At 43.5% G+C, this 288,358-nt stretch overlaps 1 protein-coding gene across 1 annotated transcript; it reads left to right on the forward strand.

Annotated features, from left to right (window-relative positions):
• Positions 1-44,686: 44,686 nt before the first annotated feature.
• Positions 44,687-167,877, forward strand: LOC146862629 (uncharacterized). Its single transcript, XM_085643102.1, has 6 exons — positions 44,687-44,840; positions 56,996-57,133; positions 63,041-63,178; positions 69,086-69,223; positions 75,132-75,269; positions 165,979-167,877. The coding sequence occupies exons 1-6, from the start codon at positions 44,687-44,689 to the stop codon at positions 165,990-165,992; spliced, it is 720 nt and encodes a 239-aa protein (XP_085499228.1). The 3' UTR covers positions 165,993-167,877.
• The last annotated feature ends 120,481 nt before the right edge of the window (positions 167,878-288,358 follow it).

The following is a 288,358-nucleotide window of genomic DNA, read 5'->3' on the forward strand; positions in this document are numbered from 1 at the left end:
GACTGGGCAGAAGGCCACATATAAGGCAGCCAGGTCCCATGAGGGATTACTTGCCTGCACATCTTTGCATTTGTCGACCAAGCTGCTGCTACTGATTCCCTGGAACCATGTCAAGGGCTGTGGAGAGGACACAGCCATTCACCCTGGAGGAGAACATGGCTCTGCTGGATGTGATCCTCCCACAGTACCCCATGCTGTATGGGCGACCAGGGTATCAGGTGAGTGCATAGGCCACTGCCACAGACTGTCCCTATGTTGTGACTGTGTCTTCAGGCATTGTGTCCCGGTGTGACACACATGCCATGTACTGTCGGGGGGGTACCAGGGGGGGGTGCCTGATGTCTCCCAGCAGTGCCCTGAGACAGGAGGGGTGGGTGTGGAGTCCTCCCAGCAGTGCCCTGAGACAGGAGGGGTGGGTGTGGAGTCCTCCCAGCAGTGCCCTGAGACAGGAGGGGTGGGTGTGGAGTCCTCCCAGCAGTGCCCTGAGACAGGAGGGGTGGGTGTGATGCACAGTGTGAGCCTTGATCATTGATTGTGACATTGCCATCATTCCACCTGTGTACCCACTATGGCACGTACTGCCTTTTCCCTCACCAGAGGATGATGTCCCTATGACAGAGGTGCAATGCGTTGGCTGCATTACATGCCATGTAGTAACCAGCTATTATGTTCACATATGTCTCTCTGTGACATGTGGCTGGTGTATTGATGTGGTGTCACTTGTACTTCCTCACAGGTAGGCGCCACTGCCAAGGAGCAGATCTGGCTGACCGCCGTCAGTGCCGTGAGGCGTGTGGATGGTCGGAGGCGGAGCCTGTCCCAGGTGAGGAAACGCTGGCAGGATATCCGGTGCTGGACGCGGAGGATTGCACGGCTCCTGCTGGGGGACTCACCTGAGAGCCACAAGAACCGCGGCCGCCGCCGTCTGACCCACCTCCACAGGCGTGTGCTGCCGGTGGTCTTTCCAGACCTGGAGAGGCGCTTACAGGCGATGCAGCAGGCGGAAGGGGGTAGGTACATGTGCGTTTGTTGTGTGTCACCGGCATTTGTAAGGGCACAGTGGCATTAATTCACTGGCAGGGTTTAAAGGTGCTGTGCCCATCCAGTTTGCCCCAGTGTAGCGCTGCGCCCCTGCCACCCTTCCCCTCCTTGCAATGTGTTCCCTGGTCTGTGTGTAGTCACTCCTTCACAAGGTAATGTAGGCTGGCGCTTTGTCCACGAGAACAATGACTGTAGCATCATGGGTGGTGGTGGTGGGTAACAGGTTGTGGGACCTTGCCTGTGAACTGTCAAGTTCACTGCATGTGGGTTCCATGTCAGTTGGCACTGATGCTGGCTCCAGACATGGGAGTTGGTCTCTCATGTGTCATGCCTTACAGCGCGCATGTCCTATGTAGTGGCCTGTGACATGATGTGCATGAGTGTGCGCTACGCATAGTGCAGGGATGGTGACGTGTGTAGCAGTCATTCCCATTCAGTAGCATGTAGTTGCGTGCCCAATACTGTCCCCTGGGGCACCTTATCCTCAGTGTTGTTTGTGTCATCATCAACGTGGACACTCTCACTGTCTACAGCGTAGGTTGTGCTCTGTGCCATTGTCCCCTGTCACCATGTATATAGACGTGCTATTATGTACAGGTGTCCACTGTGCAGCCTGACCTGATTGTCCTTCTTCATACTCACAGTTGCCAGTGCCTGTGTGTCTTGTTATACTCATCTGAGGATGGGCACTGGTACCTCATTCTTTGTACAGGCGCACCTTTGCTGTTTTGCGTCCAATCTTGCCTTTTGCCTGCCACTGTGTTTATCACCCAGACTATGAGATGTTGGTGCCACCTGTGTCTCAGCAATTAGCATCGTGTGGGGGTTGCTTGGGGCGGGCAATGCCTATGTGTCAAATCCTGATTCCTAATTGCTGGGTCTGGAGAGTGTGTGATGTTACTGGACACACACGCAAGGTGCAGTGACCGAGTTATGTTGGGCATGTTTGCAGCATTACCTATGCAGCATGTGTCTCAAGTTCATGGTTATTGTCCCTGGTCATAGGTATTTTCACAAACGCTGTGTGGTGCAGAGGCAGTGCAGGATTGTCCCCAGGGCCTGGGTGCTATGTCAGACTCCGTTTCCTGTCTTCAGCTATTGTCTCATGCTCTCCATGGTATTTCTGTGGCATGGTGGCTCAACCAACTGTGTTTCATGCCCTACATCGGTACCTTGTTTTGCAGATGTTAGGGATCTGCCTCTTCAGGCTATGCAATGTTGACTATGTAGATTGGACTCATGTGACAGATGTGTACAGGTGTCTGATTAATTTCTGTCTCTCCACCCTGCCCACAGCATCGCCGGGGGACACAGAGGGAGACATGGACACGGACCAGGCGGAGGGACCGAGCACCAGTGGCAGCCGTGACATCGGGGCTGGCACATCGAGTGGGACAGAGGCGGAGGATAGTGTGGCCGAGGACCTGTCGACTGGCACATCAGACTACGAAGCTGACAGGTCCGAGGAGGATGTCTCAGAGTTGGCGGAGGCTGCACCAGCAGCTGACAGTGGAACAACACCTGCCACCGCCCCCTCAGTTCCCACCAACCGCCTCCCACTTGCTCGTGTCCCTTCCCAGCGTGCCCGGTCACCGCATGTCTCCTTCATGCCAGGCACCGCACCCCCTGCCCCTGTCTCCACTGCTGCCGCCAATGCTGAGTCTATGGACATCCAGCGGCAAATGCAGGTTGGTCAGGCTGCGATCCTGAATGTCCTCCATTCCCACGGGAAAACCCTCACCAACATCGAGGCATTCTTGGAGGGCATTCATTCTTTGCAGGCTGACCAACGCAACTTGCTGAGGTCCCTAGACTCCACACTGACTGCAGCAGTGGGTCTCCTGCAGCGCGACCTCCCCCCACCTACCCCTGCCCCATCCACACTTCCCACTTCCATGCCTGTCCCACGTACACCCAGACGTCGGCATGCACCCACCACAACAGACACAGGCACCACACCAGCAGGGAAGGTCCACCGCACTCCTCCTGACACGCACACACAGGGTGAGATAGGCACACCCACTGGGTCGGGGGGCAAACGTGTGACACGCAGCCAGAGTGGGAGTCCGCATTCCACACAATCCACTCCCTCCAAATCCCCTCCCCTCAGCTCTCCTGGCCACATCTCCCCCAAGGACTCCTTCATGGCCGCTCTGTCCCTGAGCCCCACAGTTACGCCACCACGCAAGCGGTCAAGGAAGTCCTCGGTCAGGGTGGTTGAGTCTCCCCCCCTGTCTCCACCCTCCCCAGGTGGCGCTGCAACCCATCCCTCTGAACCCCCCCCCTCCTTGGGGCCTGAGGTCACTTCGGGTGCAGGGGACTCCCTGGAGGACCTTGCTAAGGTGTGTAGTGCCATCCTGGCCTCCGCCTTTGGCCATGACACACCCCCTGTGGTTGAGTCCTCCATCCCTGCACCCACAACGCCGCCCCTTTGCCCTGATGTCCCTGCGGTGCCTGTTGCTTCCCCCCCCCCCGATGCCCTCACCAGTATGGAAGACGATGGCATTTGACTGTGCAGGCAAGGTAGGGGACACACATCCCACTGTGTCCCCCATGCAGCTGGGAATCATTGACTGCCCTATGGCCTTTGTTGACTTTGAACTGCCTTTGATCCACGGACATTGTGCTCATGCTGAATAAAGCTTATTTTTTTTTTCATTATCACACTCCTGCTATGGTGGTATTGGTGTTGGTGGGGCTGCTACATTGTTTTGGGTGGTGTTTAAGGCTTTGGGTGTGTGGGATTTGTAGTAGTGTTCTGCTCTTTGGGGCCACCCTAGGATCTGTGTGCCATCACAAGGTGTTGGCTAACTTCCTTAGGTCATGTCAGCAGTTACTGCATGGTTCAATTGTCCCAGGGTGTATTCCTTCCTCTGTGTACCCAGTTTCTTCCCTGCAGGGTGTTCCCAATGTTTAGCGCAGAGCTGTGTGTACATGAGCTGTGTGTGTGACGGAGCCCTTCTACTTTGGCCATGCATGCATGGCCATGTCTCCACCTGCAACAATCGTGGCATCCTTGGTGATCACTGTACTTGTGTGTGGAGTCAGTTGACATGAGTTCATGGGGACATGTTCCCTTGTAGGCAGTATGGATGTGGGTAATAGTGGCATCACACACATGTGTTACACCCCTCCTGGGTGTGGACACTGCTGGGAGGACTCTGCACCCACCCCTCCTGGGTCTGGACACTGCTGGGAGGACTCTGCACACACCCCTCCTGTCTCTGGGCATTGCTGGGAGGACTCTGCACACACCCCTCCTGTCTCTGGGCACTGCTGGGAGGTCTCTGCACACACCCCTCCTGTCTCAGGGCACTGCTGGGAGGACTCACCACCCACCCCTCCTGTCTCTGGGCACTGCTGGGAGGTCTCTGCACACACCCCTCCTGTCTCAGGGCACTGCTGGGAGGACTCACCACCCACCCCTCCTGGGTCTGGACACTGCTGGGAGGACTCTGCGCCCACCCCTCCTGGGTCTGGACACTGCTGGGAGGACTCTGCACACACCCCTCCTGTCTCAGGGCACTGCTGGGAGGACTCACCACCCACCCCTCCTGGGTCTGGACACTGCTGGGAGGACTCTGCACACACCCCTCCTGGGTCTGGACACTGCTGGGAGGACTCTGCACACACCCCTCCTGGGTCTGGACACTGCTGGGAGGACTCTGCACACACCCCTCCTGGGTCTGGACACTGCTGGGAGGACTCTGCACACACCCCTCCTGGGTCTGGACACTGCTGGGAGGACTCTGCACACACCCCTCCTGTCTCTGGGCACTGCTGGGAGGACTCTGCACACACCCCTCCTGTCTCTGGGCACTGCTGGGAGGTCTCTGCACACACCCCTCCTGTCTCAGGGCACTGCTGGGAGGACTCACCACCCACCCCTCCTGTCTCTGGGCACTGCTGGGAGGTCTCTGCACACACCCCTCCTGTCTCAGGGCACTGCTGGGAGGACTCACCACCCACCCCTCCTGGGTCTGGACACTGCTGGGAGGACTCTGCGCCCACCCCTCCTGGGTCTGGACACTGCTGGGAGGACTCTGCACACACCCCTCCTGGGTCTGGACACTGCTGGGAGGACTCTGCACACACCCCTCCTGTCTCTGGGCACTGCTGGGAGGACTCTGCACACACCCCTCCTGTCTCTGGGCACTGCTGGGAGGTCTCTGCACACACCCCTCCTGTCTCAGGGCACTGCTGGGAGGACTCACCACCCACCCCTCCTGTCTCTGGGCACTGCTGGGAGGTCTCTGCACACACCCCTCCTGTCTCAGGGCACTGCTGGGAGGACTCACCACCCACCCCTCCTGGGTCTGGACACTGCTGGGAGGACTCTGCGCCCACCCCTCCTGGGTCTGGACACTGCTGGGAGGACTCTGCACACACCCCTCCTGTCTCAGGGCACTGCTGGGAGGACTCACCACCCACCCCTCCTGTCTCTGGGCACTGCTGGGAGGTCTCTGCACACACCCCTCCTGTCTCAGGGCACTGCTGGGAGGACTCACCACCCACCCCTCCTGGGTCTGGACACTGCTGGGAGGACTCTGCGCCCACCCCTCCTGGGTCTGGACACTGCTGGGAGGACTCTGCACACACCCCTCCTGGGTCTGGACACTGCTGGGAGGACTCTGCACACACCCCTCCTGTCTCTGGGCACTGCTGGGAGGACTCTGCACACACCCCTCCTGTCTCTGGGCACTGCTGGGAGGTCTCTGCACACACCCCTCCTGTCTCAGGGCACTGCTGGGAGGACTCTGCACACACACCTCCAATTTCTGGATATGTACGCTTGGGACATACACGGTGTGGGTGCGCTCCATGCATTCGAGGTGAGGGTTCGAGTCGTACTTACACTGGTGTGGTGGTGGTACGGTCCGTGAGTCCAGGAGTCGTACTTACACTGGTGGGGGTGGGGGTACGGTCCGTACGTCCGCGGGTGAGGGTTCGAGTCGTACTTACACTGTTGGGGTGGGGGGTGCGCTCCTTGCATACGCGGGTGGGGGCACGGGTCGTACTTACACTGTTGGGGTGGGGGGTGCGCTCCTTGCATACGCGGGTGTGCGTTCGAGTCGTACTTACACTGGTGTGGTGGTGGTACGGTCCGTGAGTCCAGGAGTCGTACTTACACTGGTGGGGGTGGGGGTACGGTCCGTACGTCCGCGGGTGAGGGTTCGAGTCGTACTTACACTGTTGGCATGGGGGGTACGCTCCATGCATATAGGGTGTGGCTACGGGTCGTACTTACACTGTTGGCATGGGGGGTACGCTCCTTGCATACGCGGGTGGGGGTACGGGTCGTACTTACACTGTTGGGGTGGGGGTACGCTCCTTGCATACGCGGGTGAGGGTTCGAGTCGTACTTACACTGTTGGGGTGGGGGTACGCTCCATGCATACGCGGGTGAGGGTACGGGTCGTACTTACACTGTTGGGGTGGGGGTATGGTCCCTGAGTCCGCTGTTGGGGGTCGGAGTCGTACTTACACTGGTGGGGGTACAGTCCGTAGGTCCGCGGGTGAGGGTTCGAGTCGTACTACACTGTTGGCATGGGGGGTACGCTCCATGCATATAGGGTGGGGGTAGGGTCCGTACATATCCATCCCCACGCTATGTGATGCTTGTGCGGGCCGTACCCAGGCCTTTGCCACGTGGGTACGATCCGTCCCGCCATTGTTGGGGTGACGTGTGTGTGGGCGTGGTACGACTCGTACCCACGCTCTTCAGGCGTGGGTACGGGACGTACCTGTCTGGTTGTGTTGCCGGTTCGCGTGGTGACGGACTTCCGTTGTGGCGGTAGCTGGCTTATCAGGACACGCCCCCACCCCCTCGTGGTGACCAGGGCATGGGAGTCAGGTATGTCCAGGCCATGTGTGACTTATGTGGTTGTTTTGTGGCCTGCCCTGGTCATGCCACCCCCACCCCACCCCACTTTCCCCCCTCCCTTAGTTATTCTTACCTTCTGCGGCGTCTGCGTCGGTGCCTGTAGAGCAGGTGGACTGCTATGAGGGCAGGGATGACTCGTAGGTTCGGGTCCATGTCTGTCCGTCGCGTACTGGTACTCCTTGCTCGCGTCGTCCTGTCGCGTACGGGTCCTCCTTGATCGCGTCGTCCTGTCGGGTACGGGTCCTCCTTGGTCGCGTGGTCCTGTGTCCGTCGCGTACGGGTCCTCCTTGATCGCGTCGTCCTGTCGGGTACGGGTCCTCCTTGTTCGCGTCGTCGTCTGTCCGTCGCGTACTGGTGGTCCTTGTTCGCGTCGTCCTGATTTCCCGGCAGTTTTTGGCTGCCGCAGAATCTTCACCGTGCGGGGTGACGTCGGTGCGAATCGTGATTCCTGGTTCGTGAATGGCTGGCTGCGTGCGTCCAGACGTCAGGTCTGCGCTTTCCCGGATCACATTGGTAGTTGTTTTTTTGTTCGGTCGGGCTTTTTTACGATTCGTACGGAAAAGGTATTTCCGTACGAATCGTAATTCCTTGTTTGTATATTTACACGACCGGGTACGCGTCGAACGGAGAATATGCTCCGTCCGACGGTTCGTACCCGGTTTTTACAGGATTGTGATCGGCACCATAATGTCTGCATTCATGAATTTTTTATCTGATGTTAGTGATTAGAAATACTTTTGAAATTATCATATATTTAGCATTATAATATTGAATTTTTTGTTGTATAAGCTTATTTGTGGTACAGATATATGTAATGGCATTTGTGTTTGTAATCGTTGTATTTCTTCCTTAACTTTCTGATGTACAAGTATTTCATCAACTTTATGAATGAATTTAGCTCTTCTTAGAGCTACATAATGCAAGTGACATATTTTGCTAATGTTAAAGAGTATTCAAAGTGGCTTCTTGAGTCCTATGTATTGTTCTTGCAGATGTTTGGTGTAATGAAAATTGTTTGCATATAATGGTAATTTTTTTTTGTGTATTGGAAGTGCCTAGTTATTGGATATATGGGTGTCCAAATAGCTGAAATTGTGAATTGTTAATATGTTCTACTAATTCTACAACACCTGATGGTCCATTAGGTAATCCATTATTAATATTTAAATTACAAGTTGAGTCATAGCACAGTTTTAACACAATATATCATGTGTGTGCAAGTCCCATTTTAATGTGGGATTGGTTGGTAATTGTTTTAATATTGTTTGCTTTACTTCTTCTGAAAGATCAAAACTTACTGTATCATTAGCTATTGTTAAGAAAACTGAATATTGTTGTATGTGTTGGATTAAACCTTTAATATTAATGTTATTTACTTATTTTTTTGTTGACATGATCGTTGGTGTATTTTTGATAATACTTTCATCTGGTTGTATTTCACATTGTTTAATGTATACAATATCTGTTTCTCTATGATTTCCTTCTCTTACTCTGTTTAGCAACTCTGCAAATGGCAGATCATTATGCTGCCTCAAAATATTTTTAAGTTTGTATAGTTTAAAATGTGTTACCAATAAGTTCGTACTTAGTGGTCCATATGCATATTTTGTATTCTCAAAAATGTAAGTGTCAAAACCTGGTTTTAATTGGCAAAAGTCTCCAGTAGCTAAAATGGAGATACCACCAAATGGCACAATGGATGCTCTTATTTCTTGTAATCTGTTATCTATAAAGTTGAACATATTTGTCTTAACCATGGAAATTTCATTAATTATTAGTACTTTAAGATGCCTTAGTTGACTTTGAAGAGCAGTCCTGTTTCCATATGTTAAAGGTTTATAAGTAAAAGTTTATGACACAGGAAGTTTGAATGTGCTATGTAGTTCTTTCCCAATAATATTATGTGCTGCTTCAGTATTATAATACGGTATTAATGTTTGATAAAGTGCTTTAATAAGAAAGCTTTTTGCAATTCCTGCCCCACTAGTACAGAATGTATAGCATGGTGTTTATTATTGTTTTTGATCCAATGTAAATGAAGTTTAATTGTTCTGATGTTAAATTATGCATGATATTATAGTATGTTTCATTTGGTAATAGTGAAATTGTTTCTTCTTCAATATTGCTGTGAATCCCTAAATCTAATGATATGTCATATAGGTTTTGTTGCTCAGTATATTGTTGCCCTTATGAGGTAGTATCAAAAGCTATTGTGTTGTGTGTGCTGTAGAGTAGAGGTGTGTATGTTGTTTCATTGTCAATGTTAATATTTCATTCATAAAGTAGTTCATTGTGTTTATTATAGCTCTCATGATGTTTATTGACACTGTCTTTCACTTGAATATATCTTTCAAAGTATGTTCTTTTATGAAAAATGATTTTTGTTTTCTTCTCTCCATTAACAGTATAGCATTAATAGTTCCCTGTAATAATTTTCGGAGTCATTACGTTTGTCAAATCTGTAGTAATGTATCATTTTCTTACATTTCCTTTTGCTTAAGGTACTGATTGTATTTATGTCTGTATTGTCTTTGTCATTGTCTAAGTTGTCTATTTCAATTTCTTCCTAATCTGAGCTGTAAAAATGTGTTTCAGTGAGTAAATTCTCATTGTCACTTGTAGTTTTAGGTTGCTTACTTGTACTATTATGATTATATATTGGAGCATAATCTGCTAATGTGCATTGTTCTAATGCTTTTGGTCGCTAGCTATATTTTAATATGATATTGTCATATTGTATGTTAGTTCATGTATTTGGTAATGACAATAGAATCTCGGTCCTTCATTAAAAAAGTTCTTTTTTCTGGAGGTCTTGTATTAATAAATACCAATGATCATGAACTTTAGTGTAACGGAAGAATGAGGTAAGCAGCTTCCTGAGTACTTATTTCTGTACAGTTTATGAAGGTGTTGCCTATGTGTCTAAGTTGTTCTTTTATATTAGTATTATAATATACTACTTTTGCTGATTTTGCTGTGCAATTATTTTACTCACACCTCTTTTTGATTGCTTATATATGAAATTATGTAAATAGCAAAAGCATAAGTATCTAATATAAACTTTAAGTCAATGTGTGCTTTCAAGACTTTAAAATAATTGAATTATAGGTATTAATAAAGCATTCGGCTGGTGTTCTCTTAAAAAAAAGCTTTTTCTTTCTATAATAAATTGTATACATGTAATATATTGTTTTGTATTTAAATGAATATGTGCTAAAAAAAATATCAAAATGTAAAGTATTGAATTCTAGTGCATTCATAGTGTCATGAATGGTTTGAATTTGTTCTTGCAATAGTTGATCTGGTTTGTCTATTGTTAAAGGTTCAAGAATAATAGTTTGCAGATTGGCTATTTAGGTTATTGTTATCTCCTTTTTGTTTTTTAGCAACAGTTTCTGGTCTGTGAGTTCTTTTGCGGTGGTATTAAAGTATCGAATGATGACTCTTTTGATTTAACACGTGATATATGTATCAATACATTGAAAGACTTAATTGTAGGTTTGTTTTACCATACTATGGAGCATTTTAAATCCATAATTAAGCAGCTATATGTGCTGATCCTCTTTGATACATTAAAATGCAATTAAAATATTTCTGAACTTGAAATCAAATTGTCTTGCACATGTAATTGGATCTTGTATTAATTTACATTTAGTTTCCCAAGACACAGTTAGGAATTCTTCTTCTGTGTATTCATTTATTTTTTGTACTCTTAATCGTATGTTTATTAAATGGTGCCATTGTATTTCTGCTGCAATAAAATTAGGAAAAAAGTTGGTATTCCAAGTTGTCGTATAATTGCAAAAACATATTTTTTGCAATGTTCCCATTATGGTGGAGAACTACAAATAGTTTTTAATATATTACATCCTTCGTTGTACTGCATGATGTCCCCTAAATTATTTTTTATGTCCTTAGCAGTAATGAATGCACCATTGCTAACATGTTTTTGGAGTGATATGTTAATTTTTCCCAGAATTTGTTTTATGTGTAATTTTTTAACTTAAACAAAATATTAGTCATAGATTTTACTACTCTTAGGTCACAGCTCCCTAATTGCCATTGACATATTGTGCTGTGATGTACAGGTGAGTGTCTATCTTTATTATTAGTTCTTCATTTGGCACAAAATATTGTAGAAAAAGCTAACAATTCAGAATGTTTATCTTCATGTAAACCTCTGGGTGAATTATGATCAGCAGGTGCTAAACTGAAGATAGTAGCAGTACTATCAGTAATTGTTTCATTTGTTGACATGCTATCTAGCTTTCCTACTGCTATTTTGTCTGTGGTATGAGACGAATCATTTGTTTCTGATGTATCAATACAATCATTTATTGGGTGTGTTATATGCTTCTATTCTAGATTAACAGTGATTCCATATTCTTGAACATTTCACTGTTTAATGCTAACCATAATGCTGCTTGTTTCACTTTATTTGGTCTTACATTTTTGAGATGTGTATAAGATTTAAACGCTAACTTTCTTTTCAATTTTATAGAATTGTCATCTGTGAGGGGACGCCCCCGCTTCTCCTCCACTTCCCCCCAGAAAACTCTGACTTCCCTGTGAGAGCACTGCCATGGTCTGCATTACTACCTGGTCCCGATGACGTCCACAGGGGCAGGAACAGGGAACCAACAGTGAAGACGGACTGTTGTTCATCCCCACAGGAAAAGGAGGATGAAGGAGGAGCCAATCAAAAGAGCCCGGGGGAGGAGAAAAGGAGCCAGGGTGGAATCAGGAAGCAGGCTCATCGGACGTAGGAGGCGCAAAAGGAACAACCCCAGAGGAACCAGAGATGACCCGAGCAAGTGGAGGGTCGTGAGAAGGAGACGACTAGACCAAGGGATCCCCAGATGAGTGGTGCGAGGAGTGGTGGTACCCGGGAGCGGATGCGCAGGAGCTGCAGCAACTCAGGAGAGTTGCGGCAGTGGCGGTACCTGGCTTAAAGGTGGAGCACCCTTGGGGAGGTTGGGAGTGAGGTTGGGGACTAGCGGGTGATTTATCGTTTCCCTATGGTCCAAAAGGATCTGTTTGACTCTCTTTTACCCCTTCTCACATTTACTCACCCTTTTGTCCCCCTGTTCTCCTCCATTTCTCTTTCTAGTCCATAGCCCATAAAAAGAGACCGTTACTTTTTTTTTCGAGTGTGTGTGTCATTCCTGAGTCCATCCAACTCCAATAACAAAAGGGAGTACGTCAGCCAAAAGGGAAGGGGATCCTAGGAAAATCGGGGCACTGATAGAAAACCAGGAACCAGGCACCAGAAGAATTTTACTTTCCACCCGGTTGGGTGACGGAATTAATGCTGCCTTCCACGAACATACCCCAGTGACTTACCCTTCCTTTCTGTTCTTCTACTCCTCTTTATAAGCTCCACGGGACCCCACCAGAGAGCCGGAACACCTGGAAAAGAGAGAAGACGCAAAAGAATGCAGTGACTGAGACATCATGAGTGATACTTTTGAGTTCATTACAATTGAGTTCTTGACTGCAATAAACAACCTCAATATAACGGATATCCGGCCTCCTCGCTTCTGTTTCCGCCCATCCCTCTGACAGATGGTGTCAGAAGTGGAATGGGGGAAATGGAGGCCTTTGTAACCAAAATTGCAGAAGGGCAGGAGAGACTTGAAAGGATTATTGCAAAATTCCTAGCCGTTGCGGAAGAAGACCGGGAAAAATTACATATTGCCATTACTGACCAAAGCCTAGTCCAGGAGTCTGTGATCTGGAAATTGGCCGATGCCCTTGGGAAACCAAACAGCCACACGACTCTCCCAGCGGTTGTAATGCAGGAGTACGTTCTTGGTGAGGATCCTGACTTCTTTTTTTCTAACTTTGAGAGGATGTGTAGGGCGGCCACCTGGCCTGAAGAGAAGTGGGGACAGTATTTGGGTCCGCTCCTCACAGGGGATCTCTAGGCGGCCTACCAGGCTGCCAATCCACTTGGGACCAACCCCTACGAAGAGGTAAAAAGGAGTATACTGGAACGGATGGGGGTGGATGACGAACCATACAAATCAGAGAGGGCCCCCAGGAAACCCCCAGGGCCCTGTATTACAGGGTGAGAGACATGGCCGAGCGCTGGTTAAAACCTCTAACATCTTCCAAAAAAGAAATCCTAGAGAAAGTTTATTTGAATCAATTCCTTAACTCCTTACATCCACCCATCCAACAATAGTTTTGCCAACACACACACCTCAACCTTGAATAGGCCGTGGAGATAGCTAACACATATAATAGAGCCCAAGAGTTACAAAGAGGTTGTGAAAAAGGGACATGGAAACACGCAAGGGGACCCAGACCAACCAAGCCTCCCTCAAATACAGGAAAACCAGAGACTGTAACCCTACTGCCAGGACCCCTACCCATGTCTCCCTGACCACCAACCCCTGCAGGACCCCAGTGCCTTCACTGCGGCACTTTCGGCCATATGGCCCGTTCATGCCCCTAGAAAGAAGAGCCTATGGGCGTAGGGTACGCCAGAGCCCTCTACTGTGTAACCTCAGGAGATGTCCCCCGTATCATCGGCAGGTAACAGTTAACAGGGAACCACAAAATGCCCTGAGTGACACAGGATGCCGACAAAGCGGCATGAGACCCCAAGTTGTACCAGGAGGGATCCAGAGTACGACAGGAGTCGTTAACATATAGTGCGTCCACGGAGATAGCAAACCCTATCCTATGATAGAGGTGTTCATAAAGCCTAAATCCACTGCTTCCCCTGTGCCCCTCTGGGTAGGATTGAGTCCAAGCCTTCCCGAACCAATAGTTTTGGGCAATGACTACCCCCACATGGACAGTTTGCTCAGTGAGGACCACAAAGAAGACACCGACTGGATGAAAACGGCGCCCTTTTTGCAAATACCCAACCCTGATTGGAACGAAGGAAAGACCTGCAAAAGCCACAAACAGAGGAGAGCAGAGAATAAGAACTAGACCTGTACTGTTTTGACCAATTCCGGATATGATCTGTGAGAACACAACAGAAATTTCCACTCGACCCAACGAGAAGACCCCACACTCGGAGAAGCATAGAATCAAGCCACATAAAAGGAAGATCCACATCAAGTAGGTCCCCAGTTTTTTATCCAATGTGGTTTACTTTATAGGAAAGGGAGAAAATCCATGCCAATCCAGCTCTTAGTTTCCCAACCATTCAGAGAAAAGGTACTGTTTTTGGCACACAATCATCTATTAGGGGGACACTTTGGGGCTGAAAAAACTGAAAAGGCAATCCTAGACAGGTTTTATTGGCCAGGGATTTACAAACAGGTTCGGAAGTACTGCAAAGAATGTCCCATCTGTCAGAAAAACAGTCGGTACATCCCACCCCGTGCCCCTCTACTATCCTTACCAGTAATAGACGAACCCTTCACTAGGGTAGGGATGGACATTCTTGGACCACTCCTCTCCTTCCGCAGCGGGTATCGCTATGTGTTAGTCCTGGTAGACTAAGCCACCCTTTCCCTGAGGCTGTGGCCCTAAGACACCCCAACACAAACCAGGTGGCCAAGGCCATGATTTACATCGTCTCCCGAGTAGGATTTCCAAAAGAAATCATCACAGACCAGGCAACCCCATTTACATCTAAATTGATGCAACAGGTCTGCCAGCAGCTTCAGATTAAACAGATTTGCACCACCGCATATCATCCACGGACAGATGGCCCAGTGGAGCAGTACAATGCAACATTGAAAACCACCCTGAAAAAACTGTTAAACTTAGAAGCACGGAAATGGGAAGATATGCTTCCTTTGGCATTGTTTGCTATCCATTGTATTCAGCAAAAGAGTTTGGGATACTGTCCCTTCGAACTCCTGTACAGGAGACAACCCCACACTTTACTAGATATGGCCAAGGAAGGGTGCGAAGAAGAGAAAGATGAGTCCAGACCCCGTTTAGATTACATCACCACTATACAAACCCAGTCAAACCAAATAAGACACATAGTAAGAACCAACCTCGAACAAGCCCAAATATCCCAGAAGAACCAATACGACAAAAAGGCAAAAGAAAGATCCCTGAACGTGGGGGACATGGTGCTCCTTATGATGCCCAACTCCGAACATAAACTGCTAGGACAGTTGCAGGGGCCTTATAGGGTCGTAGAAAAGGTGACCTCGGTAACCTATAGGCTAGAGATGGATCAGATGTAATACTCAAATATTCCACATTAACCTGTTACAGAAATGGGAAGGGCCAAATCCTGTCTTAATGGGAACCACCGTATCCCTAGCCGAACAAAGCATTGATGCAGAGCTGCCTGGTCCCCAGAAACAGGAATTAAGGGACCGCTTACACCCTTTACAAAGAGTGTTCTCCCTGACACCGGGAAAAACCTCCCTTATAGAGCACTAAATACACACCCTTCCAGGTAAATAGGTGAGGTTATGCCCTTATCGTATCCCTGAATCACGGCAGGAAGCGATATAGAAAGAAATCCAACAAATGTTGCTACTTGGGGTCATAGAATCATCTAAAAGTGAGTGGAAGTCCCCTATAGTGATCGTTCCAAAACCGGATGGTTCCATTCGCCCTTGTATCGATTTTTGGGAAGTCAAAAAAATATCCTGATTCAATACTTACCACCTCCCATGGGTTGATGAAATGGAGATTAGGCAAAGCTCAGTATATTAGCACGTTGAACCTATGCAAATGGTACTGGCAAGTCCCCTTAACAGAACAGGATCAAGAGAAAACCCCTTTCTCTATGCCAGGGTGGTTGTATCAGTTTAATGTACTCCCCTTTGGGTTGCACGGGCCCCAGCAACATTTCAACGACTCATGAATGTGGTGCTGCGACCCTGTGAAACCTTTGCAGCCGCCTACATAGACAACATAATCATCTATAGTTCCTCTTGGACAAAGCATCTAGACCATTTGGCCAAAGTGGTTCAAGCCTTAGACGACAGTGGTCTGACCATTAACCCCACCAAAAGCCATCTAGCTGCCAGGTTTGTGAAATACTACGGATATTTTCTTGGTGAAGGGTACATCAAACCCCAGGAAGAAAAGATAGTCGCTATTTCCCAAATACAATTCCCTACATCCAGAAAAGATCTCCAAGCCTTTTTGGGTTTACTGGGGTACTATAGAAGGTTTATCCCGAATTTCTCTCACATGGCCGCCCCCCTGACTGATCTCCTAAAGAAAATTGTACGGACTGAGAAATTGCTTTGCCAACCATCACCTGTAGAAACACGGGCCTTTCGCCTACTAAAACAGACCATCAAATCAAAACCCTTCTTGTTGAGCCCAAATTATCAAAAAACCTTCTTATTACAGACCGATGCCTCCGAGAGCGGACTCGGGGCTATATTGTCTCAGACCGATGACCAAAACCAAGAGAGGCCGATTATATACATTAGCCGTAAGCTCTTTCCCCGAGAAGCAAAATACACTGTCATAGAGAAGGAAGCACTGGCCATCAAGTGGCCCATTGAATCGCTGTGCTACTACGTGGAGGGTAGAGAATTCCTACTCTATACAGACCATGCCCCAGTAGAATGGTTAGCACGGAACAAAGGACACAACAAAAGAATATTAAGATGGTTTCTAACACTACAACCCTTCTGTTTCACTATCCGACATAGAAAAGGAAAAGAACCAACAAACACGGATTACCTGTCAAGATACCCCCTTGAACGATTTCTTGCAGTGTGCAGGATGTGAGAGGACGCCCCTGCTTCCCCCACCCAAAACTCTGTCTTACCTGTGAGCACAAGGCTATGGTCCCCTTTAGTTCCTGGTCCCGATGATGTCCACAGGGGCTGGAACAGGGAACCAACAGTGAAGACGGACTGTTGTTCATCCCCATAGGAAAAGGAAGGACGAAAGAGGAGCCAATCAGAAGATCCTGGGGGAGGAGAAAAGGAGCCAGGGAAGAAGCAGGAAGCAGTCTCGTCGGACGTAGGAGGCTCAAAAGCAACAACCCCAGAGGAACCAGAGATGACCTGAGAAAGCAGAGGGTCGCAAGAAGGAGACAACGAGACCGAGGAATCCCCAGATGAGTGGAGCGAGGAGTGGTGGTACCCCGGAGCAGATGCGCAGGAGCCGCTGCAACTCAGGAGAGTTGTGGCAGAGGCGGTATGTGGCTTAAAGGGGGAGCACCCTTGGGGAGGTTGGAAGTGAGGTTGGTGACTAGCGGGTGATTTATTGTTTCCCTATTGTCCAAAAGGATCTGTTTGACTCTCTTTCACCCCTTCTCACATTTACTCTCACCCTTTTGTCCCCTCCGTTCCCCTCCATTCCTCTTTCTGGCCCATAGCCCAGAAAAAGCAACTGTTACTATTGTTTTTTTTTTTCCGAGTGTGTGTGTGTTTCATTCCTGAGTCCAACCAACTCCAATACCAAAAGGGAGTACATCAGCCAAAAGAGAAGGGGGCCCTAGGAATATCGGGGCACTTAAAGAAAGCCAGGCACCAGGCACCAGAAGAATAGACAAATTGTCTTATTTATTTTTTGTGCACTACTTTCCACCCGGGAGTGGTGACGGGATTAATGCTGACTTCCACGAACATACCCTAGTGACTTACCCCTCCTTTCTGTTCTTCTGCTCCTCTTTATAAGCTCCACGGGACCCCACCAGAGAGCCAGAACACCTGGAAAAGAGAGGAGAAGCAAAAGAATGAAGTGACTGAGACATCATCAGTGATACTTTTGAGTTCATTACAATTGAGTTCTTGACTCCAATAAACAACCCCAATATAACACCTTGGTAATATTGTAACTGTTGTCATAAGATTTGCAGGTACATTAAATACAGCACCTGATCATGATTTCTGAAATTCACGTGGCAAAGTTCTAATTTCTTGGTGAAACTAATCTTTCCTCCAAATTATGTAAATATAATTGCATTGAGATATTTGGAAACTTCATTCCACTGATAAAAGAATAAGGTGGTATTTTATTTCTGTTAATGTATATATAGCAAGTCTTGCATATATTATCAATTGGATTTGGGGTTATGTTACATTGTATGAATGGGGAATGTGTGCTATTGTCGGTGATCCTTCTGAAAGAATATTTATGCCATAATTGTTTACAAATAGCACAAATATATTCTGGGCCATAAAATGATTTCTTTATGGAAGGTGCTTATTAGGTTATTTGTTTGTTGTGTTTGTTTTTGTATGGTTAACTGACTATTTGGTGTGTTTTGTCTATGCTGTTTGTGTTCATATATACTTTTTGGTGGGGAACAGGTTGTTTTGATGGGCAAAAATTATTTTTTGTCTTTAGTGTTTGTGCTTACTTGTTAGTTTCAGAAATAGCAAATTGTGTTTGTAGAGTTGTTTGCTATTGGCATTGTTTCTAAGTCTACATTTGTATTTAAATTAAAACACAATATGTGTTGCAGGGATTCTGCACCTACACAGAATTATGCACAGGAAAACAGGACCTCGGTGTATAGGGGTGTACCAACCTATTCACAATAGCGGTCTTGGATATGAAACCGCACTTATAAATAACGGGAGATTATTATTCTGTGTCACTCTACTAGTTTAAAATATTTATTTTATCTATCGGGCTCTATAATACAGTATATGATCCACTACCAGCAGCAAAATGCATAAACTCAGAACAATTAGCATTGATACAATTCCATAGAATATGGAGGGGGATGTCATATACAGACAGTGGAAAAAGGACTATAAGGCCTAACCACCCTCCCCTTGACTGGAAAAGCTTATTATATAAAAGAAGATCTCTGGGCTTGGTCAGCAGACCCCATACCTTAAAGCCTACATCATAGGAACAGCATAGCTCTTCTCCATGGAAAGGGCTCTATCCAAGTGTGTGTTAAAACAACATGTATCCCCGTAATATCAAAGCACGAGTCTCCAGCAGTGCAGCTGTGTTTAGCATGTTTAGTCTAGGTGCTAGGGACTGACCAGAACAGAATAACAAGGGGTTTTGTTTATCGACCTTGCACATCATGTTCATGAAACTCCAGGAACTTAGCGGAGAACGTGAAAAGCAGACAGTTTTATGTGAAAGGCATAAACAAAGTCTTGCAAAATAAAGAGCATGTAGTAACGTGTGCAAAAGTAGTATCATGGCAGTAAGCTCATGCTAACTTAGCAATGTCAACAATGACCCTAACAGCCATATAACATTTGTGTATTTGAGGCGTTATCTTTGTAAGTATTATGGAAGACCATATTGGTAGCAGGGTTTACATCTGTTTCATGTGAAAATAGTTTTTTCATACCAGTTTGTTCGATTTTTCTTTTGTATCTTAGGTGTGCAGCTTTAAGTGATTTTTTTTAATTGTGTTTATAAATGTGGGAGTTAGTTCAAAAGAAATAAAATCTTCATGTGGAACTTTATTTTTTTTGCAAGTTGATAAATGTATTGTATTAGCCCTTTAAAGCTCATTATTTTATTGGTAATACATGTGCCATTTGTATGCGGCATAACTTTGCTATCCCAACAATGTGTATCAAAAATTAAGTAGGTTTGTGCATTTGTAAAAATGGAAATTGAATATGTATTCATGCAGAGTATCATGCCTGAATGAAGATTTACTATTAAATGTAATGCACTTTGAAAATCTAAATATAAAGGATCAATACAATGTAGCATGTCACTATAATAGGGTGTTCGTAGTTAAGTGAATACATGGTGTTATTGTGTTATATATAATTATGTAAGTCATCTGGATGCATACGCATTTCATTATTAATGGCATGCATTTTGGTATATAATTGATCACCTAGGTCCATAATATAGTGTAAATCATTTTGATTCCAAGTTTCTGCTGGTTTATAGTGGTTAAGTATTTTTCAAAGAATACTATTTGGTAGGCATTGTTTACATCATATATTGATATTACATATGTCATGTCCTTGATGACAACTAGCTTGTAGAATGCTATTCATAGTTATATTTTAGCAAATATTTTTGTTTATTGCTTTAATTGTGTATGCTATGTATTTTTGTGTTAATATATTGTAGTTATTTACCCTATTGGCAATGTTTTCCTGTGAAATGTGTAATAATGTTGCTACTTATTTTTGGAAGGTTTGAGGGAAGTAGATTGTGTAGATTATAGTAGTGTAGATTGGAACAGAGTGTGTAGGTTGGAATTGAGTGGGTTATATTGGAGTTGAGCAGGGTAGTTGTGGTTGGTTTTTTTTGGGTGGATTCAAGTAGGGTATCTTGGAATGGAGTGGGTAGTTTGTGTCGAGTGCAGTGAGATAGATTGGACTGGGGTAGTTTGAAGTGTAGTAGATTGGATTGCAGGGTAATGAGTAGGGTAGGCTGGAGCGGAGTGGAGTGGAATGGGGTAGAGTGGAGTAGATTGGAGTGAAGTAGATTGTTATGGAGTAGTTTGGGTTAGAAACAATTGTGGTAGTTTGTGGTGGATTTGGTTATAATGTAGTGTAGTGTTGTTGATTGGAGTGAGATAGATTGGATTGAAATATAATAGGATAGATTAGTGTATAGTGGAGTGTGTTAGATTGGGGTACAGTAAAGTGGGTTATATTTGAGTGGTGTTTATTGTTAATTTGGAGTCGGATAGGGTAGAGTAGAATGGGGTAAATTGTGTAAAGTGGAGCAGGATGAATTTGTGTGTGGAAGATTAAAGCGGATCATATTGCGGGGAGTACAGTGGGGTATATTAGAGTACAGTATAGTGGGGCTGATTAGGTTGCATTGGAGTAGATTGTAGTGTAGTAGATTTGGTGGATTAGAGTAGGGTAGATTGGAATGGAGTGGTGTAGGTTGGAATGGATGGGGTACATTTGAGTGTATCAGTGTAGCTGTATGAGCGTATATTGGGTGGATAATAGTAGGGTATAATGGAATAATTATACCCTACTGGATTAGAGTTTAGTTGATTAGGGTAAAATGCAGTGGAGTGGGGTGGAGTGGAATGGGGATAGTGGAGTAGATTGGAGAGAAGTATATTGTTTGGCAGTAGTTTGGGTTAGAAAGGATTGTGGTAGTTTGTGATGGAGTGAGTTGTATAGTGGTGTAGTGTGGGTGATTGAAGTGAAATAGATTGGATTGAAGTGTAGTAGGATAGATAAGGGTATAGGGGAGTGTGTTAGATTAATGTAGAGTAAAGTGGTTTATATTTGAGTGGTGTTCATTGGTAAATTGGAGTGCAGCTGAAACACTGGCTAGGGGATTTAATAATGGGAGAGTTACTGACAGGAATAGAGAAGTATCTAGCAGCACTGTGTAGAGGACTTAGAATGAATAATTACCGATGGGACCAGAGAAGCAGCTAACAGGACTGGCAAGAGGACTAAGAATGAGGAATGACCAATGGTAACAGGACACAGCTGTGGCACTGCTATTGCAAAGGGATCCATTGTGTGCCCGGACCCTATAGTGATAAGGAACGTTACTGACTGTGTATGGGCAATATTTGATTGTTGAAACATGTTGATTTACAGTGTAAGTTATGTTATCAGACTGTTATTCCTGCAAAATAAATACATACATGTTGTACATACATATAAGGCGGGCTTAACTTAAAGTGTGATACAAATGTGAGTTTTTTACGGGCCATGCCCTATGTAATTAGAGGTGCAGCCTCTAACTAATGAATTGTGAATCATGTGAATCACATGTTCATAAACTTTTAATATTATCCCAATGACTGAAAATAGCATGCAACAAAGTATTTATTAATAAGAAGCAATAAAACACTTTACAAGGTACATGTAATTGTTTGCAATTAAAATTAATTTATTGTGGAAGTACAAAATCATAAGAAATGTAACATTTTTTTTCCAAAATCCAACAAGACTGTGTTTATTTTGCTGGGGCTTCTCACACCATTATAAATTATCTGACTGTGTCCCCTTTGCTAGCCAACTCTTTGGCAAAGGCTATGCTTCAGAAGTTTAAAGTGGAGGATCACTAAGTTTCAACCAGAACTGCGCCAATGGGCTACCGCTGTTAATCAGCACTAAATTGTGGCTCCAAGTGCTGTTAATCAGCATTACATAATAATTCCCACAGGCTGCTTACCACACCACAGTGCAATATCCTACAAACCAGTGTCTTCCGACCTTCACCAAACCCAGCACTCTGTTGTGTAAAGTGAGTATTGGCTTTTTAGAGTATTGCTGGAGCTCTATTCACATAAGAAACCGAGCACAACATGGATTTACCATTAAAAGGCATTGAAAAAATCAATGTTCTAAAGGATTGCAGCAAAGAACAGTGGTGCACTTTAGCTCCTCCAAGGGTTGTAAGCACTAAATAAATGGCAGTTTAGTATACCACTGGGAGCTGAAAAGAGTTTTTATTAGAGCAGAAACCATGAAGTTTCTTCCCAAATCGCGGCACTGTTTTTCCGCTGCCAAATAAAAAACAGTTTTATTGCACACTGTTACATACTGGGCCTCAAGTTCCACATCTGTTATTCATGATTTATGGCACAATAAAATGCTGTGTGAGATGGTGGAAGTGTAAAGTATGCTACTCCAAATATGAAGCACTTAAACACTACTGAAAAAACATTAATTCCATATTTCAAAGAGTTTAATGTAGCCTTTCCCATTTGAGAAAAAAAGCTGATTTGTATTTTGCACTTTTTTAGACTTGGCAACATACCTGTTGTAGAGTGAGGTAGGACAAACCATGCAAACAAAATCATTATGTTGAACTCCATTAAGGCATCTCCATATCAGGCCCATCATTGGTGATCTGGTGACCAGCGTTTGCCCTTTCAAAAATACATTATTTTCCTTCCCACCCCAAATAGGTGTCAGAAGAAAAGTGAACAGGCCCCCTAATCAGACAGAGCTGCAAATTAATAAGAAAATAAATCAACTCCATTCAGGCCCCATTGTGCATCATTTTCTTGCATGGTATATACTGAGAATGATATATGCAAACCATGAGTGATGCAGCGGCAAAACAGATTGGTGTATGGCAGCAGCGGTCCGTGGAGGGAGTTCTGTGGGGCGGAAAGGCGAGGCGGGGGAGGGGAGGGCGGGGGGTACTAAACACCGTAACATGGATAATTGGAGGTAAGTAAACAATTAAATAAATAAAACGAATTTCGTAGCGCGCCCTGCATCACAAAATGCGGTGCAGCGCGCGCTACGAAATTCGTTTTATTTATTTAATTGTTTACTTACCTCCAATTATCCATATTCCGGTGTTTAGTACCCCCCACCCTGCCCCTCCCCCGCCCCACCTTTCCGCCCCACGGAACTCCCTCCACGGACCGCTGCTGGTGTACGGTGTTAAATGCAAATAATGGTGGGCTTTGGCAGCCTTTAAAACAACATCCTAGGCATTGTTTTCCTGTTGTTCCTTTTCTGGTGCCAGTTTGGAAGGTACAGAAGGAAAACTGTGTGGTGAGTCCCTACATGAGGCTAACCTGCACTTTCATCAGCCGCAGTCGGTAGTAGTAGTAACTGCAGGGCGGTGACGTGGGGAGGGGGAGGGGCAGGGTGGAGGGTAGTAAACTATGGATTACGGAGGTTTACAGGTAAGTTAACATATAAATAAATAAAATGAATTTCGTTGCGTGCACTGCATCCCCAAATGCGATGCTGTGCATGCAACGAAATCCGTTTTATTAATTTATATGTTAACTTACCTGTAAACCTCCATAAGCCATAGTTTACTACCCCCACCCTGCCCCTCCCCCTACCCACGTCACAGCCCTGCAGTTACTCCTACTACCGACCGCGGCTGACTTTCATATTCCACTTACGTGGCTACCATGGGGATCCACGCAGATCATCATTTCCCACCTATCATGACTGTTTGCTCTAATGCTCCAACATACCCTTTCCGAAACTGGCTGCATTGCATAGTGGAAATACAGATGCTTTTTATTATTCCTTTCTCCGCCCTAAGCATGATGCAGAAAGACTGCCAAGCTTCCTGTAACACTACATCAATAGAAAATGTGCTGTGTTTTGCCAATTCCAAGGCTGATGCTAAACATCTGCCATGCCCTATGATGTAAGAAGATAGTTGTTCCTCACTCTGCTGTCAACTGACAGGCTAGTGCTAGACAGTATTGTGCCCCATGTCCCAAATCATCTATGCTACCCTTGAAAGTGTTTCAAGAGTGCATTTAAAGGGCTTCCATGCTGCTGCAGGCGTTCCCAATGCATAAGTAGCTAGGCCCCCAGAGGTTATTGCGATTTTGCAATGTGTAAAAAAACAATGCAAAATTGGCACTTTTACAAAACAAATCTGCTGACAATCGCCAGTAATGATAGTCCAAGAACCAAGCGGTTTGATGGTGAACGGTACATAGACTGCCCGCTGTAAAGATACTACAATTTTAGGGGTCTACGACTGCATAGTAGGTTTTTTGGGTAACGTTTGCCACCCTAGGTTTCAAACTCCAGGGGAGGTTGATTAACCAAAGTCAAACAGCTGTGCTCCTTTCTCCCGTGGGCACCTTGAAGCCTTGTACCCTTTCACTCGAACACTGTGTGCCATCTGACTGCTCACAAATACATCAGCATTTTTGATTTGGGCATCAGGCACCCAGTTTGCAATGCAAAAAAGTAGATTTTAGCTTTTAATGTGGAAAATAATTTCACCAAATTTTGGTTTCTATCTCTCCTTCTTGTCCAACGTGAAATATTGACAATTTCTTGTTCTTATGACCGAATTAGACATTAGCCTGACAATGGAAAGTGCCTGCAGCAGATGCCCACTGTAATGCTTTTTACCCCTAGGAACATACGCAACAGTTTGTAAAGCCTATGAGCAGGGCCACTTGAATGAATGTGTTGTTCTTGTGTCACAGCTAAGTATATCATTTTTGTGCAGTATGGCTCTTTCTGCACTTTGAGCATTGTGTCAAATTACATACAAAAATACCGTCACTCAGTGTTGTGCAAGCCACTGTTGAATACCACAACCAATTATAGGGGCGCACTTACCTTATTGATGTAAATGAAAAAACAAATACCTACAATAAACATACTATAAGTGTTTATATGGATGCCATTCAAACTGTGAATTTATGAGTGCATTTTAGTTTGAAACGGTAACCCAAAACAAGCTAAACCTAAATAAAAAAAAAAACTACAAAAACCCCAGTGTTTTCGCTTTTTGGAGTTGGAGTAATTTTAGTAGGCGAGTGAGCAGGGAGGGTTTGTAAACATTTCCAAATAGTGTCTGTAGGTTTTGATTTTGCAATGGAGATGGAGACCTGGTGACCTGGGGTGGAAAGTGGCGATGGATTGACCGTGAGGCGGTGGCATTGAGATGGAGTGAGTGCAGGGGAGGGGACACACTGTCTATGATTTAGATGAGTGTTTGGGGCGGGGAGGGGGGGAATTGTCTGTAGTGTTGAGCGACGGAGAAGGGGGAGGCATGGTTTTAATGGAAGTTAGAATGATGGAAAGTGTGACTGGAAAGCCCTAAATGGCACCATTACAAGTGCTGTCTCCATATTGTAGGATGTCCAACGTGAGGTTCAGAGGGCCACATTGTGCCAGACTCCTGCTCCTATGTGCTTGGTACAACATATTCTGTAGTATGTTTATGTGTGCTTATGTGAACGTTTGCTGGAATAGGCCGCATCCTTATGTGCTCGTCTCTATATATCCAATAATATCCGCAGTTTCTGTGTTTCTATTTGTTGAATGAGGACATAAATATAATGTACAACTAGTGTGCCAACACGCCCCGTGAAAATCATCAATACAGTTGTTTAACGTTAAATAAATTTTTTATACAAAGTTGCACACTATTTTTTAAATATAGTGAAGCATAACGTTGTATATAATACCTAATTTAAAAGAAAGGTTGGCTTTTATTTAGTAAATTGAAATTTTTTGTAACAGGTTAAAATGAATGTTAAACAATGCATGTTGATAAAGGTTTGTAATTCTTTCAGTGCTATAATTTAGAAGGGCTTTAAGTATGTGTTAATTAGGCTTTATTGCTTTCTGCATTTGTTGGGGTGCATTTCAAATAGCATGAACTGGACCCAAAAGTATTGAGGCACTTTATATGAGCACCTGTCACATTATGGAAGCATACGATTTTTTTTCGTGGGCAGGAGGTGATTGATTTATTTGCCCAGAACTACACAATGTTAAGCTGATGCCAAGAATCGAACCTTGTTCCCCAGCAACAAAGTCGGTAGACGTTAACATTACACCACATCCTAGCTGCTTGTCACTAATGTTTACATATAGTAACATCCCAAAAGTCGTACCGAAATCAAATTACGCCTCAACCTGTACACTTGTTATTAATGGTGCAATACAGCAACCACCCAAAACCAATAACATTTTGAGTTGAAGGCTATAAACCATATTGTTTAAGTAAATATAACAGACAGTTCCACTCATGCTTTTTGTGATGAGATGTTTGCTATAGTGGTGACATAAGCATTGTGTTTCTGCATTTTTACATGTAAATGTTTGTTTCTTACCTTTGTTTAGAAGTAGAAATTAATGTGGCACTGTAGACAATATGCCCAGCAAAGAATTAGACCGACTCTGTGGTAAATATCAAAAGTTAATAAAAGGAAAAAAATATATTAAGTTATAAAGGTGTGTTAAAACTTACAAAAAGATGTATACTGTTAGTTCAACTTTGAATGCAGTAATTTAATTAAAAGTTGTCCAGTGTGGATTTAAACAACTTCCCAAAAGGAATGTAAACATTTCAAACGGTGAAGAATATAAACAATGCTGTATAAATAACTGCAAAATAAACAATTGATGGATGGAAAGAAGGATCTGTGTTTAATCCATCATTCTTTTGCTCACCACACCACCCCAGCTTGGACCCAGCCATATGCAAATCAGTCTTGACTCTGTTCCTTATGGGAACAGTCCAGCCTGAACTGCCAAGCCGGAAACAAGCATCAGGGTGATCCCCTGAAACCGGTCCCAGGATGCTTGTTTCCATTTTTTTTGCCTTTTCCAGGTTATTTTGTTTTTTTACTAAACTAAAAATAAACACAAACATTCATAGCAATGCCTTTTGAAGCCAACAAAAACCAAACAAACGCTAGAAAATTTAAAGAAAAAAAAGCGACCAAAAAGACAAAGGATCGTAGCAATGCTTTTTATTCCAAAATACCATAAAAAGAAGTTCCGAACACAAACGCAATACAAATGGGGTAGTGTATCCTCTAAATACCTAGATATTTATTTTTTAGTTGCCACAGGAAGAAAGTGATTTGCACAGAATCACAGGAGGTTGAAGTGATGCCAAGACTTGCACCTCGCTCCTCCGTTACAAAGTCAGTAGAGGTTGCCATTTACGCCACATCCTCTTTGCTTATTACTAATGTAATAACGACCTGAAAAGAAACACAAAAATGGTCTTCAAAATGAATTTTCAAGCCCTCAAAAAAATAAAACATGACTGTAACCAATATTAATTAAAAAGCAACCGCAATCAAAAAAACAAAATGAGCGGATCCTTTGAATGCATTTTCTAACTATAAATTAGTTAAAACACAATCGCAAAACAAACGGGAAACAAACACACCACAAAAACAAGCGGGGAACAACATATAAATGCTTTTTGAAGCAGAAATGAAATAAAAGGCAACCTCAAAAGAAACACATGAATGCTCTCCAGAATAACTTTAAGCTCTCAAAACAAATAGAACAGGACCGGGAACAAACGTTTAAGTGTCTTTGCAAGATACACATCATTGCTCTCCAAAATAACTTTTTAAGCTCTCAAAGTAAATAGAATGGGACCGGGAACAAATGTTTAAATGCCTTGTGCAATGCTCTCCAGAATAACTTTTAAGCTCTCAAAACAAATAAAACGGGACCGGGAAAAAACGTTAAAATGCCTTTTAAGAGATATTTATTTTTACGCAACCTAAAAATAAACAGAAACACAACATAAAAATAAACACAAAACAATTTCAAGTACAAAAAAATTGACCAAAAACTAAGGATTGTCTGAATGCTTTTTTATGCCAACATTTTGGGAAACAAATGCTTTAAAACTAACTTGTGGAGTAAGATTTTACCTATACTCAAATGCTTTGGTAACCAGGAAATATATCCTCGGGCGGTCAACAAATTTTAGGGTTTAATGTATCAGCAAATATCCAAATATCTGGTGCTTCTAAGGAAGAAAAGGTTGGTTACCACTTCAACCTGATTAATCTCCTCAATTGAGGAGAAAATAAACAAATGCAAAGTCCCCCCTGAGCACACTTTCAATCCTTTATAGTGTCCAACAAACTCTTGATCCAGGTCCAAGTTCATTTTTTTATTTGTAATCTTCACATCATAATGCAGCCAGGTAGTTTGTTTCTCAGAACAGAGGTTGAGCTTAATGTTCTCAAAATGCAGAAAAAATGCCAACACGTGTTTAGTCGTGCAGTATAATGCACAGTAGACTTCTTCAGGGCTGCAATCCCAAGAAATTCAAAGTTACCAATAAATTTGCATAATCAAAATAAAACTTTGAGTATCAAGGGAAAAAAGTTAGTTCCTCCCGTGTAAAAGAAAAGCCATCACCTCTATTCAGTAATACGTCACCTAGTAGTGTCTATAAGAGAGCAGAAACAGAAAAATGTACCCCAAACAAGGAGACCCATATCTAAGCTAAGTGTATTTACCCTAAAATCCAAAGTCCATCAGTTTGTCCCGTTCCATTGCATTCTACAGGTAGACACTCCAAAGCATGATATATTAGGTACTTCAAAAACCTGTATAAGTACACAACCATATTAAATTAATGTTCACAATCTAAGTCAGATATTCTTACTAACTTAGGTTCAATGATTATCTCAACATAAGTCAACAACTTGCCTTTTCTTGAAAATTCAGTAGACATCAAAGGAGAAATAATCCCAAGAAAAGGTATTAAATAAGGTTATCTAAGAAAAGGAATAGGATAGGACATCTAAATTAGATCAAAAGGTCAAAAAAGAGATCTAATGTTATAAGCTATAGTCTATGGATGACTGTTAACTCTCTGAAAATTAACCCTGACAAGACAGAGGTCCTCGTCATTCCAGCAAAAAACAACTTCTGGAGTGGCCTGTTTTGGCCCAAAGAACTTGGGGCCCCCCCATGTCCGTCACCAGTCGTGAAAAGTCTGGGAATTAAAATCGATTCGGAACTTTCCTTGAGTCATCAGGTCCACTCCGTAGTGGGCACCTGCACCGGCGTCCTGAGACAACTGAGGAAACTGGTCCCTCTCTTATCAGTTTCCTCTTTAAATTCAATAGTCTCAGCCACTGTGTTATCGCGCCTTGATTATGGTAATGCACTCTATTTAGGACTCCCTTTGAAACTGATGAACCGCCTACAGGTTGTGCAGAATGACGCCGCCAGGCTGATTTTTAACCTTCCTAGGAGGACCCATGCCTCCCCTTTGCTGCACAAATTACATTGGCTGCCCGTCAGACAGCGTGTAAAATTCAAGGGCCTGTGCATCGCCCATAAAACTCTTTACGGCCATGCCCCTGGCTACATTCGGGATCGCCTAGCTAAATACGTGCCAGGGCGCGTACTTCGCTCTACAGAGGCCTTCCAGCTAGCCTGCCCTCGGAGTAATCTGGCCACCAAGGGTGGCCGAGCTTTCTCAGTTGTTCTGCCACGTCTTTGGAACCAATTACCTGACTCTTTGCGTAAAGAAACGGGTCTGTTTCCTTTCCGAAAGCTGTTAAAAACCCTGCTATTTGAAGATACTCTTTAGCTGTGCTCGCTATAAGGATTGTCCGTACCCTCTCTGATGCAATCTCCTTCTGTCAAGCGCTAAGAGACCTGCCGGTATATATGCGCTATATAAATAAACAAACATAAACATAAACATAAACTTATGCTTAAATTTAAAAATGTTATCTCACCAAAATTAATCAGGTGCAAATGAACACATTCCATGCATGATAAAGTAGATCTCTGAGTAGTACCAAGTGAGGCACGTAATGTACTAATAGTAATCACGAGTACTTGACCTAGTATAGGAAAATAAAAGTAACATCAATATTGTTCATTTAACCCCATAATGTGCAACAATGTCAAAGTTTAGGTCCCACAGTACTGGAACAAAAAATCGCTATGAATTAACCACTTTATTTCCTCAAAATGTATGAAGTGGGTAAACTTCTACTCCCAAAACAGCCTACTCAGACTCCACGCAGCTGATTGTGTGTTCCACTCCTGTAAGCATCTCACAAAATCATAAAAAAAGTTATTGCTTTATGTATTCAATTGAACAAATCATAAATAATTTTGCTGATATAATCAGCATCTCTAATCTCAATTAATTCACAATTACAGGAAAACAATGTTCTTGACTTAATCCAAAATGTACGAGAAGGTTCTGAGAGTCGACCCGGAAGTACATCTCCCTCGAGTTCACATAGGGGATTGTGTGTTTGACTCCCACGAGCTTCTTGCAAGAATCTCCACCTTGTTTAAAAAAACTGAATATTATAATCATACTTTAATGACTCTCTTATTGCTGGTTAACATTAAATAACTGAACACATGAAAAGAACTCTAAACAGTAGATATAAACAAAATATAGAACTCTAGTGAATAATCCCTCACTTTAAAAATAGATTATCTGATGAATTACTATACACTATTTCAAAAACTGATTATTCTCTTTCTGAATTATAGTTATGACTTTAATCTAAAAGCACACACAAAGGCATATGAAAGGTATGCTATTACAATATTAATAAAATTGCTAGGAAAATGTCTCAATTTGAGAGTCAGAAGAACTGAGGAGATAGACAATCTCAACTCATATATTGTTGTACTACTGTGTTTTATACTCATACATCATTTTTTAGAAACATTTTGCAAACTATGCACCCTTTACTGTTAAGTGCAATACGAAAGCTGTTTTCTTACAGAATAATGTCTGCACACATGATATATTATTCAGTTATTCTACCATACATGCACTTAATAAAAAACTAGAAATTCACATTATAGTTATAGTTAGGTGTTATAAAAGATCTGTTTTTGTTTTTAAAAGAAAGACTCATAAATTCACTGAAAGAAAATAAAGGTTACACTAACGTTATAGTTAGCTGAATTTCTCAGTGATAACATTACCATTTTGAACTAAAATAAAAACACAGAAATTCAGAAGTTATAGGTAGCAGCACTAGCTAAAACTTGTGCCCGCGACATGCACTGCTTATGAGCTCACATATGACACCATTGACATAACTGAAAAAACAAAGTATAGCAATACTGCGAGCCCGAAACCATTTGGTTACATAGAAGTCTAGGCTTTAATTGTCATGTGATCTTGTTGCTTTTCATGCGGAATAGTTATACTCTGCTACCGTTGTACTTTTGTTCTGTAGCAGAGCTCAAGGGCTTCTCTACAGCACCGTGTGTTATATTTTAAGAACAGTGGTCATTGGAATACCCTGCAGACTTGTACTATGTTACTACATAAAAGCATGAACTGAACAACTGTTTCTGGACCTCCCAGTGCACAATTGCAAGTATCTGAAGTGTTGTCTGTTGCCTTCAACCATTTTTTAATATACAACTATACCTGCAGAGTTCCAACGCCAGAAATCAAGGTTAAGGGCTCTTTTCTCTATGAGAAACAGCACATCCATACAGGACTTGAAGCAAAGTGCTGATTTGAGCTTTGCAAAATAGTGTTTTCCTTTGCTCCTTCCTTTGCCATCAAATATTTCCAGAACAGTTTTTTTGCAATTTGTTAGGTGGCCTTACTCATCTGCTCAGGTTTAGTCCATAAACCTTCACATCCAATGTATAAACGAATGTACTCTATGTGCCTGAACCATTGCAAAGAGGCATGTTTTTTTGTGCTTCAAATGCACTGAAAAGCCTTTTAATCATGGTCCGAGAAGGATTAGACCACACTCGGACTCACTATCAAATAGGGCTAAAGGCTGCAAGATCTCCTAGTTTGAACAGACCCAGTTGGAATCTTAGTGCCACGATTGGAGGTCCTGGGCCTAAGCAGAGCATACATTGCAAAAAAAGAGTTCTCTGTCACTTGCAGAGCATGCACTTTTTTGTGGCCCCTTATTTCAGCACCATACAAAGCAAGTGCTATGTTGTGTAGGCCACTATTGATGGCTTGATTAGAGGATTACCAGTTTTGTTTGAAAATCCTACTACACCACTAGCTTGTTGGCTCAAAGTCACATTGCTTTTCACTAAATGTTTGGCCCAGTTAAGAGGGTCATCAACACGTGTGCCCAGGTAGTCATAGAAACGCACTTGAATAAGTGGTTTGCCATAGATTTGAAAAGTAGATATAGGCTTTACTTTGGGTTTTTTAATCCTACAATTAGTTTTGTCAATATTAATGGTAAGTTGAAAAAATGGCAAATATTGTCATTAGATTTTGTTTAAAAAAAACCTAGAGGTACACTGAAAAATCAAAGGTTCAAGATTTGTTATAGTCAGAGGTTGAAATAAGTGAAAAATTTGTGTTTAAAACTTATTCACAGTAGTCAACAACCTGTCACAGGATTTGCACTTATTTCAATAATTGTTTCAAAACCCAGAAGTAGATCATTCAGCATGCGAAAAGAGTAGATAGTACCCGCTCCCGCTACCTCAGTGTGTGTGAAATCACCAGGCCTTAATAAACCTGCAGAGGTTTATCAAGGCCTGGTGATTTCACACAGAGGTAGCGGGAGCGGGTACTACCGACTCTTTTTGCTACAGGTGGCACACCCTTATTACACGTGTGATACATTGTATACAAAAGAACTTTGAAGTATGAATTGTTCTACTTTTCTGCTTAGCCTTGAGAAAGTCCTTTCAGATGAAACACGTGTCGGCTGCCTGTTTCAGATGTTATGGAAATTTTGTTTGAAATGAAATTGTGACTGATTAAAGGCAAGTAACATATTGACTCCTGTTTTCACCTCATTTTGAGTTGTTAAGGATCATTGTTTCCAGCACAGTAAAACACTGTTTTTACTCATGACAAGAGCACATTCGTAATGAAGAGGTTTCTCCTAGTAATTTGTAAACAACTTAATCACCAATCTACACACACTGCATATCCACACACACTCCATCACAACTTTTAAAATATTTGGCGCCGTCCCAACAAGGAGCTGCCCCATGATGAAGCAGGACACCATCTGGTTGTGTCTGGGCTCTTGCTTCTGATCAGTTTGATCCCTCTGATCTGTTGACCTGTCTCTTCTGACATGTTTTCTGACTTTCTCTTTCCCCTCCATAGGAACTGCATATCTTTTTGTGGATACTTGTATACTTAGGGAGAATGTATGCTGGACCTTAGACATGCTCCTAGTTCCTCCTTGTTGTTTTTGACTCATATACCTGCAGGCCATAATATTAAACATGAAGACAGTGAGGCTTGGGCAATCTTGTCGATATAATACCAGTCGCATTCATCATGATAAAACCATTGTGTATCCATTCCTAAACTAACCATTTGTTAGACAGTACACACAAATCTAGGATTTCTCCAGGGATCACGGACCCCTGTGGGAGGTAGGCAAAAATCAAATATATTAATAAAAAGTATGGCTTGTGTCCCACCAAAGCACATGGAACTCATTTAGGTGGCAGGTGGGGCAAGCGCAAATTTAATTAAATTAATAAGAAAATAGATGGTGTCTACCTCCATGACCCATGGGACTTCCATTGGAGACACAAAATAATCAAATAAATTAAAATAAGCTGGTACCTTTCTGGCAAAGTTCAAATAAATTAATCTAAAAAGCTAGTGTCTCTCTGAGGCCCATAGGACCTGCATTGGAGGCAGTACGCACACAAAATTGAATAACTTAATAAAGAGCACATGCTAGTGTCTCTCCAGAGCCCATGGCACACCCATGGGTGGTAGGAGGCAAATTTGGAATAAACTATTTAGAAATAACAACTATGTACGGCAGACTACTACAATCAGCCACAAACAAACTTAGTAATATAGCAGGAAATATGTATTAGAAAAATACTCAAAAAATGAACAAAATAACATGAGCTTCTCAACTGGCAATACAATTAATAGCCCTAGCAAATCGTGTTCAAAATTAGAATGCAATGATTTTTAATTAGAAATATACACAGGTCCCAAAAAGGGTGGTGGCCAAACATGGCCAGCAAAAGTGGAGGCATGGACAACAAAGACAAAAGGGCTGCCTATGACACACATACAAACACAGGCTGCACACAATGGTGGTAGTGTATGCCACATGGTCTGCAAAGAGGCAGACATTAAAAACACAGAAACTGTGGCCCCCAATAAATATTTATAGCAGTCCAGGGAAATAATTGCACACATATATATCTAAAATATGCATGATGTCATCTATTGACCTGCCCTTGACACTCTACCAGTAAAGCAGCAATGTCAGAAAATAAAATAAACCTAAATATGTTTCAAGGCAATGATTATCCTTGGAAATTACTTTGAAAAGTTGCAAATAATAGAGTAATTAACTATCTCACACACAAAATGGCGGGCAAGCACGCAGGGAAGACATTTGCTGACAACATGAGCCTGAACTCCTGGCACTATCCATAACCTAGCCATCAACAGACATATGCAGACAAAAAATAACCTATATTTGGCATGAATACAAGGCCATTCACAAGCTCCAAACTGGGGTGGCATAGTGAACAAAAGAAAAATAGATCAAACTCAGATCTCTTGACTGGGGGTGAGTGGTTGAAGGTTCCAGCACTCTGTCCATTATCCTGTTATGGTTGCACTATCCATAACCTAGCCATCAACAGGGATATTCAGACACAAATAACCTATATTTGGCATGAATAGAAGCCCATTCACAAGTCTCAAAAATGCCTCATGCTCAACAGCAGTGAGAGTATGAAAAATGGTTTAGAAATACAGCTAAGGCCTACTGTAGACTATGACTAAAACAGAAAAATAACACAGTAAATTACAAATCTGGAAAACATTGAGGTAAACAACATAAGAAAATGGAGGAAATATATATCGGCCCAGTCCTCCCACCATTCAAAAACTGTGCATTATCCTTTAATCCCACATGGACACCTGCTCTAAACTACTGGCTACCCAGCAACAAAAAGGTAAAAAAAAGGAATACAAAAAAATGATGTTTGCTCTCCCTCAGATAGCAAGTATTTTGCAGAGTACTGATTTGAATCTTCTTGATTTTTCAAGAAAATTAAGCATTCCAAAAGTGTGGATACAGCAGAGATTACAGTCAAAAACATAATGATGCTTTCCTTCCAAAATTCAAATACAAAATGATCAAGGGCTGAACAAAGCAGAAAGAGGTGTCTTCAGGATAAGTATAGGAAGTCGATATTGTATGTACAGTCGCTCTGCTAATCTGTATGTCACTTTACACTGTAAACAAGTGCCTTTTGCTGAAAATAAATAAATAGCTGAACCATCAACTCGAGTAAAAAAAACTATCTTAAAATATTTTTTTGAGTTGGTTTTTGGAACCTATATTTAGAAATGCTGCTCTTGAAAGCACCTCTTCCGTTACATGACTTGCTGTAATGGTGTAATCTCTGCCAATGTATGCTTGTTTAATGAAAATTATGCTCATTCCTAGCTATAAGTTAGAAATATCTGGGTTACTAGTCCACAAATGATCCTGGGTTTGAAGAGCGTCCAAAACAAAAATTAAAAAACAACCGATTTTTTCTGACCGTCCAGTTTGTATCCCCTATGCCTTGCTAGGGGACCCAAAGTCTTTAACTGGCTGACCACAATAGAGAAAATACTGTTCTGGCAGTCATTACAGTATGCAGTGCTCAGTCCCTGCATCCTAAAAAAATGAAAGGGCATATAAGAGGGCAAGGGAAGGATCCACTGGCCCATTGGCTAAGGTGGGTGAGGGCACTAAAGGGCCCAAGAGTTATATTTCACAAAATAGTATTGCCTTGGGTATCCTGTGGTCGAAGGTGGGGACTCTTAGACCATTGTTGTTACCACTCTGTAGTCCTGTAGTCCATGGACCTTGGTCTGCAACCCATGTATGCCCATCAGAGGTTGGACACAGGGCCCGGTCACATGCCAGACCACACTCACATTCCAATAGCCCCTTTAGGCCATCCACAGGCCTGATGACCTACTATTGGTTTTAGTTTGAATTAATACATTTCTTAAAAATTTCAATTTTTAAGCATGTAAAGTTTCATTTTGCACATTTTATATTTTACCCAATGACAGACCTATGCATTTAATCCATCATTGCTCTTTCGGACTTTTAATCTTGGTTACAGTGGTTTTTATATGCACATTCACTTTTTGATCTCCATGAAAATCTTTAGTTCATGAAAATGGCACTGGTTTCCAAATACAAAATGGACCCTTGGTGATACTGAGTCAGACTGGTGTCATCCTAAAAAAGGGCCCAGTAAGGCTGGAAACCTTATGTAAAGTATGCTAGCTTTCCAAGATAAAACTACGATTGTGTTATTGAGCAAGAACCAACTATAAAAGGGGAGAGGTTCATGAAGAATGTAAGTTTAGAACGAATCTCAACGTATCTGTAAGTGTCTTGTTTAGAGAAAGAGGGTGTGTAAAACACTACTGTGCAAGTTAGACTTAAAATACTTAGCTTTAAGCTCAGCCTTCCTTTGATTAAGTAAGCAATTGGTGGACCCTTTGCTAAGTCCCATATTACGGATTTTGTCAGCAAAATAAAAGCCTGCATTACATTTCAGAATGGTTATTTTTTTACAGTGAATTGACTAATTTCTTGTACATCTTGCAATGTCGATCGTACAGAATTTTGTTTGGCATTCTGAGCAGCACCATAGTGGTCTAGGTCAGGTTTGAATTTAAATTGTAGTAAATCTGGATAAGTAGAAGACTCTAAGAGAACGCGTGGAATCAATACTTTGATCTCTCCATTCGAAATGTGCAGCTTTCTGATCTTTGGAAGACAAAGCTTCCATTTATATAGTTGAAACATTTAGTTAGAAAACTGGCAAAATGATTATGCTTCCATGAGGACTACTCCACAAACGAGTAGAAAAAACATGCTTGACTGACAATCCTTTGACATATTTTTTAATGAAGACCAAACATATTTAGATCTCCATTTGATCTTCCACCAGAAACACAAATTTATTAGCCTTTGCTTCTGTATGTCCACTCTCCTGAGGTTTAGATCTGGCTGGATAGAAACTGGGGGAATTTAATGTTTGGTATGTCTTTTGCCCAGGCATAAACATCAGTTCATATACTATGTGTATATCAAGGATTTTACTTTAACTGTCCAAGGGATTTTTATTTATTCACATGGGCATAAGAAGATATAAGGTATTTGTTTTGCACTGTTACAATAGTGGTGATTCTCTTTTGCTAGGGAGTTTTATAAAGTTGATGGACCTAGAATTGAGTAATTTATATTGACAGTGGTTTATCTTTCACATTTCTGGAATTTGCACCTGTTATTTTCGTTTATTCTGTTTTGAAGAATATCTATTGAGTATTATTGCAAATTGTTATTTGATGCATTACTCTAGGTTTTCGAATTGCCAAACGTGATGATTTTTTTAAATGGCTCTTTTGTAGGCCACAGGTGAAGGCTTTGCTCATTTCATTGTTCATGAAATGGTTTTATATATAAACATTTATTCTTATTATTCTTAGTATTCTTCTTCTTCCTACTATTAAAATGGCACCCTCATGCTCTCTAATGTTTGCGAGTCCTTGAGTTTGCATCAAATTTATGCATTTGATTAGCATATGTACAAGGAGTTAACGCCACGTTAGCGGCACTTTTTTGCCGCTAATGCTGCAATATTTTTATCGCCGTATTCTCAAGCTGTCGCTAACAGCCGTTACCGACAGAATTCAGGCGAAACCTTCTGTTTACACCATTGCCACTTATGTTAGCGATAACTATCGCTAATGAGATGCAAAGTAGGTGTTTCCAAGCAAAAACGCACGCTAACCCCACTTCGCAATATTTACAATGATCGCCCGGGCCTGCGATACGTTCAGAAACAGCTGCTAAAGCCTGTTAGCGGCTGTAACTTAAGGCCAGAAAAAAGGTGATCTTAAAAATGGTGCTAAAGAACAGTACATAAGGGAGATTAGTCCAGAGCCTCATTTGAAGACCCACTGATGCCATGGAGGTACTACTCATGCAGCTTGGAGCACCAAGAAGGCCACAACAACCACCGCCACTACCACCGCCCCCAGGAGCACCACGGAGGCGGCGCCGAAGAAGTCAGCGGGCACATCACCCACACCTCACCCTCACAAACTTAACGCCAGAGGATGTGATCACCCACTACAGGCTCAAAAGCTCATCCATCCTTCGCATCCTGACCCAGATAGCCCCCAGGCTGCAGGCAACAACAGAGTGGAGAACCAACATCCCTCCAAAGACAAAACTGCTGGCAGTGCTGCCCATGTTGGCCTCTGGTACCTTCCAACCAACAACTGCCAGAGTTGGGGAACTCTCACAGTAAACCTATCAAGGTTCCTCCCAATTGTCTTGCATGGCATCATCAGCCTGACACACCAGCACCTATGCTTCCCCGAAACTGCGCAGGAACAGCTTGAGACCAAGCAAGGCTTTAATGCAATTGCTGGCTTCCCGCAGGTGTTGGGGGCAGTTGACTGAACACATGTCCTACTTGTGCCCCCTGCTGATACTGCACACATATACCGCAACAGGAAGCACACACATTCCATCAATGTGCAGGCAATTGTGGACCACCGGGGCTTGTTCACCAATGTCGTAGCCAAGTTCCCAGGGAGTGTGCATGATTCCTACATTTTCCGCCAGTCCATCATCAACCAGAAGTTTCAGGATGGCACATATGGAAATGCACTGCTTGTTGGTAAGTACTAAGTGAACACACCACACACCTCAAGTCCACAATCATGTAACTCACAAATGTGAGAATGCACATGTAGTAAATTTCCTGAAACATGCCTAGTAACATGTCCACCTACGATACACAACAACCCAAGTGACTGCGGTTCCTGGGGCTAGCCATGTAGACAAACTATCCCCACAGGCACAGCCCCTTCGCCACACATTAGCAAATGCTGGGAGAGGTGGAAACCAAGTAGTTGCGATGGAGGGTTTGGACCTATGAGGAAAGTATGAACACAAGACCGAGTCTGGCGGCCGTGTCCTGTATAATCTTGAGCTTGTAGAGCACAGACTTGTCTATGCAGACATATAGGGTGTTTCCGTAGTTCAGTTTGATGGTAATGACTGTGTAGGTGACTGTCTTTCTTGACTCGGGGGGATCCATTTGTAGGTCTCATGGAGGATGCAGAGGGTGTCGAAGCAGCTGGAGGCCATGGCGTACACCTGCTGGTTCATGGAGAGGGAGGAGTCGAGTACGATGCCTAGGTACCTGGGGTCGTTGGTGGGGGGGGGCCTGCCAAAGGCCCACCAGGTGTTGTCACATGCTGATGGGGTGGTTAAGATGATGAGGTCTTATGTCTCCTCCGCGTTGAGTTCCAGGCAGCTGCTGATCATGTCGCAACTTCCTGCAATCCTTCCTGGAAGCCCAGTCTGGTGGGTGTGGGTGCCTTAGTGAAGGGGAGTATGAGCTGGGTGTCCTTGTAGGTGGTGAAGTCTTTTCGGTGTCTAGATGTTGCTCCAGTTCTTCTCCAGGTGTCTGCAGATGCATCTGGCACCTTGGAAGTCGGTGGTGACCGAGGCGGCTATTCTTGCACGCTGTATGTTTGGGTTGCATAGCGGGGCAAGTTTGTAAGCGAAGTTGGAGATCCTGTGTGGAAATCCCTGGCAGCGCCGTTGGTGTTGGCTGCAGCGCTGTGGGTTTTGCTGTTGATGGTGGAGTGGAGCAGCTCCTCGGTGACTCAGCTCCAGTTCGCTTGTGTGGCGCTAGCTGTGGGATTAGGTGGCTTGGGTTTCTCGATGAGGAAGTGTACGCAGTGGTGGTCCTCTCCATGGGGCTTGAGTGGTGTGAATGAAGTGGACTCTGTTTCCACATGCGACGATGGGGTCGAGGGTGTATCCTGCCTTGTGGGTCAGTGTTGTGAAGAGTTGGGTCAGTCCGATGTTTGCGAGTTTTGGCCATAGGGTACTGGAGTTGGAGTTGTTGTGGTTTGTGAGGTGGAAGCTCAAGTCGGAAATGAGTATGTAGTTCATGGAGTAGATGGCGTGGTGTGGGATGATGTTGATGGTGTGGGCGAAGCAGGCCCGGTCTCCGGGGGCTCTGCAGGCGAGGGTGCAGCGGAGTGTTGCTTTGTGGCTCGTCTGAATCTGGAAGTGCAGGTGTTGAGTGGTGGTGAAGGCCTGGCGGCAGCAGCACCATGAGAACTGGACGTGAATTGTGTCTAGTGTAGCCTACTGGCAGTTGTACTTTCTCCTGGCATTGACTTTGAGGAGGGCAGGTGAGTCGTAGCGCTAGATGGTAGGAGAACCAGGGTCCCTGCTGCTGTTTGCGTTTGGCTCGCGGATGGACGCAGATAGGATTGCTTGTGGCGCACCGTTAGAGTGCCAGTAATGCAACCGCGCAACGCACACAATAAAATAGGCTAGGGGGTAGGGATGGGCAGCTGTGAGGCAATGTAATTCCCATTGATGCTGGTCAGTTGTCTGAAGCTACACATGTCTAACCTGAATTCTAAAGTAGCACAAATCACACACCATCAAATATAAACACTGCAAACACAGCATGCACAACAACTTATGGACACATCTCTCCATTACATGTTTCATGTGATCAAGGATATGCACTTACCCCATGGCTGATGACACCCCTCTGAGCCACAAAGAACCAGGCACAGAGGCAGTCTAATTTGGCCCTTGGGTGTACCTGGGCCATTGTGAAGCGCACTATTGGCGTGCTAAAGTCTTGTTTCCGGTGCCTTGACATCACAGGTGGCAGACTGTGGTACAGCCCGGAAATAGTGTGCAAGATAATCATAACATGTTGTGTGTTGCACAATATATGTGTATGCATCAATGCCCCATGGATTCAAGTGCCAGATGCACCGGATGATACTGAGCATGATGAAGAACATGAGGCTGGTGCTGCACACCCCACAGTTTCTGCTGCAAGAACTGACTGAAGGAACCGAATCATAAACAATTTCTTCAACTGAGCACGTCACAATGTGACAGTCCTTTGTGAAATTTATGTTCAAAATGAACCTAAGCACAGTTTGTTCAATAAAACAACACAACACACATACCTTGTGTGCATGTTTATCCTCTGCATAAGTACATCTCTCTGGCAAGTGAAAGTCAAACATTTTGCAGTAAGTATTGTACAATTGTAATTTTGAGTGTGGGAATGTCTTTCATGGTTTGAGATGCTTTTCAGGGTGTCATTTGGGGTCAGATATGCTTATTAGGTTGTCATATAGGGGGAAAATATTATTTTTAGGGTGTCATTTGGAGTCAGATATGCCTATTAGGGTGTCATATGGGGTACAATATGCTTTTTAGGGTGTCATTTGGGGTCAGATATGCTTATTAGGGTGTCATATGGGGTAATATATGCTTTTTAGGGTGCCATTTGGGGTCAGAGATGCTTTTTAGGGTGTCATACATGGTAAAATATGCTTTTTGGGTGTCATTTGGGGTCAGAGATGAAAGTACATCTAATACTGTTTAACTGTGTAACAACTTGCACGTAGCGTGCAAAATCTTGCTGCATTAACGTTAACTCAATGTTTTTTTCAGTATCGCAATGGAAAATCTATTGCTACACACATTGAACAACACAAAATATTACTCCTAAGCCAATTTGCGCGCAGATTCAATGGAAACGCCAATGGCAGGAATGCGTGGGTCGTGAGGGTGACCTGTTGGACCACCTGGGAGTCATCATTGACCTACAGTGTGGTAAGCTCAACCTCAAAATTGATATATGTGCACTAACACGAAGAGCCAAAAATGCGGTGTGTGACACAATGGTGTATATGTGCACAAAAGTGGTGGAGAGAGGCGTTAGACGTCATGCCTTCACACCTAACGTTCACACATCAGAACCACAATTCAGCACCATCTGTACAAGCATAGTGTGCAGGTTTGCGTTTCCCCCTGCGCTGGCGCAACACTTACCACTGTTGTGCGAACGCTGTCACCCTTGCACCATAGTGCGTGCAGGGCAAAGATTGTTTATGTACAGGAAGGGTGACTGTACATAAAAAATCCAAGGCATTGTTTTTTGGACATGTGTGCTGCACAAAAGGAAGAGTAATAATGCACTCTTCCTTGTTTTACAAAGTTAGGTACACTACCCTTGTAAATAGGCTTCGTGTTACAATGGATGAGATAGGAACAATAGTTTTAGTGAAATAGGACATCTCCAGAGTGTCACACACCACCAACAGTTGTGACACAGCCTTGTGCGATCTGCAGCGATTCTATTGCCCAAAGAGCATGTATAACATCATGTTGGGTGGAGAAATGGGGCCTTGGGAATGTGTCATACAGGTAGTATGTGCAAATTGGTCAGCATCATTTTCTTGTTGGCCTAACTCAGCATTATCTGGTCTTGTGGAAATGACAGGCAAAGTAGACACAGTCATGTAGGCAACATGGACACAACAGTACAGTCACAGAGCATTGTCAGTGATGGTGATGAATTGTATGATGAATAGGACATGTGTGATTTGAAGTCTGATACCAACACATGTTTCTTTTCATGTCTCACAGCTGGAAGACAACTCATCACACAGGGGGACATCGATAAATTCAAGGATCAACACGCCACTGGTGAGTTCAGCCATTTAATATTGGCTTTGTGAGATATGATGAATGTCTGGGAGAAATCATTGACATTGTAGCATGCTGTATCGGTGTGCATCACATGTACCTTGCCTCCAGTGTGATGATGTTTTGTGGAAGTATGAAGTGTGTACAAATCACTAAGTGAAGATGGAGCAAAGCATATGTCTTCCAGATGTAACTTTGTGCATCCCCCGTCAGTGACACCCATGCAAGTGACATCTATGGGTTCTGTCAGTACAGCACATGCCCGTGGATTACAGAGCATACAGATAGGAGAGGAGACATGTGAGTGGTGTTGCTGATGAGTATGACCAGATGCATGTACATGACTGTGCAAGTGGGCCCTATCATGCCCAAGGAGGCAGTGGTTTTCATGCTGTGTCTGGTCAGACACAGGTCTGGACAGTACTATTGTAGGTATTCTGCATACCAGCTTCAAAGATGTAGCAGGGCATAGCTTTAAGTCAAGGATATCAATGGCACTTTCCCCAAACACCTAGCAAAGATGGCCCAATGTATCTCATTGCCATGTTTTGCCACTGCAATGGTGTTGCCAAGCTGTCTCATTGGAGTCATTCCCCTGGTAGACTCAGGGACAAATATACAAGCCCCTCTCGCCAAATTAGTGCCATTACTCTGCAAGCATTTACACCGCATGCTTTTGCTCTGCAGTTATTTCTGCACAATATATTTTACAACGCAATTACCATTATGACTCCAGGGGGCTGTTACTTTGGGGAATGCATTGTAACAGTTTGCGTTGTAAAGAGCAGCGTTGTAAAATTGTCAGAGGCGTAAGAATTGCGTATCAAAGGCATGCAGATTTATTAAAATTGAGTAAACTACGTTTCCCCCTCTCTCCGGCACCGCATCACCTATTGTGAAGTTCTGGTGGAGAGAGGGCCTGCGTCTCACGTACAAGTCAGTGTTCAGCCACCTAACCTGTTTCCATGTGTGCTGCTTGATGCAGCAAAAATGTAAGTGTGAGTAGGGCTGTTCCAGGATTGCTAATGCAGTAAAAAATAAATTCCTAGGCAACCTAACAATTTAATATGTAGATCAATGTTAATAAACTCAGTGTAAAAGATCAAAACTGCACAGATATATTTAGATGAGATTATTTAATCTTCAATTATCAAATTCATATCAACACATTCATTATTTTAAAATACCGATTTAGTGACATTAAAAACTATATTTATTCAAAACATAATTAGTATTCATAAAATTACAATAAAAACCCCAAAAGTGGCAGAAATTAAGTCTTCGTCGCGCATTTCGGCGCGATGTGCGCCTTCATCAGGAATTGCCACAAAATAATATTAGGCGGCTGATTGATGGCACGGGACTGGAATAAGGTTGGCGTGCCGCGTCACCCATTTATTTTTTGAAGAGCTTTTTTTCCCCTGGAAGTTCTTTATTATTTCCTTGTTTGAGTTAAAATTCTCTCTTGTTTCTTAAACGGGATATGCTTATGTGGAATTTATCTGATTCAAAATAAAATTGCGATCAATTTAGATCTCCTATTTGATAGTATTTCTTTACATCAATGTGCTGATTGGCTACAGGCTTCTCCTTGATCACATTTCTGTGCAGGATTGATCATGTGCAGGAAGGGTAACCTTCAAACACATAAACAAGCCTCCCCTGCACACAGACACCCTTGCACTCTTGTGCAAGGGTGCCTGTGTTGGCGCAGTTGAGGAACTTCACAGCGTCGCTTTGGGACACACAGGGCTGCACATGATCATTGTACATATGATGCAGCACTGTGTTACAGAAGAGGATGAGCGAGACGCTACACCTGGAGGGCTAATGCCTCCCTCATCCATTTCCTTGTACATGTCATCCTCAGTCAGGGTATGTCACAGCACCATCATTTGACACTGACAGTCTCATTTGGTTGTGACACTTCATGTCACATGCCATGCACTGTCATTTCAGTCTCCCAGCATGTTGTTACTGATCCTGGATTCAACATTTCATTGTCCAGCACAATTCCTAACTTCACAATGTTACGTTACAGTGTAGGCTCCCATGTTTCACTGACCTTGTGTTTCTGAGTTAAATGGAGAACATTGACACAGTTATCAGGACTTACATCTTGTCATTTCTCTTATTTGACAAACAACATGTCGCCAGAGGAGTCCCACGCCTTCCAGGTGAGGAAGGACCGGTACCTCCATATCAGAAAGGTCTCAAAGGGATATCGCAACATGGCACGAAGGTACCAAGAAGACGGGACAGCTGGTAGTTGGATGTCGGTGCCCGAGGCAATGACCCACGGTAAACAGACTGTCACACAGGCCGTCCCTGGCCCCTCTGGTGACATGCGTGGCTCCCAGCGTGGACAGGCAGCGACACATCCCCCTTCAACAACACACACACAAGGGACAATGCCACCTGCACCAGCAGATCAGGTGGTGCCATTCACTGTGCGGGACCGGCGCACAGTCATGGACAATAATGTTTTCCTTCCAGAAATACGTTGGGAAATGGCGGAACATACCAGGCACCTGCAGGACATAAAGGCAGCCCTGGGTCTCCCATATTGAGCTGACATTTTGAGACCCATTTCCCTCTTCTCCCTTTCCCCAATGTTATTTATTGTTCTTAGTTAGTGTTAGGTAAGTATTTTAAGTGCAGGTAGTGTAGATGTAGCGTAGGTATAGTTAGTGTTAGATTTTAAGCTAGTTGTAGATATTTATTCTTCTATAGTATTTGGGGATACGTTTCCTTTTCCTTTGGGTGGGGGGTTGATGTCTTTGTTGTTATATAAAAAATAAAATCCCCCCAAAAATATGTTTGTGTAGGTTAACTGTATAGTTAGTTTAGGTATAGCTTAGATGTCTTTCTCCAGTCTCATGATGTGCTTTAAGGGTGGGAGGGGGGTTGATGTCTTAGATATGCGTGTTTAGGAATAGTTATGGAAGATAGTTTAGGTTATCATTCACTTTGTTCCAGTTAGTTTAGAATAGGTTAGTTGTAGTAGTGATTAGTGTTAGTTATGGGTAGTTTATTTTGTACTTTCATAATAAATGGTTACTACTTTAGAATTCTGGTTGCACTTATGTCAGGGGTGATTTGGTGGAGTGTTGCTTTTTACCTTGTATGCAACTTAATCTATCACACGACAATCATTTGAATGTGTACGTGTGGTCATGACATGTTACTTAGCTGGACGGATAGTGTCAGGATACTTTAGTTATGAGCACAGTAAACTTGCAAGGGTAACATGGTGGGAAGTAGGAGTTACGGCCTAGTCTAGGGACACTCTTTTGTGAAGTTAGACATCTTAAGTGTGACTCACGGAGTTGGTCACCACATTGTTGCCCATTTACAACACAACAAAGGGACATGGGCTTGAGCAGATATTGACATTGCAACTCTTATCCATCATGAAGGTGGATGTATGCGCAGGGTACCACAGATTCTGTACACCCCCTGCATATCACATGAGCCAGGCACAGAGTCCATCTACCATGCACAGATATCGGCACACTTGCTGCATAGTGCAAGTGTGGCAGCATCATTTGAATTGGATGATCCTGTGTATGGATGCTCAACCTCCTTCTCATGCAGAATGTTGTCATTTAGCGGATCTGATGTGCACGGCATATGGCAGTACAATGGGCCTGATTCACAAAAGTAATCTGAGACAAAATCCTAACTTGACGACTTTTGGTATTCACAAAAGGCATTTAGAAGTAGTAAAGTTAGGAATCCTAACTTTACTACTCTTAAATGCCTTTTGTGAATACTGAAAGTCGTCAAGTTAGGATTTTGACTCAAATTACTTTTGTGAATTGGGCCCACACACAGTTCTGCTGCACACAGGAGGGGGAATGTAGCATTACTCCCTGTAGTGCAGGTGTCATAGCCACTGCTCCCAGCTGCTACTTTTGGCATTGGCTCATAGTGATGCCACCCTTGAAATGGTGGTACAGCATCTGACTATATGCTAATTACAGTGCACTACACATCCCTAGACACATTGCCCTTTCCGCTTACAGTGGTCACAGCATGAGAGGGTTCCTTATTGATAATAAGGCATTGTTAGGCCACAGGAAGGGGCTGACTGAGGACTTGCACTTTGGGATAAGTCCTTATTGCCAACACCACTTCACTTAAGCAGACATTGTGGTTCCAATAGCGGCTGGTAGGCATATGCCCTAATGATTTTCATCTATGTGAATTTGGTGTGCTCCAACTTGGAATGTGACATGCAATGGGCACCATCACAACAAGTTTTGTACACTTTGTAGAGTGTGAGTAGATCTGCAAAGTGAGACTTTGTAGCAAAGGTAAAGGAAGACACTACTTGTGGCATGCGACTGACTTGGACATATTTGCACACATGCCTATTTCCATCATGTACGTAGGGCTAAGTTGGAATCTTGCTAGAATGTTGTATTTGAGCAATGACGGCATGGCTAGTTCACACATACTCGGTCATCTCACTGCTTATCCGGGACACAATGAAACATGGACATTTCTCATATGTCCCTTGGTGTACATTTTGATGAATTCACTGGACCAACATTTGTGCAGACTTCTATACTTGAATGGTCATAGACAACACACACCTGTGTAACTGAAATATTTAATTTTTTTAATAAGCATTGTCTCTGTTAGAGACTGGAACAGTACTTGGATCTAACAAGCCCCACATTCCAGAGATGCCCAGTGGAGTGCCTGACAGTGTACTTCAGGGGTGACATGTCCAGAGGAAGAGGTTGAGTTCAGTCAGCAGACTGATTGCAGTGTCATTGGGAACCAAACAAATCATGGCAGTCCATACTGAGCTCCAAGGTGAGTGTCGAAGAGTGGATCTGGGGACAGTGGAAGCTGATGTTCCAGGGCACGATGCTAAGCACTGATCCAAGGCAAAACAGTCCATTTGGCACAGATGGATGCTACCGCTTTCTTCTTCGCAATCATGCAGAATCATCCACATCTTCGTCCTCTGATATGCCATGTGCCTCACATGTGCCTGGTGGTAGATTGGCTGCAGCACTGTCAGGCACTGACACATCAGGAGGCGGAAATGTGGTTGTATAAGCAGCAGCAGCAGCATTCATCTGTGCCAAACCTTGATGCTGCAATGCAGTGATAATCAGCTGCAGGGCATGGTAGATTCCAGCTATGTCTCGTTGGTGTGCAGCCGTGGCAGCCATTTGTTCCGCTTGCATCCGCTCCATGTTCTCCATTATCATTTGCATGCCAGCCAACTCCTGGCTGGCATCGCTGGAGCCACTCTGACTATAAGTTGTCCTTGTCTCTGAGTCATGGCTCCAACAATGTCAGCCATGGAATGTTGGAGAGCTTGAAGCGGACTGTGGGTGTCTGTGATGTTCTGTAGGTGGTCCCGAATGGCACTCAGACACCCACGTACGGCATTTAGTTTGGCCGGCAGGCTGTCAAACCCCACCCGCACCTGATCAGCCATCTCCTGCTGGACCTCTACCGCACGGCGTTAAAATGCCAGAAGTGGGTCCTCAAGGTCCTGGGAGACAGCTGTGGTGGTAGGTGCTTGCTGGTGGGTGCTTTGCACATGGGGTGGAGTTTCCATGATGCAGCTGGATGGCCCTGCTTCTGGGGATGGGGTGCTAAATGAGTCTAACAGCTGTTGGAGGGTGTCCTGGTTGATGGTGGTGAATTTCTCATCTTCAGTGAAGAGTGGGAAAATCTGCTATACAGGAGGTGATGTTTCTCCCCCTGCAATGTAAAGAGGAGATGCAGTTAAATGTGTGTTTCAAGTATGATCATGCATTGGATAATTTTACAAGCAGACTGCATGACAATGTCCATTCTGACTGTTTAGGAGGAGATGCCTATTAGTTGCCGGATAGTGATTATTTGTACAACATCATATATATGACGTTGTAGTTATACATTATCATCTCACAGTTTACAGCTATCCCGAATGTGAATGGCCAATTTGTATTCACAAGCGGCACCAATTGGGTCCTCTGTTCAGTAGTGAAAGTGATGCAGTTTCTACCACATTGTAGTCAATGTTGATTAGCTCAGATTTATGTGTCTGTGCACTGCATTGTGGGAGAGTCATCCCTACAGTGTTTGTTTTACTGCCCCTTATGCCTTTCAGCCTGTGAGCCTTTCACTTATGTGCATTTACAATGATAAGATGTTGCAAGCTGGAGTAAATATGGGTCTTGGACAGAGTTGGGACACTTGTGCATTGTTTGGCAGCAGATGTCTTCTTTACGTCCGGGGTTGTATGTACACGAGGAAGTGTCAGAGTGTGACCTGCTCCTTTAAGGATGAACTACACACTCAGCCACTTCAGTGACCATGGCCTGCACCATGTTAAAATGTTTAGGGTGCAGGGATGCAATTCATCATGCACTGTCACTTGCCTTGTCAGTGTGGCTCACAGACAGTCAGCTTTGCTGGTTAGTGCACATGTGCATGGGTTTGGTGTGAGAATGGTTATATGTTAGGAGGGACGCCTTTAGGCAGATTGGCAATGATGGGATAATTGCTGTTTCAATGTGTGCTGCACAATGCAGTACACATGTACATCCAGGTAACTTAGGCTCTTGTGATTTCTCTTGTGTGCATGTCATCAGTCATGTTTTTCCTTGCATGCATTGCTTACTGCCCTCCTGTTGGCTCACACGTTGTGAGTATGGTACAGCGTGAGTATCTATTGTTGTTGCAGGCTGAACAGACAGTAACAACACCCATTACCCCTAATGTTGGCCGCACTTGTGGTGTGTACGTGGGCCTAGTTTTGATGGATGTGGATTTCCAAAGGCATATTAGTGGTGCTCGGGATCATCCCCCCACCACTCCCATCAGATGCAAATGGCAGGCTGATGTGTGTTCGTGTATTTGCCACGCAGATGGTCACATGGATGATACATGCTGTCCGGGTTCAGATTATTGAATGCCGGGGTTTTCGGGTGGATGATGAAAGACATGACTGCATATTTGTTCACTGAAACTATAGACTTCACAAACAGACATGTTTACATGCACATCATGGTGTAATGGGCAACTCACACCAGGACTGATGTGGAATGCTGTTTTCTGTATGGCACATGTGTACACTTGTGATTGGAGGAGTGGATTTTGACCTAAGGAGTGATGGTACCATTTAGCTACTTGTCATTATTTGGTGCTACTTTGCTATTCTTGCTTGTTGTCATACTTAGAATGTCATCCTTTACACGGGCATTGTAGTTCTGTGAGTATGGCACACAGAAAAGTCATGTAGTACATATTTGGGAGACACATTCCTGATATGCATAGACCATGCACTGTAGTGTTGTAGGCATATCCCCCCTGCTTATAGAATGTCATCACATTTGGACTCAAGTCTGCTGAATGTGTGCATTGTGGGATATGCACCTTTTAGACAGATGGCTACATGATCACTTTGTTGTGACAATGCATGTGCTTATGGTATGCAGACTCACTAGATGGGTTCTCACTTGGTGTACACAGGACTGCATCTCATGAACAAGCAAGGGGGCACATTGACTGAAGATGTGGCAGGATGTCTAAATGGCCCCTTTGCCTCAACACCAAGCATATACAATTCTGTCTCTCTGACGCCTAGATGAGGATGCACTGTGAATGTGACTGATCATGTGCATAAGTAGGCATGCCACCACTAATGGCAGCACACATGTGCCATTGTGCCCGTGTGTTTGAGTTGTGTGCAAGATTGTGTATGTGCAGTAAAGTCACCCTTGATGAAATCATGCACATTCTTGCACATGACTCAGACACACGGGCACATGCATATGTGTGGTGTTGAAGCAAGGGGGCCATTTTGACACCCTGCCGCATCTCCAATCAATGTGCCCCTTTGCTATTTCATGTTGCACTTATTTTGTGCTCTGATGTTAATCTTGGACTCTATTTTTTGGGTACTTTTCTGTGCACATTTCCAGGTCTGTGAGCCCACTAATATGTGTCTTTCAATTCATTGGTTGAGTAGGGTAATATGTGGCTATGCCACCAGGGAGAAGGGTGTCCGGGACATGATCTGCAGTCATTGTGGGTGTGCACTGAGAGATATTTAATTGCGCAAGAGTGCCATTGGGACCATCCAGCCCATCCCCCCAGTCCCTGGTTGTTACTCACCCTGTTGCGGATGTGTCTGATCCTGTTCAGCAGTATCCTGTCCCGGAACCCCAACCACCGTCTCCTCGCTGATGACAGCGGACACCTGTTCCTCCAACGCATCCAGCTCCTCCTGAGGTGCTGGACTCCCACCTCCAGTTTGCATTGCTGCTTTGAGATTGGCTGCAAGTTTCGACTTGGTCTTGCGCTTAGCATCATACCAGCGTTTATTGCAGTCATCCACTATCCTCCTCACCTCTCCGACAGCATTCACTTTGGCTGCGATGGACTGCCATATTGCATTTTTTGTACCCAATGACACTGTGGGGCTGACAAAGGCTGCTGATGTTTTTCTGTCACCTCTGCAATCATGACCTGGTTTTCCTACTGACTGAACCGGGTCTTTCTCTTCCTCTTCTCTTTGCCCTTCCCCAGGGTCTCTGCGTGGCCTCCTGGGTGTTTGGGAGGTTGTTGTTTGCTTCGGTACTGGGTCCAGCTTCCTCCATGGTTCTTGAAATCTTTTTTTTTTGTATGTTTGAGCTCCATACCGGGCATTTTATAGTGGTTTTGCGGCCCAAATGTGAAAAAAGTGGCGTCACGTGCCATTTCTGGCTGCTAATTGGCCTTTCGCCACTTTTTTCACGTTAGCGACAGGATTTTAATCGCCCTGCCGCTGTTCTTTATGCGGGAAAGTTCACACGGTAAGATAAATTATCGCTATTTAGCGGCATGTTGGTAATACACCAATAACACGGTACACGCCGATAAAAAAACTAGTACTAACTTGTGTTAGCGATAGTTATCGCCAAATCTTGTACATATGCCCTTTAGTCTTTTGGCCCGATTTTCCATTTGCGACCTCTAAAAACTGTTGTACATCTGACCTATAAATCCCTATTTATATATGAATGGCCCAAGGATTCTGTCTGTTGAGATTTCTTAGCTATGTGAATGGACATCAGTGTGAGGGCTGTACCTGGCCGTCACTATCCCAGTCACTTAAAAGAGTGAATTCTTACTTAAACAAATTAACTACATAATCCGTGGTTTCACCTCCTTCACTCCCCTCTGGCATGCTACACATTATTTTGCAATTATAGAGCTTTATTGTTTGCTTGTTTATTTTAGTGCCATAAAGAGCCACCTGCATTGGAGTAGCATATACCGTTTGAGAGAACCCAATTGTATATGCCTGCATATGATATTATATCCGTATTCTTGGACATCTTGCGCAGAGCCAGCTGTGTTTTCATATGTGAGGTCTTCAAAACAAAACAGTCTGTTTATATTCCTCTTTATGATTCTGAAGAAGGTCATATATGGAAGAGAGGGAGGGATCTTTGATCATTCATACCCGGCAGATTCCGCAGCCCACTGACACCTTCTGTGCTTATATCCCTAACACCAATATAGCCCAAATGAGGCGCTGTACAATTACTGTGGTCTTAGAGAGTTCAGAACTTAGCGTGAGATCAGTGCCACCAGGAATCCTTAGCAGCTCACCTCCTTCACCCAAATATGTTTGTATTTCCTTATTTCCAGTTTTTCATGAAAATAGCCATTCATGGGTCTGTCTCCATCACTTCGTCCCAAGTTTGTGGGTTCATTGTCACCCTTTTTTATCCATGGGCATTCCTGGGTTACAGATATGCACGTGTATATATTAGGGGTGGGCGGAATTTGCGAAATTAACTTTCGCAAATTATCGCGAAAATGTTTAAAATTATCGCAAACAAGCGGAAATATCGCGAAGATGCGGAAGTTTTTTTCCGGCATGTTTGCGAGATTTTGTGCATGGTTGCGGGTCGCCAACTTACCCATGTGGTTGCTTGCGGGCGCGGCCATCTTGTTTTGAGTTGTCTCGCGGTGCATGATCGCGAGAAGAAAGACGTGATCGCGCGACTCATGACGTCACTGCGGGCGCGAACTGTCGCGAGATAGCGCAAATGGCTAAAAACAATACAACATCTCATGGAGAACGCGACCGGATCAAGAAAACTTGTCGGCGAACGCAGGGATTCAGGGAAGGCGATCGCGCGCGCGCGAGAATGTATTATTTTACAGCACGAGAAAGCAACAAATTATCGCCAAGCTGCGGAAACCGGAATTTTTGACATTTTCGCGCTCTCCGCGGAACGTGAAAATGTCAAATTATCGCAATTTCTGCGAACGGAACAAAATTTTCGCCTAGGCCTAGTATATATCAACAAGGCAGCAATGCCGCTGTAGTTATACTTAACCAAGACTTCCCATTCAAAAGCCATTTCTTGTTTTTCTTAAAAACTTTGGCACTATCTGAAGAATCTGCACAAATCTTCTCTGAAAAGTGGCACCCACTTTAGATTCTTCATGGCAAGTTTATGTAGATGTGTCAATGGCAGCTAAAAATTGTGAGCTGAGCTCCAAGAGTGACGATCCCCATTTAACTCTCATATGATTCTTTGCTCCTTGAAACAGTAAAGAAGACTGAACGGAACTGCACCAAAGTGCAAATTTTGTGTTTCTGCTGTATCTAGTTAATCACAATATTGAAAAGAGGACTAATGTATTTTGAACAGTTAGGGACATATTCACGAGGGCCTTGCATAACGCTTGTACCATGCAATGTGGTACATGCAGGACGCAAATCTCCAAGTCAGATTTAGGAAGCCACACATAGCCACTTTGCGTGGCTTTAAATGGCTTCATAAATATGGAGTAATGCAACCCAGCGCAAATTGCTGTGTTGGATTACTCTGCACAAGGGACTTCCATTGGCATTGCAGTGGGTCTTCCTACACAATTCCCATGTGTTTTTGTTTTATTGAGTGGATTCAAGCATCACAATTGATGCAAAGAAAAAAACACAATCTCATAGAGCAAATCTGTCCATAAGAGCAATCCATACATGGATAAAGTGCTAGTGCTAACAGTACAACCAAAAATCCAGTGCAAATATCACGAAAATAGGAAAAGGAGCAGCAGCCATTATAAATGACATTGATAGCAGCAACTTAATCTTAGATCACACTTGATTCGAATAAAAGAAAAACAATGAAGTTCTTATTAATACAAAAGATTAGTTCCTATCTAAAAGAGATAAGACCTGTATGGTAGAAAAAAATTAAATAAATTGTTTAAAAAAACCTGACCAGGTCGCTGCGAATCTGCGAAGGGAGCCTATATGTTTGACATATGCCTCTTCCCAGATTTATGTTACAACAAACAAATGATGGACGGAATGCTGACAATGCAGACATTCTCCCCCAGTCAAGATATCTGGGTTAAATCCATCGTTCTTTTGCCCACTACGCCACCTCAGTTTAGACATGGCCATATGCAAATCAGTCTTGACCCTGTGCCTCATGGGAACAGTCCCGTGCTCACTATGCCACTGGAGTCAAGCTATCCTGGCTGATGACGGCTGATAGCCAGAAACCGGTCCTAGGATGCTTGATTCCGGTCCAGGGAAGACATGGCTTGGCAGTTCGGGCTGGACTGTTCCCATGAGGCACAGGGTCAAGACTGATTTGCATATGGCCATGTCTAAACTGGGGTGGTGTAGTGGGCAAAAGAACGATGGATTTAACCCAGATCTCTTGACTGGGGGAGAATGTATGCATTGTCAGCATTCCGTCCATCATTTGTTTGTTGTAACGCTCTTCCCAGATTTATGGCCTAATAATCTTCTCGTGCCAATGATGAATCTAAGGTATTTTATAGGACTTCAAATTCTGGAGAATTAGAGACCGAGCCACTTTGATAATTGCTGGACCTTCTATTGAAGAAACAAATAAGACCACTTTAAGAGAGGGGGAAATGTGGACCGATAGTGCTAATTATTGATTAATCCTTTGAAATACATTGGACCAAAATTGATGTAGATCAGAACAATAAAAAAAATATGATGATTTCAAGACCCTATCTCTAGATCCCACATCTAAAACAATACTTTGAGGAAGCCGGAAACAACTTGTTCAGTCTTTTCAGCATATGGTAGGCTAGCCATCTTGACAGAAAGGCCATTCTTTTATAGTTGGCAGATCGCAGAGCTCTATACCCTACTTCACATAAGGTCTGCCATTCTTTTTTGCTGACACTGCACCCGGTTTAATAGTTTAGAAGAAAAGTTGACAATCTCTTTCTGATCCCCCAACTGCGATAAACAAGAATACCAATTGCCAGTTAGGCCCTGAACATATAGTTGGCTTAAAATCCTAGAAGCCAAATTATTGGTCATAGCATAATTTGTTTTTAAAAAGCTTGAAATTTGATTAAACCTAAATGAGAGTGCTAAAAACTTTGGGCGCAGCTGCTGGGTCAGTGACTCTCTAGTCATCAATTTGATGGATTGAAAAAATCCCCCAAGTCTTCAAAGCCTGCCTCCTTCCATAGTTGCAGGGACCCCGAAAAAGCTGTAAATTGGACGCTTGACAATCATCAATTTTTGAATATGAGTGATTTCTTGGAATTTTGTTTTGTTTGAAAAAATACTTGTATGCAATAGACTAGATCTGATATTGTCTTATAGCTAGATTTCTTTGGCATTTTCGGGGAACGAAGAAAAACAGGTAATTTAGTTGCACTCTCAACCAAAATCGTTTTTAGCATGACATTTTCAAATTTAGATGATAATATTGGGAGCTGAACCAAAAAGTGTAATAATGCTACATAATAATACAGTTCAAAATTTGGGAGGGTGAGTCCCTCCCTGAGTTGGATCTATTTGTAAAATTGTGAAACAAAGTTCTTGGCTGTTTATTAGCCCAAATAAAATTCCGAATTAATTTATGTACCTCAATAAAATAGGATTTAAGTATTTTAATAGGAAGGTGGATAAACAAAAATAAAAATACTGGCAAAATGGACATTTTGATCAGGGATACATGAGCTTTTAAAGTTAAAGAACGAAGAGACCATCTGCCTAATAACATCTTAGCTTTTTTAAGTATGCTTCTATAGTTTAGCATAAATAATTGATCATTATGGTTAGTCACAAATAAGTTTAAATATCTAATAGGTTTAGAGACTGCCTGTTGAGGAAGAAAAGGAAGCGATACAGAGGAGGCATTAAACCAGATTACCTCCGTCTTTGCTTGATTTAGCCTATACCCACCTATTCGTGTGAAAGCTGTTATTTCATCAAATGCGTTAAGAATATTAGATTACTCTGCTGATAAGTAAAGAATAATATCATCTGCAAATAATGTAATTTTTGGCATGGCCACTAAAGGAGGCACTATCTGGAGATTATTACGAATTTTTAGTGCAAGGGGTTCTATACAAAGTGAGAATATAAGAGGGATCATCCCTGTCTAGTCCCACACCTGGTCTAAGCTACGCCAGCCTCTTCTTTATTTATCAAAATGTTATTCTCTGAACCTATATAAAGCTCTTCTAACATTTTAACCATCTGCTACGAAGTCACCCACCTGTACTCCGATTTGTTCCTTCGCTGAGCTGCTTGCTCCCAACTCCCTCTGAAGCCCACAGAGGCAACAAGATATTGGAACTTGTCACCCAGATGGACCCCCGAGGGGGAAGGGGGGAATTGGAGGAGAGAGAAAGAAGAAGACAAACACTGGATTCGCGTCTTGATCCTCTTCTGGGTATTCTTCAGGGACAGGGAGTGATTGGAATACTTGTTCTCTATACATGCGCCACTGAAAACTGCAACTGGTTCTTATTTTCTACACAACTTGAGGGAAGAATCTACTGGGAGGATAAGAGGTACATATAAGTCTTAACAACTTAACATCACCGTGAATGACAATTACTTCCAACACTAGATTCATGCGTTTACTTTTCTTTTGTCACATACCATTAGAAAGTTTCCAGAGATAAACTCTACTTCCGGCAGAAGGTCTTTTTCTAGGTGATTTCAACACTGCAGCGCTTTTTATACATTGAACCAAGCATTTTACATTACAACATTTCAACCATGTTAATGCTGTCTAATTTGTTTCACAATAAAAGGTTAAAACAAAAAGTGCGATTTTTAAAACGCGAATATTGTCCACACTGTTGCGCAAATATTGTCCACACTCTTGCGCAAATATTGTCCACACTCTTGCGCAAATATTGTCCACACTCTTGGGCAAATATTGTCCACACTGTTCTTGAAAAAAGTCTTTTCAATATGGGAACGATTGTTTAACCAATACTGTACTTTAAATCACAAGTTTGTTCAGTCTTAAACTCCTCATTAATTGAAAAGGCTCCTTCTGCTGTATAAAGCTGCCTTGGTCTTTAAAGCCTTGAATGTTCAAACAGAAAGGAAACTCTTACCTCGCGTTTAGAATTACCCGAGTGTTAGGAAGGTTGCTAGGCGCCGATTTGTTTATTGTTCCTTCTTCTGTCTCTAGGGAACCGGAGGCGAAGTGCTGAAGAATCGGAAGAAGATCCAGCCGGACCTTTTATTCTGAGCGCCCTCGAGGAATCAGGAAGTGTTGCTGCCCTGGAGTCGGATCAGAAGACTGGAGCTGCATTCAGGACGGAGTCAGGTGAGTTCTGCCAGCAGGAAGCGAAGCATCGGAAATAAGTGGGTGGGGGGTTTAAATACCTTTGGTGGGGATTATGCGAAAGGCTTAAAACGTGTCCTGGGTGTGCCTTCTTAATTTGCATACGCATGGAGCGCTTTTCAGTTTACACGTGCTAGGCATGTGTCTAGTGACTACAGTACAGCGAAAATAGTTAACACGTGCACAACATGTGTCTAGACTCGTGAAAAGAGCATAACTTGTTAATATGATCCAGAAAACAAACATTGATACCTGCAATTGAAATATGCTGCTAAAACAGGATTAGAGCAGCGTAATAAAGTACAGATTGCACAAGTTTAAGCAGTAATGCCAATCGCTGTTGTATACATGATAGTCAAAATTCTCTATGCATACCAACTTGACCAGGGATGCACTCAGGTTCAGGTTTTCGTAACAGTTCCCCCCCCCAAAGGTCGTCTAATCGGGCGGGGTTTATCTGGATGTAAGGCATGAAAGGACCGAATGAGGCGTGGAGCGTTAACATTCGTTTCTGGTTCCCATGATCTTTCAGAGGCATCGTAACCTTTCCAATCAATCAAATAGTGTAAACGGCCACCAATGCGTTTAGAGTCTAAAATACGATTAACTTCGTATTCCACATGATCCCCTACAATTACTGGTGGAGGTGGATTATCCTGTCGAGTAGCGGGATCGAGTGGTTTAAGTAAAGAAACATGGAACACAGGATGAATAACAAAATCTTTAGGTAAGGTTAATCTCACAGAAACTGGGTTCAAAACTTTTTCAATTGGATAAGGTCCAATGTATCTTGGCTTTAATTTCTTTGGACTATCCATTTGAATATTTTTAGTTGAAAGCCAAACAAGATCCCCTTCCTGATAGGGTGGAGTTGGGTTTCTATGTTTATCCGCAGCCAGTTTCATTTTAATTTTGTGTTTTGCTAAATTCTGTTTAGCTAGATCTTGTAACTTTCTCAATTTATGTAAACGCTCTGTGACTGCTGGTACAGCATCTTTTAAATCTGGGGAAAAGGTCGGAAGGGATCGTGGATGCATACCAGTAAGAAAATAAAAAGGTGAACAACCTAAAGCTGCATGATGGCTATTGTTGTATGAAAATTCAGCTAAGGGTAAGACCTCGTCCCAACTTGAAGACACTGAGGACGTCAGACAGCGTAGAGTTTGTTCCAGGTACTGATTTAATTTTTCTGTCTGGCCATCTGTCTGTGGATGGAACGCTGAGGACAACGCAATGTCTATTCCCAAATTTTTACATAATTGTCTCCAAAATTTGGAGACGAATTGGGAGCCTTTGTCGGACACGATTTTACTGGGCAGGCCATGTAGTTTTACAATGTGATTAATAAAAATGTCACTGAATTCACTTGCATTAGGTAATTTAGTTAAGGGAATAAAATGTCCCATTTTTGATAGTTGATCCACAACTACCAAAATAGTAGTGTAAGAATGTGAGTTGGGTAAATCGGTGATAAAATCAAGACTAATGGTGTGCCAGGGGGATGGAGGTATTGGCAATGGTTGCAAGAGACCGGCAGGTGACTGATGATCTGATTTCTGCCTAGCACATACTGGACATGACTTTACGTATTGCTGAATATCTTTACTAATGTTGTTCCACCAAAAGTGTCTCTGACACAACTCTAAAGTTTTATGTATTCCAGGGTGCCCTGCAAAACAAGAATCGTGATTCCAGTTTATTACCTGTTGTCTTAATTCCCCTGGGGGAACAAACAATCGTTTGTTATGTAGAAAATAGCCTTCATGAATGGAGTTCAGTTTGTGTGAAAGCCAGTCTTGTTGATTTAGTGTCTGAAAGCTCTGTTTTAACTGAGTTAGAAAGGTGTCTACTTGTGTGAATGCGACTACTTTTTCTGATGGTATGATAGTTTGAACTTTTATCCTTTCTTCTGATTGTTTATCACAAACTAATCTGGAAAGTGTATCGGACAATAGTTGTTTCTGCCCTGGACGATATGTGATAATAAAATCAAATTCACTAAAAAATAACAACCAGCACATTTGTCTGGGAGTTAAAGCCTTAACTGTGGTAAAAAATTGTAGATTTTTATGATCCGAAAATATTGTGATGGTATGCTTGGCTCCCAATAAGTGGTGTCTCCATTCCAAAAAAACTGCCTTGATTGCCAATAATTCTCTCTCGGCAATCGTATAATTTTGCTCTGCTGGTAAGAGTTTACGAGAATAAAAGGCAATGGGATGCAAACAACCGGTAGTTGGATCTTTCTGCATTAAAACCCCTCCTAAAGCCGTTTGAGAAGCATCTGCCTCCACAAAAAACGGTCTATCGGGATCAGGGTGAATCAGAAGAGGGGCGGTCGTAAAGGCTTGTTTTAATGTAGCAAAGGCTTTTTCAGCATCTGAATTCCATTGGAATTTTGTTCCTTTCCGAAGTAACTGTGTAATAGGAGTCACAATGTCAGAAAAGTTTGAAATGAAACGCCGATAAAAATTAGCGAAGCCTAAAACTCGTTGTATCTCTTTTACCGACGATGGTGTGGGCCAATTTAAAATGGCTTCTACCTTTTTTTTATCCATCGTTATGCCTTCTGGGGAAAGCCAATAACCCAGAAATTCAACCTTTTTGGTATGAAAAACGCATTTTTCAAGTTTTACATACAAAGAGTTCTCTTTTAACCTTTGTAGTACTGAGCGAACATGATGAACATGCTCCTCATTAGTTTTGGAAAAGATTAATATGTCATCTATATATACAATGACACATACGTCCAATAAATCATGTAATACTTCGTTAATGAAGTACTGAAACGCAGCCGGGGCGTTACAAAGGCCAAATGGCATCACTGTATATTCAAAAAGACCGTATTTCGTGCGAAAAGCGGTTTTCCACTCGTCGCCCTCCTTTACGCGGACCAAATGGTACGCACCGCGTAAATCCAATTTGGTATATATGCTTGACCCCTTCACTTGATTCAACAAAACTGGAATCAAAGGGAGGGGGTAACGATTCTTAATCGTAGCCTTGTTCACTGCGCGATAGTCAATACACGCTCTTAAATCGCCGGATTTTTTAGACACGAAAAAGAGCGGCGAAGAGACTGGCGACGTGGAGTGTCGAATGAACCCTTTCTCTAAGAGTTCTTCCAGGTAAGTTTTAAGATATTCATTTTCTGGTTCAGTTAGAGCATAAATTCTACTGCAGGGTAAGGCTGCTCCTGGAATCAAATCAATCCTGCAGTCATAAATTCTGTGTGGTGGTAACCGTGTTGCCTGGACTGGGTCAAAAACATCAGAGAAGTCTAGATATTCACTGGGTATCTGAGGAACTACTGAGTCTACTACTGAGCAACATAATGGCGTTATTGGATCTTGCAATTCTTGGTAACAGTGAGTTCTACAGTGAACTGAATCTAAGGTCACAGTTCTTTTAACCCAATCTATGTGAGGATTGTGTTGTTCTAACCACGGGATACCTAATATGACACCAAATGTCGGAGTATCAATAAGGTCAAAAACAGTTTCTTCTGTGTGTCCATTTTCAGCAATAATAGTTAGTGGTTTTGTGTGGAACTTGATTAAACCTGAAGACAGGGCTGACCCATCAACTGCCCTAACGATTTCCGGTTCAGCCTTTGGAATTCGAACTACGCCTAAATGTTTAGCTAACTCAAGATCAAAAAAGTTTCCTGTAGCTCCTGAGTCGATCATGACAGCTATACAGTGTCTATGTTGGGTAGCAAGAACGAAGGTCAATCTAATAGTCAAATGTTTGGGTGTGTGAGTAATAACATTTGTAGCGTAATGTGAGATCTGTGGTTTGAATGGTCTCGAAGAACCGATCTCGTCTTTCTTCGAGAACCCTAGTTTTCCGACTCTTGAGGTATCGAATCTAAAGCCGCAATCCCTTTCTTTTTAGTGGGTTTTACTGGACAGCCTTTGGCATAATGCCCTGCTTTGCCACAATATAGACAAAGATTCCCTTTTCGTCTGCGTTCCTTTTCCTCTGAGGAAAGTGGTCCTTTTACACCCCCAATTTGCATTGGTTCTACATGAGCATTTTTGTCCTCTGACTCTTTCTTTTCTACCTTAAAGTGTAAGGCTCTGAAATCTCCTCTGGGTTTTTCACTTTTACGCTCTCCCAATCGGTGATCTAATTTTACCACTAAATCCAAAAATTCTGTGTAATCTTGGGGAAGATCTACGATGTGTGCCAAGGAGTCCTTTAGGTCATCTCTAAGACCTCGATAAAAAAGAGATACCCTTTTATCTTCCGGCCAATGTGTCTCGGATAATAATCGATTAAAGGTGGTGACATAAGTAATGAGGTCTTTAGAACCCTGGCGGAGATTCAATAACTCATTATCAGAAGCATGTATAAATACATGTTTGGCAAATAATCCAGACATAGCAGTTTTGAAAGTGTTTAAGTCATGCAGTAAAGGGTCATTAACATCAACCAAAGGCATAGCCCAGCTAGCTGCCACTCCTCCCAAATATGAGATAATGAATGCTACCTTCGAGGTGTCTGAAGTAAAAATCTGAGGCTTACACAAAAAATGTAGTTGACATTGACTCATAAAAGTAGAGAAGCGACTACTATCCCCTGTGAAACGTTCAGGATTGGCCAAAGGAACGGGGCTGGGTGAAACCACAGTGACTTGGAGATTTTGATCGGGATTGGCTCCTGAAGATTGGGCAGGGTTATTAACATGAGGATTAAATTTAGATGGAGCGATAAGGGGTTTACTAACTTCTGAACGTGGATCCCTCCAACTAGTAAAACCTGTTTTGGTCCTATCTAGCTCTAACCTAAGGGCCTGATTCTCCTGTCTTAACTCATGCATTTCGCCTGCTAATCTACGAACCAATGCGGTTAATTGGGACGGGTCTAGAGCATCGGTTTCGTACTCCATAATGCAAGATCGGCGAAGGAACGGGTGTTGGAGGCTTCGCTTTCTGCTACAAAGTCACCCACCTGTACTCCGATTTGTTCCTTCGCTGAGCTGCTTGCTCCCAACTCCCTCTGAAGCCCACAGAGGAAACAAGATATTGGAACTTGTCACCCAGATGGACCCCCGAGGGGGAAGGGGGGAATTGGAGGAGAGAGAAAGAAGAAGACAAACACTGGATTCGCGTCTTGATCCTCTTCTGGGTATTCTTCAGGGACAGGGAGTGATTGGAATACTTGTTCTCTATACATGCGCCACTGAAAACTGCAACTGGTTCTTATTTTCTACACAACTTGAGGGAAGAATCTACTGGGAGGATAAGAGGTACATATAAGTCTTAACAACTTAACATCACCGTGAATGACAATTACTTCCAACACTAGATTCATGCGTTTACTTTTCTTTTGTCACATACCATTAGAAAGTTTCCAGAGATAAACTCTACTTCCGGCAGAAGGTCTTTTTCTAGGTGATTTCAACACTGCAGCGCTTTTTATACATTGAACCAAGCATTTTACATTACAACATTTCAACCATGTTAATGCTGTCTAATTTGTTTCACAATAAAAGGTTAAAACAAAAAGTGCGATTTTTAAAACGCGAATATTGTCCACACTGTTGCGCAAATATTGTCCACACTCTTGCGCAAATATTGTCCACACTCTTGCGCAAATATTGTCCACACTCTTGGGCAAATATTGTCCACACTGTTCTTGAAAAAAGTCTTTTCAATATGGGAACGATTGTTTAACCAATACTGTACTTTAAATCACAAGTTTGTTCAGTCTTAAACTCCTCATTAATTGAAAAGGCTCCTTCTGCTGTATAAAGCTGCCTTGGTCTTTAAAGCCTTGAATGTTCAAACAGAAAGGAAACTCTTACCTCGCGTTTAGAATTACCCGAGTGTTAGGAAGGTTGCTAGGCGCCGATTTGTTTATTGTTCCTTCTTCTGTCTCTAGGGAACCGGAGGCGAAGTGCTGAAGAATCGGAAGAAGATCCAGCCGGACCTTTTATTCTGAGCGCCCTCGAGGAATCAGGAAGTGTTGCTGCCCTGGAGTCGGATCAGAAGACTGGAGCTGCATTCAGGACGGAGTCAGGTGAGTTCTGCCAGCAGGAAGCGAAGCATCGGAAATAAGTGGGTGGGGGGTTTAAATACCTTTGCTGGGGATTATGCGAAAGGCTTAAAACGTGTCCTGGGTGTGCCTTCTTAATTTGCATACGCATGGAGCGCTTTTCAGTTTACACGTGCTAGGCATGTGTCTAGTGACTACAGTACAGCGAAAATAGTTAACACGTGCACAACATGTGTCTAGACTCGTGAAAAGAGCATAACTTGTTAATATGATCCAGAAAACAAACATTGATACCTGCAATTGAAATATGCTGCTAAAACAGGATTAGAGCAGCGTAATAAAGTACAGATTGCACAAGTTTAAGCAGTAATGCCAATCGCTGTTGTATACATGATAGTCAAAATTCTCTATGCATACCAACTTGACCAGGGATGCACTCAGGTTCAGGTTTTCGTAACAGTTTCCCCCCCCAAAGGTCGTCTAATCGGGCGGGGTTTATCTGGATGTAAGGCATGAAAGGACCGAATGAGGCGTGGAGCGTTAACATTCGTTTCTGGTTCCCATGATCTTTCAGAGGCATCGTAACCTTTCCAATCAATCAAATAGTGTAAACGGCCACCAATGCGTTTAGAGTCTAAAATACGATTAACTTCGTATTCCACATGATCCCCTACAATTACTGGTGGAGGTGGATTATCCTGTCGAGTAGCGGGATCGAGTGGTTTAAGTAAAGAAACATGGAACACAGGATGAATAACAAAATCTTTAGGTAAGGTTAATCTCACAGAAACTGGGTTCAAAACTTTTTCAATTGGATAAGGTCCAATGTATCTTGGCTTTAATTTCTTTGGACTATCCATTTGAATATTTTTAGTTGAAAGCCAAACAAGATCCCCTTCCTGATAGGGTGGAGTTGGGTTTCTATGTTTATCCGCAGCCAGTTTCATTTTAATTTTGTGTTTTGCTAAATTCTGTTTAGCTAGATCTTGTAACTTTCTCAATTTATGTAAACGCTCTGTGACTGCTGGTACAGCATCTTTTAAATCTGGGGAAAAGGTCGGAAGGGATCGTGGATGCATACCAGTAAGAAAATAAAAAGGTGAACAACCTAAAGCTGCATGATGGCTATTGTTGTATGAAAATTCAGCTAAGGGTAAGACCTCGTCCCAACTTGAAGACACTGAGGACGTCAGACAGCGTAGAGTTTGTTCCAGGTACTGATTTAATTTTTCTGTCTGGCCATCTGTCTGTGGATGGAACGCTGAGGACAACGCAATGTCTATTCCCAAATTTTTACATAATTGTCTCCAAAATTTGGAGACGAATTGGGAGCCTTTGTCGGACACGATTTTACTGGGCAGGCCATGTAGTTTTACAATGTGATTAATAAAAATGTCACTGAATTCACTTGCATTAGGTAATTTAGTTAAGGGAATAAAATGTCCCATTTTTGATAGTTGATCCACAACTACCAAAATAGTAGTGTAAGAATGTGAGTTGGGTAAATCGGTGATAAAATCAAGACTAATGGTGTGCCAGGGGGATGGAGGTATTGGCAATGGTTGCAAGAGACCGGCAGGTGACTGATGATCTGATTTCTGCCTAGCACATACTGGACATGACTTTACGTATTGCTGAATATCTTTACTAATGTTGTTCCACCAAAAGTGTCTCTGACACAACTCTAAAGTTTTATGTATTCCAGGGTGCCCTGCAAAACAAGAATCGTGATTCCAGTTTATTACCTGTTGTCTTAATTCCCCTGGGGGAACAAACAATCGTTTGTTATGTAGAAAATAGCCTTCATGAATGGAGTTCAGTTTGTGTGAAAGCCAGTCTTGTTGATTTAGTGTCTGAAAGCTCTGTTTTAACTGAGTTAGAAAGGTGTCTACTTGTGTGAATGCGACTACTTTTTCTGATGGTATGATAGTTTGAACTTTTATCCTTTCTTCTGATTGTTTATCACAAACTAATCTGGAAAGTGTATCGGACAATAGTTGTTTCTGCCCTGGACGATATGTGATAATAAAATCAAATTCACTAAAAAATAACAACCAGCACATTTGTCTGGGAGTTAAAGCCTTAACTGTGGTAAAAAATTGTAGATTTTTATGATCCGAAAATATTGTGATGGTATGCTTGGCTCCCAATAAGTGGTGTCTCCATTCCAAAAAAACTGCCTTGATTGCCAATAATTCTCTCTCGGCAATCGTATAATTTTGCTCTGCTGGTAAGAGTTTACGAGAATAAAAGGCAATGGGATGCAAACAACCGGTAGTTGGATCTTTCTGCATTAAAACCCCTCCTAAAGCCGTTTGAGAAGCATCTGCCTCCACAAAAAACGGTCTATCGGGATCAGGGTGAATCAGAAGAGGGGCGGTCGTAAAGGCTTGTTTTAATGTAGCAAAGGCTTTTTCAGCATCTGAATTCCATTGGAATTTTGTTCCTTTCCGAAGTAACTGTGTAATAGGAGTCACAATGTCAGAAAAGTTTGAAATGAAACGCCAATAAAAATTAGCGAAGCCTAAAACTCGTTGTATCTCTTTTACCGACGATGGTGTGGGCCAATTTAAAATGGCTTCTACCTTTTTTTTATCCATCGTTATGCCTTCTGGGGAAAGCCAATAACCCAGAAATTCAACCTTTTTGGTATGAAAAACGCATTTTTCAAGTTTTACATACAAAGAGTTCTCTTTTAACCTTTGTAGTACTGAGCGAACATGATGAACATGTTCCTCATTAGTTTTGGAAAAGATTAATATGTCATCTATATATACAATGACACATACGTCCAATAAATCATGTAATACTTCGTTAATGAAGTACTGAAACGCAGCCGGGGCGTTACAAAGGCCAAATGGCATCACTGTATATTCAAAAAGACCGTATTTCGTGCGAAAAGCGGTTTTCCACTCGTCGCCCTCCTTTACGCGGACCAAATGGTACGCACCGCGTAAATCCAATTTGGTATATATGCTTGACCCCTTCACTTGATTCAACAAAACTAGAATCAAAGGGAGGGGGTAACGATTCTTAATCGTAGCCTTGTTCACTGCGCGATAGTCAATACACGCTCTTAAATCGCCGGATTTTTTAGACACGAAAAAGAGCGGCGAAGAGACTGGCGACGTGGAGTGTCGAATGAACCCTTTCTCTAAGAGTTCTTCCAGGTAAGTTTTAAGATATTCATTTTCTGGTTCAGTTAGAGCATAAATTCTACTGCAGGGTAAGGCTGCTCCTGGAATCAAATCAATCCTGCAGTCATAAATTCTGTGTGGTGGTAACCGTGTTGCCTGGACTGGGTCAAAAACATCAGAGAAGTCTAGATATTCACTGGGTATCTGAGGAACTACTGAGTCTACTACTGAGCAACATAATGGCGTTATTGGATCTTGCAATTCTTGGTAACAGTGAGTTCTACAGTGAACTGAATCTAAGGTCACAGTTCTTTTAACCCAATCTATGTGAGGATTGTGTTGTTCTAACCACGGGATACCTAATATGACACCAAATGTCGGAGTATCAATAAGGTCAAAAACAGTTTCTTCTGTGTGTCCATTTTCAGCAATAATAGTTAGTGGTTTTGTGTGGAACTTGATTAAACCTGAAGACAGGGCTGACCCATCAACTGCCCTAACGATTTCCGGTTCAGCCTTTGGAATTCGAACTACGCCTAAATGTTTAGCTAACTCAAGATCAAAAAAGTTTCCTGTAGCTCCTGAGTCGATCATGACAGCTATACAGTGTCTATGTTGGGTAGCAAGAACGAAGGTCAATCTAATAGTCAAATGTTTGGGTGTGTGAGTAATAACATTTGTAGCGTAATGTGAGATCTGTGGTTTGAATGGTCTCGAAGAACCGATCTCGTCTTTCTTCGAGAACCCTAGTTTTCCGACTCTTGAGGTATCGAATCTAAAGCCGCAATCCCTTTCTTTTTAGTGGGTTTTACTGGACAGCCTTTGGCATAATGCCCTGCTTTGCCACAATATAGACAAAGATTCCCTTTTCGTCTGCGTTCCTTTTCCTCTGAGGAAAGTGGTCCTTTTACACCCCCAATTTGCATTGGTTCTACATGAGCATTTTTGTCCTCTGACTCTTTCTTTTCTACCTTAAAGTGTAAGGCTCTGAAATCTCCTCTGGGTTTTTCACTTTTACGCTCTCCCAATCGGTGATCTAATTTTACCACTAAATCCAAAAATTCTGTGTAATCTTGGGGAAGATCTACGATGTGTGCCAAGGAGTCCTTTAGGTCATCTCTAAGACCTCGATAAAAAAGAGATACCCTTTTATCTTCCGGCCAATGTGTCTCGGATAATAATCGATTAAAGGTGGTGACATAAGTAATGAGGTCTTTAGAACCCTGGCGGAGATTCAATAACTCATTATCAGAAGCATGTATAAATACATGTTTGGCAAATAATCCAGACATAGCAGTTTTGAAAGTGTTTAAGTCATGCAGTAAAGGGTCATTAACATCAACCAAAGGCATAGCCCAGCTAGCTGCCACTCCTCCCAAATATGAGATAATGAATGCTACCTTCGAGGTGTCTGAAGTAAAAATCTGAGGCTTACACAAAAAATGTAGTTGACATTGACTCATAAAAGTAGAGAAGCGACTACTATCCCCTGTGAAACGTTCAGGATTGGCCAAAGGAACGGGGCTGGGTGAAACCACAGTGACTTGGAGATTTTGATCGGGATTGGCTCCTGAAGATTGGGCAGGGTTATTAACATGAGGATTAAATTTAGATGGAGCGATAAGGGGTTTACTAACTTCTGAACGTGGATCCCTCCAACTAGTAAAACCTGTTTTGGTCCTATCTAGCTCTAACCTAAGGGCCTGATTCTCCTGTCTTAACTCATGCATTTCGCCTGCTAATCTACGAACCAATGCGGTTAATTGGGACGGGTCTAGAGCATCGGTTTCGTACTCCATAATGCAAGATCGGCGAAGGAACGGGTGTTGGAGGCTTCGCTTTCTGCTACAAAGTCACCCACCTGTACTCCGATTTGTTCCTTCGCTGAGCTGCTTGCTCCCAACTCCCTCTGAAGCCCACAGAGGAAACAAGATATTGGAACTTGTCACCCAGATGGACCCCCGAGGGGGAAGGGGGGAATTGGAGGAGAGAGAAAGAAGAAGACAAACACTGGATTCGCGTCTTGATCCTCTTCTGGGTATTCTTCAGGGACAGGGAGTGATTGGAATACTTGTTCTCTATACATGCGCCACTGAAAACTGCAACTGGTTCTTATTTTCTACACAACTTGAGGGAAGAATCTACTGGGAGGATAAGAGGTACATATAAGTCTTAACAACTTAACATCACCGTGAATGACAATTACTTCCAACACTAGATTCATGCGTTTACTTTTCTTTTGTCACATACCATTAGAAAGTTTCCAGAGATAAACTCTACTTCCGGCAGAAGGTCTTTTTCTAGGTGATTTCAACACTGCAGCGCTTTTTATACATTGAACCAAGCATTTTACATTACAACATTTCAACCATGTTAATGCTGTCTAATTTGTTTCACAATAAAAGGTTAAAACAAAAAGTGCGATTTTTAAAACGCGAATATTGTCCACACTGTTGCGCAAATATTGTCCACACTCTTGCGCAAATATTGTCCACACTCTTGCGCAAATATTGTCCACACTCTTGGGCAAATATTGTCCACACTGTTCTTGAAAAAAGTCTTTTCAATATGGGAACGATTGTTTAACCAATACTGTACTTTAAATCACAAGTTTGTTCAGTCTTAAACTCCTCATTAATTGAAAAGGCTCCTTCTGCTGTATAAAGCTGCCTTGGTCTTTAAAGCCTTGAATGTTCAAACAGAAAGGAAACTCTTACCTCGCGTTTAGAATTACCCGAGTGTTAGGAAGGTTGCTAGGCGCCGATTTGTTTATTGTTCCTTCTTCTGTCTCTAGGGAACCGGAGGCGAAGTGCTGAAGAATCGGAAGAAGATCCAGCCGGACCTTTTATTCTGAGCGCCCTCGAGGAATCAGGAAGTGTTGCTGCCCTGGAGTCGGATCAGAAGACTGGAGCTGCATTCAGGACGGAGTCAGGTGAGTTCTGCCAGCAGGAAGCGAAGCATCGGAAATAAGTGGGTGGGGGGTTTAAATACCTTTGGTGGGGATTATGCGAAAGGCTTAAAACGTGTCCTGGGTGTGCCTTCTTAATTTGCATACGCATGGAGCGCTTTTCAGTTTACACGTGCTAGGCATGTGTCTAGTGACTACAGTACAGCGAAAATAGTTAACACGTGCACAACATGTGTCTAGACTCGTGAAAAGAGCATAACTTGTTAATATGATCCAGAAAACAAACATTGATACCTGCAATTGAAATATGCTGCTAAAACAGGATTAGAGCAGCGTAATAAAGTACAGATTGCACAAGTTTAAGCAGTAATGCCAATCGCTGTTGTATACATGATAGTCAAAATTCTCTATGCATACCAACTTGACCAGGGATGCACTCAGGTTCAGGATTTTTGTAACAGTTCCCCCCCCCAAAGGTCGTCTAATCGGGCGGGGTTTATCTGGATGTAAGGCATGAAAGGACCGAATGAGGCGTGGAGCGTTAACATTCGTTTCTGGTTCCCATGATCTTTCAGAGGCATCGTAACCTTTCCAATCAATCAAATAGTGTAAACGGCCACCAATGCGTTTAGAGTCTAAAATACGATTAACTTCGTATTCCACATGATCCCCTACAATTACTGGTGGAGGTGGATTATCCTGTCGAGTAGCGGGATCGAGTGGTTTAAGTAAAGAAACATGGAACACAGGATGAATAACAAAATCTTTAGGTAAGGTTAATCTCACAGAAACTGGGTTCAAAACTTTTTCAATTGGATAAGGTCCAATGTATCTTGGCTTTAATTTCTTTGGACTATCCATTTGAATATTTTTAGTTGAAAGCCAAACAAGATCCCCTTCCTGATAGGGTGGAGTTGGGTTTCTATGTTTATCCGCAGCCAGTTTCATTTTAATTTTGTGTTTTGCTAAATTCTGTTTAGCTAGATCTTGTAACTTTCTCAATTTATGTAAACGCTCTGTGACTGCTGGTACAGCATCTTTTAAATCTGGGGAAAAGGTCGGAAGGGATCGTGGATGCATACCAGTAAGAAAATAAAAAGGTGAACAACCTAAAGCTGCATGATGGCTATTGTTGTATGAAAATTCAGCTAAGGGTAAGACCTCGTCCCAACTTGAAGACACTGAGGACGTCAGACAGCGTAGAGTTTGTTCCAGGTACTGATTTAATTTTTCTGTCTGGCCATCTGTCTGTGGATGGAACGCTGAGGACAACGCAATGTCTATTCCCAAATTTTTACATAATTGTCTCCAAAATTTGGAGACGAATTGGGAGCCTTTGTCGGACACGATTTTACTGGGCAGGCCATGTAGTTTTACAATGTGATTAATAAAAATGTCACTGAATTCACTTGCATTAGGTAATTTAGTTAAGGGAATAAAATGTCCCATTTTTGATAGTTGATCCACAACTACCAAAATAGTAGTGTAAGAATGTGAGTTGGGTAAATCGGTGATAAAATCAAGACTAATGGTGTGCCAGGGGGATGGAGGTATTGGCAATGGTTGCAAGAGACCGGCAGGTGACTGATGATCTGATTTCTGCCTAGCACATACTGGACATGACTTTACGTATTGCTGAATATCTTTACTAATGTTGTTCCACCAAAAGTGTCTCTGACACAACTCTAAAGTTTTATGTATTCCAGGGTGCCCTGCAAAACAAGAATCGTGATTCCAGTTTATTACCTGTTGTCTTAATTCCCCTGGGGGAACAAACAATCGTTTGTTATGTAGAAAATAGCCTTCATGAATGGAGTTCAGTTTGTGTGAAAGCCAGTCTTGTTGATTTAGTGTCTGAAAGCTCTGTTTTAACTGAGTTAGAAAGGTGTCTACTTGTGTGAATGCGACTACTTTTTCTGATGGTATGATAGTTTGAACTTTTATCCTTTCTTCTGATTGTTTATCACAAACTAATCTGGAAAGTGTATCGGACAATAGTTGTTTCTGCCCTGGACGATATGTGATAATAAAATCAAATTCACTAAAAAATAACAACCAGCACATTTGTCTGGGAGTTAAAGCCTTAACTGTGGTAAAAAATTGTAGATTTTTATGATCCGAAAATATTGTGATGGTATGCTTGGCTCCCAATAAGTGGTGTCTCCATTCCAAAAAAACTGCCTTGATTGCCAATAATTCTCTCTCGGCAATCGTATAATTTTGCTCTGCTGGTAAGAGTTTACGAGAATAAAAGGCAATGGGATGCAAACAACCGGTAGTTGGATCTTTCTGCATTAAAACCCCTCCTAAAGCCGTTTGAGAAGCATCTGCCTCCACAAAAAACGGTCTATCGGGATCAGGGTGAATCAGAAGAGGGGCGGTCGTAAAGGCTTGTTTTAATGTAGCAAAGGCTTTTTCAGCATCTGAATTCCATTGGAATTTTGTTCCTTTCCGAAGTAACTGTGTAATAGGAGTCACAATGTCAGAAAAGTTTGAAATGAAACGCCGATAAAAATTAGCGAAGCCTAAAACTCGTTGTATCTCTTTTACCGACGATGGTGTGGGCCAATTTAAAATGGCTTCTACCTTTTTTTTATCCATCGTTATGCCTTCTGGGGAAAGCCAATAACCCAGAAATTCAACCTTTTTGGTATGAAAAACGCATTTTTCAAGTTTTACATACAAAGAGTTCTCTTTTAACCTTTGTAGTACTGAGCGAACATGATGAACATGTTCCTCATTAGTTTTGGAAAAGATTAATATGTCATCTATATATACAATGACACATACGTCCAATAAATCATGTAATACTTCGTTAATGAAGTACTGAAACGCAGCCGGGGCGTTACAAAGGCCAAATGGCATCACTGTATATTCAAAAAGACCGTATTTCGTGCGAAAAGCGGTTTTCCACTCGTCGCCCTCCTTTACGCGGACCAAATGGTACGCACCGCGTAAATCCAATTTGGTATATATGCTTGACCCCTTCACTTGATTCAACAAAACTGGAATCAAAGGGAGGGGGTAACGATTCTTAATCGTAGCCTTGTTCACTGCGCGATAGTCAATACACGCTCTTAAATCGCCGGATTTTTTAGACACGAAAAAGAGCGGCGAAGAGACTGGCGACGTGGAGTGTCGAATGAACCCTTTCTCTAAGAGTTCTTCCAGGTAAGTTTTAAGATATTCATTTTCTGGTTCAGTTAGAGCATAAATTCTACTGCAGGGTAAGGCTGCTCCTGGAATCAAATCAATCCTGCAGTCATAAATTCTGTGTGGTGGTAACCGTGTTGCCTGGACTGGGTCAAAAACATCAGAGAAGTCTAGATATTCACTGGGTATCTGAGGAACTACTGAGTCTACTACTGAGCAACATAATGGCGTTATTGGATCTTGCAATTCTTGGTAACAGTGAGTTCTACAGTGAACTGAATCTAAGGTCACAGTTCTTTTAACCCAATTTATGTGAGGATTGTGTTGTTCTAACCACGGGATACCTAATATGACACCAAATGTCGGAGTATCAATAAGGTCAAAAACAGTTTCTTCTGTGTGTCCATTTTCAGCAATAATAGTTAGTGGTTTTGTGTGGAACTTGATTAAACCTGAAGACAGGGCTGACCCATCAACTGCCCTAACGATTTCCGGTTCAGCCTTTGGAATTCGAACTACGCCTAAATGTTTAGCTAACTCAAGATCAAAAAAGTTTCCTGTAGCTCCTGAGTCGATCATGACAGCTATACAGTGTCTATGTTGGGTAGCAAGAACGAAGGTCAATCTAATAGTCAAATGTTTGGGTGTGTGAGTAATAACATTTGTAGCGTAATGTGAGATCTGTGGTTTGAATGGTCTCGAAGAACCGATCTCGTCTTTCTTCGAGAACCCTAGTTTTCCGACTCTTGAGGTATCGAATCTAAAGCCGCAATCCCTTTCTTTTTAGTGGGTTTTACTGGACAGCCTTTGGCATAATGCCCTGCTTTGCCACAATATAGACAAAGATTCCCTTTTCGTCTGCGTTCCTTTTCCTCTGAGGAAAGTGGTCCTTTTACACCCCCAATTTGCATTGGTTCTACATGAGCATTTTTGTCCTCTGACTCTTTCTTTTCTACCTTAAAGTGTAAGGCTCTGAAATCTCCTCTGGGTTTTTCACTTTTACGCTCTCCCAATCGGTGATCTAATTTTACCACTAAATCCAAAAATTCTGTGTAATCTTGGGGAAGATCTACGATGTGTGCCAAGGAGTCCTTTAGGTCATCTCTAAGACCTCGATAAAAAAGAGATACCCTTTTATCTTCCGGCCAATGTGTCTCGGATAATAATCGATTAAAGGTGGTGACATAAGTAATGAGGTCTTTAGAACCCTGGCGGAGATTCAATAACTCATTATCAGAAGCATGTATAAATACATGTTTGGCAAATAATCCAGACATAGCAGTTTTGAAAGTGTTTAAGTCATGCAGTAAAGGGTCATTAACATCAACCAAAGGCATAGCCCAGCTAGCTGCCACTCCTCCCAAATATGAGATAATGAATGCTACCTTCGAGGTGTCTGAAGTAAAAATCTGAGGCTTACACAAAAAATGTAGTTGACATTGACTCATAAAAGTAGAGAAGCGACTACTATCCCCTGTGAAACGTTCAGGATTGGCCAAAGGAACGGGGCTGGGTGAAACCACAGTGACTTGGAGATTTTGATCGGGATTGGCTCCTGAAGATTGGGCAGGGTTATTAACATGAGGATTAAATTTAGATGGAGCGATAAGGGGTTTACTAACTTCTGAACGTGGATCCCTCCAACTAGTAAAACCTGTTTTGGTCCTATCTAGCTCTAACCTAAGGGCCTGATTCTCCTGTCTTAACTCATGCATTTCGCCTGCTAATCTACGAACCAATGCGGTTAATTGGGACGGGTCTAGAGCATCGGTTTCGTACTCCATAATGCAAGATCGGCGAAGGAACGGGTGTTGGAGGCTTCGCTTTCTGCTACAAAGTCACCCACCTGTACTCCGATTTGTTCCTTCGCTGAGCTGCTTGCTCCCAACTCCCTCTGAAGCCCACAGAGGAAACAAGATATTGGAACTTGTCACCCAGATGGACCCCCGAGGGGGAAGGGGGGAATTGGAGGAGAGAGAAAGAAGAAGACAAACACTGGATTCGCGTCTTGATCCTCTTCTGGGTATTCTTCAGGGACAGGGAGTGATTGGAATACTTGTTCTCTATACATGCGCCACTGAAAACTGCAACTGGTTCTTATTTTCTACACAACTTGAGGGAAGAATCTACTGGGAGGATAAGAGGTACATATAAGTCTTAACAACTTAACATCACCGTGAATGACAATTACTTCCAACACTAGATTCATGCGTTTACTGTTCTTTTGTCACATACCATTAGAAAGTTTCCAGAGATAAACTCTACTTCCGGCAGAAGGTCTTTTTCTAGGTGATTTCAACACTGCAGCGCTTTTTATACATTGAACCAAGCATTTTACATTACAACATTTCAACCATGTTAATGCTGTCTAATTTGTTTCACAATAAAAGGTTAAAACAAAAAGTGCGATTTTTAAAACGCGAATATTGTCTACACTGTTGCGCAAATATTGTCCACACTCTTGCGCAAATATTGTCCACACTCTTGCGCAAATATTGTCCACACTCTTGGGCAAATATTGTCCACACTGTTCTTGAAAAAAGTCTTTTCAATATGGGAACGATTGTTTAACCAATACTGTACTTTAAATCACAAGTTTGTTCAGTCTTAAACTCCTCATTAATTGAAAAGGCTCCTTCTGCTGTATAAAGCTGCCTTGGTCTTTAAAGCCTTGAATGTTCAAACAGAAAGGAAACTCTTACCTCGCGTTTAGAATTACCCGAGTGTTAGGAAGGTTGCTAGGCGCCGATTTGTTTATTGTTCCTTCTTCTGTCTCTAGGGAACCGGAGGCGAAGTGCTGAAGAATCGGAAGAAGATCCAGCCGGACCTTTTATTCTGAGCGCCCTCGAGGAATCAGGAAGTGTTGCTGCCCTGGAGTCGGATCAGAAGACTGGAGCTGCATTCAGGACGGAGTCAGGTGAGTTCTGCCAGCAGGAAGCGAAGCATCGGAAATAAGTGGGTGGGGGGTTTAAATACCTTTGGTGGGGATTATGCGAAAGGCTTAAAACGTGTCCTGGGTGTGCCTTCCTAATTTGCATACGCATGGAGCGCTTTTCAGTTTACACGTGCCAGGCATGTGTCTAGTGACTACAGTACAGCGAAAATAGTTAACACGTGCACAACATGTGTCTAGACTCGTGAAAAGAGCATAACTTGTTAATATGATCCAGAAAACAAACATTGATACCTGCAATTGAAATATGCTGCTAAAACAGGATTAGAGCAGCGTAATAAAGTACAGATTGCACAAGTTTAAGCAGTAATGCCAATCGCTGTTGTATACATGATAGTCAAAATTCTCTATGCATACCAACTTGACCAGGGATGCACTCAGGTTCAGGTTTTCGTAACACTGCTCAGGGAGACAGAATTTTTGTAATATAAAAAACAAAGCCTGCCAGTCAACAAGGTTGAATGATTTTTCTTCATCAAGCATGAAGTTCGCTGCCTTGACCTTGTTGACTGACAGGAAATCGATTGCTTGTGTTAAGAAGTAGGTGTTGGAGACCATAGATCTATGAGGTATAAAACCTGTCTGATCCTGATGGACCACCTGTTGTGCCCATGGAGCCAGCCTTGATGTCCAGATTTTCATAAATATTTATAATCTACCTTTAATAGATTAATGGGGAGGTATGCGCTAGGATCGCTCGGATCCTTATCTTTCTTAATAATGCAAACCACCACCGCTTCATTAAAGTTTTTAGATATAGGCTCACTATTTTTTTTTAGATTATAAAACTTAGTGAGAAAGGGCAAAAGCAGAGGCTCAAACGTCTCAAAAACTTCAACAGGGATGCCGTCATTACCTGCGGCTATTGCATTAACTATAGATTTTAATATATTACTAACTTCGGTTTGTGAGATAGGTTTATTGAGGGAGTCGCTCATGCTCTTTGAGAAAGAGGTTATTGTAGAGATTCAAAATGTTATGTGAGTGAAGCTAGGCTAATTTCCTGTGTTTTAAATAGTATTAAAATGTCACAGAACAACTTTTGCAATTTCGAGTTTACTACTATAACCGTATCCGGATCTGTGATCTGAGTGACTACATTTTGACTATTATGGATTTGTGTAGCCCAGGCTAAATATCATTCTATATTTTGACTTTCTTCATAGAGTTTTTGTTGATAAACCTTGCTACCCTTAATTACCAGTAGATTAAAAAATTGCCTCAGCTTGGCTTTAGCTGTCGCTAGATCTTGGAGAGAGCCTTCTTTAAGCTATCACTAGATTTTCCACCTGCTGACTGTAGCAAGCGTATCTCTAGGGAACTGAGTTTACTTGTCGCAGAAGTGTATGCTGTTAACTGGCCTCTGAAGAATGCTTTAAAAGCGTCCCACACAAAAAACACAGGGGCAGAATTCTCATTGATTTCAAAGAAGTCATCGAATCGAGGGCCATATTAATTCAAGAGATTAAACAATACACCTGTAAGCCTAATTTCTAAAATAAAAATCCATTGGCCTTGAACATCTCAACTAACTTTTAGTACTTCACCACAACAACTATTAGAAAATATAATAGCAACCCCCTGAACAGACATACTTGCGTAAGCAAAATAAGCCTTATTATACCCCTTGGGATGAACCAATGTATGTGTGTTTGGCTTAAAATGAGTTCCCTGAATGAACAGAACCTGGGGAGAAAAAGACAGCAGCAAAGTGAACATAGTGCTTACTTTTCTAGAATTCAACAATCCATTCGCATTATACCAAATTATTTTGATACTATCCATTTGTTATGAACATTATAGCTTTTCATAGCACCAAAGACACAGGAGCTTAAACAAATAAAACCCCCAAAATAAGTATGAAGAAATTCAACCGTCACACCCAACCCACCCTGCCCATCCACGTAGTAGGAGACCCCCTTACATCGCCCCAAGCGGGATCCCTAACTGAAAAGATTGCATGGAATTGCATCCTAGCCTGTCAAAATCTCCTCCCCCAACCACCCACCCTCATCCCCCATCACCACCCTTAAGAAGGCGCTGCCCCCAAAAGAAAAAAGAGAAGAAACAAAAGAAAGGGTTCGTTCCAATTCTAAATGCATTTTTAGTTTCTAATTGACCTTAGAAAATCCTGGGCTTCGGAAAGAACACTAAAGATCTTTAATTGTCCTTTCCAAAGAACCTTGAGATTTGTGAATTGAACTAAGGAGACCTGGGTGCCTATCAACCTACATAAATTCAAAAGCTAGTTGTTGAAAAGCCTTTCTCCACCAAGCTGAGGCCACAGAAAGATCAGAAAAAATCTTAAAGGAAACGCTTTGCAGGTCTGTGAACGCTTCCTGCTAAATTGCTCTTGAAAGAACTTGTTCCTTGATCCCGAAATCCGAAAAGTTGACCAAGATAGTTTGTGGATATTTAGCCCCTGGTGGCTGATGAAAAGGAACTCCATGTGCCCGCATAATTGTCAAATCCTCAGGTGCGGATGGTAAAGTATGATCTTTAATCAACATATTGATGAGCTGAGGAACTGACTTGTTTGACCCTGGGTTTTGCATCCTTCTGGAATTCCCGTAAAACTGAGATTGGAGTGTCATGCATGATTTTCCAGTGATACTAATTTCATATCCAATTCCATGATTTTTGCAAACCCAGGTGGAGAACGAGATTGAAGAAGCGCCAGTTTATCTTCAATATCTGAGATTCTTTGCTCAACTGCCTGTAGCTGTTTTTGAAGTGCCAATAAGGTTTCCTCCATCTTAGTAAATGTTTAATTTAATAACTCCGTATCGAAAGCTTGCTGTACCTTTAGCCGGCAAATCTCTGCCAAAATTGTATTGAGAACAGACTCAGGCAGAAACTCCTGCAGAGTGCTGGAATATTTGAGGCAGGATGCTTGCGAGGAAGCATCAGGCTCAAGAGTGGCAATCGCTTGAGAGCCGAAACTCTGTACTGTAGTGGGCCCAGAAGGAAGTTCATCTGAGATCAGGAGGACAGCTGAAGCTCTACAGTTTGGCCCCTCTCTCTCTCATGAGAGTCACCCCCCTCAGTTGTTACCGGCATTGATCCATCTGATGTCATATTGCCATAGGAGTTGCCAGGCGATGACCCAATTCTGGCCTCAGCATGGTCCTCTGCACAGACAGGCTTAAGTCCTAAATTTTGAAATAAGTTGTAACTTTTTGAGACGGCCGGCTCTCTTTATTTCTATCGTGCACCACGCTTGTCACCAGTAGAGCTGGAGCTGGAGAAGGAGTTAAGTTCTCTGAGCAGCTAGAAATTGATAAGGAGGCAAATGCTGCTTCTGCTTGAGTCTCTGCAATTCTTAACTTGTGCAGCAGTGAACCAGCAACTGCCCCCTTGCCCGCCTCTTCCAGAGTCTGGCCAGGATTAAAAGAGAAAACCAGAGCGCCTGCCGGAATCTCCATATGTTTATCTCGGCATCCGGCAACTCTGCTTTGAGAAGCTGTCTTTACGTTGTTTTGGAGGAACAAGAGGGACTGGAGAAGCAATTTGAGTGCAAAGTTGTTGCATGACAGTAGGGCGCATATCATATGCCGCAGAATAATTACAATAATGACAGGCAAGACCCCCTCTAGGCAAGAACCAGTCAGGAGCACATACCTTGATGGTCGCCTTGCTGCCTCCTTTTACAGAAAACAGCCACTGGTGCTCCTATCCAGTCCTGAATAATTGTAGGCAAAAAAACAAAACATCCTGATGGATGGCAGAGCAATCCGAGCTTCGCTGCCCGCACGACGACCGGAGTTGGTCAATCCTCTATGCAGCAACACGCAGGCAGGACCTCAGCAAAATCTAGGCGGCAGCTCCCGAGGATCATTTTGCCGTGCCACTGGCTCCTTCAGCTTTGGATCCATTAACACGCAAGGAGAACCTCAGCAAAACCTAGGTGGCAGCTTCCGAGGCTCTTTTAGCCGTATCGCCAGCTCTTTCAGCTTTCTGGCTCCATCACCGCTGGAGCGTGTGGAGACAAACGCCAGTGACTGACGGATAAAGAGGTTGGGGCCAGGGGAAGCCAATCCAGCAGACTTCAGCAGCAGGACATGGGGCAGCCGCTGCCAACCATGGTCTCAATTTTCATGGTTTTTGACGCATTCCCAGATTTACCAAAACTGGTAAACCTGGGAATATGCCAAAAAGATGCGCCACCCTAGGTGAGGTGTTACAAGGAGAAATATGTTTTTCTGCTCGTTCTTTTCCTCTTTCTATGTGTGCTGCATTCTTCAGCACACATAGAAAAAACAACTCTATAGATTATTTTTGTGCAGGAAGGTGGCCTTTCTGCACAAAACAATCCTACCTACAACACAGGCACCCTTGCACAATGGTGAGAGGTTCCCTGCGTTGCTGTAGGCTGGCAAAACGGCACCAGCGCAGGGGAAAAGGACCGGAATGCACCAATCTGGGTAAATACGCTACATTCCTGCCCTATCCCTGTAACTCATGGCAGAACAGCAAGGTAACTTGCCGTGCTGCCCTGCACCAAAATTCCCATAAATATGCCCCTTAGTGTTTTATAAAGCTGGCAAATAAAGTAAACAAATAATACTATTTGTGCTACCAAGCATACTAGTCCGAGGGGTGACTCAGTGGTCCAGGAATATGCTTATCTTGGCAACAGAGTGTTGTGGCAATGATATCCCTTTACCCTCTGTTACTAATCTATCACCACTCGAGGTATCCATCAAGGTCTGTGGAGAAGCAGTAGTACATTGCCCAAAAATCCCACATTTTGTCATACTTGGCAATCATCTAGAAATTCATCATTATGCACCCTGCATGCATCAATATACTTAAGGCTATTGAATGGATCATTCCCTTATTTGGAGGATTTCTAAAGACCTTGAGGTATCAGAAAAAATCTGCATTTCAGCACCAACGGAGGCACACTTTTAAAGCGAAACTACATCTTCTTCACACACTGGAGATGCTATGCAGACCATGCATAAGCTGCATGTGCTCCCTAATAACTTATCTGTGTATCTAAAAAGAAGGATAGTGCAGAAAAGAAACACTTAGAAAGTCACATTAGGATACAAGTTTTTAATGAGTGCAACTCATGTTGACACTGTGCATCACATTTCAAGAATGTGATGAGGTGAATATAGGTACCAGTTACCAAAACTAGTGCAGCAGCTCCAATGCCTTTACATGTTTAAAGACTCATGTTTCTTTGAGTGTTAGTTACATATTTAACAAAACTGCTGTTTAACTGTTTAAAGACATGGAACCATAACGATACAAGCACAAACAATAAAGAAAACAAGCAGTTATGAATGGTACAATGCACTTAATCAAACACTTTGTGATTTTATTGCTATCCTGAGTTAGTGACCAACCCATTATCATACCTGTCAGTTTTACCTACTTCACAAACTGCCATTCAAATGGCAGCAGGCTGCAGTAACAGGATGCAGATTCCATCTCTATGTCTTCATCGTCATATCTCTCAACTGCTGCTGTCAGGTGCAGATGATGAATCACAATTTAGCATCTTTTGAGTGGCTGTGGAAAATTCCAGAATGGGCATGGACCTTGTGTGAATCATAGCTCAAAAGTGCGATAGTAAGAAGTTGGACATTCACCAAAGGACTTAACATAAAGCAGAATGTGGTTTCATCATTTTGAACATTGATAACTATGATGTAATTATTCCAGCTCTTTGTACATTGTTTAGGCTGAGGCCCTGATTTATTGGTTGGGGCTCAATCCACCCAATTGTCTGTGTAGTCACAGGAACAACTTTAGGAACCAAAAGTCCCCCACGCTTAGAGTTAGTTTCTGTTTCAGCAGGGCTGTTGCCCCACACACAACTATCATTTACATGGCAGGAATCATATTGGGGGAAAGTGTCTATGACTGCTATTCCTCCATGTCTCTGCGACATGGTGGAATTGTTAGCACAAATGTGGACAGTTGATTGACATGCGCCGAATGGTGGGAGCATAGCTAAAGCATCCACATTACTAATGTCTCTGATTTGTTGGGAGTTTTCTTGCAGCACATCAGGGTATAAACCAGCCTCATGGGCAAAACTGCAATTGTTTACATAATGGTGTTGCACAGATGTGCTGCTACTGGACATTATTAAACAGCAATCCAAAACTGGTTAAGACTCTGGACAGAGGAGACACAGCTGCCCTTATCCTCCTGGACCTCTCCACTGCATTTGACAAGTTCTTCCATCCCATCCATTCCTCATCCAATGCCACACAGCATCAGAATCCAAGGACACATACTTAGATGGAACGGTTCCTTCCTGACTGGAAGGAGCCAGACAGTTAGCCTAGCACTGTACACCTCAAAAGCCAGAAACCTCATCTGCTGATTTCTGCAAGTATCCTTACTGAGCCTGGCCCCTTAAATGCATTCATGATCCCGATAGCCAGCAACATCAGCTCTCACGACATCACTGTACTCTCCTACACCAACAACACACAGCACATTATCTCCTTCAGGGACAAGACATTAGACACTAAGTATCCAATCAAGTTCAATGACTGCATGATTTAACTTACCCACTGAAGACCAGCTTTCTGAATGTGAACTCTGACAAGACCAACATGGTGATCTTCAGGAACAGCAGTTCACAGTGGGATTCCACCTTATGGGCTAACAGAGCTAGGAACAACACCCACTCCCACCACCCACACAAAGATCCTCCTGATCATCATCAACAGCAAATTCGACATGACTGCCCAAGTCAAGCGCTCTCTCTCCTTTAGCACCTGAACACCCTGAAGTTGCTGAGGAAGATTTTCTAATGGCACTCCATAAGCACCCACAAAGCAATCACACTTATTGCAAGCAAGCTGGCCTCTGGGAACATTCTCTATGCCGGGATCAACAAAAAACTCACCATAAGGCTACAGACCATTTAGAACTTGGCAGCCACATGCAGCACTTGCATCACATCAACTCTAAAGGAGCTCCACTGCCTCCCCATAAACAAACAAGCCCAATTCAAACTCCTCACCCACACTACACTGGCCAAGAATGTCTCAACCATCACATCTGCTTTCCCAAACATTTCTGACACCTCCACTCATCTAAAATCCAACTTGCACACATACCACGCAAACGGCAAACCAGATCCATCAGTTGAACCTTCTCCTACATCGCTCCTAAAGCATGGAATGACCTGCCAGTACACATATAAGAGCAGCAAGGAGCCAAATACCTGGCTTTTCAAGTAGTCTTAATAGGCCATAGTTTTGGTTAGACTACCACCTGCTCCCATGCCAGGATACCCTCCCGTGTGGCAGTGCTCTCTAAAAATCTGCATAACATAAAAAAATAGTTCCTTATGAATAAAAGAGGAGAGAGTCAGACAGCCAATTGGGCTGTGGAAAAATGTGAAGTGTCTCTGTTGGACCTGGCCCTTTTTGAAGGGTCATCCCTAAACTTTTTGCCTTCCTCCTGTATTTTTTCTGACCTGGTGTTGGCTGATTTATGACTCTGGGCACCTTACCACTGCTGACCAGTGCTAAGGTGCATATGCTCTCCCTATGGTAAAATGTATACATTGATTGGTGTCCATGATTGGCTTATTTGGTTTACTGTCAGCCCCTAGTAGAGTGCACCAGGAGTGCCAGGGCTTGTAAATACAAATGCCGCTAGTGGGCTTGCAGCACTGGTTGTGCCACCCACAGAAGCGGCCTAGTAAAATGTGTCTAGGATCTGCCACTGCAGAACCTGCGCGCAGTCTGGTACTGTCGCGCTGACTGCGCAAGTGCCCCCACTTGCCAGTCCCTAAACCTTCCCTTAACTACATATTAGTCACCCCTCTGGTAGGCCCAAGGGCAGGGTGCATTGTAGGCATAAGGTAGGACATGCCCTGATGTGTGTGGCATGTCTTAATAGTGAATTACAGCCATTTTCGTTTTTCACTATTGAAGGCTACCTGCTCTCCATAGGCCAGAATGGGCTGCTGGAGTCACTACACGCTGTGACCCCAGTGGACTCATAGAGCATGGTAGAAAGTCATGTTTAGTATGCCTGGACTCAGAATAATAAAATACTTCTTTTAGTAAAGTTTATTTTAATATCCTGTGTTTGTAAATACTACTTTTAGAAAGTTAGTATTTACTGATCTGGCCATTCAGTCCGCCTCTGCGCTGTGTGTGTGTGTGTTCTGCCTAGCAACAGTAAGGAGCAGGGTTGGGGAATCCCCAGAGACAGGTTGGCTGCCAGGTGGTGGGTAGAGAGATTACACCAGGATGGGTGGGAGGAGTCCACCCTTGACTCTGAATAGACCTGTGCTCTGACAGCACAAAGCCGGCTCCGCCCCCTGTGGAGCGGCTGATGTCTCTGCCCTGCTGCTGAAAGGAAAAGAGCAGAGTCACCACAACAAAGTGCTCCAAAAACTGGACTGAGCCAGGCCCAGGCCCCCTGGCGCTAAAGAACAAAAGAATTGGTGTATAAAAGTAGGAGCCTGGCTCCTAAGAAAGCAGATCCTGTTTGCGCCAAGAAGAAACTCTGCCTGAAGGAGAAGGACCTGGAGAAGCTGAAGGAGGAATACTGTCTCTCTGCCTGAGAGACTGGCCTGCAGTGGGTGCCTGTCTGCTGGAAGGAGAAAGGAAGCCTGAAGAAAAAGACTTTAATTCAACTTGTGCCTTTGCAAACAATCTCCAAGGGCTTGCGTGTGAACTTGCCCCCTGACCTGCGCCCCAGGAACAGTGGGCGCTACCCCCCCTTAAGGAGAAGAGACTGCCGTGGGTGAATCTACACCACTGACTCTGGAGAGACCTTGTGTCCTGGTCTCCCACAAACAACGCGATCATCTGCCACCGGAGTGCCTGTAAACACCGTGAGGGCCCACCAGCCTAAACAACGTGAGCAACTACCCCCGTGAGCCGTCGCTCGCAAAGTGAGGAGGAGACCCCCTGTCTGAACATCGAGCTTTGCAACCCCCGGGCCGCAGAAATCACCGTGAGGACGTGGGCACTGCTCGCCCCAACCAGACGAAGCCGACAGCGCACTGCGCTGTGATTTTGCCCCCAGGCTGCCCCCTCGGCTCCTGCCCCTGTTTGTGCGTGTGGAGCCACGGAAGAGTGTCCCCACGAAGCATCGCGGTCCACGGAGGAGCCGGGACCCAGACGCGAAGTGGGACACTCGTGCACCGCTCTACAGTCCGCCACGAACATCCCCTGCCAAGCTCTGAAAGGTATTGTGCCAGCGCGTGAAAAGTACGGCCCGTACTTGCCTTCGTACGGACCGTACCGATCGTCACAGTGTTGAGGTCCAACTGTTAGTTTGAAGCGTACTGCCTTTACAGCTGACTTGGTTCGCACCGTACATTTGCCCCGTACTGCCTTTACATCTGCCTTGGTTCGCACCGTACATTTGCCCCGTACTGCCTTTACATCTGACTTGGTTCGCCCTGTACTGAGAAATCAGCCGAGTTCGCACCGTACCCGGTGCTTCCATTTATGTACGGAGCGTCCCTGGCAGTCCAAACCGTACCGCATTGAAAATCATTGCCGGTGCTCACGCGAGAAGCGTGAGACTCGGCAAGCGTACTCGGGCTCACGCGAGAAGCGTGAGAAACGGCAAGGCCCTTTAAAAACCTTGCCCAGAGCATAGCAAAGGCGCTACGAAGTGCCCAGAAACCCTAAGAAGCTGATTTTTATTATAACTGTGCCATTTTTACAAACTGTGGACTGCCCTTAAAGCATTTTGAGAGTAACTGGATTATTTTACCAAGAGAACTGTATTTATGCAACCTTCCTGAAAGGAAACCTTTTATATAAAGACCTATATTTTTGATAAATACAGCCTTGTGTCTTTGTGTGGTGGGGAGGTGATTATTGTGTGGGACAACTTGAACGCTTAACCTACATGCCCTCTGGAAATTTTGCCTGACTGCTCGCGCCACGTTACCTAGAGGGTGAGCAGGGGTTATTTTTAAAGAGGTGATCCTTTGCCCTGACTTAGATGAAAAGGGTCCCTGCTTGTCGCAAGTGCATACCTGCGCCAACCAGAGACCCCGGATTCTAACATTGGTGGCAGCGGTGCGGATTTACGGATTTGCGTTCTTGGTGTCTGCGCAGTGATTACTAGCCATTGCACATGATGACAGTCCAGTAGCTTGAGCCACAGAACTTTTTATTTTTCGCTTGCCAAGAGAAGAAGATCCCTTGTGTTTGGAGTCATGCCGGGCCCAAACAGCATAGAGAAAACCGCGCTGAAAGCCTGGATTGAATCAAGGGGTGCAACGGAGAAAGTTACACCATTGAAACCAGCGGGAAGCGTTCGCAGTTTTGGCAGAGACCTGTCACCAGAGGAGCTGGCAGACAGACAGGCCGCCAGGGATCATGAATTGAAGTTGGCAGAGCTGGAAGTAAATGCCCAATTGGAGCTAGAAAGCAAGAAGCTGGCTCTGGAAGAAAAGAAAATGCAAATGGAGCATGACTTCCTAATGAAGAAATATGATATGGAGCTCGAGAGGCTTGAGGCCATGAGTGTCTCAGCCCAGCGACAAGAAAGGTGCGTAGCTCAGAGATTGAGCTTTTCTGAGTGGGAGGAGGAATCCAGCTCAGATGGTGGCAGCAGTATTGAATTCTCTAGTGCTGAAAGAGTAGTACGCACACCCAGAGATGTGGCGCCTGACTTGAAGGAGGGGGTTAACACACACCAGGAGGTTCAAGGGCATGAGGTAGCTCCAGTAGTGCGCAGTATCCCTGAAGGGAATAGGGTAACTGGCGCAGGGGTTCATAGTCCTAGTGGCGGGAGGGACACTCTACTGGCTCTAGATGAGAGGCGCAGGGAGAGGGGTTCCCCCAACATTGAAGTCCTGGTAGGTGAGTGTGAAGACCGCCCAGAAGAGTGTGGGTTGTGTGACAGAGACAGTCAGATACTGTCTTGCCAGTCTCAGCAGAGTGGTGTGGAGTACGTGTGTGAGGCACTGGATGGTAAGGTGAAGGCTAGTTTGGTTAACCCTGCTAGGGGGCTGTGTGATCCAATTGTGGGAGAGCATATTGTAAGTCCCTGTTTTCCAGAGCTATGCCATCACCTGTTGAAGAGTGAGTTCTCTGACCGCGGGGAGCTCACATTGGAGGCAGACCTTTTGGTGGACTCCAGAGGGTCTGGAGAGGCATTGGGGAGTGACCCCGTGGGGAGTGGCTCAGGTATCTTCCAACCCAGAGTGGTGGAAGTGGTGCAGAGTAGCCCAGCTAGGTCCCATGGTAGTGGGAGGGGTGTAGGGGCTCACGTCCTGTCTCAGTGGAGAAGGAGTGAGTGTGGGGCTGCGTGCCCCCAGCTGCCCGAAACCCAGTCTCAGAGCCTGGATGGTTCTTTAAGAGAACACCAGGCGGGGAGCCTAGGCTGTCCTGATGGGCCGCCCGTTGAGGGGGATCCCCTAGTGTCTAGTGGACGGGGAGGGTCTGTAAGCAGGCCTCCCTCGGTTCTGGTGTCTGGCAGTACCGCTCCAGTTGGGAGGGTGCAGAAGTCCAGAGTGAGGGGTGAGAGGGGGAACGAGTCCCCAGTGGAAAAACCAGTGGGTCAGGGGCCAGCTAGAAGGGCTGCGTCACCAGTGAATGACCATGGTGACACCACTTCTGTCCTGGGGGATCTTCAGGCACTGTCAGATGGACAGGGGTCGGGAGATCAGCGCCAGGCAGACTGTCACACGACACATGAGTTATGTGTCACCCTCAGGGGGGGCATGTGTGCTCCCCGGGAAGTCCTGGTGCGCCAGGCGAGCGTTCAACCGCATAGGTTGGACCCAGGGTTGGGAAGCCAGGTTCAGGTGTTGTCTGACCTGGAGGGTGGGACCAATGTAATCAGTGTCCTGACCCATGTTGCTTCTAGGGGTACCACGCCAGTTGGGAGTGGGCAGTACTCTGGAAGGGGGTGCAGAGGGAGGGAGTCCTCGCCTCTGACCCCGGCTCAACTGAAGGGTTTAGACCCTAGGTTGAAGGGACAGGTTCAGGGTGTCCATCCTGACCTGGGCACCCAGTTGCAGGATAGAACCCCTGAACTGGTGGGCGAATTGCGCAGGACACCTGCCACAGGTGCCGTGGCAATTCTGGAAGGGTGTGCCACTCCAGGTGGGAGGGTACAGAGCCCCAAGGAGGAGGACCGGGTGTGGGAGAGGCCACCCCAGTCTTTGGTCCAGCCGCTGGGTACAGTCCCGGGGCTGGTGGGTCAGTGCCAGGATGTCATACCTGACCTGACAAGGGGGAGAATGGACAAAGGGTTCCAAGCACCTGGGGCTACTGCCCCCCGCTCCCTGGCGCCACAGAGGATTGAGAGCCCTGAGAGGCATACGGCCTGGGTCTCATCCCTGACTACTGTCAGTGGCCACTGTAGCATTTTGCTGTCTCTCTGGTGGGACACACCTGTGGGCCAGTTAAGGTTAGGTGCTGCACAGGTGGTGTCCACAGGCAAGGAGAAGGGTTCCCCATGGATTGGCTTGGTGGGCCCTGAGAGTATGGACAGAGGGAGTCCGATAGGTTCAGATTGGCGTAGAAATGGAGTCTGCCCCTGCAGTTGCGGGCCAGGTCCTTGTTCTATCGCCCCAAGCAGGGAAGACCATCACGGTGGTGATTGGCCTACCCTGCGTTTTGGCTGGAAGGGGGTTGTGTTGGACCTGGCCCTTTTTGAAGGGTCATCCCTAAACTTTTTGCCTTCCTCCTGTATTTTTTCTGACCTGGTGTTGGCTGATTTATGACTCTGGGCACCTTACCACTGCTGACCAGTGCTAAGGTGCATATGCTCTCCCTATGGTAAAATGTATACATTGATTGGTGTCCATGATTGGCTTATTTGGTTTACTGTCAGCCCCTAGTAGAGTGCACCAGGAGTGCCAGGGCTTGTAAATACAAGTGGGTTTGAGTGTGCCGAGAAAGAGTGAAGGTACTCCTGTGTGGATCTAGAAGTGCCCTCACACACCCTAACAGGTGTATAGCATCATCATTGGGCTGGTGCTCCTCGTGGGGGTGGCGCTGCAGTCCCTCACGGGCCCGTTTGACGGGGCTCTTTGTCGGAGATCTTTAAGGAGTTTGCCGCATTTGTGCATGGGGGTGTGTGGGACTAAGTGGTAGTGGTGATGGTGAGTGATGTCTAAAAAGAGCCCAAGGACACTTGCAATTTATTAAGGATGTCCTAGGGGTCTGGTTTAAAATATATCACGGGGATGGAGAAGCAACATCAGTTGCCTGTGTGAGAGGGGAAAATGAAACAAATATAATCCCTCTTCTCTCACCCGTGTGGTGAATCGTGTAAGTGTGTCAAGGGGTCGACATGTTTCGCGCCATAAGTAGTCCCTAATGGATCTGGGAGCGCTTCATCGGGACCAAGAGAGTAAGGTATATCAAATGGAAATCGGGAAAGAAACACCCTATAAACCCATGAGTCCTAAATATAGGAGATACTGTAGAGTAGATAAATAAGGGACACGTCGTCTTTGCGTGTCCCTGGTTGCGGCCTATAGAGGAGACAAAAAATACATAGGGGGTGGGGTGGGGGGGGAAAAAAGGAACAGGAACACAATACAAGGCCGTTAATAACAGTCTCAAGTAGTGTGGATAAATAATCTGTGCATGCTGATTGTGGCACAAAGTACCCCTGTGGGGAACTTAACTGGACATATGCATACATGTGGATGGGGGGGGGAGCAAGAATGTCCCTGGCATGCGTTAGACTCAGATATGTGGACTATGTCGAGTGCTGAGCTAGGCGATAAAAATGCTCATTAAAGACAAAACACCGCGGGTCAATGGTGTAGATAATGTGCATACGGAAAGGGTGTCCATATATCGTTAATCATGAATAGTGGAGATTGGTGATACGCTGTGCTCCTTCCTAGTAAAGAGGACTACGGTGGTGAGTACAGTGTAGGCATGGTCGTACAAGAAAAGCACACCGTAAAAAAGTTCCACAATTCCTACCCTCCCTCTTTCCAGGATAGACCTCGTCAGCTTCGCCGAAAACCAGAGAAGGCAGCTGCGAACAAAAACGGCAAGGCTGTGACATATAAGCCGATAGGGATGGAACCGGCTAGAAAACAGGACAGTGTGCCGGTACTAATACGATATGACACATGTCATAATGACAGGGTGGAAAGCACTTACTTCGTACTCTTCTTCTGTGCTCCGGATCACCTACCCGGTAGCTTCGGCTGCTGGACGGCAACTAGGGGCGGCAGTATCCATTATATGCAAGCCCTTCGGGATAGGTGCAGGGGAGTGAAATGACGTGACACGTGGTAGAGCGTGATGACGAAATAATCGTCAGGGGTTTTGTGGCGGCCATGTTGGAACGGGATCCAAATACGGGAATCCCAATGATACCGGGATGGCAATCAGAGTTGCGCGAAATTGTGGAACATGAAGTATCATGGCCCAAAGCATGTAATTAAACGGGACAACGGAGAGGGAGTGGGACAATGTAAACTGACCCTTAGTGTGTTAAGGATGCATATCCAGTGCATGTATTTGGGAACTGGTGATAGTCTATAGACACAGAGATCAGAGTGTCGACTAGAGACATGTGGGCGAATCCCTGCTGACAGAGATGTGGGGGTCCAGTCTCAGTAGTGGTGTAATGCGCAGTAAGAAGAGACGGAGTAGGACCACTATGCGGGAGGGAAACATTATCTGTTATATATATTGTCTGGTTTTTTATTGTCTCAGGGAACATGAAGCCATATTGTGTCATGTGTGCAGTGAATAGGGCAGATGTTATATGATGCTCCCACTGGGTGGTTTTATCTAGTCAGATCAGCCCAGGGTATATTATCGTTGAGACCACCACTGTCACTTTTAAGTCTGAAGACCCATCGTTGTTCACGCTCAAACAAAGTGGTTATGGACCATTGAGGGTTGGATTCTATAATGGTCCACTTCAAGCTGTCTGGGGGGTGACTTTTCTCCAGGAAATGAGTCTGTAATCTCGTTGCTGAGCGTTTGCAACGGATAGTGCTTTTATGTTCTCCTATGCGTATCTTTATTGGTCGCGCTGTCATTCCTATGTAATATGAACCACAGGGACACGTAATCAAGTATACACAGTTCTTGGTGTTGCAATTAGTGTGGCGTTTTTGATGCCATGGTCTCGAAAGTCCAAGATCAAGTTCTTTGGTCGCCGTCGTTTGAGGACAGACTGTGCATGTACCGCATGGGTAGTGGCCCATCACGGGGGGTAGCGTCCAAAGGGTTGGTTGTGGGTTGGTTTTATTTTTTGGACGTGTATGTACCAATATATCCCTCAGATTCTCAGTCCTTTTGAATGCGAACAGGGGTGTCGGTCCTGGTGATACATTGCCTGTTTCTAATATCCTCCAGTGCTTCTTGACAATTTTTTGAATTTTGTTGGAATAGGAGGTGAATGATGTCACACAGGTTAGTGTATCAGTTTCCTTCTTCTCTTTTACTTCAAGTAGAGCTCCTCTGTGGTTGTTTCTTGCTCTCTTGTGTGCCTGTCTTATGATGTTATGACGTTCACTGGCAGGAACCAGAGCAGATGGTCCTGCGGAGCAAGACAACGAGACCCTAGTGGTCAATTTGTCATCAAGACCTCTTACCACAGGAGAGACCAAACTTCTAGAGAGAGGCCTTGGATTTGTCCCGACACCGAAGATAGATGACTTAAAATTACACCAAGAATTGCATCAATTCTTCCGGAAGGTACGACTAAGAGCTTTCTTCCATGATAGACCTGCTAATCCACCGGAAGGCAGTGGACTCAAGAACAGATCACGATTTACTCCGACTGCAGCAATGACTCTCAATGAGATCCTGACATTCGAGCAGGACATCCTCAAAGATGTTGACAAAATCACAACTAACCGTCCCTTTGACAATCTCTCTAAGGAAGAAAGATCTATGCTAAAAGACCTGGCGGAAGATGACTCCATCATTATTAAACCGGCCGATAAAGGCGGAGCAATTGTCATACAAGACAGAGACACATATGATGAAGAATGTTTACGACAATTATCCAAAGTAAGATACTACGAACCAACCGAAGAAGACCCTACTTCACGACTTGCTACAGCTATACGCTGTCTAACGTATGAAGCTGAAACAGAAGGTTGGATAATGAAGGACGAAGCCATGTTCCTCAGAAATGATGACCCTCGGATGCCATATTTTTACTGCTTACCTAAAATTCACAAGGGCATTAACCCTCCCCCTGGACGCCCGATAGTGTCAGGCATCAACTCTCTACTTGAACCTCTGAGCAAATTTTGTGATGTTTTCTTACGGCCTTTGGTCACCAAGACTCCAACTTATCTAAGGGACACTACAGAAGTACTCAATTTGATAGAACAATTTGAGGAACCAGAATCCATCACACTGCTTGTTACCCTAGATGTAGAGGCACTTTATACTAATATCCCGCAAGATGCCACTCTGATAGTTTTGGAACGTGCCTTACGCCATCTAAACCCCTGGCCTTTTTCTACACCAATCAGTTTCATCTGTGATTGTGCCTCACTTGCATTGAAAGAAAACTTCTTTGCGTTCAAAAATAAGATCTATCACCAAGTGCAGGGCACTTGTATGGGCAGCACATTTGCGCCGAGCCTGGCATGTCTTTACATGGCCAGGTTCGAAGAAGAACATATCCTCACAGACACCAACCCATTTAACGGCAACATCCTATTATGGCGCCGGTATATAGATGATATCATCATCTTTTGGAAAGGGGATGAGGAGGCCTGCCGTTCCTTCTTCACATGGATTAACACGATCAATCCCTTCCTGAAATTTGTCGGATCACTGTCATCGGATTCCATCCCCTTCCTTGATCTTCTGATATCACTTGAAGAGGGTACTCTAAAAACAACCAACTACAAAAAACCTACAGATAGGAACAGCTTGCTCCTATTTCAAAGTCACCATCCAAAAGCACTCAGGGAGAACTTACCTGTAGGTCAGTTCCTCCGACTACGGAGAAATTGCAACACCAGAATAGAATTCGAAAAAGAAGCTGAGACCCTATCTGTTAATTTGATCAGAAGAAATTATCCATCTAACATCATAAGACAGGCACACAAGAGAGCAAGAAACAACCACAGAGGAGCTCTACTTGAAGTAAAAGAGAAGAAGGAAACTGATACACTAACCTGTGTGACATCATTCACCTCCTATTCCAACAAAATTCAAAAAATTGTCAAGAAGCACTGGAGGATATTAGAAACAGGCAATGTATCACCAGGACCGACACCCCTGTTCGCATTCAAAAGGACTGAGAATCTGAGGGATATATTGGTACATACACGTCCAAAAAATAAAACCAACCCACAACCAACCCTTTGGACGCTACCCCCCGTGATGGGCCACTACCCATGCGGTACATGCACAGTCTGTCCTCAAACGACGGCGACCAAAGAACTTGATCTTGGACTTTCGAGACCATGGCATCAAAAACGCCACACTAATTGCAACACCAAGAACTGTGTATACTTGATTACGTGTCCCTGTGGTTCATATTACATAGGAATGACAGCGCGACCAATAAAGATACGCATAGGAGAACATAAAAGCACTATCCGTTGCAAACGCTCAGCAACGAGATTACAGACTCATTTCCTGGAGAAAAGTCACCCCCCAGACAGCTTGAAGTGGACCATTATAGAATCCAACCCTCAATGGTCCATAACCACTTTGTTTGAGCGTGAACAACGATGGGTCTTCAGACTTAAAAGTGACAGTGGTGGTCTCAACGATAATATACCCTGGGCTGATCTGACTAGATAAAACCACCCAGTGGGAGCATCATATAACATCTGCCCTATTCACTGCACACATGACACAATATGGCTTCATGTTCCCTGAGACAATAAAAAACCAGACAATATATATAACAGATAATGTTTCCCTCCCGCATAGTGGTCCTACTCCGTCTCTTCTTACTGCGCATTACACCACTACTGAGACTGGACCCCCACATCTCTGTCAGCAGGGATTCGCCCACATGTCTCTAGTCGACACTCTGATCTCTGTGTCTATAGACTATCACCAGTTCCCAAATACATGCACTGGATATGCATCCTTAACACACTAAGGGTCAGTTTACATTGTCCCACTCCCTCTCCGTTGTCCCGTTTAATTACATGCTTTGGGCCATGATACTTCATGTTCCACAATTTCGCGCAACTCTGATTGCCATCCCGGTATCATTGGGATTCCCGTATTTGGATCCCGTTCCAACATGGCCGCCACAAAACCCCTGACGATTATTTCGTCATCACGCTCTACCACGTGTCACGTCATTTCACTCCCCTGCACCTATCCCGAAGGGCTTGCATATAATGGATACTGCCGCCCCTAGTTGCCGTCCAGCAGCCGAAGCTACCGGGTAGGTGATCCGGAGCACAGAAGAAGAGTACGAAGTAAGTGCTTTCCACCCTGTCATTATGACATGTGTCATATCGTATTAGTACCGGCACACTGTCCCGTTTTCTAGCCGGTTCCATCCCTATCGGCTTATATGTCACAGCCTTGCCGTTTTTGTTCGCAGCTGCCTTCTCTGGTTTTCGGCGAAGCTGACGAGGTCTATCCTGGAAAGAGGGAGGGTAGGAATTGTGGAACTTTTTTACGGTGTGCTTTTCTTGTACGACCATGCCTACACTGTACTCACCACCGTAGTCCTCTTTACTAGGAAGGAGCACAGCGTATCACCAATCTCCACTATTCATGATTAACGATATATGGACACCCTTTCCGTATGCACATTATCTACACCATTGACCCGCGGTGTTTTGTCTTTAATGAGCATTTTTATCGCCTAGCTCAGCACTCGACATAGTCCACATATCTGAGTCTAACGCATGCCAGGGACATTCTTGCTCCCCCCCCCCCATCCACATGTATGCATATGTCCAGTTAAGTTCCCCAAAGGGGTACTTTGTGCCACAATCAGCATGCACAGATTATTTATCCACACTACTTGAGACTGTTATTAACGGCCTTGTATTGTGTTCCTGTTCCTTTTTCCCCCCCCACCCCACCCCCTATGTGTTTTTTGTCTCCTCTATAGGCCGCAACCAGGGACACGCAAAGACGACGTGTCCCTTATTTATCTACTCTACAGTATCTCCTATATTTAGGACTCATAGGTTTATAGGGTGTTTCTTTCCCGATTCCCATTTGATATACCTTACTCTCTTGGTCCTGATGAAGCGCTCCCAGATCCATTAGGGACTACTTATGGCGCGAAACATGTCGACCCCTTGACACACTTACACGATTCACCACACGGGTGAGAGAAGAGGGATTATATTTGTTTCATTTTCCCCTCTCACACAGGCAACTGATGTTGCTTCTCCATCCCCGTGATATATTTTAAACCAGACCCCTAGAACATCCTTAATAAATTGCAAGTGTCCTTGGGCTCTTTTTAGACTTCACTCACCATCACCACTACCACTTAGTCCCACACACCCCCATGCACAAATGCGGCAAACTCCTTAAAGATCTCCGACAAAGAGCCCCGTCAAACGGGCCCGTGAGGGACTGCAGCGCCACCCCCACGAGGAGCACCAGCCCAATGATGATGCTATAAACCTGTTAGGGTGTGTGAGGGCACTTCTAGATCCACACAGGAGTACCTTCACTCTTTCTCGGCACACTCAAACCCACTTGGAGACACTTCACATTTTTCCACAGCCAATTGGCTGTCTGACTCTCTCCTCTTTTATTCATAAGGAACTGTTACCATCTTACTGCTATCGCAATTAATTTGGGAGCCCTGGTACAGGACCTTTTCAAAAAGCTCCTCGTCCCCCCTCTTATGTTGATATATATTATAACATAAAAAAATGCCATTTCTGGTGGCACCACAACTGCCCAATGTTCTTCCTTACGATAGTCAGTGAAAACTGCTTTCTCAAATACAACCTTACCCCCTCTTGCAATGGAGAAGAGGGAGTGCAGAGATCTTCAGTTGTGTCATCTGTCATTCATTTCATAAGGCTTTATTCGGAGCTTAAACACAAGTCCATAAAAGCAAAACAAATACACAACGAATACATTAATCATAACCATAATGAAAAGATTGCAAAACAGATTACATGATTAAAACATTTAAATAGTTAAAAAAGCATACTGGGCCTTGCTTTGATAGCTAGTAGGAGGAAGGTGGCAGTAAAAAAGCAAACATCGGGATAAGGTTTAAAAAGCAACTTCATAGCGTCTTGTATACTCCTGACTCCATATTTTAACAGGATAGGCTTAAGGTAGGCTTGACGAAAGTTACCATATAGATTACACAGTAAAAGAAAGTGCATGGTGCTTTGAACTGATACATTATCTCATGGGCATGGGCCAACCGGGTGTTTTTTGATACACGGGTAGGCCACCAAATGGTGCACTATCCCGAACCTTAATCTGGTGATAACATACCGGTGGGAGGGTCGGGTGACTAGGCTTAGATACGGCTGAAATCCCTCAGTTTCACAGAATCTGCCGTAAAACATACATGTACTTAAGTTACTACTAATCATTTCCCGCTTTTCTGACTTAAAATTCATAAAAACCGACTTCATCACTTCTTTGGGCAAACTGGAAGGGGCGTAACAATCATCTTTAAGTTTAATACCATAAATCTCTAAATAGCAATTTAAGACAAATTTAATCCAGGGAATCTTTAGGTGGCCATCAGTGGAGAGACAATCTCCAATAATTGCTCTGTTTAAGGAGGTCTCTTCCTTTGACCAAACGGAGCGCCACAACATTAAAGGCCTTATTGCCAATAGGTCGGAGAGATGAAAAATACCTAGCTCTCTGTGAGCCAAATCGTTGGTAGCTGATTTGGGCAAACACAGGAGCCTTTTAAGGAAGAGGTTTTCCTCCACTTGCAAGTTCCCTACCTTGATATGCCCCCACACCCCGGCTCCATAAAGGGCCACCGAGAGACATCTCATTTGGAAACATTTTAGCATATCTTTGATCCTTTTGTCTCCAATATTGGTAGCAAATTTAAACACCCCATGAGAGCTTTTCGCCATCTTGGCCCGGCCACAGTTGATCTCACTGGTCCAACTGCCCGTTTTGGAAAAGGTGATGCCGAGGTAATAAAAAGACTCCACTGTTAGCACCTTGTGTCCATCAATAAAAAAGGCATGGTTTTTTTTACATCCCGCACCACATTCCATAATAAAGGTTTTGGATTTGTTAATCAACAGCTTCCTGTCCTTAATGAACAGCGAGAACCTGTCCATCAAGCGCTGTAGACCAATAGGGGTCCTAGACAAGATTACAGCGTCGTCCGCATAAAGAAGTACGGGGACGCTGAAGTCATTAATTTTTGGTGCATCAGCCGCAACCGTCTTTAAAGCTAAATCCACTTCATTAATAAAAAGAATAAAAAGTAAAGGGGCAAGCACACACCCTTGTCTAATACCCCGCCTGACCCTAAACTTGGGGGTGCACTCCCCTGCCTGGCCATAATGGACACTAGAGTTTAATTTAACATAGAGTCTCGCTAAAAAATAAACAATAGACTCCGGTGCCCCCATTTCCAATAATTTGGCCCATAAATTATTATGGTCCACCATATCAAAGGCGCTACTCAAGAGGTAGAGGGATCCTTTTTTTGCCTTTGTGTACTTCCCGATTATTAAGTCGAGGTTGAGGCATTGTTCTAGTGTTCCTCTGCCCTTCCTGAAACCATATTGGGAATCAGCCAGGATATTATTAGACTCCGCCCATTCTTCCAGCCTAACCATAAGTACCCGACTCATGATTTTCACCGAGGAGTCCAGGAGGGAAATTGGGCAGTAGTTCTTCGCATCCCCCCTGTCTCCTTTCTTGTAAATTGGTACAATTATGGATTCCTCCCATGTGTGGGGAACCCCGTTGCATACGGCAGCATTAAATACCTTTGTAAGCAACGGACCCCAAATCTCGGGTGCTGTTTTATATACGTCAATGGGTACCCCATCAGGTCCCTGGGCCTTCCCACCCCTACTGGATTTAATACTGTCCCACACTTCGGCAGTAGTGATATCCAAGGGGATGACAGGCCACCTATCATCATAAACTCCCCTAGTTCTGGCCGAGTCAAAAATCAGAGAGAAGTGGGTGACCCAGCTCTCCGCACTGACGTTAGCCGATAGTTCGGGCATCTTATCGTCCTTTAAAAAGGGACTATTAACAGTTGCCCAAAATAAAGAGGAATCCGCGGTGAAGGCTGCCTGGTCTAGTTTATCCCATGCCTCTTGTCTTAGTTCTGTTTTCCTGGACTTAATTGCGGTCTGATAGATCCCTCGCAGTTCCCTAATTATTCCAATATCTCTCCTCTCTGCTGCCAGTGCTATTTTGAGCCCCTTAAGTGCAATAGAACATGCATGGTCAAACCATCCCCTATGCTGAAGTTTCCTACCCTTAGGGAGTATGGTGAAGTTGCTATCTATAATTAAATTAATATTGATAAAATTATGCACAGTTTCGACAGTTCCTTCCTCACTTTCTAAAATTGTAACGATTTCCGTAAGACATTTTGTAACGATGGTGTTGGATGTAATATCCGCATTATTACCTTTCCATCTGATGCGGATACCATTAGGTCGATGTGGCTCAATATTGGTAATAGTGCATGGATTATAAACCTGTCGGTCCTTCCATAATGAAACCTCAGCGGTGATACAGTTATGATCACTAATTAGGTTGTCCACAACCACAGGGGCTGAACACCATGGGCTAATACCGGATGACATACAGATAAAGTCAATTACTGTATTAGCATTCCTTCCCGTGAAAGTGGGAGTGATTTCACCTGAGGAATTAACCTGGTTAACCAGTATTTCCATGTCATAGGTAGTTAGGATTTTGTTCAAAGAATTACCATAAGGATTATGAGGGAAGTGGCGGACACCATCCCCCCAATGGTCAATAAAGCCACATACCCTTTGAGCAGCAAAGGGACACACCACTGTATTAAAATCCCCTACCCAAATGATATCAAAAACAATATCGAATTTGGTTATGATGTCTTCCATAGCAGACTCCAAAGCAAGTACAACCTGATACCTTGAACGATCAAAAATATTATTATAAAAATTAATTAAAAGGATATTTCTACCCTGCTCCTGTTGAAGCCATAAAATCTGGGAGTGTGCACCAACCAAAACATGTTTCTTAACTTTAATGGGTATTTCTACAGAAATCAGAACCAATAACCCACCCTTTGCCCTGCCCGACGGTGAGGCCACAGCAGGTGAATTGAAAGAAACAAAACCATTATAATTGATTGGGTCAACACACCAGGTTTCCTGAAGACATACAATATTAAAAGTGTTAATAAACTCTAACCATCCCAAATAGGTGTCCTTTGATAAGAGTCCCGCAATGTTCCAGCTAGCAATCAAACAGGCACTCTGTCTACAGGGTTTGGATAGAAGTATGGGGCTAGTAGGAACAGGGGGGACAAGATTACAAGGCTGGTCCCCAGCCGGATGGACCCAGTTCTCTCTATCACAGCAACTGGGCTTCCCGCTGGTGATATCCGAGGGGTTATCATTCCCACTAGTATCTACTGTGTCTAGCACCCTCGGAATAACGTCCCCTCCCGTGCCTCCAACGGCGTCAGCAACATCCACTGATTTAAACAGGACTGGCTCCAGTCAATCATTACAATCCAGTCCGCTCAGTGCTTCAAATCGGTTTGACACAGTGATAGTAGAACCAGGGAAAACATTCATATCTCCTTCTCTTGTCCCAGTATGTTCAACATTAGGACGGGAATTAAGGTGCCTATAGAAATACCCCAAAGGCCGAAGAGATATCCCTTGATCCCGTGAAGAGGATGATTGTGCTCTTAACAAGGCTGTTGAGGCAAGATGGGGGCTTCGGAAGTTAACTACAATACAATCACCCCCACAAGTCTTGCGCGAGCTCCCAATCCAGTTAACTCTTCTTGTGCTTAATATATCCTTTGCTAAAACAACTGGGAAGCCGCATTCCCGATGCAGCCAATCCACAGTTTTGTTTTTCAAAGAAGTATGGGATTCACTATAATTGCGGCCAGTCTCATTAACTGGTGGAACATTGGTGAGAACTGCCACAAATGGGGCACAAGCTGGGGGCAAATCGGGCCTTGAGGTACCAGAGTTTTTTGCACTAGGTCCTAGCTGATTCTCGGCGACAGGGGTACATAACAATCTATGTTGTCCTGGGGTCTGCAAGGAGTCTAGAGCATTTCTTCTCTCCTCACAGTGTTCTCCATATGAAGTCTTAGGAGGGTTAGTCTTGGCCGTTGGTTTAACTACCTTAGAAGCCTGCCGGGGGACATGACTATTTTCTAAAACCTCATCATTTACTTTGGTGCCAGTACTGGCATTAAGGTGTGATTCTAACAAGCCTCCTAGTCTGGCCACTTCGTTAACTACCAAGTCAAGTTTGTTCAATAATGGTTTAACTAATAGATCAAACTTGGCATCAATCATGCTGGTTAAAAGGTCCAACTGCTTACTATCTATGGTGACCGGATTGCTATCCTGCACTACGATGGGGTCACGAGCAGAATTGGTAGGTAATAGATCAGCTCTCTTAGATGATCGCACCCCCCCCTTTTAGAATATACATTCTTATTATGGGTCCGGCTAGAACGTAGTACTCTCTGTGATGTTGTAGCCGTCAGGGTAGCAGTCGATGGGTCTGGTATAAGTATTAAATCCTCGGGAGAGGTATCAGCGGGGCTGTTTCCTTCTAAAGAGGCAACCACTATAGAACCGTCCATATCGTGATTAGGCTCATTAGGCTCATTACTTACATCCTGATTGAAAACGGGTAAAGGAATAGGGGGGTTGATATTTGAGGGTATAGGGTCAGCGATTTCTATCCACCCCAATGACTTTCTCCGCTCCTGGTTTATCTTGTCAACCATTTTCACAAGATAATTATCCATGGTTGATTTTACCGAGATAGGTTTAGCTTTTGACATGGGTTAAACTAGTACAGCCCTACGACAATTTGAGCACAAATAACAAGCGATTACCAACCCTTACGTATTATCCGCTTTGGTGCTATATTCTCACAGCACAACAATATGTACTCAACCCAGCTGGTACCTCTAGACAAATCAGGAAGTCCACGGCCCCCGCCAGCCCCCTCCTGTCCCAGACTGTCACAGACTGTCCGCCCTTCGTCCGGGCTTCGTCCGGCGCGTCCCGCTCGCGTTCCGCGTAGCGGTCGCAGGCAATGTTTAAATAAGGTGAGTGGGCGGGGAAAGCACAGGTGTTGCACCGCAGGGGCTGCTGGGGACCTGAGTCCCGTGAAGCTTCTACTCTCCTCTCCTCGTTGAAACCCCCTCACCAGGTAACAGGCAGCAAGGTAAGCCCCTCTTGGGACAACAGAGCAACAGTTCACAGGCAGCATCCTGTCCGGTTTGGTTGCGATGCGGGACCCGCGCCAGCGGGTTCCGCGAGCCGTTTTATCCTTCGCTGCGGTGGGTGGGCGGGGGAAAGCACAGGTGTTGCGCCGCAGGGGCTGCTGGGGACCTGAGTCCCGTGAAGCTTATACTCTCCTCTCCTCGTTGAAACCCCCTCACCGGGTAACAGGCAGCAAGGTAAGCCCCTCCTGGGACAACAGAGCAACAGTTCACAGGCAGCGTCCTGTCCGGTTTGGTTGCGATGCGGGACCCGCGCCAGCGGGTTCCGCGAGCCGTTTTATCCTTCGCTGCGGTGGGTGGGCGGGGGAAAGCACAGGTGTTGCGCCGCAGGGGCTGCTGGGGACCTGAGTCCCGTGAAGCTTCTACTCTCCTCTCCTCGTTGAAACCCCCTCACCGGGTAACAGGCAGCAAGGTAAGCCCCTCCTGGGACAACAGAGCAACAGTTCACAGGCAGCGTCCTGTCCGGTTTGGTTGCGATGCGGGACCCGCGCCAGCGGGTTCCGCGAGCCGTTTTATCCTTCGCTGCGGTGGGTGGGCAGGGGAAAGCAGAGGTGTTGCGCCGCAGGGGCTCCTGGGGACCTGAGTCCCGTGAAGCTTCTACTCTCCTCTCCTCGTTGAAACCCCCTCGCCGGGTAACAGGCAGCAAGGTAAGCCCCTCCTGGGACAACAGAGCAACAGTTCACAGGCAGCGTCCTGTCCGGTTTGGTTGCGATGCGGGACGTCATCTGTCATATTTTGATAGATTTCACATTACAACCAAAAGTCCCCAATTATATGTTATAAGTAGTTCATATCTTTAATAATGTTTTGCAATCTTTGTTAAATAAAGGGGAAACTCAATTTCTGGATTTAAATAATAAGGATGTGGCCTATTATCTACTATCAACAAACATACTGTACATAGCTGTGTTACTCTTCTCCTCTCACCTGCCAGCCTCCTTTCTTCACCGCCTTGCTAACAGGCTCCAGGATCAGATGAATAACAGCAGTGGCTCTTATCAATCTGTGTATAATAATAACAGCAGTGTTATTTCTCAATTTGGAGGGGGATTTGCCGGGATTCAAACTCATCACATACTGCTCAACACTATGGTATAAGCAGGAACGTCCAACTCAATGAGCTGTTACTCTGGCAAGAGGTAGGAGTGTCGCCCATTTCTATGCACAATCTGTGCTTCTGAAATAACTACAGCCAAAAAATGACCCATAACAATAGTAAGGTACTCCAGCTCAGAGCTGGAGTAAATCCACCAACACACGTGGCCAGCCAATGGTACTGCCACACTCTCCCAAAGAATATAATGGAGTTAGGGACCTAAATAAAAACCCATGGGATATAATGTTAAATTTAATTAATTTAAATAGTTAAACATGCAAATAAATATAATTTATTGTTAAAAAATATCAAAAAGTAACTCTTGTTAAATTTTATTATAACATGTTTTAAGAACTTTTTGACATTTAAATATTGATATTACAACACATATTAATAAATATAATTCAAATACTTCAAATTAATTGTATACATTACTTTAACTAACTATAAATGGATACTCACAATATGAAATTTTTTGTTATAGGTGGATTTTTTTTAAATGTAACCGTAAGAAAAATAATATCATATGTCATTTATATTTTAAATAATTTACTTTCCAATTCAAAATGTAGTTAATAGTCTTGCAGCATGTTTTTCTTTACTTCTATATTTAAAATACATAAATATAATTTACATTAACATTTTACATTAAAAAAAATTAAAACCAAGCTGTATAAACCTTTCTAATTTCCACCATAGTTTACCATAAGGAGACTCTGCTGTCAGTGTGCAGCTCTCCATTAGGCAAAGTATAGGGAAAGGTTTCCTATACTTTATCACAGAGAGCTATCTGCATCTCTGCTGTCGGGGCAGATACTTCCACATGGTACAGTACAGGGAAACGTTTTCCCTATACTTTACCAAAGGGTAGATGTTCACCCTAATGGTGATTTCTGCATGGTAAATTATAAGGAAAAGTTTATTCAACTCCCAGTTTCTTAGGAGGTGGAGAAGTGCAAGTCTACTCTTTTGGGTAGCTTCACATTCGGATTTTAATAGCCAAAAGTAGTAAAGCTATTCAAATGGCTAACAGGAAATGTACATGTGTAAATTATTCACAAGTGTGAATAGTTACACTTCGTGAATAGTCTCTATAGATTCAAACATATGACCGGCAGGTAAAGTAATGTCATACTTTACTACATAAAGGAACTCTCCCGTTAATATTGAGAGACAAGGCTGAGAGATGTTGAGAGATAGGAATAAATGGTTTAATTAAAATAATTGTACGATATCTCTGTACAAAAGCAGAAATATGAATGTGAAACACCTACGTGGGATCTACTTTGTATGGGAGAATCTGACCCTGTTTTCAATGTGGAATTTAAGTATATACTTTTCAGTTGAAGGGTTCCATTATATTCCCAGTCTGCAAGCAAGTAATTGAGAACGTAAAGGATATCAGCAGGGAGTGGATAGGTTTTTCCTTAGGCAATGAATGTAATTTGCAATATGAAATGCACTCTGCCAACATTTGACTTTAAGCTTTTGGCACATTATGTACCATCCTGGCCTTTACAAATTCAAATGATACATATGAATAAATCAGAATTAAAAAAGGAAAATCCGATATGCAGTCTTTCACCAGCTTTTACAGTAAGGTTTTTCCTGCGCCAGTTTTACCTTTCCCCAAAAAACTGAGAGAACAGCCAGTGCCTCAAAGCTAACAGATAAAAAGTAATATATCCACGATTAATCATTTTGAATTCAGAACAGGACTTGCCCAGGGCTTTCCAAACCATACTGAACAATGGGATATAATTTATAACTAGGGTGCAGGTTGCACTGGCCTGATGTTCTTATTAGCCTCTGCCAAGAAACTCGATTGTGCTGTATTTGTGACACAATCATTGCTGAATGAATGAGTGCCGAATGCCCGTGGCCTTGCTCCATCCATTACAAGCAGATTTCCTTTCTGAACCAGTATTCAGTTACTTGAAAGCAGGTTTTCTATTGTTCGGACTTTCAGCAATTTCCAGAGTAGCAATGAAGTATGATAGCTTTATCTTTGTGCATGATAGACTCTTATTTTTTTATTTTATTTAACCTGTGGCATGTGTTTGATTCTGTAATATAATATGTTTTAGTTTACAATACACTCAATATTATCTTGTAATGATTTGGTTGACTATTGTTCAAAATTTGTTTGGGAGGTTCTGCAGTATTGTGATTGGACATCCTTGTCCACATACAACAAACAATTTTGATGAAATAGCCGAGATATCAGTGAAGAATGAAGGTCACAAAATAGGTAATGATATCCCGAACAGTGACTGGACTCCATTTTAAATGGGGTTTGCCCCTTGTACAATGTAGTTGAGAGCAGGGCCAGACTGGGAACCAAAACCGGCCCTGGCACAGTGCTCGGCCGCAACCCCAACCCGCAGGTGGTTGGGGGTGCCTCCGAGCTCTTTGCCAGGGCCGGTTCTCGGCCGATTTTGTTACAGGGACGATTTTGCAGCTATGCTGCAAAAACAGCCCTGTAACACAAACCGTCCCCAGGGGCCCCAAACCGGCCCCCACCCTTGCAGCGCACCCGGGGATCGCCCGGTGCCCGCTACGGCCAGTCCGACCCTGGTTGAGTGTGAGCGTTAGTGTGAGTGATCTGGGGCACAGGGCCACTACAGAAAGCATTCTATTTCACCTACAAATTCAGGGACTTGGGGAGTCCAAGGTGGAGTAGTCCGGTAAGAGGAGAACCCTTGCATTTTTGCTGGAATCTGTTGATCTCAACTTCTATCAAAATCAGGCAAGCAGCAGGAAGTCGGGTTTTTAAAACATGTCCTCATGGAATAACAAAGAAAGCGCCATAAACAGTTTCAGTGTGTGGCATGATGATGGTACTAGGGCCAAGTGGGTAAACCAATTACTGCGTCCCCACAAGGGCCACTGCTAAAACATTTAGCAACAATGAAGTCCTATTAAATGATCTAGCATTCAATGGTGGGGAGCCAGCCTCCACAGAAAGCCCAATGTCTCTGCAATGCTTACAAGAGGGTCTGGAAATTATTAAAATATCCAGTTTACTGCCGAAGATGAGTCTTTCCTCCAGTAGTCGACCTTCAATATTGCAGGCCACGGAACACCCGTCTGTGAGAATTAGACAAAAAAAATCAAAATGTTTAGGTGGCCTTCTTTCTTTTATGGCTCAAAGTAAGAGGTGGGTCCAAGTTTGGGAGGTGGAAGGATATGGAAGAGGAGGCCAGGAGAGGTCAGACCACCTCATATCTCTAAGGATGAGAAAGAACAAAGGGTTGAGGAAGTAATGTTCTGATGAAGTAATGTTCATTAAGTCACAAATGTTTTTTTATCAATGTGGCACAAGCCACAGTCTCAATACGTAGTATGTTCTAGGGCTCACTGGCTATCACAAAGGGAACTTGAAGAATTCTCCAGCTTTAAAAGCACAACATCATAAAAAAACGTGAACAACAAAAGCGAATTATACCTTCATAAATCTTGGTTCGAGCATTTTGCTAATGGTGTTCCTGGGGAATTTGCCAGTTGAAGGCCCCAGAAAGGAGGGCACATCAGAGAACACCGGGCAATCTGTAAAGGTCATCATACGAGGTATTGTAATACACAACGGTTTACCCTATACATCCCAACTGGCAGTAGCTGTGTTGGCCAGTGTCATGATTTTGAAAAATCTTTACATTTGTATTTCTTTAATGAAGCAGACCGTTTGGCATTGGAATTCAACTGTAGTGGATGGCAGGACTAACTTGTTTATTTTGAAAAAGGGTAACAAATAAGTTTTACAAAATAGATCATAATAAAGTGCACATTATGATATAATGCATTTCAAATAATTAAACATCATTGGCTGGGTACGCCAAGTGCTGCATAGTAACATGTTTCTCAATAAGTGTACTGCACTACTCATTCCAAGTACAACATTTTCATGCCCCTCACTTGCAGCAAACTATTTTAAAATATTATAAGATCAAGTACAATCTCTTGAAGCCAAACTGCTCAGAATAGGACTCCTTACAAATTGTGATGAACTTCACAGATCATTTCGTAATTTCATATTTAGCACCACGCAGCAGAAACATGAAATCAGAGTAAAATGATGTACACGAAGTCGTCATATTCAGGATAATGTAATAGTTTAGTTAATACTGCCAACTCCCCAATATTTATAGGCAGTCCTTGGTGTGCACTGCTACTCAGCTAAAATCAGTTGGTGATTCCATAAAAAATGTGGTTACATAATTCCTAATCCTTACCATCTGATCTATCAAAATACGATATTGCCTTAATACCTTTCACTGTACTTTGCAACAGTAAAATGTGTCCAGATAATAATGCAAATTATTCCGAAGTCAGCAAGACCACTGGCAGATCTAATATGCTGGCTATCATGTGCTAAGCAAACAGCGGCATGTACAAAAATATACAATGTGTGCTCATGGCACAACAAACTTGTAGAATAACAAACAGGACACACATTTAGGAGGTACAGATATAAACAAGTTGCACTGAATCTCACTGGGATATGTGGTAATAATAAAGATTTCAACACAACCACAAGAAAGGACAAAAGGAAATGTAGCAAGTACCACTGAAAAGAGAAGCTGGGCTCAGGGAAAAGCAGGACCGGATTCTAAGAAAAGGGGCAAGACTGAACTAAAACTCTGCAGAAATGGAAACACAGAAATCCGAGAAAGGAAACCACAAACAGGGACAGTTTAGAACGAAGTACACAGGGAAAGGAGCAAGAATCCAATACTAAGAATCAGCAAGAAAGGGAGTGTGCAGAACTACAGACACTGTTGAATAGGAGGGAAAGAGGCAGCAACAATAAGGAACAGGGATAGGAAAGTCAAAGTAACAAAGCAGAAAGTATGGAGCGAAGTATAAAGGGAAACCAATGAACTAAGAATCAAGAAACAAGTCTAGAATCAACATAGCAAGAGAGAACTGGAACAAGTAGGACCTCAACAAAAAAGACTTTTGTTAGTTGTTGCACACTGAGCTTCCAAGACAGAAATATTTGGAGGCACAGGGGCATAAGAACAAGTGCAAAAGGGGAGCCAGGTGTGAGGCATTAACCAGGTGCATGTGATCAGGAAACGACCATTGTGTAGTGTCGTGATACTTCAATAGACGACACCAACTCAAGGTACGTATTCTAATAGGAGCTTTATTGTATAAACATCTGCCTGCTTCGTCTCCCTAATTTCCACTGCCTAACTTGGCTCCTCCTGTTCCCTGTGCCCGGTCTCCTCCCACCTTTACCCTTGCTGTGCCGGTCCTAATGCCCAGCACAGTTTACAACATTACCTCTTCCCCCTTCTTAAACAACTTGAACCACATGGTATGTGTCTGTTCATATAACGATAAGTAACAGAAAAGGGAACAACATAGTTACAGTTCTTCAATGAGACGAACTGGTCTTCTATAGAGTCGCTGCGGCCGGTGATCTCCCTCCTGCATCAACGGCTCCCCTTCACCAGGAGGGGTGAAGTGCAGGTGCTCATTTTCCTTCGCAGGTACGTTCCCTTGTACTGCACTGTCAGGCACAGCCAGTGCGTCTCTGACAATGGGTGTGCATTTCTGGAAGTGCTCCACATTCCTTGTAATTCTCTTGTTCTCTGACACAGCTGTGATCAGTGTCCCTTTTTGTTTTGTCACCACCAGTGGGCAGGCATGATATCAACTGTCTGCTTTCTTTTGTTGTTCTTGTCGTACCAACACCCAGTCCCCTTCCTGGATAGATGATTGTGCCGCTTTCCGCCGACTGTCCGCGTATTCCTTCATTTTCTCCTTTTTCAGTCTGTCTCTTGCTGCTAATTCTAATGCTAATACTAATGCTAATGCTAAGAGTCTTGATGAGTACCACTACTTATGTCTTCCCACGCCAGTATTCTTGTGCGAACCGTGCGGCCCAACATCAAGGTTGTGGGACATCAGTCTGTGGTAGTATGTGGTGGGGTTCGATATGCACGTAACACCTCATTTAATGCCACTTGAACATCACACTTTGAAAGTTCTGCTTGCTGAATGTTTTTTTTCAGAGTGGCCATAAATCTTTCCACCATCCCATTAGCCTGTGGCCACAGGGGGGGTGATCTTCCTGTGTCTGAAATTGAGGTGAGTGGCAAATGCGGCAAAGTCTTGCCCATTGAATGGTGAACCATTGTCTGTTTTCACTACCTTCGGTATACCCCATGCTGCAAAAACTTCATACAACACGGGTATGGTGGTGGCAGCTTTGGTTGATGATATGAGATGCACAGTCGGAAAACGTGAATACTCATCCATTACAACCAGGATGTGTTTGCCAGATTGTAGCGGTCCAAAGAAGACTGCACACAGCTCTGAAACCTAGCTGATAATAACCACTGGGAAGATTTGGAATATCCTAGACAATGGTGAGTGTGCCGCTCTTATCCTTTTAGACTTATCAGCAGCGTTTGATACAGTCAACCATGCACTCTTGGTTGACTGTCTCGAAAGCCAGGAAGATAAAGAATGTAGGTGTCATAATGCATAATAATTTAGTTTTGGGGGGTCAAGAGAAAGTCACCTTTTCTGTCTCCTTGTACACACTCAAGATACTGAAGAAAATACTTCCTTTTATCCTCCAACCCTGCAAAAAACAGTGGTGGCAGCATTAATGCTGTCAATACTGGACTGCTGCAATGGGCTTTATCTCAACATGCAATTGCAGTATGTGAAGAAGCAACAGTCCCTCCAAAATGTGGCTGCAAGGCTGTTGTCGGGAATCCCTAAGTTTCAGTCAGCTAAATCTCCATTGGCTTCCAATTAAACAAAGAGTTAGTTTCAAAGCCTTGTGCATTACTTATTGGATTTTGCATGATACTGGTGCGAAATTCCTTAAAGACAGGTTGAACTGGTATTACCTAGACAGGCTTCTCCACTCAAGTGCCGCCAAGTACATTGTGGTCCCTAAATTCAAGCGCTCCTACAGGGGCTGAAGGAGTTTTGTGGTATGGTCCTCGAAATTGTGGAACACCCTTCCCTGTACATTAAGTCAATGCCTGATCTTTTGTCTTTTAGAAAGGCTCTGAAAACGTGGCTTTTTAATTATTAGCTGGGCTAGCATTCACCATATCACAGTAGCTCCTACAAGCCTCTGGGTAATTGTTTGTGCTTTATAAAAGTATTGAACATAACACAATGTCGTGTTCACACAGCCTACATGAGCACCATCTAGTGGCCAAACAGACATAATCTTGACATTGTTCTTGCCTTTACAGGAGCTCTATTTACTTACTGTTGTCCCAGCTGTGCTTATAGCTGAGTGGAAAAATGTGTTCACAGGGTAGCAAAATTAGTTTATGGAGGAAACCGCACATTCCTCCTAGTTTCATGTACAGACATACTTGAAAGCATCAGTTACACCATGAGGTGGGTCCTCCCTGGTATCCTGATTATAATTTGTAAATAATTATATGCACATATGTCATTAAATGAAATGTAAAAGTACGTTGAATTGAAAGACTTATTAGTGGAATGCTTTTTTAATGGGTCTGCTTCCTAGTGAGGAATTGACATTCATTTGTGTTGGAATGTGTTCTATGACTTCCTATTCTGACTACACTTTATCATCTTAGGAAACACTCAATAGCTAAAATTGTGTGAGGGTGGGTATTCAACCATTTATTGGACTTGCCCTCTCATAAATCTTAAACCAACTAGGCATAATTTAAGAGTCCAATGAATTCAAGGTTGTTGACATCATTTCAGAGAGTATAATTGCTCCTTCGGGTCCTAAGCATTCATCAGGGCAACAATGATAAGTGTACATTATGATGGATAGTCAAATTTATTATTGATGAAAGGATACCACTGGATTCCAGTGCTCTGATGTTCTGAGTTGTGTGAGCGCAAACATGTCAAATTAATATATAAATGTAGTGCAGCCTTTCAATTACCATCACTCAAAGGATCAGGACACTTTCCCTCCCCAATATCTATTCTCCCTGGTGATGAATCTGTAACACCATAAAAGAACTACTTCATCATCACAAGCAATTTTAAATGCAATTCCAAATTTCAATCAGCAATGAGAGTCTTGAGAAGTTTAAAGGGTTTTATTATCTAATAAAATGTTTAGGAATTCTGAGTCTTTATTTATTAGTCAAATATCAATCAGTGTACAGAATTAATAATAGAAATATATTGCAATTTTTTTTGTATTGCATCAAAGGGAATAACCATTAATTAGAAAATACAAAAGAACAAATAATAAATACATTAACAATAATAAAGAAGGATGACATTCTTTTTACAAATATCTTCTCATTAATTAAGTTCGTTTGAGGCCAAGCAATCAACAATGATAAGAGCATAACAAAGAAAAAATATCAAGCCAAGAGAGAAACAGATAGTACGGAGAAAAAAAAGAAAGAGACTTAAGACTAGCTATATAAAGATATTTAAAGCATTATAAGAAAGTCCAACTAGTTGCTACTGCAATACAGAATGTTCTAACCGATAGACCCCTGAACATGTTCCATTTAACTGCTACCTCTCATTGCCTCCCATATGCGTTCAGATTTTCTTATTGTACGATTTCCTCTAGTCTTAGCCAGAGCCATCTCCCTTTCTAATATTTCTCTCAAAACTGTCCACCATTCTAATGCCCTTGGAGGAGTTGGAGATATTCATGCCCGAGCAATGCACAATCGAGCGGTAATTATGATAATAGAAAAAAGTGACCTTAAACCCTGGTCTGTTTCAAACTTATACCCAATGGATGTCTGATGGAGACTGTTTCCAATCTGTTCTTACTGTGTTTTATTTGGTGTATGTTTGCTGGTTGGGTATTAAATATGCATGGGGAGAGAATGAGAGTGCATCATGGTATGTCAGGCTGGTGTGGAAGTGGGGTCACAAGTCAGAGGATATGTGGTCATAGTGAAATGATAAAATTATTGTTTGTGACAAGAAAATAATGTATATGGTGATTTGTCACAACTGATGAAACTGTTGATAATTAAAAATAATGTAAACGTTGGTATCAACAAAACTTGTTTATCTTTAAAGTATGTGAACATACATAAAACAATCATGGAATAATTTAATAAAAAAAATAAAAAGACAGAGAAATTGTAGTGTGTATTGTTGCTAGCCCCATAGAGCTGTTGTCAGCCTATACAAAAGTAATATATGTCTTGACGGAGGTTTTTGTGATTTTCTCTTGTTTGCTCCCCCTTCTCCCAGACCTGAAAGCAAACTTTAGGGGGTACCTTTGGACATAGATGATCAAACTCACACCCAAGGATGATCTCTCTTTCTGTCAGTTGTAAGTCTAAACCTAGGCAAGTCTTAACAGTTTGATCCACCTCCTTTCAAAACAGGTTCAACGTAGGGCAAGTAGAACACATGTGCAGAATATCAGCAGCAACCAAACCACATTTAAGTCATTTGCCCTTATCCACCCCAAGCATTCCCTATCTGCGAACCCAGGTAGCTATTCTCGCAGGGGTATAGTACAGCATACATATAGTTCAAAATTGCTGCAATTTTAAATTTATGGAATATACTGACTCATCTGGCATTCCCAATGCATTCCTAATGTCTTAGAGAGTAATGTCATCTGACAGAAGGTTATTCCCCTTAGATGCAAGTTTTGAAACATCATGAGTTCTGGATAGACACAGCATCTGATATATATTACTAATAGATGGTTTCTGGGTGACAGAGTGAAGACATGCCATGAGTTCGGATTTCCCACGTGTCTTTATGCCCTGTTGCACAGAAAAAACATCTCTACCCTGTAAGTATTTAAAAAATAACCAATGGGGTAGGTTAAATGAGGTTTGCGGATCTGTAAATGTTCGAAATCCGTTTGCGTCATACAAACGCCCTAGTTTATCCAACCCGCTATTTCCCAACATCCTGCTAACACTGTCATGGAAGATTTCTGGGAGTGGCAGGTTTTCCCACAAGGGAAGACTAGAGTTAACAAGAGAAAGAGAGCATTTGAACAGCAATTCCCACCATATATAGACCATATACCTAACTGTCTTAAAACACACTCTTTTGCAGTAATTGGGGTCATTTGTTCTATACAGGAACATTCTGCTGTCAGATCCTAACGCGAGACAGCAACAACAGTCTAGATTACCTATAGATAAATGGCTGCGCAAGTGTCCAACAAAGGAAGCCTGATAATATAGCTTAAAGTCTGGTAACTGAAGGCCCCCCAATTCATACGGGAATTTAATGCATCTCATTGCCCGGCGTGGCTGTTTATATCCCCATCCAATATGTATGCCCCTTCCAATAAAAAAATAAAAATAAAAATGGAACCAGTAGGGGTATTGCACTGAATAGGTATAAAAATTTAGGCAGTACATTCATCTTGATATCAATAATAATCTTGATAATATTACATGGTCCGGTGATACTAACAGGCAGTTTATGACAAATCTTAAAGCTTTTAATAGTATTCTGCAGCAAAAGCTCATAGTTTAATTTTACAATTTATTCCACCTTTGGGAAATCTGCACCCAGAAAAGTAGCTACCGAGCAGGATTCCGGAACAGAGATATTAGATTGGCTACGTAGAAGAAGAATTTTTGTCTTGCTTATATTCAACTTATTAGCCTCAGATTTAATGACATCCAAAGCAGCTGCTGGGTCAGCGGAGAAAACAGCGATGTTATCAGCATAAGCAGCTATGTTTAGCTCACAGACACCTGACCGCACCAGAAGTATATCTATATTCAGTAGTAATGATCGTATGAATGGATCTATGTATATTGCAAAGACAATGGAGAGAGGGGGCATCTATGACGTAATGGTGCAGTCTGTGACTGTAAATAGACACATTTTGCCCTTAGTTTTATTGTATAGAGCGTGTACCAGCCAACAATACCGACCATCCAAACCAAAGTCTACTAGTGTAGCACAAAGACAGTCCCAGGTAATGCGGTCAAATGCCTTCTCGGCATCCAGCAGTACCATCCCAATCTCCAGTCATAATTTTGTTGCCCCAACTAAATCAACTATGGTGATAATAACATACGCTGTAGCTTCTCTACCTGAGATAAACCTATGTTGTGGTTTGACACAAGTTCTGGCACCAAGGGTGCCAATCGAATAGCCAAAGTTTTAGCAAAAACATTTGCATCTGCATTTATAAGAGAAATAGGATGGTAAGACCCACATTCTTCTAGGGGTTTGTTCTTTTTTAAGAAGAAAACAATGTTTGCCATGTCCCATGAATCGGGTACTTCCTCACTATCACCTATGTGTTCTATTACTTTACTCATAAAAGGAATGACACAATCTTTCAAAGTTTTATAAAATTCAATTGTTATAGCATCATCACCTGCTGCCTTTCCAGAGGGCAAGGCTGATATTGCTTCCTGTATCTCTCCGAATGAAATCCCCTGGTGAAGGGCATTCATATTTTCCTCATTAAGCCTTGGAAGATCACACTTCCTTATGTTATCAGCATATCTGCCACCATTAAAAGTATCTGATTGTCCATATAGGTTTTGATAGAATTAGGCAAATTGTTTGACTATTACCTGGGGATGTGATTAAGACAATCCATTATCTCCCTTAATAGCCCTTATCAAACTTTTAGCCTTTTTATCGGTAATCCGATGTGCCTGAATTTTACCCAGCTGTTCTCTATATTCATATTGGAGAGAGCGGTATTTATTATACCCTGGCACTATTTTTTCCATTAATATCCTGCCGAAGGCAGAGCGCTTCTCGATCAAATAGAGATAAATTTGATTAAGCGTTTGCTCACCGCACCCTCATCTAATCTATTCAGCATGAAGAAGCTCAAGTTGTAAAATCGCCTGATCAGCTATCTCTACGGTGAGTTCTTTAACTTTATTATGACGCAAGACATATTGCTGGGTAATAACCTTAAAAAGGCCTTCATTGAACCCTAAACAGAAAAGGGGGAAGCAGTACCATCATTCTATTGTAAGAACATTATTATGTTTTTTTTATAAGCAAGGCATATTCCATATATGCAAGTAAGTATCTAGGACAGGAGAACGTCCGTTTCAGCTTAATAGCCAGACTTGACTGAAACGAGAACAAAACAGGATTGTGATCCGAAGTTTTCTTCGGACACACTTCTATATTTGCTGATGCTAGTGTCGTTCTGTTAGGAAAAACCATATCAATCCTAGAGTACTGCTTATGTGGGGAGCTATAATATGTATATCCTGGCTTAGTTGGAAATAGAATCCGCCATGTATCCCCAAGACTATATAGACAAGCCGTCTCAACTATTGAAGCCTTCACTTTCACCATCCTATGAGTGAACCGCTGATTAGTAGAGTCTTTGACACAATCCATAATGCAATTAACATCACCCATAACTAAGAATTCCCCTTGCTGTACAAGTAATTCTAAAGTTAACATATCGAACAGCTCAGGTTCATCTAGATTGGGTTCATAAATAGTGCAGAACACATATTTCGTGCCGTAGATTGAGACCTGGGCAATTGATCATCTTTCCACCACGGTCAGGGAAGACTTTGAGAAGAGTATGATGAAATGCCTTATTCATCAGGATTACTACAACATGATTGGGCTACCCAATATACCCTTGGAGGCTTGGGTGAATTTCAATATTAGGTAAATATACCTACAAGGGAATTAATTTTCTCTAAATCTTCATATTCTTTTTATATATTCGTGAAGTCCTAAATAGTGACTTCAAACAACAAATCTTTAGAATTACATATATTTTTTCAACTAGAATGAATCTCAAAAGAAAACCAGATGGATGTATACTTTTTTACAAAAATATAAATTTATATAGAAAAATGAATGAGGGGTACAGAAAAAGCAAATCTAGAGTATACAAAAGCGAATTGAGATACATTCTGCGCACAGTGGTTAGTTTCTCATTAACACTTTTGTTGACACCTATTTACAATCTTTAACAACATGGAAGTCATTGTTGAAGATACCCTGAACCTTGTTTAGCAATTTATTTATATATGGAAATAAGTGAGCTTGTTGACGTTTCAGTCTATTTGTTCTCATATCTTAGACCATCTTCAGGACAAGATGGTCATACTTTTAACTGAAGACCCTAGATTATAGCATAAATCTAATCTGATGATATTTCAATTGGCAAGGTAATTGATTCCATCGAGTCAATTATGTATACGCTACACTCGTAATGATTTCTGTATAACAAGTTTTAAGACACCCACATTTGTGAGTTCCCAGGTGTGGTGTCAGGGTCGGTTAGTGAACTACTTTGGTCTTTCAGTGTAATTTTGCTGAATGGAGAAACCGTCACAGATTGGGTCTCAATTCATCAGGAAAGCAACCCCTCTAAGAGACAGATTCTGAGATGTAGGGGCCATCACATTGTAGCAAAGCTGCTTAAACAAGCCCCTGTCTTTGTGCGCCAAATGAGTCTTGGTGAGAGACACTATATGAGGTTTACACCTTTTGAACTCTTCCCGCACCAGCTGGCACTTGCTAGATGTATTTAAACCAGAAACATTCAAAAACATATATCTAATTACTTCCATTGTAGAGTGGAAGTACCACCTCCAGGAATTGTCTGCCTATGCCTATGCCTATGCCCTTCTCTCTCTTTTGAATCCAAGAAACTAAGTGTAAATAATTCTTCAAACCAACTTAGCCTCACCATTTTGAACCCATTTCTCATTAGACTTTTACCCATGATTTTTACCTTTGAGTTTCCCCAGTCCTCAGTAAGCAACCCCCTCCTCCTTCTCCTCAGCCCCCCATCTTCCAAGACTAAAAGCCATCCATGTGGAAGACTAATAAAAGCTGAAGAGAGAGATTCTCTTCATGTGTAAAATCTGAAACCCACAAGACCCCCACCCCTGGCCCTCCCTCCCTGTATCCTGGAAAAGGATTCATTCCCCCTAGAGTGACAGCGAGTGGAGAGCATCAAACCGTAACCACCACCCCTGTAGGAACCCCCCTTAATCGTGAACTTTGCAAGAAGATGTTTCTCATCCCCTCTCCTGTCCTTTACCTCCCTTTCCTCTCATCCCTCTCTCCCTCCCCTCCTCCTCCCCCGCCCCCAATAACAGGGTAAACCAAATTGCACATATTACAGTATATATACTATTTTGAAAATCCCCAAGGGAAACAAACATAGAAAAAGAGACGGGGGAGAAAAAGTGAGAAAAAGAAAAAAAAAGAAAGGGGTGACTAATAATAATATAAGTCAATCCGCAGGGTGTAGTAATGTAGTGATAATAGAAACCTAAGATTTAATTAAGAAGTCCCACTAGACAGTAGCTAGACAGTAGCCTGTTGCCATCGGCTGAGAGCCCGCTGAGTGTCAGTGTCAGTATGGAGTTTCTGTGTACAGCCCTCTCTGATAAACTTCAAGCACAAAGGTTCTTGCAGAAATACCTGGGCCCCTGCCATCTTTAGTGGATCAATCAACTGGCACATCTTCCAGCGCCTATCGATCTTATTTTTACAAAAGTCTGATTTTACAAAGATAGTAAAGTGTCAACCATGATAGGAGTTTCGGGGCAGGCTCTAGAGAAGATAGCTTGTCACAGCAAAAAATTGCCAACAAATAAGCATGGGGTGAGGATGTTGCCGCTTTGACTTAGCTTCATGGTTTAAAAACATTGGATGTCTATGAGCCAGCTGGATCTGGGAGTCCCAGTCCACTAAGTCATGAAATCACTTCTTAAAAAGCTGAATGATGAATACTCGAGGGTTAGATCCTTCCCTTCCTTCAGGAATCCCAAATAGTCGTACATTATTCCTGCGTTGACAAGTCTCTAAGTCCTCGACTCTCTCTTTCAAGTTGGCCCTCTTGTGCCTAGATCGCTTTGATCGTTGATGTAGTAGACTCCTCTGTGTCAGCCACCCAGTGCTGTAGCTCTGCAACATCACCCGTCAATGTTGTCACTTTGCCAGTCATCTCAGTCAAAGCTTGCTGTATCAGAAGGTTCTCTGTTCTAGCTTGTACATAGTACTCTTTAGCCTCCACCCTTTGATTGTGAAGAGCCTGAAGAATTATAGTCAGTGAAGGTTCCGCAAGAATCCAATACTATGACAGATGAAAAGGTGTTAGTTGCAGCACTCCCAGAGCACGAGAGACCAGAAGATTGCAAAATTGGCGATGATTCTGGAATAGATCCTAAGCTGCCAGACATTTCCCATGTCTCTACATTGCTGGTGTGTTTAACAGCCAAAGATATAGGAGAAGCTTCATCCTGGACTGGCGGACTAGATCCGCTCATATGGCCAGAGTTTGATAGTCTAGATATGATTGCTTTTACTTCTGCCTTGGTAGTGACTCATTTCCGCAGTGGACTGACCCCTGACCACTGACCCCTGCTTTAGTTCGAACATGCGGATTGTGTCCTAGCCATTGCATCACCAAGTGATCTGTGAACTTCAGCAAGTCTTTCAAGACTTTAGTTTTATTAACTTTCATTACCTTCCCCCGTGTGGGGTGGAAAACTGCTCGGTCTCGAGGTTTTTTGAGGTTTTTGCCAGATTTTCATTTATGTTAGTTATTGCAGATGATATTGTGGATTCATGCGGGCAGTTATTAATCACATCTAGATCTTACCTTGCAGGCCCTGCAGGCAGCTTACCGTAATATGCAATGGTATAGTTTCCATTAGATTTTTCCCCGCCGTTGAGGCTCAAAAGATTCAAGCAGGTTAAGGACACCATATGGTTACCGTTATCATTTCTACATAGCTCATGACAGGTCTCGACATTCGGGATCGCTTGAGGCCCTCCCGCACTCAGAGTTTCACAGATTAATTTCTTTTGCAGTGTAGCCAACACGGGCAGTACACCTAAGCTTGCAGTATTGTTAGTATTGTTAGCTACATTATTACTGATACTTTTAGCACATTCATGATTATCGCATCCCGCAGCTTGCAGGCTCTGAGCGATGTTGGTATGCAGCAAAGCGGGTTCAGCTGTACCTGTGTCCTGTGTTTTTCTTCCACGCCTGCCTGCGCCGAGCCACCCTCATTGATAACAATTGCATCATTCTCCAGATATACTGCATTCAATAAAGTATTAGCCATTATAGCCTCAGCTGTGTAGCCCACTGCCTCGTCCATCACTCTGCATATCTGAAGAATGTCAGCAGCCTTGCCAGATTGTAGCAATTATAACATCGCCTTGCCGACCCGGGAGCAGATGCCTTTCACCTCTGCAGCTTACAATTGTTGGCTACTAAATTCTCCACGACTCAGAGAGCTCTCTTCCATTGCTGCTGTCTCCAAGGCTGTTGGTGCGAGAATACAAGTATTTCGGCTTCCCTATGGTGCAGTACCAATTTGCAGGGCCATATCGTTGAGTAAGGCAGAGGGCAGGCTAGACCAGTAGAGAACAGAGCAGTTTGGCCCAATGTACCACTTCACGATCCCAGCAAGCTGCAGAAAGTGCTGTGAAGTCCGGACCCTTGGCGCCACCATAAGGGCATAGAAGGTTCTTTGTATTTATGAGGGACTTTCTCCTTGCACTCCAATAAGTGATTAGACCCGTTCTCCCCCACAGATAAATATGGTTAGAAGAGATCATATTTAAAATAATGCATTCAGCGTGTTCTATTGAGGAATCAATACCCTATAAAAAGAAAGGGGGCACAAATGATGTAAGTCAGAACCCATGAAGAGTTCAAAAGTAAAGGCAAGAGTTAGATTAGCATAACCTAAAATTTCCCATAAAGAGTAATAGAACACAGATCAAATAAGCCTTTGCAAAAGCCAATTAGTTAAAGCATAAAACTTGAGTTTAATAAATGAAATAACGACTCAAACTGTCTCTCTCTCATCTGTTCTGAATCTCTCTGCTCTGCAAATTGCTGCTGCTGGCCATCTGAATCTGAAGCACCCTCCTGACTTGTCTGCTGTCAAGGTCTTATCTCCTCTGCGAACCTATTTGTTCTCGTCCCAGCTGATCTGTGAACTCCTGAACTAGGAACATGCTTTTAAGGACAGCATTTCATGTTGCAAAAACATGTGGCCTGTTCTCGACTCCATCATATGAGGATTCACCATTCTCCAAAAGACACATTTCTCTCCTAGGTTCCCACATGCCACCCATCATCTGGCAGGATGTGGCAGGCTGCATCTTTGAGTTTACAACAATAAATCTCCATGGCACATTTCTTAACTGGAGTCTTTATTTACAATAACTTCACTTTCCTAATCTTCTAATAAAGCAAATCGTATTTTAACTAAACAAAACAATCAGTGTAAAACATTACATTAGCTGCAAGAAAAGATTATTAAACAGGAAATTCATTCATTACAAATATAAATTGTTGAAAAATGTATCTTGTTTAATAAGTGTATTTTCTCATCAAGCAGTCAATTGGGAATGGTGCCCTGTGCCAGAAAATTAATGGCAACATTCCTATGTTATCTTGAAGGCTAAAGCTGAGGTCAGCTTTTGAAGGGCACCTGGAAGCACTATTCTCAACAATATTTTTTCAAGCTGTCACTGTATACTGCACTATTAAATGTTGTTTTAATTTAATATATACTACCCTTTAATCCTGCATACATGTTTTACTTTGTACGTTTGATAAATTTCACATTTCTACAATTAGCACAAAATCTTAAAGCAGTCACATTAAGCATATTTAATGCATAGTTCAATATTTCTTAAAGGGAAAGAGTCTAGTTATTGTATTGAATATGAAACCCTTTTGTTTTCAGCACCAAATGTCTGTGTGTCATTTTAAAATGTGTTTTTTCACGTTTGAAGTCCAAGCCATATTATCATTTGTAGTGACACATTTTTATAAGAAATTTTCGCTTACACAGTTGAATGCTCATTTGAAGAGATCGTAACAACTAGGAACGCATTCAAAGAAAAGGCAGCTCATGAGACACGTCACCAAATTGTTAAATTCCTGGTTAAATTAGCTGATAGCTAGAGCAATCAAGGAAACATCTCTATGAATGGACTATATTTTTATTTATTACATGCTATTTGTGAGTGTAATCTCCTAACTTTGAAAAGAGGGCCTACTATTCCTCCATAAGCAGTGGTTGTGCCTTTCCATGGGTAGAACATTTCTTTTCTGCCCCTAGATTCCCAACCCATGGGCAGAACAGATATGTCTAAGTAAGGTATTTGTACACTTTTTCTATAAATTGCATTGTCAATTAAATCCGTTTCAAAGGTGACATTTTATTTGCCCTAGAAATCAAGAACCCAATTTTCCTGTTAATATACAGGAAAGAAAACCAGGATGATCATATATATCTGAAACCCTCATCGTACGCCCTAACTCTAACTGTTTCATAGTCACTCACCTTTTGTCTCAGGAAATCTGCTACAAAAAAACAGCAAAGGGAGCATTAGTTCAAACCCCTCCTATTGGAGAGAGAAACATTAAACAGAGCTATATTTAGCAGATCCTGTAAGTTGTATGTACAGCACGGTTTTAGCAGATCTCTGCAATGCAGAGTGTAGCTATTCTTACTGATTATTGAGATGTTACATCCCTGTCTGCAGCATTCAAGCCTCTGCAGCAGAAACCAGGGACTCAGTGTTGGCTGTGCTTTTATTGGTTGCCTAGGAACCTCAACGCGCACAATGCATAGGTAGGTTTATTTGGAAGAGTATCTTACAAACTTTTTAGTGGATCACGGACAGCAATATATTGTCCTCATGCTTTTAGTCATTCTAGATGTCATAATATTGTAAAATCCGTAACCTTTTTCACAGCGTAGCTTCTGTTACTGATGAAAAGCAAATTGGTGAAGGGTATTTCTGATCAGATCTTTAAAAACGGTTCCACTGCTTAAAAGTTATGAGCAGATATTATTTTATCAACATGGGACGCTGTTTTGTTTTGGAAATGAGCCCTTTCACATTTGTCTGCTACTAATATTGTAACTGTCTATCAATGTGCATCGAAATACTTAGTTACAATAAATCTTTATTGTAAATGAGGTTGTTTTTCAGATATATTTGCGAGAAATTCTGTCTCTAATGATATTATGGCCATTTATTAACAATCCAAATATCTTCAGAATGTCTATCATTCCAGAGAAATGAAGGTAAAGTCCCTTTGATGGTCTGTCTGTCTAGCCTGATTAGTCAGGCCACATTAATCTCAGTAACAAAAAAAATAAGGTAAAAACCAGAGAAAGAGGGGCGAACTGAGATGCCTCTCCACTACGTTGTTCAGTCTGTTTTAATGGTTCCCACCAAACTTACCTAGTGAGAGCCATGGGCCCACATACCAGCTCTCACTTGGTTGCGGGCGATATATAATATTTACTTATCTCCCTGCTGCAAGCACCTCCGTTTCTCACATCTTCATCTGTGGAGACAAACACATACACTTAAGCAAGGAAAGCAACACCCTACAATATCCTATAGTCATCACCAATCCATCGTTCATACCCATCATCGTTATAACAGAGAAGGTCTAAGTTCATAAATGAGCACATAGCAGAATAAGAGCGTCCTCAACTAATTAGCGATCCCTTCAGGTCGCCCCTGATGGTATCAAGGAGGAACCCTCCACTATCTATTTCGTTCGTTCCACTGTATCTTATTCTGCTATTTTCTTTGACCATAATTTTGTGGCCATTCAGCATTGCGGGTGACTCTTCTTGATCCAATACTTGCTCCTTCACTCGGATCATCTACTAGTTCAGCTGTTCTCTCAGGTTGAAATCTTGTCTCTTCTTCTTCTTATCCAGAGACTACAATGTCACTTTGTGAAATCACAGGCACCTAGATAAGTGTGAGTGCTTGTAGTGCTTCACCCGGTATTGCTACTTTCAGTTGTCCAACTTGCAGTAATTCTCTTACCAGTGTTCTTGGTTCAGGCTCAAAAAACGCTATTTCTTCATTTGAACTTCTTATTTTACCAGTGTACAAAGCATGTACCCAGTTTGGTATTTCAGCACAGTTAACAGCAGTATTCATGATGAGAATCACCTGGAAGAAGCCTTTCCTTCTAGGTCTGAAACAAGACTTCTGCACATGTTTCTTGACTAATGAGAAAAAACCTAGGCAAGTGACAATATATAAATTTGTGCAGGCAATGCAGGATTACAACATCCAGTTTTAGTTACAATACATCAAGATATCTTATGTAACTGCCTTTGATTTGGTTCTAAATGATAACCAACAAGTAGAAGGTGACCAGTCTATGGTGTCCTCCTTGAGCTTTCTGTATTGTGTGCACATCGATAATGATGTATCAATTGGAAGGCACAGCGTGTTCCAAGAGCATCTCTGGCATCATGCGCCCAGAGTCAACAGTAAATGGTGAACCTGTAGAGGCACATAGCCTCTGTACATGCAAATAGATTCATGTCCAAATAAATCAAGTAAATCAAATAAAGGGACGGCACTGTATGCTCTTGGAAAATCTCCGGCGTCATGAGCTCAGAGTCATCATTTGATTTCTTAAAACTATTGGGGCCCGCAGCCTCCATACACCAAAGTCGGTTAATGTCTAGGTACACTAATGTTCCCTTGGACTCTCTGGCTGAGTCAGCTCAGAGTGTGGTGATGAAGCTCATTAAACGCAATAATCCCCAGGTTCTGCATATTACTGGGTTACCCTATTGATTAACATCTTGTGTGTCAGCATCAGCAAAGGCTCAGCAACTAGGGAAAAGTTTGGTATCCACTGTCTAGAGTAGCCAACCACTTTCAAAAATATTCTAACTTCTCTCTGTGTTCTTGGGGTATTAATCTGTAAAATAGTATCCACTCTCTCTGGTGACACCTTTCTCACTCCCTTCTCAATGATATGCCCCAAGTATTGGACTTCTTTTTGACAGTAATGCAGTTAACCAATTACCTTTATGTCCATTCTCAGCCAGGTTTTTTAACGGTTCAATTATATCCGTCATGCAAGCTTCTCATGTATCTGATACCACAAGTAGGTCATTGATGTATTGCATGAGAACTAAATTGTGACACATCTGCAGTGACTCAAGGTTCTTTTTCAAGATGTGATTGAGTATGGATTGGCTCTCTGTATATCCTTGTGGAGCTCAGCAGGATGCCTAAACCCTCCCTCAGAAAACCAAAGAGAACAAGAACTGATTGTCCTCATGTAACGGAACAGAGAAAAAGGCCTGACATAAGTCCACAACTGTAAGCCTTTCTGCAGTGCACAAAATCTGAAAAGAGTATGGTGGCTGGATTCAGTACCATGGGACAACATGGAAAAGCAATGTTGTTTAATCTTTTGGAGGTCTTGCACAATCTGATATTTTCCACTGGGCTTCTGCATACCCATAGTTGGAGAGTTGCAAGGGCTACTAACAATTTCTTTTGAAATCCCTTTCCTCAGCATGTTTTCAATTACTGGTGTTATTCCTGAGAGTGCTTCTGGGGTCAAATTGTATGGTAGCATTCTCGGATATAAAGCATTAGGTTTCACTGTGGCTTGGACATGTTCTACACTTTTAATCATTATGATATCTTTCCTTGTAAAGTTCCATACTTCTGGGTTCACTGTTTCTAGTAAATCTTCAACTATTCTTACTGGGCACAATCCTACACCTGTTTCTTGTCGGGCCATTTTAAATTCAACACCTTCATCATTAGTCTGAAATTTGACATCATTTGGTGTGCAGTAAATAGTACAACTCACATTGCACAATAAATCTCTCCCTAACAGGTTTACAGGGCTTGAATCACAGACAGTGAATTTATGTTTTTTTTCAAATTAGCCAATTTTTTCAGGAACCTTTTCTGAAACGGGGTTTGTTATCTGTTTATTTGTAACTCCTACAACTTGGATCTTCTTTTCTGAGAGGGGCAGACCTTGGGCTTCTGCTGTTCTGTCATTGGAATGAGTAGCTCTGGTGTTGATCAAAAATAACACTCAGTGGCCATTAACGTCTCCTTCTACAAAGGGTCCACTATGGTCTAAATCTAAGACTGTGCCACTCACGCAATCTTCCTCCCCCTCAGGAACCATCACTGGGAATTGGCACTAAAACTGCCACTTTCTAACATAGGGTGCTCTTGAAATGGATTCTGATTCTAAAAATGGGTTTGATTTGCTTTGGCATCTGATTCACTTTAAATGTAGGGTTTCCCAAATTTCCTGAGACAATGTGGGCTTCTGGAACCTGCATCATTGGAACCAGTTTCTGTATTCGTACTTGCATTTTCCGAACTGGAACATTCTGCATCTGCATTTGATTTCCTCCTAGTATTTGACCATATCCACTCATTCTATTTGGATTCAGCTTCTACTCCCTATTCCAAGGCACAATCTTATTTAAAACAGTGACAAAGGGTCGTTTTCCTCAATCTCACAATATCTACACCAGACTTTGGATCAATCTGAGCACCTACACCTCTACCCAATGAAATACCAAATCCTCCTTCAACACCTTGAGTCTGCCAACCAACACCCTGCAACCTGCTGTGGTTTCTTGCAAGCAACTGGTCCTGAAAACCTCTCTGAGCAAACCCTCTCTGTGCTAACATAAATTTCTCTTTAAGCTTTTTCTGCTTCATCTCTTGTTCATCACTACAATATTTTACATATCTCAGAATCTCATCCAACAGTTTTGTCTGCCAGCCAAATATGCTCTGTTGTATGTGCATACTGATCACTGGTCGTAACCTGAGGACAAACAGTACCGCAAACAAATCTCACATCACTCTTGTTGGGATGTTATTGTCCACTGTGTTGAAGCAATCACGCATAGTTATCATACACTAAATTATTTTGATTCTTGTGAGGTTCATTTATTCTTTACCCAATCAATATCTTTTGGCGTAACCTTACTTTTTAAGAATGTAATTGCCTCATCGTAATTATTTATTACTACAAGAGATAGTGCATTAGTTCGGGCATCTCTCATTGGTTCTGCACACGGCCATTGTACAGCAATTTTACACTCTGCCCCCAAATCCCTTGGCACTACAATATCGAAGAACACATTCAAATCAGTCCATAGCAATTTTGAAATCTAAAAAAATCTGTCAATCCGTGTGTATCACTGTACAGATTTCTCTCTCAATTTTGGAAAATATTCGTAAATGCTGAAAGATCGCTTCTGTCCAAGGAATGTGAATATACCCTCCACCTGGTATTTCTCTCGACAGATAAGTTGAAGCTCTTTTTTCATCTGGGGGACTCTTCTGTGGCTTATAATTTGCTTCAACTGCCTTTGATTGTTTCTTTGCCCATTTGCTTTCTAATTTCTCAAAGTCCCTCCATCTACGAATGCATTTACTAATTCAGCTGTATAATCCTATTTCTTAAGAACACATCGTTTCAATAGATTTATCATCCAATTGTACCCTGAAATGTTTTTGCAATGGGACACTTTCTGAAAGATTGACTTAATATTTTTGAGCAAATTCAGTTAATTTATCTTAAGTAACTGTTGCACGTCTGGTCATTTCTTTGCAAAAATATTTCAACTCTTTTTCTTGGTACTGATTCATGTACTCAAGATTGGAACCTGCCTTTCTGTCTTTTCATTCTCAGCTTTGTCTTTAAACCATGGGGGAAAAATCCTGTATTCAAATAGATTAGTCTCACCCTGTGTGATTGGTGTTGTAAAGACAATCCTTCTCCCTTCTCTCATTGATTGAACTCGTTGTGCTGGTGTCCAAGAACAATTGGGGAATCATTCAACAGTTCTTGAAATTGCAGATCTCTCCCTAAACACAGATCTGAGCTATTCGTCTTTCTAGAGGAAAGGAGACCAGATGCCATGTTTCTAACTGAAACATGGCTTAAAGATGGGTCATCCACAAACATAGCTATGGCTCTTCCACCTGGTTATTTGATAGCAAGCTGAAACAGAGAAGACAGAAGAGGTGTTGGTGTGGCCTTCATTCTTGAGGAGGTATTTGGTGGCACATTCACTCCCATTGACATTTTGGGATGTGAGAATCTCCAATTTTCACTGAAGTTTGCCCCTATCGCTGACATCCTAGTGTATCATCCACATGGGACGACCTCCCAAATTGCTTCAGCTTTATCTGACCTAGATGCTGAATGCATCTTTCAGAAAATGAATTTGACCTTACTACGGGACCTTAACATTCATTTTGCGCTAAATGGCTGTGAAAGTGCTAAGGTGCTAGCAAAGATTCAGAAGTCCTACAATTGCGGCAAATCGTAAAGACACCAACAAATATTCAAGGTCATTTTCTAGACCTTGAGCTTTTCAAATCTCATTAATTTGGCAAAAGATGATACTATCCCTATATTATTATCTGACCACCACATATTCCTCCTATGGCTTGAAGTCCCTAAAACAACAGTGAAGCAGCACCCCTCCCTGAAATCAAGGTGATCATGGTCCAATCTTAATGTTAAGGATTGAACGGAGGCTCTCATTGAATTAGTTCTCACTAGAAGTTATGATACGATGGAAAGATGTATTTGAGAGATGGCTAAACTTTACACTGGAGCCAAGTATCCCCTGCAGACCCACTAAATCTAATCAGACAAAAGGGAGGGCCCATGGAACACACCAGAGCTGTCCCTGTTAACAAGAGAAGCAAAATAAAGAAAAAGTGATTGGAGAAAATCATACAACGACAACTATACAAATCACTACAGAATAACCATAAAACACTATAAATGAGGCATAAGGCAGGCCAGAATAGGCCACATTGAGGAAATAATAGAGAATGGTCTTAATTCTTCCAGATTAAAGTGGTGAACAGTCTTACAAATTTACTGTCATATTCCACAGGTCTGCCACCCTCGGAGTGCATTGAAATATGCTTGCTAATTTTTTTGCTGATTAAAATTAATAAAATGTTGAACCTCCTGCTTATATTCGTTGCATCTAATGATACTTCTCTGGCAAAGCAGTGATCAGGACCCACCTTGTCGGCATTTCCTGCACTAAGCCACAAAACTATGAAATCCACCATTAAATCTATCAAATCCGAATCAGCACTGCATCTGGCCCCTCCTGAATTTTTAGAAGAGGGTGGCAAGGCTATATTGCCCATTCTTATAGATATTCTGAAACACTCCCTGGCCAGTGGCCATATTCCCCCAAAATGGAAACATGCCAAAGAAAAAACATTAGTAAAAAAACCTACGTTAACCCTCTTTGGGCAGAAAGCTACTGACCCATCTCCCTGCTTCCAGTAGTAAGCAGAATACTGGAAAAACATGTCAATAAAAATCTTTCCAGTTTTCTGGAAACCCATGACATTCTCCATGCCACCCAGAAAGGATTTAGATTGGGTTCTAGCACAGAGACCGTATTGCTTATTATAGTCACAGAGAAGCTCTGTTCAGTCCTGGACAAAGGTGTCTCAGCAGCTGTGATAATATTAGATCTAAGTGCTGCCTTCAGCACCGTGTCACATCCTACTCTTATCTAGAGGATTTATTTTAAAAGTTTTATATAGCACTGGCTAGACCCGGAGGTATTAGAGCGCTTTTCATAAGGTTCCACAGATATTATAAAATTACTTCAGTTACACCAGTTACTAGAAAAACATTTCAAGAGTGTAGAAGACTAAATAAATGGAGTTTAGAAGGGTAAGGGGGTGGGGTAAAGGGGTAGGAGTTAGATAGAATGGAGAGATGAAGGAGGGTCTCCCCACAGTCCATCTGGGTAGGTGACGAACGAGGGGGAAGCCCACAGTCCATCTCCTCTTTAGCTAAAAGGTAGCTCCACCGGGCATCAGCCAAACAGCTAGGTCTCAGTGGGAAAACAATAAAAGAGCAGAAGCAGCGGCGGGGAAGAAACGATACAAATGTCAGAAGTCCGGCTGGGTAGGTGACGGCTATGGCGGTGTGCCGGAGCCAATCTCCCCTATAGCTGTCGGTGCAGCTCCACCGGGAATCAGCCATGTATGCGTTTCGGGTTCCACCAGAATAGAGGAACAGGAGGTGATCCAAAGTCAAGACTCGAGAGGGGTAGGGGGTAGGGAGAAAGGGGAGGCGGGAAGTAAGGTCAGGAGAGAAATTGGTCCTGGTGCTACTGGGGAGAGTCTTAGGCTACATTTTCCAGCTGGCCACTGGGACAAAGATGGTGAGAGGAGAGGTGAGGAAGGGACAGACTCCAAGTTCAGAGCTCCTCATGGTGAAAAGTCTCCCCTGGCGGTCATCTTAAGGTCAGGCAAGGAGTGAAAACCCCTGTGTGTCCCCACATCCTTATTCAAGGATTGCTAAGACCCTTCCTGGGGCCCTGCTATTACTGCTTTCCCCCCTCAGGGTGCCTCATCTCACCATGCCCATTTTCTTAACTTGCAGCGTGACCGTGCTCATAGTTAAGCAGCACCACCACCTCTCAACTCTACTCACTGTGTCAGAGTCAAATACTTGCTCATGTTCAGTTGTGAATGCTCGCTGATGAAATAGAAAACAATTGTTTCACCCTTCCTTGAAAAGCTTATAACCTGAATCCAACGAAGATAATAACCAACAGCTAACAGTGGGGATGGGCCGACCACCTATGCACCATGATAATAGAGACATCGTCTTCCCGTTGCAGCTCTGCTGAAGTTGTCGTACATTTCAGCAACTGTGGGGTTCCTTTTACAATCGGCACCCTCCATGACTTGTTTGTAGCTACGAGGTCCTCCGCATCTCCAGCGCGAAGCCCGCACCCCACAGTGCTGTCCTGCAACACTTCGCTGCCAACCAGACAGATCTTCGTTCTGGCGCACATTTTCCCGTTTTTCAGGAAGTCTCAATTATGGAGTTACCACTGGCGCTTCTTATTATGTCACGCTCATCTCCCACATCAGACAGCTCTCCGTCAGCACTCCGTTTTCATTAAGGGCCCTTCACACTGGTAGCCACCATTTTGTGAGAACAGCGCCGCAGATCGTTCGTCTCGCTTAATGCGTCATGCCCCCATTTTAGGGTCAGTCCAGGTAACGCGCAGCTCCGAAATTAGCTCCTCGGCCATAAATATTCCACAAGTGTCTTACCGGACCTCTCCAAAAGTTGCAGAAGTGTGGAGATAATCCCCGGCAGAGCTCAAATTATCATCAACTGGCCGCTCTAACTTTGCTCCGATTAATCGCTCCGTCCGCCATTTTAGCTCATCGCACCGGGAAGCTCAAAATATTGTCTGATATCGTAATTCTGCCAATTTCCAGATTATATAGAAGCAGTATCACACCCCGAGAGAGCTCCAATCTCGATTCCCATTAACGCCAAGACTGGAGAATAACATCCTTATGGGAAATACTTCGATAAAGCTCCATACCCGACAGAGAGATGGGATCAGGCAGCCATCGGCCAAGCCACGCCCCAGGTTAAAACAGGCTTAAAACGGTCTATGGTGCTATATATATGGCCCGGATGTAACGGACGAATCTACCCTCCTTATAAGACACTTGAGGCTCCAGGCCAGCCGGCCTCCTTCTCCACCAGGGCCCTCTGGGCTGCCTAGATACAAATATAGGGCTCAATGGACATCTCCTAGCATCAAGACCCCCACTCCAGGACAGTTGCTTCATCTGAGCAGTTGCGGCACTAAGCAGAAATCTCAGCTCCGCGGCAAAGTACTGCACCGCTGGGCGCCAATCCGATCCAGTGGAGCCTCCGGGGAGCCGATCCAGCATGGTATGGCGCCGCCCTGGCCTCCACTCCGTGGCCCGATCTGGCCACTAAAGCTCAAGCCGCGTCCACACAGGCGTCCCCAGCCATTCAACAGTAATTGAGGCCGGACCCAGTCCTCCGCACTACGGGCACCGAGCCCGCTCACTCAGGCACAAAGCACCGCGCCTGGTGCCAATCACCTCGCCCGGCCGCCGCAGCCCCAACAGCTCGGGTTCAGCATCCCTGGCCTCACCCCGTCATGGGAGTCAGAATTATCGGGGATGCCAGTAAATGGCTGGAAAACAGGCACTTCCAAGTATGCAAAGATGCAATTTATTCAGCCTTTACGGTGTTCAGTCACAAAGGGCTCCTCATTGAGCCCCACACTTTTTTAATCTCCATGTTCTCCCCCTAGCAGAGATTTTACGCTTACACTGATTAGCTTTAGTGTCATAATTGATGATAAACCGAACACTATGGCTCTCACACCAGATGTCAGTCGAGCTTCCACCCAACTTAACTCATGCCTCAAGGAGGTTACAGACTGGATGTCCGCAAGTAGCCTGAAACTTAATGGAGACAAAACTGAAGTTCTTGTAGTTGGCAATGATGGGTCAAGATGGCTAGAACAATTAGGAGAAATACTTGAGCCTGTCCTGGCAGTAAAAAGCCTGGGTTTCTGGATGGATGACAAACTCACTATGGAAACAAAAGCCCAGAAACTGTCTGGGTCCTACATTGGCATTCTGAGATCCCTCAGAAAACTCTTATATAGGTTACCACCATCCACTAAGAGGGTGGTGGTGCAGGACTTTCTCGGGTCATTTTTAGACTATGGAATCTCCCTTTGTTTAGGAAGTGCAACACACATATTAAAAAGACTTCAAGTGGTCTAGAATATGGTAGCTATATCCCTTCATAAAATACCCAAGCATCAGTCAGCTAGTCCATCCCTAACAGCCCTGAACTGGCTACTGATTCAAAAAATAATTCAGTCCAATGCACTCTGCATGGCTCATTGGGCCATCCATGGGGCAGGCCCTCTCATCATCTAGAAGTTGCTTACGTCCTATGCTCCATGTAGGCCTCTTTGGTCCAGTAAGCTAGGGTTTCTGATGGTACCCAATGGTAATAGAGCAAGTAGCCGAGGCCTCTCCTTTGCGCATCTTGTTCCCAAACTTTGGGGGGTGCTGCTCTCAATCACCACATTGCACTAACCTGGGCCTGGAACGCCGAACTGTTGCTGCCTGGACGGGGTGCCTACGCTGTGTTTCTCCCCCGCCGCCTCCACGACATCGAAGGCCGCTGTTGGGGGAGACTACAGCTCCCGTGAACCACCGCTGCCCCGCCCACTTCCTGGTGTCAGCGCGCCCGGAGGCGCTTCAAAAGTCGCGGCTCCCTCGGTGGAGCGGGGGTGCTGCTCTCAATCACCACATTGCACTAACCTGGGCCTGGAACGCCGAACTGTTGCTGCCTGGACGGGGTGCCTACGCTGTGTGTCTCCCCCGCCGCCTCCACGACATTGAAGGCCGCTGTTGGGGGAGACTACAGCTCCCGTGAACCACCGCTGCCCCGCCCACTTCCTGGTGTCAGCGCGCCCGGAGGCGCTTCAAAAGTCGCGGCTCCCTCGGTGGAGCGGGGGTGCTGCTCTCAATCACCACATTGCACTAACCTGGGCCTGGAACGCCGAACTGTTGCTGCCTGGACGGGGTGCCTACGCTGTGTGTCTCCCCCGCCGCCTCCACGACATCGAAGGCCGCTGTTGGGGGAGACTACAGCTCCCGTGAACCACCGCTGCCCCGCCCACTTCCTGGTGTCAGCGCGCCCGGAGGCGCTTCAAAAGTCGCGGCTCCCTCCGCGTCGCGGGACGCGCGCGGGCGGCGCCGGGCTGAGCCCGGGCAGAGGGCGGGCCGTCTGTGGCCGTCCGGGGCCGGCCGAGGCTGGGCTGGGCCTGGTCCCTAACATCTGGCTGAGGGTGCTGAAAGACCATTAAGGTACTGTTCATTGTTTGCAAAATCGTCAAGTTATTGTGGCCCTCTGCCCCCATTCTGCTGTTTGTACTGGTTACCTAGGCACTAAAGAGACCTGTTGCAGGGACACCCTCTGCATTGTGTCACGCAGTGATATTAATTCTATAACTGCATGAGCAGAATGGCATCTAATATTCGAACCAGATCCTCTAAATCGAGCATGAAGGACCATGTTACCCCATTACAAAAGAACAACTCAAAAGGTACCCCCGCCCAAGTCCCAGCACAGCAGACTGCCATTGACAGAATGTTGCTTAAGGCCATTGGCGAAGTTTCGAATGAGATCGAGCGCACAGAAAGACGGCTCTCATTAACTCCTCATTTGAGCCGACTTGCTTCACCCATTACTAATACGCCCGCGATCACCCTTGACTCGTCCCCGGAGGCCCCGCTGATTAATACTTCTCCGCTACAAATAACTCCCATTGGTGATACACTGAACAATGGCAAAGGGGGAAAGACGCGAGCGACGAAGAAAAAGGGGAGTAACAAGAGGCCACTTGGACCCAAAAAGACTAGATCCCGCACGACCTCCAATTATCCAGACGCCCCAATTGGAGAAGCTACTCGTGATCAAGCATTGGGCACACAGGCTCCCCCGGGGTGGGTGTCCCAGGCTATTAATGATCTACAGTTACATTTTGAGCTATTGATCAACAACCAGATGAAACAAATCCTGAGCAGGCTGGACAAAATTGTTTCCCTAGTGAAGACAAGGGGCGGAGGGACAGGCAACACTCTATTACCACCACTGAGCAACAACCCGGCCACTGAGTTGCCGATTGTTCAAATAACCAAACCTGGAGCTGAAGATCAGTCCAATAAAAATATGCCTACCATTCCACCTGATAACACCCCAGCAGGGCCCTCTAATGCTACTACGAGAACCTCACTATTGCTAAACACGACTCACTTACAAACGGACAGGACACATAGGCCTTTCCGCGAACACAGCCCACGCAAACTCGGCTCTGCTGCACACTTCGCTGGAGTTGCCACACCGCACACAATTACCCCCACTCAAACCTACTCCCATTAGGCCTTGTATACACTTGCCCCCGGATGCAGCCCCGTATGTCATCATACTTACAGGGGTCCCAGAGTTAAAACCTGGGAACACAGAACCGCATGACGAACTCAAGAACAAAGTCACACATTGGCTAAACAAGAATAGGCCATTGCCGAGGGACGCACAGGGAGAAATCCTACATGTAAGAAGGGTGAGATGGCTGGGGAATAGGCGAAAGAACGTAGCAGGTGATTGTGTGGTGGTGAATTTCAGGGATTATAGGATAGTTGATCACATATTAAGCTGGGGCCCGGCGGCTCAAAGCAGTAACATAAGCTCACTACCACTGGGGTTCTTTTATGCTGCTGACAGAAGCACATATCGACGAAATGGGGGCAGTCATGATAAAGATGAGTATTTGTGGGATGGCAGGGCTCATCATGAAATGAAGTCATATGCCCCTCCGGGGAGCCAAGGCAGAATTGCCCTAAGGAACAGATTCGACCCCCTTAAGTCTCTGGAGGAGGTGGATTGACTGAACGGGGTTAAAGCTTATGCTGAGCAAACACCAATACAAGTAAACACTGCACAAATTACTCCCGTCGTTATGATCTCCTGTCATCCTAAGAGGAGCAAAATTTGCACTCATCATCCAACTAGAGGGAGGTCCCCAGAGAAAATTACTGCAAACAAACACAAAATAGTGACTAGGCTGGATAGTCCAGGTCAAAGACAAGAGGAGGTTGAGATTAATGAGGAACTCGCTCATGTGGCCTCACACACACAGCACCCACAAGTTACTCAGACCCCACTAGTGCTTAACACAGATGAAAACTTGGGAGAGTCTGACCACACTATCCCTAAAAACTCTGCCCCAATAGGGAGAATATTGCAGGAGGGGATTGAAATGGTCTCATGGAATGTAGCTGGGCTGTCCTCCAAATTTCACAATCAGGAGTGGAGGCAATACATTCTCAGATTCCACATAATCTGCCTGCAAGAAACTTGGGTTGTGGACCATAATCCTTACCATTTAGCAGGATACAAATGTTTTGCTGTTCCTGCAAAAAAACTGGCCCCGGGAAGAGCTATGGGAGGGTTAATCACCTATGTGGACCTACAGTTAGAAGGATCATGGATTGATTTAAATTGGAACTCACCCAACATACAAGCTATTGGGTTTAAAGCAAGCAGGCTAAATGCTGTCTTAATTAACGTATACAATGCTATAGCAGGGAGTGGGAAAGGGCAAATAGTACACGACCTGGACACCTACCTGACCCGAGAACTGAGCCTAAGGAAGATAGGCAGGGAGCCATGTGTGGTTATAGCAGGAGACTTTAATTGTCACCTGTGCCCAAATCTGAGCCCATGAAAGGGTGCCTGGACCGGTTGCACACTGGCAAAAGGGGCACACTTTGAACACACACCGGGAGGGCTGGAGTTACAGAGGGTCCTGGAAAACCATATGTTGAGGCACACATTAGACCTGGTGGGTTTTAAAGATAGCTGTGAGGTCATACCCACATTCAAGGGGAGAGGGCAATGCTCTATTATAGACTATATAGTTGTCTCTCACCACTTTAGGGATTGGATAAATGAAGTGGGAATTGAATGGAGCATATTCAGTGACCACAACCCATTAGTACTGAATATTAAAAATTGGTTTGCCCGAAATGTGAAGAAAAGGACCGAGGTTATTAGCACAATGAGAGCAACTGACCAAGGGAGACGCCTCAGATGGGCAAAAGTGGACGGGGAGGCCTTTTATAAATCTCTAATAGAGAAAGGCAAAGAGATGATTGAGGTGTGCTTAGATCCATCACTTAAAGGTCCTGTGGTGGTTAAAGCGTTCGAGTCTATGGCACACCTTATAGATGGTTTACTTAAAACATCTTCGACACCGGTAGTCAAGAATTTCCCTAGATGGTTTGACAAAAACTGTTCCCGGGCCCATAAAGAACTAAAAGAATGTTTAAAAACAGTTCCGAAAAACAAGAGGGATATTGCACAGTGTAGGATTGCATATAAAAAGGCAATCAAACAAAGGAAATTGGCATTGCAAACACAGGTATGGGAAGACTTGCGGGACGCAGCTGATAAAAGAGACTCAAGTGCATTCTGGAAAATAATTAATAAACCCTGTTTCCAGGACACCGCTGCCCCAGTAATTGGCACATCTATCCTCCCAGAGCAATGGTCCAAACACTTTGAACTACTGTACAATCACTCGAATGTGAACTCGAGGGGCGATGGAAATCTTTGCCCATGGGCATCCAATATTGAATTCTCACTGGAGGAAATAGCAGAGGGCATTAAAGGTCTCACAAAAAACAAAGCCCCCGGCCCGGACGGAATCCCTCCCGACCTCTATTTAAGTAGGGTTGAGCTCTGGGCCCCAATTCTTACAAGAGTAATAAACACCGGAATAGCAACCGGTTTGCCACGATCTTGGTCTGAGGCCACAATAGTTCCAATTTTTAAAAAAGGGAAAAAGGACGACCCGCAATGTTACCGCCCCATATCACTAATTGATGTGACTGCTAAAGTCCTGGGGCGTGTAGTTCTGAACCGCCTACTAGACTGGGCCACTGAACACCAAATAATCACGGATTTGCAGTATGGCTTCAGGAGTGAGAAATCAACAACAGACCAATGCCTGAACCTTTACCTAATAGTGGCCAAATACACTATTGCAAGTGATCAGGCGGTATATCTGGGGTTTATGGACCTCTCAGCCGCTTTCGACCATGTCAACAGGGAAAAACTTTGGGCTCTGATGACTAGATTAGGGGTAGAGCAGGGCCTAGTGGATATTCTAAGAGCACTTCACTGGAATACTTCTGCTAAAGTGCGCTTTAACTTGGAGGGCGACACGACAGCATCCTTTCCTTGCACAAGTGGGGTGAGACAGGGATGCATCCTGGCCCCGTTCCTGTTCTCTTTGTACATAAATGAGTTAGACCGAGCACTGTGTGAGATGAACGTGGACACCCCCAGACTAGGTTCCCGACCAGTTCCCGTGCTACTGTACGCGGACGACGCGGTACTCTTAGCCCGCACACCTAAAGGTCTTCAGAGCCTGCTAGATGGGTTCGTTAGCTTCATGGCCAGTTTAGATCTATCGGCCAACCTCACCAAGTCTTATGTGATGCTGGCTGGGTCTAAACCTTGCAAAAGATTTTCTTACAAAATAGGCACACATAAAATGGAAAAGGTTGAAACCTTCTCCTATCTGGGTATATTGTTTGATGGGCTTTTAAATTTTAAATTTTTAACTGAAGAGCGTAGGTCAAAGCTAGCGGTATCCACAGGGGCCATAATGAGCTATGGGCGCAGGCTGGGCAGGTGGTCCCCTGAGCAGGTTATGCATCTATATGGCTCCATCTGTTGCCCCAAAATATTATACGGGGCAGAAGTGTGGGGCTTTGTAGCTACCCAGCAAATACAGATTGAGGAGAATAAGTTTCTGAGAAAGATTCTCCAAACTTCTCAGAGTATATCGGCTTTTATTTGCCATGACGAACTGGGCAGAGCATATATGGAAGATCTGATTAAAATCAGACCCATTATGGCCTGGCTAAAAATCTGGACCAATCCAGAGGCGGGACTGAGCAGACAAATAGTCACTGATTGCATGAATAGGGATAAGGGAATGTGCATCCCATGGCTGAACTATGTTAGGGTCACCTTGGAGAGTCTAGGGTGTAAGGATCTTTTTTATAACCCACTAACAATAATTCCCGAGGACAAAACTAGAATTAAAAGAATGTTCTTCGAAAAAGTGACCACACGAAGAGCGGCCCTTGAGGAAAGTAAGCCTACAGTCCGCGCCCACATAATGGTAAAGACAGTAGAAGGTATGGAACCGTACCTTGCCCTCATACACAATGCACAGGACAGGTTCCTAATTACACGATTTAGGTTCAACCTTCTACATCACCTACTGGCTGACCCGCTTGGTTTTACTGTCACAGTCGAAGAGAAGGGTACCTGCGGCTGCGACAATAGGTCTCCGCAGGATACCCTTCATTTCGTTTTACTATGCCCTTTTTATTCGTTACCTAGACGCACATATTTAGTAAGGATTCTTAAACAAATGAAGTTTAGACATGCTAAGGTTGCTCTTTTATATTTACAAAGATCTGAGAACCCACTAGCACTGGCTTGCATTTTAAATTTTATTAAAGTTGCAATAAGACTTAGGAAAACCAGGGGACTCCCTTGATTTAACTGTGAATTGGGAATGAATTGATGATAATGGTCTCTGTGCAGTAATTGGATTTGTAATGAACTGAATGTTGTTTTTAACTGTATATTTGTACTTTTATGATATTTTTTAAATATCGAATAAAGGAATTGAAATTGAAATTGACTATGGAGTCTCCCTTTGTTTAGGAAGTGCAACACACATATTAAAAAGACTTCAAGTGGTCTAGAATATGGTAGCTATATCCCTTCATAAAATACCCAAGCATCAGTCAGCTAGTCCATCCGTAACAGCCCTGAACTGGCTACTGATTCAAAAAATAATTCAGTCCAATGCACTCTGCATGGCTCATTGGGCCATCCATGGGGCAGGCCCCCTCATCATCTAGAAGTTGCTTACGTCCTATGCTCCATGTAGGCCTCTTTGGTCCAGTAATCTAGGGTTTCTGATGGTACCCATGGTAATAGAGCAAGTAGCGGAGGCCTCTCCTTTGCGCATCTTGTTCCCAAACTTTGGAACACCCTTCTAGACTCCCAGAGATTTCAACAGTTGAAAGTTTCCTTTAGGAAATTGCTCAAAACACATCTCTTCTGAAGCTCGACTTCTAGTCATAATAAGTTAATGCAGGTACCAGATCGTGATGTTGCTATCAGAGCTGGGAGGCCCAGTCGAGTAGCTACACACAATATTAAAACATCTGAATTGAATCTGTAACAATATTAATAGGGGCAGCTGTGGTATGAATCACTAATGGCTGTGCTGTTATCACCCAAGTAAATGGTGCTGGTACAGGTATTATAGAAGTAGTAACACCTGAAGGTGTCACTCTCAACTCGGACAGGCACAACATTAGATATCACAGATTGTGCAATAGGCTAAGTCATCTGTAATGGTCTTTTATGTCTGAATCACATGTGGGTCAAAAGGGACAAGTTGCCACTATTGCATTTGATGTCATGTACTCTCAGAATTTGTTACAGGGGCCACATAAGGTGGTAGACACATGGCTAACAATGCTTCCAAGATTGTATCTCCTGGGTCATTATCGGTATCTGACTTCGTTGCAGCTCTCTCATCATCTTTCCTCTGTGTCATTCCTTTTCAACTTCTCAAGATTGTCAGCAGTAATAGCTGGGTACAATTTACTCCCCTCAACTATTGATTTCCTCCATGTCCGTTGTTCCTCATCCCATCGTGTATCTGCATAATTACGCACAGCTCTTTTAGTTTTGTTCTGGTATTTGTCTTGTTCCTCAGCATGTGCTGTTTTCATCCAAATATTTAATGCTTTGTACTGGGTGGGTCTATGTGGTAGCTTCATCTCATATAGTTTTTATCTCAAACTTTCAATGATTTTTATTCCAAATGCACCATATCTTGGCAAATTCAAAAGAGCCTCATTTTCAGTGATCTATCACCATTGCCAAAGCCACAAACATGTACGCAACCCAATATTCGTTGTCATATAATGTGCTGGTTGACCCTCAAGAGGCACCTCTTGACTTTCCCATACTGGAATTGTTACATATCTCTCGCAAAAAACTTAAATCCTTTAAAACATTTAATGATTTTTTGAATTATTTAGCAAAAAGCAAACACCTTATCCATATATGTTAGATCTCCTTATTCAATGGTGTTATAGCTTTAATACTTGAAGACTCACTAACCAATCTAGGGGGCTCGTTATGATGGCGGGCGGGCATCAGTCCGCCCGCCATCGCTGCGGAGCTGGGACCACCCGCCAGTAAGGCGGCAGTCCAGTTGAGTGTATTAGGATGTGCCTGCTACTATGGTGGGTGCATCTAGGCCCCTGATCATTGCGGACGGTGCTGCTGGCTGCAGCACCGTTTGTAATGCACAAATGCCATGCAGTACATTTCCACACACAACGTGGCAGGCACCACGGGGTGCCTGCCACCTTATGGATGGGAATGTAGGGGGTACCATGGGTACCCCCAGTGCACATAGACCCTCTCCCCACACAGAGGGGGCCTGCAACGGGCCCCAGAACCCAGCCTCTGCCAGGGAAAGGCTGGCTGACGCCAGCATTGTAATCTGGCGGGCGGTGCCTGCAAGGCACCACTGGCATTTCACACATGCTGACTGCTCTGCCAGGCAATTGTGACCATTGCCGTGGCGGAAGCGTGGAGGGCACTCTTTGTGACCGTCACGGTCACTAAGCGATTCCCCCGCCATCCTAATGTAGCAGGGGGAAATGGGAGCCAGATGTCGGAGGGACCGCCACTGCCGGCCTGGCGGTGGCGGTCCCTCCACCATCGTGATGAACCCCTTAGTTTGGCGTTTGCACAACAATGAACCTATGACAGCATAGCACTCTTTGTTGTCATCAAACAATGGCAGAGTGACAATACACCAACCATCCAATTGCAGTGCATAACACTATTAGGTGTAAGCTTACTCCTTGCAGCGGTTCACTCTCCTTTACAATTTGTTTCATTTACACAATTCTACAAATTCTAAGTGAACATAAATGAACAATCATTGTCTGCTCCTCTAAAGAAAATAAAAGCAATTTAACAATCGGAATACTGCGTTTCTAACGCCCTCTGACTTTTCCAAATAGAGGGCCCGATTCACAGAACTAACTTAAGACAAAATCCTAAACTTACTACCATTTTGGTGTTCACAGAAGGCACTTACTCTTTTTGGTATTCACAGAAGGCACTTACTCATTTCGGTATTCACAGAAGTTAGGACTCCTAACTTTAGGACTCCTAAAGGCCTTCTGTGAATACCGAAAGTCTTAAAGTTAGGATTTTTCTCAGTTGAGGAGGAAGTCGCCATATTGCGCAGTAGATTAACGCGTCGCTGAATGATTGATCAGTGCATATGGAAAAACAAGGGGAGGGAGGGTAACGGGGCACCTAGCTGAGCTCAGTGTCTTGCCATCCCTCCAGTTGAGCCGAACTTCTTCCCAGCTGGGCACGCCTCCTCTTTTGATTCATCCATAAGTATTCGCTGCCCCATCTGTTTTCTGTGTAACGAAGGAACTGAGGTGCCATTTAGCCAAATTGTTTGATCCTGGTATGGTCAGTTTACCTCATTGTCCCTCTATTTCACTGTAGGTCAGATTTGAGGATATTTACAAACAAGCTAGACTCTTTCTGATGAGTATGAAACAGAAATCGGTTGAGTCTATAAAGGGTGTGTGGGTGGCACTTGTAGGAGAGCTTCTTAGCACCACCCAATGAAAACGACTGGGTCGACCGAGGTTTGGGTGCTCGGCTCTGTAGCACAAAAAACATTACATTTAGCACAAAACAGATTTGGGAAAAAAAATAATCTCGCTGTTTTTATGTGGCCCCCCGAAGAGGCTAGGGGTCCCCGTTGGAATGCCACTCCTAGTAGTGGGGAAATATCTTTCCCAGTCGGTCGAACAGCTGGTTTAGAATTAAAAGACCCGTGTCTTAATCCGCACTTCCTCTCTTAACCTCTGAACTTGCGGAATGGAATTTTTCCCTGTTTGTATGGTCCTATATGTACCTCACGCGGGCCGTCCTACAAATATGTTATGGTTGAATACCATATAATACTTCACTGGGTGTAACCCACTGACACACTTAAAGATACTGGCGTGCCAATATGTTGACACTTACGTAGATAGCTGTGTAGCCCTTTAAATGTGCTGATTTGGAATTACAGGGTGACTAATTTTGTTTTGGTATCTTGACCATTCCAGCAAAGAAACAAAATACAGCGAGAGGATTAGAAATGCCCCAGGGGCATGCATTAACAATGGTAATGGGATAATAGATTATGTTTGTGGGGAGGGTGACAACTTTGTCCTGCAAAATGGTTCCGAGGAGGCCGGAATGTTCACTCCTTTTCGCTTCCATTGTAAGCAGCAGCAGGTCAGCCCCCGTCCACACCCCCTTACACACACAGGCATTGGTACAGGCGATTGTTGTCACTTCTATGAATGCCCCTATCAGCACCTGGGCTTTCTCCAAAAGATAGGGAAATAGAGCTTGTTTTCCAACATGTTCCAATCCGCGCTTTGCGGTTCTCCAATACCAAGGTTTTTCAACTAAATGCAATAGAGTTGGGGATATTGTTCAGAAGAGGCGCGCACCTATGCCACTGCAACTCAAACATTCAGGTGTCGGTGTACTTTACATAGTGCTTAGAAGTGCTACGATCCAATTAGGTTGTTTAAGATTAGCTGAAACTATGACTCGTGAATGGATTAACCCAGGCCCAAGCTCTGCTTCCTTTACTCTTCTGCCAGGCTGAGCAATGATATCGCTGCAAACACGCGGGCGTTCATTCGCCTAGTCAGTCGTAATGACCCATACATTTCAGAACTACGGGCAGAATTCAACAATGTCCCTTCGCATGACAATTAACGATGCAATTTCAGCAATGTAGTGCTGTGAGGTGTTTTAGCGCTTCGGTGACTTGTGCAATGTACTTATCCTAGAGGTGCTACCTCAAATAGGTGTGTTTGCAAGGGGGCGTACTTTATTTGTGGAGCCTGATACGTGAAGTGTTCATGAGTTTATTATTAGGAGCTTATAAAGCGCGCTTATACCCAAAGGTGTCCTGGCGCTGAGAAACTGATCATCCCTGGAGAGCGAGTGTCTAATCCCTAAACAGCCACGTCTTCAAGCCCTTTCTGAAAGAGAAAAGTTCCTCCATTTTTCTCATATGTGCTGGCAGACCGTTCCATGCAGTAGCAGCACCATATGAAAACAGCTTTCCTCCCCAGCTGGCCTTTTTTATCCTAGGCACCACTACTAGATTGCCCTCCAAAGAACGCAGTGCCCTCCCCGGCACATACTGCTTAAAACAGGCCTTAAGAAACTCCGGGCCAGTGCCTTTTAATGCCTTGAAGACCGTACACAAGGCCTTAAATTGGGAGCGTTTGTGAATTGGTAGCCAATGAAGTTTCCTCATTCCTTCCCGGATTGAGACATGTTTAGGAGTACCTGTGAACAGTCTCGCTGCCCCGTTCTGCACCAACTGCAGTCTATATAGGTGTTTCTTTTGCAAGTTAAGGTACAGACTGTTGCAGTAGTCAAGACGCGAGAGAATGAGAGCCGACACCACTAGCCGGAGACCATCCGTGGGAAGCAATGCTTTAACTTTCCTCAGAATCCTGAGGATGTGAAAGCAGGATGAGACAACACCACTGACCTGATTTCCAAAGTCCAGTTTCTGGTCCATAATCACCCCCAGATTCCTAGCTTTGGGTGTGGGCACCGGTATCTTCCCCAATACCTCGGGCCACATGGCTGGGGACCAGATGTTGGGATTATTTCCGAATATCATTACCTCGGTTTTTCCAGCATTAAGTTTAAGGCAATTTGCAGCCATCCAGCTCGCTATACCTTGAAGACAGTCATGACACCTTGCTGTCAAATCAACTTGGGACCCTCTTTGTACCGATAACACAATCTGCGTGTCATCAGCGTAAGAGGTAAGTTGGAGTCCATAGGATCTAATCAAAGCTCCCAAGGGACTCACATATACGTTAAAGAGAGTGGGACTCAAAGATGAGCCTTGCGGGACCCCACAGGGAAGGACAAAAGGTTTAGATCTCTCTGCTCCCAATTCAACACTCTGGGATCTGTCGGCCATAAAAGACTTAAGGAGGTTCCAGGCAGTGCCTTCCACCCCGGCCAAAGCCAGTCGGTCCATCATAACACCATGATGGACCGTATCAAAGGCCGCCGACAGATCTAGCAGAATGAGGATCGCCTCACCCCCTTGATCCACTGCCACTCTGATTTCCTCAGTCGCCTTAACCAGGGCAAGTTCTGTGCTGTGACCAGCACGAAACCCAAACTGTGTGGGATCAAGGGCCCTCGACCTTTCAAGGAAGGAGGTAAGTTGCTTGTTTATGGCCTTCTCTAATAATTTTGCTGGTAGTGGGAGCCGCGAAATAGGCCTGTAGCTATTCGGGTCACACTTATCTAGAGTGGGTTTTTTAATTAATGGTAAAATGGAAGCCGCCTTCCACCTCCTGGGATAGCTACCTGACTCTATAATAGAGTTAAACAGTGGAGTGAGTGTGTCAGCAATAACCTGTGGACAATTCTGAAGAACCGCCACCGGGCATGGGTCACTCGGGGCTCCAGAACGTGCCGTCACCAGTAAACCCCTAACCTCCTCTGCTTGTAGCGGGCTGAAGCCCCTAAGTTTATCCTGCGTCTCTACTGACCCAGCCTTCGTACTCCAAACTGCCATTCCAACCTCTTTGTAGACTTCGGAAAAGGAGGAAAAAATCCCTGCTACCTTGTTCTGAAAGAAAGTAGCCAAGGTTTCACAAAGGTCGGGATTAGTTGAGGAGATCGGTACAGCTGGGTACCTGTGTGACTAGCTCTTTTTTGTCTATGGGTGTGATAAGGAGCACAGGTGAGGGGCCACTGTGTTGGATGGGAGGGGAAGAGGCAATGAGGGAGAGGAGAGAGGCATGCAGAGAAGCAAAAACAATGGAGCTACGGATACATGTTAGGACGGAGAAAACGTGTATTTATGTCCCATCTGGTGCCACTGCCAGGGCCGGACTGAGAACCAAAACCGGCCCTGGCAAAGTGCTCGGCCGCCCCCCCCCAACCCGGGGCTTGGGGGTGCCGCCGAGCGCTTTGCCCGGGCCGGTTCTCGGCCGATTTTGCTACAGGGCCGATTTTGCAGCTAATCTGCAAAAACGGCCCTGTAACAAATACGGCCCCAAGGTGCCAAAACCGGCCCTCACCCGTGCGGCGCACCGGGGGTTTGCCCGGTGCCCGCTACGCCCAGTCCGGGACTGGCCACTGCAAACAAACACTCAGTAACACTCGGTTTGTCCACTGCGAGGGCATAAACGGCGCCACCTACCATGCTGGCACCAACTGCCTTTACAAGAGAGAGCGCGAGAGAGCCACCCCTTTGCACATTAATCTGACTGAGACAAGTCACCTTGTTCTCCTTCTTGAGCCGCCGCCGGGTGTGGGCGAACCAGGTCGAGACCTGCGTGAGGCTCATCTTAGTGATGATGGCCAGCATGATCTTCTTGCCCTTGGTGGGGTAGGGGTTCTTCCAGTGCTCGTTCAGCCAGGCCTTGAGTGTGCTCGTGCTCTCCCGGGTGGCGTTTTTTGGCCGGCCCGGGTCCCCGTACTGGAACTGGCCGTACGGGTAGTAGCCGGGAGCCATGTGGGCCGTGAAGGTGACTGGGTGGACGCCGGGGCTCTCCTTCAGTTCATACTGGGAGCCCTGGAAGACAAGGAAAGAAGTTTCTGGTAAACATCCCACAAAACTTGCGCACAGTAGACGATTTTATTATGTTTTAAGCGCTATAGTGCGGCACTTATTACAATAGGCGCTATAAAGATGCCGGAAACCTAACACCTACCTCGATGGTTTTGCTCAGTACTAAATATAGTTTTAAGCGCTATACTGATGGACCAATTATAAAAGGCGCTATACTGATGTCTTTATCATTTTCCGCGAGGTATTTGCACAAACAATTACTGACATGCACACACACACGCAATTCCCAGCGCCAGAGCAGGCGTACACTTCTGCAAAGCCGTCAGTTTGAACTGCTTTTCAGTCACAGCTTGTCCCCCTCTTAGCAGATTCCACAATTTGTACAAAAACAATTTCCAGCGCCCTCCTTCCCCCTGGAGTGAAAGGGAAAGTAGCGGCGCGCTGCGTTCGGGATTTTCTAACTTTGGGCACATTTCAGAGCTGCCTGCCCACAGCCTGAATACACACAACAACAAGGGACTCTGGCATTCAATGGATCTCAGAAATCACCATGACCTCAAGGAGGCCAGCGGTGGGGCGTGCGCTCAGAAACACACCGCGCTATGCTGGGCCGGTGCAGATCCCGCCATTCAGCTGGGAAGATTTAAAATTATAAAGACAAAAACACCCCTGCAATCCGTCGAGCTAGAAAGCTGACAAAAAACATTTGGGTGCATGCTGTGTATATTTATTGGGAAGACATATGTAACCTCAGCGCTCCGAAGTAACTGAAAGACCCCCGGCATCATCTATATGTCCTTCACTGCCCCCGGGACCTGGCCCACCAGGGGGCTTCAATACAACGAAGCACGCAAGCCCGCGCTTCGTTTTTTTAAATTTTCTTGACCGGATTCGCGCACCCAGCGCAAATTCGGCCAATTTTTTTTTTTAAATGCTTTTTGGGGCCCTGGGAGTCCTTGTGGGACCCCCTGAGCAGGCCTAGGGGGTGAGGGTGTTTCTGCCCTGCCCCCTTTTCTTGTTTTGCATGTTTTTTTTAATTGTTTTCTTGTGCCTCTAACGAGGCACAAGATGGCTGCCAACACTTCCTGGTTTGGAGTGTTGACAGCCAATTAGAATAAAGCTTGCGGTCGGGAGGGTCCGCAGATCCTCCATGCCTCTAAATATCGAAACTTTTATTTTTGATTTTCTCAGCAACTACTGAATGGATTTACACCATTTTTAAAAAGGTCGCTTTCTGAGCCAAGCAGGACCCTTTTGCCAAATTAGGGGTAAATCCGTTCAGTAGTTTCGGCTGTAGCCTTGCATAAAGTTTCCTATGGGAAATGGATTTTTTGACCTCTATTTTGTTAATCTCTCAGGAACTACTGAACGGATTTACACCATTTAAAAAAGGTCTCTTTCTGAACCAAGGGCTACCAAATTTGGTGTAATTCCGTTCAGCAGTTCGGGCTGTAGTCGTGTCTAAAGTTTCCTATGGAAAATATCATGGAGAAAACACGTTTTGGGACCCGCCTTTTTTCTCGGCCCCCACTTGGTGAATCACCCCGAAACTTTAAGGATAGGAGCTGACCAGTGCGCCCCACGAGTTTTGAAAATTTCGCGAAGATTCATCGTCTTGCGCCAAAGTTATTGGGAAAACAAAAAAATGCTTTTCCTATGGAAACTACTTCCTAACTACAACTACCTACTGGCGATCGCAAGTAGGTAATATCTATAATATCTATACATATATATATATATATATCGCTTCAATACTCTTTCACCACATTTCCTTCCTTATGGATTCTGGATACTGGATACAAAGAGCACGGACCACAAAATCCTTTCAAAATACCGCTCAGTTTACTTCATGGTTACACAAATAGGAACGGCAGCCATTACGCGTTTCGTCCCTCCCTGGGGACTTGATCACATGACGCGCATTTACCAATAGGAATGCTTTTTATAGGCTACACACTTTTTTTTTAAGCTTGTTTTTCCCTCCTTCATTTTTTTCTCTTTTTTTTCCAATTCATTAACTTTATGTGTTGTGGTTGTGTTTCATGTGCAAACACCACCTGATTTGGTTTCTTTAAGTTGTTAATAACAACATTTAAAAGCAAGTGGAAGACATCAACATAGACCTGGTATTTGTTGTCGTCAAGATTTAAATAATTTAAATTCAGATTCAAACTTTGTTCTGTGGATACTGGTTAGGTGCAAGTCATTGTGTGCAAATTTGCAATTAAATAAATAAATAAATAGTTAAATACATAATTATATACAAATACTACTCAATTCCTGTTTAAAATACACCCATAAAAGTAGTAAAAACAATATTATATGTTGATTAAATACATTGCATTAATTAATAAAATGTAATAAATAAATGCATGCATGAAATTTATATAATAGGATAAATCCCTAATCAATTGGTCTGCCCAAATGCTCTTTTACTTACTATATTAGTGTTTATGTAGAGTATAGGCTGATCCGGTTAGATTATTGGGTTTTAATCATTTACATATGTTAGATTACCAATACTGGTACATTTAAAGGATATTGTTTATTCAATACGTTGGTAATCTACCCACCTATGTCTGGAACTGGACTCAAAATGATGTCTTGTGTCTTTACTTGCTAAAAGATTTCTTTTAAATATTTTTTGTTGTGTATATTGTGTACTCAGCGCCCATTAATGTGCAAAAATCAAGTGCTTGTAAAAAAAGTGCTAAGTGCCTAAAATTAATCTAAAAAAAGTGATTAAAAACAATTCACTTGGAAAGGGAGAATTCAGTAGGTTGGTTGGTCTTGAAATTAATGGTAACTTCAAATTGGTTCGAATTGCCAATATATTTGTTACAGAGGCTGTTTCTTGCGACTATCGCAGTTTCTCACTTGTGTTTATTATTATTATTTCACTTTGAACATTACAAGATGTACTTCTAAAAAGTCATTCTTGTAGCTCATTAGGTACTTATGCTGATGGACCATACTTATTGTTACAAACTGGCATGTAATTCATCAGAGCTATTTAGCCCGTTCGGTTGTTTGGTATCTAGATTTAGAATATAATTCATTTCCAAGATACGAAGGGTCCTTTCCCTGTTACCCCCTCGCTTGTTTTTGGGGACTGAATCCAATAGGAAATATTTAAGACCCTTTGGATCGCCATCATGTTGCTCATGGAAATGACGGGCCACAGGATAGGCCTGGTCATGATTTTTGATGGCCCGTATGTGTTGGAGTATTCGCTTATGTCCTTGCAAGATGGTACTGCCGATATATCTCAGTCTGCAAGGACATTCCAACACATAAATCACATATTCGGTTTTACAATTTAAGACCTTTGTGATCTGTCTGTTTGGTCCACCGAAAGGGGTTGAATATTCGGTGGTAGTTACTCCAAACTGACAAGCCTTACATGTCTTAAATTTGTAAAATCCGATTCTTTGAGCTAACCATGACCCCTTGGCTGTAAGGCCACAGGGGTCATTGTCCACCAAGGTACCTTTCATTGAGGTATTTTTTCTGTATGTTATGGAGGGTTTTTTGGAAATTGATTCACCTATTATTGGATCCTGTTTAATCAGATACCAATTTTTGTTGATAATCTTGCGTATTGATGACTCGTGCTGATTGTATTCCAAGATAAATCTAAATTTACTGTATGGAATATCTAATTTGGTTGCTCCTACTTTTTGTTTTAGCAGATTTTCCCTTGTTTTCAAATTACTCTTGTTTAATGCTTTAACTAAACAAGTTTTGCTGTAGCCTCGTTCTCTAAATCTGGTTAAGCATTCCAATTGTGCTATTTCCAAATCTTTATCATTACTGCAAATGCGTTTAATGCGCAGTAACTCCCCATATGGAATGCTTTGCACTAAGTGTTTTGGGTGTGCACTTTTTGCATGGAGGATGGCATTCCCTGCCGTGGGTTTTCTATGTAGTCTAGTGTCTAATTTGTCCTGGTTGACAATGAGCTCTACATCTAGAAATACCACATTGGTTTTGCTAATGTTGGCGGTAAAACTAAGATTTAAATCATTGATATTGATGGATTCAATGAATTTTAATGCTGCCTCCTCAGTGCCCTGCCATACCACAAAAAGGTCATCAATGAATCTCCACCAACATTTTACGTGAGTTTCTAGGATTTCCAAATATTTGTTCCTGAGGACCAGCTCCTCCCACCAGCCCATGTGTAGGCAGGCATAGCTGGGGGAGAAGCTGGCTCCCATGGCTACTCCCTGTAACTGTTGGAACATAGTATTCAGGAACATAAAAATGTTATTCAACAAACACATTTCTACCATATTGACTAACATTTTAGTATGGTCAGCATATTGAGTTCCTCTTTTCCACAAATAATATTGCAGAGCTCGTAAGCCATCCTTGTGCTTGATCGAAGTATATAATGAGGTCACATCAAAGGTGATCAGTAAATAGTCATTATGCCAGGAGAAATTTGCCATTTTGGCCAAAAAAATCCCCTGTGTCTTTAATGTAGGAGGCTAGTTTCTGAACATGTTCCTGTAGGAAGAAGTCAATATAGATTGAAGTGTTTTCAAAAATACTGTTCCGTGCCGATATTATTGGTCTCCCTGGGGGATTTTGCTCGTTCTTGTGCACTTTAGGGATGAAGTACATGATGGGAATAGTTGGATTGGCATTCCATAGGTATTTGTATTCATCAGATATATATATATATATATTGTAAATCAATAGTAAAGCAATTATAAATGAATCGTTTTGATAAAAGATTTACTTATTGATGCAGTCACTTATCTATATGTGCTGTGTGCACTTCAAATGTAAACATTGAACCTCTTTGTGGTGCTGGTCTGTCAACTGCAAAATGATCTTCTCATTGTAAACCGGTCAGTATAATCTCCCTGTTAACGAGTGTAAAGTATGTTCTTAGAACTTGCACTCTGATGTCAGAACATCCCTGTAATAATAAAATGTATTCACTGCTCATTTTAGCCTCTATTTTAAGCAACTAATGATGGAACTTCACTAGCCTGCATACCCATGTGCAGCTGCAGTTTAAGGGGTCCTAAGCCTCTCATACCCCCGCTAACCAGTGGGAGAGAGCAACTCCATTAGAATAACTGTGACAGTCTCTCCAAAATTTGGTAGGCAGCAGCTACCTGCCTGCTGACACCCTCAGCCTACCACCTTCCCCTCAGAACCTCATACCAGTAAAAGGAAGCAGCCGAGTTGTCTGGTAGAGACACACCCAATTCTGCTTTTGTTGGGACATACTTTTTTCATTCCCTTAAAATCTGCCTAGCTGAGCAACACTTCTGCTGCCACCTGCCTGCCTGAAACTGCCTGCCTGCTATCTGCCTGCAGGACGCTGTCAAATATATAAGTAAATCTGTTTAAAGGAGCTTTAAGACAAAGGGCAGCACGGCTTTCAATTTATCCCAGATTGCCATGAGCAGTATATGCAGTTTTCCACTGCATTCTGGGACTTCTAGTTCTTGTAGGTTTTTAAAAAAAAAATAGGAACTAGAAGTACACATCTGGAATGCAAAGGAAAAAGCAGGACTGCATGCACTGCTCATTGCTGACCTGGGACAGCCTTGCAGATTTGTAAAAAGGTGCAAACGTTGATGATTAAATGGGATAAAATACATCATGGGATAAAATACTTCACACATACAATTACAGGGATATTGTAAGTCACATTTGGAGCTCCAAGAGCATATAACAGCAGTCCGCATATGGTCTCATGCCTTTTTATGGTCACAAAATCGGTCGGTTTGCAATAGTCTTACAATGTACAGCTGGTAGCACATTATCCAATATGTACCAAAACGTTCCCTCAGTTTGTTACATTTCACCAACTGGAGTAAGGAAAACACTCAAAACCGTAATGATGGTGATACTAAAGTGAGTGAGAGAGATCTAAATTCAATCTAACATTAAAATACAGCTCTCATCATTATCTCAATTCTGAGGTTTTATCATCATCTTAGGTGGCTCTGAACAACCTCTATTTATTCACTCAGATCAGTGCTGCACAAGAGACGTCAATCCTCAGCTCAGTGGCCCAAATGGAGTCAGAATTAGGGGTTTGTGTTTTTTCCAAGCAGATACTACTGAAGGGCTTTACTTTCATCTAAACATTATTAGACAATGTCTCGCTCAATTTAGAAGCAATGCCAATTGCATGTTTAAAGACCGGACCCACATTTAAGCCAAATGAAACTGCAATGGACCAAATATATTGTTGGTTGATGTTTTAAAATGTAAATGCAATCTACACCGATCCTCCAAAGCCTTGGGATTCATGATAAAACATAAACTGCCATGTTCCTCCTTCAATCTCCTAGCATCAAGGCCCCCACTCCAGGACAGTTCCTTCATCTGAGCAGTTGCGGCACTAAGCAGAAATCTCAGCTCCGCGGCAAAGTACTGCACCGCTGGGCGCCAATCCGATCCAGTGGAGCCTCCGGGGAGCCGATCCAGCATGGTATGGCGCCGCCCTGGCCTCCACTCCGTGGCCCGATCTGGCCACGATAGCTCAAGCCGCGTCCACACAGGCGTCCCCAGCCATTCAACAGTAATTGAGGCCGGACCCAGTCCTCCGCACTACGGGCACCGAGCCCGCTCACTCAGGCACAAACCACCGCGCCTGGTGCCAATCACCACGCCCGGCCGCCGCAGCCCCAACAGCTCGGGTTCAGCATCCCTGGCCTCACCCCGTCAAGGGAGTCAGAATTATCGGGGATGCCAGTAAATGGCTGGAAGCCTGCCTGGAAAACAGGCACTTCCAAGTATGCAAAGATGCAATTTATTCAGCCTTTACGGTGTTCAGTCACAAAGGGCTCCTCATTGAGCCCCACACTTTTTTAATCTCCATGTTCTCCCCCTAGCAGAGATTTTACGCTTACACTGATTAGCTTTAGTGTCATATGCTGATGATAACCGATTACTATGGCTCTCACACCAGATGTCAGTCGAGCTTCCACCCAACTTAACTCATGCCTCAAGGAGGTTACAGACTGGATGTCCGCAAGTAGCCTGAAACTTAATGGAGACAAAACTGAAGTTCTTGTAGTTGGCAATGATGGGTCAAGATGGCTAGAACCATTAGGAGAAATACTTGAGCCTGTCCTAGCAGTAAAAAGCCTGGGTTTCTGGATGGATGACAAACTCACTATGGAAACAAAAGCCCAGAAACTGTCTGGGTCCTACATTGGCATTCTGAGATCCCTCAGAAAATTCTTATATAGGTTACCACCATCCACTAAGAGGGTGGTGGTGCAGGACTTTCTCGGGTCATTTTTAGACTATGGAATCTCCCTTTGTTTAGGAAGTGCAACACACATATTAAAAAGACTTCAAGTGGTCTAGAATATGGTAGCTATATCCCTTCATAAAATACCCAAGCATCAGTCAGCTAGTCCATCCCTAACAGCCCTGAACTGGCTACTGATTCAAAAAATAATTCAGTCCAATGCACTCTGCATGGCTCATTGGGCCATCCATGGGGCAGGCCCTCTCATCATCTAGAAGTTGCTTACGTCCTATGCTCCATGTAGGCCTCTTTGGTCCAGTAAGCTAGGGTTTCTGATGGTACCCAATGGTAATAGAGCAAGTAGCCGAGGCCTCTCCTTTGCGCATCTTGTTCCCAAACTTTGGAACACCCTTCTAGACTCCCAGAGATTTCAACAGTTGAAAGTTTCCTTTAGGAAATTGCTCAAAACACATCTCTTCTGAAGCTCGACTTCTAATCATAATAAGTTAATGCAGGTACCAGATGGTGATGTTGCTATCAGAGCTGGGAGGCCCAGTCGAGTAGCTACACACAATATTAAAACATCTGAAATGAATCTGTAACAATATTAATAGGGGCAGCTGTTCCTCCTTCAATCTCTAAAGATAGGGCAGAAAGCGAAGGGTGGCTTTGGATCAGACACATGTTGTCCAGAACAAAGGTTTTTTTAAGTAATTAACTGGTATCTTGACACACCAGAAGGTGAGCTTTAGAAAGGATTGCCTCTTGTTTCAAGTGAGGCCCTGTCTTCAGATCGATAATGTTTACATACTAAACATGAATATGAAACATCCGAGGGAAAGGTAATGTGATAAGTGAGAATCCTGAGACGAGACATACCAGATAACCATAGTGAAGGCAAAGTCTCAGGATTTTGATTTTGAGAAGGCGTGGCTCTACATTATTATGTCATGCATTAGTAAGATTTACCAACTAAAAAAAGACAGAATATAATTTTAAATTCCGGCAGGCTAAACTCAGTTGCATACATAAATACACATTTACAATTGGACTGTTGTACAAATCATGCATTTTCATAAGTCAGTAGAACAGAGCGCAAAAGGAGAGAGGATATACCTTCTGCTGCACACATGTAAAAATAAAGCAACCTCGGCATTGGGAGCCTACACTCACCAGTCAAAGGGAAGCTGTGCATTTGAGGAGTGTGTGATCAAAACAAAGGTAGAAGAGTCAGAATCAATTTTTCCACCACAAGGCATAGAAGTCCAAGAACATTTCAGAAAGGAACTGGATTCATAAATAAGCCACAACCTGTGACTGAAAGTGAAGGTCACAATTTGAGAGACAAGGTAACCAAGCACTTCTCTAACCTTTCGTTTCCTCAGTATTCTCCACACTTCATTTTAGCCAGCTGCATCTAAAAAGGACTATGATAGCAATTTTTTTTTCTATTTTATTTATTTATTATTTATTTATGATTTTATATAGCGCTGAATCACCCCGAGGGGTATCTCGGCGCTTGTAACAATCCTACTGCCTCAGCGAGCTACTTAAAAGACATAGGTTTTGAGGAATTTTCTGAACTGAAAAATGGTCATATCGGCACGGAGATATTGTGGAAGTTCATTCCAGAAGATCGGGCCAGGTAAGAAAAAGCTTTACCACCGGTACACGACTTTGTGATTCTGGGAGTAGAGAGTGAGCATTTAGATCCTGATCTAAGAGAGCGCAGAGGGGTGTAAGTAGTTAATTTACTAGCTAGATAGGACGGACTGAGACTGTTTAAGGTCTTAAAGACCATGCATCCTATCTTAAATTTCACTCTTTTTCTTACTGGAAGCCAGTGGAGCTTAATTAACAGGGGCATGGAGGGAGTCCTGGGCGGAACTCCCGTAACTAGACGGGCCGGCGTGTTCTGCACAACCTGCAGTTTATTTAGGGAGGCTTCATGGGTAGAAAAATGCAGAGCATTACAGTAATCGATTCTGCTCATAATCAAAGCCTGTATCAATGTTTTCCTGGTAGCAGGAGGAAGCAAGGGAAAAAAGTTTCTAAAATAATGTTCTATACCAAAAGACAACCACTATGGTCTTTGTGAGAAATGTCTCGAAGAGCCAAAGGGTGTGCACTTGTTTCACGCAGCATACTGCACTCTAGCGTTGTACTCATGGCAAGGCACAAAGAAAGGGACTATGCTGTGGGACTTGAGCATTACTCTAACTTGGGATAATTATCTTATAGCTCGTCTTCACATAACATAAACCGTCCTTCTGCTACCAGGTTTTCTGGACCAGGAATCAGTTTCTCAATTAAGAATCTTGGTTTGCCATCACACAGGCTAATTTCTGCTCTTAGTATCTGGTCCGAGGCAAATAGAGCTTTACCGTTGTTTTAGAGAAGATCAGGAGCTGAACATCACATATATTGTATTCATAATTTCTAATCTAATTTTCAGTCAATAATGAGAGTTAGGTATGAGTTAAAGGGTTTATTAGTAGAATCTTTAGTAAGTCATCTTTATTAGGGTACAAGTTAATTTGTTTTTATCGCAATAATCAAATATGAACAGAAATCGATAATCAATATTAGACTATCAAATAATCATGACAAATGCATTAAGCATGTTCCATAAAGGGAAGAAAATCCCTAATCTAGGAGAGAATGGTGTCAGTCAGAACGCATAAATTGTTCTAGTTCAAGAGAGTGAGAGTTTAAGCATAAAGCTTTAGCATATAAAGTAGTTCAATAAATCAAAAACCAATCACAGCAGAACTTCACATAAAGAAAGGTGTGTGAAACTCAGCAGAGTCTCAAAGTAACGGGGAATAAGGACAAATTTAAGTGGGTAAATAAATGGTCTGGAAAAGTCTGCACCTACTCTAGCACCTTATTATAGAAAATACATTCTGAAACTTTTTTAACTTGTTGCTTCTTTTGTCTCCAGTCAGCCAATAAGCTTTCTATTCTCCCATGGGAACAGGATCACTCCTCTCCTTCTCACAGGAATATAATAATCCACAGACACAGCCACGGTCGGTAGTAGGAGTAACTGCAGGACGGTGACGTGGGGAGGGGGAGGGGCAGGGTGGGGGGTAGTAAACTATGGATTACGGAGGTTTACAGGTAAGTTAACATATAAATTAATAAAATGAATTTCGTTGCGTGCACTGCATCGCATTTGGGGATACTTGGAAGTTGTGAAGACTTTGGGCAAGTATTCTCTCAGTATGGGGCACACCACTGTTCCTACAGGCTTCAGGGTAGGTGTAGGGACAATGCAGTGGTGACAAGCCCTTTGTGTGAAAGCAGAGCACAGCCTGTTCAGTTACAGGCAAAGCTATGCCAAGGTCTGCCCACTGCCCCTTAAAGTGACCTAACCCTTCTATTGTATAGTCTAACTGCCAACTATACCCAGTCTTGTGACCTAAGACAGGCTGCAGGCACCAGATGACAAAGGGCAGGAAAAAGCTAACTTTGTAAATAAAACACAACTTTGGAGGATTTTTATAATTAGAATTTCTCAGACACCAACTATGAAATGCTCACCTGTTCCCAATCGAATGTTAGCACTTATTAAATGTGATAAGGCAACCTATTGTTATCCTAGGGGCAGGTAGGTCTCACAGTATTGAAAAACTAAGTCAGGAGTTTTTCACAACCAGCATATGTAAAACAAAAAATTACATGTCCAAACTTATATTTACAATATAATCTGCTCTATGTGCCACATGAGGCCTACCTTAGGGGTGACTTATATGCAACGAAATAGAGCTTAAGGTTTGGCAATGGGGTTTTGTTGCCAAGTCAAATTGCAGTTTAAAACGGCATTCTGGCTGCATTGGCATGCCTGAGATGTAAGCGGTAATGCAATATGTGCTGCAGGCCCACTAGAAGCATTTTATGTATGGGCCCAGTTTATATGATATACCACTCTACTGGGTACATATTGTAAACTAAATATACTATACAGGTGTAAGATAACTGTACCATGTTTGAAGGAGGGAGCATAGGCACTTTTTCACTGGTAAAGTGCAGAGAGCCCTAGAGCCAGCAAAAAAACCTATCTAAGCAAAAATGGAGGGAAACAGGCAAATGTTTGGGATAAGACTACCCTAAGGATGACATGTCTAACAGTAGTACTAAGGGATTTTGTTCCCAAATCCCTGCTGAATATTCGTTGAGCTCATGGAAGTCATCAGTAAGGGAAATTTGCAATTTTAGTCTCTTTCTACTGACGTAGAATTAAATTAAGCACCCCACTCCAGGTCAGTAGGAACACTGTGTCAAGTCCAGAACTGGCTGCTTCTTTTCAGGTGTGTTAGTCTAATTAGTTCAATGGGAAAAAAGCACAACTACAAAACTTAGAATGCATTATGCCAGTTGTTCTTAACCTGTAGTCCGGGGTCCCCCAGGGGTCCGCAACTGCGTAGAAAATAAAATAGTAACAAATTATTAAAGTCTGTATAAATATGGAAGCACCATTTAAAATGTACACTTTTAAAAAGGTATATAAACCTGAAGCAGTTTGAAATTAGATGATAAAGTATGCTGGTATCCTTAGTTTGATTCTTGTAAGCAGTGCAAGTGTATCAAACAGAATGTATTGTGAAAAATGAGTGGGCACCATTGAATTTAGAAAAACTCTAACCTTCTCATTAAAACTAGTCCTATGTGAAACTTGCATGTTTAACTTCGTGGAATTCCACGGAGTTGCAAAAAACATTTGTGAGATTCAGCGGAATTCTGTAAATGGGCAGAAATAGGCACGGTGTGCTGTGATTTAGCAACAGTAGCTCATTCTGAGCTGAAAAATCAGCATGAATTGCACTACACAGTGGGCGCAGCTTCCTTAGCTGATTTTGCTGCAGCTCGAGTTGATTTTGTACACAATATGCAGCTTTCTGTTTACGAATGGTAGCAAGCTCCCGTGACTACCTGCATTAGAGAAAACTTGCCGTGTGACCACCTAGCGACTGAAAACCACATTAAGTCTTGCTCGCCAATTTAACATTTTTGGAAAATTCTCTGTCATCCGGCCAGAAATCTGCATTACAAGAGTATCACGAAGTTGCCAAAATTCCACCAATTGCGCTGGCAGAGCGGAATACATCACCCACCCCTAATTAAAACTACATTTTTGATTATATTTATATTTAATTGTGAACTGATTAACATTTTTCATCGTTTTGTGCATTTGTTGATGAATACTTATTTGTGTAATTGTGTGTATTGTTTTGCAGTTCAAATTGCCATAATTGCGTAGGTGGGGGTAGCAGGATTCCAATAATGACTCAGTGGGGTACTGAATGCCAATGATGATTGAGTGGGGATCCCAGGATTCCATTAATGAATAAGTGGTAGTCCACAGAAGTGAAAAAGGTTAAAATACCACTGCATTAGGTGAGCACTCGAAAGTTCAGGACTGGAAACGGCGTCTGTAATGACCTGAAAGGAGGAGGGCACCCTTTATAGAAGAGTCTTTCACACGCTGTGTAAGCCCTATGCTGTATGTGTTTCCAAACTCAGAAGTAAAGATTTCTTCACAGGATTTAAGCCTGTCCTGGACAAAGGATACATGGATATTAACAATTAGTAGAATTCACACTATAACAATGAAATAGAGGTTTAAAAATGAGGGATGTTAGGACAACACTTTGGCATACCTAATTAGCCACAGCAAATCAATCCTTCAAACAATCAGCCACACCACACCTAGCTCTACTGCAGTGGCCATTTTTTTTATGGTTTCCACAAGTAGAGGATCACATCATCAGAAGTGCCTAAATCTTGATGCAGGTGGTATAAATTATTTTTTAAGGTTTGTGTAGGCCATAAATAATCATTCTTTCTTCATGAAAGGTCGAATTAGCTGCCAAACAATGGGGATTTGCAAACTATTTTTAACTCGCAAATCAACGAGTCCACCTGTGCTTATCAATGGTGGCGCTAATGGAGGGGTGCAAAGGGGTCCCATGTCCACCCCTGGATTGCTATTTATTCCCGATGCGCCCCTGGGGCAACATCATGATGTGCTGAATGCCTTTTTTTTGCATTCAATGTCTCCAAAGTTTAAACCACATTTATCCTTATTTCAAATACTGATTACCTAGTCATGATTCTCTGCGAATCCTAATTAGATAATTGCTATTTTTAATTTATAAAACCCAATGAGTTTCATTTAGTGTTTACTAATGGGTTGCAAATTGACCTACCTAATTAATATTAATGAGAGTGGTCGCAATTTGCGACCCATTAGGAATCGCTAAAATCACAGGGATTGTGGCCGGCTGGTGTCAACAGACAATCATGTCTGTGATTGCTTTTAAATAAAGCAATCATTTTTTATTTTAAATGCTGCCTGTTTTCCTTAAAGGAAAACGGGTTGCATTTAAAACAGAAAAATGAAACGTTTTTCTTTTCATTTTACAAGAAAAGTTTTCTTTTCATTTTTCAAGAGCAGGCAGTTGTCCGTGTACTAAGCAAACACAAGGAGAACCACTGCCTGGTCTTAAAAAACATTTTTACGAATATTCACAAAGGGGGTATTAGGAAGGGACGCCTTAAACATGCCCCTTACTAATACCGAATCGGTATGTATTCTAAATTCCAAATTGCAATTCAGTAACGTTACTGAATTGCAAATAGGAATTCTTACATACCAAAATGCATTTTAACGGTTGCAAGCGGTCCAAATCTGTGAATCAGGCTGTTTGCAACTAGTAAAATGCATGACACATGCGACCCATAACTCGGAATTTCTTTGAGTTGATGCATGAACTTTAGACAGAACATGTCGCAAAGAGACTAGCTCTGCTTAATGTTTCCAGATTGGTCAGTTTAAAGTTCATATATCAATTCTGAGAAATTCCATGATGTATATTTGAACTTTATACATCTTCAAGCAAAAACACACAAGTGCCCGGCCCATCATTTTTCAATAACACTGCTGGTGCAGGGAATAATGGGCTGGTACTTCAAAAGTGCATGCATGTAAAATGAAAATACAAACAACTAATTTGCAAAAGTGGGCCAAGCCCCTTGGTTTTCCAAATGAAAGTGCTTGCATTTCAAAATATAAAGGTATTGCTTTCTTTGAATGTTTTTCCTGCCAGTGATGTTTGTTTTGCTGTGACACCTCAGCTCAATAGCAGCCTATGATGGGCCCAGAAAAGTTCAAGGTTTGAGCAGGGGAGCGGCCCACAGACAAGTAGAAAGTCCACAGCTGTAGCGTCTCTCTGAGTTAGAGAGTTGGTTAAGGAGGAACATTTCTCCAAGGAAGAGAAAGAAACTGGAAACCTTCAAGTTAGGAGCCCAACAAATGTATTTAATTGAAGTACTAATTTGCAAAGTAATAGTGCTGGCAGAAGGACATAGATTGTTCCTTGGTGGATTTTAGGTAGCCTGGTGTCTTTGAATATCTTGAAGGATCTTGTGGATGGTGGTCAAAGGCCTTCTGTCCCTCGTCTAATGTTTTCATGGTAGATAATTTAAAGACACACTGGAAAACAATGTGATATGTGCTTCTTCTCTGGATTCTCATGAATATCTATCCTCTTTGGCCAATACGGGCTCCAACACTACGATTAGAGACCTTCCTGAGGATCGGACAGTCTTTTTCAAGTAGGTTCTTCATCCTGCACATCACTAAATACCTTCCATCCAATATTTATCTTTTTCAGGACAAGCAGGACAGCATTCAACCCTACGATAACAACTCCCAAATATGCGTTAAGTAGATGTTGATCATTGCCTGCGGGGTGAGCTATAATACATTTTAGAAAAAGTATAGACCTGGATGTTAGGCGGTTTCCTAAACGTTAACAGCAGCAAATAGGATCTTATTCTGTTTGGGACCATTGAACGCTCCCAGTTAAACTCATTTCCCTATTAAAAACTTTTTTGGCCAATCTCTTATACTAAGAAGAACAATCTCAGATTCTGTCTCAAAATTGATATGATGTAAGAGGTGGTATGCACACCGTATTTCTCACAATATAGTCATGTATTAGTCCGTTTTTTTTAAAACAAACTTTACAACTTGCGTGCGGAACTTGGCTGTGCCTTGCCCTGAATGCACCGTAATATAGTACAATCATGTGGGGAGCGCGTAGTCCATGCTCCACTCCCAGACGCACTGCATGTTGAGGATACCAGATCCAACCAGTAATTCACCATTTAACCTTGTTCATCATTCATCCAATTTTGTCCGCAAAGTTTACCATACATTCTTCTTCTCCTATTAGCTAATCCACATGTGTATCATAATGCATTTGGGAAGCTTCTCATATTGACGTGTGACCATCCAGGCCTCCTCGGAAATACGATCCAAATACAAAAGGTAGTTCAGTGCAGCATTTCTTTATTCAAAACCCAATGCATTTTGGGCTTATTTCCAGCCCTTCGTCAGGGGTAACTGAAAGTCAACAGTTACAAAAATGATATCATTAATATTTTGTGCCTTTTATCAATTAAAATCACATAAATCTTAGTTTAGTCTTGCGCATGTAACATTTTGTGCTCAAACCAACACTTCCGATTAAATTAAATTAATTAAATTGCATGAATCTATCTAATGTTTGGTTCCCTTGCCCTACCACCTCAGGTTCCTCCCTTGCATAAACATAGTGAAACATCGAAATAAACCAAGTGTCATCACATATACCCTGTGGTATTGAGCTTTCTGTCACTCATACGACATTCCCTTCAACCAAAACTTGCGTCCGTCTGTTAAATGTCATTCTTTTCATATCTTAAATACACAAACTAATTCTCAACACTGCTCCCCACAAAATTGATATGAACCATTCTGGGCAAATCAGTCAAGTTGCGAGGAGCTGCTTTTTCCAGCTAATTAAACTTCAACTTATCCTTCTCTTATTTTGTGTCAGTCGCAAAGCTATGCGCAAAGGAGCTGCTTGACACTTCTGCCTTGACTTTTGTAATAGACTGCAGTTTTATTTAACTGCAGTTCTGTTGGACCTGGCCCTCTTTGCAGGGTTATCCGCAAACCTTTTGCCTTCCTTTTGTGTTTTTTTGGCCTTCTTTTTGTTGGCTTTAGTCCTAAAGTCCTAAAACTTTACTGCTGCTGAACAGTGCTAAAGAGCATATGCGCTCTCCCTAAAATGTAATGGCAAGTGGTTTCTTTATGTTTGTAATATTTGATTTAATAGTAAGTCCTTCAGTGCACTGTGTGTGCCCAGGGCCTCTAAATTAAATGCTACTAGTGGGCCTGCATCACTGATTGTGCCACCCACATGAGTAGCCTAACAAACATACTCAGGCCTGCCACTGCAGTGTCTTTGTGTGCAGTTGTAAGCTGCTCTCCATGCCACTGGAATCAAGCTATCCTGGCTGAAGAGGGCTGAAACCCCGAAACCGGTCCTAGGATGCTTGTTTCAAATCCAGGGAGGACCTGGCTTTGCAGTTCGAAATGGACTGTAACCATGAGGCACAGGGTCAAGACTGATTTGCATATGGCTGGGTTTAAACTGGAAGGGCACGGTGAGCAAAAAAACGATGGATTTAGGCCCAGATCTCTGTACTGGGGTGAATGTATGACATTGTTCTGCATTCTGTCCATCAACTTTTGTTTTGGCATTTGTCACCCCGAGTGGGGTGGGTATGCCCAGACTTGGGTCCCGTTCTCTCCATGCCACTGGAATCAAGCTATCCTGGCTAAAGTGGGGTGAAAACCCGAAACCGGTCTTAGGATGCTTGTTTCCAGTCCAGGGAGGACCTGACTTGGCAGTTCGGGCTGGACTGTACCCATGAGGCATAGGGTCAAGACTGATTTGCATATGGCTGGGTTTAAACTGGAATGGCATGGTGAGCAAAAAAACGATGGATGTAGGCCCAAAACTCTGTACTGGGGTGAATGTATAACATTGTCCTGCATTCTGTCCATCAATTGTTGTTTTTGCATTTGTCACCCCGAGTGGGAAGGGTACGCCTAGACGTGGGTCCCGTGCTCTCCATGCCACTGGAATCAAGCTATCCTGGCTGAAGAGGGGTGAAACCCCGAAACCGGTCCTAGGATGCTTGTTTCCAATCCAGGGAGGACCTGACTTTGCAGTTCGAAATGGACTGTAACCATGAGGCACAGGGTCAAGACTGATTTGCATATGGCTGGGTTTAAACTGGAACGGCACGGTGAGCAAAAAAACGATGGATTTAGGCCCAGATCTCTGTACTGGGGTGAATGTATGACATTGTTCTGCATTCTGTCTATCAACTGTTTTATTTGCATTTGTCACCCCGAGTGGGAAGGGTATGCCCAAACGTGGGTTCCGTGCTCTCCATGCCACTGGAATCAAGCTATCCTGGCTGAAGAGGGGTGAAACCCCGAAACCGGTGCAACGATGCTTGATTCCAGTCCAGGGAGGACCTGGCTTGGCAATTCGGCTGGACTGTACCCATGAGACACAGGGTCAAGACTGATTTGCATATGGCTGGGTTCAAACTGGAACGGCATGGTGAGCAAAAAAAATATGGATTTAGGCCCAGATCTCTGTACTGGGGTGAATGTGTGACAGTGTTCTGTATTTTGTCCATCAACTGTTGTTTTTGCATTTGCCACCCCGAGTGGGAAGGGTATGCCCAGACGCGGGTCCCGCGCTCTCCATGCCACTGGAATCAAGCTATCCTGGCTGAAGAGGGGTGAGACCCTGGAACCGGTCCTAGAATGCTTTTATTCCAGTCCAGGGAGGACCTGGCTTGGCAATTCGGGCTGGACTGTACCCATGAGGCACAGGGTCAAGACTGATTTGCATATGGCTGGGTTCAAACTGCAACAGCATGGTGAGCAAAAAAACTGATGGATTTAGGCCCAGATCTCTGTACTGGGGTGAATGTATGACAGTGTTCTGCATTCTGTCCATCAACTGTTGTTTTTGCATTTGTCACCCTGAGTGGGAAGGGTATGCCCAGACGCAGGTCCCTTGCTCTCCATTCCACTGGAATCAAGCTATCCTGGCTAAGGAGGGGTTAAACCCCGAAACCGCTCTAAGGATGCTTGTTTCCAGTCCAGGGAGGACCTGGCTTGGCAGTTCGAGCTGGACTGTACCCATGAGGCACAGGGTCAAGACTGATTTGCATATGGCTGGGTTCAAACTGGAACGGCATGGTGAGCAAAAAAACGATGGATTTAGGCCCAGATCTCTGTACTGGGGTGAATGTATGACATTGTTCTGCATTCTGTCCATCAACTGTTGTTTTTGCATTTGTCACCCCGAGTGGGAAGGGTATGCCCAGACGTGGGTCCCGTGCTCTCCTTGCCACTGGAATCAAGCTATCCTGGCTGAAGAGGAGTGAAACCCCGAAACCAGTCCTAGTATGCTTGTTTCCAGTCCAGGGAGGACCTAGCTTAGCAATTCGGGCTGGACTGTACCCATGAGGCACTGGGTCAAGACTGATTTGCATATGGCTGGGTTCAAACTGAAACGGCATGGTGAGCAAAAAAACGATGGATTTAGGCCCAGCTCTCTGTACTGGGGTGAATGTATGACATTGTTCTGCATTCTGTCCATCAACTGTTGTTTTTGCATTTGTCACCCCGAGTGGGAAGGGTATGCCCAGACGTGGGTCCCGTGCTCTCCTTGCCACTGGAATCAAGCTATCCTGGCTGAAGAGGAGTGAAACCCCGAAACCAGTCCTAGTATGCTTGTTTCCAGTCCAGGGAGGACCTAGCTTAGCAATTCGGGCTGGACTGTACCCATGAGGCACTGGGTCAAGACTGATTTGCATATGGCTGGGTTCAAACTGAAACGCATAGTGAGCAAAAAAACGATGGATTTAGCCCCAGATCTCTGTACTGGGGTGAATGTATGACATTGTTCTGCATTCTGTTTATCAACTGTTGTTTTTGCATTTGTCACCCCGAGTGGGAAGGGTATGCCCAAACGTTGGTCCTGTGCTCTCCATGCCACTGGAATCAAGATATCCTGGCTGAAAAGGGGTGAAACCCCAAAACCGGTCCTAGGATGCTTGTTTCCAGTCCAGGGAGGACCTGGCTTGGCAGGTCGGGCTGGACTGTACCCATGAAGCACAGGGTCAAGACTGATTTGCATATGGCTGTGTTCAAACTGGAACGGCATGGTGATCAAAAAATTGATGGATTTAGGCCCAGATCTCTGTACTGGGGTGAATGTATGACAGTGTTCTGTATTCTGTCCATCAACTGTTGTTTTTGCATTTGCCACCCCGAGTGGGAAGGGTATGCCCAGACGTGGGTCCCGCGCTCTCCATGCCACTGGAATCAAGCTATCCTGGCTGAAGAGGGGTGAGACCCTGGAACCGGTCCTAGAATGCTTTTATTCCAGTCCAGGGAGGACCTGGCTTGGCAATTCGGGCTGGACTGTACCCATGAGGCACAGGGTCAAGACTGATTTGCATATGGCTGGGTTCAAACTGCAACAGCATGGTGAGCAAAAAAATGGATGGATTTAGGCCCAGATCTCTGTACAGGGGTGAATGTATGACAGTGTTCTGCATTCTGTCCATCAACTGTTGTTTTTGCATTTGTCACCCTGAGTGGGAAGGGTATGCCCAGACGCAGGTCCCTTGCTCTCCATGCCACTGGAATCAAGCTATCCTGGCTAAGGAGGGGTTAAACCCCGAAACCGGTCTAAGGATGCTTGTTTCCAGCCCAGGGAGGACATGGTTTGGCAGTTCGGGCTGGACTGTACCCATGAGTCCATCAACTGTTGTTTTTGCACTGTGTGGCTCTGACACATCAGAGGCCGGAGATGTGAATGGAGTGGTAGCAGCAGCATGCATCAGCGCCAGGCCTCGTGGCATCAATGCCATGGAGATGGACTTTAGGGCTTTGAGGGACCCAGCTACCTCTCTCTGGTGTGCAGCCTTGGTAGCCTCCCTTTCTGCTGACGTTCACTCCCTGTCCTCCATGAGCCTCCGCATGAGTCCCAACTCCCAGGCGAGCTCGCTGGAGCCACTCTGACTGGACAGTCATTCTTGTCTCTGAGTCAGGATTCTGGCGATGTCAGCCGTGGTTCGTTGGAGGGCATGGAGTGGACTGTCGGTGTCCGTTAGGGACTGTGACTTGTCCCTGATGGGACTTAGACACCCACGTATGATGTCTAGTTTGACTGCCATGCGGTCGAACCCCATCTGCACCTGTTCAGCCAGCTTCTCCTGGCACCCCAACACACGGAGTTGGACGACCATGTCTGCATCGCGGGGGTCCTGGGAGGCAGCTGTGGCGGTGGGTGCTGCCTGCTGTGTGTACTGTGCAGGGGGTGGGTTCTCCTCGTATCAGCTGGGCTGCCCTACTCCTGGTAGTGGGCTGCAGAAGGCTCTCCACGAGTTGTTGGAGGGCATCTAAGTCAAAGGTGTGGTGGTCCTCTTCGTCATCAGAGAAGAGAGGTTGGGACTGCTCTGCAGGAGGTGTTGTTTCTCCCTCTGCAATGTGAAGGGGAGATGCATTTTAACATTGTGTTCACATGTATGTTGACGCATTGTACATGCTTACATTCAGACTGCATGACAGTGTACAATGTGACTGTTTGTGGGGAGCTGCCCATTTGATGCGGGACAGTGGACATTTCGACAACATCACAGATGTGTGTTTGTACTTGTACTTTGTCAACTCACATTTCCCTGCGATGCCATGTGTTATTGGCCAGTTTCTGCCCACAAGCGGCACCAGTTGTTTTCGCTGTTCTGTTGCGGGCGTGTTGCGGATTGTGCCACATCGTTGTCAATGTTGATGTGCTCTGCATGTGATGTGTGTGTGCTGCATTTTGGTGGAGTCGCCCCTGCAGCTCTGATTTTGCTGCCCCTTATCCCTTACATGCAGTGTGCCTCTGACTTCTGTGATTTCACAGTGCTGGTCCGCAGATGTGCTATGCTTACTTGTGCATGTGTGCCATTGTGCCCATCTCCCCCCGTCCCTCAGTCCCTTTTCGGTACTCACCCTGTTGCTGCTATGTCCAGTCATGTCGAGCAGTGTCCGGTCCCCCAACTCCTGCCACCGTCTCCTCACCTTCTCATCCAGCTCCTCCTGTGGCGCTGGGCTCCCACCTCCAGTCTGCATTGCTGCCTTTCAAGTGTTTGCGAGTTTCTGCTTGGTTTTGTGCTTGACATCATTCCAGCGCCTCTTGACCTCTTCCATTGTCCTCTTCAGCAGTCGACTGCATTCACCTTGTCCACGATGGTCTGCCATATTCCATTTTTAGTTCCCAGTGACACAGTGGAGGTGACAAACAGTAGTTGATGGTGTTCTACCACCTCTGTTATCAGGATCCTGTTTTCCTGAACTTTTTTCTTACTACTCTTCTTCTCCTTGACCTTTCCTGACCCCGAGGTCGCAGGCTTGTGGGGTTCTGGTTGTCATCTGCACTTGCTCCAGCTGACTCCATTGTGCTGCACTGTTGTTTGGCTTTTGTATGTGTTTTTTTCCCCCAACTTTTGTAGTGCATTTTCCCACTTGTCGCGTGGGGATTGCAGGACTGTGGCTGGTTTACGCTGATTTTTGTATTGCCATTTGCGTCATCGCAGCTTTTTTCGCATTGGTGTTTCGCATTTTTGCAGCGTTGCGTTGATTTTAACGCGTTCATTTGATGCGTTGTGGTGGGTCTGTCGCATGGTGCCACCGTGTTGAGAATACCACATTAACAAGGTGTTATTTTCCCTCGATAGACTGTGATGTGAAGATTTGCGTTAAGCTCCTTTTGCGGTAGTTATCACACGTTCTTGAGAATATCCCCCTCTGCCTTTTCTTTTCCCCATCTAGCTTTAATGTGCTTATACAGCATGCGTCAGCTCATTAAAACCGTAACTTTTGGCTTTGATGAATATAAAGTCAAATCAAGAAATGTTTAGCTTGTACTGCCAGAAATATTTTAATGTGATTCATAATTATGGATACATGAAGGTATTATTAAAATTTAAAGAATGCATTGTTTGATTTGATAGGTACAAGGTCGCTTTTTTCTTTTAACATGATGGGAATTTTTCACATGGTTGTAAAACGTGGAGCACCTTTTAACATTTAGATGTCTTTGTGAATTGTGTTTCCCACAGGTGAACGAAACTGAACTTGGGAGCTGCACAGACTCATCACGAGTGTCCACTGCCGCATTCAACAAGACTTATCTCTCCCAGAGCAAATGAACTCAGATTTTTTATCACACACAGAGGAGTCCAAGCAGTGACAGGTGGTAGTGTCAGTGAACAGAAAGGCACTGCCAATCTAACGTGGGACTGTGCTATTTATGAAACTACTGTCTTGAATTTTAAAAATGTTTGGCTTTATACAAGCCAAAGCCTGCGGATGATACATTATCACCACCCACGCCAAGTTGTATTCTCAAAAGGATTTGTAGTCATTTTAAGTTATTGGAGTAGAAAATTTCAAGTGCTTAAACATTCATGAAAAAAGATGCAAGGACTGTGATTTCATGCAGTATGCATGGCGCCGTTCTGTGCTTATTCAGCCTAATTGTTAAACCCCTTTAAAGTGCCAAGAGTGATTGCTTGGTTTGGCAGACCCATACATTGTGTACGATTTTCACAGACAAAGTGTTTGATAATTTTTGGCTTAGTGAAAAAGTATTTTTGTCTTTAATGATTTATTTAGAGTTTGCTTCATTTGGTTTAGAATATAAAACCGTTTTAGTAAATCGTCTTTAAGCTAAAAATCAGCTTATTGAGCAACAGTGATGGCGTCAGACGTTTGTGCATATTTTAACAGTGACATACACGCAGCTTCAAGCATCCCCGGCATCTAAGTGCATGGCACTAAACGCTAAGACAGATGTCCCTTCGAAGGGCAGGTTTTAGCTCAGTTCCTTCCAGATACAAAACGCTTGACTGAAATTAGGAGTAAACACAAACAAAAAGTCATCAGAGTTCAGCTGTTCTTTTGTATTGCGTTTCATAACTGAATGTAATGTTTTTGAATTTCCCCCCACCAACTTGTTTGTGCCACAGGATTGAAGAAGTACAATTAAGTGAGGACCATTTATTTTGTTACAAGTAACACGTGCTAGTGTCAGTGCTTTTAAATGGCAATGTGTCATAAAGCACTTTATAAAGAATGTCTCATTAATCAAGGATCACTGTTATTATTGTTGCAATTCTTCTTCATATTATTATTATTATTATTATCATCATCGTTATTTTATTTTTATTGTAGTTATTGTTGTTATTGTTACAAATATTAATACTATTAGTGCCACTACTACTACACTACACGCTGAATGGCTAACATTATTCATGGTATCATTATTATTACTTGCGTCCCTGTTGATGTTATTGTTTTTGCTCCTATGGGTAGAGCGCTCTGACTGCCTGAACAACATCAAAAGGGCAGCTGAATGACATGACAGATCCTTTGACTGACACCTCATGGCACAGCCGTGAGTGACCCTGAGTAAAATGAGAGAATACAATAACTCAGAGCGTTTAACCTTGTTAAAATCAACAAAAAGGCTTGAAAATTGTAACGTGGGTGGAGGGCAGATACAATTATCATATAACATGAAGACATATTTTTGTTGACTATTGTGTTTTATCATGGTATTGCTTATTATGCCTAAATGTTGCTAATCACTTAAGGATCCTGAATGTTATGTCTGTGTGGGAGACTATCATTGTTCCTGATTACTAGCAGAAATATCAGTATGCTACCGTCTCATTCTGCGGTGTCTCAGAGGAGCTGTTAGAGGGTGGATTATTGGTAGGGGTAAGTTTTCACTACCACTAGCAATAAGGCCAACAATGCAATATAAGGGCCAGGCAAGGTCTCAATAAATAATTCCCTTGCTCAACCCTCAGTAGTAGGCAATGAGCAGGCAGGCTTAACTTAGGAGACAGGTATGTAAAGCGTTTAAAAACACCAATGCATTAAATAAGTTAGACACAACACTCAGTAAAAATTCCACACCAATTTATAATAGGACATATTTTTATCCTTAAAATGACACTAAAACAAAAAAACTGAATAGAGGGATCCAGAGATATGTCATTTTTAATGATTAACCACTTTATAGTGCTTAAAAGCATATAGCGCGTAGGGTTTCATTGGGGCGTGGCTTACCACCCAAGGAAGATGGCGGCATCTTAGTGAGGCTCTGCAGCTGGCGCACATGATGAGAATTGTTTCAGCGTTCTCTTTGGGCAGTTTGGCTCCTCCGCATTACTTCACTGTGGTGAGGTAATGTGGCAACTTTCATTTATTCTTTTTCGCCCCGGGAGGCGCTTGCCGCTCCATATCAGCAGAACATCTCTCTCTCCTCAGAGATGCCCACCATTTTGTTTCAAAACGAAGGGATGTCAGAAGTGCTGACAGGAAACAGCACTTGTGTCTGGTAACTCCTCCAAACCTCTCACTTGTTCTAATGTCGAAAGGAGGTTCCCTGAAATCTCCACAAACGCTCTTGAAGTGACAGCATCTTCTTTTAGAAGCATGCAAGTGGGATACCTTTCTCTCTATGAGGAATGTGATTAATCTGCAATTATCTTCACCAATATGCTCAACTTGCTGATTTTAGTCAGGTACCTTAATATTCTGGTGGTGAACAACATATGACAATCTGTTTTTTGTACACTTTGCCTGCTTTGGTGCCTAATAAATGTTAACCAGTGCCAGATAGGCTATTATTTCTTCCTCAATATGTTGATTTGAATAGACTTTGCTGCTTTTGATGAGTGTGACTCTTTAAAATTCTGCGTGGGAGTTTTGGCTTCCTCATACTTTAAAGTGAAAATAATAGACCCTTCTGGTTTTAACAAAAAACGAAAAGGAAGTGAAACTTTTTAAACTTCCACGCAAGTGCAGGAGTTTTTTCATATCTCAGTTTCCTCCTATTTTACAGTGGATACTTTACAATTTAGCTGTTCCTTCCCTTCTGCATAGGGTCTGCAGGTGTCTACCTATTACTTATAACTTGCCGTTGCTACATACAGTTTCACTGGATACCACAATACATGGGCAAGCTTGCAAGACTTAAACAACCTCTGAAAACTGTGCCTGTTATATATCTCAAACATGCCACTATTGACCAGCGACATATTATGATGGAGGACCCCTGCACCTCTTCACATAAATCTAACTCCTGTGCATCATCCACCACATCTACTCTAATTCCTCCCCAACCAATCTCAAATTAACCTTCTTCAACCAAAAGGCTCAATAAAGACCCACCTTCCCCTTACAAACCATCTCCTATTGCTTCAATGGAACTCTTGTAAGAACTCAGAGCCCTGACTCCCTATATGAAAGAGACAAATGTTAAAGTGCAATCTCTTGATGATCAGTCTCATATGGAGGAGAGGATGTCTGCAGCGGAGCATCAAATTACGAACCGTAATAAGTCTACTCTCCCAGTGAATTCTCTTCAGTCACAAATCTTCATCCTACAAAAGAATGTTGAAGACCTTCAAAATTTCAGCAGGAGAAATAACCTGCAAATTTATGGCCTCCCGGAGGGACCTGAGGGAACTAATCCAAACACCTTCTTTAAAAGTTTTCTTTCTAAACTTCTCAATTTACTAGATGGGTCATCAATTAATATTCAATTGACGCACAGGCTGGCACATATTTTGGCTGCAGGATCTACCTCAAGAAAACCCAGAAGAGTAATTTGTTTTCTTGTATTATACTGAGCTACTACAAGTCATCTGAGTGGGTAAACAAATGAAATGCATTTCCTGGTCTGGACAAGACATTTACTTTGCTTAGGAATATGCAAAAAACACTGCAGTTCGAAGCAAAGAGTTCTTACATATACGACCAGCGCTTCGTTCCATCGGCACACGTTTTTGAGTCTTTCACCCATGCTTTTTCAAAGTCACCAACAATACCATAAAACAACAACATACGAAGTAGATTGAAGGATTTTCTTGACTCGTGCAGACCTGATACTATGGACACTTTCATAACTATCTATTTTTACACCTACTTTGGACCAAGTAGGTGCGGAAGTAGAGGTTTTTGAAAAGGTAGTTAGTTCCAAAATTCAAAAACTCCTCTCCTTTGTACCTAAACCTAAGTATAACTTGAATTATTCTGAATATCAAGCTCTTAAACAACTGGCTAATAATCCTGAGCTGACCATTAAACCTGCCGATAAGGGAGGAGGAATCGTGGTACTAGATAGTTTAGCCTACATACATCAAATTGAGACCATGCTCAATGTCCCTGAACATTATGCCAAACTTAGGTCATATCCGGAACAAAGAATTAAAGCTGATATTCTGGACACTACTCAAAGGGCACTTGATAGGGGCACTTTGTGCACTCAAGAATTCAACTATCTCAATGTAGAATTCCATCGAATACCCATTCTATATGGGGTTCCAAAAATACACAAGAACCCACTGTCCCCCCCATTTAGACCAATAGTATCCACCATTGGGTCTTTAACTGAGCCACTGTCCAAATATGTGGACACCTTTCTTCAACCCCTGGCTTCTAACCTTCGGGGTTATATAAAGGATACGGTACACCTCATTAGTGAAATAGAGGGTACCCCATTTAACAGCCACACTGATTTCCTGGTATCGATGGATATCGAAGCGTTGTATACCAACATTCCGCAACTAGGAGCCCTAGAAGCAGTGAAACATTGTCTTGAGAATAACGACAACCATATAGACCGGTTGTTTCTGCTTGAGTGTTTAGCCATAGTGTTGAAGGAAAATTACTTTGAATTTAATGGACAAGTTTTCAAACAGATACTAGGAGTAAGCATGGGCGCAGCCTGCGCACCTAATGTAGCTAACATCTACATGGGAGAGTTTGAGAACAAATTCATCTTTAATGAAATAGCTCCATTCAGTGAAAACATCACAAACTGGCATCGATTCATCGATGACATTTTTTTCATTTGGAGGGGCCCGGAAGAACAACTCCATGAATTTATGTTGTGGATTAATCTTTGTGACATCCATCTTAAATTTAGCCCAAATATAAGCAAGTCCAAAATTGAATTTCTGGATATCTGGATACAAATCATTGATGAGAAAATAGAGGTCAGCCTCTATACTAAACCTACGGCCAAGAATACCCTACTCCAATACTCCAGTTACCATCCTCGCAGTCAAAAAGACAACATTCCCTTCAGCCAATTCCTACGTTTACGCAGGAATTGCACCACCATATTTAACTACAATGTACATGCTGAAGAGCTAAAATCTAAATTTTCTAATAGAGGTTATCCACCCAAACTGATAAAGGATGCCTATAAAAGAGCAAAATATTATGACAGAACAGTATTGTTGCAGACAAAAGAAACGAAAGCTGAGGAGAAATTGGTCTGTGTTACCACCCATTCCAACATTGACAACAAGATCAGACAGGTCATTAACAAAGAGTGGCATATTTTGAATTCAGACAGCTCTAAAAAAACCATACCAAAGCCCATTTTTGCGTTTAGACGCAATAAAAACCTAAGGAATTCTTTGGTCAAGTCCAAGATACCCCCTGTCAATACTTTTGTCCAGAGATCCATTACTGGAGCCAGACCTATAAGTGGAACACACAAATGTGGCAATTGCCACGCCTGCCAGTTTGCTATTGTAACTAGTGAATTGATCTGGAACAAACGCACCTTTTTATTCAAAGAAATGACCAATTGTCGCACCCGCCATGTGGTCTACCTTATCCTTTGTCCTTGTAACAAAGGATACGTAGGCGAAACTAGCAGAGAATTTCGTGTACGCTTCAGCGAACACAAGTCTGCCATTCAGAATAAGCGAGAAGGGGCCCCCTTGGTGGCCCATTGGACTGATCAGCAACACACTACCTCTGACCTCAGGTGGCTCATCTTGGAACACATACACCCATCCAAGAAAACCAATGTGGATGCCGTTAGACGTAAAAGAGAGGTCTTCTGGATTTATGTTCTCCAGACACAAGAAAAAGGCCTTAACGAACATCTGCCTTGGGAAAATGCGATTATATAGGTCCCTCTATAAATAATTACTTGCTGTTATCTCTTAGTAAACTAATTTGTATCTTTTGATACATTTTGGTTCAGTAACCACAGGTGGAAAGGCAGGGCCTCTATACAGGATCACGTTGATTCTCCTTTTTGACTGGAACAGTGGTTGCACGCTTTTTAATTCCGCCACCAGTGAGGATACATATTCTTGTATGTTGCTTATATTATAAGCAGCACACACACTAATTATTAGGCTCCCCAAACTGGTTTTTCTATTCATGTGAATGAACGATAATTGCTCATTGTATATGATCTACTTACAAACGTTCTTAATGGAAGTCTAATCTATTCATCTGAGTTGATTCTTTCCTTCTCATGTCGTCTGACCCTTAAAACGCTTTGAAACCCATTGATAGTCCCTTGTTTATCTTTATGACATCATTCGGCAGATTTCTTGTTTTAGTCCTTTGTTTCTATCCATGAACTTGTTGCACCATTTCCGGGTCTGCCATATAAGGAAGACGCCAGAATCCATCTCGTTCTAGGCAGGCAAGCGGCAGCAGCGGGACCCGCGATGCGTTATATTCGGAATTTCTGGTAAGAACGCGACCGACACTATCGGATAGCTGTGGAATCACCTTTTCTAGCCATGCTCACATTACTACTTAACACGCATTTTAGATTATGTGTATACCTTTCTTTTTAGATCACTGTCAGGACGCGTTGTCCGCCTATCTAACCCGTGTCTAACCCGTGCCGACGACCTACCTAAAGATTACGGCCTGCCAAAGTATTGAATAGAAACTACTCAGGTACATGCATATACCATTCATCAAGCTTCTTTAACCCATTAAACTATACTCAGTTCTCTCTTGCTCATAATAAAGCCTGCTGTATATATACTTTCAGGTCTCGAATAACCTGGTGACCACATAGATTCCATCTATACCATATCCTTGCGGGAAGGTCAATCCTTGATAAGAAATCCCCCTGACTTATTTTATATATATCCAGGCTTGGATATTACTATTGTGGACAGTGATGACCCTTTTTGGTAAGCAGCCTAGTATAGAATCTATTATATCGACCTTGCCCCCTTAAAGCATTTTTTTACTAAACTTTTTTTACTCAGTTCGTGTTCTTACATTTTCAGGTTACTCTTGAATGCGACCATTTCCACTAGCCTTATCCGCACAAACATATCTGGACTCAATCGGATGTCGTTCTTGAAACCTATCGACTCAGACACTGCCATTACATCCCACTATATCCCGGCAGAGTAAGTAAATTGGTTAGTTCTACCTTGGCGTTAGTCCCTTCAGCATCACGCGCTCCCTCCAACTTATTGCGCGGAGAAGTCCTATTAGCCAATTGCCATCTACATCGCTAGATCTGAGAGTTGTAGTAGAACAAACATGTTCTTTTAAATTTCTGTACATATTCGCAGCTAGACACAGCCTGTTATTCCATCCCTAACTAGGGTCTAGCAAGAAATAGAAAATCCTGTTCTCCTTTCATTTAGACTGAGCGTGAACCTTGCAGTATAACCCTTCAGGTTATCTAATTCTAATACTCACTTCTAAAATTTCCCAGATTTATACTTATTAATAAAATATATCCTTATATTTTGAAAAAGGGTCAATGTGTGTCTGTTTTTTATTTATTTTCTTAGTATCCATGTATAAAGTTATGGTAAAGAACGAACTTGCGGCCTACCTGGTATCTTCTCTCTAAAAAAGAGTCGCTGCATGACAAGTATGTGTGTATATATATTTATTCTCACAGTTTCTTATGTGCACATCTAGGTGATGGGTCCTTGGAATTTTATTCCTTCACTATTTTCTTTTCTTCAGGTGATTGCCTTTTATCACGGGCTAATATGAGCCTTTAACGTCTTCATTCTCAGTAATAGCTCCTTCCACCTCCTGAAAGAAATTACTAAATTTAAATGATGATTATAAATTATTCATTGAGGTTCTTTATACCCACAGACTTACGGCTGTCAATATTGATTGTGTAACTATACCTTTTGAGGCTGGACTCATAACTAGGCCTTGAAGCCTTGGTTGTTTGAAAGACCACCTAAGCACGCCCTGAAGAAGGAGCCCTTAAAAGCAGCTTATGTGCTCCGAAACGCGCGTTGGCGCTGGTCTCATGTCTATATTGTACAACTCATGGTTTTAACCGTCATTAGACTGTTGTTTAAAAAATTCTTTCTTTGTGTGTTTCTCAGGCCTATTGTCTTGAATGCTTTTGAATGTCCTTGAATTTATGTTGTATATATGTTTTTTAGATATACTGTCTTTATATTGTTAAGGTTAGTTACAATTTTGTTTCAATATTGTGACGCTATATGTATATGTCGTCCAAAAGAATAATGAAAAAATGAAAAAATGAACAAAATGAGCTAATAAATGAAATAACATTGTTTTGTACACCGTTGTCTGTGGTTGCTGTTAATACTTGTGGACATATTGCCTTTTTGAAAGACAAGCGTAGGAAGTCTTGTGTTTTGTGTATGATACTTATCCCTGTATTCTTCCTCGCTCATTAACTTTATCAGGGTCCCTCTTTTGTAGTTCCTTCACTTTCATAACTACTAAATCCTTAACAGCATTTCTATTTTCATCTGACATATCTATTATGTTGATTGTTCCTCTGATCTATTTTCTGATGCTGCTATGATACTGCTGAAATGTTATTCATGAGTTTAAATGTTTTAACTCATTTTCATATCCTTTTCCGAAAGATAAAATTCACCCAAGTGTCCTTGGGCTTTGTCTCCTGATTTATCTCCTTCAACCTCTTGTGCGCCTTGTGATCCCTATAGACTGGACGTGCCGTCTTATCCATGTGTTCTACCCCCATCATTTTTCTTTGTGGTTTTTTCATGTTGGTCTTTTCTCTTTCCTTCCCTTTAATGCATTCTTCTCTTCCCTTTTCTGCTTCTTTCTTGCATTCAATTTTACTTGTTCTTTCTTATTTCCCCCATCATTTTAAAATTATCTTTCAACAATGTTTCTCTTTACAATGTTCTGTGTCTCCCTTCCTACATGGTTCTTGTTATTTTCTTCCATTATTATGTCTGATTCTACTGTTATTTTGCTTTTTTTCCCAATGGTTTTATATCCTGGAATGACAGAGGTTCAAATTCCCAATTAAGTGACAGAGATAATTGACAAATGTATTGAAACTTGGTGCTCACATTGCTTTTTTGCAAGAATCTCACCACAAGGAGAAGGAAACTTTGAAATTAAAAAGGAAATGGGTGGGAAAAGAATTTTTCTCACGAGGAACTGGTAATAAGAATGGTGTTATAGTCCTGTGCCATAAATGTCCTATTATCCAATTTGTATCACGAGAAATTGATGTAGATGGACAATGGTTGTCGCTCAAATTATTGATTGACAAAGTGGCAATTGTTTTAATGAATATATATGGTCCCACTTCCCCAGACTGTCAATTCTGGGCCAATATCTCTCAAAAACTCTTACAACACCCACATGATAATTTTTTACTTGCAGACGACTGCAATCAACTTGTTGATACTTTCATTGATAGACACTCTACTTCACCATATTTACTTAATAAGTCTCAGAAAGCATTTCTCCATGTTATTAAACAATGTAATTTAACAGATGCTTGGAGGTTATGTAATACCACATTGCACGAATATTCATATTTTCCCTGGTACATCATAAACTATCAAGGATTGACTATATTTTTCTTTCTCATAATTTAACCCAAACCTTACATGCTGCAGATATAGGTTTGTTCCTGATATCTGATCATGCCCTTATTTCTATACAATTAGATATCTTACCTAAATCCACTTCTACAAGGCGATGAAGATTTAATAACTCCTTGCCATTGATTGCTCATTTACCTCTTTCTTTCATGAATACTTTCAGTCTAATACCACAACGGACATCCCCTTTTATACCATTTGGGATGGGTTTAAAGCTTCAGCCTGTGATTTTATAATTAATTTTGTATCCAAAAAACAGAAACTTTCCCAAACACAATCTAAGCTACTTTTAGATGTCATCACATGACTAGAACACCTGTTCTACACTTCAAGAAAACAACAATCTTTAGAACAACTTATTTAGGCCAAATTACATTTTAATAAAATATCAACAGGCAACACATCTTCTTACCTTCTTAAATACAGTGATAAATGTTATGGGGGCAAAATAAAATAGGGAAGCTGTTAGCAAATTATCTCAAGTTCAAGCAGCGGAAGTTACACATTAAATCAATTACAGAGGAAAAAAATACTTTTCACTATACAGACTTGGAAATCTTAACTACATTTAAGAACTTTTATGAAAGTCTATATAAGCCAGAGTATTCCCCTTCTGATTCTGGAATTTTACATTATTTATCCTCTAAACAAAAACCTTTTTCTCCACAATCAGACTTCTATTGCCTAGAATCAGACCTTGCACAAATGGATCTTCACATGGCATAACTTACATTAAAAAAAAGATAAAGCCCTGGGCCAGATGGTTTCAGAGCAGAATTCTACACACACTTCTCTAAATTGCTACTACCCAACCTACTTACTCTTATCGAATTCTTCACTCACTCTTCTACATCATCAGGCTCCTTTTTAGATAGCCTTATTTGCCTTATCCCAAAAGAAGGAAAAGAACCTCAATATTGTAATGATTATAGCCCCATATCTCTTGCTGACATAGCTCTATGTTTAGAACCCTTACTTCCTACTCTTTTAGGAAAGAAACAATCAGGCTTTGCTAAAGGAAGATACATTTCAGATACCACTCAACTGTTCTTTGATATCCTTTCAAAAACCATAACCATCAAGGAACCTTTAGCAGCCATAGCCTTAGAAGATGAGAAGGCTTTTGATCATGTAAATTGGACATTTTTATTTCATACCCTTAATTGGTTTGGATCCCAAAATAACTACCCTCATTTCACTTCTTTATACTTCTTCTTGAGCAGCTATTTATGGGAGTGCACCAGGGCTGTCCTCTGTCCTCCTTTCTTTTTAATCTTGCATTGGAACCTTTTTTATGTAGGCTTTTGCAAAACTCCCATCTACATGGTATTTCATATAATACTCAACAAATTAAACTGGTAGCATATGCTGGTGATCTTTTATTGTTTGTCATTCCCTCAATCCTTGATTTACGCTTGATTTACGCTTTTTCTACTGAGATATTAGTTAGATATTATAAATTTGTCCGGCAATACACGTACTCTCATTAGGATTATCTTGTAAATTTTAAGGGACAGATGTACAACCCTTACATTTTGCAACTCGCAAATTGCATCGCTTTGCAACTCGCAATTTGCGACTCGCAAAGCGCAATGTACAACAGTGTCACAGACACTGTTTGCAATTTCCAATGGAGTCACAAATTGCATGCCTCAATAATATTCATGAGGCAAATGCAATTTGCGACCCCATTGAGAATGGCTAGCACTCCCAGGGATGGTGGCCTGTTTGGGACTGCTTTTTAAATAAAGCAGTTTTTTTTTTTTAAATGAAGCCCGTTTTCCTTAAAGGAAAACAGTAATGCATTTGAAAAAGAAAAATGAAACATTTCAGTTTCACTTTTTAAGGGCAGGCAGTGGTCCCTGGGACCACTGCCTGCTATTAAAAAATATTTTCTCACACACTCACAAAGGGTAAGGGGGCGAGTGTTTTGCAGCCACATAATTGGTTTATTATCAGTTATTCCATCAGGAATCTCATATTTCTTTCCTGCAAGCTCAAGAAATGCTTGGATTTCCACCCTCATTCCAATATAAATTTCAACTTCTAGAAAATAGTGTCAATTCAACATATAATACTTTTACGTCTCTCCCCAGTACAATACTAATCCCTCAACATCCTCTTGGATCTCTTCTATATACTAATCCCAAAGCCTCCAATATATACTCATATTTGCAACATACTTCTACTAATAGAACCAAAACGGATACTGAGTTATCATGGGATCATGATTTAGAGGTAACATGGTCCATCCACATATGGAGACAGGTTTGGATCAAAATTAGGAAATCATCCACAGCAGCGAGCACAATACAAACCTTATTTTACATTTATAACTGATTACTCTTCACCCCAATATCCTTACACAAAATGTATTCATATAATTCAGACGCTTGCTGGACATGTTCAGCACAACATGGTTATCTAAAACACTTAATTTTCCTGTGTTCTTCTGTTCTGCTTTTTGCTAAAAGTTTGGAAACAAATTAACTACATTTTTGATTCAGATGTGCATTTCTCTTTATATAATGTATTTTTGGGGAGTATATCAGATGAATGGGCATAATGTTAAGATTAAATGTTAAGAATTGTAGGCTTGCTACTGGCAGTGGCCTTCCAGCAGATCACAGCACACTGGAAAGACTTTACTCAATTATCCTTTAAAGCATGGTGGTGTGCAGTTTGCAACAGCCATAGGCTACTACGCAGGAGGTTCTTCAACCTCCTTGACTTCTTATGTTTGTAAATACTATATTCTACATATTATATTCCACTACTGTTTATATTATTAGTTTCTCTATGTAATTCAGCAGACCACAAATCATATGAACCATGTATATTTCCCTCCCCTCCTTACTCTTTCTCTTAGGTCATTCTATTTTTGTACTTACTTTGTACATTTTATTGTGATCTTTAATTATTGAATTTAATTGTTCTTGGTTATGTCTTATGAATATAATAAAAGCGTACTTTTATTTTTTCAACTTAAAAAACATATAACCCCAACTTGGGACATTTGGTAGTGCTTGACCGGGACAAAGTCAAAGTTTGAGGCCGACTGCAATGAAGCCCTGGTTGGATACACTAAGAAGGAGGCTCCGGTCAAAATTATAAGTTTTGACTTAGAAAACTTACGGGAAGATTTTCTCTCAAAGTCATGCAGCCCCCCCCAGCAGGCCAATTTCGATACAACAACATTGGACTGCGTCTCTGTGAGGCCCTGGTCAAATCCTGGAAGTCTGGAGCTCCGGAGCTTTCAGTGGGACGAACCTGAAATCCAGGCCGGGTTGCCGTTGAAGGTAGTCGACGATGTCAGGCCGGTCAACTTATGCAGCTTTTTCCAGAAGTTGTTTCAAACTTCTCCACACTTCTTGAACTTCTTCCTGAAGTTCCTTTTGAGGGTTGAACATGTCTAAAACACAAATCCAATGGTCTAGAAGCTCTGAGATGGTCCTTTGAAGTTTGGACTACAGTGCCCACAATGCACCTTTCCAGATCCTTTCAAATGCACTTGACGCACTCCCGTCTTGGGACTTCTTGAGGGAGATGGTGCAGGGAAGCTCTGTTAACCTGTTGCTTTCAGGGAGTCGATCTCTTGAATCATTTTTGAAGCAAGTCAAAGTCCTCAGGGCTGTAATTCCAAGTATGCAACAGGAGCAGTCCTTCAGGGAGCAATCATGTGTAGTGCATAGAAGGGTTCAGCAAATAAGTCCTCCTTCTTCTAGTTTCAGGCAGCATATTCAAGTTTCTATGCACCTCCCACATGTTTTTTCAATGATCTGAGATGACAAGCAGGAGGGCACCCCTGGCCCATGAGGTGCAGCGTGCCACCCAAAAGCATGACAGCTTTTTCCAAAGAGTGGCATATTCTTGTCCCACAAAGCACTGTACTTTAATATTCAAGATGAAGATTTTCTCTTCTTTGGAGTAAGAACTTGTCATATCGACCCACTGGTGTAGCTCATTGCCCTTAACAATCCCCCTCCACCTCCTGCAAATTGCATTCCCTGGCCTACCATCTGGCTTGGTTTACAGGAAGAGGTAGTAGGCCTGGCGGAGATTCCTTATTGTCCTGCTCCCAGCTTAATTTACCCAGCCTTCGACCTGGCCTGTTCTCTGCAGCTGCAATGCTCCCACATCAGATAACCTCTGCTCTATGCAGCCACTTATTACCTCATCAAAGCAGTTTGGGTAAGTCTATTAAAGCTTATCAAGGTGAGGCTCCTTGAAGGTTGGATTTTGGCTAACCGAAAAGAAAGTCCCATAACTTATTTTCTGTAAACGTTATGATAATGTAAATGGTGGCATGTTGTTGGATTAATCATTGCCAATCTTTTCAGACTTTGAATGATATTTTACCCCCGTCCATGAAATATTTCTACCTAAATAAAATATTCCAATTTTTAGCCTAAGGAGCCAATAATCTACAGTAGGGAAAAATGGAATTGGAAGTTTTTCCCTCGTCAGGGGTTATAAAACATCTTTTATAATGCACCTGCTTATAAATACATGGCACCCCGACCCCAAGGCCACCTAGGGGAGACTTTAGGGGTGACATATGGAAAGAGAAAGTAGATTACCACTTTAGAAGTACCTTTAATTCCAAAGTCAAATTAGAACAGAATTTACTTTAAAAGACAGTCTGCAAAGCAGGACTGCCTTTAAAAGTGACAGCAGGCAACACAGTTGTGCACACTCCAGTGCCGGAAATCTACTGGGCCTCTAAATCCCCATGCCCTATTTTGTACTAGGGACTTATAGGTAGTTTGAATCCCATGTGCCTTATTATATACTAGGGTCTTACAGGGTTCTCTAATTGCCAATTGTAATTATACCTAGATACCATGTACCTTTTTCATCAGAGCACTGGCCTTGGGCCTGGTTAGCAGAGCCCCTGGCACAGTGTGAGTCAGTTACCACCAGTACCCGTGAAAAAAATGAGGGTGATCACAGCAAAAAAGGATGACTTTCTCACACAAGCTTGATATTACCAGTAGTATCCACACTGTTCCTTCTTATCGGAGGGAGCACCTAATGTGTCGTTAGTGCTGTCAGTAATAACAGGGTGCTGCTTTCATATGCAAAGAGAGGCCTGGTAAAAGTGACTGGGTAATGCAAATACTTTAAGGCACTACTGTCATGTTCTGGAATGGGGGATAAGTGTTTGTTACTAAGAATTTTAGAGTATTGCCTTAAATATGTTTGAGATGTTCAGTGTGTCACTACTGCTAATTTGTTGCTGCCATTAATGTCAAGTGCAATCTAATCTAGGAGTCTGGTCGCTGGTGCTCCTCAAATCCCCTGAACCGCTTTATCTCCTGGCGTTGAGCAATAATGTCTTGAGATTGGTGCAAAGTGAAGATCGAATGGAGTGTCTTTTTTGCCATGAGAGGGACCACAGTGGAACCTCTCTCACTCCAACTTCTACCATTATCCCACTTCCTGGTGTAATGTGCAGGGAACAGAAGGGGATTCATACCATTTTTGAGTCCCTAGTTACTACTGAAGCCTAAATTAACATGTGTAGGGCTGGGTTGAAGACCGAGGGTCCATGTAACACCTTTGAATATTAAAGAACAATTATTATTATAAGCTACTTCATGATTGCCTATATATAGCAAGCCGCCAATGTTGCTCTATCGATTCGCTCCGATTAACTCCTGTCTCCATAGCTCATGCACTCTGTTATTAAAGAAGCATTTGCTGGATTAGCCAACTAAATTATACTGTTTCCACTGTAATCTGAATAACAACACAACATTCTGCAACCATCTATAGGGAAGAGAGATGAATGTTTGCAGGACTTAGGAGCAGTCATTTAAATGTCCGTTCTCAGGGCGAATCTGCAGTCTTACTCATGTTAGACCGCTCTGCTAGTTTTTATACCCTGGACCATTTCAGGCTGAAAAAGGTGGTGGAGGTGGCAGTTAAGCCTGTGGCTGATTCACATTATTCTTAGTAATTAACTGAGTATGTTTGACCATCTATGTCTATGAGTCGAAGATGTCCTTGTTGCGCAGTGGTGTGCCCGTTGGTTCCTGTCTTTCAACAGATGTATTCAAAGTCAAGTCTTGATGTTTACCTTGATACCAAACTGTGTAAAAAAACACCAGGTAAAACAAGTCATGAGTAATTCTTCATATTATCTTACGTTATTTTGGGGAGTCACATTTCTTATTCTAAAGGAACTCATGGCCACAGTTTCTCACTTACTTTCTACAGTGACCTAAATTATTGTTATGTGGCATACAAAGATTTGACCCTAAATTCTGTATGATTATTTTGGATAATCTAAATCCATATGCATAAAACGGTGACCAAAGTACCAAAGCGAATCACACCCCTCAAAGAAAGAAAAAAATCTTCGGTGGATAAGGACTTCTTCACAATCTTGGCAGAGGAGGTGGCAGGTTTAAAAACCCAGGTTCAGAGTATCTTGTGTAATGTTATGTGCCCCCCTAGAGGACTTCCTAAAGAAAGCAGTTCAGCCTATTTTAACCAGACTTGAGTCCTTGGAGTGAGCTATGAAGTAGTTGTCTATTGCAGCTGTTTGTCAAGGAGCAGACGGGAGGAGAGGTTCTGGGGTGGGTCACCCTAATGTTTTAGGAGGGTGCTTGCCAGTTACCAGGTCTGGTTCAGTTGATAAGCAAAGTTCAAACAAGAATACCTCATCCGTCACAGTGGCTGATGAAACATGGCAATGGATTGGGCTGAATTGTGACCTGTAGGTCTAGGGGTATCAGGGAGAGTAGGTAGGGAGGATACATTTTTGCACTTAATTCTAGAATGCATGCAATACTTGATTGTTTTGAAAGGGGTTCCCTTCTTGGCTCATTGGCAGATTGAAGGATGGGAGGGGCTAAAAATTCAGGTAAAACACTGGATTGATCTAAAAGCTGTAAGATTTAATTATTTCACCAAGTGTATTATTTTGGAAGGGAGTAACCAATGGATTGGCCCGGGGCCTAAAACTGATAAAATTGATTGTGTTGTTGTCAATTTTATTCCTGCACTTTTTGCTGAGAAGGCCATCACACCTTTAGTAAAATACCTGTGTGAGGCAAGTAAGATCTCTTTGGTCCTTCTAGGGAACTTTTAACAGCAAATTCCTCCAAATTGTACCCAGTGACAGGATCATTGTTCCCCTTCCACTTCAAGTAGTAGCATTTACTGTTAATCTGAATACATCAACTGGGCTCCTTAATCATAATCGTTTTCTTCCTAAAGTAACTTGGAGGACCAGGATTGACTTTCTCAGTTGCTAGAGGGATTAGACTCCCCAAAGGAGGGTGGTCTTGAAACTACTAGAAGAAATGAGAGAGGCATGCTATGTTATATGAAGGGTTATTGAAGTTGAGGAGCACAGGTTGAACTCTAATGAGAGCAATTTTTGGGTCTTAAGCTAGAACGTAACAGGGGTGAAACGTACATTAGAGAACAAAGGATGGTCTGCCTTTATCCAACACTTCCCTCTTGTATCCTTGCAAGAAACATGGATGATGTTTTCTTTTTATGTGTCTGGCTATTGTAGTATTGCTAACGATATGAAGGGCAGTGTATGTTTTAAAAGCCTGAAATCCCATCACTTCCAGATGGTTTGCCGCAAGTGGAATCTTTGGATAATTAATTTTCATAACAATATTTTCAGCAACCTTGTTTTGGATCCAATCTGACTTCCAGACAAGGAAACAGAAGTATTTTTGAACTCATGTTTTGGCTATCTGAATATAGTCTGAATACGAGATTTTAACATTCAATGCTGTCCTTTAAATGCAAGTGGGATCTGCTGCATGATGGGTGATTCAGAGGAGATTAAATAAAATTTTTGCACTCAAGATATAGGGAGGGTCCTGAAGAACCTCTTAATTAAGTATATCATTTTGTATTTGCTTCAGATTATTCGAGTTGATCTGAGAAGAGCTAGCCCACTTTTATTTGTGTGACATATTTGACATCAATATTCATGAGTCAAAGCAATTTGCGATCCCATTGTGAATGGCTAGCAATCCCAGTGATGGTGGCCTGCAACGGTCGGCAGAACACCATGTTTGGGACTGCTTTTTAAATAAAAGAGGTCCTTGAAGGAATACGGATGCGTTTAAAAAAAAAAAAATGAAACTTTTCAGTTGAGACCACTGCCTGCTCTTAAAAAATATTTTCTCACACACTCAGAAAGGGGAAGGGGTCCTTCCCGTTTGTGAGTGGTTTACCACCTACTTAAAGTAGGTGGTAAACTCCGAGTGTTTTGCAGCCGCAAATGTGGTTGCAAAACAATTGTACATGGCAGTGAGTCTCACTATTAGTTAGGGACGCCTATTCCTAATAGCAAGAGTCACAAACGCTATTTTGCAAGTCAGTGACTCGCAAAATAGCGTTCGTACATGCAATAACCTTTTTTTGCAGTCGCAAACGACCCGATCTCCCTTTCTGCGAGTGCCAGAAAGGGATGTACATCTGGCCCCAAATGTCTTAGTGACCACAGTCCTCTGATTGTTTTATTTTTACATCACATTTGAGAAGGATGGGAAGTCCCTATTGTGAGAGGAGTTAAAATTTAGCAGAAGAATGAGGTGGCCCTAAAATGGAAAAAAATCCCTAGAGAGTTTTTTTTTTAAGACAGTTGGTTGTCTCACACAGACAACAGATTGAGTTATGTTTATATGAGAGTACGCCTGAGAATATTAAAGTTCAGTCCTTTACTTTCCTTTTATTTCACATAAATGATGAGATAATACGCTGTGTAAAAAAAGTTTTTAATTATGAGATAGTTTGATAAAGCCAGTAGGGATGCACATGGAGCCCTCTGGGATATTCTTAAATCTTCCCCGAGGGATTCAGTGTTGATGAAAGATTGTAGACAGCACAATAAGAAAATGCTGGAATGCTGGTATGCTCAATGAAGAGGCTTGGGATGAGGGGACAATGTTGCATTCTGGAGACTTGTTCACAACCCTTTTTAATGAGAGGATCAAGGTCCCACTACAGAATCTAATATCCCTCCTGCAAAGTTGTTTTTTCGGTAATAGTATAGACAATTAATTACAATTTCTTCTAGACAGTTCTGGAGTTTTTATAGAGGGTCTGGCCCTGAAAACATTTGTCAAGATGATAGGGTCTATTTAAAAATATTATGGAGCCAGATAACTTCTTATATGCAGGGGTTACCTTTAGCTCCACAGACCCATGGTTACTGACCACTACGGTGGTGCATGGATGTTTTTCTTGGTCTCCAGTGATATAGGACCCTCATTACCAGTTGAGGAGAAACCCTGACTCACTGACTGGGAATTTCTACTTCATACTTATGGCAAGTATGCAGACAAAGATTATATACTCACCAAGTCATGCTTGGGTGTGGTTTCAGCAGTTTGTGACTTTTGGGCTATACTCATATTGTTCAAGTCATTATCTTTTCCTCTAGTGTCTGCAGAAAGCAAGTGTTGGTCTGGGAGCACCCTGTCAGAGAACCCAAAAGAAAGGAGTCAGAGGGGGACAGGCTTTCCCAGTGAGCTACGTCTTGAGGGTGACACTTCTGGGGAAGAAAGGAGCAGGAAGTGGGCAATAGCTGTCAATACACTTCAAAGGGTCCCTCTGTCTTCTTTTCTCTAGCCACTCGGGTCTAGTCCAATCAGAAGAAACTGAGGAATGCTTTGGAGGGCCCAGAAATTCACATATTTGCCGGGCAGGCTCTCTCCAATGTTCATTTTATATACTGCTCACATACAGGGGATCAAGAATGGAGACCCAGATTGCAACGGGCAAGTCCAGCACACATTGTTCAAACTTGTCCTACTATAAATGATAGAGTAAACATAAATGCACCACACATCACACATGGGTGGAGCAACATAACTTATAACTGGGCAATGAAAGATCATTGTACCAGGAAAGGGCAGCTGCACCTCTTTCTTTACAGCCTTAAAAGATCTGATCTGCATACACCATGGGTTGATGCCACCACTGTCAATCATCTGCAACTTGGTGAGCTGGAAGTAGTCATACTTAGTATTGATCTAAAAGCTGGAAGATTTCAGTATGTCACCAAGGGTATTATTTTGGAAAGGAGGAACCCATGGATTGGCCTGGGGCCTAAAACTGATAAAAGTGATTGTGTTGTTGTAAATTTTATTCCTGCACTTTTGTTTGCTGAGAGTAGGCCATCACACCTTTAGCAAAATACCTGTGTGAGGCTAATAAGATCCCTGTGGTCCTTCTATGGAACTTTTAACAACCAATCCCCCCGTATTGTACCCAGTCACAGGATCACTCTGCAGAAGTAAGGTATATCTGGATCCTTGCTTATCAGGTACTCGCCTTCCTTTTGCGATATCCAATGTGTGTACGAGGGCCTCTTCTACCATGCTCGCGATCTGTATCCTTAGGGTTTTCCTATGGATCTGCTGTCAGTTCTTCATAGTTTTGTTGGTCTTGTAGGAGTGTTATACATTCATGGTGGTATCCAACTGCTGTTTGAATGACTATGGCTCGGTTTTATGACCTGGTCTCTGTTGTTTCCCAACTCCTTTATTTCTTATTTCTGTTCTCTTGTGGTATTATGAAACACTTTTGTTTTGTCTGGGTTTAGGACTTTCTATATCCTTCAGCACAGCTTTTTCAAATGCCAAAATTTCCACTGGCAAAGTAGTGTTAGGGGGAGTGAAGGTGGACTTCAGTCTCAACCCCGTGTCATCCTGTGTTGGGCCGACTGGTTCCTTGTTGGCAAAGAAGGCTTTAAGTTTCAATTTTCTAATAAACTCATTCACTTTGATGCACATCTTTAATTTGTCCATCCTTTCGGTCAGGACGAAACCTAAACCCTTCTCGAGGACCTCCATTTGAGTCTCAGACAGGACAAAATTGGTCAGGTTCACCACTAGGCTACCCGTTTGCTGGCCATAGGAGGGCTAAGCGTAGTTCGCGGAGTTCTGCCACGCGGAACTCCGCAAAGTTACAAATAAACTCAGCGAAGTTCCACGAGTGGTGGAGTGCAGTGCAAACTGCAGTTTGTGCTGGTATTTCTGCTTGCGCTCGCGAACTTACTGTTCGTTATCACGAACTTACTGTTTGCGATAGCAAGCGGGGAAAAAACTCCCCTGCACATCGCGAAGCGGAGTTTTCTGCACTCCGCGAGATCCGCTGAGTGCGGCGTGCAAACTCCGCGAACGGAGCGAAGTTCACCGCCCAGGCCTAGTCGTAGGTTGGTTGTTCTGGGCGCCTGTCATGCTCATGGTTGACACTCTCGTTTATTCCTCTTCTGTTGCTCAGTGCACTTGATTCCTCTTGCACGTCCAACCCTTCCTCAGATATACCTCCAGACCAGATATCCCTGTTCTGGTTTCTGAGCATATACGCACAGTTGTCAAATGTCCTCTTGTGGCTCTTTAGCATACATGAATTATTGTCAATTGTCTTGTGTCCAAAATCAAAAATATCCAGAGACTCACTATGGAGAACTCAGAACAGGGGTGCATGCTCTTCTGTGACATGCAGGGAACATTTTTCTTCCAACAAGGCTGATTCGCATCTCCTGTTAGGCTATTCACCATCCTGCCCAACCTACCTAAAAAACAGACTACAATGAAAGCAAATTAACATGGTTTGATCACTTATGCAACATGAGATAAGAAAGGTCAGATGTTAAAATCCTTTGATTTTAAAACAAGGAATATATTGCCAGAAGTTATGTGCAAAATTAATATGCAAAATCAAAGGGGAATGGATCACTTGTACCTGCTACCAGGGTTCATGTGGTTCTTTCCGTCATTTGCTTAAAAACCCCTCATTTACGTAAGCAGGCCAATGGGCGGTATATCTTGGTTCTCCGCCTGGGTCAAGTACGTGACAGCATCATCATAGGGTTTCTTTCATGCTTCCTCCGCCTGGAGGGAACCACTGGTTATTACAGTAGTGATCAGAAATCTAAAACAAATTGTGAAGGTGCTCGTGTAGAGTGAAAAAGTGTTAAAAAGGGTTCCTTATGCCACCCAAACTTATATTTTATTCAGTTTGGATAATGGGAAAAGAATAAAAACAGTGATGTGCGAGATTGGACATACAATGAGTCCACTGCACTTGTTAGTCCAGGTGATCGGTCGACATGTTTCAGCCCCTTTGTCTGCCCCTAGGGGTCGGAGGGCTTTCGTCAGGACCTAGAGAAGCGTATTTGTGGAGGAAATGGATATTGTCCAAAACCAAAGTAAAAGTCTAGGGTTCACGTTTCTGGGAACAGGAAGGCAGCGTCAGCACAAGTCGTGTGTAACTGCAGGAATCGCAGCACAATGCACCCTCAACTCCCGTTGAAGCCCTGAATTAGGACTTTAAAGGTACTTTTTGACCTCAAGTTCAGAAACGTGAACCCTTGACTTTTACTTTGGTTTTGGGCAATATCCATTTCCTCCACAAACACTCTTCTCTAGGTCCTGAAGAAAACTGAGTACACATGTTGCTAAAAACACATTTGTAAAAGAATTTCTCTATTAAAAAATCTTTTGCTAGACATGAAATGCAAAGATACTGTACATAGTAAAGCAATGTTTCATTCTAAGCATATTTTGACAGTAATGCTAAATGAATGAACATAAATATATACATATGACAAAATGGTTCACAAGTCCGTTCTATATGAATAGTTCTACTGTAAGCAGATTAAATTGCCATGAAAATTCAAATTTAGAGAGAACAAAAAACATTTTGTTTAGGTTTGTTTTTGTTTTTAAAATATGAAGGCCAAATTCATAGCTTTCCCGGTACACTGTGAGCCGAATCAAAAGTCAATGTATGGGTCTGGTGAAAACATGAAATCCTCTATTCCTGTAGACAAAAGATCGTCTATCGATGTCGGTGATAATTGGAATACTGCATTTAGAAGATTAACTGCACATAGATGTGAAGCATCGCCTTCAGCATTGGATGCTACAGCAATGTTCGCGGCCGTTGTTACCTGTGTGCCTGTTGATCCATCTCGTACCTCAGCAGTAGCAGGAAGCGTCTGTGAGATCTCAACGAATGCCGTCATCAGGATTGGTAGCCTCTGGGGACAATATAGAGTATGGGCCGTTATCGGGTCCAGCAGAGTATCGATATATGTTGGCATGACTGATGGGAGTGTTAGACAGATGTCTAGCACGCATTCTTCACCGCAAAACAGGCAGCGTAGAACAGGTAAGATGCAATATTACCAGATTGGCCTGAGTGACAGAAACCATGTTGTATTTAATTCTCGTAGACAAGGTATGCCCAAAAGTTGCACTATGCGCTCACAGCACTTCCGTTCTAGGAGCGCTTTCTCCAAGTTGCTGGGAGTGATGCCGGTGGATAGGCTTGCCATAGCGTAGTAGTAGGAATAAAAACAGGATTCCTGTAATGAGTGCTAGAATTGATGACGGACCACCAAACACCGAGTGCACGAAGTTTGGAATCATTCCGAGGACTGCCTAAAAAGTTGTTAACAGTCCTGAACATATGGTCTTAAATACATGTACAATGCCGCTCGTATCAGACATGTTTAAGATACGTCCCATCATTTCTGCGAAACGTATAGGGCAGTTTGTACGTAACAGAGCCTGTATCTCAGCCGAAGTCCTTGCAATTTGTAGATCATAGGTTTCTTTGGCCGACGTCAGAGGCACGGTTTGTTTCAAAAGCATGGCTTTCAGTCTGCTTAAAATATCAAAATGTATAAAAGAGACATTCAATGAAGACCATAGAGGCGACTCCCTGACTGTATCTATTTGGGGGAACAATACTTGCATGCAACAAGTAACCCTGGAGCTAACCGTTACCGGATATGGGATTCCTGGCAACATGCCACAGCAACTCAGATCATTTAACATGAGGAAACTCCCATTTGAATGTTGGCCAAACGTTGGATTAATCACAGATGGTGAACCTTGCAGGTGGCAGGACAGGTTTGCCACTGAACCATTACAAGCCCCGTGTAAAGAAGTGTCCCGACATATGAATGAACCGCTTAGTGCATTTTCACAGTGTGTACCGCTTAGAAACACTTCACGCCCCCCACTCCAATATCTGTGTGTGTAGGGTAAATCCCAGGATGTCTTAATGTATTCTTTACCCAACCTTTCATATTTGCCTGCTTGCATTAGTTTGAGGCAAAACTGAAAATGGAAAGTTGTGACAGCCAGAGTTATTTTGCCATGAATGATCCATTCTGTAGCTGGTTTTTCTGCTACCGTAAATGGCAATTTTTTAAGATTTTCAATGCTCAGCAATGTATACTTCGCTCCCTTTTGTGCTAGTTCGATCTGTTTTTCAGTGAAATTGTATTCTGAAAACAGAGACAACATGTTGATAAAACGCCATGGCACATAGCCTGCACTCAAGGATTACGGCATCCAGCCTAATAACATAATAGAACGTAATTGAGATTGGCCTTGTTGTAACATGGCTAAATCTTGTTCCAGTATGTCAATAGCAGAGGATACAATATTGGCCAGTGAATATATTCTGGATGACAGAGTCGATAACCCATTGTTGACCACAGCGAGAGATTTCTCTAAATTAATACGATAAATTTCACGTACTCTTTCTGCGGCCTCTGCTTGTGTAACCTTCCATATTTCCTTATAAGCAGCATAAATGCCGGCACATATGAAACGTTTTTGATGCGGTTTTCTTGGACCTAGCAAGAAATCCCTAAGGTCTGCGCCTTCTTTAAGTAAAGATAAGTGTTGTTTCACATCCTCGAGTGTAGATTTTTGTAGCCATGGTGGTGTAGGACAATGTTCCCATTGGTTATACATAAATACATTTCTAGCTGTTGCAGTTTTATGTAAGAAATGATGACCATAGTGGTTGTAACAATAAAGCTGTTCATAGTCTGATAAACCCTCTAAGTTTTCATTGCTAGAGAATGCAGCAGACCTTTCTAGATCAGACGTCATGTTATTAACAGTCTCAAAGTCCCAATGATCAGAATAGGTACTGAAGGTAATAAAGTCACTTAATGAAATTTTAAATATGTGTGGAATCTTCAAAAGTTCCGACTGGCCGAATATATCATAATCGGTTTTGTCCCAAACTATACCATCTTGTATAGGAACGGCTGTGATGTTCACTGCTGACAAGTCTCTTGCTTCACGATGAGATGATTTGTGCGGTTTCAAAACTAAGTTCACATTTTTACTTCCAGTGTCCAAATAAAGATATCTTCCATTTATCAGCACGCTAAGAGTCATTACTAAAGCTAGCCAGAGCAGAAAGACAAATATTCCAGAAATTATCCATAGTTCAATACATGGTGGAACCATATAAGTCTTTTCCAGGAAATGAAAAAAGTCTTGTACTTGATCTTTGAAAGTTCTTTGGGCTGGCGTTGTTTCAGGCTCACTTGGATCCTCAGAAAACGTATAAAAGTTAATGAACGTTTGTGTAGACAGGTGAATTTGGATGAACTGTTACTTGAGTTTCAAGAGGGATGAGTTCCATAGAATTGTTGCTTCGTTCTTCATTTCTTACTGCTGAATTCTCGATGGTTATGAGCCTTTCACTCTGAACCTCTTGGATAGTAGCGAGAGGAGTGTGTCTGCTACTAGGTCAGAGTCCACAAGGCCTACTGCTTAGTATTGGCTACATAGCATGGTTTGATGAGTTCGATTGACACAAATCGTTTCTCCTTTTTTCCAGCAAGGGGCGGCAGAAGTACTGTTCTTGTTCCGTGGATGGCTAGGACAGGTACTGGTTGTCTGTAAGAATGACCAAATTCTTTCTTGTCCGCAATCTTCTCTCTGACTAGATCCCCAACTTTTGGGATCGAGACAGGCCTTGCTGGGACAGCTGGATTTTCCCCAGTGGTGGTTGGCTTCAGGAACACGTTGCTTTGTTTAGATCTTACTTCATTTAGATACTGTAAAACAGCCAAACGATCTTTGATATCAAAGGGTTTATTTTCCACCACTGTGCCTTTACATTCGAGATTAGGAACCCATATTGTTGTCCCAAATAGGACCTCATATGGAGTGACCCCCCTAGAGAACTTCTTGGCAAATTATTCAATGAGCGTAGGACCCATAAAGATGTTTGCCCACCCATCACCCGAACCTAATACTCTAGCTATTATAGACTGCTTTATGTCCCGGTTTTCCCTTTCCACAACAGAATTTCCCTCAGGATTGAATGGAGAGGAGTACCGCAATGCTACGCCCAAACTGGCCATGGCTTCTTTGTAAGCCCGAGAGCTAAATGTAGGGCCCTGGTCAGAGTGTAGTGTGCCAATTGCGTATGTGCCAATAAAGACTCGCAAATCTTTCATAACAGTTCGAGCGTCAGCCGAGCGCTGAGGCCACATCCATAGGAACCTTGAGCACGAATCCACTGCGACCATTATATATTTATAGTTACTATCCCTTTGCAAGGGACCGCAGTGGTCTAGGTAAATACAAGCTAATGGTTTGTCTGAAATCAACTGGGGTGTCTGCGCAGGACGTTTCACTGTGGAGACTTTCATCTGTTGGCATATTTCACATTCCAAAACATAGTTTTTGGTCTGTTTCCTAATGCCAGGCCACCAATATCTTTGCTCTAGTAAAGACACTGTTGCAGAAACACCTGCATGGGCCGAGGCTATCCCTTCATGTGCTGCTAGGATCAGTCCTAATCTACGTTCCATGTTTGGGATCACCCTATCCCCCACTCCAGGGATTTGAGCAAATGGAACGTTGTTTGCATCAATTGCATAAGAGTACTTGAGTGGAAATTTCTTTAATAACCCTGCACCACTGCCTTTGCTCGAAGCATTGACAGCCAACAATATCTCACTGTCTATTTTTGTTTTTGAACGAGTGATCGCAGCTACGGAAGCCATCTGAACAGCCCCCTTTGCGGCTTCATCAGCCAATGAATTCTCTGTAACGTGAACGCCATCACGTTGATGACTCAGCTTGTGTATCACGTGAGCTTTTGGTAATTCGTTTCTCAACTGAACTACTTGTTCCCAAAGCATTTCATGCTTTATTGTGCCACCTTTTGCACCTTTGAATCCATTTTGAAGCAATTCTGTAAATATTCATTATATGACTGGACACAGTAATAGGAATTGCACACTATAAGTGTGGGGAATTTGCGATCTGTATTTTCAAGTGCCAGTTTGAATGCTTGTAGTTCAGACAGCTGAGCTGTACAATTTCCTAGAGATAGAGTTTTTGTGACCATTGGTCTGAAGATACCATTGTGCATGCAAACTTTAATGATTGCGAACGCTGCACTGTAAGCTTGCTTACTCCCTGTACAGGGTTGTGCTGATCCGTCAGTATAAATTATAAATTTGTACTGTTCGAGTGGCAGAATTTCAGTGGGCAGAGGACATTCATGTTCATATTGTAGGAACGCTTGTGTTTTTAAATCAGAATCAAAAACATGTTCAACATCTGTTGCAGCAAGAGAATTAACCCATTGTATCCATCTAGGATGTAAAGCTTTTGCATTTGGAATGCTCGCTTTTGTAACCGCCTCTAAGGCTGGTACTGGAGTCACGACAATAATGCGTTTCCCCTGAGCTAGAGCTCTTTCTTTTGCTACAGTGGTTTGAACTGCTGTCAGTATCTTTTCTGTTGAAGTGAAGCGCATTTCTGCTTGTGTATACAAATGTGATTTGTATGCTATTGGTACTTTTTCACCCTCACTAAATGTTAAATAGGTGAATCCGCATTGACCCGAAATTATTCGGATAACTAAATTGCGTTTATTTATGCGTGTTTGTAAGTGATTTGCTGCTATCATGTTAGCTTGGAGTGAACACAGGATGTCTGTGTGTTCCTGTGTCCAATGTTTTTTTGAAAAATCGGGTTTGTTTAGTTCGTAGAGAGGTTTAACCCTTTCTGCATAATTTAGAATGTAAGTTCTTCCAAAATTTAAGAAACCCAAGATGGATTGTAAATTTTCCGCGGTTTTGGAGGGTTGAGCAGCGCACACTTTTCTAAAAAGTTAGCTGCCAGGCTCTTGTCTTCACTTGAAAGCTCATATCCTAGGAAAAGGACATTGAGATGGGCAATTCTGGATTTTTTAAAGTTGAATTTATAGCCCTCAGAGGCGAAGCCCAGTATAATGGTATTCACCCTGTTCAAGTGCCTATCTAGGTCATCGTCTGTCAGGTAGATGTCATCGACATGACAATGCCTCGTCATCATAAGTTTGTAGTAACTCTGTTACCCTTGCTGAGAATAACCCTGGTCTGTTTTTGAACCCTTGTGGGAGTCTACAAAATTGACGCTATGTTCCCATTATTGGGAAAGCTGTTAAGTACCTGCTTTCAGGTGCTGTGTTTGGACAAAAGAAACCATTTGAAATGTCCAATGTGGTTTTATATTTTTTATGCACAATGTTATTCATGAATGCTGTACTATGTGCATTTTGCACTGTAAATATTTTGGAACAAGTTTTCAAGTGTCTGTAATCCAAAACTAGACGATATGTATTGTCTGGTTTGGATACAGAAAACAAAGGATTGTTCATTGAGAAGGTGCATGTTTCAATCACCCTTTGGTATTCAAGTTGATCTAAGATCTCCCTGCCCTGTTTTTTAGCTTCTTGCTTTATTGGGTAGTGCCTTTGTGCAGTAGGTTGATTTTTTAGCTGTATTTTGCGGTGAGCCCTCATCCCATCCTACATGATTATTGGATAATGCTGGGGCCTGGGCTACTGCCCATTTCCTAGCATAAGTATAATTTAGGTGAATTGGAATATGGTTGGAGAAGGCTGGCATAATGATGTCCTCGCCATATGGGCACTCCCTTACAAATTTTGGTGGCCAGTCCTGTTCTGCTAGAAGTATATCATAACCCCTTGAAAGTTTCTCCCAAAAGAGTGCTTTCACTTTTCTTGGTATGTCTCCCTCCATTCAGAGTGTTATTTCATATAACTTTTGTGTAGTACTAACCCTCGTGTCTACAGTCTCTACTGTGATGTACTCATTCAAGTCCATTATCTCCTTCAGGTTCTGGCGAGCTATTGTTACTTCTGCTGCACTGTCCAGCATTGTCTGAGCCCATTCTCCATTCTTGAGCTGTGTTCTCAGTATTCTCGGCATGTCTGATCTTCTGACTTACTACTTTCTTTTTTGTAAATTGAGGTTTTGATTTATTTTTCTGAACGTGTTGATCGTCTTTAGACTTCACGCGTTCTTCTTTGTGATCTGACCGTCCTCTTCTTTCTGATGTCTGTGACAGTATCTGAAAGGTACGAGAAGAACGTGTATCAGTATCCTGATACCTGTCAGGTTTTTTTAAAGTATCCCTATTCCTGAGGTTATACCTCCTTCCAGAGGGCTCCTTTTGAGGAGACCTACCTCGGGATTGAGAACGTGTCTCTTTTGGATTTTGTTTATTAGTTTCCAACTTCTTTTTAGAAGATGTAGGATTTTGAATATTATAGTCCTTCTCAGGACCTTCAGACAGTTTTGGCTTCAAAGGTTTTCCACCCAAACTGTCTCTGCCTAATTCTGCATAAGATTTTTCTATTATTCTGGGTAGTTCATGTTGATGTTCTGTTACATCAAATTCCCTTAAGCGGTGGCGGATAGCCACTGATGCTGCCTCCCCTTTAATATTAGATAATATTATTGTTGAGACCTGGTCAAAGTTTTTCAGTAATTTCATACCTAAATTTAGAGCAGGCTCTGCCCCGTATTCGTTTTGAATTTCTTTCAGGACATCTGGTATTACGGAATTTGACGGAGCACCATGTGTTTTAGTATAGATGACAGCAGTTGTAGTGTGATCCCCATTGGTAAACAGATTGTTAGAATTCTGTGTTTCTCATAAGGGCTAGTATAAGGAAATACTGCTTCGATTTGAGTAATTTTTTGAGCTATCCTGAATGGATATTGTTCATGTTTTGTGGGCATTTTACCCATGACTGCGTGTAAAGTCTGTGGAGTATTTTTTTGTGTATACCCTTGATGAGGGGTTTGATTTGGAATGGTTATTGGTGGTTGGCCTGTGAAAGTCCGCATGACATATTGGACTAATTGTCTGTACATTTTTATTAACTCTTGCAGATGAGTAAGTAATTCCTCGTCTGACATCTCTTCGATGTCAGGATGAGGTGTGTAGCCGGCTAAAATTGGCCATTTTGCTCCTGGTCTACCTAGTGGACCGAGCCTGGTAATGTTTTTGTGATGTTTTAGGGAGCCTTTAAACCAGAGATTATGCTCCTGGTATGTGAGTGGCATTTCAATATCCTCGAAAGGAATATATTCCTCAGGTGGTTCATCTTCTTTAAAAAAGTGAAATACTTTTGTTACTGGATTTGATTCTGGGAATAGAATCCATGAATAGAATACCTCTGTCTGAAAGGATTCATGTGCCTCTATCACGAAAAATGCTCTACCACCTCTTGGTGTTAGGCTATGTTTTATAAGTTTTAGAGTGATGGCTCTTCTTAAGTGTGGAGGGATGTTTATAATACCCTCATCTATTTCATTTAAACCTTTAAAATTAAAAGCTGCTATGACTGGTTCAGTCTCAGCATTATCCCCGTTAAGGGACATTGTTTTTGAAAGAATGTAGAACAAGTTTCAAGGAAACAAAGATAAGGTGCACAATATTTTTGAAACACTGTATCCTTCAAGGTTGAACAAACCAAACAGCTAATATATAGGATTTTGTCCTGTTCAGCTTTGGTGGATACTTAACCCTACCCACTCCAGACGTCTTATGGAGTATGTGAGTAGGGGTCTCTGAGAAAAGCATGACTGAGTTACTCAGTATCTAGCGTTAAATTAGTGCCTTACCAAACGTTTGGGAGCCATGTAGTGTAATTCCTATTTCCCTAATAGGCTCTGCGCATTGGAATAATATACCCTATAGGTATGGCATAGGACTGAGGTCAGTATGCTCCTATCGAGTATATTAAACTTAATTAATTTGTTCCAGCTAACTCAGAGGCCACTAGAAACTCCTTGTAACCATGAAGGGAGTAGTTTCTGGCAACCGCATAAACATGACAACTTTGTTTCCCTTTAGAATCGGAACACTCTCAGAATCGTGGAAGCAACAGATAACAGCTTCACTCAGCTAATCGTGCATGCTTAGTTTCTTCAGAGTTACACAGAAAGAATAGACAGGCGTTTCAATAAAAGGATTTATTGAATAGTCTTGTTTCTCGTGTAAGAGGTATGAGCTGTTATAATCACAATACAGTATGCGAGATATATTATGTACAGCATAAGCAGTAGAACTAAATAATACTGCGCTAGCATTATCTTTTAGCTATGACACATATATTCATATACATAAAAAACATAGGCTAAAAATGTGAGTACTCATAAGATGCTTCTCTAACTAGTTCTACCCCAGTGTACCTAATCTAAGTATAGTACAATGTAAGAAGTAGGTGCTGTATTCTAAAGGATGTTATTCTATAGTTTAGTATAGTATGCCAAGAGTCCCTCTAGGTTCTAGTCAGCTCCATACCTTGAGAATGAGAGAGGTGGGAATCTCTTTCTCGGTCTCAAACTCTAACACCCCGCGAAGGGAATCAGAACAGTGGAAGCTGGATTCTCTGCGAGCAGGGATGACAGCGTCTCTTGTCAAGGAGTCAGGCCGGGACACGGGCTCCTCTAAAGTCAAGGTACCCTCCGTACATGCCTTACTTGTCGTGGCAAGGGAAGGTATATTTATACCTTGAAGGTACTTAGGAATGTTTGCATTGATGTAAAGTTGGGCAGAGGAAGACGTCATGAATGAACCCTTAAGGAATAGCGGTTCATGCATAATAAATAAGTTCTTGGAGAAATCAATAATCCTGTGCTAGGGGAACTCCCAAGAGCTTAAGGGTCTGGTTTCAAAGAACACGTTGTGACGTTGGGGTGAACAGATGTAGGTGACCATGCCTGTATTTGGATAGCATGGCTAATGCCTAAATAAGGACTGGGATCTTATGCCTTTATAAGGGCAATGCGAATTGTGCCTATATAAGGACATGATTCAGGAAAACCTATATACGGACACCAAAAGCGGAATACAACACTATATTTTAGTTTCCCTAGCTCCATATAGTCTTTCCTCCCTTCCCTCTCAAGTCTCTTGCATGTCTGCTTAAGTCTTCTCAACTCAGGGGAATACCATGGAGTCTTTTTATCCCTCCTGTTATAGTGGGGGTTGGAAGGGGCAACCGTGTCAAGTGCGGACACGATCCAGCTATTAAAATTTGCCGAAGCTTCGGTAAGACTAGAGCTAGGCGTGGGATTAAGATTGTCAAATGCTGTAAACCAAGAATCCACTCGCAATGTGGCCCAGTGGCGTGTTTTCATCCCGCCGGCTTTAGTATGGGGAGTATGCAAAGATGCTGATATATAAAATGGGATCAGGAAATGATCAGACCAAGGGATAGCCTAGGTTCACTCACCCATATTCCAGGATGGTTGCTGAAAATAGGGTCTAAGGTATGGCCTTTCACGTGGGTGGGACCTACTACGTTTGGGCAAGCTGGATCGCAAAGAGATCTTGAATAAGCTCCATGGATTCTATCTTATTGGAATCATCAAAGTGAATGTTAAAATCTCCTAACAGCGTGGTATGAGGGGATGTGGTTACTAATGTGGCAGCAACCTCAGGGAGGGATTTTATAAATCCACCGTATCCTCCGGGGCTGCAATAGATAATAACTCCACTAAAAGAGTGGGTCGTGGAGAGAGCCGAATGGAATGTGAGGCTTTCACAGTCCAGAATTCATTGGATTTGGTTTTGCATTTAATCGTATTTTTATGGATTATAGCAATATCTCCTCCTTTCCTTATATCCCGATCGTACCATTTGATGGTAAATCCTGGGGGAAAGGTCTGTACCAGGTCCGGTTCTGATGCACTATGTAGCCAGGTTCCTGTGAGGAAAAGCGCATCTGGGTCTTCTTCCTCAAGGAACATCCTGATCTCCAGAGAGTGTTTGGTTAAAGATCTACGATTGAAGAGGAACATTTTAGCTGTGTGAAGATTTTTAACCTCAGAACGTATGTCCAGCCGTGGACAGAAGCTGAACGTACATTGAGGGCATCCCTGTTCTCTGCTAAATGGGGGCGCTATATGTTTGCAGTGTTTGTTAATTGATTTGTTTAAGATTAATAACTCCTGTCGAGAGTAAGTAATTCTCTCGGAGGTAACGGAACAAGGGGTCTGGCCCCTGGTCCCGGCTGGGTGCGGACAGGCTCAGACAGGCTTGCCTTAGGCGTGCCTTTGGAGAACCAGCGGCATGCCCGCTGCGCGCGTCCGCTGTGCATCCGTGCTACCATCTGCCCTAAATAATAAGGACCCGGAAACTGATGCTGCCTCCGCCCGCCTCCACTCAACCGGAAAACTGCGATGGACTGAGGAGCTGGCATTAGGTAAGTGTGCTAATGAGCAAAATTACAACTTAACAATAGCTCGAGGAGTGGCTGACAGGCGGCTGACAAGCGCAATATTCTCCCAACATTTAAAAGCTTAAAACACTAAAAAGCAAATTCCAGTTTTCCCATTAAAAATGGTATGGGCAGTATGCTCAATGCTGCGCGTCCGTGCTACCATCCGCCCTAAATAGTAAGGACACGGATGCTGATGCTGCCTCCGCCTCCACCCCTCCTCCACTCCCTCCACTCAACCGGAAAACTGCGGTGGACCGGGGAGCTGGCGTTAGGTGTGTGTGCAAATGTCAAAAAACACAAGTTAACAATAGCGCGAGGAGCGGCTGACAGGCGGCTGACAAGCGCAATATTCTCACAACTTTTAAAAGCTTAAAACACTAAAAATGTTCTACCATCATTTCATGGAAATTATCTGATGAAAATTACCATCTTTTCTTTTGTGTTCTGCCTAATTTGCTTTGAATGTTTTTGATGACTGTAGAAATATGTGCACCCCTGCTAATCATTGATAAAGTACCTGTATTGCTCCTTTCAGTATGATGAAATTGGCCTTTCCCCAATCGACATCTTTAACTTACCTATATCTCCCTAGTTCATTATACAAAGTGCACCTGTAAGTTAAATGTCACAAGTGGACTGCAGCATCCCTTGTGCCAGCCATCATAGTGGCAGTGTACATTTTTTATGCTTGCACACCACCTGCCACCTGTAACCTTGAAGTGAAGGTTTGCTCTGCAAATTTGTCCTGTTAAAATAACCCACTTTTACCGGCCTAAAACCCTCCTTTAAATGTGAATGTGTAACCAAAATGTAGATTGTACTGCCTAAAAGGCAGGGTGAATGGTATTTAAAAGTAGGACTTATAAAAGTTTAATCTTTACATGTCCTTTCTGTGAAAAGGCAATGGAAGCTATTTTGACAGTAGCAAATGTGGCTTTTCCATAAGAAAGCATTGGGACACAATATTAAATGTAATATTGTAATCTCCGACTAGGAAACACCTTCGAAGTTCATTCCTAGACTGTGAAATGTTTATGTTTGAAATTGGGTTGTAGGTTGACTGGGGTATGAACCCTGGTCAAACAGCAAGTACAATCCTTGTCAGGGTAAGAAACAGTCGAACCCTAAATTAGCCGTTATCAATTTCTGCGGCTTGGCACAGAGCAGTCAGACTTAACTTAGAGGCAATGTGTAAAGTATTAGTACAACATTTCAAACAGTAAAACAGTGAAAACACCACACAAAAAGATTCCACACCACGGTAGAAAAATAGAGCTTCATTTAATAAATAAAAGAAGACCAAAACAGCAAAAATCCAATAAGTAGAACTTGAGATATTGAATTTCAAAAGTTTTTAGGTAAGAATTGTTCTTAAAAGCAGCAAGCGCTTTTTGGGGATATTTGGCAATGTCGGACCATAACAATGTCAAAAATTCAGGCCAGTCACTACGGTGCGCAGGTCGGATACAGGGACCCAGTGAAGCCTGCTGAACCAAACTACCTTAATTGTGGGTGCATCGACAACGAGGATGCATGGTGCAGTTGAGGCCATGCACAGGTGTTGATCCATGCAATGGTGATTATGCGCTGGTCTTGTTCTGCGCAGAATTGGCAATGCGTTGACTCCAATCTGTGCGGCAAAGGCGATGCACCAGTTCTGATCTGTGTAGCAGCAGCGATGTGTTGGTTTAACAGCTGATTTGCTGGTTCCTCTGAAACAAGTACCTTAGGCCCACTTTCAAAGGTCCAGGACTAGGGTGGCACCAATTGGCAGGTCAGACTCATAGATGGGAGAGTCCAGGTGCAGAAGCATGCTGGTTAGAAGTCCTTTATGTCCCTGAAACTTCAGATCAGGAGGCCAGCCAACTAGCCCTTGGATTCACTCTGGGTTCTGGGTTCAAATGATGCAGGTCCAGTCCTTCTCACCAAGGGAAGAAGGCAGCAGGTCAGCTCAGCAAAGCAGGAGTCCAGCAGAGTGACAATCTGAAGCAAAGCAGTCCTTCTTCCTGGCAGAGTATCCACAGATCCAGAAGTGTACTGAGGTGGTGGTGTCTGAGGTACAGCTCTTATTCCCAGTGGTGCCTTTGAAGTGGGGAGGGATGCTGTTAAAGTGTGAAGATCCCCTTCCTTCCTGCACTGGCTCAAGACTCACTACTAGGGGGTATGCAGCCTTATGAGTTTGGACAGGACACAGCCTATTCAGGTGTAAGTGAGGATGTGTCCAGCTCCTCCCTCCCATCATGTTAGGATGGTCCATCACATCACACCTAAACTCCCATTGTGATTGGCTGTTTATGTGGCATACACAAAGCCCAACTGTCACCCACTCCAGACATGTCATCAGAGACAGGCAGCAGGCACCAAATGGTTAAAGCAAGGAAATGACAACTTTTATAAAAGTGGCATTTTCAGAATTCCAATTGAAAATCTGACTTCACCATAAGTTAGTATTTTAAATTGTGATGTCAGAGACACCAAACTTAAAAGGGTCATCTCTTCCCATTTGGAAATCACTCATAAAATGTAGAATGGCAATTCCAATGTTACCCTATAAGAGGGACAGGCCTTGCAGTAGTGAAAAACAAATTTGAGAGATTTTTGCAACCAGGACATGTAAAAAAAAATATGTCTTGCTTTTTAAATACATTGCACCCTGCCCTCTGAGCTGTTCATGGCCTACCCTAGGTGTGACTTATATGTAATAAAAAGGAAGGTTTGCACCTGGCAAGAGGTTTAACTTGCCGGGTCAGCACAACAGTTTAAAACTGCACACACAGGCTCTTCAATGGCAGGCCTAAAACATGTTTAAAAGTTTACTCAAGCGGGTTGCACAATCAGTGCTGCAGGCCCACCAGTAGCATTTATTTTACAGGCTCTGGGCACATGTAGTGCAGTTTACAAAGGACAGTATAAGCAATTTAAAAATGCCAGTTGTGGATAAGCCAGTGTTACTATGTTTTAGGGAACGAGTACAGGCACTTTAGCACTGGTCAGCAGTGGTAAAGTGAGCAGAATGCTAGGGCCAGAAATAATTAAGACAGCAACAAAAGTAGGTCTGAAGGCAAAAAGTTACGGAAATCTACGCCAAGGATGACAGGGGAAACAATTTATCATAAGACAAATTCACTGGTCAAATCAGATTTGCGATAAATATTTTGTGAAAAGGACTTTTAAAATATTTACCTTTTACCTGCCTAAAGCTTTTAGAGGCCCATTTGCCTGAGCTTCAGCTGTCACTCAGGAGCTGGACTGTCCCTTTGATGAGCTAATAATTTGTTCCTAGAGCCTTGGGTTTGGGGAGGAGTTATGTTCTTCTGTCAAAAAGGCCCGTATGTGCTGTGTAAACGTAATAATCTACAAAGAGGCCTACCTTGTCACAGGCAGAAGTAACTAACACTTGGGCCTGACCCTTCTTTGTCCCTCTGGTTAGCCAGGCACCTAGACCTGATTTTAAATTACTACAGGGGAGGGGCTGCTCATTTTCCTAGCCACTCCTCTAAGGTAGTGTCAAGGCTCACCTTCAGCTTCTCGCTGATTGCCGCTGTCTTGCACAGGAACAGAAGCTGCTAACTTCCCGACTCCCACTACTAATCACTCAGCCCCCAAGCTGAGTCTTGGGCTCTAACTGATCAGCAAGGGGGAAGGGGGAAATTGGATAAAATAACAAACGAGAGAAGAGACTGGTTCTGGACCTTCAGGTTTTCCTATCTGGAATTCTTCTTCAGCTATCTCTCTGCTACTGAAGATTTCCTGAGGTAACTAAGCACATAACATAATATTATTATTCCTCCTCTACTCTATTCTGTCTCTTTTTCTTCTTTTCTCTAATGATGTTACCCAGTATCCTGAACTCTGTGCCTCTCTTCTTGTTCAATTCTGCCTTTTTCTTCTTTCTTGTTATTGATGTCACTATTTATCTGTAAAACATATATTCGTTTTTAATTATACCTATTTGTCTCGTAGTCTTAATATCTTTTAACCTTCTCTTTTGACCTACCATCAAACTTTCTTCTCGTGGTTTCTCTTCTTTCTTTTCTTGCTTTTAGCTATACTAATTACTATTGTCTTCTAGATGATTCTTTTGTGCTTTAACTTCTCCAGTTGCTTCCTCTCCTATGGTTACTGTGAATTGTTTGGGCTCAGGTAAGTCTTACTCCTTATTTTCTTAGTTGACTATTCTTATTGTCTTTTATAATCTTTTCCCTTAGTAACCTCTTCAGTAAATGCTACAATATACTTCTTTTCTTTTCAGGACTCGGTATGCTGATCTCTGCTGTCCCTGGTAAGTCTTTACTATTGCGTCACCAAACACTACTTATCATTTTTACGTGACCTTAGATAAACTATTAATAATTCACTTAGCTTTCTTCAGTCTTCTCTTCAGGTGCTGCAGAATTCGTATCTTGTTTCCTGTAGCGACGAGGAAAACTCCGAACTCTACTCTCAGTAAGTAGCCTCTACGGACTCTGCGGCTTTTTCTGTTCTCTTTGGTAAGTATCGACACGACTCTCTTGTGTCCCTCTGGAAAACTTCTTTGACAAGGTATTCTCTTCAGAACTGGGAACTCTCTCGAACACGTCTTCTCTGAGGAAAAATCTTGGTGAAGTGCGCACTACCTCAGGCGCGCGCGCGTCACATCGTCTCCCTCTAGATCTGTTAGCAACTAGACCGCCGACCCCAGCGTCTGCGCGGCCATCTTGGAAATGCGGGCATGCCACAAACTCGACCATTGAAACCCATTCAAGACTGAAGTGCCCATAGAACTTAATTCCTTGCGCTTCGTTTTGGAACTCACATTAGGGATCCTGACAGTACCCCCCACCAAGGATGGTCCTTCCACTCTGGGCTTGGTTGGATTGCGCTGATAAAAAAGTCTTATTAGCCTAGGAGCATGAACATCTGAATCTGATTCCCAAGACCGCTCCTCTGGACCGTAGCCTTTCCAATCTACCAAATAGTACAGTTTACCTCTGACTAATTTTGAGTCCAGAATTTCTTTCACCTCAAACTCTACTCCTGTATCTAGCTGAATTGGCTTTGGAATTGGTTCTTTTCTCAAATCTGAAACTGCCTTCTTCAAAAGGGAAACATGAAATACTGGGTGAATTTTGAATTGGGAGGGTAAGGTCAATTTATAGGTCACTGGACCAATCTGCTCTGCAATTGGGTAAGGGCCGATAAATCGTGGCTGAAATTTTCGGTTCCCTTTTAACCTTACATTTTTTGTATTCAACCAGACTTTATCTCCTATTCCTAGTGGAGGGGGTTTCTTTCTTTTCTTATCTGCGTATTTCTTATACTTTTCCTTAGCCTGTACTAGATTCTTTGATGCTTCTTCATGCACTGACCTTAAATGAGCTACCAAATCCTTGGCTGCTGGGACTGTGAGCTCCACATCTTGTACTGCGGAATTTGGATGTCTACCATAGTTTAAGTAGAACGGGGAATATCCAGTGGACACATTCTTCGCGTTATTATGAGCGAATTCTGCTGTCCACAAGTAGTCCGGCCATTCTCCCTCCTGTTTCAGCAAGAACAATCGTAAATATTGCTCCAATTCCTGGTTCACCCTTTCCGTTTGTCCATCCGTCTCCGGATGGAAACTGGTGGAAAAACGAGTTTCTACTCCTAACCCTTTCATAAAAGCCTTCCAGAAATGTGAAACAAATTGGGTTCCCCGGTCTGATATTACAATCTTGGGTATTCCATGTAATCTGACAATCTGTGTACTAAAGTGTCTTGCTAACTGTTTTGCGGTAGGGATTCCCTTTAAGGCCAAGAAGTGTGTCATTTTCGTGTACGCATCTACTATTACTAGTATTGTATTGGTCCCTTGACAGGATGGTAAGTCTGTAATTAAGTCTAGGGTGATTGTATGCCAAGGATGAGGAGGAATGGGAAGGGGTTGCAACAGCCCTTGTGGAGCGTGCCGTTCTGATTTTCCCTGAGCGCATATCTCACAAGTCTTTACATATTGTTTAATGTCTTTACTCATCTGTGGCCACCAATATTTTCTTTTGATTAGATCGGCTGTCTTGAACTCTCCCTTGTGGCCAGCCAACAGATGATCATGGCATTCCTGCAAGGCTTGCTTCTGCAATGCTGTAGTCGGCAAATACAATGCACCTTCTTTGTATGGTAATTCATCGCGAACTTCTCTTCCAGGTTCTAGTTGAGCCCATCTCTGCATTTCTTCTGGGGTTAGAGCTTGGATTACCTTTTCCTTAAAGTTCAATATATCAGTGGCGCCTATAATCTTGTTATCTGGTATGATCACTTGAGCGCTTGGTGGACTTCTTTCTTCTCCGGTTCCCAACCTAGACAAAGCATCCGCCTTTCCATTCTGTGCCCCCGGCCGATAGGTTATCACAAAATCGTAATCGGCAAAGTACAGAGACCAACGGAGTTGGCGAGGTGTCAAAGTTCTGGCTGACTTCAGGAATTGTAAGTTCCGATGGTCCGTGTAGACTGTTACTACGTGGTGGGCCCCCATTAGATAATGTCTCCACTCCTTGAAGGCGTCTTTTATTGCCAGCAACTCTTTTTCCGTAATCGTATAATTGATTTCTGCTGGTGTCAATTTCCTGGACCGATAAGCCACCGGGTGTAACTGGCCCGTTTCCTTATTCCTTTGAGATAGAACTCCACCAATCGCAAGGTCCGAAGCATCTGTCTCGACATAAAAGGGCTCCAACGGATCGGCATGAAGGAGGATTGGCGCAGTGGTGAACTCTATCTTCAAATCTTTAAAGGCTTGCTCTGCTTCCTCCGACCATTCGAATCGTGTTCCCTTCTTCGGTAGTCGCGTCAAAGGTAGTATTCGTTGGGAAAATTCTCCAATAAATCTCCGATAGAAATTTGCGAACCCAATAAACGCTTGGACTTCTTTCACACAAGTGGGCGACTTCCATTCTTGTACGGCCTGAATCTTTCGTTTATCCATATGAATGCCTGCTGGCGAGATTACAAAGCCCAAGAACTCTACCTGTGGAACTCCAAAAGCACATTTCTCCAACTTGACAAATAGTTTGTTCTCTCGCAGTTTCTGCAAAACTCCTCGAACCTGTGTTTGATGCTCCTGCGTATTCGTTGAGTAGATTAGTATATCGTCAATATACACAATTACACATTGATCAATGAATTCACTGAGCACATCATTTATGAAGTGTTGGAACGCTGCAGGCGCATTGCACAACCCATAGGGCATCACCTGGTATTCAAATAGCCCCAAGCGTGTTCTGAAGGCCGTCTTCCACTCGTCTCCCTCTCTAACTCGAATAAGGTGATAAGCTCCCCTTAAATCCAACTTCGTGAACATCTGTGCTCCTTTGATCTGGTCCAACAAGACGGAGATAAGGGGAATAGGATACCTGTTCTTCTTTGTTATTCGATTTATGGCTCTGTAATCAATGCACGTTCTCAACTCGCCCTGCTCCTTCTTAGGCACAAAAAATAGTGGCGAGGACACCGGCGACTGGGAAGGACGTATAAATCCATTGGCCAGATACTTGTCGATATACTCCTTTAAGTGATGATTCTCTTGTTCCGTCAAGGCGTACACTCGACTGCAAGGCAAATTTGCCCCTGGCTCCAAGTCTATTTTGCAGTCGTAAACACGATGAGGCGGCAGTTGCTCTGCCTCCTGTTCGTTGAAAACGTCCTCGAAATCTTGATATTCTTGTGGAATTGTTTGAGTATTTATTACGCACACAGAGACTTCCGCTGAACATAAGGCATGAGCCGGGTTCTGTTTACTCGTTGCCTCGTAGGCCCCAAAACAGTTCTCTCTACAATATGCCGAGTTCATTTCAATTGTTCTGTTGCTCCAATTGATTGAAGGATTGTGCTCTGTGAGCCAAGGAAGCCCCAATATAAGTTGAAATTGGGGGGCATCAATTAAGTTAAAGTGCATAGCTTCTCTATGCCCATCTTCTTGAATCAGCTTTATCAACTCTGTGTGACTCGTGATTGGCCCTGAGGATAGATTGGTACCATCGATTGCTCGAACTGGTTCACTTTTAGCCTTGGCAATTGCTTGCAGCCCAATCTTAGTCGCGAATTTCTGATCGCAGAAATTACCTGTGGCTCCTGAGTCCACCATCACAGTCACTCTTTTCATTATTTTTTCACGAAAACGGATTGTCAAAGATAAAATCAAATGAGGCGAAGACGACTGTAATGTATTCGCCAGCCGATGTTCCTGAGGAGTTGATTTCTGATTCGCATCCACCTGCACAACTCCTTCTACAGGTGGTGCTGCGAGTTTTCCTTCGGCTTAAATGAACCCTTTGGCTTTTTTGGACAATTTCGCACAAAATGCCCACTAGATCCACAATACATGCATAAGTTGTTGGCTCGTCTCTTCTCCTTCTCCTCTTTTGTGAGCGGTCCTCGAATCGTTCCTATTTGCATAGGTTCAGATCCTGAGGTTCCTTCTGTACTTCTTCCTGTTTCAGCCTTAGCTCGGTCGAATCGCGGAACCGTACTTCTGTACTCTCGTCTTCTCTCTCCTCTTCTCTCTCCCTGCCGGAAATCCAGTTCTAGCACTAGGTCTATCAGGGCGGAAATTTCAGTTGGACGATTCGGTATTTGAGCCAAGCCATCCTTTAATTCATCTCGCAGCCCTCGATAAAATATTGCTGTCCTCTTGTTCTCCGGCCAATCAGTCTCCATTACAAGTTTGTTGAATTGAGCTAGATAAGCCACTAAGTCTCTATTTCCCTGCTTCAATTCCAAGAGCTCGTTATCCACTGCTTGAGAGATCCGTCTTCGGTCAAAGATTCTCCAAAATTCTTTCTTGAACTCATCAAAATTCTGCAATAATGGATCATCTCGTGAGACTATCGGCATCGACCATGCTGCTGCATCTCCACTTAAATATGACAAAATGAAGGCTACTTTCGACTGCGTATCAGGAAAGATAGAAGGGCGACACAAGAAATGTAGTGAACATTGTGTAATAAACACCTGCGCTTTTTGTGGGTCCCCACTAAATCTCTCTGGCGCTGCCAACGGTATTACTGGCGACAAGGAATGTATTACTTGCGTTGTTAGCTTATTTGTCTCTCCCATTGAAGTGGTGGGTAGGCCTGGGCGGTAAATTCCGTTCCGCTCGCGAAATTTGCGGAATTTGCGTAATTTCGCGTTCCGCGGAGAACGCGAAATTGCTCAAAAGTCTGCTTTCCGCGATTTCGCGAAATTTTTGCTTGTTCGCGTTCTCAAAATGCGTGTTCGCGAGATATTTCTCCCCGAGCACGCAAACAGCAATTGTGAACAGGAAAAAAGCATCGCAAACAAGCAATTCCGCGTGTTCGCGGAATTTCTGCGTGTTCGCGGAGATTTTTTACCGTTTCGCGGAGATTTGCGTAACGCAATTACGCAAATTCCGCCCACCCCTAGTGGTGGGACCCTCCCTTCCAGTTGAATACGGTTGTCTTATCCTCTGTGCTAATTCTGCCGTCTCTTTCCTAGAATTCATGACCTCCTGCCTTAGACTTTGATTCTCTTCCTTAACTCCTACCAATTCCTTTTGTATCGCCTCTAGGACTGACCCTAAAGTCTGTAAATTTATTCCCTCGACCATTTCTTTTCTGTTCGGGTGCAAGATTAATACGTGGGCACTTCACTCTGTCAAGGCTCACCTTCAGCTTCTCGCTGATTGCCGCTGTCTTGCACAGGAACAGAAGCTGCTAACTTCCCGACTCCCACTACTAATCACTCAGCCCCCAAGCTGAGTCTTGGGCTCTAACTGATCAGCAAGGGGGAAGGGGGAAATTGGATAAAATAACAAACGAGAGAAGAGACTGGTTCTGGACCTTCAGGTTTTCCTATCTGGAATTCTTCTTCAGCTATCTCTCTGCTACTGAAGATTTCCTGAGGTAACTAAGCACACAACATAATATTATTATTCCTCCTCTACTCTATTCTGTCTCTTTTTCTTCTTTTCTCTAATGATGTTTCCTACCTACCCAGTATCCTGAACTCTGTGCCTCTCTTCTTGTTCAATTCTGCCTTTTTCTTCTTTCTTGTTATTGATGTCACTATTTATCTGTAAAACATATATTCGTTTTTAATTATACCTATTTGTCTCGTAGTCTTAATATCTTTTAACCTTCTCTTTTGACCTACCATCAAACTTTCTTCTCGTGGTTTCTCTTCTTTCTTTTCTTGCTTTTAGCTATACTAATTACTATTGTCTTCTAGATGATTCTTTTGTGCTTTAACTTCTCCAGTTGCTTCCTCTCCTATGGTTACTGTGAATTGTTTGGGCTCAGGTAAGTCTTACTCCTTATTTTCTTAGTTTACTATTCTTATTGTCTTTTATAATCTTTTCCCTTAGTAACCTCTTCAGTAAATGCTACAATATACTTCTTTTCTTTTCAGGACTCGGTATGCTGATCTCTGCTGTCCCTGGTAAGTCTTTACTATTGCGTCACCAAACACTACTTATCATTTTTACGTGACCTTAGATAAACTATCAATAATTCACTTAGCTTTCTTCAGTCTTCTCTTCAGGTGCTGCAGAATTTGTATCTTGTTTCCTGTAGCGACGAGGAAAACTCCGAACTCTACTCTCAGTAAGTAGCCTCTACGGACTCTGCGGCTTTTTCTGTTCTCTTTGGTAAGTATCGACACGACTCTCTTGTGTCCCTCTGGAAAACTTCTTTGACAAGGTATTCTCTTCAGAACTGGGAACTCTCTCGAACACGTCTTCTCTGAGGAAAAATCTTGGTGAAGTGCGCACTACCTCAGGCGCGCGCGTCACATCGATGATACACCAATATCAATAGGCCGGATAACGGGTGAGGAAAGCAATTTAACAATTAATGGGTTAATATAAAGAGAGAATAATATAGGAGAGCAGGGACATCCTTGCCTCGTGCCTCTCTGTATATCAACAAACTCCGACTCAGCACCGCAGATGGAGACTTTTGCTTTAGGATCGATATATAGAGATTTTATAGCTCTGATGAACTTGTTCCCAAAGTTGTTAAATTCCAGGATGTTCCAAAGAAAGCTCCATGATACGCGATCAAATGCCTTCTCGGCGTCGAGAAGGATCATCGACATCTCACCCCCCGTGCTGCCCATGATATCAAAAAGGGTGATGGCTCTCCGCGTATGGTCCGTAGTACCCCTACCTGGGATAAAGCCATGTTGCCATGGGGAGACAAGATGTTCGACGATCCCACTCAACCGATTAGCTAGAATTTTAGCATATAATTTTGAGTCAGAATTTATCAAAGATATGGGTCTGTAGGAGGATGGATTATGTGGGGGTTTGCCTTTTTTCAAGAAAATGGCTATATTGGTATGTTTCCATGACTCAGGTGGAAGTGAATGATACTGAACCCCCAGAAACAAATCCAGTAAATAGGGTAGAATTTGTTTGCCTAGCACCTTATACAGATCAAGTGGAATTTTGTCCGGTCCGGCTGCCTTACCATTTGCTAGATCATAAAGTGCAGTCTCCAGCTCCGACATTGAAATTTCTCTTTCGAGATCTTCTTTAACTAAATCGTCAACCACCGGGTTGAGATCCTGATCCGATAGCCAATTTTTAAGAAAAGTTTTTAAGGCGTTATCAGAGTGTAAATTATCGCTGTGATACAATTTTTGGTAATATTTTCTAAATGCGTCCACAATCTCGCATGAAGAGGCGTATTCCTGACCCTCATACTCAATCTTCTGAATCTTGTTTTGAGATAGTTTTTGACGTGTTCGGAGGGCTAGATATCTGCCTACATTCTCTCCGGATTCATATAATCTGTTTTTATTGGCTTCATATGTTTCTACCGCTTTCCTAGTTAAGGTACCGTTAATTTCAGCTTTTAATACCAGTATTTTTTGAAGAGTATCAAGAGTTGGAGCTCCCTGTTGTATCTGGGTAGCATGATGTGTCTCGAGGTTTGACAATTCTCGCATTAAGCTCAGATTGATATTATCTTCTATCTTTTTGCGTTTAGCAACAAACGCAATAGTCTCCCCCCTGTATTTAGACTTATTGGCTGATCACAGGATGGCAAATCCAATATGAGGATGCCCCTTCTACCTTTTCTAGAATGGCTTTCCATCCAGAACCCAATCCAAAATCCTCTGCTAGATTTATTCTGGCAGGCATAATTCAAGAATTAGTTACAAGGAAATGGTCAAAGAGAGGAAAGACAAGGACTGAGCTCTCTGCTTCCTCTTGCATACCATAGAGCAGCCCTGGCTAATATGACCTCCAGTTCACCCTTCCTAATCCTATACAGCACAGTAAGAGTATTCTGTTACACTTGAACTGCAGAGCATAGAAGCTGTCCCTCTCAATCTCCTTCATTACACAGCACAGCCATAGTTACTCTGCCTATGGACATAAATTGTGTAAGCTGAGCAATGTGTGTTTGTTACCTTATGAGAACTAGACATTGGAGTTTCTTTGGGAATTTCATAAGTTGCCACATGTGTGTTTTTGGAACTGTTAACATCAGAAAATTAGGCATTGAGCAACTGTATGCTCGCTGCATCGTGTGAATACTGCGTTATGTGTGTTTGATACATTGCCCTATGACTCTGATTGACTATTCTTTACATAAGGATGCACAGAATCAAACTTTGCTGTGCTGCTTTGTGCAAGGGTGAAAATATAGTGAAGCCCCATATTTACAAGAATGTAGCTGCTGCTGCTGCTATCAGCTCCTGCACTGGAGCACAAACACTGTGGTGTACAAGTTAGTTAGAGATATGACAAATTCACATAATTTGTTTTCACGTAATTATGTGAAATGTTGGGATAGTTATGTGAAATTCCGAATTTAGGGGTGTGTGGAATGTGCGAAGATTATTCCACGGAATTCTGCGGAGTTACATATAACGCCTTGTCCTCTGGTGCTTCTTCTGTTGCCGGTTCCACCTGACTCCTCTCGCTCCCACTTCTCTCGGGTCCTCTGCTCCCTCCTATGTCCATCAGGTCTCTGTCTCCACTTCTTCTGTTGTCGACTCCTCCTTACACCATGCTCTGTCTTTCTGAACTCCACCTTCCTCCGGGTCTTCACCGCCATCATTGAGGTTTCCTCCCCTCTTATGCTGAGTGGCTGCCACGTCTTGCACCACTAGAATGCTTTCTGCACACTCTTACAGGCACATGCATCAAACATTTTTGCGATCGCAAACGGTGCGAGTTGCAAAAATTGGCCGTTTGCGATCGCCAAATACTGTGTAGAAATTCATCAACTGTATATTTGCGAAAACCCCACCTTTCGCAAATATAAGGAATCGCAAAAAAATCTGCGATTTAAATAGCGAATCGGTATTAGCGTCTCCCAAATAGCGATTCGCAAACAAAGAATCGCAAAATGTATGCATGAAAAATCGCAAATAGCGATTTCCATGAAAATCGTATTTTTGCGAGAGCGAAATAAGAAGGATCCCAACCAGGTGGTAATCATGAGTGCAAATCAGAGACAGCTGAAAACAAACTGAAACCCATTTAAACACAGCCAGAATGAGCTAGCACTTTTCACAATGGCAGGGATTTACCTGATGGCGAGGAGGATGAGGCTGCAGGCTGCCGCACAGAGACGGAGGCCAATAAATGAGCGCATTTTCAGAGTCCGCATAACTTTGCTAGGACAGCAAGAGGATGTGATATACGATAAGTATAGGCTCAATGCAGCAATGATCCATGACCTAATCAATGAATTGGACCCCATTATGCAACGACAGACACGTAGGACCAATGCTATCCCAACCCATGTGCAGGTCCTATGTTGCCTACACCTCCTGGCGTCAGGCAGTTTTCAGGGGGTCATTGCTGTAGCGGGAGGTGTGTCACAAAGCGCACTTTCAAGAATATTCAAAGCATTCCTTGATGCCATGATGGCCTTGATCGGGTCTCACATCAAGTTCTCTACCACCGTGCTTGACCTTGCAAAAACCAAACAGGAGTTCTACCAGATAGCTCGCTTCCCACATGTTTTGGGTTGTATTGATTGCACCCACGTGGCAATATGTCCCCCTGCAGCACAGGAATATTTATACAGAAATAGGAAATGTTATCATTCCCTCAATATTCAGGTGGTTTGCAATGCCAAAAACATAATCACTGACATTGTTGCGCAATTTCCCGGGAGTGCACATGATTCTTATATCTTCAGGCAAAGTGGCATACACACCCGTCTTGTCAGGGGAGAATTTGGAGAGGGACTTCTGCTTGGTAAATATGTGTAATTGTTTATCAATGTCATTGTACGTATGTCAATGTCAAACTGCCACTGACCCTTTGCTTCCTGACATGTAGGTGACAGCGCATACGCCTTGCGTAATTACCTCATGACGCCTTACCTCAATCCCACAACTGCCAATCAACAGAGGTACAATGCAGCACATATTTCAACAAGGAACATCATAGAGCGCACATTTGGGCTGCTGAAGAGCCGATTCAGATGTCTACATAAGACCGGTGGAGCACTGCAGTACAAACCTGAACAATGCTGCAAGATAGTAGCAGCATGTGCCATGCTGCACAATATTACGACAAAGGGAGGAATGGAAATCGAGGTGTCTGACAGCGAATCAGAGGATGGGAACCAGCAAGTGCCACACCACCATGCAGCACAAGGGGCAAGTGCAGCAGAAGGGCGTAGGAGAAGATTGGACATCACACACAATTATTTCTGAGGTGAGTAATGATGACACAGAAACTTGATATTACAATCAAAGTAATCTTTAATGAAATACAAATGTCATGAGTGTTCAAGCACACTTTTAATCTGACCAGTGTAATGGACATAAGTGGTTTGCAACTGTAAATTGACTTGTAAGTCAGTAAAAATTCAAAATCCAAAAATGGTTACGTCACCATAGTGTAATGTACTTGTACATGCCAGTCTAGCGCTTTCTACCACGAACACCCAGACGCCTGTCAGAGCCAGCATGGTCATCCCTAATGTTGGAAGCGGAGGGGGTACTGCTGCGTGTGTTGCGTCTTCCTGCAGTGCCGACTGGAATTGCCAAACTACTTAGGCTTGAGGCACCCTCACTACCCTCTTCCGGCGTGGAAATGTTTGCCGCAATTGTGGAAGCATTAAGCAATTCAACTGCATTGGCCACCTGGTCCAATGCTTTAGCCACATCCCCGCTCCAATGGCACATTTCAGTTTGCATGGTCACAGACCTACGTGCCAGCAGTGCAGTTGTCGTGGCCAGCCTATTGTTTGATTTGGCAAACATTTTGAGGTGCAGCATTAGTTGACGATGCTGTCTCTTCCGGGATACATTTCCCTCCTGCATCACCTTGCTCAGTTGCTGCACACTTTCAGACAGTACTGCTATGTTGCTTGATATCTTGCCAATTTGGAATTGCACTGCAGTTGTGTGTTTTTTGTCTGCAGGCGCTGCATACGGAGCATCTGTCCCTCAAGACCACCCCAGACATCAATTGGTTGCTCCTCCTGCTATGTCCTGAGTGCTCTTCCTCTTCTACGCCGGACTCTGGGATTGGTTCTGGGGACCTGTGGTTGTGGTTGTGGGATGGAAGTGGCCTGGCCATGGCTGCCACCTGGTGTTGCATCAGCCTCATCATCACACTCCATGGTGACTAGGGATGGGACAGTTGCCCTGCGTGAGTTTGTGGCACATGACGGATTTATTTGCACCACGGGTGTGTCCATATGTTCACCTGCGCTGGTGTCCTGCATGTCTGGGGAATCGCTATCCACAGCTTCTACACGTTGAGCATCTGTGAGGTGAAACAGTGCAAAACTGCATTATTTAATGTCTGTGATAAAAATGTCACAGTAATACATTTTTGCCTTTGTTAATGAATTTATAATCTATTAAACTATTTAGGGTTGTTCCTCTGAGATTTGTCATTGTAACTGTTTGACCTGACTACATCTCCCATAATGCACCTCCCCTAATGAATACATTGTGTACTGGATGTTCAAAGTGTGCACTTGGGCTGTACTGAGGTCATGTTCTACCTTTCAATTTTGGGATAGTGGTAACATGCATTCATCTTACCTTCAGATGTGTTTGCTGCTCCGGACGTGTCAAGCTGGGTCACACCAACAACAGCTTCTGGCTGGATAGTGGATTCAACCAAGTCCTCTATGGGAGTGTTCCCAGTGTCTGTTGGTGTTCCCCCTCCTGTCTTCTTTGCCTCCTTGAGGCGGTCAGCAATGCGCACCTTAGCCCGACTGCGCAAGTCGTACCATCGTTTTTTAAGTTCTTCAATGGTGCGGTGTGTCACCCCAATGGCATTGACCCTGTTTTGGATCCGGAGCCAGATTTTCCTTTTCTCCTGCTCTGCCACTTTCAATGATGCCTTTCCAAACAGCTTATCATGGCTGTGGACTACTCCCTCAATGAGGGTGTCAATTTCTTTTTCTGCAAACTTTATTTTGCGCTTCCTGCCTGTTTGGCTCTCCTCTGCTGTTTGTGAGGCTTCCATTTGTTTGAGAAAGTTTTTCTACTGTCTCTGTCCCACTCCTGTTCAGCTCCAAGAGCCAGCTCCCTCCTCTCCCTGAGACTGTGCACTGGAAATGAGGCTGGAGCTGCTCACTTCCTGGTTGTGATGTCATCAGGATGCATCAAAATGCGACTTCGGTAATTGCGATTTCGCAAATTGCGAAATCGCTAATAGCGAGTTCGCAATTGGCGAAATCGCTATTATTTTACGATTATTAGCGATTCTTTATTTTCTCGCTATTTTTTTGGTGCATCGCGATTTGCGAGTCTTTATTTGCGATTCCTTAAAAATCGCAAATAAGGACTCGCAATTTTTCTATTTGATGCATGTGCCTGTTTGTGCCTCTGGGATTCTGGTGAGTTAGAATTGCGGTTTGGTGCTCTACGGCTACTTCACAGTGCTGATTGACACAATTTGACCAGTAGGCCAATTCTGAAACATTCCGCCCACCTCGACATGAAAGACAAATGTGCCATTCAGAACTATATTTTATTGTGAAATGCATCCTTTTGTCAACTTTTTACACACGAGGACACATTTCACAGTGCAAAAATAGTGTGAAAGCACACATTGAATGAGCAACAGTTGCTGGTGTTCTTGCTATTTGCGTTATTTCTGCATGCTTGCTCTAAATGCTTCAGCGAATGGCTCGTAATTACGTGACATGGTGTAATGGTGTAATTATTGGGAATTTCAGGTAATGTGAATAAAGGAAAATCCCCAAAATTACGCAAATGACACTGGTCTCATTTGAAATTCGCCCAGTCCAAGTGAACATATGATATCTACAGTAGGTTTTTAAATAGATCGACAATAGGTTTTTAACCAGAGGCATACCCTTCCAGTACAAATTCCTAGATGTAAATAAAAACAAAAGGTTGCAACACAATGGATGTGCAGCACCCATGCAAAGCGTCTGCTTTTTATGAGCAATTAACACAATTCCACTTGTTCTCACCTACTTCAAGTCTAGATTATTTTTTACCCAACGTCTGACTATCATATAGAGGTTTGCCTCATAAAATGTGGGTTTTGCAGTGATCTTTCCCAGTAATGCACCCTTTACGCAAAGTGGCACAACTTTTTGTACTATGAAAGGTACACCTTCCTGTGCAAAAGCATATTTTGTGCTGGATAATAATTTATTTCAGTTCAATTACTTTATTTGAATACAGATTGTATACATGAAAGTACAATTAAAATTCAATCAATCCATTACATTAAAAAGAAAAATCATGAAAACATACATCCGCTGGATAATAAATGGCATGTGTTACTTTGCACTAGCGTTGGAGTAAAGCCTTACAAAATCTGGATCTATATGTTTCTTGGGCATGTTTTAAACTGAGAAACATGGACTTGTTCGATATTAAGCAAGCTGATTACTTTTTGCTTTAGACACTGTTCACATCCTTCAAAGTGCATGCCTGTTTTTGTTCTAAATTTGCAATATGTGCACTTTTGCCATTTGTACACTGGTCAATATGTGTGACAGAATCAATCCATAGGAAAGCAGATCAATGCTGTCAGGTTATAAATTGAACACATTTCATTAGCCCATCAAGAGCTCCCAAGCGTTATGCTTGGATTTCCACTGGTAACATTAACATTTGAAATGTGCCCAGTGGCATGATTCCATAAGGAACCTCCATACCGTTTTGTTAATAAATGCCCATTTCAACCTGTCAACAAGTTTGGCCATGCTGCACAGCCATCACATAATATAAACCCATGAAAAGCATACGCATACAATAAATTCCTCCAATTTCAATCACACATAATGAGTTGTCTTTGTTGTGTTAAAGAAATCCCAGAGAGTCTTGTTTAAGTGTAATTTTATTTATATCTGACGGAATGCCATATACCAACATGCAGTAGCTTTGTGGTGCTTGAATTAGTCTATCAGTTCAACATAAACTAAACATAGACACTCTAATAAAAGATCAAGCATTGGCAATGCCAATTAGTGTAGGTTATAATTGAAGGTGCCTTTTGTAGTGATTACACTGGCAAGAAGGTGAAGGTTTCACGTCTTTTTTGTTGATTGCTACACAGCAGACAGGGGACAGGAAAATATCCTCCCAGTCCCAACTGCTCACCAAACCATTTGAATCCTCAAAACCCAGCAACAGGGCAACCAAGAACATTCTATATAAAATGACATCAACATTGGAACATTGAGCTGCAGCAATAGACTGTAGCACTAAGTAAAGCATTGCAGAGAATACAACATATCCTCCTTTCTCAATAAAACAAAAAACAAAAAAAACACAAAAAAACTATTTATAAAAAAAACAATATATACACAGAAACAAATAAATTTAAACACAGTATCTGCTGGGAATATTTTGAGATCTCGTGCTTCTCCTAACAGGAACCTCAGGAGTCACAAGAGCATCAAGGCCTACAGAAGAGTGAGAAACACCAAGTGGTACATTCCTGAATTTAGCAATCTTAACTAAATTCCACCACTTTCCTCCCTGAACTTGAACAGCATTCTTTCCCACACTGGTAACAGAAATGGGTGCACCAAACTTGCTTTTACCTTTTTTAACATGTATCTGAGATTTTACACTCACCATATCTCCTACAACAACAGGAACAGTCTTAGCAGCCTACTTTTTTTTATCATACCATGATTTTTGTTTGGACTGTATATAAAATAGAGACATTTTCTCTGACCAAATCCATGAGAGATTCAACATCAGATACACTCTTGACCCATTTATTAATCCTAGCAGGTTTAAAGCTAGTGTTAGCCCTCTTTCCCCTTAATAGATCAAAAGGAGATACTTTAGTTGTAGAATGGGGAGTCGTCCTATAGGACCACAGCATGCTATCTAATGACTTCTCCACATCACAATTACTAGAGTTGGCCCATTTTATACAGTCACCCACGACCCTGTTCATGCGTTCAATGAGGCCGTTAGACTGGGGGTGATACAGAGAACTCCTTACATGTTTGATGTTGCATGACTGTAGAAAAGATTGAAAAACACTACTTACAAATTGTGTTCCATTGTCCGTGACCATGGTCTCTGGAAACCCTTTCCTCATGAACACCTCTTTAAGGAAAGATATGATAACTTCAGAAGAGGAATTCTTGACAAGTTTGATTTCAGGCTATATTGATCCATAATCAACAGGCACCAAAATATAACGAGAGCCACCAGACAAGATTTCAAAGGGACCCATTATATCCAACCGACTTTATTTCTAGGTCCGGATGAACACTCAATAGGAAGGAGGGGTGAAGTAGACACTTTCAACCCCTTGTCAGCTGTACGGCACACAACACACATATCAATTACATCATTGATTTCAGAATCCATAGAGGGCCACCAGAAAACCTCACAAATACATCTCTTAGTTAGAGTAGAACCCAAAAGGCCATCATGTGTCAGGATCCCTCGGAGGCCTCTCAGGATCGGTTTGTTGCTCAATGGGGTCCACCGATTGACAACCTCAATTCCGAATTGCCATGAAGGCACGGAAGTTTAAGGGGGTCAATTGGGGGAAGGAAAGGAAGGGAACAGCGGGTAGGGAGACCTGTGAAAAGAAAAGGCTTGTTAAGACACACTATGCTGGAACACCATTACATCTCATCCCACCCTTGGTTCAATCGTATCTAAGCAGGTCTACCTGTAAAGTAAAAGAACCAGTTCTGGCAGCTACAAGAAGAAGGATGATTTGGCAGTCATCAAGACCTTCTCTTGGCTACCTTGTTTGTTTTCTACATTATAGCAGAGACATGTAATACTCAGACGTGGGAACTGTGGACAAACAAACATAAAGATATAAACAACGTATCACAATCAGTTTTCTTCAGTGCCAAGGTCATATTCTTGTAAATCAAGTGCAGCTACAAAACAGTCATCAGAATCATCTTCACCACCATCCAAGAATTCATGCTCTCCATCATCCTCATTTACAGGAAAACGTGATAAAAAGTCAGCTTTACTGTTTCTACCACCGGAAACATTAACAACATCAAATTGGTATTGCATAAGACGAGACACCATCCTGAGAATCCTTGGGGAACAACATTTACTAGTGCCAGCATTAAGTATATTGACCAAAGGTTTGTGGTCAGTCCTCAATAGAAAACGTCTCCCCCACACATATGGACAAAACTTTTCAATCACCTATAGACAAGATAGAAGTTCCTTTTCAATAACAGAGTATTGAAGCTCACCATCTCTTAAAACTCTAGAGGCAAATGCAATAGTATTCTCATTATTGCGACCATCCTGGGTTAAAACAGCACCCAAACCAACCTGACTGGCATCAACTGTTATGCAAGATGGTAAATCAGGATCGTATGGCTTACGAGCACCACTGTTTCTAAGAGATTTCTTCACACATTGAAGAGCAGAGGCACACCCATCAGACCATGAAATTTCAATACCTTTTCTAAGAAGAGAACTGATGGGACGTACAATGATAGCATAATTGGAAATACATTTAGAATAATATTCCAATAAACCAAGTAAAGATTTGACACCAGTCTTATCCACCGGAGAAGAAGCATGGGTAATGGCATCTACCAACCCCTCTAACAATGCCTTCGGCAGAAACAAGATGGCCAAGATACTCAATCTCTTCACTGAGAAATTGACACTTCTCTGTTTCGACCACAACACCATTTTCTTGAAAAATACTCAAAGCTTTGCTCAGTAAAAGGTCATCTGATGGAACATCTTTGGAGTAAATCCACACATCATCTTGAAATACTAAAACTCCGTCAATACCACCAACTCGATTTTGCATGACACGTTGAAAGACAGAGGCAGCTGAAGCTAACCCAAAAGGCATGCGCTTGTATTGAAACGTACCTAGGGGCGTCACAACTGCAGTGAGAGGACGTGAATTAGAATGTAGTTTAATTTGCTAATACGCACATGCGAGATCTAACTTTGAAAAGTACCTTGAACCCCTGACACACGGACACAGTTCGCAGATCTTGGATAAGGGGTGAGAATAAACCCAAATCTCTTTATTTAACGACTTCAAGTCCACATAAACACTCAACTTCCCACACGTCTTGCGTGCAATGACCAGTGGTGAGAGCCAAAGAGAAGACTCTGTAGGCTCAATGATCCCTTGATCACACAAATATTTTAATTCCTTTTCAAGATCATCTCTGATGCTGAAAGGCACACCCCTAAATTTATGCTTAACAGGTATAGCTCCATCTTTCACAATGATCTTGTGTTTGAAACCATTTATCATTCCCAACCCATCACTGAAAACAGAAGGGAATTCTTATTTCCACTTGCATTGCTGATATTCTTCTGAGACTACAAGAACTTGTTCTTTCGTACCTGGCTGGAGAATCATGCCAAATAAACCTTGATGGTACCACCCTAAAATGTTCAATCCTTTGAGAGCAACATAGACCTTGCCTCTAATTTTCCTTCCCTTGAAAACTAAGACATCTTCTATATACCCCAAGAGTTCAATCTTACATCTCTCATATGAAACTGGGGAGCGATCAGGAGGTTCAAGAGGTCTGTTTTCCCATATTCCATTGAACAGTTTTTGTGTTATCATTGTGATTCTAGTGCCTGAATCCACAAGTAAATATAGAAATTTGTCACCAACACCTATCTCAACAGTGGGATCAACACATTTACTAGGATCACCGTCAAGAGGTTCAGAATCATATGCATCGGTAACCACAAAGACAATATCTGAATCTGATTCTTGATCAGATTCTAGCACACACGCAACGGTTTTCTTTTGATTCTTCAATTTCAAACATACTTTTGTAAAATGGCCTACTTTTTTGCAATAATTACAAACAACATTGGCACTGGACACTTCCCACCTTTCTGGTGGTTTGGATTACCACAGCGATAACACATTTGTTTTGTGTTTGAAACATTTGTCCCATTTTTGCCCACAGAAGAGTTTTCACTTGTAGCATTCCTTGGAGAAGAATATCGAAAGTCAACTTGTTTAACCTTAGCATTACCTATAACAACATTTACTGATTCAAGGGCCTTGTCTTCTAGCTCCTTTAGTGAAATCTGCAACGTTTTAATGCTTTTTGCTATTTTGATTGTTTCATCAAGAGGGGGGTTGCTTAGAGACAATAATTTTTGGTGAATTTGTTTGTCTTTGCATTGGCATACACATTTATCCCTGATCAACTGATCAGTAAAGACTTCAAATTGGCAAATAGAGGCAAGGCTGCGCAGAACAGAGATATAAGAGTCAATGTCTTCTCCTTCACCTTGACGACTTTTAAAACATTAATAACGTAAAACCATCAGACTTGGTTGTTTATCGAACCTCGCTTTTAGTTTAGTTTAGCAATAGTATCTTTAGCAATAGTGCCTTGATATACATCAACATCATCATCTGGAAGATGATGTATTTCAGGAAGGTGCTTAAAAATAGATCTACCCTCAAATCCCAAAGAATGAAGTAAAAGGCACTTCTTCCGCTCACTGTTGAATCTGGAAGCACCAATTGCTCCAAGATAGGTGTTAAAAGCATCAAACCAAATCTCCCATGGAACAGGAGGTTCTCCAGGAGAATCTAAAAAAGAAGGAGGTGGAACAACAGATTGCATGGTCTATATTAAAACAGAAAGGATAAAATGGCTGAGAGGGTACAACCCAAAAATGGCAGGAGCAAGTGAGATGACGGAAACGAAAGAAAGAAAAGGAAAAAAATATATATATTGGTGTGCGAATCACCATGTGTAAATTTGCTTTTTCCTTTTAAGTGTGTAGATTTCCGTTATGCACATCTGAAGCATGTGTAAGTCATGAACAAAACAATGACTTTAAACATTTGTAATAAGGATTGGAAATAATGAAAAATTACTGATGTAAAGATCATAAAATCTCAAGTGACAATGGTGGGCTAATCACTGTGATTAGCTTGCGTGAACAAAGACCAAAAACAGATGAGAAAAGTATGATCCTGAAACTCGAGATAGGAAGGTGTGCTGATCACCGTGATCAGCTAAGCGTGAGGTTGAGCTGGAGACAGACAAGAAATTAATTCAACAACTGTATTGATGTGCGGATCACTGTGAACAAATCTGCGATACTTGTATAAGTGGACAAAATGCACCTCATAGTACAGCACTGTACTTATTTAAAACGAAGATGAAGAAACAAGGTGTGCCCGTCACCGTGACAGGCTGCAGGCTGAGCGGCGATGAAGGATAGAGCGTTGCCAGGCACCCAAAGTTGTTGCCGAGCGCTCAAGCAATCCTTATTATGATGTGTTGAAAACGGCCGCTAAGGAATGCATGAAAGGTCCTACACGTCGAGTCAGGCAGGATCAGGCAGACGAAGTGCCTGTTGATTGACGCAATAGGTCAGGCAAGGCCGGGCAAAAAGGACATTAGGCCCGCTCAATACGCGAAGTCAATGCGCACAAAGGAAAGTACAAATAACACCGGCGGTGTGAGGAAAAGATCGGGAAAAAGCTAAATTAGTGCGGGCACCAGTGAGGAAAGAATCCAGTCGGAGACAAGTCATAAAGTGTCTCTTCTTTGGAAATATAACAAAATCCTTCCCCGATTGTCAATCCTAAGGCGAAGCGCCGTTTAAAACAGTCTTACCGCAAAAGAAGGTAGGAGTCAAATGTTTCTTCAACAGATGTTTGAATTTCTTGATGCACATGTTGAGTTCATCGTGTTGCCGTGTAGACAGCTCGTCGCCACAAATTTGTAGTGATTATGCTGGCAAGAAGGTGAAGGTTTCACGTCTTTATTTGTTGATTGCTACAGGGCAGACAGGAGACAGGAAAATCTCCTCCCAGCTCCAACTGCTCACCAAACCATTTGAATCCTCAAAACCCAGCAACAGGGCAACCAAGAACATTCTATATAAAATGACATCAACATTGGAACATTGAGCTGCAGCAATAGACTACAGCACTAAGTAAAGCATTGCAGAGAATACAACACTTTTATAGTCATTAGTGACATTCAACAACATCAAAAATAGCAGCTGGTGGTCATCTTGTAACAGTACTGTAAATACTTGATTTGTATTGTATTAACAATTCACCCATACTTGAGTATTGACTTCAACATATAATTTTCACATAAAACAAGTTGGGCCTTCTGCCTTTGTCATGTCTTTTTTTCAAATAAACAAGAGCAAACCTAGGGCCTCTGACATATCTTTCTCCAAGGAACCAATTAGACATATTGCCTTTTTTGTTGGCTTTTCACAAGAACCAAATCAGACTTATTGGACTGAGCATAATCATTTCTATAAGGTAACCATCTGGCATACAGTATAGAATTACAAATATGTACACTTCCACAAATACAGCAAGGATTGTCCAAGGGCAAATATTCTAGCACCCAGGTTTGCTAGAGGAGACCCCATACATTAAACCTGGTCTACTAACATGTAAGTTGTGGAATAAGCAGGGCTGGCTCTGGAAAAAATCAAACTCCTCGCCTTTTTCATTTTCTACATTCTGAAAATGGCCAGCAGGAAAGAGGGGTGCGGAAACAGAGAACCTCCGCTGCCTACCATCGGTCAGGCTTGTGTGCTGATGTCACAATATCACAAGTAAAATGTATGATAAAATCCATTAATGCAACACGTTCCATGGTGCATATTACAATTAATTATCAAGTTAATGGGTATTACAGCTCTAGGAACACCCAAGAATGACTAACATATAAACAGCCAAAAGTAACAAAGAATATGGCATTGCACTATTGAAATAGCCAGCCAAAAATGATCACAGCCACACAAAAGCAGATTGTAGAAGGTAGGATCAACGCTAAAACATGAAGTAAATATTACATTGCAAGGCGATCTCCTACTGCCTATATATTTACCCAAAGTATCCATATTTAATATATAATATTTTCTACTGATTCAGCCGATGCCATTATAATAAATACACATAATCAGATTCTTGTTTTTACCCTATGAGATACATAATTGAGCCTCATCTAGTTCTGCCTCAATATTTATAATGATAACATACACAAGTCATCACTGCCATTAAAAATCTCGGTCGAATGATTACATGACGATATGGGCCTCTGCCTATTGGCTACCACTTTTATCAATGTGTGTGCCCGGCCCTAGTTAAAACGTTATCAGTCCACCACAGTAGAGCAACACAATGACGTCACGTCGAGCATCAGTACATGAATCAATAAATGGGTCTGCCTTCCCTTGCTACTGTTAAGTCAACAACTAAAAAGGGTCCGATGGTTGCCTCTGTCACGTGACTGCTGCATTTGTTTCTCCAAGGAATCTAGGGCTGCTATCTTTTAAGGGCAACATACACTGACGTAGGCTAACTCATTATCTTTGCTCTCGTCACAATGCACTTGAGTTAATGCCACTGCTAAGGATTAAATTGAGTAACTAAATACAAATGACGAACGATATTTTCGGCAATAAATAAGAGATACTCAAGTAACTCAGGTGTCCACCATGTCTAACTGAGTACTGAGGCTCGAGAAAAGACGACAAGCGCGACTTCACAATTAACCAATGATTTCAGCAGGGCAGCCAGAAGCCAACCACATTAAGCACACTTCCTAAATAAAATACAAACACAAACCCCCAAGGATAATAGTCACTGGGCTAATCAGAAAACGTTTGGAGTTCCAGAAGGGACACCTCCTACGCTCTCACAGTCATGACACGTGCTGGAGGATGTATTTCCTGCGATAGTACTAGGTGAAGGTATTCTTTGTTAGTAGGCGTAGATGGATGCATGGATGTATCTATGTGGAATTAATTAATATATCTATTTACAACGCATGCTTTAGATCGCATGAGATTACAACGCAGTTGTTATAACGACCGCGTTGTTACAATGCGAACCATTACTTCACAAGTCGTTACAAAGACTTGCTGTATGGAGCGCGCTGGACTTAAGAATAGTATAATTTACTATTCCTACTCCTACTCCAGTTTGAGCAAAAGCAGGGAAATACCTTCTGCCCCTAGAGTAAGTCGTTGTAACGACTTGCAATGTAATGGTTCGCGTTTTAACAACGCGGTCGTTGTAACAACCTCGTTGTAATGGCATGCGATCTAAAGCAAGTGTTGTAAATGCTGTTTCCCAAAATTAATATATAAGACATTTTTGGCCTTGTTGTGTCACTCTCGCCGCTGCTGCCCCATTGGCCCCTACCCCCTGCCAGTTCCCGCTCCCACCTCCCAGCTGTGTTTCTCTCCCCTGTTTCCTATTTAATGGTGGTCGCTGCGTGGCAGGCTGACCTTCTGGCCTGTGAGCCCTGCTCTCTCCTCACACAGTTCCGTCTCTGTGCCGTTGCCCCCAGCACCTCTCTCTGGTAGGTGGTTGAGGCCCTCCTCCACCCACAGGCTCCTGCCTGCGCCTCATCCCTGGTGGTCAAGTGGGAGAGCCTTGCTCTTCCGCTGGTCCACTAGGCCAGCCTTCTCTGTTTTCTGCCTCCGTCTTCTTTTTCTGTATGCCTTTTATTCTTTTTTATTCTCTTTTGGTACCTTGTTGTATCGTTCTTGCCTTGTTATTTTCTGTCTGCCTGGTTTCTGTCTGCCTTTTATTCTTTTTGATTCTCTTTTGTGCCTTGTTGATTTTTTTTTTTCCTGTTGCCATTTTTTGCCTTGTTGTGTCCCTCTAACCGCTGCTGCCCCCACGGCCCCTCCCCCCGCCGGTTTCCACCCCAACCTCCCAGCTGCGTTTCCCTCCCCCATTCCCAATTTAAAGGCGGCCACTATGCAGCTGTGCTGCTGGCGCGCCAAAGGTGCACCAAAGGCAAGTCCATCTGCGCCCGTCCGTGACCTGTCTGTGACCGGTCCATGACCAGCGCCAGGGACCCTGGTTCTCCGACCGCCCACCGCCATGAGTCAGCTGCCCTACACGCACTCAACCTCGGGAGATACAACAACTGCCAGCTGTCTATGCCAAACACCACCCACGGCCAGTTCTCCTGCTGACACTGCCAACAAACCTTCACCAACCTCCGCACCACCCATGGCCACTGCCCTCCTGCCGGATGCCAGCGCACTTGGACCCCTGAGATGCTTCCTCCTCAACGTACGCTCCATACACAGACACGCAGTAGAGATCTGGGTCCTCCTCGACAACCTCTTGCCAGACTTCGCCTTCTACACGGAAACATCGACCAACTCCGCCTTTGCCCCCAACATCGCCACTACCATCCCCGACGGATGCAAGATCAAGAGGAAGGATCACCCCAACCACCCAGGAGGAGGACTCGCCATCATGCACAAGAACTCCCTTCTGCCCACTACTTCCAGCACCAACCACTCCTCAACCCCCACAAAACACCTCCATTTCCAGATCCAGACCAGCCCCAGAACGACCCTACACAGCACCCTCACCTACGGCCCTCCTGGACCACGAACCTCATTCACCGCAACCATCACGACCTCATTGCGCCCCATGCCATCGCCTCCATGGACTACATACTGCTCGGAAACCTTAACTTCCACCTCGACAACCTCAGCGACTCCACCGCCCTCCTAGACAACCTCACCAACATCAGCTCGTCACCACTCCTACCCACAAGGCAGGACACACCCTTGACCCCATCTTCACAGTAGGGTTACAACATCCACTTCAGCCACACAACCCAACCCCTCTGGATAGACCGCTACTGCGTACACTTCTCCTTTGATAAAGGCACCGCTCACAGACCTGCACTTCACCCTCTGTGAAGGAACTGGAGCAAGGTCACCAAGGAGCACCTCAACCCCACCCTTAACAATGATCCCCTCCCACCATGACCAACATCTACTCTGCAGCCAACAAACTAAAGAGATGGATCACCAACTGCGCAGACAAGCTCGCCCCCTCTGCAACTCCATGAAAGCCACCTGGTTCACCACCGACCTCCGAGAATCCAGACACACCTGCAGATGTCTCGAGAAATTATGGAGAAACAGCAAACCCCAGGAGATCATATCACCTAAAGGAACGCCATGACAGAATACCACCAACGCATGAGATCCACTAAAAGGACCTTCATCTAGGACAGAATCCCTGCCAACTCCAGCAACTCAAAGAAACTCTTCAGCATCATTCAAGAGTTCATCAACCCCCACTAGCAAAGCCTCAGATGTCACACCTTCCCAGTTCCTCTGCAACAATCTCAGCTCCTACTTCACCTCAAAACCAATTCCCTCTCTGACAACTTCAACGAACAGACACCAGACACCGAAACCACACATACACCCAGCAACACTAGCCAGCCTTTCATCTCCTCCTGGACCCCGGTCAACACCAAAGACACCACCATGACCATGAAGAGCATTCACTCAGGAGCCCCCAAAGACCCCTGCCCACTGCACATCTTCCACAGAGCCACCGCCACTATAGCACTTGAGCTACGGTGCACCATCAATGCCACCTTCGAATCCGGCACATTCCCCAACGGAAATGCGCAGAAGTCAAACCCCTCCTCAAGAAGCCCTCTGCAGACCCGAATGACCTCAAAAACTACAGACCCATCTCTCTCCTCCCCTTCGTGGCCAAAGTCACAGAGAAGATAGTCAATTATCCAGCTAACAAACTTAATTGAAGCCAATTCCATCCTAGACTCTTCCCAATCCGGATTCTGCAGAAACCACAGCACTGAGACCACCCTCCTTGCCACCCCAGACACATCCGCACTCTCCTCAACCAGGAACACACCATTGCCCTCATCCTACTAGACCTCTCAGCAGCGCTGACATACAGGGAACCACCCTTGACTGGATCCACTCTTTCTTCACCAGCTGAACCCAAAGAATCAGACTCCCGCCTTTCCTTTCTGACCCCACAGAGATCAACTGCGGAGTACCCCAAGGATCTTCGCTCAGCTCCATGCTTTTCAACATCTACAAGGCCCCCCTCGTCGCCATCATCAGACAGCATAGACTCAGCATACTATCCTATGCTGACGACACCCAGCTCATTCTCTTCCTCACGAAGAATCCAGACGCCACCAGACACAGCTTCCAGGAAGGAATGAAAGACGTCACATGACGAGCAGCAGCTGTCTGAAGCTCAACTCAAAGAACACAGAAGTCCTCGTCTTCAGACCCACCCCCTCGGCATTGGACGACATCTGGTGGCCCTCCGTCCTTGGCAAACCCCACTCCCACGTACCAATGCCAGAACCTCGGCATCATGCTCGACTCCTCCCTCATCATGATCTGACAGATCAATGCTGGCTCCTCCATGTGCTTCAACACCTTCCAAATCCTTCACAAGACCTTCAAGTGGATCCCCTCCGAATCCAGAAAGACTGTCAAACACGCACTCATTACAAGCAGACTGGACTATGGAAATGCCTTCTACGCCTGATTCAACAAATCCCTGCTCCATAAACTCCAGACCATCCCGAACACCACTGCCAGACTTGACCTCTGCATCCCACAACATGAACAGATTACTCATCATCTACCTGACCTCCACTGGCTCCCCATTGAGAAAAGAGTAACCTTCAACCTACTCTCTCATGTCTACAAAGCCCTCCAGCGCACCAGACCACAATACCTCAACAAACTTAAACTCGCTCTTGCAGAAACCCAATGCATCCGCAGAGCCAGAGTGGGGGGAAGGGCCTACTCCTACATCTCAGCAAAGACCAGGAACGAGCTCCCGATCAACATCAGATGTTCCCTCACTCAGCACACCTTCAGGAAGAGACTCATGACCTGGTTCTTCGGCTGATTCAGAGCTGCAAGTGTCCCCCCTCAGTGCCTTGAGACCCTCATGGGTGAGTAGTGTGATTCGCAAATCCCTGATTGATTGATTGAAGGCAGCGGAATGCGGTAGTGTCAAAAGGAAAAATTCAGTGACCAAGAGTAGCTTGGTGAGGGGAGCATAAGTGAACTGTTACTAGATTATGAGGTAGTGTTCTCTAAAGAGGTGTGCTTCAATTCCTTCCCAAATTGGAGCAGGGTTGCAGCAATCCTGATTGATAGGGGGAATTCGATCCAACTCCTGGGTGCACAGATTGAGAATGCTTGTTGCATTATGTTTTCAATTTTGTGTATTTTTTTTACCTCCAGTATGATAATGTCTTGACTGCAGGTGTGCCAAGAGCAGATGGAGGTGGTGAGCTAGATATGCAAAGGTGCTGTTCATGATGGCTTTGCAAATTAATCTGGATGTCAAGATGGTGCCGGCAGGCAAGGCGAGCCAGTGGACTTTCATCCGGATGAAGTGATTAGGATCCACTTGCAATACCAGCTGAAACATGTTGACTGTTGGGTAGGGAGTTCATTAATCACTTCCATATGCCTGTTGCCTGTTTTTAATTATGCCAAGGTTGCTTGTAATTATTAAAAAATAATTTTGCAAACCTTTACATTTTTAAACACCTATTAGTCTTCAAGTACCCTTGCTTAAAATTTACAGACTACTGTAATATGTGCTCCCCCCATAAGTGGGCTTGCGTCCACCCAGTACCGGAATATCTGTACTGGGTAAGGACTTGATGAAGGATGGCATATATTAATATGTGCATGCGAGTCCACTAAAAAAAACAGTAGCTCTGTCTTATTACTTCTTTCTGTAAAATACTTAGGACTAACATGTAAATGGGTATAATCGCCATTTTGTACACGTTTTTATCATCTCAGTTTCTTTTTAGTAGTAGATCAATGAGTCGTTGTTGTATGATTACTGCCTGACCAAGTATGGGAAGAAATTGAATAAACTGAGTTAATGTCTGGCTTTTCGCACATGATTCATAATCCTGCACCTGTGTCCGTGCATATTTTTTGCTTTCAGTTTCACAAAAAGTAACAAACCAACAACTCTGGTATTATGATCACATACTTGGTGACCACTTCCACCCAGAAATAATCAATTGATTTTTGTTAGTGGTTCAACTTGCTTTATTTGACTGCTTGTAAACAAAACTAAGGGGTATATTCAAAAGAACGTGTGATAACTACCACAAGAGTAGCATAATGCAAATTCCAATATCGCAGCCCATCGCGGGCAAAGGAAATTGGCGATAAGCAGCGCCAGGCCTGCAACACACACCTGGCAGGCCAAAAAAATCACCAAAAAAGTAGAAAAAACACCAACACCTAAACTGACCTACACCCAAGCACCACGGAGGCAGCCGGATCAGGCACAGAGGACGAGCGCAACCCCACAAGCAGCCCAGACAACCAGCCAGGGACATCGGGGACAGGGAAGGGCAAGGACAAGAAGACAAGGAAGACGAAGTTCAGTCCGCAGTCGAACAGGATCATAGTCACGGAGGTGATGGAACACCATCAATAACTCTTCGTCGCCTCCAACAGGTCACTGGGCACCAAAACTGGAATATGGCGGAACATCGTCGACAAGGTGAATGCCGTCAGAGAGCACAAGCGGACAATGGACAAGGTCAAGAGGCGATGGAATCACATCAAGCGGTAGACCAAGGAGAAACTCTCTGCCAACCAGAAGGCAGCAATGTAGACTAGAGGTGGGGGCCCAGTGCCACAGCTCGAGCTGGATGACATGGAGGAGCTGGTGTCGACAGTCATCAGTGTGGATACTGGGGCCGGAGTCGGGGGACCAGACACTGCTCGACAGGACACAACACAACCACAACAGGGTGAGTGACCACCAGGTACTGGGTGGATGGATGGAGATGGGCATGATTGTAGGAGAGTAGGATCTGCTTCACATGTTTACCCCCACTTTTTGCTGGTGTTTCACTGTTTTACGACTTGAGTCTGGCTGGGACCCTGCTAATCAGGGCCCCAGCCTAGCTGCTTCCTCGCTAAATTGATTGCATGTACTTTAGGTACATTTCAGATTGGATCTGGAGTGCCCTTATAAGTCACTAGTATATGGTATACTATGTACCCAGGGCATAGGTACCCCAGAGGCCTACCAGGCTGAAGCATGTATAATGCTACCCCTGGAAAGCCACCCAAAATGACACCACAGGTCTGCTACTGCAGCCTGGGTAAGTTGGTGCATGCACCCCTTACTGTGATATAGATTACCTGTATCACTATACATATACACACATATAAACCTATAAGTCACTCCTATGGCAGGCCTTGTCAATCCTGAAGGCAGAGTGCTTGGTTCTTAAGTGAGAGGGTGCCCCTGCATGAGCAGAGCCCCTCTGCAGCGTTCGGAGTCCCTTCTCTGATGTTGTTTGTAGTGCAGCCTGACCATATACTCTTAAGTGCATTATAACCAAACGGTAAATGCTAACTTTGGACTGGCTGCACAGAAACATGTCGTGTTTGGTGTCAAACACCTTGGAATCATACCCCCACACCAGTAACTGGTGTTGGAGTATGATCCCACCATTCTAGAGGAGAGACATGGCAGTACTGGGTTACCCGGTAGAAACTTAACAGAGCCCTGGCATCACAAAATGGATGCTGCGGCCACAGACACGGGTCTGGCCTCCTGCTGCTGACCGAAACTCCGGCAGGGGAAGCCTGGACAATATGTTTCCTGTCACAGGGAGGTGTAACCACCTCCCAGACAGGTTTATGTGTATTGGGGCTGGGTGGGAGCACTCTCTGAGTGCTTTGAAGTACTGCACTTGGGGCACATTTGGTGTCCCTGTGCATAGTCCAGCCCAAACCGGCTCAGGGGCTTCCAGCCCCTGCTCTGGCGTGAAACTGGACAAAGGAAATGGGTGTAGCCACTACTCTTTCCAAACCCTCCCATAGGTGGGTCCCCAGAGCTAGTCCAACCCCTTCCTTAGGTATAAGTAAGGAACCTCTGTAACCAGAACTTTAGATATCCCTGGATGAAACTCTGAAGCTGAATCCTGGAACTTTGACGCTCTACTCAAGACTAGAGGACTGAAGAAATCTCCCTTGGGTCAAGGAGTGACTCCCCTGCTTGGAAGGCACCAATGAAGCAATTTGCTGGTCTGAATTTCCGAAGCTCTCGCCGGACTCTGAAGTATTTGCAGCCCAGGAAGAGGATTGCCAGACGTCTCATAGGCCAACCCGAGTCTCCAGGAAAGGTGAGACTGACAGCCCTTGTGAGTAGTGTGGAACAGGAACTCATGTTCAACGGGCACTTTTGCAAGTGCATTGGCTTCTCGACGTCTCCTCAAGTCGTGCTTGGGCTGACTTGTAGCCCCCACCTCAAGCACTAAATCCACCGAAGATTGTTGGCCTGGTCTCTCCGAGTGACCCGTGGGCCACCATTTTGTGTTTCATCTTGAGGTCCCTTCGCGATCCTTGGTCCGTCAACTGGTGGGTCCCTGAGGGGGTAACTTTGAATTTCCTTTGGCTTCTTTGGTTGCTCCAGACGTGCCCCAACTCCCTACCAAGTGGTGAGACCCACAGACCTTGCTGGTCTGCACCGAAGCATCTTTCTTGTTTCTGAGTGGGTTGCTGTTGCCAAGGCCTGTTGTGTCCAATCCGGGCACTGACGCTGCAGCACTCAACATCCTTTATGGGACAGCTCAAATCCAGCTCCTGGTTGTCCTCGACACCTCCTGGTCCTCGTGGCTGAAGAGTCAATCTTCACCTCCTTCACCTGAAAACACCCGACATCGGTGGGCATCTGCCTATCACCTTCCTGGTCACTGGCTAGTGACCCAGACACTGTCCTCTCTGCTTTCAGGTTCTTCTCATCTTTGATCCATGCTTGGATCTCTTCAGACACTTCGCATCTTCCAGGCAGTAGCACTTCTTCGCCAGCTCCCATTGAAATCGACGACGCAACCAAACACCATTTGACACCTATGCACCCGGCTTCCCTGGGTGAGGTAACACGAGTACTCCGGTGCTCCCGTGGGTGTTGGCCCTAGAACTTCCTAAGTCCCAAAGGGTTTGGTCCTGACTCAATTCTAAGTGTCCCCAATCTTTAAAAATCTAACCGCGACTTTCCCCTTAGAAGCTAACGGGAGCTCGTGGCTGTGTTCTCACACTGCACACGGCCCCCGTGTGTCCCCTGTGTCACTACCTTGGGTGGTTCCTTAGGGTCCCAGCGATTCTACAGGCTCTAGGCCTTGTGTCTAGTTAAGTTTTGGTTCTTATACCACTATTTTAGTATATGGTTTGGCTCGCCCCTAGGGCCTGACGTGTGTTTGTGCTTATTACTGTCATATTTTGAAGTGTAACTTATGTGTTTTGACCTCTAGCCTCATAAAGAGACTAGGAGGGTGTGTTTAGAAAAAAAATACATATATTTTATATATATACCTGGTGTGGTTGTCTTTCATTTAGCCATTCAAGAGATTATAGACTGGTAAAACAAGCTGCTTTACATTCCTTCAAGACTTAGCCTGAAGGCTGCTCTCCATAGCTACCACTAGGATAGCTTTCAATAAAGGTTGTCTTTAACCTATAACAAATAAGGGGTTGTTTGGACTGATACAAGGTGCCCACTATAACTAGTGGAGAGCATATACCAGGCCAACTTCTCACAATGATGGTCCACGTGCACAATCAAGCAGGGCACAGTACACACCCACAATGACCCTGGATCATCGCACAGACCCTCAGTACAATGCCATGCTGGCAGAATGTCAACCTGTACCTGGACACATTGTAATACACCATCTCCCCTTCACATCGCTGGGGCATCGTCAACACCTCCTGCAGAGCAGTCCCAGCCACTCTTCACTAATGACGAGGAGGACAACACCAGCATCGACGCACAAGCCCTCCTAGACATCATTGACCTCATCCGCAACTCACGTCCAGGATCAGGGCAGCCCAGCACACCACCCAAACCCCCCAGCAGGAGGCACCCAAAGCCCCGGCATCCTCCCAAGTCCCCCAGGAACAACAAATGGCCTTCCAACGCCGTGTGCTGGAGGGCCTGAGGGAGACGGCTGAGCGGGTGCCGGTGGGGTTCGAACTCATGGCTGCCAAACTGGACGCCATCCTGGGTGTCTGTGTCCGCCCCATGGTCTTCAACGAGCCCTGACTGACATTCCTAGAGTCATGACGCAGAGAGAAGTACAGCTGTCCACTCAGAGTGGCTCCAGCGATACCAGCCGTGAGCTGGCACACATGCGGAGCCTCATGGAGGACATGGTGCGTGTGGAGGCAGAAAGGATGGCAGCCACTGCTGCACATCATCGAAATGTAGCTGGGATCTATCATGCCCTGCAGACCTGCATCATGGCATTGCCGCCACAAGGCGTGGTGCTGATGAATGCTGCTGTCCCCACACCATCCACATCCCCGCCCCCTGGTGTGTCAGTACCTCCCAGTGCTGCAGGCATATCCACTCAGGCACCTGATGTGTCAGTGGCACACAGTGCTGCCGACAATCCCCCTCCAGCCCCTGATGTGTCAGTGGCACACAGTGCCGCAGTCGGTATTGCAACACCTACAGTGGGGGCAGGGCACACATCCGGGGACGAGGACGTGGATGGGTTTGTGATCAGGAGGCACTAGCATTCATTTTCGCCACCTGGCCTGTTTCTGCTTGGTGCTGCACATGGCCTCATGACCTTCCACTGACCCCCGATACACTCACCTTGGACAGCGACATGGACTGTCACATCCTGTTCGACGACCAATGACATGGCGGACAGATTGCGGACTGTACCCTTCCTCTTCCGCAGTACATGTCATCCCCGGATGGACTCTGGCTGACCCTCCATGGACCCATATTGTGTAGTGTGCTCGGCATTGCCCTGTACTGCTCCAGCTACATAACTGCCCTGGATGTGCAAATAAACATCCAGAGATGCACTGCTGTGTCATGTCTTACATCATTCAGGTATGGATGTGTGGGTGAATGTGGGGACAGTGCCTTCCCTTGCGTCAATGATGTTCATCCTGTGGGATGCGAGTCAGAGGGTGCGACATTGCATTTTGTGTACCTGGTCTCGTGAACACTACAACAGGGACACACGCATCAATCACTTCCTTGTCCGGATATGGACTGGACCATGCCCCGAGCCCACGAGGCATTGTGGCAAGCCCTGTGCTGGTCCGGCGTACGGCAGGCGAGACCTCTCCGATGATGCACTGAGGGGGGCCATCATTGCTACCCGTCACAGGCGTACTTGCTGGTGGTGTGCAGGTCACTGGTCTAGTCGTCAGCATGTCACAGCCACTCCCTGACGGCAGGTTTGCACACACACCACACCCCTCCGGAACAGGAGTCACTGGCCATGTGACTCTGCCAACATAAGCGGCCGATGACGTCACATTCCCCTCTTCTGGTGGTGACTGGATGATGGCCGTTCCACGCTTCTCATTCATAAAGGGCCCATGAGTTGTTGCGCACAGGCTTGGTGGCATCTGAGGCCTGGCGCACGACACAGGCCTACCGCCACATGGCGCTGACTGTTCTTGCACAGGATTAGTGGCACCCAAGGCCCTGCGGCCTGCATGGGCCTGCCACCATGTGGCGCTGACTGGGGTTGCACAGGGTTAGTGGCAATCGGAGCATTGCGGCCGCCACTGGACGGTGACTATGGGTACACTGAGTCAGTGGCACCTTAAGCTGCTGAGCGGGTGTGCAGCCTGCGATGATGCCCCGTGCCTGCGGTCCGGACTGCTCAGGTTTTGTGTGCCCTGCTGGACTGCAGTGTAGGCCAGAGCCAGCGGGTAGCACGGCCTACCACCATGTGGCGTCGCTTCCAGGATCCCAGAGTTAGGGGCACCCATTGGGCTGAGAGGGTGTGCAGCCTGCGATGGTGCCGGGTGCACTGGTATGTCCTCTGCCATGTAGTAATCAAGACCAAGCACCAGATGTGAGACCTGTTGGCCTGCGGAGCATTGCTGCATAGTGTGGAGGGTGCCATATCCGCGGGCCCGGGCTTGTGGCTTGCAGCGGCACGTGGTGGGACCTCCTGTCTACGTGCCAGTGGCAGAAGGTGAGCAGTGAGGCCTGGGTGTGCATGGGCGGGCATGCTCCGATGGGCAGCGGGAGGGGTTGAGGTGCCTCTGCCTAGGTGTGCATGGGCGGGCAGGCGATGTTGTCTTGTGCAGGTGTGTGTACTGTGCCAGTCATGTATCTGGACTCTGTTTCAGCTGGCGATACATACCTGCTTGTGGTTGGAGACACACCAGTGGCAGCAGGTGAGCAGTGTGGCCTGGGTGCACAGGGGCGGCACTGTCTCTCTCTCCTCTTCTTCTCTCTCTCCCCCTCTCTTCTTCTCTCTCTCTCCCCCCTCTCTTCTACTCTTTCTCTCTCTCCCCCTCTCTTCTCTCTCTCCCCTCTCTTCTTCTCTGTCTCTCTCTCTCCCCCCTATTCTTCTCTCTCTCTCCCCTCTCTTCTTCTCTCTCTCTCTCCCTCTCTCCCCCTCTCTTCTTCTCTCTCACCCCCTCTCTACTTCACTCTCTCTCTCACCCTCTCTTCCTCTCTCTCCCCTTCGCTCTCTCACTGTCCTTTGATGTGCAGAGGACACACCTTCTCATCGTGATTTTTGTCTTGTAGGCTGGGACCTACGGATTGTCCCGAGGGGAGCGGCCATGCGTATTCATTTCATTTCAGTGTTCATTTGAATTGTCCCGAGGGGAGCGGCCATGTGTCTTCATTTCATTTAATAACTTTTAATTTGATGCTTTAAAAGTGAATGTGTGCATTTCTTTTCTGTGTCGACACATGCATGTCACCAGTTGTGATTGTGCGACGTCAGGCGGATTATTTTGTGCATATTTAGGTGTAGCTGATGTGGCATGTCTTTGGTCGGGGGGTGCCAGGGAGGGGTGGTCCTGAGGGTGGTGTTGGTGGGTGCTGTGGCCCCCTTGGGTGTCCGGGCCACATGATGGGTGGCTCCATGGCTTCTGTTGCCCTTCGGGTGTGGCCCTGGGCTGGTCTCCCTTTTGTGGTGCAGGCTTCCATCCGACTTTACACCAGGTCAGAGCAGGTGTAAATTTCCTGGTGCTAACGTGCCTTATTGCCTGTTTTGTGTTTTTATCGCCGATATGGCTGGTCGCTGAGAATGTTGTGGTGTGATGTTGTCATGGATTTTGGCACGGGAACACCCACTCTGCATCTCCTTAGCGATAGTTGCACGGGTCCTCTGTGGCGATGTTTTTTGCGGCTGCTATCGCGGGTAAACCGGTGCTGTGGGCTGTTAACACCAGCCAGCTTGTGAATGGGGTGATAGATTTATGGCAACTTTGGCTGCGATAAAGTGCTGTTGACTCTGCGATAGTTTCTTGTGAATATGCCCCTCAGTTGAATAACTGGTCAATTGGTTCTTTGCAGTCTGAAAGGGAAATACAACTTTTTTAACTATTATGTAAATTGATATACCACAATATTTCGGCTTACATTTTCTTTTAATTTTATTTGTTCAAACATCAGCCCAGCTGGGGCTGTAAATCATTTCATCATTGGGTGGGGTTTGGTGGGGTGGGTTGGGGAACACATTCATTTTCAGCCATGTTTATTTCCAATAGAACTTTTGCATGTGTGTTCGAAATTTAATGATCAAAAATTGTTATAGTGTCACGTCTTTGGGCTATGGTCAGTTTGAAGAACCAGAACTCTTTGGGTCTGGCGGCGCAGGGTACGCCCAAGTCTCTGGAGTTCTCCTGCTCAGCTACACAGAGACACGGGACACTCTGTCGGCGTTAGAAGATCAGATTTAGTTTAGCTGCAGCTAGTACACAAAGTAGTTTCTCAGGAGACTGCCACTTCACTCTGTGGCGTACAGGGTTTTATACCATATAGGGTTCAGACATATTAACAAAAAGCACTCCTAGAACACACAAGAAAGATCCAATAAGGAGAGTTGGAAAACAGGATGGAACCAATAGGAGAGATTGGAAAACAAAAGTGTCAGATGACTCGAAGAAACCTCTCCTCCAACTATGTTTGTCACCCCTCCCTCAAGCTAATTCATTAACAGATTTATAACTAACTTGCAGGTGGCGAGATACGTTTGTGTGTGTTGGAGGACAGTTGTGAAACGAGAGAATTCTAGCAGAAGACAGTGAAGGCCAGGGGATAAGATAAAGTCAGAAAAGAATGGTGTGAATCAATAGATGGTTGAGACGGGGATTAGGAAAGCCAGACAGGGATTAGTGTACTCGGCCAGTCCTAACACCAGCTTTGTAAATAGAGGCAGAAAAGCGTATTTCAACACTAGGTTGCAGAAAAAGCAGAATAGACTTTGCTCGCCGTGCTGCCTGAGTGATGGCAACACAAAATGGCAGCGGAGCACAAAATGGCGGGTCGATTTGATCGCGATCAGAAATCGAAGTTCCTCAAGTTGATGTACTTGATCCACCCTGATCGACGATTAAATGCCTTTAATCCAGAAAGAAGCCACTTTACAATACAATTATATACAAATATCACAGAGATTCCTAAACAGCAATTTGTAATTTTCACACAGGTGCACTGAGTCTCATACACTACATCCACAGAAAGGAGTATATCTTGCAAAACATCTAGGGGCCAGATTAATCAAAGGTTTTGCATCAGCCTTGCATCACGGAAGGGGGAGCAAGGGCGAATCAAAACCTAAGTGAGATTTATCAAGCCATGCAAGGCCACCTTGCATGGCTCTGCATGACTTGATATATCTAGAGTAATGCAAGGCAGCACAAATCAGTGACTTATGTTACTCTGCAGCAGGGAGGCATTCTATTGGTGGAGCATTAGTGTTCTCACGCATCCACCCATGAATTTTGGTGCATTCCCAGATTTACCATTAGTGGTAGCCCTGAGAATGAGTAAAAATGTTACACCTCTCAAGATAAGGTGTAATGAGAAGAAATACCTTTATTTCTTCTCATTTTTTCCTCTTTCTGCATGTGCTGCATTCTGCAGAAAAGTGGACTATGCCTCTCAGGATTGTTTTTGTGCAGAAAGGTGTACCTTCCCATACAAAAACAATACTGCCTACAATGCAGGCACCCTTGCACCATGACCCATGACTGTGTTGGTGCTAGGCAGCCAACAGTGTACCAGCGCTAGTAAAGAACAGGAATGTGCCGTATAAAGGTATATATGGCGCATTTCTGCCCTTTCCCTTTGACGTGTTCCTTACTACACGAAACAATGATAAATCTGCACCCTAGAGTCTTTGACAGCACTGCATTGCCATTCTTTGTCAAAATATTTTGACAAATTGGCATATAAAACACTGTTGCTTAATGATGCTTCTCCTCCCCCAAGTGGGAGACACCTTTGTTTCTAGCTCCCACCTGCAGCAGAAGCAATCTGGATTTTGTTCTCAAGCAGGCATGACCAATCCCCCCCAGACATGGGCATGGGAGACAGGCAACACGCTCGGCCACAGCACATTGCTGTTACTGGGGATGGGTCACTGGGGCAGAGAACTTTGTGCAAGGCTTCCTTTATTCTCATGTCAGACCTACTTTTTCTCATGGTAGTCCCCAGGGCAAAGGTTACGACCTGGAAATGGACTCCACCCACACCCCATCCACATTTAAATAAGACACATAGGCTGTTTGGTGACCCCAGCCCCTTTGCCTCCCTGGGGGGAATCTTAAAAATCTGGCAGAGTGCCACATGCTCACTTCCTTCATTTCTTAAATGGTGACATCTTTACAACTGCATATCTATGGCTAGGTAGGGTCTGATTCTGTGAACTTGGGCTAGTTTTGCTCGAGGTGGCCAGGCCTAGCATCCAGTAACATTATTCACAAAACTCCTAACCTCTCAAGGGTTGCCTTCTGCATGGAGCTGGATTTGCTGGCTTCCTGCTCCTGCCTTCACCTGTATCCGGGTCCTGGTGCTTTTTTTCTACTCGTGGGCTCATCTTGCACAATCACTTCACAATATACCAGCAGAGCACCTTCCTGCCCACACCCCCATCTTGCATACCCACCTGGATGTCTTGCAGAGCAGTTGTAGGTGGCATTGGAGTCCAGGTCTTTAACCTCCGCTGCTTTTCAAAGTGCCAATGACCTTGGAGAGATCCATTCTAGTTCTGGTGGTGTACTGGAGTCAATGTTCTAAGTTCATCTTTCAGGATATGAGGTGGCTTCTCTTTCCAGCTGGGAATCCTTTTCACTGCTGTTGCCTCCCAGGTTGGGCTTTTCTCAACTATCTCTCCCTTGTACAGAGGTTCTTAAGTGGTGGTGGGATGTTTTAGTGTCCAGTCACTCCTGGTCAATCCTGCAATACCCCATCATTTCTCCACCCCTGTCTCAACTGTCCTGACAAGCATTCTGGGACAATCCAAAAATGATGACATCCAATTTTCTCTGTTAAGAAGTTCTCTGAGAGCCTCAACTCTGCCCCTAGGTGAGATCACTGCCTCATCTATTCCAGCCAAACTCCAAAACCAAGCCCTTATTGTGTTGGCTCCAGAGGTCCGGCCATCCTCCTTCGTTCTAGTAGGCTGGGGCTATCCCAGCACAGGTGCAGTGTGAGAATCTAATTATCAGATGCAGATTTCCCCCATGCCCCTTTCCTCTTCCAGGAACTCGGTCAATTACTGAAAATTGCTCCTTTTGTGTGTGTGGGGGGGCTTTTTCCCTCTGCTTGGAAGCAGAGAAATTAACTTGGCCCATGAGGGCGTGGGGGCAAAGACCTGGGATCTGATTAGGAGCTGAGCCAGAGAAATATGACAATTCCTGCAGTCCCGTGGCAAGTGGATGTAGTATGTTGGGAACTGAAAACTCAAACTTGATGTGCATGTTTTAACCAAGTGTGGCACCTTGCTGGACCCTGTAGGCCTAAGTGGAAAAAACTATACTATATGGCAGATTTTGCCTATGTATAATATAATTAAAGCATCATAGATTTTTCACTAAGCCCTACAGACTCACATTGTAAATGCCCACTGATATTTAAAGGCCTACCCCAGATCAGTTCCAATCCTTGCATAGTGCCTTCTGTGCCAGGCTACCTCTGCATAAATACCAGGCTGCACAGAATCGTAGTCTCACACACACAGCCTGCAAATACGTGTGCACATGTGTTCACGTGTAACCAGCTCAATGCCTCTTATACTTGCTGCACAGTAGAAATCTTATCCTAAAAGGCAGAAACAATTTTTACCATGCTCAATCCAATTGCCATGGCTTTACCATGAGTGAGACTGAGGTAGTGAGTCTCACTCACAGTAATAAGTCAAGAAAATAGGAAGTCAATTGTGAAAAATCATTTAATTGGGTGGAACCCATTTACTACAATCACAAATTGTTGACGGTTGTCCTTACAAGTTTTTATTTGCATGAAGTTCAGCAGTTGCAAATCATATTATCAATTAACATATTGTGGGGGGACGGAGCTTGCTGTGAAGCAAGATGGCTGCGTAGAAAGAGAGCTCCGCGAGCCATCAGCGCCACAATAAGAACATCCTGCTGACTAACCCGCAATCTAAGACAACAAGCATTTGCAATGCAATAGGTCTCGCAGTTACACGAGTTAAAGCTATTGGCATTGTAAATGACAATGCCAATAGGCATTGTTATTTGCAATGTCAATAGCTCAAACTCGCGTAAATGCGAGACCTAATGCATTGCAAATGCTTGTTCCCATTTGTTTTGATTTGGAGTGTAGTGGATGTTGGTGTGAAATCATGTGGGTTATATTGGAATTATAAGTTGTGGTATGATGTGTAAATGTGTGGTGTGTTTTGGAGGTATGTGGTGTGTTGTAGAATTGTGTTGTGTATTTGAAATATGTGGTTTTGTGTGGGATTATGTGGTGTGTTTTGTGAATGTGTGGAGTTAAATTGTGTGGCATTGAGTGAAATTATGCTTATTGTAAAAATGGTTTACACACACACACACGTATCTCTACTAAGTGATCTGGCAGAAGTGTTCTGGGATCCCGGCACTCAGGCAAGAATTATCCTACATTAATGACCATCAGTGAGGATCCTATGATGCAGAGCAACAGGACCCAGTTCCATCTCTCACCCCATCCACCATGACCAAAGCAGGGCCGGCTCTAGGGCGGTGCACTGACTTGGGGTAGGGGAGTTTCATTTTTTCATCTATATTATCATTTTAAGAGCACCTGCTGCCACGCTCCTTACCTCCAGCAATTTTCAGGCATCAATTAAAATGTCAAGATAACTCCGGTGATTAATCCTCTTCCAGAAAAGAGACCAGAGGTTTGTCTAGTGGAAGTTTTGACTCATCCTAAGGTAGCGTCGGGGGTTGAAATGCCTGCTGCTAAGAACGTGTACCATGCAGATCACAAAGTGCCCATAATGTAATAGATCAGTGGGTTACTGCTTCTGTAAGAGAGCTCCTTTTGTTACTTGTCGTTTCTAAGTCAAAATCCTAATATAGAACATTGAGCTATTAACTGTCATCAAAGAGCTGCGTGTAAACTGAAAGGTATATGTTAGAGCTTTATGCTTTTTTGCCCAGTCTTTTATCATCCTAATCTTGCCAAAACGGTTCATTTGGGTAGAAACCAATTCTTGTTATTAAAGAGAACCCCTAACAATGATGTCATGTTTTAAATTCTGAATTTGTGCTTTTCCTGAATATGGACTCTTAAACTATATTGCCTACTAGTATCTATGACATGTCACTCCTACACTACACCGTGTAGTTCTGTATGATGTAACATTTCCTATACACTGATTTACACACATGATTGTCAATGCACAAAGTGTGTGATGTAAAGTGCTCTGACACCCTACACTAATATGAGTGGTGCTATAAAACTAAATTAATCTGAGAGACAGTGGTTATGGTGACTTGAGGGGCACTGTTAAAGGGTGCTAGTTAGGGAATCCGTGGCAGTGGTGGTCATGGGGGGGAGTGGCAACAAACATTGTCGCGCAGGGCGCCACCAGTGTTAAAGCCATAAACCAAAACAGGGCTTTGGCTCAAAACACCAGCAGGACTGAGCCCGAAATACTAAAGAACAAAACACCTAGTCCTATCTGGATTTGATTAGGATAACACACTATTTTAGAAAAACTTTCATGAATTGAAACACAAAAGATGGGTCTTTAGGAATTGCCTATTCTTCAAAAAGTTTTTTATTTGTTTGTTTAAGCATTATTTGATTGTGTGATAAAGACAAACATTCCTAGTACAAACATATATATACACAATATGAATAACAATACAATACGTTAACCGCACCATAAACAATTTAAACATTCAATCTTCTACCATACTTGGCCAATCCATTCATACCCAAAACAACTGACTCATACTTAACTAAACTGAAAGGTCCTTAAACAACTACTCCTTATTGAACACAGATAGTTTATCCGTGTTGGGCTTTTTAAGACAGTTAATTTCTTAATAGACACTTTAGACCCAAAGAAAACATCAAGGGCAAGTCTTTTTATATGGAGTGTGTAAAGGACCGACTGGTCGACTGGTCTACGCGTTTCAAACCTCTGACATTATGAGGTTCTCATCAGGACCAATGTAATCTGGAAAGGAAATCAAAAAAAGTTTGAATTACTACTCTAAGCGGCAAAAACAGAACTTGAGCCGGCCTCCATTCTCGACCTGGCATACCCACCGGAAAAATATATGGTCTCAGCCTGCTTTATATCCAAAGGATGTTTCAATCAGCTGGTGCCTGGAGCTGAAAATAACCAAATGTGACAGTAAACCTACTCGTCGAATTGATTCATATCCAAATAAGACAGACAAACAAGGACAGGACCACAGATAGGAGGGTTGCTCACCCTGCGATTTTGGCTGGTCAACAAGTATGGCGGGCATATGTTCCCTTTAATTTTTGCGTGGTCGGGCTGTAAATGCTTCTGCCAACAGAGGCTGTAACGACAAAGCAAAGTCGATGTCGGTTGCGCTTGGCTGGTACTCTATCGCGCTAGGACGCTATTTTAAGCTATCCCCTCACGGGGAGGCGGTGGTTCGTCGCCTACCTGGTAACGATTTCTTTTCGTCGTTCCCACCGTCCAACGAAGCCATACATAGGAACCGGAGCTTGCTTCCGTAACCAGGAAGTGAATTTGGATCTTTTGAAGAAAGGAAAGGCGCATGCCCAGGAATCATGGGATTTGTAGTTCTTTACATGGTGGCGATGGGAAATGTAGTTTAACATCGAGTTGATGATAGCAAGCCCTTTGGACAACAACTTGGTTCGTGATTCTATGCTGTACTTGTCACGAGAGGTATTAAAAATTCTGAACAGACCATTATAGAACCAACTTTGTGGACTGCTTGTTTGTTGGAAAGATCTTTTATTGAAAGAAATGCCCAAGAAGACAGATAACTTTAATGGGATGTATAGACCTGATTAGATGAACTGTCAAAAGTCTACAGGTCATGCTCACATCGTGAGTGGTCTATAAATCTCCGCTATTTCGTTAAGACCGTTGGTCGTGGTGTTAAATTTCATAATTAGGAATGACTCCCTTTGGCTTAGGCGACTGTCTAAGTCACCCCCCCGTGGATCTGGCTCGATTTTGGACAGAACTGTCCACTTCAGATCTTCCTCGCGGTGTTTCAGTATGGTCCAATGGCTCACCAATGGAGCGTTTTCTACTTTACGTCGGATCCTTGATTTGTGTTGAATGATGCGTTGTCGTACTTCCTGGGTGGTCTTACCTATATACAATTTGGGGCATGGGCATGTGACTGCATAAATCACATTTTTCGTTCTACAATTGGTGAAAGCCTCATGTTTCCAATAGATGTTACTGAAGGTGAATGTATCACCTTCCACAGTTTGATCACAACAAATACAGGACCCGCATCTATGATGCCCGACGATTGGAGGCAGGGCTAGTAGCCCTCTCAATGTGGGGGGCTGTTGTTTGGGCAAAGCTGCTCTTACAATGAAGTTAGCTATGCTTTTTTCTTTTTTGAATGCGAATAGGGGTGGTGTAGAAAAGTCATTGTGTAGACCGTCGATCAGGTGCCAATTCGACAAGACTAGTTTGCGAATTTGATGTGAATTGGGGCAAAATGTGGTTACACAAACAGGTCTGTTGGCCGTATTCCTCTTTTTACTCACCAATAGAGTTTCCCTTGGTGTCCACCAAGCTCTTTTTAGGGAATGTTTGAGTAGTCTTCGTGGGTATCCTCTTTCAAGAAGTCGGTCTTTAAGTTTGTTGGCGTGTGAAAAGTATTCCTCTTTCCGTGAACAATTTCTGCGAATCCGCAGGAACTGCCCATACGGTAAATTCTGTTTTAAGCTCCGGGGATGATTGCTGGTGTAATGCAATGCCTTATTCCGATCAGTAGGCTTCCTGAAAAGTGTGGTCTCTAATTGTCCTGATAGATTTTCTACTTGTACATCCAAAAATGTTATTGTTTTATTGGAAGCCGTACAGTTGAATTTGATGTCTCTCGTGCGTTCATTGAGCCATCCTACAAATTCGTCCAATTGTTGTTGGGATCCAGTCCAAATTAGGAAGATGTCGTCTATATATCTCATATAGTTAGAGATATTAGCCGAATATGGATTATTGTCGTAGATGAAATTCTTTTCATATAGTCCCATAAAAAGCACCATCCTTTCGCCCCAGAGCTAGCGGTGCTTTTTATGGGACTATATGAAAAGAATTTCATCTACGACAATAATCCATATTCGGCTAATATCTCTAACTATATGAGATATATAGACGACATCTTCCTAATTTGGACTGGATCCCAACAACAATTGGACGAATTTGTAGGATGGCTCAATGAACGCACGAGAGACATCAAATTCAACTGTACGGCTTCCAATAAAACAATAACATTTTTGGATGTACAAGTAGAAAATCTATCAGGACAATTAGAGACCACACTTTTCAGGAAGCCTACTGATCGGAATAAGGCATTGCATTACACCAGCAATCATCCCCGGAGCTTAAAACAGAATTTACCGTATGGGCAGTTCCTGCGGATTCGCAGAAATTGTTCACGGAAAGAGGAATACTTTTCACACGCCAACAAACTTAAAGACCGACTTCTTGAAAGAGGATACCCACGAAGACTACTCAAACATTCCCTAAAAAGAGCTTGGTGGACACCAAGGGAAACTCTATTGGTGAGTAAAAAGAGGAATACGGCCAACAGACCTGTTTGTGTAACCACATTTTGCCCCAATTCACATCAAATTCGCAAACTAGTCTTGTCGAATTGGCACCTGATCGACGGTCTACACAATGACTTTTCTACACCACCCCTATTCGCATTCAAAAAAGAAAAAAGCATAGCTAACTTCATTGTAAGAGCAGCTTTGCCCAAACAACAGCCCCCCACATTGAGAGGGCTACTAGCCCTGCCTCCAATCGTCGGGCATCATAGATGCGGGTCCTGTATTTGTTGTGATCAAACTGTGGAAGGTGATACATTCACCTTCAGTAACATCTATTGGAAACATGAGGCTTTCACCAATTGTAGAACGAAAAATGTGATTTATGCAGTCACATGCCCATGCCCCAAATTGTATATAGGTAAGACCACCCAGGAAGTACGACAACGCATCATTCAACACAAATCAAGGATCCGACGTAAAGTAGAAAACGCTCCATTGGTGAGCCATTGGACCATACTGAAACACCGCGAGGAAGATCTGAAGTGGACAGTTCTGTCCAAAATCGAGCCAGATCCACGGGGGGGTGACTTAGACAGTCGCCTAAGCCAAAGGGAGTCATTCCTAATTATGAAATTTAACACCACGACCAACGGTCTTAACGAAATAGCGGAGATTTATAGACCACTCACGATGTGAGCATGACCTGTAGACTTTTGACAGTTCATCTAATCAGGTCTATACATCCCATTAAAGTTATCTGTCTTCTTGGGCATTTCTTTCAATAAAAGATCTTTCCAACAAACAAGCAGTCCACAAAGTTGGTTCTATAATGGTCTGTTCAGAATTTTTAATACCTCTCGTGACAAGTACAGCATAGAATCACGAACCAAGTTGTTGTCCAAAGGGCTTGCTATCATCAACTCGATTTTAAACTACATTTCCCATCGCCACCATGTAAAGAACTACAAATCCCATGATTCCTGGGCATGCGCCTTTCCTTTCTTCAAAAGATCCAAATTCACTTCCTGGTTACGGAAGCAAGCTCCGGTTCCTATGTATGGCTTCGTTGGACGGTGGGAACGACGAAAAGAAATCGTTACCAGGTAGGCGACGAACCACCGCCTCCCCGTGAGGGGATAGCTTAAAATTGCGTCCTAGCGCGATAGAGTACCAGCCAAGCGCAACCGACATCGACTTTGCTTTGTCGTTACAGCCTCTGTTGGCAGAAGCATTTACAGCCCGACCACGCAAAAATTAAAGGGAACATATGCCCGCCATACTTGTTGACCAGCCAAAATCGCAGGGTGAGCAACCCTCCTATCTGTGGTCCTGTCCTTGTTTGTCTGTCTTATTTGGATATGAATCAATTCGACGAGTAGGTTTACTGTCACATTTGGTTATTTTCAGCTCCAGGCACCAGCTGATTGAAACATCCTTTGGATATAAAGCAGGCTGAGACCATATATTTTTCCGGTGGGTATGCCAGGTCGAGAATGGAGGCCGGCTCAAGTTCTGTTTTTGCCGCTTAGAGTAGTAATTCAAACTTTTTTTGATTTCCTTTCCAGATTACATTGGTCCTGATGAGAACCTCATAATGTCAGAGGTTTGAAACGCGTAGACCAGTCGACCAGTCGGTCCTTTACACACTCCATATAAAAAGTCTTGCCCTTGATGTTTTCTTTGGGTCTAAAGTGTCTATTAAGAAATTAACTGTCTTAAAAAGCCCAACACGGATAAACTATCTGTGTTCTATAAGGAGTAGTTGTTTAAGGACCTTTCAGTTTAGTTAAGTATGAGTCAGTTGTTTTGGGTATGAATGGATTGGCCAAGTATGGTAGAAGATTGAATGTTTAAATTGTTTATGGTGCGGTTAACGTATTGTATTGTTATTCATATTGTGTATATATATGTTTGTACTAGGAATGTTTGTCTTTATCACACAATCAAATAATGCTTAAACAAACAAATAAAAAACTTTTTGAAGAATAGGCAATTCCTAAAGACCCATCTTTTGTGTTTCAATTCATGAAAGTTTTTCTAAAATAGTGTGTTATCCTAATCAAATCCAGATAGGACTAGGTGTTTTGTTCTTTAGTATTTCGGGCTCAGTCCTGCTGGTGTTTTGAGCCAAAGCCCTGTTTTGGTTTATAGCTTGTTGTGCGGGCGCAGACTCGCGAGGCTGTTTTTCCGGTAAAAGTAAGTCTTTTACCACGCAATTGTGACAACGGTTGTTGTTCAGAGACAAGCGCGTTGTGTGTATTATATGTTTGTCTATTGTTGTTTCATTGAATGTTTTATGTACAAAACACATTTGTCACTTCACCTTATGAGCAAGCTAGACGATGGCAGAAAAAGATGCCTTCGCCTACAGTGAGGAACATATTCAGAACCTGATCCGGGCACCCCCCGTTTTCGCCTCAGCCACCTTGAGTGCCACCGCAAAAACTCAGAACGAATCTGACAAACTTATTCGATTACGTAAAAAACAAATTAGGACAGACTTACACGGTCATTTTCTATTACAGCACCTCAAAGAAGGAACAATTCCAACAGGGTTACAAATACGAAATATTCCAGTCGTGTTCATTGATGACCCGATATACAAGAAAGGCTATAGTTGCATTGAGACTAAATGTAGTCGGGATTTAATGGTGTTGACCGTGGAAACAGCTCATAGATTGTCACTGCTACAGTTACAAGAAATAGCCGACTTGGAAACTGAGGTTCGAAACAACCAAAGCCTTACCGACGCCAAAACATTACTTGAAAAAGTAGAAAAGGAGATATCTGAGTTTAAAGATTATACGGTTATTCAAAAAAGCAACAAGTTCGAAGCGGACAAAAAGAACTTCTCTTTGGAATCCACATACCCGTACTTAAACAAAGATTTCTATAGTAATAACGATTCGAGAAATTATTTACAAAACTATAGAGGACGTTCAAGAAAGAAATTCATTACCTTCTCTGACACAACATCTTCATCCTCGGGGGGTGAATCGGAGGACAATACAACGACAAACATAAATCCAAGGTTAAAACAACAAAACCAGGACCAACAAATCAATCAAGGGCCGCATTTTTTAGCCCGAGGCCAGCGGCAGGGCAGAGGTCGCTTACGTTATTCACAGCCATGGGAAATGAGAACTCGACGTCAATACTACAGGAGCTAGCTCCGTCGCCTGTGTTCAATTTGTCAGAAAAAATCCTGACAGAAGCGGAATTGTCTGTCTTATCAAAAGGACTAGGATTTGTCCCATCCCGGCAAACGGACTTTGTCAAACTAAAGTTGGAAATAATCGAATTCTGCCGGAAACTGCGGCTTAAAATATTTTTTCAGGACACCCCAGAAACCTCCTCAATAGAGACAACAGGTTTAAAGAGAAAATCCGTATTCTGTCCATCTGGCCCAAAAATCCCTAAAGAGATTAACACTTTCGAAAAGACCATTCTTTCAGGGATACAAACGATGGAAAAGAAGAAAAATTTCATCAAATACAATCTGGCCAAACAAGAGAAAGATGCTTTGCTTGCACTTAAAAATGACAGGTCAGTGGTAGTTAAACAAGCTGACAAAGGAGGAGCAGTGGTTATTTGGGACCTAAACAAATATAAAAAAGAAGCGCTACGTCAACTAGAGGACGCCAGTTGCTACCGGAAAATTGCGAGGGACCCAACCAAGGAGTTACAAATCCAACTTTTTCAAATCATCGAGGAAGGTCACACACAAGGATTCGTTGGCCCAAAGGAACGGATTTTTCTACAAAACAAGAATCCTAGGATACCAGTCTTTTATGTTATACCAAAACTACATAAAAGCGAAACAGACCCCCCTGGTAGACCAATCGTCTCAGGGTGTGAGTCGCTCATTGAACCAGTTGCACAATATATTGATTTTTTTCTAAAACCTTTCATTAACGACATTCCAGCCCACTTGAAAGACACCACAGCTTTCTTGAACCGAATAACAACAGTTCAATTTGATAACAAAAATCAACTAATGGTGACACTAGATGTGGTGTCCCTCTACACTCAGATTCCTCAAGACCAAGCACTAGAGACACTAACCTGGTTCCTTGAGAAAAGAGAACGGCCAGTCCAGGTACCATCGGATTTCATTCTGGAGCTTGCAAAATTTGCACTATCGAAAAATTGTTTTTCATTCGACTCAGATTTTTTCTTTCAAATCAAAGGCGTGGCGATGGGGTGTCCTTTCGCCCCAGAGCTAGCGGTGCTTTTTATGGGACTATATGAAAAGAATTTCATCTACGACAATAATCCATATTCGGCTAATATCTCTAACTATATGAGATATATAGACGACATCTTCCTAATTTGGACTGGATCCCAACAACAATTGGACGAATTTGTAGGATGGCTCAATGAACGCACGAGAGACATCAAATTCAACTGTACGGCTTCCAATAAAACAATAACATTTTTGGATGTACAAGTAGAAAATCTATCAGGACAATTAGAGACCACACTTTTCAGGAAGCCTACTGATCGGAATAAGGCATTGCATTACACCAGCAATCATCCCCGGAGCTTAAAACAGAATTTACCGTATGGGCAGTTCCTGCGGATTCGCAGAAATTGTTCACGGAAAGAGGAATACTTTTCACACGCCAACAAACTTAAAGACCGACTTCTTGAAAGAGGATACCCACGAAGACTACTCAAACATTCCCTAAAAAGAGCTTGGTGGACACCAAGGGAAACTCTATTGGTGAGTAAAAAGAGGAATACGGCCAACAGACCTGTTTGTGTAACCACATTTTGCCCCAATTCACATCAAATTCGCAAACTAGTCTTGTCGAATTGGCACCTGATCGACGGTCTACACAATGACTTTTCTACACCACCCCTATTCGCATTCAAAAAAGAAAAAAGCATAGCTAACTTCATTGTAAGAGCAGCTTTGCCCAAACAACAGCCCCCCACATTGAGAGGGCTACTAGCCCTGCCTCCAATCGTCGGGCATCATAGATGCGGGTCCTGTATTTGTTGTGATCAAACTGTGGAAGGTGATACATTCACCTTCAGTAACATCTATTGGAAACATGAGGCTTTCACCAATTGTAGAACGAAAAATGTGATTTATGCAGTCACATGCCCATGCCCCAAATTGTATATAGGTAAGACCACCCAGGAAGTACGACAACGCATCATTCAACACAAATCAAGGATCCGACGTAAAGTAGAAAACGCTCCATTGGTGAGCCATTGGACCATACTGAAACACCGCGAGGAAGATCTGAAGTGGACAGTTCTGTCCAAAATCGAGCCAGATCCACGGGGGGGTGACTTAGACAGTCGCCTAAGCCAAAGGGAGTCATTCCTAATTATGAAATTTAACACCACGACCAACGGTCTTAACGAAATAGCGGAGATTTATAGACCACTCACGATGTGAGCATGACCTGTAGACTTTTGACAGTTCATCTAATCAGGTCTATACATCCCATTAAAGTTATCTGTCTTCTTGGGCATTTCTTTCAATAAAAGATCTTTCCAACAAACAAGCAGTCCACAAAGTTGGTTCTATAATGGTCTGTTCAGAATTTTTAATACCTCTCGTGACAAGTACAGCATAGAATCACGAACCAAGTTGTTGTCCAAAGGGCTTGCTATCATCAACTCGATGTTAAACTACATTTCCCATCGCCACCATGTAAAGAACTACAAATCCCATGATTCCTGGGCATGCGCCTTTCCTTTCTTCAAAAGATCCAAATTCACTTCCTGGTTACGGAAGCAAGCTCCGGTTCCTATGTATGGCTTCGTTGGACGGTGGGAACGACGAAAAGAAATCGTTACCAGGTAGGCGACGAACCACCGCCTCCCCGTGAGGGGATAGCTTAAAATTGCGTCCTAGCGCGATAGAGTACCAGCCAAGCGCAACCGACATCGACTTTGCTTTGTCGTTACAGCCTCTGTTGGCAGAAGCATTTACAGCCCGACCACGCAAAAATTAAAGGGAACATATGCCCGCCATACTTGTTGACCAGCCAAAATCGCAGGGTGAGCAACCCTCCTATCTGTGGTCCTGTCCTTGTTTGTCTGTCTTATTTGGATATGAATCAATTCGACGAGTAGGTTTACTGTCACATTTGGTTATTTTCAGCTCCAGGCACCAGCTGATTGAAACATCCTTTGGATATAAAGCAGGCTGAGACCATATATTTTTCCGGTGGGTATGCCAGGTCGAGAATGGAGGCCGGCTCAAGTTCTGTTTTTGCCGCTTAGAGTAGTAATTCAAACTTTTTTTGATTTCCTTTCCAGATTACATTGGTCCTGATGAGAACCTCATAATGTCAGAGGTTTGAAACGCGTAGACCAGTCGACCAGTCGGTCCTTTACACACTCCATATAAAAAGTCTTGCCCTTGATGTTTTCTTTGGGTCTAAAGTGTCTATTAAGAAATTAACTGTCTTAAAAAGCCCAACACGGATAAACTATCTGTGTTCAATAAGGAGTAGTTGTTTAAGGACCTTTCAGTTTAGTTAAGTATGAGTCAGTTGTTTTGGGTATGAATGGATTGGCCAAGTATGGTAGAAGATTGAATGTTTAAATTGTTTATGGTGCGGTTAACGTATTGTATTGTTATTCATATTGTGTATATATATGTTTGTACTAGGAATGTTTGTCTTTATCACACAATCAAATAATGCTTAAACAAACAAATAAAAAACTTTTTGAAGAATAGGCAATTCCTAAAGACCCATCTTTTGTGTTTCAATTCATGAAAGTTTTTCTAAAATAGTGTGTTATCCTAATCAAATCCAGATAGGACTAGGTGTTTTGTTCTTTAGTATTTCGGGCTCAGTCCTGCTGGTGTTTTGAGCCAAAGCCCTGTTTTGGTTTATAGCTTGTTGTGCGGGCGCAGACTCGCGAGGCTGTTTTTCCGGTAAAAGTAAGTCTTTTACCACGCAATTGTGACAACGGTTGTTGTTCAGAGACAAGCGCGTTGTGTGTATTATATGTTTGTCTATTGTTGTTTCATTGAATGTTTTATGTACAAAACACATTTGTCACTTCACCTTATGAGCAAGCTAGACGATGGCAGAAAAAGATGCCTTCGCCTACAGTGAGGAACATATTCAGAACCTGATCCGGGCACCCCCCGTTTTCGCCTCAGCCACCTTGAGTGCCACCGCAAAAACTCAGAACGAATCTGACAAACTTATTCGATTACGTAAAAAACAAATTAGGACAGACTTACACGGTCATTTTCTATTACAGCACCTCAAAGAAGGAACAATTCCAACAGGGTTACAAATACGAAATATTCCAGTCGTGTTCATTGATGACCCGATATACAAGAAAGGCTATAGTTGCATTGAGACTAAATGTAGTCGGGATTTAATGGTGTTGACCGTGGAAACAGCTCATAGATTGTCACTGCTACAGTTACAAGAAATAGCCGACTTGGAAACTGAGGTTCGAAACAACCAAAGCCTTACCGACGCCAAAACATTACTTGAAAAAGTAGAAAAGGAGATATCTGAGTTTAAAGATTATACGGTTATTCAAAAAAGCAACAAGTTCGAAGCGGACAAAAAGAACTTCTCTTTGGAATCCACATACCCGTACTTAAACAAAGATTTCTATAGTAATAACGATTCGAGAAATTATTTACAAAACTATAGAGGACGTTCAAGAAAGAAATTCATTACCTTCTCTGACACAACATCTTCATCCTCGGGGGGTGAATCGGAGGACAATACAACGACAAACATAAATCCAAGGTTAAAACAACAAAACCAGGACCAACAAATCAATCAAGGGCCGCATTTTTTAGCCCGAGGCCAGCGGCAGGGCAGAGGTCGCTTACGTTATTCACAGCCATGGGAAATGAGAACTCGACGTCAATACTACAGGAGCTAGCTCCGTCGCCTGTGTTCAATTTGTCAGAAAAAATCCTGACAGAAGCGGAATTGTCTGTCTTATCAAAAGGACTAGGATTTGTCCCATCCCGGCAAACGGACTTTGTCAAACTAAAGTTGGAAATAATCGAATTCTGCCGGAAACTGCGGCTTAAAATATTTTTTCAGGACACCCCAGAAACCTCCTCAATAGAGACAACAGGTTTAAAGAGAAAATCCGTATTCTGTCCATCTGGCCCAAAAATCCCTAAAGAGATTAACACTTTCGAAAAGACCATTCTTTCAGGGATACAAACGATGGAAAAGAAGAAAAATTTCATCAAATACAATCTGGCCAAACAAGAGAAAGATGCTTTGCTTGCACTTAAAAATGACAGGTCAGTGGTAGTTAAACAAGCTGACAAAGGAGGAGCAGTGGTTATTTGGGACCTAAACAAATATAAAAAAGAAGCGCTACGTCAACTAGAGGACGCCAGTTGCTACCGGAAAATTGCGAGGGACCCAACCAAGGAGTTACAAATCCAACTTTTTCAAATCATCGAGGAAGGTCACACACAAGGATTCGTTGGCCCAAAGGAACGGATTTTTCTACAAAACAAGAATCCTAGGATACCAGTCTTTTATGTTATACCAAAACTACATAAAAGCGAAACAGACCCCCCTGGTAGACCAATCGTCTCAGGGTGTGAGTCGCTCATTGAACCAGTTGCACAATATATTGATTTTTTTCTAAAACCTTTCATTAACGACATTCCAGCCCACTTGAAAGACACCACAGCTTTCTTGAACCGAATAACAACAGTTCAATTTGATAACAAAAATCAACTAATGGTGACACTAGATGTGGTGTCACTCTACACTCAGATTCCTCAAGACCAAGCACTAGAGACACTAACCTGGTTCCTTGAGAAAAGAGAACGGCCAGTCCAGGTACCATCGGATTTCATTCTGGAGCTTGCAAAATTTGCACTATCGAAAAATTATTTTTCATTCGACTCAGATTTTTTCTTTCAAATCAAAGGCGTGGCGATGGGGTGTCCTTTCGCCCCAGAGCTAGCGGTGCTTTTTATGGGACTATATGAAAAGAATTTCATCTACGACAATAATCCATATTCGGCTAATATCTCTAACTATATGAGATATATAGACGACATCTTCCTAATTTGGACTGGATCCCAACAACAATTGGACGAATTTGTAGGATGGCTCAATGAACGCACGAGAGACATCAAATTCAACTGTACGGCTTCCAATAAAACAATAACATTTTTGGATGTACAAGTAGAAAATCTATCAGGACAATTAGAGACCACACTTTTCAGGAAGCCTACTGATCGGAATAAGGCATTGCATTACACCAGCAATCATCCCCGGAGCTTAAAACAGAATTTACCGTATGGGCAGTTCCTGCGGATTCGCAGAAATTGTTCACGGAAAGAGGAATACTTTTCACACGCCAACAAACTTAAAGACCGACTTCTTGAAAGAGGATACCCACGAAGACTACTCAAACATTCCCTAAAAAGAGCTTGGTGGACACCAAGGGAAACTCTATTGGTGAGTAAAAAGAGGAATACGGCCAACAGACCTGTTTGTGTAACCACATTTTGCCCCAATTCACATCAAATTCGCAAACTAGTCTTGTCGAATTGGCACCTGATCGACGGTCTACACAATGACTTTTCTACACCACCCCTATTCGCATTCAAAAAAGAAAAAAGCATAGCTAACTTCATTGTAAGAGCAGCTTTGCCCAAACAACAGCCCCCCACATTGAGAGGGCTACTAGCCCTGCCTCCAATCGTCGGGCATCATAGATGCGGGTCCTGTATTTGTTGTGATCAAACTGTGGAAGGTGATACATTCACCTTCAGTAACATCTATTGGAAACATGAGGCTTTCACCAATTGTAGAACGAAAAATGTGATTTATGCAGTCACATGCCCATGCCCCAAATTGTATATAGGTAAGACCACCCAGGAAGTACGACAACGCATCATTCAACACAAATCAAGGATCCGACGTAAAGTAGAAAACGCTCCATTGGTGAGCCATTGGACCATACTGAAACACCGCGAGGAAGATCTGAAGTGGACAGTTCTGTCCAAAATCGAGCCAGATCCACGGGGGGGTGACTTAGACAGTCGCCTAAGCCAAAGGGAGTCATTCCTAATTATGAAATTTAAAACCACGACCAACGGTCTTAACGAAATAGCGGAGATTTATAGACCACTCACGATGTGAGCATGACCTGTAGACTTTTGACAGTTCATCTAATCAGGTCTATACATCCCATTAAAGTTATCTGTCTTCTTGGGCATTTCTTTCAATAAAAGATCTTTCCAACAAACAAGCAGTCCACAAAGTTGGTTCTATAATGGTCTGTTCAGAATTTTTAATACCTCTCGTGACAAGTACAGCATAGAATCACGAACCAAGTTGTTGTCCAAAGGGCTTGCTATCATCAACTCGATGTTAAACTACATTTCCCATCGCCACCATGTAAAGAACTACAAATCCCATGATTCCTGGGCATGCGCCTTTCCTTTCTTCAAAAGATCCAAATTCACTTCCTGGTTACGGAAGCAAGCTCCGGTTCCTATGTATGGCTTCGTTGGACGGTGGGAACGACGAAAAGAAATCGTTACCAGGTAGGCGACGAACCACCGCCTCCCCGTGAGGGGATAGCTTAAAATTGCGTCCTAGCGCGATAGAGTACCAGCCAAGCGCAACCGACATCGACTTTGCTTTGTCGTTACAGCCTCTGTTGGCAGAAGCATTTACAGCCCGACCACGCAAAAATTAAAGGGAACATATGCCCGCCATACTTGTTGACCAGCCAAAATCGCAGGGTGAGCAACCCTCCTATCTGTGGTCCTGTCCTTGTTTGTCTGTCTTATTTGGATATGAATCAATTCGACGAGTAGGTTTACTGTCACATTTGGTTATTTTCAGCTCCAGGCACCAGCTGATTGAAACATCCTTTGGATATAAAGCAGGCTGAGACCATATATTTTTCCGGTGGGTATGCCAGGTCGAGAATGGAGGCCGGCTCAAGTTCTGTTTTTGCCGCTTAGAGTAGTAATTCAAACTTTTTTTGATTTCCTTTCCAGATTACATTGGTCCTGATGAGAACCTCATAATGTCAGAGGTTTGAAACGCGTAGACCAGTCGACCAGTCGGTCCTTTACACACTCCATATAAAAAGTCTTGCCCTTGATGTTTTCTTTGGGTCTAAAGTGTCTATTAAGAAATTAACTGTCTTAAAAAGCCCAACACGGATAAACTATCTGTGTTCAATAAGGAGTAGTTGTTTAAGGACCTTTCAGTTTAGTTAAGTATGAGTCAGTTGTTTTGGGTATGAATGGATTGGCCAAGTATGGTAGAAGATTGAATGTTTAAATTGTTTATGGTGCGGTTAACGTATTGTATTGTTATTCATATTGTGTATATATATGTTTGTACTAGGAATGTTTGTCTTTATCACACAATCAAATAATGCTTAAACAAACAAATAAAAAACTTTTTGAAGAATAGGCAATTCCTAAAGACCCATCTTTTGTGTTTCAATTCATGAAAGTTTTTCTAAAATAGTGTGTTATCCTAATCAAATCCAGATAGGACTAGGTGTTTTGTTCTTTACCAGTGTTAAAGCCGGCCCTGGACCAAAGCATCCAGTTTTCTGGTCTAATCGGTGATGCAACAGGCAGGGTGGTGGGATTAGTCATTTTAGACACCAACACCCATTATTGGCCAGAGCCTTAAGAAAAGATGAATTCCCCAAACACAACTGAAACAGTTTCCTACTAATCGAGTTTGCGCTGTGGAGCGTTATGTTACTTGAGAAATGTTGCAGTATTTTTCTCAGACTGTGCGACAAACACTCAAGAGAAGCAACTGTGCAGCTCTAGATGTAAAATTCTGCTCCCTCTGTGCCACCAGAGGTGGAAGCCTGGAGGATCTTGAACACAGGGGAGTTGCACATAAATGCAGCCTTTGAATTTGCAATCCATATGAATGATCTGCCTGTTTGCTGCCCACATTTGATAAGCAAGGAATGTGAAAGGACGCTTTATGAAAATCAAAACTAATACGCTCTCTGGAACACAAAGAAACATGATTGCAGAGACACGTTTAAGACTAACAACATGAAAACATTCCCTAAAAAATGGAAGTGAAAGTTTTTTTGTTGTTTGTTGTTCTATTCCACGCACACCTACAACTAGCGCTGACAGGTGCTTAATGCTCAGTGGGCGATGGTTTGTATCCTGTTGCCTAGAACTCACGGGGGCTGAAAGGAACAATTGCCCCATTCCTGGGTTGACTGCCTCAAAAAAACTATAAAATGCACTAATGGGCGGCAATCTTAGCCCTGCACCTCATTAATGTTTGTGCGGTGACCCTCCGCGACAGTTCAGCGCTGAGTTACTGGGTTCAAGTCACACCCGGCCGCGGGGCAGGGGGAGGGGGGTATCATGTATACACCGGAAGGGGAGTAAATCAGTGCTTGTCTCTGAAACCACTGTCTGGGCGGTCGAGTTTTAGCTACAGATCCACTGCAGTTTCATCACTTTTAGAAGTTAGTGAAAGAATCACGTGATTACTGCAGCACACTATTGTAAATCATTGTAATTGCCATTATATAGCGCTTACTACCGCTGACAAGACTTCAAAGCGTTTAGCGCAATGCCCAACAGAACACATTAGACAACAGATATCACATCGTCCAAGGCAGCTCCGATCTGCTTACGCGATAGCAAGGCGAGACCTAAAAACGGCGGAGAGATACTCCTTGGCGGCTACGCTACTGAATGCTGGGCTTTTGGGCTGTTATAACGACTGCATGGTCGGAAGCGCTAGGCGAGGCCTGACCGCTGAGTGGAGAGGCAGCGGCGGTCGAGCGTATCGCGGCCCCTTGCCGAGAACCAGCCAGTATGCCGGAACTCTGGACTTAACTGTCTGCATTAAAGCGGCGCTGCACCTGAGATGGGATCGAGGTGCAGCCGAAATACCTGCTCATTGCCGGAATCTGCTGTGGGGTAGGTGCTGCGGTGCTAGCGGGGTCCGGTCCTCGCACTCTGTGGTGGAGTGCTGAGTGGACGGCCTGCGGCCGTATACCCTGCCCCAGAACCGGCACGCTGATTGAGCCCTGCGGACGCGGCTCCCATCGCGAGTAAATTAAGAACGGATCAATATTTTGCAGGGGGCTTCTGATGTGTGACGCCATTGCCCCGAGACGTGCTGTGTGCTGGGTCCCCTGACGGGGGACAACTGAGTTGCTCTGAGGCCTGGGGGGAAGGGTGTCGTCAGGTCCCTGACTGCCCTGCCAGTTGTGCGGCCCCATGGGAGGAAGTGGGGTATTCCTCTTTTTCGGCGGGACTGTGTGATCTCCACCTATGAGGCGGCTGTCGGACGGGGCTGGGGAAGGCACTCTACCGGAGTGCTGGGCCTACTCGCCTGAAGCAGGGGTGCTGGAGAGCAACAAGCCCCCACTCGATCCTGCCCATTACCTGCCAGCTGCCCACAGATGAGTGAAAGCCTAGAGGACAGGAATACTACTTGGGGTCCTCACATCTGACCCTAACGCTACCAATACTTGCCCTGGGATCAGCTGGTGGGAAGCCTTGGACACCCTGCAGGCACCTTCCGTAGGAGGAGTATAACACACCTGGTCCATTTGCTAGCAGGCAAGGGGCGACTGGAGCTTCACCAAAAGTGTAACAGTTGACACCCCACGACCTGGATTGCAATCTGCCACACTGTAAGCACTAAAGCCGATGCCATGGGCAGAGTGGTCAAAATGCAAACTAAACTGCTGTTTGATGCTAAAGCCACCAGGCATAAGGAAACAGACCGGGTTTAATCTGCAGACACCAGGGCGGACGTCCCGAGGAGGAGATTGGAGACGTGAAACAAATGTTTGCCACTATACAAAAAAACCTAATGATGATGGATGGGAAAATTGATTCCCAGGTCTATCGCATGGACAGGATGACGGAGAGGCTCGACAAACAAGCGGAGCGCACAGACATGGCGGAAAGGTGGAGGTTGAAGAGGCACAAACCAAAACAGACCAAATGCAGCCACAATTGGCCAAAACCATCACAAGATTTAGAGGCCCGCTCACGCAGCAGCAATTTACGCATAACGGGCCTTCTGGAATCGACCTCGATTTGTAATGTAGAACAATTCATCCAAAAACATCTGACCTCTCTGTTGGGCCGCGAATCATTCTCAGACATTTTTGTGGTGGAAAGAGCTCACAGATCATTGGGGCCGAGGCCTACCCGGGTGCCACACCACGGCCGATAATTGCTAAACTTCTGAATTACCGGGACAGGGGCTCCGCCTTGAGGCGCGCCAGAGAACTAGGCGAACTCCGATATGAAGACTTTACAGCGCGAGTACAGGAAGCCCGTTGCCAATTTAATCCCCTCAAAAGGCAACTTCGAGACCACAACATCACGTACGCCATGCTCTACCCGGCTAAGTTGAGGATTAACATGAATGGCACCACACGCATCTTTACTGATCCAAAGTCACTACAAAAGGCACTCAAGGACTTACTCAAGAAGGCGAGACAGGAATCGAAGCAAGAAGGTGCGACGGTGGCGGAGGCTGATGCACAAGGGAGCTCTCTAGAAGACAATGATTAGAATTTTGATTATGCATTTTTAAAACCCTACATTAGCAAACTTCTCACGAAGAGCCCTCCTAGTGGTATTGGACACCTGGCACATTGGGCGCAATTGCGCCATCTACACAAACTGACGTCACTATGTAGCTGAATGGACTATGGACACCCAATTCCGCCACCACTAAATGCAAGTACAGGCACCCTCAAATATCATAGGGTTGGCAAAGCATACTATATCAGATAATTGCTTCAGTTATTATAATAGGGGGGAGTTAATCCTGCGGAAAGATACCCAGAATAATGTAGTGTGGTTCTACTATGTTCGATTACATGTGATGAATAGTTCACTGTTTCTAAGGGTTAGTTGACATGCCACATTGCTGTTACATATGTGGATTGTCGCTGATGGTTCCATCGTGGTGCTTAGGTAACATCCGCCCCTGCGTGTTACACACTACATAGTTGCTCAATGGGGTAATTTTCAGAGTGGGAGGAGACTCTTAACGATGCCAAGTTGGGGAAGGCATGGTGTGGGTGGAGAGGGGAGGGATTGACTGTGCATGTTTGTATTTTCATTTTTGATTTAGATCCTTTACCTTTCTTTCATTCTCTAGGGATTTTTTTAATGTAATTGGTAGTTCAGGACACAATGACACAACCTACATAACTTGGAAGATGCAACATGCTACAAATTCATAGTAAACAGACACATGTATGTTAATCGAGAATACAATACTTGCAGGATACAATTACACCACTATAGTCAATGGAAACTCAACTGAGGCTCCTGATGTGGAACGTTAGAGGCCTAAATGACCACCGTAAGATCAGGAAGGTCATGGCCTATCTTAATAGGCACAACGTTGATGTGTCTCTTCTCCAGGAGACGCACCTTCCCACAGCAGGTCTCTCACAAGCCCGAAGCAGGATTAAGGGCACGTTTCATGCAGCAGGTTTCACCTCTCATGCTCGAGGGGTACTGACTTGGGTCAATCCCAGATCCAGACTCACACTCGAAGAATTGCACACAGACGCCAATGGCAGATATGTAATTTCCAGATGTACGGGGTCTGGCGCGGACTATGTACTAATTAATGTAGAAGACCCTAACCATGACTGCCCACAATTTTATTCCGATATCCTGACCATAGCGAGACATAAACTGAACACACCGCAGATTTGGGGGGGTGACTTTAACTGTACGCTACACCCTGACCTCGATCGCTCTGGAGGCCCACCACGACGACGCACACAGACTGCGGAGGCAATTTTATACATCCTCACCGAATGAAACATGTTAGACGCTGGGCGATAGCGCCCTCCCTTAGCAGGGGGCTTTACACATTATTCTGCTCCCCACAACCTCCGTACCAGAATTGATTACTGGTTCCTGTCAGAGTTCCATTAAGAATTTGAGGTATTCCCCCGAACCTATTCTGACCACTCCCCGGTGCTCTTAACATTGACCACCCCAGCCAAGAGACCCCCTCGATTTACATGGAAATTGCCTCCCTATGCATTACTGGATGAGCTGTTTAGAGCGGAGATGATGGAAGCTATGGAGACCTTCTTTGAGACGAATATAGGCTCTGTCCCACACTTCACCACAATATGGGAAACATTTAAGGTCTATATACGAGGCGTAGCGATATCTAAGCACTCTGGTGTGCTAAAATCGATCAGGGAATGGCTGAAACGATTAGAACAAACTGGCAGGACAGGAAAAAGCGATGCTGACCAATGATGATCCCTATCTACAAGCCACGCTAAAAACCATGCTAGAAGAATATTACTCCGAGGCAGATAGGGAGGTGAAGCTTCTGGGTAAATATGCAGTGGCAAGAGTATACAGGGAGGGGGAGCGCCAAGGCACCACCCTTGGAAATCTAATGAAAGGACATAGAGCGTCCCCCCACCCTATAGAATTGACGACCGATAGCGGGGAGGTGTTGGCAGAAGCGGAAGCTGTGGCGGAATGTTTTCAGTCGTATTATGCCGATCCTGATCAGTCAAGATCCAACACTACACAAACAGATATAATGGAGTATCTAGAGTATATCAAATTACCCTGGCTGCTAGATGGTCACAGGAAACACCTGATGCGCCCCATGGAGGCGTGGGAGATAAGGGCAGGACTATCCACGATGCGCTCTGGTAGCACGCCGGGACAGGATGGGCTTACAGTGGGGTTCTACAAAGCATTTCAGGACTTACTGATGCCACACTTGCTGACTTTTTTCAAAGAGATGACTGAGGAGGGCACGATGCCACCCACAATGAGGGAAGCGCTCCTGGTAGTCATATTGAAACCAGGTAAACCCCCGAACGGTTGCTCCTCCTACCGACCGCTCTCCTTATTAACCCCTTCCATCCTGGGCGGATTCCCCTGCTGTGCTGATCTTTTCCTGCGCGGGCGTGGTCATGACGGAACGGTTCCGTCATGAGCACAGCTCAACCGACGCTCATGACGGAACCGTTCCGTCATGAGCGTCGAAGGGGTTAAACGTAGACACGAAGATCTTCGCCAAAGTGCTAGCAAATAGACTTGCCCCATTAATGCCAACCCTGGTGGGTGCAGAGCAGACCGGCTTTATTCCGGGACGCACTCTCAAATATAATTTATGAACGGTCTTCAGGGCCATACAGCATACTGCCCCTGCCATTAAAGCGGCAGAAATGTTTTTATTAGCTGAAAAAGCATTTGATTCGGTCGAATGGAAGTTTATGATGCTGTCTTTGGAGCGCATGGGGATGGGAAGTGTCTATCTGAGTCTCATTAGCACACTATATTCGAACCCCACAGCCAGAGTGCAGGTGGGAGACTTGGTCACCACTCCCCTAGGAATATCCAGAGGCACTAGGCAGGGTTGCCCCCTGTCCCCACAGATGTACGCTCTGGTAGCTGAGCCATTGACATGTGCTCTATGTGAATACCATAGCAATAGGGGGAAAAGATTTCCGGGCTATAATCTAATCGTCGCCTCTTACGCAGACGACACTCTCCTGTATCCTGTATATCAGGGATCCGGCTGTTAATGTGTCGCCTGTGTTGCGCGAAATAGTGAGATTTGGCGAGCTATCTGGACTTAAGATAAACTGGTCGAAGTCTGTGATATTGCCCATCACTCAAGCGACTAGCCCTGAGGAATTAGACTTCCCACTACAGTGGTCTACTGACCCGGTGCGATATCTGGGGATCCAGGTACACACAGACCCGAAACTTGTGTTCCGGGAAAATTATGGCTGTGCTATTGCAAAATAGGATGACGACATCGCTCGCTGGATTCGCCTCCCTCTCTCGCTATTGGGCAGGATCTCATTGATGAAAATGGTTGTTCTACCCCACTTTCTCTTCCCTTTTCTCAATATACCTATGGTGTTGCCTGTCCACTTCTTCAAGCATCTCCGCTCGTTGCTCATTAAATTGGCCTGGGCAAATAAACAATCCTGAGTGCTTTGGAGCCTCTTGGTTCTGCCTTATTCGATGGGCGGGCTGGGTGCACCGGATCTCGACCTTTACTACCGAGCTGCACAAGCTTCACACGTATATTTCTGGTTGCATCAACTGACCCCCCTGCCGCATCTGTATATAGAGCGCATTACACACTCCCCAGCCCATTTGGCGACTGCTCTGTTTCACCCGCCAAGTAGGAGTACTACCACTCTAGATTTGTTCAACTCAACAATCCATGCCTGGCATAACCTTCTAAATAGACAAACGGTAACTATAATGTACTCCCCTAATACCCTGATAGCCTGCTGCGGATGGTTGCCGACTCTAACATCTCCAGAAATGCTGGCAGCATTGGGTACTTTGGGACTGGACACGATTGGGGACTTCTTCAATGACGGAAAGGGCAGAGACTGGACAGACCACTTGGACAGGGTTCCCCGTCCCTCGCCTCTGGCTACATTTCACTATTTCAGAGCCCGGAGCGCCTTACGAGAGATGCTGTGAGACGAGATGCTGGAACCTCCGGAGGTGCACTCCTTTACCACATTGATTCGGGCTAAATCCCCTAAAAGCCTGATTGCACGAATATACTCTCAAATGCATTACTGAATTATATAGAGACCAACACAACAAGGCCAGGTTAAAATGGCAGACGGACTTGGAACTGCTTATAGACGACTGCATGTGGCGGTACTGCTGTGAGGCAACTAGGTGTGTCTCGCTTAATGGCCGACATAGGCTTATACAGTTCAAAATTTTGAACCATGTCTACCATACACCGGTTCGCCTTCACAAATACGGACTCCGTGACAAGCCCAACTGTGAGCGTTGCGGAGCCCTTGAGGCCGATTTCTTGCATCTCGCATGTCTTTGCTCACCTATAGCGAACTGCTGGATGCAGATATTTGCGGAACTCCAAACAATAAAACAGGCAGAGCTAGGCCCAGACCCGCTCTTGGCCATCCTAGGCTACTTCAAGAAAATACAGAAACCCATTAGACGCATGGTAGACATGGCACTGCTGGTCGCTAAGCGAGTCTTGGTGCTGCACTGGTCCAGAGGCAACCCTCCCACATTGAAACAATGGTCCAGGGATATGTTATATTGCAACACGCAAACAGAAACATATAGCGAGCTCCTCCCACCTAAAAACCGCCCGAAGTACTTTTGGAGCCTAAATGCCACTTATATTGAGTCACAAACTCTGGCACAATCAGTAACACCTCCTCCTGCTGAGGGGAGCCCATGGTCACAGTCCCCCCCACAGTGCTTTGATGTAAGAATTGAGAGGAGTGCTGTGTCTGCAATGTAGTGATGATATTGGAGGGAAGTCATTGTTTTCCTCTGGGGAATTGCTTGCATTGCAAGTCAAGTGTTGTGTGATCTAATTATTTTTTCTTTTTTTGCACTATAGTTCTGATTGAGAATTATTTGCATTTCCGTCGGAAAGGAAAGTTAAGTTGATTATGTCCCTAATCTACAATTGTTATTTTACAGTAAGATGTTTTGTTTTCCTTTTTTAAATTTCCATTTATGATTTTGACTGTATTATATTATTGAAATGGGTAAAATAAAATAATTTAAAAAAAGAAAAATTAACATATTGTGGACTAAAACTAACATTGTGTATGGCCCACCCTCCTGATCAAATGACCCAACAGAGTGTTCTTCACAGAGATAATACTGTATGGTGCTGTTTACGTAGTGGGTCGCGACACTGCTCGTCATACTAGCAAATAGCCCCAAAGAATTCTGGATAATGTAGTGGCAGCGGTGAGTACGCCTATGCCACGAGTATGTGAAATAATGCCATCCCTGGACACGTGTTTCGAGGTAATTGCCTCTCGTCAGCAGGGAGCAGGTAGGTATGCGGGGTGCCAAGTAGACTGCCAAAATATATAGGTAAAGTACCTTTCAAGGCGCGCAGGTGCAGACACCAGGCTCGTCAGCCCAAAGTCGCTCGAAAGAGCTTTAAATAGTTTACGTAGTGGGTCGCGACACTGCTCGTCATACTAGCAAATAGCCCCAAAGAATTCTGGATAATGTAGTGGCAGCGGTGAGTACGCCTATGCCACGAGTATGTGAAATAATGCCATCCCTGGACACGTGTTTCGAGGTAATTGCCTCTCGTCAGCAGGGAGCAGGTAGGTATGCGGGGTGCCAAGTAGACTGCCAAAATATATAGGTAAAGTACCTTTCAAGGCGCGCAGGTGCAGACACCAGGCTCGTCAGCCCAAAGTCGCTCGAAAGAGCTTTAAATAGTTTACGTAGTGGGTCGCGACACTGCTCGTCATACTAGCAAATAGCCCCAAAGAATTCTGGATAATGTAGTGGCAGCGGCAATTACCTCGAAACACGTGTCCAGGGATGGCATTTTAAACTTTTTACTCGTGGCATAGGTGTACCCGCCGCTGTCACTACATCCTCCAGAATCCTATGGGGCTATTTGCTAGTATGACGAGCGGTGTGCGACCCACTTCGCATTTTGTATTTAAAGCTCCCTGAGCTATGGGTTGACGAGCCCGGATCCCGCACCCGCGCGCCGTGAGAGGTACTAGACCTGATAATTTTTGGCAGTCTACAGCACCCCGCATACGTACCTGCTCCCTGCTGACGAGAGGCAATTACCTCGAAACACGTGTCCAGGGATGGCATTTTAAACTTTTTACTCGTGGCATAGGTGTACCCGCCGCTGTCACTACATCCTCCAGAATCCTATGGGGCTATTTGCTAGTATGACGAGCGGTGTGCGACCCACTTCGCATTCTGTATGGTGCTGTGCGACTGCAGTTGAGTTCTGTTTTAGTTTAACTGTTTGGAAAAACAAAAAAAATATATTAAATATTTTATTTTTACAAAAATGCCCCAACAGTGATGCAGCTGGTGAGCTTGGCATGTGCAGCTCGTGCAGTGTTGAGGTACTGAATCACTAACCCACCTCATTATGAATCTGATTGGTGGGTTCAAGAGAATACGCCTGCTCTTGCTCAGTAAGGCAGATACCTCTAAACTCAGCAGGCTCTGGCCAAGTTCTATTTATGTCAGACACATTACAAAAGGCCCCATGCAATGTGTTTATCCCATTATCCCAGAGGGCATGCTCCAACTATGGAAGATTGCAAAGTAAAAAAAAACAATGTATGCACTGATTGATCTCCTTTCCTGTAAATTTCTGATATTTTCACAGTACATTCCTTAGCAATTTGCTGTATTTTGAAACACTGAATTTGCATAATCAGCTCAATGAATCATATCTATACAACAGTTGTACACAAAAGTAGACATCATAATAATAACAATATGTATTCTTGTTGAAAGATAATATTTTCTCCGAATCCTTACGTTTTCATAAATAATATCATGACTACAACTCTAGCAAGGTATGATAAATGCTACATTTCAGTGTTAAAGCGACACTTGTTTCACTTAATCATAAATTAAAATTGCATTCTTCATCAAAAGGCTTTTTGTGCATATGATTAATAATTCATCAGTGCCAGGCCATGAATCATAGGCTTTTAATGTAATTCCATTCCTTATAAGCTATTCTTGCAAGAGACAAAAATCCAATTTTATGAATTTTCACTGCATAATGATGCGTGGTATGTAAGAATATTGGATCTTCTGGGGCCGTTTGTTGCTATACTTTCTGAAACCTCAATTAAGTCGTGTTCAGCTCACTAGAGAACAACAATATATCAAACAAATGTACTCTTTCGGTTCTGTGACGTGGTATCTTCATTCTCTAATATAATTAGTGTGACAAGTAGAAACATTGAGCCAGGTCCATATTTCATAGTTTTACTCACAAATTACTCTGGCGCATAAGTAGCTGGCATGGATTTTTGAAGCTTACTATATTTCTTCCATAGAATATAGCTAGTTATCTGTGAATTATTTTCTTTTAAACTGCTCGCTCAGCAAAGTAACACAGAATCCATTCCCAAACGAGTTTGCACGTGTCAAATCAAGTTTTTATGACCCTCTAATAGTAAAATTGTTTCACATAATCAGTATTAATGAAATACTATTCTCATAAAGTGCATTTATGAAGGTGCAACATTTGCCACTATGGCAGTGTTTCAATCATCCTAAATTCAGTGTAAGATGCTGTACAGAAGCCTTCAGGGATGATGGTTCAGTGGAGATCTCAAATGAACATTGACAAATTTGTAGGTATTACAAGGAGCTTTCTGCCTGGGAGACTCCTGCGAAACAGCAGGGGAATGGAACAACTCTCTTATTTCAAGTAAGTGAGGGCAAATGGATAGCTCCTCTGAGAAATTATTTTAATGTGCAAATGCACTTTTCAGAGCCATTTGCTAATTGAATCCCTCCTGAGTACATTTTGCAAATTTGTAGATATGCTTTTTAAAAAATATTTAAGTAAAAATAGCACTAAAATGCACATACATAACACCAGTGAATGGAAGCAGTCGCATCGGAGCTGGGTGCAATTTCAGGGTGATCACTATGGAGCCTTGGTCAAATACACCAAGAATTGCACCAAGCAGGTATGGCACGGTCAAAGATTTTAACTTCTAAATTAGGGGCATATTATCAAGGACGGCGTTAAAATTATCGCGAGTTAGTGGCAGAAAACTGCCACTAAAGTGGCGATAATGGACTTGATAATATGCCCTTGAGAATTCCAATAGAAGCCCATGTTCACACCAGAACATGGGCTTCTATTAGAATTTTCAAGGGCATATTATCAAGCATTATCAAGCCCATTATCGCCGCTTTAGTGGCAGTTTTCTGCTGCCAAACCGGCGATAATGTTTAACGCCTTCCTTGATAATACGCCCCTTAGTCTTTTGTATGGAGCTCAAAATCTTCCTGCTGGGCAAGCATGAAGCTGTGTCTGGGGTAGATGCATTGAAATCAGACATCTTTGTCTCCAGAGGTCTTGGAAGCCCAAAACATTTAAGCTTTCTAGAGCAGCTCCTCTGGGTTAATTGTAAAGCTCCCAGGACTTCAAGGGAAGCGTGTAGGGGCCAGGACTCACTACAGTAGAGGCCAACAGCAATATTTAGTCCAGGTCCAGTTGGTACTGGTCATCTGGTCACTTAAGGAAATAGGCCTCTTGAAGCTTGTTGTGTTCCTGTAGCCACACAGAATGTCAACCAACTGACCCTTGGAAACTACCTGTTTTGTCCTGGTCACAAAAGGGAGCACGTCCAGTCCTCCAGGTTACAACAAGCAGGGTCTAGTCCTCTTCTGATCTTCTGTGGGTCTAGAAAGTGTTCTGAGGAGGATGCTTTGTGGTGCACCATTTATGGTTGGCACCAACTAAAGGGTGAGACGCCATGCTCCTCCCTACTCAAGGGGTTAAATGTTTCCAGGGGGAGCCCTAACCACTTTTGGCAAGTGAGGTAATCAGCACCAGAGTTGTGCAAGGCCTTGCACATTAATACCATGGCCTTAAATAGTACCCTCTTTTTTTATAGGGAGCCAGTAGAGGGCCTTCAGATGGAAAGACATGTGAGTCCTAGGTGGGAGTTTGAGTAGAAATCTAGCTACTGAATTCTGCACCACCTGGAGCCTGTTGAGAAGGTACTCATGGAGTCCGAGGTAGAGGGCATTCCCATAATCCAGTCTCATCATGATCAGAGCCTGAATGACCTTTTTCCCCGCCGACTCAGACAGGAGAGGTAGATTATTGTTTTGCATACGAAGAACTAAAGCTTGAATCTGTGGTTGGAAGGAGAGGGTGCTATCAATTGTAATGCCTAGATTCTTGAGTGAGTTTTGAAGGGGGCCAGGCTGCGGCACATCGTTAGGCCAGCAAGTTCTCAGTAGATTAGGTAAGGCATCTCCGAAGATCACAATATCTTGTCCGGTTGCATTTCAGTTGGTGCCGGGCCAACCACTGAAACACACTGGCAAGACATTTAGAGATGAGATCCCCATCCAGCTCCTCTCCCTTACCACAGGAGAAGAGAAGCTGCATATCATCAGCATAAGAAATTACTTTAGCACCCAGTGACTCTGCTGGTACTGACCTGATGAAATGTCCGGTGTTTCAGAGTCAAACCCTTCCAGCCATCAAAGAATCCTAGAAAGAATTAAGGGACAAGAAATATATGAAAAGGAAAGGAAAGGGAGGTCACAGAAAGAAGAGAAAACACTAACAAAGGACTACAACCAACAGGAGGAGGAAGGGGGAGGAAAACAGGAGATAAAAGTCAATGGAGAGTTGCAGAACAGAAAAGAGGAGGAGACTGGAAGGAGTGGAGAGACGGGGAGTGGAGAAGGAGGATAGCAAGGCAGAGGAGAGATGAAAAGAGGAGGAGGATAGATGCGGGGAGGAGGATGAGACACTAGACAGAGGGGAGATGAGGACTGGAGAGGAGGAGGAGGGCTATGACACCTGGTCAGAGGACTGGTGGTTAGAGCTGTAGCTGCCCAGGAGAGAAACCAGGGGCCAAATAAGGGCAAACTTACTAACCTGTGCACAAATAATTTTATACTTTTGCTCTGTGCCCAAATTAACCTGGGTATATTTGGTAGACCTTTGTGTGATGGTACTCCACCTCAGGTGATCTGGCAACTTAAATGCACCAAGGTAATCATGTTTTCACCCGGAGGTGGGGAAAAACCCTGAAACCTGTACTTAGAGAGAGAGTTCCCAAAAAAGGGGAAGAAGGTCTAGTGAACCGATACTGGAGACCCACATTAACTGAGCACACCACAACCTTCTTTGGTAATAAGACTACTCGTCAGGATTCTAAAGGTGAGACTAAAATCTGAGAGTCTTACCTAACAGACATCTCCAGCCACTAAAAAAATAGATAGACAGACGAATGGTGATCCTTTGCTATTCATTGATTATGTTCCTTTTACTTACCTGGATATTTCTTTGTTTGAGGGTTGTCAGTGGCACCTTTCGGTATATCCTAGAGAGAAAAGAAAAGAGAACACTGAAGAGCTTACAATCTCAATTCCTCCCTGAACCTGGAGAGTGTCTTCTCTGTTTGCTTAGGTTCATTCCTCACTGTGTGTACTTTGACTCTGTTTTACTATTTGTCAAGAGGCCCACCTTGATGTTTAAGTTTGGGTTATCCAATAAACCACCACCATTTGCAAACAAGAAAAGCCTCCTAAGCCTTATTTCCATCTGTCCCCCCACAAAGTAGTGTCAGATGTGGGATCCGAGGAAATGAAGGTGATTGTATCAGTGATGGCAGAAAGCCAACAAAAACTGGACAAGGCCTTGAAAAAATGTATGAGGGTGGCAGCTGAAGATCAGGAACATTCCCAAAAAGTTATACAAACACAGGCCAAAAAGTTAGGTAGGTGGCTCAATCTCGGGATACTGCCATTGAGAAATTAGAGGATGCACTGGGAAAACAACAGGGACATACTGCGCTACCTTCTGTAGTCTTACAGAAATATACAGGAGGAGAAGAACCCTATTTTTTCTTTAATAATTTGGAACATATACCATAGGCAGCAACTTGGCTGATAGACAGATGGGGCCAATGTTAGAGGGCCATTATTTACAGGGCAATTAAAAAACATTCTACAGCCGGTAACCCCTGAGGAGATACTCCTCGCAGAGATATCATGAAAAGTTATTCTAGAACGTTTAGGGGTGGATGAAGAGACTTACACAATCACACTGAGACAGACTAAAGTAGGACCTAATGCAACCCCATGCACCTTGTTTTATGGGGTACAAAATATGACTGACAGATGTTGAATCCCAAAATCACTGATGGAGCAAGGTTTTGTGAAAAGAAACTTGCTCGGATGCGATCCGCTCGTTAACTTACTAACAAGTTATTAAATCGTATTTCATGAATAACTAATACGCACCATATTGAACACGCGGGTTAGTGAAGCTTGCTTATGTGTGTATTAATGCGGATAACAATGGAGACGGACTAACGACGCTTTAAACGGGACACTGTTGTGCGCATGCGTCAACTGCATCTACCTAGTATGCCGTACTAACGCTTGGAGGGAAATTCTGGGGCAGAAAATACTAAAATGGGGTCTTGAAGATCCGCGTGCATGGCATCTGCTTGTTTGAACTAGATCAAGTGGTTTTTACTAATGCTAATGCGGGAAAAGACATAAATAAATAAATTGGATTAGAGTAGAGGTGGGTGGTATACAGTGTGACCATTTTATTTGGGAAAGTAACATCTGTCTTCTGACTTTTATAACTAGTGCGTATTTGGGCCACTCTCGTATAACTGGATTGAATGAAATGACGCAATGCTGAAGAACCGGGTATTTAGAACCCAGCGGCGTCAGGGGCACGCCCAAAGTCTTCGGGTTCGCCTGTCTTAGAATATAGAGACACAGGATACTTCTTGGTGGCGTCAGAGATCGAATTTATTGGCTGCAGCCAGTAAAAGAAGTCCTAGAAGTCATCACGGTATGAGTTCTCAGGAGACTGCTCAAATTTACAAAGCAAGTCATCCCTTTTTATGCCAGAAACATCACATTACAGACAAACACCCATTATTTTACAAATTGTCCAATCGCATGTAACCACACCAAAAGTATAGCATGACGGAAAAACCCACTTTTCAGTTGTCCGGCCCATCGATCAATCATTGGACAATCCCAACATTCTTCTTTAGACAAGCCGGACAGACCCATAATAAAGAGACCACAACCCATATCGTAAATGGACCATAAAAGAAGAAACAGAAACAGATAGAAGTAGGATGGGGCATGTTTGTGTGCAATAAAACTTTACGAGATCCCGTGCTCTGACCCTTAATCAAGATCAGCTAGCGGGCGGGAACGGGTTTGGCAGGGTCGGCCTCAGGCAACGAGGTCAGTTCACTCAAGTCATGTAGGAGTCAGCACAAACTCGAGCTAAGGTGCGCCTGACCAAAAAGCTCGTTTAACCACAGTCATCGGCCTATGTGAGGGCAACCACAAAATGGCTACCATGCGCAAAATGGAACCCAGGGTTCGGAACGAAAACCCTAAATACGCAGTGAATCCATTGGTGTAATGTGACGAAAACACACGTACTAGCCAAACTCACTAGTTACGGTTCGCTGTTACCAAAATCGTAACGGAACTATGATATTTATAGAGCAGATTCAGATTTCACGGAACCTCAGACCCCCCTTTTGCCCTTACATAGGCAATCTCAGTCTGCATCTGAATTGATGTCGATATTCATCTAATCATCAAGGTGCTGTTGAAGCATCATCTTATCTCTCTGTACCTTTCTCAAGACAGGCGGTCTCCTAACACAGGTAGTAGCACAAAGGCCACATATGGCAGGACCACACTGTACACAGAGACAACACAAGAAAAGAATCGCTAAAGCCACACCAATGATCGTCAGAATCCTCCATCCCCAAGCGGATAACAGTCCCCAAAACCATCCAGTTAACGACCAATCTCCTCCGTCCGTATGTATTGACTCGGAGATCTTATGTAGCCTGGAGATGGCCTCGTATACTGTCGGAGCATTATCTGGAATGAAAACGCAGCAACTCGATTGGATCACTTTACATACTCCACCTCGATCTGCAAGTATGACATCTAAAACCATACGATTTTGCAATGTCATAAGGCGATCCGCTTGAAGCTCAGCTGTCAAATTACTAAGGGCACCAGCAGTTTCGTTTATGGTGGATTCAACCACTCTCGTCAATTGCCGCAAGCTCCTACTGTTAACCATAGGTCCCCAAAACGGTAGGAAACTCTTAAAGAAGTCTCCCACTTCTTGTCCAGCGGTATCTTCCTGATCGAAGACACCCCTGACAAGTCTCGTCTTGTGGTAATCTGCGGCAGCAGTATACATAGGAAGCAACAAATATCCAACATAACACGTTCCCGAAAAATCAGGGGGCATCCATGTATATGCTCTGTTGTAGCAAACAAAATACGTACCCTTGGCTGCCAAAAACGGCGGGGAAGACTGAGACGTAAAAACATACGTCTGAGTACAAACACTCTTCCCTAACTGAGCTTTCGGATTCCTGCCAATACCTTGCAGACAAAAATGACCTCGGTGGGGTACGATCCAAATCGGAGGTGACCTCTTTCGTCTCTGCTTTTCACTCAGGCTAACACTGTATCCAGTCGCGTTCCAGCCAACATAAGCTAGTAACTCGTCCTTGGGAATAGTCCTATACGTATCGATATCCCTACTCATATTCGCAATTCCCTTCACCAAGGCTGTATTACTCGAGTTATCTCTTATGGAACGCAGGGGATAGACTTCGATAGCATAAATGAACATCGTCTGGAAGGCCCATAAAGACCCATTCTGACTAAACGGCAGAACCAGATAGGGAATACCTCTATCCGCAGTATGTGGCATAACACCACACACCCAACAATTAGTGATGTTTACTACCAACTGATGTTGATGCAGAAGCTGTACAAATGAGTTATTTGCAAATTCTGACCTTCTAATCTGCTCGTGTTCGGGTAAGATATGAAAAGAATGCAAAGAAGTAGTAATAGGAAAAGACGTAGGTTGGGAAGTGGGTGCAGAAGTAAATTGGGTAGAAAAAACAATCCAACCCACCAAAGCTAACGTCATGCTAAGAAACATCATAATACATGTAATCGGAAAACATTTGAGATGCATTATCCTGCATAATTTCATCTTAAAGTTCGTTTTCTCAACAGCTCTCTTGACCTCAAAAAATTCCATCCTCTCACCGTGCTGTTCGCGGCGGCTGGTTTTCTTCTGCTAAGGAGTGAGTCTGTCAGTCCAGGGAAAGCCCTAGGACCAACCAGAACCATCGACCTTGTGTCTACACGGCTGCAATCCCAAGTCTTTACAACCCGACCTTACAGCTGAACCCGGATGGTGGTTCGAAAAAAAGGAAAAAAAAAGATCAAAAGAGTTCCTCGGCTGAAAGAGTGCTGTTCTCAAAATGAAAGGAATTATTTGTTCTTTATTAGTCCATTGTCTCTAGACCGCAGGTTATAACGACTTTTACCAGGCTCTGTCTGACTTTGGAAACAACAGTTCAGGTTCAGTGGTGTCCAATCGTAAAGGTGAAGGCACAGCTGCTTGCAAGACATCGTCATCTCCTTTCTCAGACCTTGTCCATACCAATTCAGCGTCGCTAAACGGTGTGAATTTCGGTAATCTCTCAGTTTCGGTGTCTGCGATACCTCCGCGGATCCACTGGTCGTACGGCAGTGGTAAGGGTACCCTCTTACAGTGTACGCCGTGGATCCAATTTCTTTTTCCGAAGACTTTTACAGATGTCCTTGTAGACAACAACACCTGGTGAGGGCCCGTCCAACGGGGCTGATCGTTCTTAGTCCTCTGAAAATTTTTTACCAGGATCCAATCACCAGGATTGATAGTATGACCTGGGTCCACAGATGCTGGTGGCAAGCTATCATGAACCTCTTGATGCAAGACACGCAATTTAGCCGTCAGGTCATACAAATAGTCCACCAACACAGGATAATCGATGTCACTAAATTTCGTTGGTCTCGGCACTCCCCACACATTTGCCGGTCGACCAAAAACAATTTCATACGGACTAAGTCCAATTCGGGAATGCACTGTAGTTCTAGTTGACAAAAGTGCCAATGGCAAGGCATCGGGCCATTGGAGACCAGAACTCGCCTGAATATTGGCTAACTTCAGCTTCAGAGTGCCATTATAGCACTCCACTAAACCAGCTGATTGGGGATGATTTGCAGCGTGGAATTTCTGCTTTATGCCCAAACCCTCACATACTCTCTTCATTATCCTGCCCACAAACTCACTTCCGTTATCACTCCACACCATCCTTGGCAACCCGAACCTAGGGAAATATTCTTTGAGCAAGACTTTAGCTGTGGACAAGGCAGTATTATCTTTTAGGGGGTATGCCTCTACCCATCTAGAAAAGGCACAAACAACTACAAGGACGTATTTCAAATTGTTGCATCTTTCCATGTGGATAAAATCCAATTGCAAAACCTCGAACGGATACGTCAGAGGCGCGAAGTGACCAGCTGGAGTTGGAGTTCCCTTACCAGGATTATACATCAGACACACCATACAATTTTTGACCACATTCTCCGCACACTTGGGAATTCCTCCATTCTCCCACACTGGAGCCAACAGCTTACAAATCCCTTTCGCACTGATGTGAGACATCCCATGTGCCATCGTAACCACCGCAAGCACATACGCATCGGGTAACATCCATCTTTGGTGTTCCGACAACTCAACCCAACAACCAGTCGAATCCAATCTACCCGTAGTTTCTCTCCACACGTTTTTCTCACTTTCCGTAGCTTCGGCCTGAATCGATTTCACACTCTCAATCGTATCCTCACACATTCCAGCCACACCAATCCATCTCGCAAGGCCTGCAACATACATTCGACCCATCACATTTTTCGCTGTTTCTTTCGCAATTTCGTCCGCAAATGCGTTACCACGGCCAACATCATCCGTAACCTTTCGGTGAGCACTACACTTCACAATCGCAACTTGCTTCGGCAGAGTAAGTGACTCAAGAAGCTCATTCACCAACTGTCCATGTTGGATTTTAGTCCCATGCGATGTAAGAAATCCTCTCTCTCTCCACAAGTGTCCAAAACTGTGTGCTACACCAAACGCATACTGACTATCGGTATATACATTCACTCTCTTTCCTTCAGACAAGACACACGCTCTTGTTAATGCGATCAATTCCGCTGCTTGTGCTGAATTCTAGCTCACTCGTGCAGTTTCAACAATCGTACACAATGTCGTCACGGCATATGCCGCAGTCGTATCACCATTCGGGAGCTTGTAGCATGACCCATCAACCCATAGCGTACCATCTGGATTTGAAAGAGGAGTATCTTTTAGATCAACTCTACCCTTCGTTTCCTCTTCTGTCCTAAGAAAGCAATCATGCTGTTCTTGACCATTCTTATCCACAGAAATTGGCAACAATGTCGCTGGATTTAATACGTTACACCGTTTAATGTACACGTGACTGGCCAAAAGCGTCAACTCATAACCCGACAACCTTGCACTAGTAAGATGCTGAGTCTTTGTTCTGTTCAATAAAGTATCCACTGCATGTGGAACCATCACCACCAACGTTTTATCCATCACCAACCCAGCAGACTGTCGGATGGAAACAGCCGATGCTGCTGTAGCTCTCAAGCAACTCGGCAACGCTCTAGCTACCGGATCCAAAGTCGACGAGAAATACGCACATGGACGCTGCTTCTCACCAAACTGCTGCGTCAAAACTGACAATGCACAACCCTCTCTCTCATGAACGTAGAGTGTAAAAGGCTTACTGTAGTCAGGAGTACCCAACACCGGAGCAGAACACAACGCGTCACGCAATTCAGAAAAACTTTTATGACAATCGTCAGACCAGGGAAGAGGACTCGGTGTATCCTTACAAGTCAAAGCCAACAAAGGTTTTGCCAACAAGGAAAAATTCGGAATCGACTGTCTACAGTACGACGTGATACCCAAGAAAGCGCGTACCTCTCTCTGCGTACTAGGCACAGTCATTTGAGCAATCGCTTGGATTCGTTCTGGGGTCAACCTCCTTCCCTCCTTCAACAAGAGATGACCTAAGTAGGTCACTTCTTGGCGACAGTACTGTAACTTCGAAGGTGACACTTTATGATGCAAATCAGACAAATGTAACAATGAAAGAGTAGTTTCTTTACAAGTTTCCTTATCATCAGCAGCCACTAACAGATCGTCAACATATTGAATAAGAGCAGCACCCGCAGGCAACACAAAAGTATCTAGCTGAGTTTTCAAAGCCTGACTATAGATGGACGGACTTACGCAATAGCCTTGAGGAGCGCGCTTAAACCGGAAGCTTCGTCCTCCCAAAGAGAAGCCAAAAATATCTCTACTTTCTTCGGCGATTGGAATACCAAAGAAAGCGTTCTTCAAGTCTATGACGGAGAACCAGGCAGCTGAAGCTAGAATCAAAGTCAACAAAGCAGTAATGTCTGGAAAAACAGGAAACTGGGGCACAACAATCTTATTAACCTCTCGAAGGTCAATCACAAACCGATACTCAGGCTGCTGAGAAGAATCAGTACGCTTCAAGACAGGCAGAACAGGACTGTTACACACGTTACCTCTCGTCTCTTCGATCACACCTTTCTCAATTAAATCATAGATGATCGCTAAAAGCGCTCTTTCACCATCACTCGAAATCCGATATTGGGGAATACGTGGCAATCTAACATTCGATTTGAGCGTCACAACATATGGTGGAATCCCCAAAAGACCCACATCATTAGGACCAGTAGCCCAAAGAGTATCAGGGAGACAACGCAATTCCAGTGGAAGCTGATCTCTAGACAGATACATCGGAGAGGTCACTCGCTTACCCAATGTAAGGTGTACTCCCGAAGGAGAACAATACAATGTCGCGTGCAGTCTCTTTAACAAATCCAGACCCAACAAATTCTCACCACACCTGTCGTTAGAATAAGGGGTGCTTCTAATTCACAAGGCCCAATAGAAAGAGACAAGGGACTAGAAACTGGATTACGAACCGGGGCGCCAGAAAATCCCACTGAAATATTCGTTAAGCCAGACAAAGGTGCGCCAGGGAGTTTAGAGTGCATGATAGAACTCTTCGCTGCAGCAGTATCCAAAAGAAAAGGCTCTACCACACCCGATGTAACCACTGCAACATAAGGTCCATCCTGGTCTACTGGAACTGACACTACTCCCTCTCTTTGTCCTTGGCTGTCCTAGCAATCATTATAGCCCGTACTCTCACTCTCAACGTAGCAATCGTCAACATAATATTGCGGAGATCTGCCAGTCTGTACGTTCTGCTGATCAAAATAATTCATAGATGTCTGTGGGGGAAAAGAACGTTAGTTCTGAGGGAACGCGCCACGTCCTCTACCCCTAGACACCTGCTGGAAACTACCACGACCTCTTGGAGCCAACATACCGCTCGCACGTTGTCGTAAAACAGGGCACTCATTCTTATAATGACCTTCCTCTCTACAATACGCGCACTGATTCAGACCCAAAGGTGGTCTTGGAGGAAAATACTCAGGTTTCTGTGACAGTCTCTGAAACGATGGAGGTTGCTGAAACTGTAGACGTTGCTGTGATTCTTGCTGATTCGAGCGAGGCGGATACTCCTGCTGCAGAAGAACCTTCGTTTTTAAGTCTTTTGTCTTTATCTCTAATCTATCTTTCTCATCCTTATCCCTATTCTCGTAGTACTGTGCAGTCGCCAATATCTGGGCCGACGAAGAGACAGCCCAAGAACTCTCGGAATCTTTCAACTTATTACACAGTTCGGGAAGTAAATTAAAGACAAACTTATCTACAAACAATCTCTGGCCACCTTCCGTACTCATATCTTGACCGCTATGATCTATAAAAGTTTCTTCAAACCTGGTGATGAAATCAGACACACTTTCGTCCTTCTTCTGCTTACATGCTGTCAACTTGTCCCAATTCACTCGTAACGCTGGCATCATCGTTTTCATCATATTAACAATTCTACCGGGTAAATCCGCAATTAGAGGCTCAGGTTTAGCTCCTCCTACCTGTCTAGCATCTGCAGCCGCAATTTTCACCCATGTATCACCTAATTCTACCGTATGATCCTCATGGCGAATCTTCGCCCACAACGGTTGAGGGACTACATTACCCAATAACATATCCACATCAGCTAGATTCATAATGCATGCGTTGACTGTCTGGGACAACTCCTTATAATACCCCGCGGGATTCTTACGGGGGTCGGGTAAGGTTTGCTTAAGAGCCAAAACCTCAGCTCTCTTCCAAGGGACATGTATCCAAACTCGTTGAAAATTAGCCAAAATAGGTGGATTAGCGTTTGCGTCTCCCTCTCTCAAAACTGGAGGAACCTCTCTCATTGGATATTGTCGTACCTTCTTTCTAACTGAGGCATCAGGCTCAAACAATGGCTGGGGAGGAAGTGCAGACCTATATGTAAGAAGTGTCACTACCGCATCCTCGACACCCGCTCCCACTATCATCCCTTTGGCGAACTCACTCTGAATATCAAGCAATCTAACAGGAGCCAACTCCAATTCATCATCTTCCCACTGTTCCCGAAGCAAAGTACACATCATATCAAAAACATACCGCTGCGTCGGCTCTTTCCACTGTAGGAACGTATTCAGAACCGCTCCCGGATCATACCTAGAAACATTCGTAACCCACCTACGAGCCAACGAATCCAACACTCCACGCTCCACAGAACCAGGGAGCTGACTACGTCTCTGTCTGTCATCAGAAATGGGGGTCGTGACTAGCGACCCAAATAGAGGAGTTAAGAAATTAGTAACAGTGTCAGCTACTCGCCGACGAACAGAAGGGGAAGCAGTCATAAGAACAGGAGAAAAGGTACCTTGCGATGGCAAAGAAAAAGACGCAGAAGTGGAGGAAGTCAAAGGGACAGGAGCAGGAGGCACAGCAGTCTGAGTCAAGGCAGGCAAAGGTAAAGTAGGCAACCCAGGAAGAGGGGGTGCCGGAGGAACCTAAACCAACTGTGTAACAGGAAAAGAGGGTTGCGGAGGGACTAAAGGCTGACCAGCAACCTGTTGTACAACAAGCGGTAACATCACTGTAGTAGCACCTTGCACGTAAGGGGGAGGTGACTTTAACAAATAAGACATTAATGGATCCTTTTCGGGATCCTTAACAGGATTCACAGGAGGGGGTGACAAAACTGGATAACATTTGTCAATTGCCATATGATGTTGCCTATTTGACACCTCAATCGCTTTATCTTCTTCATCTTCTTTAAACTGCCTAGCAGCTTGCATTATCGATACACCCTTCTCTCTCTTATCTCTTTTAGCTTGTTTTATCTCTCGTTGTCTGGCTTCTTTGTGCCAAAGGCGGAAGGAGTCGAACATTGCCGGCCGGGCTTTCTTCCTAAATAATTTCGCTTCCAAATTGTCTAAAATCTCTGTTTCAAAACTACCATGTTGGGGCCATCGTAATACACCATCTTTCCTAGTGTAGCGGATCCATACTTTATTGAACGTAATGGGGCCCATGCCGTGTTTAGAATAGAGCTCATAAGTCAGAGTTCCAACTGGGGGTATCGGACACTAGTCCTCCAATCGGAACTTCCTGTTATAACCACAACAAAACCAAGTACCAAATTTGCTATGATTAGGCATCTTCGCTCACTAATCGAGCTTCAAACTTCAAGGTGCTATCTCTACTGATACACTCGTAAATATACGAGACCCTCGGCTTTGGAAATTGCAATTTTCAAATCAAAACTAAGGGCCAAACAAACTAAGAACCAAACTAAGAACCAAGCAAAACCAAGAACCGATCAAAATAAGGACCAAGTAAAACTAAGAACCAAACAAATTAGTGGGAGCGACCCACTTATACTTAACCAAGTTGTCTGCTACGCCACCTAGAAGATCCGTTGATCGTCTCGCCTTACGAAGTTTCACAAAAAGGGGGGGTGTCCAAGACAGGGCGACAGTCAGGGCAGCGGTCCTTACGTAGCCGTTAGAAGGGGGAAACCTCGTAGAAAAGTCCTTCGGTCCACGTTTTCGACATGCAGGGGTCGCTGAAGTGGGGGCCCTCCTCCAGAGTTTCCTCACGAAGTTCCTCTCGATCCTCGGACTTGGACCGGTACCGCTTGATGTTGCCCCACATTGGGCGCCAACTGAAGAACCGGGTATTTAGAACCCAGCGGCATCAGGGGCACGCCCAAAGTCTTCGGGTTAACCTGTCTTAGAATACAGAGACACAGGATACTTCTTGGTGGCGTCAGAGATCGAATTTATTGGCTGCAGCCAGTAACAGAAGTCCTAGAAGTCATCACGGTATGAGTTCTCAGGAGACTGCTCAAATTTACAAAGCAAGTCATCCCTTTTTATGCCAGAAACATCACATTACAGACAAACACCCATTATTTTACAAATTGTCCAATCGCATGTAACCACACCAAAAGTATAGCATGACGGAAAAACCCACTTTTCAGTTGTCTGGCCCATGATCAATCATCGAACAATCCCAACATTCTTCTTTAGACAAGCCGGACAGACCCATAATAAAGAGACCACAACCCATATCGTAAATGGACCATAAAAGAAGAAACAGAAACAGATAGAAGTAGGATGGGGCATGTTTGTGTGCAATAAAACTTTTCGAGATCCCGTGCTCTGACCCTTAATCAAGATCAGCTAGCGGGCGGGAACGGGTTTGGCAGGGTCGGCCTCAGGCAACGAGGTCAGATCACTCAAGTCATGTAGGAGTCAGCACAAACTCGAGCTAAGGTGCGCCTGACCAAAAAGCTCGTTTAACCACAGTCATTGGCCTATGTGAGGGCAACCACAAAATGGCTGCCATGCGCAAAATGGAACCCAGGGTTCGGAACGAAAACCCTAAATACGCAGTGAATCCATTGGTGTAATGTGACGAAAACACACGTACTAGCCGAACTCACTAGTTACGGTTTGCTGTTACCAAAATCGTAACGGAACCATGATATTTATAGCGCAGATTCAGATTTCACGGAACCTCAATGCCTGCACATGCTCACTGAGGGGAGCCATGAAGGTCATGACTGAGCACTTGAGAGGAAGCCAAATTCGAGTGTAACAAGCGTGAGAACGGATGGTGAAGAGGTCAACGAAAAAGATTCGTATTCATAATATTATTAAAAATGTTGCAAAGTAAAGTGAAGATGTGTGAGAAATAAAACTTGTGAATAAAAATTAATGGGATGGGTTTGCGAACAATAGCTGTACTGCTTTTAATGACATGTAAACATGGTGTGATAGAGCTTCCTCCTTGCCTGACCAATCAGAGTTAGTATTTTTACGATATTGCAACATTAATGGGTGGAACATGAAGAACGAAAGGTATAATTAAGATAGCCTTGGTTAGTTAGTTAGCTCGACTTGGGATGCTGTTGCTGCGGGAGATGCTGTTGCTGGGAGGAACGCTGTGAGATGCTGATGAAGAGCCGAATGCAGAGCTTGAGCAGAACTTTCTATCCTAATTAATTGGGTTAGATCAGAAGATCGCGGAAGAATCTCGAGGAGGAAGAGAGTGTCATAGAGGGGTGCGACGCAGTCATCGGTATTCTTGAGAGTTCAACTATCCTGTCCTTATTCCTATCCTGAAGTCTTTGTCTCCTGCTATCTCAGGGGACCCTCACCAGCCCTTTGGCCAGGGGGTTGGTCTTTCACACCATCCTTGGTAATTATACATTTTCGTGTTATTTGCTGATGTCCTTATCTCTGTCCTCTTCCTTTCTGAGCATTGATTATTGTATGAGTCCGAAGTATACGCATGGTGTTTTATGTACTGAATTTTCTCTCCTATGAGTGGCGGTGACTACACTGTATTTTTGAATGGTTCACATGCGTTAATTTTAGATAAAGATTTGAAACTTTCCTGAGTCTGTGGTTATTTCTATTGAATAAAAAGCAGTTAGTTCTTATGTTAATTTTCACCATCAACTAGTTCAACTAATGATCCATCGACCAGAGGAAAGAACTTTTTGATCAGTGAAAGGTTAGTTAGGAGTATTAAATAACTAATCTTGAGCACTGTGAAAAATCATAAAACTGAAACCCCACCTCCTCCCCCTCCAGCGGTTTATACCACTTGTGAAAGTTCATGGGCCCAGATGAGTATATGGTAGTGGAGTATCTGTTGTTGGTGAACTGCTGGATCAGTTTTCTGGTAGCAGAGCTATGGTAATTTTGACTAGTTTGGTGATAAGTATTGATTATTAAATATTTATTTATGTTTAACAAAAGAGTTAGCATCTTGTTCTATGTTGTCTAGAAGCACAGGTACAGTGGTTACCTGGGCATCCCGGGAATGGAATAGCGGGTGGTGACAGAAGCCATACTGCAGGAGGTTACTCGTCTGTTGTCGTAACACTGAGAAGCTACAGTTTTGTAGGGACTATATCAAGAGAAAGAAGAGTGTGATTGATAGCGAAAGGGGTTCGCTGGTGAAACTTTGGTCTAATTTCCCAATAAGAGTGACACTGGAGGAGTAACAGGTTCTTCTCAGCTTGAAAGAAGTGTAAACAAGGGTTTTCCTCAAAGTAAAAGGAATTCTGCAATAAGTCGTAATCTAGCCTGATTTAGTGCAACAGACAGAGTAGCAAATGTTTTATGTTGTTACTAAGAAATTTTTATTAAAGTTAAAGAAATACGTTTTTGTATTACCTTGTGAAGGGAGGGTCAGTCGCAGGAGTTGCACTGACATCACAAAAAGCGGCGCTGGGATTGATTAAAGCAGCGGGAGTGAGAAGGGAGCAGAGTGTAAAGGGAGGGTCAGTAGTGAGGAGCAATACTGACGTCACAAAAGGCCACGCTAGTATTGTTTAAACGAGCAAAGGAAACTTGAGCTTTGATTGATTGCTAGATAGAAGCTTTGCTAGGATTGGTTAAAAGAAAACTGTATGGTGAATTCTGATTTGATATGTGATGTGAGTCACGCTGAGACAGTACGAGACATAAATAATAGAACTCGAGGATTTACAGAAAATGCTTTTATGTATCCTTCGTCTAGACTGTATGGAGAAAAGAGGAAGATGTCGTTAATAAAGAAAACTAAGAATTTCTTCAAGAAAGATAAGCCTTTGTTGACTAGCGAGGGAATTCCTATTCTGCCACCAAAGACGCCTGCTTCATTTATGATGATGGAAAGAGGATATCATACTTGTGTGTAGTTGGAGAATTGGATGAGTATACGAAAGGTGATGGTGTTCTAGCTTTTCCCGAACATGGTACGTTTAATGGGAGAATTCTTCAGAATTTGAGAATGAGAATGAATGATCCAGAGCTGAGACCTAGATTGACTCAATATGAGGCTTTGGAAGAATGGAAACTGAGGCATTTGAACGAGAGAAATTCAGAGGTGGTAAGAAATGTAGAGGATGTTTACCTAGATATCCATATGAGTCACGTAAGGATCAAATGAAGCAATGGAAAACAGTTATGGTATCAGAAGGTTTATATCCAGTGTTAATAGCTGAAGAGCAGTCTGGAAGCAAGTGTAAGGAGAAAACGAAGCACATAAATGTGTCAAGATATGGAGATTCAGATGATGAATTATTGGAGGATATTTTAATCAAAAACCCTCCACCATATCAAGAGGTGCCTAGTAGAGTTACCCCGAGTGCCCCAGTGTTGGAAACACCATTGGTTCCACAGATTCCTCATGGTACATCAAGTACTAGAGTATTGCAAGATAGCGCGAGAGAAGCTTTGAATAAAACTAGAGAAGATTTCGTACAGAAAACAAGTCAGTTGAATTTGAATACTGAAGCATTGACAGTACCAGTGACAATTGGTCCTGTGATCCCATTGTATGAAGATTAAAAGATTAGTCTGAAACCACAAACTGTAACAGTCCCTTTAGGTAATTTTAGAAAAGAACTAGTGATGTCTGATGATCAAGCTAGTGAGAGTGATTCGGTTATCTCATTAATGGATCTTCCAATTATGGAACCCTTAACAGAGACCCCAAAGAGAGTCACACCTGAAAAGACGAAAGAAAAGGTGACTGCAACCACTAGTGGAGCGGCAAGATCAATGATGGTCACTCCTGAGGATTTAGAACGATGGGCACAGGGTGTAGAAAAACGAAATTCACGACCAAAGGTTTTAGATATTGCCAGATTGAAAGTGGATTTGCACGAAATGATAGCTGATAATGTAAGTACAGAGAGATTGAATATTTACAGTGAAGAAGAATTGTTGTTTTTGTGTAAAAGCATAACGAGAAGAGCAAAGATTTTTCATGAGAAGTTGACAGAGGTTGCTGCAGAGATTGGAATTGATATAGAGAGATCAAATTTGTTGCAGAAACCATATCGAGGGTAGTTTACTGAAAAGGATTTGGAAAGAATAAATACTTCTGGTAAGAGACTGCAGATAAAAGAATTGATGAGTATTTTGAGAAATTGGGGAGACATTGATAAATGGAGAACTAGATGGACAAAGAAGAAAGAGGAAGCACAAGCTAAAGAAGAATTGTCTGCATTTCCAATGAGGGAGTCAGAAAAGGTTGAAAGGGTATGTCCAATGAGGGAAGTACCTGGTGGTGGATATGTTCATGTTCCTTGGAGTAGACAGGATATTTTGTCATTTACGAATGAATTCCCTAGGTTGAGAGAGAAACCAGTTGAATGGTACAAGTAAGTGGATAGGTTTGTGAAAGTTTCAAAGGTTTTGTTGAAGGATTTAGATGGTTTATTCGATATTGAGGTACCAGCTGATTTATGGACAGAATGTAAGATTACAGTTGATTGGCCAAATTAGGAATATTCATGAGATTCCAAAACAGGAACTTCGTCAGAAGAAGTTATGAAAAAGTATCACCAAGTAATCACTTTCATGAAAGGGCAAATTCCTCCAAAAGAGACTGATTGGGTTAAGATAGATAGAACAACTCAGGAGCAGAACGAGTCTGTACATGCTTATTATGAGAGGTTGTTACAGGTCTTTAAGCAGTATAGTGGATTTGAGAACATTGTTGATAAGGATATGGGACATTTTGTATATCGGTTTGTGTATGGTTTGAAACTGGAGATTAGTCAGATGATTCAGCAGCACATGTTGTGCTGGCAAAGCAAGACCGTAGATGAGATATTGAAATATGCAAAATACTGCGACGATAACATTGAGGCAAAGCATAGAAATTTAAAAGAGAAAATGATGTGGGCACAGGTGAAATCGGAAGAACAGCAGGAAGCAAAATTAATTTCCCAGACTGATAATGAGGTGAAAGATCAGAATCAGGGTGAACAAGTGTCCAATGGTGGTATAGACGTGGACGAATGAATAGAGAGGAAGCAAAGAAGTAATTTCCTTGTCATGCATGCGGAAAGCTTGGACATTGGAAGAACGAGTGTAAGGTTGTCCAGAATAATAATGGGCCAAATCATAATTTAAATCCGCAGATGCAGAAGGAAGTAGCTGTGAAACAGCAACAACAGCAGCAGGTTGTCACTCCTCAGTATCAATTGCCACAGCCTTCTATGCCAAATCATATGAACATTCTAAAATACAGTGCGAACATCAAATTTCAAGGAGTAATTGGTAAGAATAACCCTGTGGTTTCACAATATTTTTTGCAGAATGATGATGAATCAGACTATGTACAATGACGGTGCCTGAGGGGGGAAGAAGAGGAGTGCATGGTTGGTGCATCCTTGCCAGTATATCAGACAGGTCAATTTATTGATGGGAAAGTTGAAGGTGGTGACATCACTTTTCCATTGGAAACTGGTGCTACCAGGTCTAGTGTGAGAACAGCAGACATCCCAAACCTACCCCTCTCTCGAGAGAGACCATCCAAGTTGTAGGAGTGTCAAATCAACAGATTAGAACCCCAGTTACAAGACCAATGGAAGTGCATATTGAAAATTTAAAAATATGCATAGTTTTGTGGTGTGTGATTCAAGTCCAGTGAATTTACTAGGTAGAGACCTACTGTGCAAAATGAATTGCACAATTTACTGTACGCCTGATGGTGTTGCTTTTCAAACACCCGATGAGGATGTTGTGTACAAGATGATGTTAGCTAAGCAAGGTACAGATGTGGATAAAATGTTTTAATTAGTAACTGAAAGCGAGTTACCAGAAGAACTGAGAGGCACCGTAAATCCAGAGGTGTGGGATTTTACAGGAAAGGATGTTGGACTAATAGTGAATGTAGACCCTGTGAAAATAGTGGTAAAAGATAGTGCAGTTTATCCAAACACTAAGGGGTTGATTCCGATCCGGGTCAGACAGCTATTGGAGAGCTGTTCGTAGCCTTACCTTGCGACCGACACATACCTGTAGCCGGTCCGTCCTGTTGATGAAGTACGATGCGCATAACTGCCAAAAACCCGACCGACACGTGGGCTGTGATTCAAGCTTCATTCTCAGTCCGAGCCGTAACTCCTAACGCCGAACCGAGTTGCCCGGAAGCAGTATCCATAGTAGTTTCCGCCCTGACAAGTACGATGTGTACTTCCTAAGCGCCGGACGGGTCGCCACGTACGGATCATCACAGCATCCGGAAAAGAAGCATATCAGCTACGATTCGCGCCACAACTCAATCCACGGACCAGCTTGCAACGGGTACGAGATGGAGCAACAAGCAGCATGTATGAGACAAACACATCATGAATCCCATCGCGCAGGTCATACCAGTACTCTACATCTATGACTGGATCAGGAACAGACATGGACGGCGCAGACTGTAA

Source organism: Triturus cristatus, chromosome 2_2, assembly GCF_964204655.1.
Source record: "Triturus cristatus chromosome 2_2, aTriCri1.1, whole genome shotgun sequence".
Classification (NCBI taxonomy): domain Eukaryota; kingdom Metazoa; phylum Chordata; class Amphibia; order Caudata; family Salamandridae; genus Triturus; species Triturus cristatus.

Bases quoted from the DNA above. Each gene is read 5' to 3' on its own strand.
- LOC146862629 (XM_085643102.1), top strand. From the start codon at position 44,687: ATGTCGCCAGAGGAGTCCCACGCCTTCCAGGTGAGGAAGGACCGGTAC. The intron at 57,134-63,040 runs GTGAGTTCTGCC...TTCTGTCTCTAG, and splicing joins TGCATTCAGGACGGAGTCAG to GGAACCGGAGGCGAAGTGCT. The intron at 69,224-75,131 runs GTGAGTTCTGCC...TTCTGTCTCTAG, and splicing joins TGCATTCAGGACGGAGTCAG to GGAACCGGAGGCGAAGTGCT.